This window comes from Pan troglodytes, chromosome 23 (assembly GCF_028858775.2).
Source record: "Pan troglodytes isolate AG18354 chromosome 23, NHGRI_mPanTro3-v2.0_pri, whole genome shotgun sequence".
In the NCBI taxonomy this organism is placed as follows: Eukaryota; Metazoa; Chordata; class Mammalia; order Primates; family Hominidae; genus Pan; species Pan troglodytes.
In genome coordinates, this window is record NC_086016.1 from 23,588,693 (window position 1) to 23,866,779 (window position 278,087).

The 278,087-nt window shown below is 47.8% G+C and overlaps 4 protein-coding genes, 1 long non-coding RNA gene and 2 other non-coding genes across 12 annotated transcripts; 5 read left to right on the forward strand and 2 right to left on the reverse strand.

Annotated features, from left to right (window-relative positions):
- Positions 1-4,715: 4,715 nt before the first annotated feature.
- On the forward strand, positions 4,716-6,742 carry SDF2L1 (stromal cell derived factor 2 like 1). The gene is made up of 3 exons (XM_009437880.3): positions 4,716-4,966; positions 5,305-5,501; positions 6,337-6,742. Exons 1-3 carry the CDS (start codon positions 4,780-4,782, stop codon positions 6,616-6,618), a joined length of 666 nt encoding a protein of 221 aa, XP_009436155.1. The 5' UTR covers positions 4,716-4,779; the 3' UTR covers positions 6,619-6,742.
- Positions 6,743-14,651: 7,909 nt separating this feature from the next.
- On the forward strand, positions 14,652-24,822 carry LOC134809685 (uncharacterized). Its single transcript, XR_010156013.1, has 4 exons — positions 14,652-14,799; positions 16,478-16,632; positions 23,296-23,480; positions 24,297-24,822. It is a non-coding gene; the product is annotated as an uncharacterized LOC134809685 (long non-coding RNA).
- On the forward strand, positions 15,449-15,525 carry MIR301B (microRNA mir-301b). The gene has a single exon (NR_035730.1). It is a non-coding gene; the product is annotated as a microRNA mir-301b (primary transcript).
- MIR130B (microRNA mir-130b) lies at positions 15,770-15,850 on the forward strand. Its single transcript, NR_035661.1, has one exon. It is a non-coding gene; the product is annotated as a microRNA mir-130b (primary transcript).
- A 3,632-nt stretch (positions 24,823-28,454) lies between the features above and the next one.
- On the forward strand, positions 28,455-60,571 carry PPIL2 (peptidylprolyl isomerase like 2). 6 transcript variants are annotated; one of them, XM_003317120.6, is made up of 21 exons: positions 28,455-28,606; positions 32,364-32,413; positions 33,018-33,063; positions 33,451-33,513; positions 34,785-34,836; positions 37,518-37,569; positions 43,883-43,974; positions 45,021-45,110; positions 45,806-45,881; positions 47,418-47,578; positions 49,138-49,213; positions 49,547-49,653; positions 50,298-50,387; positions 50,728-50,761; positions 51,387-51,504; positions 56,477-56,533; positions 57,248-57,320; positions 57,410-57,472; positions 57,592-57,725; positions 58,049-58,151; positions 58,686-60,571. In XM_003317120.6, exons 1-20 carry the CDS (start codon positions 28,575-28,577, stop codon positions 58,143-58,145), a joined length of 1,563 nt encoding a protein of 520 aa, XP_003317168.1. In that variant the 5' UTR covers positions 28,455-28,574; the 3' UTR covers positions 58,146-58,151; positions 58,686-60,571. The 6 variants fall into 6 exon arrangements, with proteins under 6 accessions (XP_003317168.1, XP_003317169.1, XP_009436159.1 ...); XM_003317121.5 differs by having other exon boundaries at positions 59,403-60,571; XM_009437884.4 differs by having other exon boundaries at positions 59,503-60,571.
- A 2,967-nt stretch (positions 60,572-63,538) lies between these two features.
- YPEL1 (yippee like 1) lies at positions 63,539-98,438 on the reverse strand. The gene is made up of 5 exons (XM_016939784.4): positions 98,259-98,438; positions 73,296-73,576; positions 66,515-66,558; positions 66,047-66,155; positions 63,539-63,896 (listed from the first exon to the last, which is right to left on the reverse strand). The coding sequence occupies exons 2-5, from the start codon at positions 73,410-73,412 to the stop codon at positions 63,807-63,809; spliced, it is 360 nt and encodes a 119-aa protein (XP_016795273.1). The 5' UTR covers positions 73,413-73,576; positions 98,259-98,438; the 3' UTR covers positions 63,539-63,806.
- Positions 98,439-123,010: 24,572 nt separating this feature from the next.
- Positions 123,011-230,234, reverse strand: MAPK1 (mitogen-activated protein kinase 1). Its single transcript, XM_003317123.7, has 9 exons — positions 229,839-230,234; positions 170,409-170,591; positions 168,594-168,783; positions 161,708-161,824; positions 151,893-152,007; positions 151,456-151,587; positions 135,570-135,679; positions 131,887-132,012; positions 123,011-126,935 (listed from the first exon to the last, which is right to left on the reverse strand). The coding sequence occupies exons 1-8, from the start codon at positions 229,955-229,957 to the stop codon at positions 131,896-131,898; spliced, it is 1,083 nt and encodes a 360-aa protein (XP_003317171.1). The 5' UTR covers positions 229,958-230,234; the 3' UTR covers positions 123,011-126,935; positions 131,887-131,895.
- Between the last annotated feature and the right edge of the window lie 47,853 nt (positions 230,235-278,087).

Below are 278,087 nucleotides of genomic sequence, written 5' to 3' on the forward strand. Positions count from 1 at the left end.
ATGGCTTTAACCCGGGGAAGCAGAGGTCGCAGTGAGCCAAGATTGCATCACTGCACTCCAGCCTGGGTGACAGAGTGAGACTGTGTCTAAAAAAAAAAGAAAAAAAAAAGTCTTGCTCTATCTCCCAGGCTGAAGTGCAGTGGCATGATCTCAGCTCACTGCAACCTCCACTTCCTGGCTTCAGACAATTCTGCCTCCCCAGCCTCCTGAGTTGCTGGGACTACAGGCACCCACCACCATGCCCAGTTAATTTTTGTATTTTTAGTAGAGACAGGGTTTCACCATGTTGGCCAGGGTGGTCTCGAATTCCTGACCTCAAGTAATCCGCCAACCTCTGCATCCCAAAGTGCAGGGATTACAGGCATGAACCACCACGCCTGGCCACTAATTTTTTTTGTATTTTTAGTAGAGATGGCGTTTCACTATGTTGGACAGACTGGTCTCAAACTCCTGACCTCAGTTGATCTGCCCGCTTCAGCCTCCCAAAGTGCTGGGATTACACGCATGAACTACCACACCTGGCTTTTATTTTTATTTTTTGAGATGGATTCTTGCTCTGTTGCCCAGGCTGGAGTGCCTTGGTGCCATCCCGGCTCACCACAACCTCTACCTCCCGGGTTCAAGGGATTCTCTTGCCTCAGCCTCTTGAGTAGCTGGGACTACAGGCGTGCGCCACCATGTCGGGCTAAATTTTTTTTGTTGTTTTTTTGGAGACGGAGTCTTGCTCTGTCGCCCAGGGTGGAGTGCAGTGGCGTGATCTCTGCTCACTGCAAGCTCCGCCTCCTGGGTTCATGCCATTCTCCTGCCTCAGCCTCCTGAGTAGCTGGGACTACAGGCACCCACCACCATGCCCGGCTAATTTTTTTGTATTTTTAGTAGAGACGGGGTTTCACCGTGTTAGCCAGGGTGGTCTCGATCTCCTGACCTCATGATCCATCTGCCTCGGCCTCCCAAAGTGCTGGGATTACAGGCGTGAGCCACTGCGCCCTGCCAATTTTGTATTTTTGATAGAGACAGGGTTTCACTGTATTGGCCAGGCTGGTCTCGAACTCCTGGGCTCAAGCGATCCGCCCACCTCGGCCTGCCAAAGCACTGGGATTAACGGCATGAGCCACTGTGCCCCGCCCAACACTGGAGTTTGACCGGCTCAGTGGAGTAGTGGTGTACATTGGAGTTGCTCATGTGACTGCTTTCAGCTGCTCATTGAACTGAGGCTGGAGCATTCCAGGGTCCCTCTCTATGTGGCCTCTTACCACGTAGTAATCTGGCACTTCATTACAGTAAGGTGCATTGTCTAGCTTCCTAGAAGGATAAAGCCAGACCTGCCAGCGTTCTTATGGCCGGTGCTCAGAAGTCCCCAAACAGCACTTCTTCGGCATTCGATTGGTCAAAACAAGTTGCGTAGCGGGGCGCGGTGGCTCAAGCCTGTAATCCCAGCACTTTGGGAGGCCGAGGCGGGCGGATCACGAGGTCAGGAGATCGAGACCACGGTGAAACCCCGTCTCTACTAAAAATACAAAAAATTAGCCGGGCTCGGTGGCGGGCGCCTGTAGGCCCAGCTACTCGGGAGGCTGAGGCAGGAGAATGGCGTGAACCCGGGAGGCGGAGCTTGCAGTGCGCCGAAATCGCGCCACTGTACTCCAGCCTGGGCGACAGAGCGAGACTCCGTCTCAAAAAAACAAAACAAAACAAAAAAACCAAGTTGCACTACCTACTCAGATTCAAGGAAAGGCGAAATGGACTCCATGTCTTTTCTTTGGCTTATGGGGATGGGAGGAATTGTTAGTGGTCATATTTGGAGACTAGCTACCACCCTTCCTCCTCTCCACAGCTGATTGTACCTTGAGCAGCCCTTGTTGAGCCAATCAGATTCTCTCTTGAGAACCTGAACCTTAAGACAAATTATAGTTGGTAGGTGGAGGGCACTGGAGATGCCATAATCAGCCCTGAGGAGCTGCCCATAGGGTGAGCAGGGGAAGGTGGTCTGCAGCAGGAGGCCGGAGAAGGGAACAGCAAAGAGAGGCGACGAGGCTGCCCCTGAGAGTCAAGGGAGTGCTACGTTGGCTTCCCCAACTCTGGGTCTGGTATCTCAGCCTACTTAGAATCCTATCTTGCTTGTCAGGAAGATTGCCTGCTGTGTCCTCAGCCTCCTACGGTCCTAAATGAAACTGGGAAATGGCTGGCAGGTTCTAGCAGGGAACTGGCATGATCTTTTGATCTATGCTTTTACCACTTTTCTTTTGAGACGAAGTCTTACTTTATTGCCCAGGATGGAGGACAGTGGCGCGATCTTGGCTCACTGCAACCTCTGCCTCCTGGGTTCAAGTGATTCTCCCACCTCCGCCCTCCGAGCAGCTGGGATTACAGGCACATGAGACCATGCCTGGCTAATTTTTGCATTTTTAGTAGAGACGGGGTTTCACCATGTCTGGTCTGGAATTCCTGACCTCAGGTGATCCGCCTGCCTTTGCCCCCCAAAGTGCTGGGATTACAGGTGTGGGCCACCGGGCCCGGCCTATACCTGTAATCTTAACACTTTGGAAGGCCAAGGCGGGTGGATCACCTGAGGTCAGGAGTTCAAGACCAGCCAGGCCAACATGGTGAAACCCCGTCTCAACTAAAAGTACACAAATTAGCCAGGCCAACATGGTGAAAACCCGTCTCTACTAAAAATACAAAATTTAGCTGGGTGTGGTGGTACATGCCTGTAATCCCAGCTACTCAGGGGGCTGAGGCAGGAGAATTGCCTAAACCCGGGAGGCAGAGGTTGCAGCAGTGAGCCGAGATCGCGCCACTGCACTCCAGCCTGGGTGACAGAGTAAGACTCCGTCTCAAAAAAAAAAAAAAAAAAAAGACTTCTTGAATGATGCACATGGGAGACTCAAAAGTTTGAAAAAAAAAAAAAAAAAAGGCTGGGTGCAGTGGTGGCTCATGCCTGTAATCCCAGCACTTTGGGAGGCTGAGGCAGGTGGATCACCTGAGGTCAGAAGTTTGAGACCAGCCTGGTCAACATGGTGAAACCCTGTCTCTACTAAATATATATAAAAAAAGTAGCCCGGCGTGATGATGCATGCCTGTAATCCCAGATACTCAGGAGGCTGAGGCAGGAGAATCACTTGAACCCAGGAGGTGGAGGTTGCAGTGAGCCGAGATGGCGCCATTACACTCCAGCCTGGGTAACAAGAGCGAAACTCCGTATTAAAGAAAAAAAAAATTGTTGAATGAGATGTGAGGAGCAAGGTAAAGAGACGAATGAAAGAAGAATCCCAAGTTTTGGGCCTGAGCATCTGCAGAATGGAGGTGCCATTTACTGAGACTCATAATCCTGGGGGAGGGGTAGTTTGAGGGCGGAGACCAGGAATTCTGCTTTGGATGTGCTGATTTTGAGATGATGGCTGACATGTCCAAGAGTATATATCCATCGCCTCTCAGATAGTACTTCAGCTCTTCCACCCTAGAGTGGAGACCCCTCAAGTGCAGGGACTACCAAATCCAGGGCAGACTGACTTTTAACCGTTTGGACACCTAAATGCTGAAAAGATCAAGGTGTCTTATACTACATGTAACTCAAAATCAAAACAGTATTAAACACGAAACCCCCAAAATAACATGTTGCTGTAATGAAAATGGCTTTACTCTGGATTTTCTGAACGCAAAATTCTGGATGATTTAATTAAATATGAACTTTTCTCTCTGCTTTGCCTGTGCTTCAACTACACCCTAGTCAGACTCTTGAGCCCAGAGCTATTTGCTCTGTGACCCCACAGGATCTGGAGTGAAGCTGCTGTAACAATGTCCCATGAATGAATAAATAAACAGAGGTGTAAGTTTTCCTCCCTTGAAGGTTGAGCTGACAACACTCTGAGAAGGCGGCAAGAAGGAGACCTACTCATGGCCAGGAGACCTGGGACACAGTCGCCCAGGCATGGTTCCCACAGCCCCTTGGTCTCCTTTGACTCTGGTTTCCTAAGACAGCTTTGGGACTTTCTGGTGAGAAGCTGCCATTATTCTCAACGCCACAGCTCCCTGCTGCCCTCTCCTGCCCGATGACCCATTGACCACGAGATTTAGCCACGAAAGGAGTCAAATGTATAAGTGGCCAGGGGAATTCAGAAACCCCAGGGTCTAGGGACAGTGGTGACCCAGTATCAGAGAGGGTCTAGGGACAGTGGTGACCCAGTATCAGAGAGGGCCTAGGGCCGAATGACTGGAGGTTTCATTAATCCCGGGGTCTAGGGACTGAAGGATTGATCCCGATTCAGTGACCCCGGGATCTGTCGACTTTGTGACCACAAAATCTAGCGATCCAACAACCTTCAAGACCCTGCAGCTGCGGGCCCAGGTTCTGAGGGGAGAGACTCATTACTGAGTGCCCAGGAGTCCAGGATCAAGGGGCGTCGTGAAAACGTGCCTGCAGGGTCCTAGGATCCTGAGCCTGTGTCCAGGGACTCACCGGCTGCGAGGAGCCGCGTCTTCACCAACTGCTCACGCTCACTCTCCGCGGCTCGGAGACTCAGCCGCCCTTCCCTGGGTACTCATTGGTAAGTCCTCGGAAGCGTGGACCAATCAAAACCCTCCTCGTGTCTCCAGTCCCCGCCCAGCTACAGCTCTCGAGAACCGGGGGCGGGCCCTCCCCGCGCTGACCCAGTGGCAGTGCAAGCGGAGTGCCGCGCGGGCCGACTATTGGCTGCCGCGAGCGGGCGCTGTCAGAACCGGATTGGGCCGCGGCGGGGACGGAAGCGGCCCCAGGGCCCGAGGGGCTGGAGCCGGGCCGGGGCGATGTGGAGCGCGGGCCGCGGCGGGGCTGCCCGGCCGGTGCTGTTGGGGCTGCTGCTGGCGCTGTTAGTGCCGGGCGGTGGTGCCGCCAAGACCGGTGCGGAGCTCGTGACCTGCGGGTCGGTGCTGAAGCTGCTCAATACGCACCACCGCGTGCGGCTGCACTCGCACGACATCAAATACGGATCCGGTGCGTGGGGCCAGCGACTGGGAGAGCGCGGGGAACCGGGGCTCGGGGTTGGGAGTGTGGAGACAGGGTGGTCATGGGGGTCTGTGGGCCGTCTGGAAGCCCGGCGGCGGGGGCTCTAGAGTCGTTGGGGGGTCGAGGGGCCAAGGCTTTGAGGGTGTCGAGGATATTGAGGGTGGGGACGGTCGTCGGGGAACTGCGGGCCCAAAGACTGAGGGGGTGTCAGGCGGGGGCTGGGGGTGAGCCCTTGGGGTCCCCTGGGACATGTTCTGGTCCCAGGGCGAGGGTCCGGGGTTCCGCGATTGACGGAGACCCTGGGTGTGTGGGGTGTCACTCCTCAGGCAGCGGCCAGCAATCGGTGACCGGCGTAGAGGCGTCGGACGACGCCAATAGCTACTGGCGGATCCGCGGCGGCTCGGAGGGCGGGTGCCCGCGCGGGTCCCCGGTGCGCTGCGGGCAGGCGGTGCGGCTCACGCATGTGCTTACGGGCAAGAACCTGCACACGCACCACTTCCCGTCGCCGCTGTCCAACAACCAGGTGAGCCCCTCCCGGAGCCCCCAGAGAGACTCCTGGCCTGTGTGAGGGGCCAGAGACAGAGCCCTGGGTTCCAATCCGAGCCTCAGCTTCTTCGTGAAATGGAAATTTCACTTCAGAGATGGTTACTGAGCGCCCCCTCGGGGGACACAGAGTAACTCCGCCAGGATCCTGCCCCCAGGTGCTCCCGGCCCGGCAGGGAGAAAGACGGGAGAGAGATCCGGAGAGATACGCCTGGATAGCTCTTCCTCTGGTGGCAAGTGGGACCCAGGAGGGGAATCCACACAGCCTTGAGGGTGGGGAATAGGAAACTCCACTGGGGAGGGGGAACTCAGGCTAGATCTGAAAGGATGATTAGGAGTCCTCCAAGCCACAAAGGGGAAAGAGAGACTTCCCAGGCCAGCAGAAGAGATTGTGCCAATGCATGGAGGTCATTGGAATTCAGGGGATTGGAATGGAACAGTGGGTGCCCTTGGGGAGCTGATGGAAGAAAATGTTTGAGATAGATAGACAGCTTGACTGTTAGCCTGAGGGGCTGAATTTTAGGCTGAAGGTAGGTCAGAGGGGTTAGGACTGGGAAAATGTGGAGGAGGAGGCCTTAGCTCCGTGGGGACCAGTGGTCTCTGCACAGACAGATGCAATGGTGTGTGCATGTGTCTGAAGAGCCCATGCTGGGGAGGGAGTGCTAGAGGTTGCGGGGGCGGGTCATGGTGTCACCTTTTGCAGCTGTGGGAGCTGAGGCTCCAGGAAGGGTAGGGAAGAACCCTAGGCTCGGTGTACTAGGTGCGAATGCCGCCTTCTGTGGTGACCACTGTCTTCTCATCCTCTGCACCTATAGGAGGTGAGTGCCTTTGGGGAAGACGGCCAGGGCGACGACCTGGACCTATGGACAGTGCGCTGCTCTGGACAGCACTGGGAGCGTGAGGCTGCTGTGCGCTTCCAGCATGTGGGCACCTCTGTGTTCCTGTCAGTCACGGGTGAGCAGTATGGAAGCCCCATCCGTGGGCAGCATGAGGTCCACGGCATGCCCAGTGCCAACACGCACAATACGTGGAAGGCCATGGAAGGCATCTTCATCAAGCCTAGTGTGGAGCCCTCTGCAGGTCACGACGAACTCTGAGTGTGTGGATGGATGGGTGGATGGAGGGTGGCAGGTGGGGCATCTGCAGGGCCACTCTTGGCAGAGGCTTTGGGTTTGTAGGGGTCCTCAAGTGCCTTTATGATTAAAGAATGTTGGTCTATGATTGCGTTTCACTGTGAGCCTGAGGATGACCAGGAGGTGCCAGCCCAGGCCCAGTTGATCATTTCTTCCTCAGTGCAAAACCTGTCTCCAGCCCAGCCTGACTGCTGAATCTGTCCAAACCCTTTATTATTTTTTTTTCGGGGGGCGGGGGGGAGGTTTGCTTTTTTTTTTTTTTTTTTGAGACGAACTCTCGCTCTTGTCCCCCAGGCTGGAGTGCAATGGCGTAATCTCAGCTCACTGCCACCTCCGTCTCCCGGGTTCAAGTGATTCTCCTGCCTCAGCCTCCCGAGGAGCTGGGATTACAGGCACCTGCTACCACACCCGGTTAATTTTTATATATATTTTTTTAAGTAGAGATGGGGTTTCACCATGTTGGCCAGGCTGGTCTCGAACCCCTGACCTCAGGTGATCTGCCTACCTCAGCCTCCCAAAGTGCTGGGATTAAAGGTGTGAGCCACCATGCCCGGCCTGGGTTTTGCTTTTTTTTTTTTTTTTTTTTTTTTGAGGCGGAGTCTTGCTCTGTCACCCAGGCTGGAGTGCAATGGCACTATCTCGGCTCACTGCAAGCTCCGCCTCCCGGGTTCACGCCATTCTCCTGCCTCAGCCTCCCAAGTAGCTGGGACTACAGGCACCCGCCACTGTGCCCGGCTAATTTGTTTTGTATTTTTAGTAGAGACGGGGTTTCACTGTGTTAGCCAGGATGGTTTCGATCTCCTGACCTCATGATCTGCCCGCCTCGGCCTCCCAAAGTGCTGGGATTACAGGCGTGAGCCACCGCGCCAGGCCGGTTTTGCTTTTTTAGAGATGGTCTCACTCCGTTGCCCAGTCTGGAGTGCAGTGGCATGATCATAGCTCACTGTAAACTTGAACTCCTGGGCTCAAGTGATCTTTCCACTTCAGCCTCCTGAGTAGCTGGGACTACAGGCACACACCACCATGCCCATCTAATTATTATTTCTGATGAGACAGGATCTTGCTCTGTCATCCAGGCTGGTGTACAGTGGCAGTGATCATAGCTCACCGCATCCTGGGCTCAAGTGATTTTCCCACCTCAGCCTCCCAAGTAGCTGGGACTACAGGCATGTACCACCATGCCTGGCTAATTTTTTTTTTTTTTTTGAGATGGCGTCTTGCTCTGTTTCCAGGCTGGAGTGCAGTGACACAATCTCCGCTCACTGCAGATTCCGCCTCCCAGGTTCAAGCCATTCTCCTGCCTCAGCCTCCTGAGTAGCTGGGATTACAGGCACGTGCCACCACGCCCAGCTAATGTTTGCATTTTTAGTAGAGATGGGGTTTCATCATGTTGGCCAGGCTGGTCTCCAACTCTCAGCCTCAGGTGATCTGCCCACCTCGCCCTCCCAAAGTGCTGGGATTATAGGCATGAGCCACTGTGTCTGCCCTCTCTGGGTAATTTTTAAAATTGTTTTAGTAGAGACAAGGTCTCACTGTGCTGCCCTGGTGGGTCTCAAATTCCTGAGCTCAAATGATCCTTCCACCTCTGCCCCCATAAAGTGCTGGGATTACAGTTGTATTACTTTTATTTTGAGACAGGGTCTTACTGTTTTGTCCTGGCTGGACTCGAACTGCATGGCTCAAGCCTCCTCCTGCCTCAGTCTCTCAAGTGGCTGGGATTACAGGTGGGTGCCACTGTGCAATCTTTTTTTTTTTTTTTTTTGAGACGGAGTCTCGCTCTGTCACCCAGGCTGGAGTGCAGTGGCGCGATCTCGGCTCACTGCAAGCTCTGCCTCCCAGGTTCACACCATTCTCCTGCCTCAGCCTCCCAAGTAGCTGGGACTACAAGTACCTGCCACCACGCCTGGCTAATTTTTTTGTATTTTTAGTAGAGACAGGGTTTCACCGTGTTAGCTAGGATGGTCTGGATCTCCTGACCTCGTGATCTGCCGACCTCGTGATCTGCCCGCCTTGGCCTCCCGAAGTGCTAGGATTACAGGCATGAGCCACCGCGCCCAGCCGCCACTGTGCAATCTTAACCTTTTCAGTGGTCTTCCATGTACTCCAGTGCTGCCCTGGGCATCCCCCTGTCCACCCTGAGGCGGTCTGATGGCAAGTGACCCCAGGTCCCCAGCCCCTTAGCTTTATGAACCTTCCTGTTAAGGGCCAAGGCCAGACCTCAGAGCAGGATGGGTGGGAGCCCCACTCCCTGTCAGCTGGGATGGGGCACAAGCTCTCCAGCTCCCTCATCCCTAGATGTGAGGAGCTCACTCTCCTGTCAGTTGTGGCAGTCTTGACACCTGTATATGACCAAGGGACAGGTGAGGATTCTGCCCATCTGCTGGAAAGTAGCATTGCAGTTTCCCTCACTGGGTGCAAATGGCACCCCACCATAGGCACATGGCATCTCAGGCCCCCAACACGACCTTTGAAAGTCTCAATGAAATAACAGAACTACAGAAGATATTGCAAGGGAAGGCAGCCACATAAAACTGCTACCTGCAGAGATCTGAGAAGGCTGCCTGGAAGAGTAGGCACAATTTGGGCAGGCCAGAGTATCGTACCTTTAAGGCAGGAGCAGACGAAATAGGAGAGCCCTAATAAAGGAAGAGAACTGTTAGCTTTGCTGGTGTGTTGGTGGCCTCTAGCGGTTATGGCAGAGATTACAGGCTTCCTGGACTTGATAACTTAGCTGGGCTGCTGTGGGTCGGCCATGGGAGCTACTGAGTATAACGGTTTGCTTCCCTGAAGCAGAACAAAAGAGCCCAAGGAGAGGCTAGGGGTGGCAACTGGCTGGAAGAGGCTCGGAATAGTGTGGACAGAGCACCTTGCACTGGAGAAATCAATTGACCTTTCGTGGTTTTTTGTTGTTGTCAATGCCTCTGTTGCCCAGGCTGGAGTGAAGTGGTGCAATCTCGGTTCACTGCAACCTCCACCTCGCAGGTTTAAATGATCTTCCCACCTCAGCCTCCGGAGTAGCTGGGACTACAGGCATGCACCACCACACCCAGCTAATTGTTGTATTTTTTCTAGAGACAGGGTTTTGCCATGTTGCTCACACTTGTCTCGAACTCCTGGACTCAAGTGATCTGCTCATCTCAGCCTGCCAAAGTGCTGGGATTACAGGCTTGCACCACCACGCCTGGCCTCAGTTGACCTTATTAAAGGATGGAGCAGCTGGACATGGTGGCACACGCCTGGCCTCAGTTGACCTTATTAAAGGATGGAGCAGCTGGACATGGTGGCACACGCCTGTAATCTCAGTGCTTTGGGAAGCTGAAGTGGAAGGATTGCTTGAGCCCAAGAGTTGAAGACTGCAGTGAGCTATGATGGTGCTACTGCATTCCAGCTGGGCAAAAGACTCTGTCTCTTTAAAAAAGAAAAAAAAGAGGGGGGGCCAGGCATGGTGGCTCACGCCTGTAATCCCAGCACTTTGGGAGGCCGAGGCCGGCGGATCACAAGGTCAGGAGATCGAGACCATCCTGGCTAACACAGTGAAACCCCATCTCTACTAAAAATACAAAAATTAGCCAAGTGTGCTGGCGGGCGTCTGTAGTCCCAGCTACTTGGGAGGCTGAGGCAGGAGAATGGCATGAACCCGGGAGGCGGAGGTTGCAGTGAGCCGAGATTGCACCACTGCACTCCAGCCTGGGCGACAGAGTGAGACTCCATCTCAAAAAAAAAAAAAAAAAAGGCCGGGCATGGTGGCTTACACCTCTAATCGCAGCACTTTGGGAGGCTGAGGCAGGTGAATCACGAGGTCAGGAGATTGAGACCATCCTGGCTAACATGGTGAAACCCCGTCTCTGCTAAAAACACAAAAAAATTAGCTGCATGTGGTGGCGGCGCCTGTAGTCCCAGCTACTCGGGAGGCTGAGGCAGGAGAATGGCGTGAACCCGGGAGGTGGAGCTTGCAGTGAGCCAAGATCGTGCCACTGCACTCCAGCCTGGGCAACAGAGCAAGATCCCATCTCAAAAAAAAAAAAAGCCTCGGGGTGGGGTGAGGGGGTGGGAGAAAAGCTCTAGCCAATTGTGAATTTGGACTCCTGGGCTTAAGCAATTCTCCCATCTCAGCCTCCCAAAGTGTTGGGATTGTAGGTGTAAGCCACAGCACCTGGCTTTTTCTTTTTTATTTTTTTGGGGAGATAGGATCTTGGTCTGTCACCCAGGCTGGAGTATAGTGGCTCAATCACAGCTCACTGCAGCCTCTATCTCCTGGGCTTAAGAGGTTGTCCCACCTCAGCCTCCTGAGTAGCTGGGACCACAGGCATGCCATACCACACCTGGCTAATTGTTAAATTTTATGTAGAGATAGGGTTTTGCTATGTTGCCCAGGCTGGTCTCAAACTCCTGGGCTCAAGTGATCCTCCCACTTTGGTTTCCTTTTCTCACTCTGTCACCCAGGCAGTGCCGTGGCTGTATGCAACCTCCGCCTCCCAGGTTCAAGTAATTCTCCTGCCTAGCCTCCCGAATAGCTGGGATTACAGGCAAGTGCCACTACACCTGGCTAATTTTTGTATTGTAGAGACGGGCTTTTGCCATGTTGGCCAGGCTGGTCTCGAACTCCTGACCTCAGGTGATGTGCCTGCCTCGGCCTCCCAAAGTGCTGGGATTGCAGGCGTGAGCCACTGTGCCTGGCCCTCACCTTGGCTTCTGAAAGTGCTGGAATTACAGCCATGAGCCACTGCACCTGGCTTCATCGTTAAACTTCTTGAGGATCATCTACAAGTCTATCCATCTCTCCCATTACTCATCTGACCTGAGAGGATTTGAATGGAAGTATATTTTTGGGAGGTGATTTCAGAAAATGCTGGCACAGAGGAATGGGGCTGTGAGAGGGGAAGGGAAAGAAGCTAGTGAAAGGTGCATTATTGAGCAAGTTACCCCTGTGGGCAACTGGAGCTCAATCCCACTGGGGATCTCTGGGACCCAGTGCAGAACGTGCATCAAAGTTATCCCACCCAGCTGGGTGCAGTGGCTCTCATGTGTAATCCCAGTACATTGGGAGACCAAGGCGGGCGGATCACTTGAAGCTAGGAGTTCAAGACCGGTCTGGCCAAGAAGGCGAAACCCCAGCTCTACTAAAAAAAAATACAAAAATTAACTGGGCATGGTGATGCATGCCCGTAATCCCAGCTACTTAGGTGGCTGAGGCACTCCAGCCTGGGCGACAGAGTGAGAGTGTCTCAATAAATAAATAAATAAATAAATAAATAAATAAATAAATAAATAAATAAAAGCTATTCCACCCAAGGGGCAAGGAAGTGAGGTACTTACCTCCCAAAGTAGTTTCCCTCACAGGCTGGGTCTGCTGAGTGGGTGGGGGGAGCCACTCTGTAGCACTTTGCACTGGCCTTGTACACTGGGTAAGGGACTCCTGAAGCCAGAATAAGGCCCCCAGGCTGAGCCTCAGGTGCTGGCCATGAGCATCCTTTCTGTAGAGGTAAGTGCCGAGGGGATATGGGTGGGGCACCAACAGGGTAGACTACATCCTATGTATTCATCAGTTCTCACACTGCTATAAAGATACTACCTGAGGCTGGGCACGGTGGCTCATGCCTTTGGGAGGCAGAGGCAGGCGGATCACCTGAGGGCAGGAGTTCGAGACCAGCCTGGCCAACGTGGTGAAACCTTGTCTCTACTAAAAATACAAAAATTCGCTGGGAGTGGCCGGGCACGGTGGCTCACGCCTGTAATCCCACCACTTTGGGAGGCCGAGGCGGGTGGATCACCTGAGGTCAGGCATTTGAGACCAGCCTGGCCAACATGGTAAAACCCCGTCTCTACTAAAAACACAAAAAATTAGCTGGGCTTGCTGGCGGGCGCCTGTAATCCCAGCTACTCTGGAGAGTGAGGCAGGAGAATCACTTGAACCTGGGAGGCGGAAGTCACAGTGAGCCGAGATCGCACCATTGCATTCCAGCCTGGGTGACAGGAGAGAAACTCCGTCTCAAAACAAAAACAAAAATTAGCTGGGGGTAGTGGTGGGCACCTGTAATCCCAGCTGCTTAGGAGGCTGAGGCAGGAGAATTGCTTGAAACCTGGGAGGCAGAGGTTGCAGTGAGCCAAGATCGTGCCATTGCACTCCAGCCTAGGTGATGAGAGCGAAACTCTGTCTCAGTTAAAAAAAAAAAATGATACTTCTTGGGACTGGGTAACTTATCAACAAGAGATTTAATTGACTCACAGTTCTGCATGGCTGGAGGCCTCAGGAAACTTATAGTCCTGGTGGAAGGCCAAGGGGAAGCAAGCCATGTCTTACACAGTGACAGGAGAGAGAGAGTGCTCAGGGGAAACTGCCACTTTTATTTATTTTTGAGATGGAGTCCTGCTTTGTCGCTCGGGCTGGAGTGCAGTGGTGTGATGTCGGCTTACTGCAACATCCACCTCCCAGGTTCAAGTGATTCTCCTGCCTCAGTCTCCTGAGTAGCTGGGACTACAGGCGTACACCACCACACCTGGCTAATTTTTGTATTTTTAGTAGAGACAGCGTTTCACCATGTTGGCCAGGCTGGGAAACTGCCACTTTTAAAACCATCAGATCTTGTGAGAACTCCTTCACTATTACCAGAACAGCATGGGGGAAAGTGCCCCCATGATCCAATCACCTCCCACCAGGTCCCTCCCTTGACACTTGGGGATTACAATTCTAGATGAGATTAGGCTGGGGACACAGAGCCAAACCATATCACCCTGCAAATCCAAGGGGGCACTCCTCTGGTCCAGCCCCAGCTCCTATGGGCTGTCAAAGCCCACTCCTGCCTCTCTGTCTATTCCCCCACCTCTGTTACCACACATAGGTAAGCAGTGAGGTGAGGAGTGTTGACCAAGAGGAACCCAACAGTGCACAAGTGGGAATCCCTGGGCAACCAAAGCCCATGCTGTGGGAGCAGGTAAGATTGTTCCAGGCAGAATGCAGGACAAGGCCAAAAATAAAAACTGTAGTGGCAGCAGAACTCACTTTCAGTGAACACTTACTAAATGCCAGGTGCTGGGCCAACAATTTACACAGCATCTCATTTGCTGCTGGCAACAGCCAGCCCTATGGGGCGGGTTTGATTGCCATCTCAATATTGCAAGAAGGCAACAGGGGTTCATAAAGATTCAAAACCACCTCTGCCTGCCTCAAAAACATCTGCTCTCAGCCATTGGACTGATAATAAAGCAGGAGGGGTTGCAGGGGCACAGTTGTCTAAGCACAGCTGCTCCCTTCCCTCTAGGAGCCGTTCAACAGCCCGGTGACCAATATACTTCCTAGTCATCAGCGAAGGGTAGGCGCTTAATGAATGCTTCTCCGCAAAGTGGATCACAATCACGAAGAAACCAAAGCTTACACTTCCGTTCCCCATATCTCCCACAGATCCAAAAGACCACGGGGCCCAGGACCCGGTCTCCATAGCCCAGCCATACCCGGGGGTTTTCAGGAAAGCCTCACTCGCGTCCTGCCGGGCGATCCGGGGTGGTTGAGTTGGAAGGGGGGCTACCCCAGTTTGGAAGCCCACCACGTCCAAATATCTCATCCAGGAGGCGCAGAGAGCAACCTCAGCATGCATAACAAAGCAGCCCGCGGCCGCGTTCACAGCAGGCTTGGCGGGGGTTCGGGAATTTCCACAGGGTCTCGGCCTCCCCCACTGTGGGCTCGCGCCTGGCGCCCCTCACCGGGCTTCCAAGCGCTCTTGTCGGTGTCGCTAGAAAACTCGCAGAGATTGGAGCTGAGAAAAGGCGGGCAAAGTTCCTTTTGATAAGTTATGAATGGGGAAAAAGTGTTTGTAGAACTCATTGTTAAAACCACGGAGCCCGAGACTCGGCCGGCGCCGGGCCAATCGGAACCCGGAGGCTATTTTGAAATCTCTCCCGTCTCAGCCAACAGGCATGCAGGAGGAGAATCCCCGCGCCAGCGCCGGCCAATGAGCGCAGCGCTATGCTAAGGAGTCGGGGGCCCGGCCCCTCCGACTGTCAGCGGGTTAAAGATGGAGCCGGCAGGCGAGGGGCCGCCACGAGGTGCAGGGTCGTCTGGATGGGGACCCGGGGACAGACGATGGCCGGGATCCTCCTCCGTCTAACCCTCCGCGTCCTGACCGGGCCCTGGGCGGAAGGGATGTCTGCGTGAGTAGCTGTGTCTGAGGAGGGGATCCTGGGCTGGGCTGGGCAGCCCTACTCGGCGGGTCAGGCGGAGGGGCGCGGCCGGGATCCCAGGCGCCCTCTTTGGAGCAGGGAACTCTAGAAGGGCGGGGAGCCCCCATCCTCTGCTCCGCTCTGGGCCTCCAGGCAGAAGAATATGTTAGAAAAGAACCCAGAGTGTATCTAGTTCAGGGCAAGGGGCCAGGGATGGGGTCGTCAACTAGAAGGGGCGCGTCGTCCCGGGGTGGGGCCGCCCTTTTTCTCCTGGAGCCGCGGGCCGAGTCAGGGCGCAGGGTCGTCGGGCTGTACCCACCCCGCTCCGGGCGCTAGCCGGCTTTGGACTGCGGCTGAGCGCGGGTTCGTCTTTGTGTGTGCGCCCCCTCCCCTGCGTGGCCCGTCAGCTCCTGCTCCGGGATTGGAACAACCCCCTAGTCTGGGGTTTCTCCTCCACCTCAATCTGGAGCGTTCTGGGAAAGGCCTGGGTGTCCTGGGTTCTGAAGACCCCAAGGACGCACCCCGCTGCGGTCTCCTTCCCTGCCCGGATGGACTGGACGGGGGCTCTGCCCCACCCACCCATCCATGGTTGAGCTTCCCGCCCTGCGTGTATTGGGGGTGGTGGGGTCCCCCCTGCTGGCCGCAGGTGCTCTGACGAGGTTGCACTACTGTGCTCTGAGAAGCAGTGCAATGATATTGTCAAAGCATCTGGGACCAGCCTTGGGGATCTCCCTCCCTACAACCCTCACCTCCCACTCCCCAGGCAGGGCCCCTTGGGCTTGCAGGCCCTCCCCTCCCCCCTACCCAATTCGCTCCCTTCTCCATGGAAACTTGAGATTCTAGACAGGCCTGGGCCTCTGGGGTCAGAGGGCACCCTTCCCCCCGGCAGAGGCCCCGCCCCAGCCAGCCTGCATTCCAGGTCTCAGATCCCTACAGACCACCCTGGGGGAGGCACTGGCAGGCCTGCCCGACACTCTTTCCCTGTTGCACTACTATGGGCCGCTGGGAAGCAGTGCAATGATGAAAGGGCATCGGTCAGGTCCGGCCTGCTACCCTGGGAGGGGGAAAGGGAGCTTGCTGCCTCACTCCACTTTCCAGCTGAGAAGGTTAAGGTGCCCAGAGGGTAAGTGTTTCCACTGATTAGGCACAGATGTGAAGCTGGACTGGACCCTCCATCAGAGGATCAGGTGGGTGCAGAGCTGGAGAATCATCCCTAAACTCTCCATCCTGTCATGGCTGGACAGGTGCAGGAGCAGACCTCCCCAGCTTCTGAAAAGCTCTTGTTTGAAGGTCTTTCCACATTGGGTCCCTGGGGTAAGACTGGAACTCCAGGCCTGGTCAGGGTCTTAGGGGAAATACACGCCCAGTCTTTTGCACGGAAGATCATTCTAGGCCTGGCTTGGGCCCAGTCCTTGCTGGAAGCTTGAACAGGGCCAGGCTCTGGAGAGAATGTTCTTCTGGGTGGCAGTTGGGTAAGGGGGTAAGGCAGGCCTTTCAGGAGGCAGCCTTCACCCCAGGACATCAGCTGGAGTGGTACTATGGACTGACCAGTTGACTGATCAGTTGAGTGGACTCAGCTGGAGTGGTACTATGTGAGATGGAAGGGTGGACTTGGGATACAAAGCCTGCAAATGATGTCTACCAACCATGCCAGTTTGTTCTCTTACAGAGAGGCGTGCCCTGAACCTGCAGGAGGGACTGAGGTGTCTAACATGCCAACCATCCCAGCTGGAATACAGGGTTGGAGCTGAACTTCCAAGGAGCCTGACCCCAGGCATGCTTGGATGACCACCTCTACCATCAAGACCTGACACGGTGCAAAAGGTTTCTATGTGCCCAGTCACAGTCATTCAAATCTTCTTTAGAGGAGGACTAGGTTTCCGGATGGGCTTTTGGGAGTTCCCCTCACCCCTAGCTGGGCGCATTGGGAAACTGCTTTACCCCTACCCTGGGGAGAGAAGCCCTGGCACCCGTGGGAGGAACAGGGGCAATGACACATGCTCCTTGGCTTCCTAGTCCTGATCCCTTGGGGTTCCTTGATCCTAGGGTCATCTGACTTAGATCCATCCTCCCTTCCTCTAGGCACCAGGGGCCATGGCTGGAGGTGGCCACCCCTCAGTCCTGTAGAGATTCTGTACCCACTGGCTGGAGACCCTCATGCAGCTGTCTCCTGCTCTTGCTGCGGGGAGACTGAACTCAGGGCCCTGCTCACTGGCTCCCTCCCAGTGGAAGCCTTCTCTGGGCTTCACAGCATTGAATATTCCTCCAGAACAGCTTGTTAAATCAAATTTTTTTTTTTAGATGGAGTCTTGCTCTGTCGCCCAGGCTGGAGTGCAGTGGCACGATCTCGGCTCACTGCAACCTCCGCCTCCCGGGTTTAAGCGATTCTCCTGCCTCAGCCTCCCGAATAGCTGGGACTACAGGTGCCACCACACCCAGTAATTTTTGTATTTTTAGTAGAAACAGGGTTTCACTATGTTGGCCAGGCTAGTCTCGAACTCCTGACCTCATGATCTGCCCTTCTGGGCCTCCCAAAGTGCTGGGATTACAGGCATGAGCCACCGCATCCGGCCTAAATCAAAATGTTCTCCCTGTGGCAGAAGTGTCCATTAGACTGGGAGCCCCTGAGGCAGAGACAACTGTCATTTAAGAAATCTCTGGCCAGGCGCAGTGGTTCATGCCTGTAATCCCAGCACTTTGGGAGGCGGAGGCAGGTGGATCACCTAAGTTCGGGAGTTTGAGACCAGCCTGACCAACATGGAGAAACCCCATCTCTACTAAATATACAAAATTAGGCTGGGCACAGTGGCTCACGCCTGTAATCCCATCACTTTGGGAGGCTGAGACAGGTGGGTCCAAGGTCAGGAGTTCAAGACCAGCCTGGCCAAGATGGTGAACCCCATCTCTACTAAAAACAAACAAACAAACAAACAAAAAATTAGCCGGGTGTGGTGGTGGGCACCTGTAATCCCAGCTACTAGGGAGGCTGAGGCAGAGAACTGCTTGAACCCTGAAGGCAGAGGTTGCAGTGAGCCAAGATCGCGCCACTGCACTCCAACCTGGACAACAGGGCAAGACTCCCTCTTGAAAATATAAAAAATAAATATACAAAATTAGCCAGGTATGGTGGCGCATGCCTGTAATCCCAGCTACTCAGGAGGCTGAGGCAGGAGAATCACTTGAATCCAGGAGGGAGAGGTTGCGGTGAGCTGAGATTGCGCCATTGCACTCCAGCCTGGGCAACAAGAGGGAAACTCCGTCTCAAAAAAAAAAAAAAAATCTCTTGGCAGTGTCTGACAAAGAGGAGGGGCCCAATAACCCCCCACCCTTTTTTTGAGACGGAGTTTCGCTCTTGTTGCCCAGGCTGGAGTGCAATGGTGCAATCTCGCCTCACCGCAACCTCTGCCTCCTGGGTTCAAGCGATTCTCCTGCCTCAGCCTTCCGGGTGGCTGGGATTACAGGAATGTGCCACTACGCCCGGCTAATTTTTGTATTTTTAGTAGAGACAGGGTTTCGCCATGTTTGCTAGGCTGGTCTCAAATTCCTGACCTCAGGTGATCCACCCGCCTCGGCCTCCCAAAGTGCTGGGAGCTGTAAGCCACTGTGCCCGGCCTACACTTTTTAAAAATACAAATACAGGTATAAAGTGTGAAGCATGGGTTACTAGAATGACATGATGGGAGGGTGATTAGGGATCTGCTCCACCCTCAAGGGGGTGCTTGTCCTGTATGAAAAAAGGCACATCCTGGCCAGGCACGGTGGCTCATGCCTGTAATCCCAGCTCTTTGGGAGGCCGAGGCGGGGGGATCACCTGAGGTCTGGAGTTCAAGACCAGCCTGGCCAATATGGAGAAACCCTGCCTCTACTAAAAATACAAAAATTAGCTGGGTATGATGGTGTATGCCTGTAGTCCCAGCTAGTACGGAGGCTGACGCAGGAGAATCTCTTGAATCTGGGAGGTGGAGGTTGCAGTGAGCTGAGATCGCGCTATTCACTCCAGCCTGGCGACAAAGTGAGACTCCGACAAGAAAGAGAGAGAGAGAGAGGGAGGGAGACAAAGAGAGAGAGAGAGAGAGGGAGAGAGAGAGAGAAAGAGAGAGAGAAAGAAAGAAAAAGAGAAAGAAAGAAAAAAAGGCACATACTATAGATTTTAAAGTTTCATTTTGTAAGTCACACCAGGGCAGGAAGTAGAATAGAGATTTGAGCCCAAGTGTACCTGACAAGTCTCTCTGCCTGCACTCCTAGACAAGATGATCAGGACAGACCTCATTCTTCTTTGGTTGTCCCCAGGCAGGAGGAAATAAATGTCACTTCCTATGTTGGAAGAGCTGAGGGGTGGTGGTTTAGCAGTAAGAGATGAAAAATCTGATTAAACGTCTCAGGCACACTATGGATCTCAGGGCTGATGGAGGACAAGGAGGGGACAAGGGAGGACGCAGTCCAGGGTGCACCCCCTTGTTAGTGGCTGGGGTCAGTGGCTGACCAAGTAGGAGGGGAGAGGGGTAAGAAAAGTAGCTTTCAGGGAGAAGAAGCTGTGCGTGAATGTGGACATGTTCAGCATGAGATGCCCAAGAATCGTCCCCAGTGGTCATTTGGATGTGGGTCTGGAGCTGAAGGGTGAGACACAGTGGGTGTGTTTTTCAGTCAGTTATGGGTTCTAATCAGGAACAAGAAGTGTGTAAGATCGTCCCAGATGAGACGGTGAAGCCAGGACCTTCAGAAACGCATTCGAGGGGCAAGAGGAAAAGGACAGTGAGGTGGAGCAGGAGGAACAGGACACTGAGGAGGGGCCAGAGATGCAGCGAGTACAGAGCAAACAAGTGGCCGTAAAGGGGAGGAGAGCGCAGAATCTGGGGAGGCCGCTGGAGAGTGAAGGAGAGGGAGGAGGGTGAAAAGTCCGAACTAGAGGGGTTAGGGGCAGAGTGAAGTTCTCGGGACGTTGCCTGGATGAGGCCCGGGAGGCTACAGACAGCGAGGAGGGGCGCCCGTCGGAGGGGACTGGGGGCCTGCCGAGAGGTGGGGACCTTAAAGAAGTTGCTGACCAACCACGTCCTCGGCGCAGCCAAGAGCCCGACCCGGGTCAAAGGCCCGATGGCCCCTGCGGAACTGGGCCAGGACCCGCGCAGCCGCGTTCGCCCCCTCGAGGTCGTGAGCGCGCGTGCCCAGAGCAACGGGCATTGTCGCCTGAGGCAGGCGACTGGTGATTGGCCCCGCCCCCGGCTTCCGCGCGGATTGGCTGGGGCAGGGCGGGGCGGCGCGGCTGCAGTAGGCTAGAGAGTCCGCACCTGCGCCGCGGCCGTGGGGAGAGAGGGTGCGTCCCGGCAGTCCCGCACGACGGGCCCCGCCTCCCCTGGTGACCCCACGCTCCGGCCTCGGGGCGAGTGGCGGTCGGCGCGCCGAGACCCTCGGGAGCCCCGCCCAGACGCCTGCTCCGCTTCCAGGCCACCCGGGCTCTCCAGCCGCGCTCGCTCATAGAGATCCTAGACGAGTTCGACAGCGAGGTCCCGCAGAGCAAGGCCTGCCAGCAGATCTCCGAGGAGGACTTGGAGAGGCAGGCGGACACCTACACTGGGCGCGCGCTGCGCCTCCTCTTCCGCAGCCCCGTCCGCAGCCCGTCGCTGGCGGAGAGGGTGGTACAATTGGAACAGCGCGGGCTCTCTTTTCTCCGGATGCGGCCGCGGGGCATGGGACCGGCTGGGCGGGAACTGTCACTACCCGGGTCCGCCGTCCCCTAGGAAAGAGCTCCGACGATTGGAGCTTTGGGGGCCGGGGATGGGGGTGGGGTGGAGAGGTCGCCGTCGGCCTAGCTGGGGCTGCAGGGTAGGATCTATCAGAAAGCCGAGGCTGCACAGCCTGGGGAGTGGAGCGGGCAGGCGACTCACGCCCCGGACCTCCCCCTGCCCTGCCTCTCCTACTCTTGTTGCAAGCGAAGTTCTTCTGTGTTGTGCAGGGGGAGCTGAACCATTGCAACAGCATGGGCGCCCTGGAGATGCACGAGCAGGTGGAGCAGCTGAAGTAGAGCATCCACCGCGTGCACCTCTACTCCTGGGGCGAGGATCAACCTCTCCCCGTGCTGGGCCCTGGGCGGGGGTCTGAGCCCAGTGCAGCCAGGCCGAGGGCTAGGTGACCACCTCCACTCTTCCGGTTGGATTTGCCCTCCTTGGATCAGGTTTTATCCAGAGCAGGAAGGGGCCTGGGCAGTCTGGACCTGGGAGGAGAGGCGCTGCCCCTAGCTAGATTCTTTAGTTAGGAGACTGACTTCAGCTCTGCTACTTCCTTCCTGGCTGTGTGATCCTGAGCAAGGTGGGCCACCTTTCCGAGAGAGAGAGCCCTCACTGCTCACCTTGGTGAGTGTTTTGGAGTGGTGGATGGAAGGCCTGTAGGTAGGGCTGGCTCAAGCAACCAAGCAAACCTGAATCAATTAAAAAAAAAAAAAAGGCCGGGTGCGGTGGCTCACGCCTGTAATCCCAGCACTTTGGGACAAGGCCGAGGCGGAGGGATCACAAGATTAGGAGTTCGAGACCAGCCTGACCAACATGGTGAAACTGCCGTCTCTACTAAAAATACAAAAATTAGCCAGGCGCGGTGGTGCGTGCCTGTAATCCCAGCTACTTAGGAGCCTGAGGCAGGAGAATTGCTTGAACCCAGGAGGCGGAGGTTGCAGTGAGCTGAGACAGCGCCACTGCACTCCAGCCTGGGCAACAGAGTGAGACTCCGTCTCAAAAAGAAAAAAAAAAAAGTTGAGAGAGTCCTGGCACCGACCAACCATGTCCTTGGTGTGGCCCTGTGGCTTGTCTCTGGCCCTGTGTTTGGCACTTAAAAAAAAAGAGGCACTTTTTATTAAAGTAAACATGTACAAAACTGGAGATGACAGTGAACACCCCCAAGAACCTGTCGTCAGCCTCAGCAACTGTCCCCATCTTGCCAAATGTGTTTCACTCTCCATAACCCTAGGCCTTTTTCTGAAGTATTTGAAGGGAAATCTCAGACATCATTGTACCTCTGACTACTTTAGAATGCATCTTAATTAAAAAAAAAAAAATGCCGAGCATGGTGGTTCACACCTGTAATCCTAGCACTTTGGGAGGCCGAGGCAGGTGGATCACCTGAGGTCAGGAGTTCAAGACCAGCCTGGCCAACATGGTGAAACCCCGTCTCAACTAAAAATACAGAAAAATTAGCTGGGCTTGCCTGTAATTCCAGCTACTTCGGGAGGCTGAGGCAGAAGAATCACTTGCACCTGGGAGGTAGAGGTTGCAGTGAGCCAAGATCGCACTACTGCACTCCAGCCTGGGTGACGAGAGAAACTCCATCTCAAAAAAAAAAAAAAAAAGGCATTTGGCTGGGCACAGTAGCTCATGCCTGTAATCCCAGCACTTTGGGAAGCTGAAGTAAAAGAATCTCTTGAGCCTAGGAGTTGGAGACCAGCCTGGGCAACATAGCAAGGCCCCATCTCTACGAAAAAATTTTTAAAATAGCCAGGTGTGGTGGCACATGCCTGTAGTCCTGGCTACTTGGGAGGCTGAGGCAGGAGGATAGCTTGAGCCCAGGAGTTTGAGGTTATGGTGAGCTATGATCACACCAGTGTGCTCCAGCATGGGTGATACAGAGTGAGACCCTGTCTCTATAAAGTGACAACTACAAAAACAAACATTTGCTGACATAATCACAATGTCATTGTTACACTTTACATAATTGACAACAGTTCTCTGACATCAGCTGGTCATAGTCGCCTCTCCTAGATGGGCCACAAAAGTCTTTCTAGACTTGGTTTATCACCTCAGGACCCAGTGAGACTCACACATTCATTATGTTTGGCTGTTAGGCCTCTTAGGTTCCTTTTAACTAGGGTGATTGTATAATTAGTGTCTAAATTGGGAACCTTGTGAGAAGGAAATGAAAGGGGGCCATATATGTGGCCACACAGGGGCAGCAAACGTACACTGGGATGGCCCTGGGTCCTTGGCCACTTCTGTTGAAGTCCCCTTTGAGGAGGGATAGCCTGTCTGGTGTTGTCCTCTGGCAAGTCCCACTTCCCGGGTTTGCATCTGTTACGGTCTGCTGGTGGGTTGCTTCCTCCTCTGCCTGTATTTCTTGGACAGTTGCTCTAAAGCTCGATTGGATTCAGGCTCAGTTCCTTCAGTATATTTGTGTTCGCGGGTGCCTACACTAGTGTGGGGCTACTCACTTCTGTGTCACATGGAGAGGCCCAGCTTGCCTGGGGGTCCCACTTTCTGGAGTGTTGAGAGTGAGCCCTCCACTGATTGTTGGACCAACAGCACCTGTAGCCCCCCAAGGTGAGGTTGGTGAGATGGGGCATGTTGGCCCCTGTCAGCAGTGGCTCTAGGTATTGTTCATGGTGTTCTTTGGGGCCCCCCTCCCTTTCCTTTTGGAGGGACTGCATGAAGACCCCACACCACTGTGTCTGGCTCCCACTCTACCTGCTCCGGCTGCAAGGTAGGCACTCACTGGCACCTTTTGTTGCAGACACCAAGAAGACGAGAAGGAAGCCAAGACAGAAGAAACCAGAACCCAACCTCTTGTGGGACCGGTCGACCTCCCCATGCCTGCCACCAACCCTGCTGCCACCTCTGCCGCTACCACCACCATGGTCTCTGTGGTGACCTCATCACCCCCTGGCACCTGGGGCTGCCTTGCTTGCCTAAAGCCAAGTAGGTGGAGCCCCTTGGTGCCTTCAACCCCCACCCAACGCCTTAACCAGAGCAAACCCCGTTTATCTGCTTTGTCCATCAAGACCCTGTCTGCAAAGAGGGGTCTGCTGCTTAAAAGCAGAGGGCTGAGATCCACGGCTACAGGCCCAGGAGAGCCCCCGGGATTGTTCTGAGCAGGGGGCACCCAGGACTGCCTGGAGTGGGGGAGGCTCCCACTGACCGACTTGCAGGGCAGTGGAGGGAAGGGACCAAAGACCGTAGGCATAGTGTAGACCAGACAGGATCCTGGGGCTCCCAAAGGACAGGTGGAAAACCAGGGGGCCCCTCCCACATCTCCAGCCCCACTCCTGCCTCTCCCTGTGGGCATGGCTCCCCATGCTACCCTCTGCCTGCAGTGCACTGGGTTAGAGCCAGGATGGTGTCTGGCCCCAGGGAGGTGCGGAGGCATGCTTACCAGGGGGAGCCAGGGCAATGGAGCTTGGGCAGGCTGTTTCCAGCCACATATGAGAAATGGAAGCCTCCAGGGTTGAGAACCAAGGGAGTCAGATCAACCAGTCAGATCAACCATGTGGCTGCAAGACAGGGCAGAGAGGGGACGTCAGCCCCAGGCCCCTCCACACCTCATGTGCAGTTCTACAGCACGGGCACAGGCACTGCCTACACAGAGCCAACCTCTGAGCCCAGACCCCTCCACTGTAAAATGAGAATAAGCACTCAGGATGGTTGTGAGGATTCACTAACAGACTGAGAAGAAATGGTGACCTAGCCTGGCACATGGGACACTCCCCAAGATGCTCCTTTTTCATTTCCCTCAAGCCCAGAGTAAACCCCTTCGACCTCCTTGGGTTTCGTGACAGGCCATTCCAGTTTAATTTCACTTCAGATCTTGAAATGTCCAAATTCTTCACCTGGAGGATAGAAAGGAAATCTCAGGACAAGTTTGTTGGCTTCATTTGAAGAAAAGTACCTTATAGAAGAGCCATAAGAATGACGTGGCTTTCATTCACTCAGCAGATACATTGGGACCATCTCTTGTGCCCACCTTGAGCTTGGTTAGGGGTACAGGAGATGGGGTCGGGGGCACTGGGAACTAAGGAGGTCTGAACCCAGCCTGGGGGATGGAGGACTGCCTGGAGGTGGAGGCCAGACCTGAATGAGTCACACAGGCTAAGTGGGGAGTCAAGAGGTGCAGGCAGTTAGGCCACCACACCTGGCCGCTCATCTTTTTTAGCATTGAATAATATTCCATTGCCTGGATATGCCACATTTTATCATTCGCCCAATGAAGGATATCCTGGTTGCTTCCAAGTTTTGCAATTATGAATAAAGCAGTATAAACATCTGTGTGGAGGTTTCAGAGTATACGTAACTTTTCAACTCATTTGGGTAAATACCAAGGAGCATGCTTGCTGAATCATAGGGTACGATAGCCAAACTGTCTTCCAAAAAGACTGTACCATTTTGCATCCAGCAATGAATAAGAATTCAAAGGCCTTGGCCGGGCACAGTGGCTCATACCTATAATCCCAGCACTTTAGGAGGCTGAGGCGGGCGGATCACGAGGTCAAGAGATGGAGACCATCCTGGCCAACATGGTGAAACCCTGTCTTTACTAAAAATACAAAAATTAGGGGGGTGTGGTGGCTCATGCCTGCAGTCCCAGCTACTTGGGAGGCTGAGGTAGAAGAATCGCTTGAACCCAGGAGGCAGAGGTTGCAGTGAGCCAAGATCGTGCCACTGAACTCCAGCCTGGCGACAAAGTGAGAATCTGTCTTTAAAAAAAAAAAAGAATTCAGAGGACTTTTTATGTAAGGAACTCACACTGTTTTATAAAAAGACAATTCAGAATTCTGGCCGGGCGTGGTGGTGCACTACTGTAATCCCAGCAATTTGGGAGGAGTGAGGTGGGGGATCACTTGAGCTCAGGTGTTCAAATTAGCCAGGCATGTTGGTGCGCACCTGTAGTCCCAGCTACTTGGGAGGCGTGAGTGGGAGAATCTCTTGAGCCCAGAGGGTGGAGGCAGGCACCTGTAGTCCCAGCTACTCGGGAGGCTGAGGCAGGAGAATTGCTTGAACCCGGGAGGTGGAGCTTGCAGTGAGCCGAGATCACGCCACTGTACTCCAGCCTGGGCAACAGTACGAGACTCCATCTCAAAAAAAAAAAAAGTAATAATAATAATAATAAATCTTTAAGTTCACCAATAACAATAGATACAAAATATTCCATCAAACGGGTGGAACATCATTTACTCAACTGTTCTTGCTTTTTGAAATATTTCTCCAATGGGATCAATTTTTAGGTTATTGGTGCATTTTGCTTTCTGACTGAGTCATCATGGTGCATCACCACAAATGGGTTATTTTTAATTGGTTTGTATTTATTTGTTTGCTTGCTTATTTAGAGACAGAGTTGTGCTCTGTTGCCCAGGCTGTAGTGCAGTGGCGCGATCTCGGCTTACTGCAACCTCTGCCTCCCAGGTTCAAGCGATCACCATGCCTCAGGCCTCCTGAGGAGCTGGGATCACAGGCACATGCCACCACGCCCAGCTAATTTTTGTATTTTTAGTAGAGACAGGGCTTCACCATGTTAGCCAGGCTGGTCTCGAACTCCTGACCTCAGGTGATCCAACCACCTCAGCCTCCCAAAGTGCTGGAATTACAGGCGTGAGCCACCGCACCGACTGTCCCCTCCCCACACCCCGGCCTTTTTTTAAAGAGACAGGATCTCACTCTGTTGCCCAGGCTAGAGTGCAGTGGATTGATCATAGTTTACTGCAGCCTCAAACTCCTGGGCCTCAAGTGATCCTTCCACTACAGCCTCCCAAGTAGCTGGAATCACAGGTGCTGCCACCATGCTGGGCCTAAGATTCCAGCCCTTAAGGAGCTACATCCCATCCACTGTATGTGTGTCATGGAGGCAGTGGTTGTGTCAGTAAACCGGGGTGTCAGTAAACCTCAGTAAACTGAGGGTGCTCAGTAAACCGGGACACAGACTGAATTACACAGGATTACAAATTGTGAGGAATTGTGACAGACTTTATGGGAGATGCATGGAAGTGGGTGGTTAGGGAAGGTCTCTCTGGGGAGGTGACACTTATGTTAAAACCTAGAGAATAAGAAGCCAGCCATGAAATAAGGCAAAGATAGCTGGCTTTCGGTGACTGGGTGGATGGTGGTACTGCTCAGCAGAGTGGGGACTGGGAGAAGAGAGAGGATTGAAAATTCTGCTTTATGGCCGGGTGCGGTGACCCATGCATGTAATCCCAGGACTTTGGGAGGGCTGAGGCGGGAGGATCACCTGAGGTCGGGAGTTCGAGACCAGCCTGACCAACATGGAGAAACCCCTTCTCTCCTAAAAATACGAAATTAGCCAGGCGTGGTGGCGCATACCTGTAATAATCCCAGCTACTTGGGAGACTGAGGCAGGAGAATCGCTTGAACCTGGGAGGCGGAGGTTGCAGTGAGCCAAGATCACACCATTGCACTCCAACCTGGGCAACAGGAGCAAAATTCCATGTCAAAAAAAAGAAAATTCTACTTTGACCAGACATGTTAATTTAATTTTTTTAGGCAGAGTCACTCTGTCACCCAGGCTGGGATGCAGTGGCCTAATCTTGGCTCACGGCAACCTCTGCCTCCCCAGTTCAAGCTACTGTCTCGGCCTCCCAAGTAGCTGGAATTACAGGTGTGTGCCACCACACCAGGCTAATTTTTTGTATTTTTAGTAGAGATGGGGTTTTGCCATATTGACCAGGTTAGTCTTGAACTCCTGACCTCAAGTGATCCGCCTGCCTCAGCCTCTCAAAGTGCTGGGATTGGCCGGGCGTGGTGGCTCACGTCTGTAATCCCGGAACTTTGGAAGGCCGAGGCAGGCGAATCAGGAGGTCAGGAGATCGAGACCATCCTGGCTAACATGGTGAAACCCCATCTCTACTAAACACACACACACACACACACACACACACACACACACACACACACACACACAAAGTGCTGGGATTACAGGCGTGAGCCACCACGCCCATCCAGACATGTTACATTTCAGATCAGTGGTTACCCAAGTGGAGATCAGGAACCTGGAGTGCTGGTGACTTAGTACTGGGAGTCATGGGATACAAATGGCATTTAAAATTAGGAGCCTAGGCAAGATTACCCTGGGCCTGAGTGTAGCTAGGTGCCCAAGGTACTGATCTGACCCAAGGGAAGGGTCTGGCAGAAGAGACGGAAGGGATCAGGTAGGGCTTTGGACCTCTAGGCTTGATGGCCACCTGCTGCTGGGCCTCCGAGGGGCCTGGAGGCGGTGGGGACCGAATATGTAGAGAGAATGAGAAGTGAGCGAGTAGAACGAGAGTGGTACATGGTTTTGAAGGCATCTGCCACGGAGGCGGGAAGGGATGGGGTGGAGGCTCATGAGACTTGAAGCTCTAGGAGGACGTTGAAAAAGACCTGAGCGCTGGCCGGGCGCGAAGCCTCAGGCCTGTAATCCCAGCACTTTGGGAGGCCAAGGCGGGAGGACCGCTTGAGCTCAAGAGCTCCAGACCAGCCTGGGCAACATTGTAAGAGCCTGTCTCTACAAAAAATTAACAAATTAGCCGGGTGTGGTGGTGCGTGCCCGTAGCTACTCGGGAGGCTGAGGTGGGAGAATCGCTTGAGCCTGGGAGGTCGAGGCAGTAGTGAGCTGTGATTGTGCCACTGCACTCCAACCTGGGCGACAGAGCGAGACCCTGTCTCGAAAATAAATAAATAAGACCTGAGAACCCAGTATGGGAATGGCCCTGAGCCGTGGCTAGGGGGGTAGACGAGGCGGTCCAGACAGACCCCTCGAGAAGATGGGGCTTCGAGGCTGAGGGAGCTCGGCCCCGAAAAGACGCCTGCGGGAGATGGCACACCTAGCTAGGACCCCATACTGGGCAGGCGATCCTTCCGGGCATAAGCACCTGGCGCTAGCGAACCACAATTCCCAGCACGCCAGGCGCCCGTTTCCGGGGCGCGCCGCGGAACCCGGAAGTGGTCACGGAACTCGGCTGCGGCTCCATGGTCTGAGTTGTCAGCCGTTGTTTTTTCGTGCTCGCTAGTCGCCGCCGCCGCGCCGCCATGGGGAAGCGACAGCACCAAAAGGACAAAATGTAAGTTGAGCCGCAGTCGGGAGCGGCGCTCCACTCTGCCTCAGTGAACCGCCTGTCCCGCACTGCGCGCCGCTCGCCTTCCCTCTCAGCTACTCCCTAGAGCACAGCCCAAAGGTCACTTCCTCCCGGAAGCTGCCGCCCTGTCTCCAGTCAGGGTAATGACCCTCGGGCCGCCGCGCTCTCCCGGGGCCGCGGCTCCGATGACGTCAGCTGCGGGCTCGAGCGCAGCCCGGTTTTCCTTTACTCTGGTTCTGCCCGGACCGTCCTCCGTCTGCTCGCGAGTTTCGCCCTTGAATGAGTAGTCTCTACCTCTTCCGTACTTCACGTCTCGCTGTGTTCTGGTTCATGCCTATCAGCCTGCAAACGTGCTGCAGAGCCTTCTAATTTAAAGCAAACCAGGTCGGGCGCAGTGGCTCAACTGTAATCACAGCACTTTGGGAGGCCGAGGCGGGCGGATCTGGCTAATACGGTGAAACCCCGTCTCTACTAAAAATACAAAAATTAGCGGGGCGTGGTGACGGGCGCCTGTAATCCTAGCTATTTGGGAGGCTGAGGCAGGAGAATCGCTTGAACCCGGGAGGCGGAGGTTGCAGTGAGCCGAGATCGTGTCACTGCACTCCAGCCTGGGCGACAGAGCGAGACGCTGTCTCAAAAATAATAAATAAAATTTAAAAATCCACCCGTGCCCCGTGCCCCACGTCCCACGTTCCCCTCCCGCTGCCGCCGTGTTGTTTCTTTCTCTTAAGAACAAGTGAGAGACTAGTGGCTTCATGCTGTTTTCTGAGTCTCTTGAAACCACTCAAGTCAGAATTTCGACCCCAGAACTACCCCAGAACTGTTGGGCTTCTCAACAGTATGTCACACCGTTGACCACTCCCTCTTTCTGAAGCCCTCCTTTGGTATCTGGGATTTCACCTGCTCTTTGTTTTCTCTCGACTTCAGCGGCCTCTCTTTTCAGGTTCCCAGCGACTTCTTGTTGCTAAATCTAGTATTCAATCCTCAGTCCTCATTTTTTTTTTTTTTTTTGAGACGCAGTTTCGCTCTTGTTGCCCAAGCTAGAGTGCAATGGTGAGATCTTGGCTCACCGCAACCTCCGCTTCCCGGCTTCAAGAGATTTTCCTGCCTCAGCCTCCCGAGTAGCTGGGATTACAGGCATACGCCACCATGCCCGGCTAATTTTGTATTTTTAGTATAGAAGGGGTTTCTCCATGTTGGTCAGGCTGGTCTCGAACTCCTGACCTCAGGTGATCCACCCGCCTCGGCCTCCCAAAGTCCTGGGATTACAGGCGTGAGCCACCACGTCCGGGCAGCCTCAGTCCTCATTTTGTTGGGCTTCTCAACAGTATGTCACACTGTTGACCACTCCCTCCTTCTGAAGCCCTTCTTTGGTATCTGGGATTTCACCTGCTCTTTGTTTTCCATCGACTTCAGCGGTCTTTCTTTTCCCAGTCTCCTTTCTGGACCCTCCTCCCTTCTCTCGGATCTCATACGTTTCTTTTCCATAAACATTCTCTGTGGGTGATATAATTTCCCAGTCATCTATAAGCTGCTTTCCCCAGTCTTGTGTAGTTAGTGGCTTACTTAATATCTCCACTGGAGGACTGAAAGACATCTCAAATTTTTTTTTTTTTTTTTTGAGATGGAGTCTTGCTCTGTCGCCCAGGCTGGAGTGCAATGGTGCCGTCTTGGCTCACTGCAACCTCTACTTCCCACATTCAAGCAATTCTCCCACCTCAGCCTCCCCAGTAGCTGGGATTATAGGTGCCTGCCACCATGCCCATGCTAATTTTTGTATTTTTAGTAGAGACAGGTTTTCACTATGTTGGTCAGGCCGGTCTCGAACTCCTGACCTCGAGTGATCGACCTACCTCTGCCTCCCAAAGTGCTGGGATTACAGGCGTGAGCCACCGTGCCGGGCCAGACATCTCGAATTTAATATGCCTTAAACAGAACTCTCGATTTTCAGCTCTTGAGCCTGCTCCTCCCTGTAAACTAAAAATAAAACCCTAAGTCCCCCCACTGGCTAAGCAGACACCCTTGTGGCCAAGAGAACCCCAGGAAAACCTTAAAACTGAGTTCCTGGCCATGATGGGATAGAGATCAGCTGTGCCTTGTTATATCCCCCTCCCTTTTGTGGCTTAGACACAACAACTGACCAGCATTAATGTTGAAATAGAGATCATAAGGGGCCAGGCACGGTGGCTCACACCTGTAATCCCAGCACTTTGGGAGGCTGAGGCGGGTGGATCACGAGGTCAGGAGATCAAGACCATCCTGGCTAACACGGTGAAACCCCATCTCTACTAAAAATACACAAAAAAATCAGCTGGGCGTGGTGGCAGGCGCCTGTAGTCCCAGCTACTCGGGAGGCTGAGACAGGAGAATGGCGTGAACCCACGAGGTGGAGCTTGCAGTGAGCTGACATTGCACAACTGCACTCCAGCCTGGGCAGCAGAGCAAGACTCCGTCTCAAAAAAATAAATAAATAAAATAAATAAAAATAAAGAAATAGAAATCATAAGATTGACAAAACAGACTCTTTGTGGCAATAAGATACCTTTTTTTTTTTTTTTTTGAGACGGAGTCTCACTCTGTCGCCCAGGCTGGAGTGCGGTGGCGTGGTCTCCGCTCACTGCAAGCTCCGCCTCCCGGGTTCACGCCATTCTCCTGCCTCAGCCTCCCGAGTAGCTGGGACTACAGGCGCCTGCCACCACACCCGGCTAATTTTTTGTATTTTCAGTAGAGACGGGGTTTCACTGTGTTAGCCAGGATGGTCTCCATCTCCTGACCTCGTGATCCGCCCGCCTCGGCCTCCCAAAATGCTGGGATTACAGGTGTGAGCCACCGTGACTGGCCCTCTATTTTTTTTTTTTTTTAGTAGAGACGGGTTTCACCATGTTAGCCAGAATGGTCTCCATCTCCTGACCTCGTGATCTGCCCGCCTTGGCCTCCCAAAGTGCTGGGATTATAGGCGTGAGCCACCTTGCCCGGCCGGTTTCTTTTGTTTTTTGTTTTGTTTGTTTTTGAGACAGAGTCTCCCCCGTCTCCCAGGCTGGAGTGTAGTAGTGCTGTCACAGCTCACTGCAGCCTCAACCTGCCTTCCTGCCTTAGTCTTTGGAGTAACTGGGACCACAGGTGTGAGCTGTCACACCTGGCTAAGTTTTAAATTTTCTTGTAGAGACAGATTCTCGCTTTGTTGCCCCAGCTGTTCTCCAACGCCTGGACTCAAGCAATCTTCCTGCCTTGGCCTCCCAAACTGTTGGGATTATAGGTGTGAGCCACTGTGCCTGGTCTCCATGTCTGTTGTGTTTATCACTGTGTGGCTGACATATAGTAGGTGTTTTTTTGTTTGTTTGTTTTTTTGAGACAGAGTCTCACTCTGTCACCCAGGCTGGAGTACAGTGGTGTGATCTTGGCTGACTGCAGCCTCCGCCTCCCGGGATCAAGCAATTCTCTGCTTCAGCCTCCCGAGTAGCTGGGATTACAGGCACCCACCACCATGCCCAGCTAATTTTTGTATTTTTAGTAGAGACGCGGTTTCACCATGTTGGCCAGGCTTGTCTCAAACTTCTGACCTCTAGTGATTCGCCTGCCTCGGGCTCCCAAAGTGTTGGGATTACAGGCGTTAGCCACCGTGCCCGCCCCATAGTAGGTATTTAGTAAGCATTTGCTGAGTAAGCAAAGATTACTCACTTCCAAAGACTTTGTCCTCTTTATAAAGGTGGTGGTGGTAGCATTATCTTCCTCTCTTCTTCAGGTACATTACCTGTGCTGAATACACTCACTTTTATGGTGGCAAGAAGCCAGGTAAGGCATGCAGTCTTTCTGTTCCCCGTTGGGGGAGTGGTATTAAGGAACTGTGTCTTCAGGATACAGTGAGCTGTAAAAATAGACAACAAGAACACGGAAACTATGGTAGACAAATGGGCTGAGGACACAGTTCATGAAAGAGAAATATACTCAAGATAGAAGAACCTGCTTCATCTTAGTGGTGATTTTTGTAAAATGTAATTTAAAATATTCCCCGATGCTGGGAGCTAAGTAAAAAATAAATAAGTAAATAAAATACAAAATTACATGTACATTTAAATGTTTTTTCTCTATCAAGTTTATAAGGAATAAAAAGAATGATAATATTTTCAGCTGTCAAAACTATCAAGACTACAATAACAAGAGCACTGTCATAATTTTAATGGAAGTAAAAAAGTATGCACTTTTCCCAGTAAGTTCTTTTTTGATGTACCCCAAGTGTTTTGGTTTATCTGTTAAAAGGTTTTTAATCCACAGCAATTGCTGTACTTAAAAATTTGCATGAACTTTTTCATAAGCTGTAACTGAATTGCTAGCAGGTGCACATAGATGAAATACTTTACAGAGTAAGATTTCTGTTTTTTATTTCATTTTTAAACAGATCTCCCACAAACAAATTTTCGTCGTTTACCTTTTGACCACTGCAGGTAAGAGTTTTGCGAGTTTACCTTTCCCTTGTAATTGTTCTCTGATCCTGTCTGATAGTGAATCTGCCCCTTGTGGATGTGGGGTTATGCGTAAAAGTGTGCCTTGAAGATGTGGCCCTTCAGTTCATGTTGGGAGAAGATGCAGAGTCCTCGTCATGATGTTAGGAGCTTGCCTTGGTGTTGGATCCTGCTCTAGTCCTTCACCAGGGGTGGCACAAACACTATTGTAGTTGGAGGAGAAGGTTGGTGAGAGAGGGAGGTGGCCAGGCTGCCCAGAGAGGGCTCCCTGGGACAGCATTTCAGGAGGTCACCATGCCAGGCTCAGCCAGCCCACATCCTGACCAGGGTGCGTGGCAACTCACCAGGAATGACTCTGTCCTTTTTCAGTCTCTCTCTGCAGCCCTTTGTCTACCCAGTCTGCACTCCCGATGGCATCGTCTTTGACTTACTGTGAGTTTTTCCTTGAATTTTGATCTAACAAATGTGAGATTCTCAACACCCATTAAGGAAGGGGACCCTTGGTACCCTTGGGTAGGGCTCTTGGGCACACGGAAGTAACAGCTAGGGCCTTGGGGACATGGCAGCAGTGCTGCTGTGACCCTTAGGCAGGCAGCTCTAGTTGTCAGGTTCTGCTGTCACTGCCTGGAATGGGGTAGACCACCCCCCACCCCTCCAAGTGCAGGCATGAACCACTGCACCTGGCCTGAAAATGAATTTTTAGGAAATTTCAGCCTTATTTTAGAAAAAGAAAATTTTACCACAGTCCCACTATCCAAGATAACCACTGTAAATATGCTAATTTTTTGTGAACTTACTTGTAGTAACATGATTGAGATAACACTGTGAACACTGTGAAGTGTTGACAGGTAACACTCTGTGGATCTATTTATTCACTTGGTTGTGATGAGAGCTTTTTTCCCCGTGTGATTCAGAATTCTCTGAAAGTATAGTTTTTCTTTGTTCTTTTCTTTTTTTTTAATTTGAGACAGGGTCTCACTGTGTTGCCCAGGCTGGTCTTGAACTCCTGCGCTGAAGCAGTCCTTCCACCTCAGCCCCCTGAGTAGCTGAGATTTCAGGCACACACCATCACCATGCCTGGCTTGAAAGTATAGTTTTTGATGCTAGCTTAGTATTTAATTATACAGATGTATCAACATTTATGACGGAGTGGTGGCTTATGTCTGTAGTCCCAGCACTTTGGGAGACTGAGGCAGGAGGATCTCTTGAACCCAGGAGTTTGAGACCAGCCTGGGCAACATGGTGAGAACCTGTGTCTACAAAAAAGTGCAAAAATTAGCCAGCCATGGTGGTGTGCACCTGTAGTCTCAGCTACTTGGAAGGCTGAGGTGGGAGGATTGCTTGAGCCCAGGGGTTGGAGGCTGCAGTGAGCCATGATTGAAACACTGCACTCCAGCCTGAGTGACAAGGCGAAACCTTGTCTCAAAGAAAAAAAACCCAAACCATTTACTTACTCGTTTTCACCTGTAGTTTTTGTTGTTTATACATAACTGCAGTAATAACTCTGAACATATTTTGAAACCTATGTATCCACAAATATCCCCCAACTTCCTGAGACAAGATGAGGAGCTCTTCCTCTCCTAGAGTGAAGCAAGACCCCCTCACAGGCCTCTAACCTGGAAGCAGCCCTGCAAGACCACAGTGTTGTTACCAGGTGGCGCCTAAGCACCCTGGTGATGCTTTCTGTTCTGTCTTCCCGTCAGGAACATTGTTCCATGGCTTAAGAAGTACGGGACCAACCCCAGCAATGGAGAGGTAGGTGGCTGTGCAGGAGTTTCAGTGATGCTAGTGAATGCTATCCTCTCACTTCTCCTTTTGTTCTGGTGGTTTTCATGAACACAGGAACATGGGAGAGAACCGTTCATGGGGCCCAGTGAGGAGGGACAGTCTTCCCCTCCTCTCCCAACACCCATTCTTTTCCAGAAATGCTTCCGGCCTGTGCACGTGTATATATGTGCATGTCTTTTCTCGGGCCATAGCTGTGACCTCATCTTAACTTGATTCTATCTGCAAAGACCCTATATAAACCTTTGATTATATCCAAGTCAGGCCACATTCACAGGTTCCCAGTGAGCATCAGTTTTGTGGGGACATTATGCAGCCTGGTTCCGAGGGAGATCTAGTGTATTTTACCAGTGACCTTGCCCTTCCTGTTGGAATTACTTGCATGTATTCCTCCTCCTCTTTCCTATGGCCTGGGGCAAGAGCTCAAACTGTGCGAGACAGAGGGTCGGGACTCCAGTGGGCTCCCTGTGCTGGAGCCGCTGGGAGGGAGCTCCCTGGACAATATGACCCTCCCTACCGGGCCAGCAGGAGAAGCTGGCAGCCCATCTGTCTCAGCTCTTCTGGCCCTTGTGGCGTTCTGGGGGCTGCAGGGTTCTGGGGACTCTTTGTAGATGGAGTTGGTGCCCCTCCAAGGCTTCCCTGCTCTCCAGTACAAGGGGAACTTGGCCAGGGGGCTGGTTTTTGAGTGTTCTTGGACCAGCGACTAAAGCCCGTGGCTTTTCTCTTTCAGATGCTTGGGTAGGGGGCTTGTGGCCTCACCTCCTTAGGGAGGGCACTCTTCTTCCTTGGTCTTTGTCACTTGAAGACTGTTTCTGTGATGTCTGCTGCTGGGAGCCACATTGGATCCCAGGGGCTTCCCCCAAAGTCTGTGCCCCAGTCTGGGAAGTCATTCTCTGTTGCTCTTCTCAGCAGAGGTCCCTGCTGCCTGCCTGTGCCCTGTGTGGCTGGGTGTCGGCCTCAGGGAGCAGCCTGGTGGCAAGGTGGGGGTAGGTGGGGTTTTCCTGTCCACGGCTGCCCTCATGGCCCCTGCTGTCCCAGTGGATTCTGTCATTTGGTTGCAGCTGGGATGCATTTTGCTACTTTGGGTGTTTTGCTTCACAGGTACTCTTTGGGGTTCCCAAACTTGTCGATTGTGCTGGCCCCCACACCCACAAAGTCTGATCTGGCAGTTAGCCACGCTGTTAGGGCTTATATCAGGGGGGTGTGGCCATTTCTTTGTTCCAGGCATCATGTTGGGGTGAGTCTGCAGGAGCGCCCTACACGTCTTTATCCTGTGCCTGCGCCTCTCCCTTGGCCTGCTCTGGAAGGGGCCTTGCTGTGTGCTTGCTTGGCCAGACCAATGGGTGTCAGCAGAGCCTTGCTAGCCAAACCTCTGAGGAGAGTTCCTGGGCCAAGGGCTGGCTGGCCCATGTGACTTTTGGGGGCTCAGGAGGAGCCTGTTGTGTTGGGGAGTCTCTCTGCTCAGGTCCTGTGTCTGAATAGGGACCCTGCTGGCCCTCTGGTGGTCTCCTCCACACCTGTAGTGATGTAGGGAGGTGGGGGTAGTTGAATGACAAAGGAAGGAACGAAGGTGGTTAGAGGAGCAGATGCGGTCAGTTGGGTTGGCCAGCAGCAGGCAGGGCCCACGGAGGGCGGGGAGGGCAGCTTAAGGACCTGCTGCCAGCTTAGGGCCCAGCCCCAGGAGGCTCCCCCTGTGTCTCCCCTGGGCCTGGGTAGGCATAGCTGGGCCCAGCCCACACCAGGTGGCAGCAGCTGCTGGGTTGTGGCCCTGAGTGAGGTGTTCCCCAGCAGCACATAGCTCTGCCTCCCTTCCAGGGTCTCCCCACAGCCCCACACCCAGCAGTTCCCACCTCCGGTTGTCCAGACTTTGTTTTATGGGAAAGTTTGCTGTGGAAGAGCTGTACTGCAGACACACCACAGAAACTGAAAACATTACCTGCCACCTGGGGTAGGGGAAATAAGAAAAAAGAAAAAACATCCAGAAACAGAAAAATAGAGTCCCATCTTCCCAACACAACCATTCTTAGCATTGGGGTGTATTTCTTACTTTCTCCCCACTTTTAATGTTTTGTTTTTCTTAAATATTCATATGACAGAGCACTTTGGGAGGCTCAGGTGGGCAGATCATGAGGTCAGGAGATTAGCCTGGTGTGGTGGCGTGTGTCTGTAGTCCTAGCTACTCGGGAGGCTGAGGCAGGAGAATCACTTGAACTAGGGAGTGGGAGGTTGCAGTGAGCTGAGATGTTGCCGCTGTACTCCAGCCTGGTGACAGAGAGGGACTCTGTGTGTCCCACCACTCTAGCTGAAGAAATATGTTCACTTTTTAATTTTAGAAGTAATCTGTGCTCACCATAAAGACGTCCAAACCCTGCAGAAGTATAACACACACCACCCTGTGGCCTGGTCCTCCTGCTCGGGGTCACCCGTGACGGCTCTTCTCAGAGCGTGGTGGGGGTGCCACATAAACACAACCGCCCGACGCCATCCTGCAGCCCCCGTGAGGTCCTTGCAGGGTCTTGGGGCCTTCCCTTTTGTCCAGAGCTGCACAGGGTTGGCTAGTCAGAGACTTTTCCTGCCTGTCTCTGACCCCAGCATCTCTGTGCATCAGTTACTTATTCATTATCATTAATTATTAACTGTGCTTCTTCCAGAAGCTGGACGGGAGGTCCCTGATCAAGCTGAACTTTTCCAAGAACAGTGAGGGTGAGTGGAACTATCACAGCCAATTCTGGGCTTGACCTGCAGACCCAAGGGCCCAGCTCTCACCAGTTTTCATACGGAATCAGTCATTGCTTTCTGACCAAGCTAGACACCTGCTGTTAATTACGCAAAAAGTGTCACAGGGCTGGGCGCGGTGGCTCACACCTGTAAACCCAGCAGTTTGGGAGGCCGAGGCAGATGGTTCACGAGGTCAAGAGATCGAGACCATCCTGGCCAACATGGTAAAACCCCATTTCTACTAAAAATACAAAAATTAGCCGGGCATGGTGGCGGGCGCCTGTAGTCCCAGCTACTCGGGAGGCTGAGGCAGGAGAATCACTTGAACCCAGGAGGCAGAGGTTGCAGTGAGCCAAGATGGTGCCACTGCACTCCAGCCTGGCAACAGAGCGAGACTGTGTCTCAAAAAAAAAAGGTGTCACAAGATTTCTTCTCAAAGGTCTGGGTAGTTTTAAGGTGGGGGAGGTTGGGGCCAGAACCTGTGGTGTTGGGAATTTCCCACAAAGGCGATCAGGCCATTGTAAGCTGCTAGTGGCCTTTGTGGGCACAGTTGGATCCGCAGGGCATGGGCCCCCTCTGGCTGAGGCTGTGGTCTGTTTGTTGTTGGAGGCAGAAGTTGCTCATGCTGGGAACCAAGGCGGCAGCTGAGTAGGGGATGTGGGTGGTCTGGAGGGATTTGTCCAGTAGCTCTTGGGCTAGGCTTTTCTTTGCCACAGCCCATAGAGCCCAGCCCAGTGCTGCGGCTCCTGCTTCATGCCCATTACACACCTTCCGCTGTTCTTGTGGCCAGAGGCCCGGATGAGTTGTGCAGCCCACCCCTGCCCAGGTGGTGATCTTGTGCTAGGTTCTAGCCCAGGTCTTTTGCCTGTGGAGATGCCATGGCTTAGGGGTTGTCCTTGCTTACTGGGTGCATGCATTCCAGGGAGATGCTGTAGCACCTGAGGCCAAGGCCCTTTTGCCCCGCTTGTCTGAGCCCAGAGCCCGGTCCCTAGTCGGTGCAGCATTCGCAGGTGAATGAATGGGTGAACCTCAGCACGTCATTGACGTCGGTGGAGGACACGGCGCTCCACCCTGGTGGCCGAGGGTGGGCTGCCTCCCCTCCTGTGATCAGCTGTGTGTGTGTGTGTGTGTGTGTGTGTGTGTGTGTGTGTGTCTCTCATTCAGCAAATATTTATTTATTTTGTGTGTGTGTGTGTGTTATTGTTTATTTTTTATTTCTCCAAACCTCTTTTTTTTTTTTATTGATCATTCTTGGGTGTTTCTCGCAGAGGGGGATTTGGCAGGGTCATAGGACAATACTGGAGGGAAGGTCAGCAGATAAACAAGTGAACAAAGGTCTCTGGTTTTCCTAGGCAGAGGACCCTGCGGCCTTCTGCAGTGTTTGTGTCCCTGGGTACTTGAGATTAGGGAGTGGTGATGACTCTTAACGAGCATGCTGCCTTCAAGCATCTGTTTAACAAAGCACATCTTGCACCGCCCTTAATCCATTTAACCCTGAGTGAACACCGCACATGTTTCAGAGAGCACAGGGTTGGGGGTAAGGTCATAGATCAACAGCATCCCAAGGCAGAAGAATTTTTCTTAGTACAGAACAAAATGGAGTCTCCTATGTCTACTTGTTTCTACACAGACACAGCAACAATCTGATTTCTGTATCTTTTCCCCGCATTTCCCCCTTTTCTATTTGACAAAACCACCATCGTCATCATGGCCCGTTCTCAATGAGCTGTTGGGTACACCTCCCAGATGGGGTGGCAGCCGGGCAGAGGGGCTCCTCACTTCCCAGAAGGGGTGGCCGGGCAGAGGCGCCCCCACCTCCCGGACGGGGCGGCAGCCGGGCGGGGGCTGCCCCCCACCTCCCTCCCAGACGGGGCGGCTGGCCGGGCAGGGGCTGCCCCCCACCTCCCTCCTGGACGGGGCGGCTGGCCGGGCGGGGGCTGCCCCCCACCTCCCTCCCGGACGGGGCAGCTGCCGGGCGGAGACGCTCCTCACTTCCCAGACGGGGCGGCTGCCGGGCAGAGGGGCTCCTCGCTTCTCAGACAGGGCGGCTGCCGGGTGGAGGGGCTCCTCACTTCTCAGACGGGGCGGCCGGGCAGAGACACTCCTCACCTCCCAGATGGGGTTGCAGCCGGGCAGAGGCGCTCCTCACATCCCAGACGGGGCGGCGGGGCAGAGGTGCTCCCCACATCTCAGACGATGGGCAGCTGGGCAGAGACGCTCCTCACATCCCAGACAGGGTGGCGGCCGGGCAGAGGCTGCAATCTCGGCACTTTGGGAGGCCAAGGCAGGCGGCTGGGAGGTGGAGGTTGTAGCTAGCCGAGATCACGCCACTGCACTCCAGCCTGGGCAACATTGAGCACTGAGTGAACGAGACTCCGTCTGCAATCCCGGCACCTCGGGAGGCCGAGGCTGGCAGGTCACTCGCGGTTAGGAGCTGGAGACCAGCCTGGCCAACACAGCGAAACCCCGTCTCCACCAAAAAAATACGAAAACCAGTAAGGCGTGGCGGCGCGCGCCTGCAATCCCAGGCACTCGGCAGGCTGAGGCAGGAGAATCACGCAGGGAGGTTGCAGTGAGCCGAGATGGCAGCAGTACAGTCCAGCTTCGGCTTGGCATCAGAGGGAGACCATGGAAAGAGAGGGAGAGGGAGACCCTGGGGAGCGGGAGCGGGAGAGGGAGAGGGAGAGGGACAGCAAATATTTATTGAGTGCCTGCCATGTGCAGAGAGCACAACAGGCTGCGTCTCTCCTGAATGAGAGGAGCATGCATTCTGGTGGGGGAGAACACCAGAGAGCAGCTCAGCAGGGTGTGCCAGAGGCTGCTTGTGTGTGGAGAGCACAGCAGGGGGAGGGGAGAGGGCCGCCCTGACCCGCTGCAGGGAGGGAGAGCCGTGTGGGCATCGGGGGAGTGCAGGGCCAGGCTGATGGCACAGCCAGTGCAAAGACCCTGAGGTGGGCACACGCTCAAGGGTGTCTGTGCCCAGCTGGGAGTCCAATGTGGCTGGAACAGCGTGTGCTAGCGGTGGAAGCAGGGGATGTGGTGACAGAGGTCAGGGGTGGGGATGGTGTGCAGAGCAGTCCTGTGGGGCCTGGGAGCCACAGGAGGACTTGGGCTTCCGCTCCAAGATGAGAGCCACTGAGGGAGGAATGAGGTCCAGCCTTTTTTTTTTTTTTTTTTTAAACTTTGACCTGGCAGTCAGCTTCTTTTGTTGTGTTTCCTTTTTTCTTTTGAAATGAGGTCTCTGTCACCCAGGCTGGAATGCAGTGGCACAGTCTCAGCTCACTGCAACCTCTGCCTCCTGGGTTCAAGAGATCCTCCCACCTCAGCCTCCCAAGTAGCTGGGACTACAGGCACCACCACTGCACCCAGCTAGTTTTTGTGTTTTTTGTAGAGACAGGGTTTCACCATGTTGGCCAGGCTGGTCTCGAACTCCTGGGCTCAAGTGATCCACCTGCCTCAGCCTCCCAAAGTGCTGGGATTACAGGCGTGAGCCACTGCGCCCCACCTGTTTCTTTGTTAATTGGAATTCCCCGTGCGTGAAAGTGGAGAGAGGAGGTGTGATACGCCTCCCCTGTGCCCATCACCAACTCCAGCCCCTGCTGTCTCCCATCTGTGCAGTTCTGTCTTTGCTCCCACCAGTACCCCCTTGCATGATGCTGAAGCCCCAATTTAAAAAATAGTTTTCACATCAGAAGGATTTTTGTTTGTTTGTTTGTTTGTTTTTGAGACATGGTCTTGCCCTGTTGCCCAGGCTGGAGTGTAGTGGCATGATCAGAGCGCACTGTCGCTTCGACCTTCCAGGACCAAGTGCTCCTTCCACCTCAGTCTCCCAAGTAGATGGGACCACAGGCATGTACTACCATGCCCAGCCAATTTTTTTTTTTTTTTTTTTTGAGATGGAGTTTCGCTCTTGTTGCCCAGGCTGGAGTGCAATGGCGTGATCTCGGCTCACTGCAACCTCCGCCTCTTGGGTTCAAGCGATTCTCCTGGCTCAGCCTCCCGAGTGGCTGGGATTACAGGCATGTGCCACCACACCTGGCTGATTTTGTATTTTTAGTAGAGACGGGGTTTCTCCATGTTGGTCAGGCTGGTCTCAAACTCCCGACCTCAGGTGATCCTCCCGCCTCTGTCTCCGAAAGTGCTGGGATTACAGGTGTGAGCCACCGCGCCCAGCCCCAACTACTTTTTTAATTTTTATTTTTGTAGAGATGAGGTTTCCCTATGTCACCCAGGCTGGTCTTGAAGTCCTGGGCTCAAGTGATCCTCCCGCCTCAGCATCCCCCCACCAAAAAAAAAAAAACAGCTGGGCACCATGGTTTATGCCTGCAATCTCAGCACTTTGGGAGGCCAAGGTGGGAGGATTGCTTGAGCCCAGGAGTTCAAGACCAGCCTGGGCAACATAATGAAACCTTGTCTCTACAAAATGAAACCTAAAAATTAGCCAGTGTGGTTGAGCACACCTGTAGTCCCAGCTACTTGGGAGGCTGAGGTGGGAGGATTATTGGAGCTTGGGAAGTTGAGACTGCAGTGAGCTGTGATTGCGCCGCTGCATTCCAGCCTGGGTGATAGAGCTAGACCCTGTCTCAAAAAACAAAACAAAACAAAAAAACAGAGTTTCAGCCTATCGCCTAGGCTGGTCTCAAACTCCTGACCTCAAGCAATCCTCCCACCTTGGCCTCCCAAAGCACTGGGACTAGAGGTGTGAGCCACCTCTAACTTGAGGCTCTAACTAATTTGAGGCTCTAACTTGGCCTCAAATCAGGATTTTTTTTAAGAAAAAGTCCCCACAAGGCCAGGTGCGGTGGCTCACGCCTGTAATCCCAGCACTTTGGGAGGCCAAGGTGGGCGGATCACGAGATCAGGAGATCGAGACCATCCTGGCTAACACGGTGAAACCCCGTCTCTACTAAAAAAATACAAAAAATTAGCCGGGCATGGTGGCAGGCGCCTGTAGTCCCAGCTACTCAGGAGGCTGAGGCAGGAGAATGGCGTGAACCCGGGAGGCGGAGCTTGCAGTGAGCCGAGGAGATCATGCCACTGCACTGCAGCCTGGGCAACAGGGCAAGACTCTGTCTCAAAAAAAAAAAAAAGAAAAAGTCCCCACAAATACATGTGGTTGATGTTTCTGAGTCCCCCTACTGCACTTACTTTATCCCCAGAAGTGCACTTACTTTATCCCCAGAAGTGGGCACTTTGACAGGGCCCCTGGCCACTGGGTGGGGACTTACAGGCAGAGAGACAGTAACCAAGGCCAGGTGCAGTGGCTCATGCCTGTAATGCCAGCACTTTGAGAGGCTGAGGCAGGCAGATGACTTGAGGTCAGGAGTTCGGGACCAGTCTGGCCAAGGTGGTGAAACACTGTCTCTACTAAAAATACAAAAATTAGTCGTACATGGTGACGCACGCGTGCCTGTAGTCTCAGCTACTCGGGAGGCGGAGGCAGCAGGATCGCTGGAACCCAGGAGATGGAGGTTGCAGTGAGCCGAGATCACGCTACTGAACCTCAGCCTGGGTGACAGAGCAAGACTCCATCTCAAAACAGAGTAAAACAAGGCCGGGTGCAGTGGCTCACACCTGTAATCCCAGCACTTTGGGAGGCCGAGGTGAGCAGATCATTAGGTCAGGAGATCGAGACCATCCTTGCTAACATGGTGAAACCCCATCTCTACTAAAAATACAGAAAAATTAGCCGGGCATGATGGCAGGCACCTGTAGTCCCAGCTACTCAGGAGGCTGAGGCAGGAGAATGGCGTGAACCTGGGAGGCGGAGCTTGCAGTGAGCCGAGATTGTGCCACTGCACTCCAGCCTGGGTGACAGAGCGAGACTCCGTCTCAAAAAAAAAACAAAAACAGAGCAAAACAAAAAAAAGACAGTAGGCAGGGAAGGGGATGGGCGGTTCTGAAGGAAGAGCTGACCAGGGGGCTGGCGGAGGATGTGGGTGAGAGGAGGTAGAGCTGTCAGGGCTGGAACATGGGTTGTTTCCTGCCGGGGGCCAACTTCAGTAGGAGGAGGAGGCTAGTATGGTGATCACCCAGGGGTGGGCTGGAGGATCTGAGGAAGACGATGCCGGGATTGGGTCTTGCAGGATGAATAGGAGTTTCCTAACGGTGTGGAAGGGCTTGAGGGGGTGAGCAGTTGTCCCCATGGTTCCCTGCTCTGGCAGCTGACATGGGGTTCCACCTCCTCCCATCGCTGACTTTGGCCGAGTTCTGTCCTGCCCTGGCCCTCTGCGGTCCTCATTGGGATGTTCACAGCCCGCAGAGGTGACTGGCCTCCCTGTGTGTGCCTTCTCTCTAGGGAAGTACCACTGCCCAGTGCTGTTTACCGTGTTCACCAACAACACCCACATCGTGGCTGTGAGGACGACCGGCAACGTCTACGCCTATGAGGTGTGTCCTCGCTCCGGGGCCTGGAGACAGCGGTGGGGAGATCTCTGCTGTGTGTTCCTAGTATACACTGGCTGGGCTGTGTGCTACGTGTACGGCCTGTCCTCGTGGGGTTTACAGTCACAGCCACAGGCATGGTCATCTAGCAAAGCTCTGGCAGTGCAGCCTCCCCATTTTCAGGCAGGTCAAAAAAAGGGTTGGGGGAGGTGCATCCTTCGGAATCCAGGCAGTCCTGGCTGCCCAGCAGGGACCCTTAAACCCCAAGAGGTCCTTCCGCGTCTTCAGCAAAGCCCAGGTGCTGGGAAGGCACCCATGTTCTGAGGACAGGCCTCTAGGGCTGTGAGGGGAGTGCTCGCCCCGGATCTGGATGGAGTCACTTGCCCCCGGGAGGGAGCTGTCCCCTGGAGGAGTTCTGGCAGGGAGCGGGTATAGGGAGAGAGGAGACAGCCATGTTCACACGTGGGTCCTCCTCTCGGGTGAGGCGGGGCACGCCCCACATGGCGGGAAAGCCGACCTTTGCGCCGTTGTCAATCCTGCACCTGGACGTTTGTGGGGTGTCGGTGGCCAGCGCTGCTCCAGGGGCCTTGGGGGCCACTTCTTGCCAGAAGCCTGCACAAACTGGCATGGTCAGTCCTCGTTAGTGGAGTGAGGGCTCTGCTAGACCGCACCGCAGGAGTGCAGGCATCTTGTGTGCACAGCCCCTGCCCACGGGGGCCTGGCACCATACCTGTGCATGGGAGGAGCTTGGCGAAGCCTGCAGCGAGTGGGTGGGTGACTCGCTGAGTCTTTTTGCTGATCAGTGTGCAGACAAGAGCTTCCTGCAGGAAGGTTGCTGCGAGGGTGAACTGGCTCATCGTCTGAGGCCCAGCCAGCTCTGCCTTTGTGGGAGCCACTGCTTTCAGCCAGTGGGGTGTACACTGCTGTCTCTCTCATTCCTCATGCCTCTCAAATCGTGCCATGGTCGGGGCCAGCTCCAGGCCTCCCTGCTTGCAGTCCCCTGTGCCAAGGCTTGGGGCAGGCATCGTAAAACCACTTCCTCCTGGCTATAGGCAGTGGAACAGCTAAATATCAAGGCCAAGAACTTCCGGGACCTGCTGACCGACGAGCCCTTCTCCCGGCAGGACATCATCACCCTCCAGGTGAGTGTCCCCTGCCCGCCTGCCCCAGCTGCCTTCAGCACCTGCAGCCAGCCCAGGCCTCTACAGGGCTGCCTCCTCAGTCTAGCTCTTACATCTCCTCCCCGATCCCCTACCCCCATGTCAGGGCCCCTCATATCTGTCCTCAAAGCCACCTGAGGCATCTGAATGGCCACTCTGCAGGCCTGGCTCTGCTTCAGCGCCTCGAGGGCAGGAGCTGGCATGAGCTCTGCAAAGACCCTGTATCTGGCACAGGGCTCCCTGCAGGTGTCAGAGAACCCCAAGTGAATTAATGAAAAACACTGACTTAGAAAAGCAGGTGCTGGCTGGAGCGTGGCCTGCTGAGTCAATCACCTCTGTGGCTTGTCCCATTCTAACCAGAGGTCGGCCCACGGCTGCCCACATTCCGGTCCGATAGCTCCGTAACAGCGATGAATGCTCGTTAGCCATGTGCCTGGAGGAAGGTCACAGCTCAGCCAGCAGCTAGCGAGGCTGCGTCCCCGTCCCTGCCCCTGCCCCTGTTTGCTGCCCTGCCTGGGGCAGACCACCTCCTCCCTCATGCCCTGCTTGACTCCCCCAACCTCAGTGTAGCCCTGGCCTCTTCCGCACCTCTGACAGCTGGCCGTCCTTTGCTGCATGTGGCTGCCATTTGGCCGTAGGCTGGGTTCACTCTGCTGGGCATTCTCTTTTTGCCACAGGACCCCACCAATTTGGACAAGTTCAATGTCTCTAACTTCTATCATGTGAAGAATAACATGAAAATAATAGACCCAGGTATGTACACCTAGGGGCTGGGCTAGGCGAGGGGGCTTTTGGGTGAAATTGGGACAGTGCTCCCTGGGTAAAGCCCCCCCTTTCCTGGAGGTCAGGGGGTCCCAGCCCAGACAGGCCCTGCATTTTCTGAATCAGTGTTCAGAGAATCTGAGCCAACTGCAGCCTCAGAAACAATGGGCGGGATAGACTTGCTGCCCTGCCAGCACACCTGCTCAGGTTCCCCTGCTCCCTGCAGACTGGCCGGTGCTGTCAGTGGGCAGGTGGTGGGGTGACGGGGTCCTCCTGTTTCCCTGGCCTCTGGTGGCTGTCCTGCAGCCTTGGAGGAGCCAGCAGGACTCATGTTCAGAGGTCACTTGGCCTTGTGCTGCAGAGCAGTGGCCTGGGCACTTCGTGAGCATTGTTTGAACGGGTTTTAGGTAGGCTGAGCACGTGAACTGGGGGAGATTTGAGTCAGGAGAGCCTGAGGTCAGGGTTGGGGCTGGGCCGTGTCTGTGCTCTCTGCACAGGGATGCCGGCCCCTCTCCACAGGGTGGGCTGCTGTCCAAGGCCCAGTAGGCAGCAGGCACCCTCCTGAGTCGGCAAGAATGGGTGATTTCACATCTGGAAAGACCCCCAAACACTTCTATTATTTTAAATAAAAATAACCTTTAAAATTACAGAAGCAAAGCAACTGGGTGTGGTGGCTTATGCCTGTAATCCCAGCACTTTGGGAGGCCAAGGCAGGCGGATTGCTTGAGCTCAAGAGTTCGAGACTAGCCTGGGCAACATGGGGACACCCTGTCTCTACAAAAAATAGAAAAATTAGCTGGGTGTAGTTGGTGCGCCTGTAGCCCCAGCTACTTGGGGGGCTGAGGCAGGAGAGTCGATTGAGCCCAGGAGGTGGAGGCTACAGTGAGCTGAGATCTTGCAACTGCTTTCTAGCTGGGGCGACAGAGCTAGACCCTGTCTCAAAAGGCTGGGCGCGGTGGGTCACGCCTGTAATCCCAGCACTTTGGGAGGCTGAGGCAGGTGGATCACGAGGTTACAAGATTGAGACCATCCTGGCTAACATGGTGAAACCCCGTCTTTACTAAAAACACAAAAAAATTAGCCGGGCGTGGTGGCGGGCGCCTGTAGTCCCAGCTACTCAGGAGGCTGAGGCAGGAGAATGGCGTGAACCTGGGAGGCAGAACTTGCAGTGAGCCGAGATCGCACCACTGCACTCCAGCCTGGACGATAGAGCGAGACTCCATCTCCACAAAAAAAAAGAAAAAAAAAGAAAAAAAAAGCAAAGCGTATACTCTAAAAAGATTAGAATATACAGATAAATATAAAATATACAAATCAACCTGACGTCCATCCTGAGACCCTTGTGAACTGCCTGGGGAGACCTTCAGGCCTGTAGCGGGGCACTGTGGCATTCTGTGGCTGGCAGTGGCACAGTGCCTGCGCCATGGCTGGACGGCCCTGGGCTATTCTAGATCTGTGTCCCCAGCACATGTGTGTGGGGAGGCTACTGGGGGCTCGGCGGGTCAGGGCCATGCTACTGTTTTGTAGATGAAGAGAAGGCCAAACAGGACCCGTCTTATTATCTGAAAAATACAAATGCCGAGACCCGAGAGACCCTGCAGGAGCTCTACAAGGAGTTCAAAGGGGACGAGATTCTGGCAGCCACCATGAAGGCCCCGGAGAAGAAGAAAGTGGACAAGCTGAACGCTGTGAGTGGCGGAGGGCACTCGGCCAAGCCCAAGCCCCATCTTCCTGCCCATCTCATGGCCTCTTGGAGTGGTCCTGGGAAAGGGGCTCATGGGGGCCTGGGATACACGGCAGGGAGGCAGCCAGGATCCCCCAGAGCTGTGGTGCCCCTGATGGCTCTGAATGCACAGCCCTGGGGCTGCCCTGAGGCAGATAGAATCTGAGAGGGCAGAAGGGGAGGGGCTGATGTCCACACTGGTCGTTGAAGAACCAAGGGGTGTGTGGGGGCATGGAGGGGAGATCCCTGCCACAGAAGGTCTGCCTTGTGCTGTGGTCCCAGCCTGAGCTCAGTAGCCAGGGCAGGCACGTTGAGCGGGCACATGTGGTTCTGTGGTGGCTGGGAGGGCAGGGCCCGATGTGCACTGGGGCCCAAAGCCATGCCAGGGAGAGTTGGGGCGTTTCACGGTCTGCTGCGGTGCTGAGGTGGATGGCATGCCTGGGACTGCACAGTGCCGCCTGTCTGGGGCTGTCGTGTTTGCTTCTTCCTCCTGTCAGGCAGAGCGTGGGGATCTGGAGCTAGGGGGAGTGCAGAGACATGGGCAGGTAGCTCTGAAGTTCTCCTTCTTAAAGAATTATTCAAATTCTGGAAAATTTGAAAAAGAAAGCTTGTTGTCCAGTGTGTCACCCCGTCTAACACACTGCCCTTAGCACTTTGATATATTACTTTTTTTTTTCTTTTGGAAACAGGATCTTGCTATGTTGTCTAAGCTGGTCTTGAATTCCTGGCTTCAAGTGAGAGCCTCCTGCCTTGGCCTCCGAAAGTGCTGGAATTACAGGTGTGAGCCACTGTGCCTGGCTTGTATTTTCTTCTCATGGGAGAAACCCCTTTTTCTTCCTCTATGATAAAAAATAACATTTATTGGGGCTGATTAAATATGTAATGTGTTTAGTGTAGAAAGTTTGAAACTTTTAAAAAGAAATGAGGCCAGGCGTGGTGGCTCACACCTGTAATCCCAGCATTTTGGGAGGCTGAGGCAGGCGGATTGCTTGAGGCCAGGAGATCAAGACTAGGTTAGACAACATAGTGAGACCTTATCTCTACAAAAAATCAGCCAGGCGTGGTGGCATGCGCCTGTCGTCCCAGCTACTCAGGAGGCTGAGGTCGGAGGGTCACTTGAGCCCAGGAGTTGGAGGCTGCAGTGCACCAGGATCACACACCACTGCACTCCAGCCTGGGTACAGAGCAAGACCTTGTCTCATAAAAAAATTAAAATAAAATAAAAATAAATGAGAAGTCAGCCATACACTCCTAACCCTGAGGTGGCCAGTCCTGTGTGGTATTTTATCTCCGGGGTTTCACCTGATATCATAAGAGTCGGGATCCAGTAGAGGCCAGGGGACCCTGGCTTGGCCTAGCCTTGGCTTCTTCCTCCTGCTGGTTGGGGAGGCCCTCCTGGAGGAGAGGCACCAAGCAGGGCCTGGGGGGCAGGGGTGGCGTGTGGTTGGCTTCTAGGCAAGCGACACGTCCCCACCCACCTGCCTCCATGGCACTGCTGAGGTGCCACCCTGGTTTCCTTGGCAGGCCCACTATTCCACAGGGAAGGTCAGCGCTTCCTTCACCTCCACCGCGATGGTCCCGGAGACCACACATGAAGCAGGTAGCCACCTTTGCCTCTGTAGCCACCTGCCATGTGACCCAAAAGTGGCAGGGGGTGGGTGTGCTCCCCGACTCCCACTTTATTGGTCTGTCAGGGGCTCCCACTGTCACCTGAGCCCCTAGTCCTCCCCCTCTTAGCTGCTGAACCCCTGCCAGCCCCATGAGGCTGGGGTGAGCCTGTGCGTGGCCTAAGCAGACCCTCGGCCTCCAGCTCCCCTGCTCTCCCCAGAGCTGGAGCCTAGTCCCCGCCTGTGTGTCTGAGGCCAGTGCTGCCTGGCATGGTGGGGCTGCCCCAGGGTGAGGGCAGGGGCTGAGCTGGGACCTTGGCTTGTAGCTGCCATCGACGAGGATGTGCTGCGCTACCAGTTTGTGAAGAAGAAGGGCTACGTGCGGCTGCACACCAACAAGGGCGACCTCAACCTGGAGCTGCACTGCGACCTGGTGGGTGTGGAGGCCAGCCACTCCCCATGCCCCAAGGTCATCTCTGGGTCATTTGACAGCCATGTCTTAAATATAGGGCTGCCACTGGTATGTGCTTGTTGTAGGAAATTCAGCCTGTCACTAGGCGGGACCCGCAGCAGTGCCCTGTGTCCTTCCTAGGGGGCCGCGTTGGCAGCATGGCCTGCGCACAGGTGCCAGTGTCTCAGAGAAGGGGCCAAGCCGCACCTGCTGCTCTGCCCACACTTCTCCCATGCGCTGTACTCTGGGCCGTGCGGCTGCACGGGTCCTGTTGCTTAGTGTTGTGGGTCCATCCTTGCCCAGTGTGGCCGGGCAGCTGACTCTGCTACATGTTAAAGACCAGCCTGGCCAACATGGGGAAACCCGTCTCTACTAAAACTGCAAAAATTAGCCAGGCATGGTGGTGCATGCCTGTAGTCCTGGCTACTCGGGAGGCTGAGGCAGGAGAATGTCTTGAACCTAGGAGGCGGAGGTTGCAGTGAGCCAAGATCGCGCCACAGCACTCCAGCCTGGGCAACAGCAAGACTCCACCTCAAAAAAAAAAAAAAAAAAAAAGCCTCCCGTGGCTGTGGTGAGCTGCCTTTGGCAGCTCTCTGCTTCATACAAGTATTGGGGCTATGTTGCAGACACCAAAAACCTGCGAAAACTTCATCAGGCTTTGCAAGAAGCATTATTACGATGGCACCATCTTCCACAGATCCATCCGGAACTTTGTGGTGAGTGACGAGAGTCACTGGCTGCACAGATGAGCTTGGTGGGACATCGGGGGCTGGGTGGGCTTGTCCCTGCCCCGTCCCAGGGCCCTGGCCCATCCCACGGTGGCCAGGATGAGTCCAGTCGGTGATCCTCTGTTGGGGAACCCACAGGCTGACCCTTGAGGCCCCAGCCCATCCAGAACTGGGTTCACAAAGGGAGGTGGCTAGGAGGGCCCCTCATTATCACCAAGAGCCCAGCCCCTGTGTGGAGCCATCTGGCAGGAGGGGTGTCCTTCAGTCAGGCAGGCGGTGGGCCTCGGGTCTCAGAGTGTGACTTGCTCACTGGCTTTTGTTTTCACAGATCCAAGGGGGCGACCCCACAGGCACAGGCACGGGTAGGTACTGGTGCTGGGCCCCTCTCTGGGCACTTTGGCTGCTCCGTGGGGCATGAGGGGGTAGCTGGGCAGGGGTTGTGCACAGCTCAGACATGGAATCTGCTAGACCAGGGTGGAACGACTGGCAGCCATCAGTGCTGTGCCCCCTCAGGCCTGGCCCTCAGTTTTCTCATTTCCAGGTGGCTGTGAGGCCTGCATGGTAGAGGAGGCAAGAGTGTGTGATCTCTTCCCTGGGCCCCTGGGGTTTGCCTCAGACTGAGGCCAGCCCTCCCTCCTGCAGCCTCTCCAAGCCCCTCAGCCTGGCAGCTGCTTGGGTCCAGATCCCCCAACCTCCGTATTCCCATAGCTTGAGTGATGATGATGGTGGCCTTGACTCTTTAATCCCTGTCCCGGGGCAGGCCCCAGGCGGGGCTGGGGTGAGTGGGCAGCAGCCTGCCTGTTTGGAGGCGTGGGGGCTCCAAGGGACCCAGGAGTTGGTGACGTGGGGCTGGGTGCCACCCTATCAAGTGCCCCTGCCCCAGGCTGGGCTCAGCAAGGCCCTGATGCCCCTCGGGACTATGAGGTTTCTAGTTCTGCCTCGGCTGGGGCCCAGGCTTTCCTGCTCCCATGGGCCTTTCTCTTCCAGGTGGGGAGTCATACTGGGGGAAGCCCTTCAAAGATGAGTTCCGGCCCAACCTCTCACACACGGGCCGCGGCATCCTCAGCATGGCCAACTCCGGGCCCAACAGCAACAAGTCTCAATTGTGAGTCAGCTGGGCTGGCTGGGGTGGCCTGGGAGGTGAGCCGGCACTCTCTGCGGGTTCTTCCTCTTGGCCCTCTCTGAAGGGTGTGCCGGTTCTGAATCATACCCAGACAGTGTACGGCACACCTAGGCCAAGCATGTGCACCTGCGTTCAAAAGGGGGTCCCCAGAGTGAGTCAGCAGGGAGAGCTGCCCGCACCGGGTGTGTCCTCGAGAGACCAGAAGTCGGGAATTACTGGAGGTCCAGAAGGGCTTCTTGACAGGGACCAGGCATTCGTGTGGGTGCCTGTGGCCAGGCAGTGCTGGGGGAGGTCAGCGTGTGGGAGGGGTTGTGCAGGGCACAGGCTGGACAGGGAGAGGCGCCTGGAGAGACACAGGAGGTCTGGCCCTGGTGCATGTGGGGAGCAGTGTGCAGTCTGGTGGCAGGAGGCAGGGGATGGGGGGCCAGCAGGGCCATGCGCACAGGGGCCGGATGCCTGTATTGTGGAAGAACAGAGGTGCCCTTTCCATCCCCAGACAGTGGCCTGATTTTATGTTTCAGTGTTTCAATCGTTTTCTTCACATGGGTCCTGTGACTTCTGGGATAAAGCAACCTCTTAAGGATTTTTTATAGTTTATGATACTTTTGTAAATGGACTTTTTTTTCCAACTTTTGGGGATCATTGCTCATGTAGAGAAAAACTACCGTTCATTTTATATCTATCCACTTTAACAAATTATCTTATAATTCGGAAGTTTTTAAGATTTTTTTGGGTTTTCTAGATAGTCACGCTTATCACCAAAAGCTGGTCTGCTCTCTGCTTCCCTGGTGTGCACATCAGTCACGTCACTGTCACGTCACCGTGGGCCTGATGGGGGAGGAGGATGTGGGCATCTTGCTGTGCTCCACAGAAATCGCTGTTTTGCCTTTTCAGAACATTTGTTGTTGGGCTGTTTTTAGGAGGGTGGCTGACTTTTTAGAGGTTTCTTTGTTAGCATCTACTATGATGATTCTGTCCTTTTTCTGGTCCTCCTGGGATTTGTGGATGTGGCCACTACAAGGCCAGAGTGGATGGGTGTCTCCGTGGCATTCTGGGGTGAACCCTGGCCTGTCGTGGCTTTGCCGTGGCCTTCCGCCAGCTCACTGTCACACGTGGTCTCGGTTGTGTGGACTGGCTCCAGCAGGTTTTGCTGTGACAGGTGTGGCCCCTGCATGTTATGAGCAGGGCTGGCTGTGGCTTTGTGGCCTGGAATGGTTAAAATCACAGGGATGGCCGGGCGTGGTGGCTCACACCTGTAATCCCAGCACTTTGGGAGGCTGAGGTAGGTGGATTGCCTGAGCCCAGGAATTCGAGAGCAGCCTGGGCAACATGGCAAAACCCGATCTCTACAAAAAATAAAAAAAATTAGCGGGGCATGGTGGCGTGTGCCTGTAGTCCCAGCTGCTTGGGAGGGTGAGGTGGGGGGATCATCTGAGCCTGGGAAGTCAAAGCTGCAGTGAGCTAGGATCGCGCCACTGCACTCTATCCTGGGCAGCAGTGAGACCCTGTCTGGAAAAAAAAAAAAAAAAACTGGAGTCAGCTGTGGTTAACAGCTGGGCAAAGGCAGCTGGCAGCTATTCGTGCCACTTCCTTGGGGCTTTCATTTCAGGGTTAACGGGCACTTGTTTCCATGAAGGCTGGTATTCTCTTGGCCTCGCTGTGCTGACCTTTTTTTTTTCTCATTCCTAATCACACTTTCCATTCCTCAGTCCCTTAGTGGTCTTTGAAGGGTTTGTCTGTTTTCACTTCACTTTGAAGGGTTTGTAATTGTTTTCAGTTTCTGTCTTTGCTTCTTCATGGTGCTTTTCCTCCTTCTTCACTTTAATCCATGTGTGCTTCTGATAGCCACGTCTGTCATTTTGAGGGTGCACGTTCCCTCTTCACTGCTTGCTGGTTGTTGGTAGCTTCCCTTTCAATTTCTTCTCAGCCAAGGATTGCCTAGGACTGTTGGTTATTTTCAAGTAGGTTGGGTGCGTGGTTTGTTTTTGTTGTTTGGCAGGGGCCAGGGCAGGGAATCATTTTATTATTTTTTATTTCTCTTTGGCTTAACCAGCCTGTGAAACTGCTGACAGATCAGTTGCCACCTTCTCTTCTTTTTTTTTTTTTTTTTTTGAGATGGAGTTTCACTCCTGTCACCCAGGCTGGAGTGCAATGGCGGGATCTCGGCTCACTGCAACCTCTGCCTCCTGGGTTCAAGCGGTTCTCCTGGGATTACAGACGCCCACCACCACACCAGGATAATTTTTTGTACTTTTAGTAGAGACAGGGTTTCACCATGTTGGCCAGGCTGGTCTCCAACTCCTGACCTCAGGTGATCCACCCACCTCAGCCTCCCAAAGTGCTGAGATTACAGGCATGAGCCACCACGCTCGGCCTTCTCTTCTTATTTCTAGTAGTATTTTGTGCTTTCTTGGACAACTGTTGCCAAAGGTTTGCCTATTTTACTGTATTCAAAGATCATTAGACTTTAATTTGTTACAGCTTTGTTTTCCCTTTTGTGATTCTTGTAATTAAAGATTTTCCAGGAGGAGGCCAGGCGCGGTGGCTCATGCCTATAATCCCAGCACTTTGGGAGGCCGAGGCAGGCAGATCACGAGGTCAGGAGATCGAGACCATCCTTGCTAACACGGTGAAACCCCATCTCTACTAAAAATACAGAAAATTAGCCGGGCATGGTGGCAGGCGCCTGTAGTCCCAGCTACTCAGGAGGCTGAGGCAGGAGAATGGCGTGAACCCAGGAGGCAGAGCTTGCATTGAGCCGAGATCGCGCCACTGCACTCCAGCCCTCCAGCCTGGGTGACAGAGCGAGACTCCGTCTCCATAAAAAAAAAAAAAGATTTTCTAGGAGGAACTTGCCTCAGGATGGTTCTTTTACTTTCCTCTTATCTGAGTTTAATTCTGCTTCTAGTTTCCTTCACTGTGTTAGAAATCAGCGAAAGAGGGAACTGCTTGCAGGTCAGAGCTCAGGTCTGCACCGTTGCAGATGTCACATCTGCGGACACTTGTCTGGTGGCCTCGGGTGTGGTCAGACTTGGTGGGCTCAGGAGCGTGTCCCTGCATGGCTGGGGGGTGCATGTTTGATGCAGTGGAGGTTAAGTCCTGTGTCTCACCAGCCGGGTTGTGGGCTGTGCCTGCCTGCACCACCCTGGGGAGTGCTCCGTGCCGCCAGCGCCGGGACCCACCCCATGTCTTCCATCGTTTTCTTTTCAGCCTCTCTGGCTCTGCCCTCTGAGGGCTTTTTGAAGGCTCACAGCTGGGGTCTGTCGTGTTCTCCTTCATCCTGACAGTCTTTTTTTTTTTTTTTTTTCTTTGAGACGGAGTCTCGCTCCATCCCCCAGGCTGTAGTGCAGCGGCGTGATCTCGGCTCACTGCAAGCTCCGCCTCCCAGGTTCATGCCATTCTCCTGCCTCAGCCTCCCTAGTAGCTGGGACTACAGGCGCCCGCCACACGCCTGGCTAATTTTTTGTATTTTTAGTAGAGATGGGGTTTCACCGTGTTAGCGAGGATGGTCTCGATCTCCTGACCTTGTGATCTGCCCACCTTGGCCTCCCAAAGTGCTGGGATTACAGGCGTGAGCCACTGTGCCTGGCCAATCCTGACAATCTTAAATGTGGACTTAATTCTTCAGGTGGTCTATTGCGTTCTATGATCTTGTTGCTTTCTAGTTACCATTTTTTATATTTATTTTCATTTGCTTCTCTTCTCTTTCTGCTGGTTTGGAAATTAGATGTTTTACTTCTGGTCTAAGGTTAAGAAGGACATCTATTTAAAGTCCAAAGTTGGCCAGGTGCAGTGGCTCACGCCTGTAATCCCAGCACTTTGGGAGGCCAAGGCAGGTGGATCACAAGGTCAAGAGATTGAGACCATCCTGGCTAACACAGTGAAACCCCGTCTCTACTAAAAATGCAAAAAAATTAGCTGGGCGTGATGGCGGGCGCCTGTAGTCCCAGCTACTCAGAAGGCTGAGGCAGGACTATGACATGAACCTGGGAGGCGGAGCTTGCAGTGAACCGAGATCGCGCCACTGCACTCCAGCCTGGGGGACAGAGCAAGATTCCATCTCAAAAAAAAAAAAAAAAGTCCAAAGTTATGAGGTAGTCTCTGCCTTCCTCCCAGACCAGGCTGGCAGAAACTCTCTCCTCGTCTCATGGCAGTGCTGTTGGCTGTTTTAATTCCACCCCATTTCCTTTTTTCTTTTTCTTTTTTCTTGAGACAGACTCTGTCGCCCAGGCTGGAGTGCAGTGGTGTGATCTCAGCTCACTGCAACCTCTGCCTCCCAGGTTAAAGCGATTCTCCTGCCTTGGCCTCCTAAGTAGTTGGGACTACAGGCACACGCCACCACGCCCAGCTAATTTTTGTATTTTTAATAGGGACAGGGTTTTACCATGTTGGCCAGGCTGGTCTCCAACTCCTGGCCTCAAGTGATCTACCTGCCTTGGCCTCCCAAAGTGCTGGGATTACAGGCGTGAGCCACTGTGCCTGGACGACCTGAGCATTTTCTTGGTCCATGTTTATTTATGTTACCCACGTTTCTTAATCCCTTGATTCCTGTTCTGGCTTTGTTGCCTCCTTTCTCCTCAGTCCTTCGACAGGTCCCTTGATGGCATGGGGCTGGCTCTGGTTTTCCAGGTGTCCCCTCATCCCAGCCACCTCCCACAGAACTGCATGGCCAACCTGGTTCTGGGCACAGGGACCACCTGACAGGCAGTGGGCAGCAGCCGGGGCAGCAGGAAGACCTGGGGACAGCTGGAGTTCTGGGGTCCCCTGGGCAGCCTTGGGGGCTAATGACCTGCCCTGGTGGGCAGCAGCAGGGAACCACGTGCACACATGCGTCCGTGGAAGCTGCAGGTTCCCAGAGCCGGCTGTAGAGGGTGGGCAGCTCCTGGTGTGCTCTTAGGCAGGCCAGGTGCAGAAGGTGCCATGCTCTCCCTAACCATCCAGCCCTCCTCCCCAGCTTCATCACGTTTCGCTCCTGTGCCTACCTGGACAAGAAGCACACCATCTTTGGACGGTAAGGGAAGCGGCTGTGTGAAGCCTGGGGGGTCAGTGGGCCAGGTGGGTTCCTTTCCCACCTGAGGCCTCCTCACTGCCTTTTTCGTGGACCTGAGTCATGTGCCATGCTGGCCGTCACTGCTGGGGGTTGAGGCTATGCAGAGCTGCGATGGAGGGTGCTCCATGTGCCAGGGAAGTCTGGCTCTCTAGACCCACCGGGCTCAGGAGAGGAGGAAACTCGCCCGTGTGGCCTGGACACTGCCCTGTCTCAGACCCAGTGGCGCGCCACTCGCAAGCCTGGCCACACCCAGCTCCCTTCACCCTCTAGTCCAGGGGTCTTTCCAGCGTTGTGGGCCGCGTGGTCTCTGACGCCCACCCAGCTGTGTGGAAGCAGCACGAAACAGGGTGGACGCAGGTGATGTGGTTCTGGCCAAGTGGAACTCTGTTTACCAAACCAGCGGGGAGAGCACAAGCCACGTTTTGTGACTCCTATTTTTCCTGTGGGTGGGGGAAACCAAAAAAAAAACAGAAAAAAACCCAGCTGGATATGCCCAGGGCCATGGTCAGCCGACCCCGCCTTTGCCACTCCCTCTCATCGCCTTCCTGGCTGCTGCCCAAGGACCACCAGGCCAGCCTCGGGGCTCTCAACCCCTCTTCCCACGTGCCTTGGGGCTCAGCCGTGGGGGTGCCCTCCTTGAGCACACGCAGACCCACCTCTGTCTCCCTGCTGCAGGGTTGTTGGGGGCTTTGACGTACTGACAGCCATGGAGAATGTGGAGAGTGACCCCAAAACTGACCGCCCTAAGGTCTGTGCCCAGGGAGGTGGGGCGTGGCGGCTGGGGGCCAGGCAGGCGGGGGGAGGACCTGCCGTGCACTGAGCCCCCTTTGCTGCTAGGAGGAGATCCGCATTGATGCCACTACAGTGTTCGTGGACCCCTATGAGGAGGCCGATGCCCAGGTAAGGGGGCACGATGCCACCACCTAGGAGGGTCTGGGCCAGTGCACTTTTCCACCCCAAGCCTAGCATCTGTCCTGCCCGAGGTGCTGCCGGTTAGCCACCGCCCTGTTGTGCCACAGATCGCGCAGGAGCGGAAGACACAGCTCAAGGTAGCCCCGGAGACCAAAGTGAAGAGCAGCCAGCCCCAGGCAGGGAGCCAGGGCCCCCAGACCTTCCGCCAGGGCGTGGGCAAGTACATCAACCCAGCAGCCACGTGAGTGCCGCGGGGCTGGCCTCCCTGTTTCCCATGGTGTTTCCTAGGGCTGACTGAGGTCTGAGGGTCAGACCCAGAGGGGCAAGCAAGCTATGGGCGCTGGTCCCGGCCGTGGGCTTGTGCTGTGTGGCCTCTGCAGCCGAGGGACTGCCTCTGAAGGCCTGGCCGGGGCCTCTGTGGGTGGAAGAGATCAAATTCAGGGGGATGTGGGAGCAGCAGGTGGGAGGGGTTGGGCCTACACCGGGAGGGCTGTATGGAGACACAGACAAGTCAGGAGGGGCCGAGGGAGGGTGTGGGCTCCCAGCGGCTTCTTCTCTTCCCAGGAAGCGAGCGGCAGAGGAAGAGCCCTCAACCAGTGCCACTGTCCCCATGTCCAAGAAGAAGCCCAGTCGGGGTTTTGGGGACTTCAGCTCCTGGTAGCAGCAGGTTGGCCGCTGTGGACCTTGGTGGGGTTGCAGGGCTGGGGGCCCATGTCCACATCTCCATTTCCAGCCTTTCTAGCCTGCCCTCTGCTGCCAGCCAATAAATTGCTTGCCTGCTGCCTGCATCCCCTTTCCTGGCCCCTGGGAGCCCACAGCCTTCCCATCCCTTAACCTGTTGCCAAGGGCCTTGGCCCTGTTTCCAGGACCTGGCCCAGCCAGAGCCCACTGCTGGGACCTTCAAGCACAAGGCCTGCCCTACACCCAGGCTGGTGCCTCAGGCCTCTCCTCTAGTAGGCAGGCCAGGTTAGTGAGGAAGGACTGTGTCTCCAGATTCTGGTTTCCTCTTTAAGACAGGGTCTTGCTCTGTTGCCCAGGCTCCAGTGCAGTGGTGTGATCGTGGCTCACTGCAGCCTCGACCTCCTGGGCTCAAGCAATCCTCCTGCCTCAGCCTCGCAAGTAGCTGGGACTACAGGCGTGCACCACTACGTCCAGCTGTATATGTCTGGTTTTCTTACCCCTACTTCTGTCATCTTCTCAGGGACAGCCTATTTATACAACCAGTGTGGTCCCCTGACCAACGCCATCACCTGGGACAAGTTTTCAGACCCCAGACTTACTGAGCCTAAGCCTCTGCAGGGTGGGCTTCTCGGTCTGTTTTGACAAAACTTCAGGGGCTTCTGAAGGCTGGTGCTGGACGGCAGCATTGACTTTCCTGCCGTGCCCTGCCTGGGCTCTCAGGGCCCCGCTCACCTGCTCTGGCTGTGAACCACCTGGGCTTCATCTCAAGCGTGCCTGGCGTCTCTGTGCCCCCGTGAGAATCTTGAGGGGACCCACACTGGGTTGAGGCCAGTGTCTCCTGCTGTGAGAACAAGTGGATGTCCCTCTCCCCGCCCTCCTGCTGAAGTGGCCTTGCTGCTCTCAGGCCCGGCCATTGGGCTCCAAGACTCTGCTCCTCCTGTCAGTCACTGACTCTGATGGCCTTGGGCCGGCTGCATCAGCAGCCCTTAAAGAAAGACCCCTCCCTCAACCCCCGTTTTTCTGTTAAATATGCCCCTGGCTGGCTTTTTCTTCCGTCTTCAGCCCGGGCCAGTGGTCAGTGTTCTCATGTCATGGACTCTCCTTGCCTGACACTTGCCTCTTGGGCTCCCTGTTGCCCTCAGGCCACCCCCAACTTCTAGTTCTTCACACTAAGCCCTAACTTAGGCCTTCTTCTTGGTTTTCTCATTTTTGTTGCCCCAAATCTTGAACCTGTCAGCAACTTGCAGGCTGTACCTCTGCCCTTCCTTTTCTCATCAATCAATCAATCACTGATGCTGAAGCTGCAGGCCTGAGCCCTTTGTCTCCCTGGATGCTAGGTGGCGCCTCATCTGCATCTCTGCCTCACCCCGTCCACTGCCACAGGCTGCCTGATGACCGCTAGAGGTATGTCTGCCCCTCGTCACCCTGCTGCACACCAATCTGTGGCCCTTCATCATGCTAAGAACAAGAACTGCGCCGTGGCTGGCTCCTTCTCTTCTCCAGCCCATCCCTCTGCAGCCTGTCATCCCTGTCTGTGACCATTGGTCGGGCCCCTGGGCTCTAGGGTGACTTTTGACGCCCTCCATCCCTCCCGCCAGGCACTGTCCTCCGCAAGGCCTGGTGCAGCCCTGGCAGTAACTGGCTTGTAAGAGGCTCAGACACCAAGCTGGGCCTGCAGAGGAGGGGCACAGTAGGACACAGTGACTGCCCAGGTGTCCACACACCTGTAGGCCTCTGAGCCAGCGTCCAGGGTACAGGTGCGGGTGGTGGGGATGAAGGCCTGACCAGGGAGGGAGAAGCAGGTTTGGAGAGGACCCTGTGCCCACCCTGACAGACACCCTGGCTGGCCCTGACTGACTGTATTCTCTGGCCACATTCAAATCCCCCATTGGTGGGGGCAGAGAAGTAGGACCAGGCCGCCCTTGGCTCCAGAGCTCGAAGACCCCAAGACAGCCCTCTGCTCTCAGCGGCGCCACAGAGAGCCTGGGCTCAGCCTTCTGCATCAGGACATGGCCTCGTCCACTAAGGGCACGATTTAAACATTTGACATCAGAAGCTTTATTTGTAAACCTCACACAGATAAGGACCAAGGGCTGGCGGTGTGGCCAGAGGACAGGGGAAGCTGAAGGCCCCGTGCTTGAGCTCGGCAGTCCTGCTCCTTGCAGTGAAGCCACCGTGGGTGACCGTCCAGCCTCACCCGGTGGCCTGCACAGTGAGGGAAGGGCTTCAGGGCCATCTGCTCCCAGGGCAGGGGACAGGCCACCAAGGACCTTTGGCAAATGAAGGTTTACATTTCTGTAGTTTGTTTGTTTTAGAGCTTAATTTGTAGTTTTTTAGCTATTAAAACCATTTGAATTTTTAATGACCTGATGAGGGCATCAGGTAAATTAAAGGATTTTGGGAAGATTCTTATTTCCAATTCTAATATCTGACAGATGCCATCAAGAATAAGCATTAAGGTATAAAAAATACTGTGTGTATAAAACAATGCCAAACCACATTCCTACAGCAAATGCACTGTGCCATTTATAACCCTGACATCACCTCCCAAGGCTCTCAAGGAAGATTTATTTTAAATAACTTAAATAGAAGTCCTAGATGATATTGTTTAGGAATTTAAGAGGGTGGTGGATATGGTCCTGTGAATAGCACTTCCCCTGAAGCCAGCTCATGGTCTGTTCATTTGGTTTAAAAATGAGCTTGTATTTTGCAGAAGCCCAACAAAAAAAAAAAGTGATAAAAGTGTTGTTGGTATAAATTACAAAAAAAAAAAAAATACAGAAGTCATAAGACTACTAGTAAAAAATGTTCAATCAATGCCGTCACAAAAGACAGTACAAAAACCAAAGTGCCCAAATAGAAGGAGCAGCGAACTTGCCCAAAACAGAAAAGCTCTAAATAGAACTTTAGTATATACAAAAACCACTCGGTAGAGTTTTAGAAGTTTCTTCCATGTAAGTGAAGCATCTTGAGTCACTCAGGACTTGGCTGTCCTCGCACCCATGGCAGGCTGGGGACGGCACGAACCTCCAACTGTTTCCCCTAGTCCCTGGGGCATGGGAGGCTGGGTTCCCACATGGGAGAGGAATGAAGACTCGAAGGGAAGGGTCAGTTTAAGATAAGTTTTCAGTGAACTCCTTCTTCCACCCGGGAAGGTGTCTTTCAGCCTCTTCACAGTCTCAAGACAATTGACTGAAGCCACAGGCGTTGCCAACTTCATGGGCCAGCTTGTGGGCGGAGCCTCTTCAGGCTTGAGACCATGGCAGCAAGAGCCCTGCAGCGTGCAGTGACCCCTGCGCTCTGGGTGGCTGCACGCGAGCTCAGGAGGACAGGATGTGCTGGGCCAGCCTAAACCCTCGGGGGAGACTAGCGCAGGGATAAAGCAGCTTGCAGGGCCATAGCCGGATGTGGAGGCTTCCAAGACAGTACAAAGATTTCCTTCCTTTCCTAAGTGGAAGATGTGCTTTAAAGGAACTTCTGCCTCTGTCACTCCTGCTGAGTGGATGCATCTCAGTGCCATGCCCACCAGGGCAGCGGCATTTCCCACCTGCCAAGGCTTCCAGGCTTGGGCAAAGAGATGGCACCCAAAGGCATGCTGTGTGTGGGCAGTGAGCTCGAGTGGGCACAGCCCAGTGCCTGCCTGGACCGCAGGTCTGGGTTTAGGAAGGGCTGAAGTCGGGGGAGGTGTGAAGCTGGGCAGGTGGCCACGTTCTTATTGTCAGCCAGCTCGCACTCTTGCCCCTAGACTAGCCTTGTCTGAAGGCAGCTTCAGAGCCACTTGCCAGGCTGAGAACTATCCGGGCTCAGTGCTCTCCTATCTGCTGCCCCTCGGTCCCCCTGCCTGCCCTCTGCCCTGAGACAAGTTACTAAATGTTGAAAACCAAACTTATCTGGGAGTGGTTTTTGACCTCCATCCTCTGCAAAGTGGCCTAAACCCTTATGGGGTGCCCACTGCTGGTGGAGGGCAGGTGGATGAGTGGATTGTAATTTATAATAAAATATATGGCAGAAACAGAGGCCTTAGGAGATTGCACAGGCCCCTCTATCAGTTCAAGTGACATGGGACAGCACCACGCAGGGACGGGCAACGCGTCTAGCACGCCAGGCGTCTTCATGCACAAAGGCTAAACTTGTTGCTTTAACCTTTTCTGAACAAATTTTAAACATTCTGGCAAATGTCAAGTTTTGAAGTTTTTCCTGTGGGTTCTGGCCTCTTTCATATGCAAAAATAATTCTTTTTCTTCAAGTACATCCAGGGTAGAAAATGAAATCCGACTTTTACTCGGTCCAGTGTGTTACTCTATAGACATGGACCAGCCACTCAGCAACTGCCTGACACCTAAGCTGCTGTCACTGCTGAGGGCACAACCCCTGGCACCAGACCCTGTGAGGCTGTCACCGCAGTAAGGGCACCTCTGCGGGCCCCGGGACAGCCTTCTCTAAGGGCTAGCTCACCTGCTTTCTAGATAAGGAATCTACTGGCTTAAATAAACAACATGTTCCACTAGACACCATTCTCAATTTAGAGTGTATCTAAAATGTCATCTGTGCTGGCCTCTGTTTTTGAACAAGCTAAAAACCAAAAATGCCCTTAGTGTATAAGTCTGTTGACTGCCTCTGGAAGATTCTTAAATGAACACTGTACTTTAACGGTTCATTTGCAAGAGGAATAGCCAATTTGAAGTTCTGCAAATTTAAGAAAAACAGCGGGGTGGAGGGTGGGCTACAATACCTTTTCTCTAAAAAAGGGAATGGTGAGACTTGCTATCTAAAGAGACCCTGTCCCTATGGTCTTCAGAGACTCAGTCTGGTTCTCTTTTTTTTTTTTTTTTTTTTTTAATTGAGACGGAGTCTCGCCCTATCGCCAGGCTGGAGTGCAGTGGCGCGATCTTGGCTCACTGCAACCTCCGCCTCCTGGGTTCAAGTGATTCTCGTGCCTCAGCCTCCCGAGTAGCTGGGATTAAAGGCATGCGCCACCATACCCAGCCTTTTTTTTTTTTTTTTGAGACGATGTCTCACTTTTGTCCCCCAGGCTGGAGTGCGATGGCATGATCTTAGCCCACTGCAACCTCCGTCTCCCAGGTTCAAGTGATTCTCCTGCCTTAGCCTCCTGAGTAGCTAAGATTACAGGCACTCGCCACCATGCCCGGCTAATTTTTGTATTTTTAGTAGAGATGGGGTTTCACCATGTTGGCCAGGCTGATCTAGAACTCCTGACCTCAGGTGATCCACCCATCTTGGCCTCCCAAAGTGCTGGGATTACAGGCGTGAGCCACCGCGCCCGGCCCCAGTTTGGTTTTCAACTGAACCTTAAAAAAGCAGAGCCCAACTATATTGAAGACAAAGGTGAAAGGAAGATATTAACTAGGCAGGTAAGTCATCAGTTGGTTAATTCTTTCTCTAGAACTTGAGAAGTTAGAAAAAGTTCATTGAAAATTTTCAGAAACAACTGTGTACACGAAGAGGACAGATCCGAGGGACACCTTACCCACAGAGATGGCCGAGAGTGTCAAGAACTATGCGCAGCTAGCCTTTGAGGTCAGAGGGCAAGAAAGGCTGTCACCAGATGCTCCTACGTTTCCATTACATTCACAGTTTCTTTCACAAAACAGCATTCGAAGGAGAAGGGAAAGTTCGCACATTACTCCCAGCCATTGTCTTTGATCATGTGAGCAAGCTCAATGATGAATTTTCCTTCCTTATATTTCTGACTGCTCTCAAAGGCATGCTCCTTGAAAAAGAAGAGACAAAGGTTTCAGGACAGAAGGTTTCACTTTTCAATTTCATCACTCTTTTGGCAAAACCCCCCCCCAAGTCTATACTATGAACTATACCCAGATGTTCCCTGAGCGGTGCACTCATCTGGCGCTGGGAGGGTCTGTTCCAGGTGAGTCCATTGAGGCAGTGTAGGTTTACTTTGCATTTGTTGTTAAAGGTTTTTCATGCGCTCGCTTCGGCAGCGCATATACTAAAAGGTTTTTCATTTGTTTGTTTGTTTTGAGATAAGGTCTCACTCTGTCACTCAGGCTGGAATGCAATGGTCTGGTCATAGCTCACTGCAGCCTTGACCTCCAGGACTCAAGTGATCCTTCCACCTCAGGCTCCCAAAGTGCTGGGATTACTTGTAGGACAGTGTGAATGCAGATCTGTTTACTGAACATTTACTACATGTGGGACAATTTAAGAGGCTTGAAGAGATGCAAAAGACTACACTCCAGGAATTCCGTGCATAACTAGCGTGAAGGCAAATACAGGGAGAGTGACATAAACAGGTCAAAGACATCTGGAGGCTGGGCGCAGTGGTGCACACCTGTCATCCCAGCACTTTGGGAGGCCAAGGAAGGAGGATGACTTGAGTCCAGGAGTTTGAGACAAGCCTACGCAACACAGTGATTTTCTTCTACAAAAATCAAAAACTTAGCTGGGTGTGGTGTGCCTGTAGTCCCAGGTACTTGGGAGGTTGAGGTGGGAGGACTGCTTCAGCCCAGAAGGTCAAAGCTGCAATGAGCTGAGATCGACCAAGACCCTGTCTCAAAAAACAACAACAAAAAACAGGATATCTGGAGAAGGTCCTTCATGGGGAGGAGTTAACATCTCTCCCACAGACACATCCTCATCATTTTGTTTTGCTGAGTGTGTGGCCTGGTGCTAGGGACACAGATGACCAAGATGGATCCTGCCTACCCAAGCGGCAGCCCCAGGTGTGGCAGACACAGGAAGGACTGTGCCAGCAGGAAGCAGCGGGTGCAGCCATAGAGGGGAATGCAGTGTGGTGGCCATGCAGGGAAGGCACGGGTTTCTGGAAGTGGGGCCCACAGATGGGTATGGGGCTGACTGACCAGGGGAAGGGCTAGGGATGCGTGCTAGTCTTGTGGAGCCCGTTTCCATGGTGTGAACTGTGGCCTTCCAAAACTCACGAGGAATCTGGGAGACCAGAGATGATCAGGAATTCAGGAAAGAGGCAGAGCAGGTGGCCTGGACCCGAAGAACACCAGAGCCAGAATGGGAAAGCCTCCTTCAACAAAGGCAGGCAGGCCGGGCGCGGTGGCTCACGCCTGTAATCCCCGCACTTTGGGAGGCTGAGGTGGGTGGATCACTTGAGGTCAGGAGTTTGAGACCATCTCAAAAAACAAACAAACAAAAAACAACAACAACCGGGGAAGGCATGGGAGCATCCAACAGAAGGCAGATGGCCAGGGGGTCAAAACCATGGAATCTCTGGTGGCCTGGGGGAGGGGAGGACTCGGCCACGAAGGTCAGAGAGAGTGGAGCCTGGAAGAGAGACTTCAGGGCAGCGTAGAGGAGGGAAGCGGGGCAGGAAGGTGCAGGGCCTGAGGAGGCCAGATCAGCCATGTGGTGGAGAGAGAAGGGAGCTAGAGGTGAAGGCTGGAGAGGAGGTGGCGATTGCAACCTTCAATTCAAGGTCCCTGAGAAAGGGATTTGGGGTAAAGAGCTCATGGGGCAGCTCTCTGTCTCTGACTCCAGCAGGTCTGGTGCTGAGGTCTTCTAGACTTGTCCCTGACAGTGGGCACAGCCTCCCGCAGCCCCCTGCAGCCTCCTCGGCCTCCTCCCACACCAGGCTCTGCTCAGCGGGCTGAGGGCGGGCTGGGTGCAGAGAGCCTGGCTTAGGAAGAAACAGGGCTTGAAAACATGGTGTTTTCGGTTTTTGTTTTGGGTTGGGGTATCACTGTCACCCAGGCTGGAGGGCAATGGTGAGACCATGCCTCACTGGAGTCTGGACTTCCCACCTCGGCTGAGGAACTGGGGTTTCTGAAAGTGCTGTGACTGGTACCATGGGCCACACTGCACGGGGAGGTGTGGCTCAGTGGCAACTTAGTGCCACGTCCCCTTGTGGCACGAGCATCCCCTTGTGGCACTCACGTATTTCCACCCGAGCGTGGTCTTGCAGTTCTCGCAGTAGATGTCGGCAACCGCATGCAGCCCGGTGAGAAGGACCCTCTCCTCTGCAGGGCCGCAGCCCACGTTCACCCTGCGGGGACAGAGGGGCCACTGCGCTGCAGGCCCGGCCCGCCCCTGACCAGGCCCTGCCCCCTCAGCGGGCCCCACCCCATCCTCCTAAGAGTTCCCCCAAAACAGGGAACCTCCCAGAGAGCAGTGCCGTGCCTCTCCCCCAGCCCTGCCCGCCCCCACCATCAATGGGAAAGATCAGTGATGGGACAGGCTAGGGGGCAAGATCCTTAGCGCGTTTCAGAAACTCCCGGGGGGGGATGGTGGGTTCTTTCAGGACCCCTAAAGACCCAGGTGATTCTACACAGGGCACTGTGTAGGTGCCATCCAGGCCGTCCCGGGGCCCGCACCGCTCCCCCCGCGCTGAACCAGGGTACTCACACGGAATTGAAGAGGTAGGCACGTCCCTGGCTCCCCTGAAAGGACTGAAAGAAGAAGGTCCCGTGAGATTGGCTGCGAGTGCTTTCTGGAACGAAGCGGTGCTGCCCAGAGCCAGGGGAGTCCAGCCCCGCGGCTGTTAGCTGCGCCGGGATGCGTCACCGGGAGCAGACACCGGCGTCCCCCCTCCAGAACTCCACTTCTAATAACAGCCACTTAACGGAGCTGCAAGCTGTTTTTCATTGTAGACAGGAGTGGCTGATTCTGCTGCGTCAACATTCTGCAAGTGACTATTATTGGGAATCATGGCAAGATCAGTTTTTAAATGGTGAGCTTCATATGTCTGGACAACTTTACCTTAGAAGAGTTCTGAGAGGGGATCACGAATGATTTTCTCTACCCAAAAACCCACAGATCCTCAAAATGCTCTCCTCGCCGCCTCTTCTGCAGCAGTTCAGATGCGCTCACACTGCCAGATATTAGGGGGTAGGGGGAGGTGTCCATATTTTCCCACTGAAATGTTTTAAAAGTCACAGCATGGCTGAGTATGGCGGCTCACGCCTGTAATCCCAGCGCTTTGGAAGGCTGAGGTGGGCAGATCACCTGAGGTCAGGAGTTTGAGACCAGCCTGGCCAACATGGTGAAACCCTGTCTCTACTAAAAATACAAAAGTTAGCTGGGCGTGGTGGCGGGCACCAGTAACCCCAGCTACTTGGGCGGCTAAGATAGGAGAATCACTTAAACCCGGGAGGTGGAGGCTACAGTGAGCCAAGATTGCGCCACTGCACTCCAGCCTGGGCAACAAGAGTGAAACCCCGTCTCCAAAAAAAAAAAAAAAAAAGTCATAGCACAAGATGGCCTTTCACTTGGAGAAAGGCCATTCCAGTGACATCTATCTCACCAGGAAAATAAAACAAGCTGAGAAACAGCTCATGGTATATTCACGTATGCTAAGATGGCTGAGCGTGAAAGAGCCAGAATAGGGCATCTGCACTCCCTGATGCACTTGGTCACTCCCCACGACCTTTGCCCTCACAGGACAGGTGGGAACGCCTGCTCCAGTGCCAGCCTCAAGTCTCAATCGACCTCAAACATAATCAAAGAAATGCAAACCAAATCAAAAATTTTGGGGGGAGTTGGGGTTTTGAGATGGAGTGTCACTTTGTCACTCAGGCTGGAGTGCAGTGGCACCATCTGGACTCACTGCAGCCTCTGCCTCCAGGGTTCAAGCAATTCTCCTGCCTCAGCCTCTCCAGTAGCTAGGACTACAGGCACATGCCACTAGGCCCAGCTAATTTTTGTATCTTTAGAGATAGGATATTTTAGAGATGGGGTTTCGCCATGTTGGCCAGGCTGGTTTCGAACTCCTGGACTGAAGTAATCTGCCTGCTTCGGCCTCCCCAAGTGACGGGATTGCAGGCGTGAGCCACTGCGCCTGGCTTACATTACAGTTTATAATGGAGGCTGTCATTTAAAAATGTCTTAGGTGAGCTGGTAAGAGATGCTCGCTCAATACCACTCCCACAAAGGAAACCGCATATGTCATACATGATGTACACTGTCAGATTTTCATATCTAAATTTCATTGGAAAGAAAACAGGAAAGCAACATTTCTGTATAAAACAAAGATGGTTTTATATTGGCAGGCATGAACCACCATGCCCAGCCCTTTTTTGGGGTTTTTGACCTAACAAAGGCAAAAGGCTATGAGGAGTGTGACTGAAACACGATTTGACAATATCGAAGTGGAAAAGGCACACACTATAGGACCCAGCAGTCCCACTTCTAAGAATTTACTGTAAACAACAAACCAGCTTGAGTATATAAGGAAATGTGACAGGAATGGTCACAGGTTACAGTGTTCATAATTAGGAAAACAAACAACAACAACAACAACAACAAAAACGGGCTGAGGCAGGAGGATTGCTTGAGCTCAGGAGTTCGAGAGCCATGATTACACCACTGCACTCCAGCCTGGGGGACAGAGCAAGAACCTGCCTCTAAAAAACATAAATAGGCCAGGCGCGGTGGCTCACGCATGTAATCCCAGCACTTTGGGGGGCCGAGGTGGGTGGATCACCTGAGGTCAGGATTTTAAGACAAGCCTGGCCAACATGGAGAAATCCCGTCTCTAATAAAAATATAAAAATTAGCTGGGCATGGTGGAGGGTGCCTGTATTCCCAGCTACTCAGGAAGCTGAGGCAGGAGAATTGCTTGAACCTGGGAGGGGGAGGTTGCAGTGAGCCAAGATCGCGCCATTGCACTCCAGCTTGGGCGACTAGAGTGAAACTCTGCCTCAAAAAAAATTTTAAGAAAGGCTGGGCGCGGTGGTTCATGCCTGTAATCCCAGTACTTTGCAAGGCTGAGGCAGGCAGATCACAAGTTCAGGAGTTCAAGACCAGCCTGGCCAACATGGTGAAACCCCGTCCCTACTAAAAATACAAAAATTAGCTGGGCATGGTGGTGCGTGCCTATAATCCCAGCTACTCAGGAGGCTGAGGCAGGAGAATTGCTTGAACCGGGACCCGGGAGGCAGAGGTTGCAGTGAGCCGAGATCGCGCCACTGCACTCCAGACTGGGCTACTGAGTCAGGCTCCGTCTCACAAAAAAAAAAAAAAAAAAAAAATTTAACCTGGAAGTCAGGTACTCATCCATAAGTGAGTAAGCAACTGCATCCGCATATGGGCCTCATGCAGGGGATGGGAAGGTAGGAGCAGATATGGAAAAACAGTCATAGGCTAGGCACCATGGCTGTAATCCCAGCACTTTGAGAGGCCAGGGTGGGTGGATCACCTGAGGTCAGGAGTTCAAGACCAGGCTAGGCAACATGGCAAAACCCTGTCCCTACAAAAAATACAAAAATTAGCAGGGCATGGTGGCTGTGAGCCTGTACTCCCAGCTACTTGGGAGGCTGAGGCAGGAGAATCGCTTGAGCATGAGAGGTGGAGGTTGCAGTGAGCTGAGATTATGCCATTGCACTCCAGCCTGGGTGACAGGAGAAGCCCTGTCTAAAAATAAATAAATAAATATATAAAAATAAAAATAGTCATAAAAGTCATAAAATACTAAGTGAGGAAAAGTTAGCTGTAAAGTGAGTGTCATTTGAGCCCTTTATTTAAAGTGAAAAATGTGTTTCTATTAAAACAAAATAAAGACAACAGATGTCAAACTATTAACAGTGACATCTCCAAGGAATGGAGCCGGACAAGGCAGGAGGAAGAAGCAAGTCTCCTCGTTTATACATACACATTATTTTAATGTGATTATGAGCAATATATAATTAAAAAAAAATTAAAAGGACCTGGCACAGTGCCTCATGCCTATAATCCCAGCACTTTCGGAGGCCAAAGTGGGAGGATCACTTGAGGCCAGGAGTTCGAGACCAGCCTGGACAACATGGTGAAACCCCCTCTACTAAAAATACAAAAAATTAGCCTGGTGTGGTGGCGCACACCTGTAGTCCCAGCTACTCAGAAGGCTGAGGCAGAAGACTTGCTTGAACCCGGGAGACAGAGGTTGCAGTGAGTGGAGATGGCACCACTGCACTCCAGCCTGGGCGACAAAGCAAGGCTCCATCTCAAACAACAACAACAGCAACAACAAAAAACCAGAGCCCCCAGTTGTCCCTGGTAGACTTCTCACCTGAGCATGAACTAAACCTGTGTTTTAAGCTGTTGAGATCTGGGGAGGCTCTTTTTCCTCAGCATTCAGGCTTAAAAATGAGTATTCCCTTAAGTGGCATTCTGGGATTAGGAATATTATTCTATGTTCAGTTTAACTAATAATCATCTTATAGACTTTTCCCACATCCTCATCAGTCTTCAATTTTCTGGACTGAATTTCCTAATTCTCACCTACTCTGAAACTCCTTATTTTTAAATAGGGTTTGGCTCAGAGACAAGAGCAGCTCTGTGATTCAGATTCAGAGCTGTCTTATCAGAGTTGGAGCCAGCAAACTCCTCCTGTAAATTAGGGCCAGGAGATAAGTAGTTTAGGCTTTGGAGGACATATGGTCCCTGTTCTAATTACTCTGTAAACAGATGAGCACAGCTGTGATCTATTAAAACTTTGCATAAACAGGTGGTGTGGCAGATTTGGACCACAGATCAGAGTTTGCTAAGTAGATGGAGCCTTCTAGTAACCAGAGCTGCCTACAACAGCAACAGGCTCCCTCGAGCCAGGGGATCCCTTGTTAGTGACAAATACAAACTTAGAGGCTGTGAAGACAGTGCCTCTCGCCTCGCAGGTACTGGATTCTGTTCTGCGTGGCAGGTGTTCTCGATGGTCTCAATGAATCCTCATCAGAATCACCACGGAAGGGAGAAAAGCTCACTCTAGTCGTCATCTTGCCACCTCGCCCGGCCCATCATCCATGGAGGCACGAGGTCTGATCCTTCCTGGTGGCCTGTGTGCTCAGAGAGCTTAGTTCTCGGCACTTTTTTTCATCCTGAAATGCTCATTTGGCACCAAATGACTTCTGAGCAGGCTTCTGCCTTTTTTTTTTTTTTTTTGAGACAGAGTCTTACTCTGTCACCCAGGCTGGAGTGCAGTGGTGTGATCTCAGCTCACTGCAACCTCTGCCTCCCAGGTTGAAGCAATTCTCATGTCTCAGTCTCCCAAATAGCTGGGATTACAGGTGTGTGCCACCATGCCCAGCTAATTTTTTTGTACTTTATTAATAGAGACAGTGTTTTACCATGTTGGCCATGCTGGTCTTGAACTCCTGACCTCAAGTGATCCACCCATCTCGGCCTTCCAAAGTTCTGGGATTACAAGTATAAGCCACCATGCCCAGCCAGGCTTCTATTCTTGATACAATTTTTTTTTTTTTTTTTTTTTTTTTAGACAGAGTTTCGCTCTTGTTGCCCAGGCTGGAGTGCAATGGCGCGATCTTGGCTCACTGCAACCTCTGCCTCCCAGGTTCAAACGATTCTCCTGCCTCAGCCTCCCAAGTAGCTGGGATTACAGGCATGTGCCACCACACCCGGCTAATTTTGTATTTTTTTAAGTAGAGACGGGGTTTCTCCATGTTGGTCAGGCTGGTCTGGTCTCAAACTCCTGACCTCAAGTGATCCGCCCACCTCGGTCTCCCAAAGTGCTGGGATTACAGGGGTGAGCCACCACGCCCAGCTGATACAATTTTTAAAACAGCTCATTGATGACCTCCAGGCTGTTCAACAGAAGCATCTCAAATTCCTTTTGACCATGTAGCAAGGAACACACCTGGCATGCTTCCGAAACAAAACCATGCATGGGGCCGGACACTGACCACCTGTCAGTGCTCAGGTCACCTGCTTAGGTCATGGCCAACACACAGGTGTCACGGGGCTCCACAAGGCCACAAGCTTCACTGCCCCTACCCGGGGGCCCAGAGCAGCTCCGCCTCTCATTACCTCATGTCATTTTACACACTAAGCCTACCTCAGAAAACACCGAGGAAATGGGGTGCCTGGCTCCTTCCACTTCTCACCTCACACTTCCCAGTGCACACAGGAGCCCCAGAGGCAATGAGAGAGCAGAGAAACTCTGCCTCGTTCAACAGTTTCTATCTCAGATGATGAACAGAAATGAGGAGCCTCTCACTATTACCTAGTGAAAATACAAGCAGGTAAATGTTCTTGAGTTAAACAGGAAACCTAAGAGATTCCTGGCTGGGCGTGGTGACTCACACCTATAATCACAGCACTTTGGGAGGCCAAGGCAGGAGGATCGCTTGAGGCCAGGAGTACAAGACCAGCCTTGGCAACATGGTAAAACCCTGTCTCTACAAGAAAAAATAAAAGTAAATAAAATACCTATTTAAAAAAAGAAGAAAAGATTCCTGAAAGGCACAACTTCCTGATAAACTTTGTTCCCAAAGTGGTCGTGACCTGTGAAGATGGGGAGACGTCATGACCTGAGGATGGGGGGAGGTCACGGCCTGTGAGGATGGGGGGAGGTCATGACCTATAAGGATGAGTGGAGGTAATGATCCGTGAGGATGGGTGCAAGTCATGAATTGAACATGGGGGAGGTCATGACCTGTGAGGATGTGGGAGGTCGTGACCTGAGGATCAGTGGTCATGACGTGTGAGGATGCGGGGAGGTCATGACCTGAGGCTGGGGGGAGGTCATGACCTGAGGATGGGTGGAGAACACTGTCATTCCGAGTGAGCATCAGCTCCTCCATGATGTTTGGCCTGTTTAAATGTTCACAACTGGTTGATGATCAACGCCACACACTGCTAATGAGGAGCTCAGCACAGTAAGGAGGGGCCAGGGGATCTTGTTTACATCTTCAAGGCTGCTCATGGGTTCTGTGCACAGAGACCAGCCAGAGCTTCACCCAGGGCTCCTACACACCCTACAAACGCAGCCACACCCTCTGGGGCATTTTTCTGAGCAACCCCTTTCCTTCTTAACCATGCTGAGTTTTTAAAATTTCTTAATACTCTTATTATTAAACTATTTCCACAGATTTTTCTAGACTTCTTTTGCTCATTCAGTCCTCTCTGGCTTTCTGCTGTGAGTAACAAGTGATTCACCTTGCCCCTCGTAATCCCTGGGAGTGCCAGCTGCCTGGCCCTGGAAAACCGCCCAGCATGCCAGGATCGCATCTGAGATCGTGGCACAGCCACACTTAACCATGCACAAAACGCTCACCAATGCTGCCTAGAAGGCTCTACACGTTCAGGACACAGCAGACTCAGGAAGTCATGTGATGCTTAAATATTCTTCCACTATGTAGGTACCACAATGACAGATAATCATTGTGCCATCAATTTTTTGGCATAAGCCACTTGCCTTGGAGATGAGCTCGTCATGATTGGCCAGGTGTGCTCTGCAGTGGATACAGCTGTACGTTCGGTGACAGTTCGGCAGATACGCTTGGAAAGTTTTGGACTTTGTCATTTTCACCATCTCTCCTGGGCACTCCTCACTCAGCTCAGGGCTGGTTCTGGAAGAACCGTGGCTCTGCTGGCCTCTCTGACAAAAGCAACACTGGAAAATGCACGCAAGAGCCGTCGTTGTCCAGGAGGGCGTGTGGCACTGTCCACACAGCTGGGACGAGAGAAAAACGTAACCTGCCAACCAATCAGACAAAGTGGTGGGTTACAGAGAGAACATGCGTGTGAAGCAGGTACATATGGGATTCATGTGTTGTGAAGCAACACGCAGGGTGGGGGGGGTGGCAGGACTAGAATTTTTTTTTTTTTTTGAGATGGAGTCTCGCTCTGTTGCCCAGGCTGGAGTGCAGTGGCGCAATCTCAGCTCGCTGCAACCTCCTCCTCCTGGGTTCAAGCGATTCTCCTACCTCAGCCTCTGAGTAGCTGGGATTACAGGCACACGCCACCAAGCCTGGCCTCCCAAAGTGCTGGGATTACAAGCACCACTGCGCCTGACCAAGATCCAACTCTTTAGTATCAATTGTAGACAAAATGAACACTGACACCATGCCACTGCTTAACCACTTTACATTTAGTTGGAAGTGAAAAAATGAACTCCTTTTACATGCAAATAATTTGAGAAAAACATTGATTCAAATTCTTCTTATACCAGGTTTGGCTTTGGGAAACATGAAAGGAGAGGCGGAACCAAGACTCCCGGTGAGTGGGCCCGGTGGCAGGGCTGGATGCACCCCACCCCGAATCCGGGAATTCACCACGCAGAGCACCAGGACATTGAGGAATGTGAGTGATGGATCCAGTATTATTTAATCTTTAAGAAATTCCAGTCCTGAAATAAACCCTTATGTATGGTCACATGATCTTCAACAGGGTGTCAAGACCATTCAATGGGGAAAGGACAGTCTTTCAACAAATGGTGTCACAACAACTGGATATGCACCTGCAAAAATATAAAGTTGGACTCTTACCTAACACCGTATACAAATTAACTCAAAATAAAAGACCTAAATGTGAGAGCTAAGACTATAAAACTCTTAGAAGGAAACACAGGGGAAAAGCTTCATGACATTGGATGTGGCAATTATCTCTTGGATACGATACCAAAAGCATGGGCAGCAAAAGAAAAATAGACACATTAGACTTCGTAAAAATTCAAAACTTCTGGCTCGGTGCAGTGCTCACGCCTGTGGTCCCAGCACTTTGGGAGGCTGAGGTGGGTGGACCACTTGAGCCCAGGAACTCAAAACCAGCCTGGGCAACAAAGCAATACCTCATCTCAACTAAAAATACACAAAATTAGCTGGGTGTGGTCCCTGTGCCTGTGGTCCCAGCTACTTGGGATAGCTGAGGTGGGAGGATGGCTTGAGCCTGGGAAGTTGAGGCTCAAGTGAGCTGAGATCGTCCAACTGCACTCCAGCCTGAGCAACAGAGTGAAACCCTGTCTCTAAATAAATAAATAAAAACTTTTGTGCTTCAAAGGATACTATCAACAGAGGCAACCCAGAGAATGAGGGAAAATGTTTTTAAATCATATACCTGATAAGGTGTTAATATCTAGAATACATATATTCTATATTCTCTCTATACATATTCTCTATATATCCATATTCTCTATATATCCTAGTTATTGGAATATGTCAAAAAAAAAAAAAAAACAACTACAACTCAGCAAAACAAACAAACAGGTTAAAAAATGGATAAAGGGCCGGGCGTGGGCCCGGCATGGTGGCTCACGCCTGTAATCCCAGCATTATGGGAGGCCGAGGAAGGTGGATCACTAGGTCAGGAGATCGAGACCACCCTAGTCAACATGGTGAAACCCCGTCTCTACTAAAAATACAAAAAATTAGCTGGGCGTGGTGGCGGGTGCCTGTAGTCCCAACTACTTGGGAGGCTGAGGCAGCAGAATTGCTTGAACCCAGGAGGCAGCGGTTGCAGTGAGCCGAGACCATATCACTGCACTCCAGCCTGGGCGACAGAGTGAGACTACATCTCAAAAAAAAAAAAAAAAAAAAAAAAAAGAAAGAAAATGGATAAAGGACCTATGTATCTATATTCTCTATATATTCTAGTTGTTAGAATATGTTAAAAAAAACTCAGCAAAAAGAAACACAATCTGATTAAAAAATGGACAAAGGACCTATATATCTATATTCTATATAGTTATTAGAATATGTTTAAGAAACTCCTACAACTCAACAAAACAACCCCAATCTGATTAAAAATGGACAAAGGACTTATATAAACATTTCTCCGAAGAAGATATACAGATGGCCCACAAGCACGTGAAAAGGTGCTCCATGTCACTGATCCTGAGGGAGGCAGACAAGGACCACGTTGAGACACCACCACACACCCTCTAGGACGGCTACTATCAACGCGCACACACGGAAAATAAGCGTTGGTGAGGATGTGGAGGAATTGGAGCCTTGTGCATTGAGGGTAAAAATGTAAAATGCTGGAGGCACTATGGGAAACAGTATGGTAATTCCTCAAAAAATGAAATATAGAATTACCATGGGCTCCAGCAATTCCACTGCTCGTATAAATCCACGAGAACTGAAAACAGGGTCTCAAAGCCATGTCTGCACACCCATGCTCACAGCGACATTATCCACAACAGCCACGAGGGGGAAGCCACAGTGTGTCCCTCCACAAACGGGCATTCTCATGATCAAAATATGGCATCTGCATACAGTGGAATGTTATCCAGCCTTTAACAGGAGGGGACTCCTTTCACAGCTACAGCATGGAGGAACCCTGAGGACACTATGCTCAGTGAAGTAAGCCAGTCACAAAGGACAAATATTGTATGAGGTACTTATAGTAGTGGGACTCAGAGACAGAAAGAGCTGCCAGGGGCAGGGGAGTCCCCGCTTCATGGGTGCGGTGTTTCAGTTTTGCAACATGAAGAATTCTGGAGGTTGGAGGGTGGCGATGGCTGTACAAAAATGTGAATATATTTAATGTCACTGAACTGTACACTTAGAAATGGTTAAGATGGTAAGAGTTATGTGTACTGACTACAATTATTTTAAAGAAGAGTGTATCATTTTTACATTTCTAAGGTCTCATTAACAAAAGAAGGTTAAGTCCATGACTGATGCTGCCATCATCGGCAACAGGACGTGCGCCAAGTTTTCCTGGTGGCACCACCCCAGCCTGGCCTGTGACAAGGGGCCTGCAGAGAGTCAGGCACACCGGATTTTCTTTCAGGCCAAACAGAAGAGCAAGGGTTTCCCCAAATTCGAGAGCACGGGGCTGGGAAGAAGAGCCAAGCGCCAGCAGTGTCCTCACACCTGCTCCTCCTGAGATGCACCCCCCCACCGCCCCCCACCCCATGTGACCTCTGCTCCGGCAGCAGCCTGTCCTGTGCCCTTCCGTGGGATGACACCCAGGACGGCGTCTGCCCCCCACCTGCGCAGGCACGCCTGCATTAGAGGGTCACCTTCTCACATCTGGGACTGAAGATGTGCGTGGGCAGAACGCAGCGTTTGTAATCGTGTGAAGACACAAACGGCCGGTGGCCGCCACCCAGGATGGAACTGGGACCCGGTCACCACGGCGCTGCTGTGCCCTTCCTTGGGGCCCCGGCCTGAGATGCTGCCTAACTTGGACTTGGTGCTTCTTGGTCTTTGCTTGTCCTGATGGCTGTGCCCCGTGTGTGGCCCTGAGCCACACTGCTGCGTGTTCCGTGTTTTGAACTTGACACCGACGATGCTGTGAGACTTCTCTGCTGACGTGCAGCCAAGTCTGCCTCTGTCCCCATGTGCAGCTGGGCCCCCTTCACCTGGTGTCCTGTCAGATACACTGCATGCAGCCACTGATTGGGTGTGGATGTGTATCGGCTCCCAGGCTGGCTACTAAATGGTGCTGCTGTCGCCGTCACCTCTCCTGAGCCGCACAGGCAGGTGTTTCGTTGGAACAATCCCAGGAGCAGATGCCCGTGCACACAGCAGCACCTCCCAAGTGCTGGTGACAAGGTCATCCTGCCAGCAGCGAACATGAGTCCCTGCTGATCTTTATCCCGCCAACTTGATATGGTCAAATTTTAACACTTCTGCTGCCTGGCAGGTATAAGGCAGCAGCATCTCATTGTGGCTTTAGTTTGCTTCAACCTGACCATACAGGTGGGCACCTTTTATGGTTCCTCCTTTTCAAATCTTTGTCACCTTTTCTATTAGCTGCTGGTCCTTTCCTTACTGATTCATAGGAGTAAGTGATATATTCTGAAAACTAAAGCATACATTAAGCCATATGGGTCGTGGAATGATAAGCATTACTGGAATGTGGACATGACTGTGCCTGTGATGTAAGCTTCAGGAAACTATAGTGTAAGGCATGTATGTATAGTATGTGGATAAATGGATAAAATGGATATGCCATATACACACACACACATACATATACATATATGTGTGGATTATGTATGTACATGTGCATTAATGGGTTTCAAGTTCTCTAAAAGTATAACTAGACAAAAAAACTATTAAGGCTGGGTGTGGTGGCTCACATCTGTAATCCCAGCACTTTGGGAGGCTGAGGCGGGCAGATCGCCAGGTCAGGAGTTCGAGACCATCCTGGCCAACATGGTGAAAACCCCGTCTCTATTAAAAATACAAATATTAGCTGGGCGTGGTGGCGTGCGCCTGTAGTACCAGCTACTCGGGAGGCTGAAGCAGGAGAATCACTTGAACCCGGGAGGTGGAGGCTGCAGTGAGCCGAGATTGCACCACTGCACTCCAGCCTGGAGACAGAGTGAGACTCCATCTCAAGAAAAAACAACAACAACAACAACAACAAACAAAAAAAACCCACGCTGCTTACTATGTATAGTTCAAATAAAAAACATAAAAGGTAGATTTTTAGTTTTTTTTAATTTATTTTTTTGAGATGGAATCTCTGTCGCCCAGGCTGGAGTGCAATGGCACCATCTGCGCTCACTGCAACCTCCGCCTCCCAGGTTCAAGTGATTCTCCTGCCTCAGCCTCCTGAGTAGCTGGGACTACTGGCACGTGCCACCACACCTAATTTTTCTTTTTCTTTTCTTTTTTTTTTTTTTTTTGAGACAGAGTTTCGCTCTTATTGCCCAGGCTGGAGTGCAATGGCACGATCTTGGCTCACCGCAACCTCCACCGCCCGGGTTCAAGTGATTCTCCTGTCTCAGCCTCACGAGCACTGGGATTACAGGCATGCGCCACCACACCCAGCTAATTTTGTATTTTTAGTAGAGACGAGGTTTCTCCATGTTGGTCAGGCTGGTCTCGAACTCCCAACCTGAGTTGATCCACCTGCCTTGGCCTCCCAAAGTGCTGGGATTACAGGCGTGAGCCACTGCGCCTGGCCCTACACCTGACTAATTTTTGTATTTTTAGTAGAGACGGGGTTTCACCATGTTGTCCAGGCTGGTCTCAAATTCCTGGCCTCAAGTGATCTGCCTGCCCCGGCTTCCCAGAGTGCTGGGATTACAGGAGTGAGCCACTGCGCCCAGACTAAAAGGTACATTTTTAAAAAAGAGGTGACTTAAGATTTCATAGAAACCAACTTTTTGTAAAACTATGATAAGCCAAATACTTGGACCAGCCCTCCCACTGAGAAGTACCAAAAATGCTGACAAAATAAAAGGATGTTTTCTTAAAGGCATCCAGGGGCTGACAAGACAGTGAGGAGCTGCCAGACACCATCTGGGGAGGCAGAAACCAGAGAGGCGAGCCAAGCCGCTCTTGCCCTGAAAACATCTGCCCCCATCCAGCCACCCCGGGCTTCCGATGAGAACTCTAAGGCTGGTCCCCACCCCACAGAGCAGTGATCATAGGACAGCCCTCACAGGACTTATGGCCCAAATTCACACCAGTGAGAAGATTCCAAAACCTCACAGTTGATGGATTTAGTTTAAAATGGCTTTAGGCTGACAGCGCCCTGAGGTACCTGGCAGAAGGAAGCATAAACCTAGTTTGGAGGAAGCATCTTTATCCTAGGTCTGAAAAATTCCCACAAAGTCATTTTTCCAGGACAATGAGTAATGCAGTCAAAAGTAACCACACATTCACAGAAACAATGCCCCATGAGCAAGGACAGAAAAGGCCCGCAGCAGGACCAGATCCAGAGACTCAACATCTCAAAGACCTGAGGCAGACCATGAGGCTCCTCCACTTAACTGTACTCCCGGAGGGAACTGATGAGCTTGAGAGTATATGTAACGAACAGCAAACGAGAAAAAAAATGACCTTGCAGAAAAACAGGTGTAGACATTCTAGAAATAAACAGCATTCAGCCCAATGGGTTTAACAGGAATAGGAGAATAAAAAGAGAATACCTACACTGAAGATACGTCAGAATAAATTATGCTGAATAAAGAAGAGTGAGAGGCCGGGCACGCTGGCTCACGCCTGTAATCCCAGCACTTTGGGAGGCCGGGGCTGGGGGGGCGGGGCGGATCACAAGGTCAGGAGTTCGAGACCAGCCTGGCCAACACGGTGAAACCCCGTCTCTACTAAAAATACAAAAATTAGCCGGGCGTGGTGGTGTCTGTCTGTAGTCTCAGCTACTCAGGAGGCTGAGGCAGGAGAGTTGCTTGAACCCGGGAGGCGGAGGTTGCAGTGAGCTGAGATTGCGCCACTGCACTCCAGCCTTGGGTAACAGAGCAATACTCCGTCTCAAAAAAAAAAAAAAAAAAAAAAAAACAGTGAGGAAGGTGGAAATATGAGTCTTAAACTAAGAGATGTGAAGCAGGGAGAGATGACATTTATTTGGATTTCAGAAGGTTGAGGCAAGAAGAAAATGGGGTAGAGGCGCTTTGTGAATAATTGCTGATTGTGGATTCTCCAGAATTAAGGAAAAGCTACTAATCCACAGACTTAAAAAGCCCAACAGTCCTAAAGCAGGATAAATAAAAATAAAGCCACAGCTAGACAAATAATGAAACTGCAGAACACCAAAGATAAAGGGGAAAAAAGTCTTAAAAGTGTCCAGAGGAAGGAAAAATGACCTGTTCAACAGAATAAGCTCCCAGGTAAAACAAGAGCCCAAAAGGCAGCAGAGAAAGGGACAATTATGATTCTGAAAGATAATAACTGATATCTCAGATTTTACATTCAGTGAAAATATCTTTCAAGAAGTGGGGCAAAGGCTGGACATAGTGGCTCACACTTGTCATCCCAGCACTTTGGGAGGCCAAGGCAGGAGGATTGCTTGAGCCCAGGAGTTTGAGACCAGCCTGTGCAACAGTGAGACCCTGTCTCTACGCAAAAAAAAGTGTTTTTCAATTAGCCAAGTGTGGTGTCACGTGTCTGTGGTCCCAGCTACTAGGGAGGCTGAAGTGGGAGGATTGCTTGAGCCCAAGGGGTCGAGGCTGCAATGAGCAGAGATTGTGCCACTGGACTTAGCCTAGGTAATGAGTGAGACTCTGTCTCAAAACAAAACAAAACAAAACAACAACAACAACAACAACAAAGAGTCTGAGTCTGGGTGCAGTGGCTCACGCCTGTAATCCCAGCACTTTGGGAGGCCAAGGCGGGTGGATCATGAGGTCAGGAGATGGAGACCATCCTGGCTAACACAATGAAACCCCATCTCTACTAAAAATACAAAAAAATTTAGCGGGGCGTGGTGGTGGGCGCCTGTAGTCCCAGCTACTTGGGAGGCTGAGGCAGGAGAATGGCGTGAACTCAGGAGGTGGAGCTTGCAGTGAGCTGAGATCGCACCACTGCACTCCAGCCTGGGCGACAGAGCGAGACTCCATCAAAAAAAAATAATAATATAAATAAATAAATAAAAGAAAAAAGACTGGCATAAGATACAAAAACAGGTCAATGTGACATGAAAGAGAGCCCGGAAACAGACCACAGGTGGATACAGACAGCACAGAGGAGCTCTGCAGCGCCTGGAGAACAGTTCCCAGGGGAATACTGCTGGACCAAGCACATCTGCAGGAGAGAAACCAAGCTGGATCCGATTTCATAAACAAAATCCACAGTTCATCACATTTATCAACAGAGATGACCATCTAGCAGGAATTTTGTGGAGGAAATTTCTGTACAAAGGTATACACGTGTAAATACACACACACACCATCTTCTAAATGAAGTCCATTTCTTTCTCCAACATTTTGTTAAAGAATTTCTGAAAAAGTCTGCCTATATTGGATATTCCTGATGGGTGATTTCCCCAAACCTTAAACTCTTTTTCTTACTAGCTGCTATTAAGTCATCTTGTGCCAATCCTGAAATTTTCTCTTGGGTTTCTTAGAATCAAGAAGACCTCACATTTAGCGTTAACACAGTACATTTTATTAGATCTTATCTATTGCCCTGAACTACTGGGCCCTTCATGAATCTGAACCCTGCCATCTCTTCCATCTGGCATCTCTTCCATGAAACTTGCTGACATGCCCTGGGGAGGTCATGGGGACAGGTATCAGCTCGGCCACCACCCTCCAGGAGCCCAGCACCACTTCCACCTCTGCTCTCCTATCCACATGTCCCACACGGTGCACGAGGATGTCATGTGACAACTTGTCAGTAGCTCATTCAAATCCATGCATGTTGCACCAGTTCATGGAAGGAAGCGTCCTGACTTCACTCCTTACTGAACTCATGCTCAATCTCTGTGATATTTTCAACTAAGTTTCTCTCTTTTTACTAAAATGAGACTTAAATTAATAAACTTTCATTTCTCTCTTCTTTCCCTGGACTTCCCTTTAACAAAGATACTAAGAATATGAAGTGAAGCAGCTAAGAGAGAGACAGGAAACTTATTCGCAAACTGGGTATTCAGGTCTCTAGCGTTCAGAATCCCTGCTCCAAGTGACTCGAGTAGAGAGCTACAGAAACTGCCCTTCACTTTGTTCATCATTTTAAAATAAGTAGTATCAGCCAGGGGCGGTGACTTATGCCTGTAATCCCAACACTTTGGGAGGGTGAGGCAGGAGGATCACTTGAGGTCAGGAGCTCGAGACCAGTCTGGACAACATGGCGAAACCCCGTCTCTATTGAAAATACAAAAATTAGCCAGGCGGCCGGACGCGGTGACTCACGCCTGGAATCCCAGCACTTTGGGAGGCCGAGGCGGGTGGATCATGAGGTCAGGAGTTCAAGACCAGCCTGGCCAAGATGGTGAAACCCGTCTCTACTAAAAATACAAAAATTACAGCGCACCTGTAATCCCAGCTACTCAGGAGGCTGAGGTGGGAGAATCGTTTGAACCTGGGGGGCGGAGGTTGCAGGGAGCCGAGATCGCACCACTGCACTCCAGCGTGGGTGACAGAGCGAGACTCCATCTCAAAAAAAAAAAAAAAAAAAAAAAATTAGCCAGGCGTGGTGGTGAGTGCCTGTAATCCCAGCTACTTGGGAGGCTGAGGCAGGAGAATCACTTGAACCTGGGAGGCAGAGGTTGCAGTGAACTGACATAGCACCAATGCACTCTAGCCTGGGTGACAGAGCAAGACTCTGTATCAAAAAAAAAAAAAAGCAGTATCACTTTTGTGTGTGTGAGACAAGGTCTCAGTCTGTTGCCGAGGCCGGAGTGCAGTGGCATGGTCACAGCTCACTGCAGCCTTGACCTCCTGGGCTCAAGCAATCCTCCCAGCTCAGCCTCCCAAGTACCTGACACTACAGGCCCATGCCACCACGCCTGGCTAATTTTTTTGTTGTAGAGATGGGGTCTCACTTTGTTACCCAAGCTGGTCTCAAACGCCTGGGTTGAAGTGATCTAACCGCCCCAGCCTCCCAAAGTGCTGGGATTATAGGCATCAGCCACCACACCTGACTACGATTTTTTGAGACAGTCTCACTCTGTCACCCAGGCTGGAGTGCAATGGCATGATTTCGACTCACAGCAGCCTCCATCTCCTGGGTTCAAGCAATTTTCCTGCCTCAGCCTCCTGAGTAGCTGGGCCTACAGGCATGCACCAGCATGCCCAGCTAATTTTGTATTTTTAGTAGAGATGGGGTTTCACCATGTTGGCCAGGCTGGTCTCAAACTCCTGACCTCACATGATCCACCCGCCTTGGCCTCCCACCCACCACGGCTTCCCAAAGTGCTGGGATTATAGGCATGAGCCACCACGCCTGGCCGATTTTTTTTTTTTTTTTTTGAGAGTCTTGCTCTGTCACCCAGACTGGAGTGCAGTGGTGTGATCTCAGCTTACTGCAAACCCTGCCTTCTGGGTTCAAGCAATTCTCCTGCCTCAGCCACCAGAGTAGCTGGGACTACAGGTGCACACCACCACACCCAGCTAATTTTTTTGTATTTTTAGTAGAGATGGTGTTTCACCATGTTGGCCAGGCTGGTCTCAAACTCCTGGCCTCAAGTGATCTGTCTGCCTCAGCCTCCCAAAGTGCTGGGATTACAGGTGTGAGCCACTGTACCTGGCCAACATTTTGGGTTTTTTTGGGGGGGAGGGGAGGACAGAGTCTCACACTGTTGCCCAGGCTGGAGTGCAGTGGCGCAATCTCAGCTCACTGCAACCTCCGCCTCCTGGGTTCAAGCCTCAGCCTCCTGAGTAGCTGGGATTACAGGCGTGTGCCACCACGCCCGGCTAATTTTTTTTGTGTGTATTTTTAGTAGAGATGAGGTTTCACCATGTTAGCCAGGATGGTCTCGATCTCCTGACCTCGTGATCTGCCCGCTGCAGCCTCCCAAAGTGCTGAGATTACAGGCGTGAGCCACCATGCCCAGCCTTTTTTTTTTTTTTTTGAGACAGAGTCTCGTTCTGTCACTCAGGCTGGAGTACAGTGGCGTGATCTTGGCTCACTGCAACCTCCACCTCCTGGGTTCAAGCGATTCTCCTGCCTCAGCCTCCTGAGTAGTTTGGATTACAGGTGCACATCACCATGACTGGCTAATTTTTATATTTTTAGTAGAGAAGAGGTTTCGCCATGTTGGCTAGGCCGGTCTCCAACTCCTGACCTCAAGTGATCCACCTGCTTTGGCCTTCCAAAGGGCTGGGATTACAGGCCTGAGCCACTGTGCCCAGCCCAACATTTTTTTTTTTAATTGCTGTTTGTCCTGAACACATTTTAAGTGGACAGAACACTGTAGACTCTCGGTACAATGGACAGCAGATCTCTAGGGCTCGTTCATCTTCCTTACCTGAAACTTTATGCCTGTGGATTAATAAATTCCCATTTCCTCCTCCGCCAAGCCCCTGGCAGCTACCATCCTGATGTTTGATTCCATGAATTTGACTTCTCTAGATACCTCATGTAAGCAGAATCATGCAGTGTTTGTCCATACCTGGCTTATTTCACTGAGCACATAACGTCTTCAAGGTACATCCATGTTGTTGCCTACTACAGAATTCCCTTGTCTTTTTTTAAGGCTAAATAGTAGTCCATAAAGAGAACGTGGTATACACATACAGGGAAAGCACTTCAAAAAGTGGCCATTTGGCCAGCGCGGTGGCTCATGCTTGTAATCCCAGCACTTTCGGAGGCCAAGGCAGGCAGATCACAAGGTCAGGAGTTCAAGACCAGCCTGGCCAATATGGTGAAACCCCATCTCTACTCAAAATACAAAATTAGCCAGATGTGGTGGCACGTGCCTGTAGTCCCAGCTACTTGGGAGGCTGAGGCAGAAGAAATGCTTGAACCCTGGAGATGGAGGTTGCAGTAAGCCGAGATCACGCCACTGCACTCCAGCCTGGGCAACAGAGTGAGACTCGTTCTCAAAAAAACCCCAAAACCAAAAAACACCTGTCTCTACTAAAAATACAAAAAAATAGCCAGGCATGGTGGCGCATGCCTGTAATCCCAGCTACTTCAGGGGGCTGAGCCAGGAGAATCACTCGAACCTGGGAGACGGAGATTGCAGTGAGCCGACATCGTGCCCACTGCATTCCAGCCTAGGCAACACAGTGAGACTCTGTCTCAGGGGCAAAAAAAAAAAAAAAAAAAAAACAAGTGGCCATTTGCCAAGGGTTTTGTTTATTTTGAATTTCTAAATGCCATGAATGCCTAACTGCAGATCATCTTTTGGGAGAAAACGCACAGCCCCCACCCCACAGTCCGTAACCTCTGGGGCCAACACTGGTGCACATCGCTTGTCCTTCCACAAAGGACACCTGTGTTAGGAGTAAGAGCACAGGAAGTGAGGACCCTGGGCAGGAAGGGGTGGCAACGACTTTTGGGGGATTTTTTTTTTAATTAATTTTTTTTTAAATATGCTGCCCAGGCTGGAGTGCAGTGGCTATTTACAGACACGATGCCACTACTGATCAGCATGGGAGTTTTGACCTGCTTTGTTTTCAACTTAGGCCTGTTCACCCCTCTTTAGGCAACCTGGTGGTCCCCTGCTCCTGGGAGGTCACCATATTGATGCCTAACTTAGTGTGGACAACTGAACCGCATAGCACATTACAGCCCAGAACTCCTGGGTTCAAGCGATCTCCCCACCTCAGCCTCCCGAGTTGCTGGGACTACAGCAGTGAGTGCTGCGCCTGGCAGGGGATTTTATTTAATTAATTGTTTTTTTGAGACAGAGTCTCACTCTGTCATCCAGGCTGGAGTGCAGTGGCGTGATCTCAGCTCACTGCAGCCTCTGCCTCCTGTGTTCAAGCGATTCTCCTGCCTCAACCTCCCAAGTAGCTGGGACTACAGAAGTGCACACTGCACCTGGTGGGGGATTTTAGTTAATATTTTTTGAAACAGAGTCTCACTCTGTCATCCAGGCTGGAGTGCAGTGGCGCGATCTCGGTTCACTGCAGTCTCTGCCTCCTGGGTTCAAGCCATTCTCCTGCCTCAGCCTCCCGAGTAGCTGGGATTACAGGTGCAGGCCATTACATTCAGCTAATTTTTGCATTTTTAGGAGAGACAGGGTTTTGCCGTGTTAGCCAGGTTGGTCTCAAACTCCTGACCTCAGGTGATCCACCACCTCAGCCTCCCAAAGTGCTAGGATTACAGGTGTGAGCCACTGTGCCTAGCTGGAATTTTATTTTATTTTAATTTTTTTTTTTTTTTTTTGAGACGGAGTCTCATTCTGTTCCCCAGGCTGGACTCACTGCAACCTCTGCCTCCCAGGTTCAAACGATTCTCCTGCCTAAGCCTCCTGAGTAGCTGGGTCTACAGGTGCACGTCATCACACCCAGCTGATTTTTTGTATTTTTAGTAGAGACAGGGTTTCACCATGTTGGCCAGGCTGGTCTCCAACTCCTGACCTCAGGTGATCCACCCGCCTTGGCCTCCCAAAGTGCTGGGATTACAGGTGTGAGCCACCACGCCTGGCCTGGGATTTTATTTTTTAAGCTGCTGTTGGGTATACACATGTCCATTTTATTAATCTTCATTTCTCATCTGTAAGTACCATGTATGTCCTGAGATGGCAAAAGGATCTTCCATTGAGTGAAAAGTGAGTCTCCCATCCCAGAGCCCCAGTCCCACTCCAGGGACAGCACAGCGGCAGTTCCTCTTGACCTCAGGAACATTCCACAGGCACAGGCTCCGTGTACCTCCTTCAAACCTCATCACACTCTGCTTAAATAATTTAGTATTTTGTAATTATGAAATAGTTCATTAAGGCTGGGCATGGTGGCTCACACCTATAATCCCAGCACTTTGGGAGGCCAAGGCAGGCAAATCATGAGGTCAGGAGTTTGAGACCGGCCTGGCCAACGTGGTGAAACCCCATCTCTACTAAAAATACTAAAATTAGCCATGCGTGGTGGCGGGCACCTGCAATCCCAGCTACTCAGGAGGCTGAGGCAGGAGAATAGCTTGAACTCGGGAGATGGAGGTTGCTGTGAGCCACGATCGCACCACTGCACTCCAGCGTGGGTAACAAAGCAAGACCTCATCCTGGGGGAAAAAAAAAAACAGTTCATTAAAAAAATTTTTTTTTTTTTTTTTGTTTTTGTTTTGAGACAGGGTCTCACTCTGTTGCCCAGGCTGGAGTGCAGTGGCATGATCTCAGCTCACTGCAACCTCTGCCTTCCGGGTTCAAGTGATTCTTGTACCTCAGCCTCCCAAGTAGCTGGGATGACAGGTGTGCGCCACCACACTTGGTTCATTTCTGTATTTTTTGTAGAGACAAGGTTTCACTATGTTGCCCAGACTGGTCTCAAACTCCTGGCTCGGGCCATCCACCCACCTTGGCCTCCCAAAGTGCTGGGATTAGAGGCATGAACCATTGCACCAGCCTAAGAAAATAAAATTTTATTTTACTTTTTCTTTTTTTTTTGAAATGGACTTTCGCTCTTTCCGCCCAGGCTCGAGTGCAATGGTGCAATCTTGGCTCACTGCAACCTCTGCCTCCCGGGTTCAAGTGATTCTCCTGCCTCAGCCTCCCAAGTAGCTGGGATTACAGGCATGTGCCATCATGCCTGGCTAATTTTATATTTTTTTAGTAAAGATGGGCTTTCACCATGTTGTCCAGGCTGGTCTTGACCTCCTGACCTCAAGTGACCCACCTGCCTCAGCCTCACAAAGTGTTGGGATTACAGGCATGTGCCACCATACCTGGCCCTAAAATGGTCTTTTTTTTTTTTTTTTTTGAGACGGAGTCTCACTCTGTCGCCCAGGCTGGAGTGCAGTGGCGCAATCTCGGCTCAATGCAAGCTCCATCTCCCGGGTTCATGCCATTCTCCTGCCTCAGCCTCCCAAGTAGCTGGGACTACGGGCACCCGCCACCACACCCGGCTAATTTTTTGTATTTTTTGTATTCTTTGGTAGAGACAGGGTCTCACTATCTTGCCTGGGCTGGTCTCGATCTCCTGACCTCATTATCCACCCGCCTCGGCCTCCCAAAGTGCTGGGATTACAGGTGTGAGCCACTGTGCCCAGCCTAAAATGATAAAATTTTAAAGTCACTTGGGTGGTTTTATTAAACCTAGATGGTAGAAAAAAAATCACTGACTAGTGTCCTGGCCCCTGAAAGGCACTTAAATATCTGGGGAATGAATATGTATCAGGGGAATCCTCACACGGAGACAGCAAAAGTAAATGCGGGTTGAAACATCACTACTGCGGCCGGGTGCAGCAGCTCACGCCTGTCATCCCAGCACTTTTGGAAGCCAGGGCAGGAGGATCACTTGAGCCCAGGAGTTCAAGACCAGCCCAGGCAAGATAGTGAGACCCTGTCTCTACCAAAGAAAAAAAAAAAATAGCCGGGCACGGTGGCACATGCCTGTGGTCCCAGCTACTCCAGAGGCTGAAACTGGAGGATTGCTTAAGCCGGGGAGGTCGAGGCTACGGTGAGCTGTGATGGTGCCCCTGCACTCCAGCCTGGGCAACAGACCCAGACCGTGTCCAAAAAAAGAAACATCAGTACTTGATATGAGAAATGGCCACTAAACATTGGTAAGCTTGCTAAAAACATGGACCCGTGGGCACCAAGGAGCCTCTGCGGGCAGGGGCCGTGGGGTGGGGGCAGCTGCAGATTCACCTCACCCAGACCCACATGTCCCCAGGGTCTAGGACCATGGTCCCCAAAGAGCAGTGCACAAGCCAGGGCCCTGCCAGCGCTGTCCAGGAAGGACCAGCCGCAGCCTGCTGTGGCCCCAAGCTGGTCCCAGAAGGTTCCAGGAAGGAATCTCATCTATTCAGGCGCAAGGTCCTCGGGTCTGAGGCCCCCAGAATGACAAGAATGTTGCCAAAGACAGGCGTTTGCCCTTTACATCATGCATCTGCACCTTAGGGTCTGCAAATTCTCAGGCCGTTGAATTCTCACAACATCCTGAGAAATAGGCATCCCTGCCCGCTAGTGGCCACCACGGTCCCACAGGCGGGTACTCAATCCAGAGCACAGGTGCTCTCCGCTACTCGGTCCCACCTGGCCTGAGAGGGAGGAGCATCAGCGGAGGACAGTCCAGTCCCCAGGAGGGAGGGGACCCTCTGACCACCAGTGTTCCAGGCAGGAGGAAGCGGTGCATCCCCATCAGGGTCCTGTGTTACCCCAGGGTCCTCCATGCTGTAACTGTTCTCTATTTGCTCAAAGCCTGTAACTCTCAGTGGAGATACCACCCCTGGTGGCTGTAGCCCAGCCTGCTGCCCTCCCTTGCTGGCCTCTTCCTGCACCTGAGCTGTCCCCACAGCAAGTGCCACTGGCTGAGCCTCCCAGCTGTGAGGCAGACAGATGCAGCGACAAGCTCAGATCTCAGCTCTCGCCTCCACCTGGTGGTTTCTCTGAGTGTCACACATCCCCAGTGGGATGCAGAGGACACTACTAACTCTTCCTGGACCAGAGTGCCTAGGGCTCTGCAGAGTAAACACTGAGGGCACCGCTAATTACAAAAAGCCTTGTTTCCAACCAAAACAGGCTTGCTGTTTCCCAAGCACACTTCGCATGGGCTTTATTTGGAGACCTTCATTATACAGCCCCGCCCCCAAGGCAACCTTACCTGAAGAGCCTGCTGCCCTGGGCCCCAAATGTCCCCCAAGTCCCTGTCCCTGTCTCCTGCCTTGAGTCTGGTCACTGCACAGATGCCTCCCGTGCGCTTCATGTGGTCTCAGTCCTGATGGCAACCCTTGTCACTAGCCCTCAAAGGGGTCCTGGCAGTAGTGGCCAGGGCTGTATTTGTGGTCACTGAGAGGCATGTCATGTTAAGTTTTAACTTGGCTTTAAATGACAGATCCACTGTTGCACTGGGGAACCCATGGCCAAGTTTGGAAACAACCAATGTAAATGGGCTTTTACAAGATCTATTGGCAAATAAGGAACCACCCTGAAGTAAGTAACTGAAAGGAAAATGCTGGGCAATTCACCAGGAAAACCATCTCCACTCTCGGACACTGTGTGTCCCCACGTTTGGAGGGCAGCTGCCATCCATCCCCCCAAATAGACATTAATGTGGGGTATGTTTTTAGAGCAAAAACAATTTTCTGGAATCCAGAAATTTCTCTCCTAAAATAAGCCTGTAAAATTATTTTAAGAGAATGTGAATCAGGCCCATGTCCATATGGTGCCGGTAGCACACTTCTAAAGACAAACACGCTGAGGAAGCAAACACAACCAAGCAGCTTCTGACACTTCACGGGATGGAGTGCAGACTGGGGTGCCCCCTTCACTTTTTCAACCACCCCACTGGGTCGTCGCCCCATCCCTGGGGCACCTGTGTAGAGGACAGCCTGTTCCCCTCAATCCCCAGGCTGCTCCACCTACCCCCTGGCACTGCCACCACCTGGCAGGTGAGTGTGGGTCCCATCCCCATTACTTCCCTGGGGAGCCCTCCAGGGTGTCCTGAGATGGAAAGGAGGCCTCAGGCAGATACGGAAGCCAGTGCGTCAGGGTCAGAGGCTGCAAAGCTGGAGAAGAACTGGGGCGTCTGCTGGGCGTGGCGATGAAGGGGCTGGTGTGCCAGGTGGACAGAGTGCCAGGGAGAGCGGGGAAGGAACAGTGCTCATGTGGCCCCGCCATGTTCAGCCAGGATTCATAAAGAAAGTGGAACCAGGATATCATGGCCCACGTCTTTAGGGAGGAGAGGGATGAGCGGTGAGAGGTGGTGGTGTCACCTGCCCGGCCAGCCGTCCCCACAGCTTCTCCACCTCCGCTCCCACTCGGCCACCCCTTCCTTCCCCTCCTCTCCATGGAGGAGGCCTCCCTGCTTTTGACTTTGCCTCTCCCACCCCTCACTGGCAAGGCACTGTCCTTGGGATTAGAAAGATGAAAAGGCCACCGCCATCACGGAGGGAATGGACAACGGATAAAACCACCAGCTCCTGGAAAAGGACGCGCAGCGGCTCCCAGAGCCTTGGCAAGCCAACACCAGCCCTGTCCTACACTGCTCACCATACAAGAATCGCACGATTAACAGCAGTTCTAAGAGATGCGTGTCCTTATTAGCCCCACGATGCACATGGGGAAACCGAAGTCCAAAAAGGTTACCTGAGCACCCAAGGTTGCACAGCCAGTGACCTGTGAAGCTGGATTCAAAGCCAGAGTCTCCCCACCTTGGACCACGGTGTCCAAGGTGGAACATGCAAGTAGATGTTCAACTCTGAAGGCACACTCATACTGTCTAACACTTAGCAGGTTGGCAATGATTTTTTTAAAAGTTAGGCCAGGCGTGGTGGCTCACACCTGTAATCCCAGCACTTTGGGAACCCAAGGTGGTTGCATCGCTTGAGTCCAGGAGTTTGAGACCAGCTTGGGCAACATGGTGAAACCCCGTCTCTACAAAAAAATACAAAAGCCCAGGCACACTGGCTCACGCCTGTAATCCCAGCACTTTGGGAGGCCGAGGCGGGTGGATCACCTGAAGTCAGGAGTTCTAGACCAGCCTGGCCAACATGGTGAAACCCCATCTCTACTAAAAATACAAAAATTAGCCAGGCATGGTGGTATGTGCCTGTAATGCCAGCTACTTGGGAGGCTGAGGCAGGAGAATTGCTTGAACCCAGGAGGCAGAGATTGCAGTTAGCTGAGATTGTGCCATTGTACTCCAGCCTGGGCAACAAGAGCAAAACTCCATCCTGAAGAAAAAAAAAAAATTAGCCAGGCATGGTGGTGCATGACTGTGGTGCCAGCTACTTGGAAGGCTAAGGCAGGAGAATCACTTAGGCCCAGGAGGGAGAGGTTGCAGTGAGCCGAGATCACACCACTGCACTCCAGCATTGGTGACAGAGTACGATCTTATCTCCAAAAAAAGTTGATAAGGTCAGGGGTGGCCCATGCCTGTAATCCCAGTGTTTTGGGAGGCCAAGGTGGGAAGATTACTTGAGGCCAGGAGTTCAAGATCAGCCTGGCCAACACAGCAAGATCCCCATCTCTAAAAAAAAAAAAAATGAGCTGGGTGTGACCTGTAGTCCCAGCTTGGACTTGGGAGGCTGAGATGGGAGGATCACTTGAGGCCAGGAGGTCAATGTTGCTGTGAGCCATGATCACACCACTGCACTCCAGGCTGGGCGACACAGCGAGACAGTCTCTACAAATAATAAATTAAATTTAAAAATTTAAAAAGTTGACAACACCACTGGTGAAGGTGCTCTGTGATCCAGCCATTTGGCAACACCCACAACATTCCTAGGAGCACAGCCCTGGATGGGGGTTCATCTGGGGAGTTCACCTTTGGCTGATGCACATGTGCAAAATAACTGGATAAAAGCAGTTATTACCTGAAATAACAAAATATCATCCTATAATAATACTGCCTGTAATAAAAGATTAGAAACCACCTCAAGTTTAACCAATAGAGGCTAGCACGGTGGCTCACACGTGTAATCCCAGCACTTTAGGAGGCCGAGATGGGCAGATCACCTGAGGTCTGGAGATCGAGACCAGCCTGGCCAACCAACATGGTGAAACCTCGTCTCTACTAAAAATACAAAAATTAGCTGGGTGTGGTGGTGGGCACCTTTAGTCTCAGCTACTAGGGAGGCTGAGGCGGGAGAACTGCTTGAACCCGGGAGGCAGAGGTTGTGGTGAGCCAAGATTGTGCCACTGTACTCCAGCCTGGGCAATAGAGCGAGACTCCTTCTCAACAAAAGCAACAACAATAACAAAGTTTAACCAAAAAAGACTGGCCAAATGCACTGATAAACACACATCAGGGACATTTCCATCATGGGGCTTCCAGAGTCTTGCTCTGTCTCCCAGGCTGGAGTGCAGTGTCACGATCTTGGCTCACTGCAGCCTCCGCCTCCCGGATTCAAGCAATTCTTGTGCCTCAGTCTCCCAAATAGCTGGGACTACAGGCACCTCCCACCATGCCTGGCTAAGTTTGTATTTTTAGTAGAGATGGGGTTTCACCATGTTGGCCAGGCTTGCCTTGAACTCCTGACCTCAAGTGATCCACCCGCCTTGGCCTCCCAAAGTGTTGGGATTACAGGTGTGAGCTACAGCATCTGGCCCACACTGACTATTCAAACTCACACATAGTACATGAAGTCACAGGTGTGGAAAGGTCTGGAAAAATTTACAACAAAGGGCAACAGCATGGGTACAATTTGCCTTTGGCAATTCCAGCTTCCATCCACACACATCCACTTCCTCCCTACTTGAATTACAGGAGGAAAAGCTCCCCTCCACATTTCAGGAACTGCAGCCTACGTGCACAATGGGACTCACTGACAGCATCAAACCATCTATATGGCTGCCCTGAGACAAAGCTCCATGGCCCTCTGTAGACTCCCCACCAGCCCCTGCTCTCTGGGGAACCCAAGGGGCCTGGCTCCTCCATTGCCCAGTGGCCCAAGGTGCCTCGGCCCTCCAGGCTCTCTCCTCCATCTCTCCTCCCACCTGTGCTCAAGTACTACCTCTACCACCTCTCCTGAGACTACTGATAATGTGTTTGTACTGAGCGCTTCTTTTCAAAGAACCTGTACTACATTTTTTTTTTCTACCATTAGTAACAAAGTTTCCCACAACCAAGGCCCTGGGACACATCCTAGTAGAGGTGCTTTCTTGCTAACAACAAGAAGAGGGGGCTGTGCATGGTGACTCATGCCTGTAATCCCAGCACTTTAAGAGGCCAAGGTGGGAGGATCATCTGAGGTCAGGAGTTCGAGACCAGCCTGGGCAACATGGCGAAAACACGTCTCTAAAAAAAAATTTAAAAATTAACCAGGTGTGGTGGCACGTGCCTGTCGTCCCAGCTACTCAGGAGGCTGAGATGATCGCCACTGCACTCCAGCCTGGATGACAGAGTGAGACCCTGTGTCAAAAAAAAAAAAGAAAGAAAAGGGGAGGTGTAGGAACTATGTGCAACACTAGCCTTGTTAGGTTGAAAGAGTGGGTACCACACCCAGAAGACTGGATTGAGATAGAAGAAAAGAGGTTGAGAATCTTAAAAACTACTTTATTTACCCTCATGCTAAATAAAGTCTCATCAGACATTAAAGGCCCTGTCTTGGGGCAAGAGAAGGGGAAAAAACAAACAAACAAACAAACAAAAAAACAGATACACAAAGAGGAACCAGAAAAGGTGAGGGGGAACCGTTTGGGTGGCAGGGGTATATGCCAATGCTGCTGAGAAGGCAGGTGGCACCACGAGGGAGGGAGTAGGTGAGGTTTGGCAACAGGGATGTCATCACCCCCAAGACAAAGGTGAAAGAGGGTCTGACTTGCTTTGAGAGGCTTCCCAGGGTTTGATGCAAAATGTGCCACGTGTTTGTTGGCTCTGGGACCTGAAGCCAAGTTCTGCTACCTTCTTTGTAAAGTGGGGTAACATACAATTTACAGGGCAGTCAGAGTCACATGAGATGTTAAGGGGGATGATCCTTGGGCACAGTTTAGGTGTCTGACCAGGGCCTTACGGCAGGAGCATGTGTCACTGTTACAGGACGGCAGGGGCTCAGCAAGCACCTCACAAGCCCCACCAGGAATCCCGGCCCAAGGCCCTGCAGGTGCCAGAGGGCCTACTGAGCAATGGGGTGAATAATGGCTCCTAACCCCTTTCTGGGGTGTGGGCAACAGTGGCTGGCTCCAGGATTTCCATTTTACTCTCACCTGCCAACAGGTTTTTAGTACTCAGCATCTGTATAGCAGGTGTAACGTCCTGGCATTTGCTGGCGGAATCGATTTCACCCTCTTGACTTCTTTCCTGAATCTATCTCGCACTGCTTGCTCCAAAAACCCTTAGCCCTCTATGTCTTGGCTATTGAGAACTTTCTTCAACCTCCGCTCAAATCTCTTGTCAAAATTCCCACTCCCTAGAGCTTTCACTGATTATTAGATCTAACTACTTAAAAACATTTACGTCAATTTCATTTAACTCTAATGAAAAGCATCACAGAACAGTTTGAAAGCAGGGGGGCTTCTATTGCTTCTTCATATTCAAAACAATTTTATTAGTCTTCCATGGAGACAAATATGTTAAAACTACAGGGTTGGCCAGGCGTGGTGGCTCACGCCTATAATCCCAGCACTTTGGGAGGCCGAGACAGGCGGATCACTTGAGGTCAGGAGATTGAGGCCATCCTGGCCAACCTGGTGAAACCCCGTCTCTATTAAAAATACAAAAATTAGCTGGGTGTTGTGGCGGGTGCCTGTAGTCCCAGCTACTCAGGAGGCTGAGACAGGAGAATCGCTTGAACCCGGGAGGCGGAGGCCGCACTGAGCCGAGATCACGCCACTGCACTCCAGCCTGGCGACAGAGTGGGACTCTGTCTCAAAAATAACAACAACAACAACAAAAACAAACAAACTGCAAGGTAGGCTGGGCTCACACCTGTAAATCCCAACACATCGGGAGGCTGAGACTGGAGGATCACTTGAGGCCAGGAGTTTGAGATCAACCTGGGCAACACAGTGAGAACCCCAAACCTCATTATCTACCAAAAAAAAATTTTTTTTATATAGCTGGGCATGGTGGTGCACACCCACAGTCCCAGCTACTCAGAAGGCTGAGGCTGTAGGATTGCTTGAGCCCAAGAGATTGAGGCTGCAGTGAGCTATGATTGTGCCACTGTACCCCAGGCTTGAGTGACAAAGCAAGACTCTGTCTCTCTAATATAACAAAACAAGGCTGGGCACTGTGGCTTACACCTGTAATCCCACCACTTTGGGAGGCTGAGGGGTGGCAGATCATCTGAGGTCAGGAGTTTGAGACCAGCCTTGGCAACATGGTGAAACCCTGTCTCTACTAAAAATACAAAATTAGCTGGGTGTGGAGGCACATGCCTGTAATCCCAGCTACTCGGGAGGCTGAGACAGGAGAATCGCTTAACCCTGGAGGTGGTGGCTGCAGTGAGCCGAGATCATGCCACTGCACTCCAGCCTGGGTGAGACAGAGCGAGACTCTGTCTCAAAAAATACATAAATAAAGTAACAAAACAAAAATAACTGGGGGTGGTGGCTCACACCTGTAATCTCAGCACTTTGGGAGGCAAGGGGGGAGGATCGCTTCAGCTCAGGAGTTTGAGACCAGCAACAGAGTGAGATCCTGTCTCTACAGAAAAATCAAAAAATTAGCTGGGTATGGTGGTGTGTGGTTGTGGTTCCAGCTACTCAGAAGGCGGGTGGATGGCTTGAACCTAGGAGGTTGAGGCTGCAGTGAGTGGAGACAGTGCCATTATACTCCAGCCTGGGTGACAGAATGAGACCTTGTCTCAAAAAACCAATTTGTTTGTTGAAATAAACAAACCAATAAAAAAGAAAGAAAAAAGAAAAAACCTATAGGGTAGCCTCTTTCCCTTTTCCTGCATCCCTGCCCCTTGACACAGGTGCTGGTGGAACTTAGTGAAGACAGGCAAGAATCAAGAACAGATGTTAGAGGAACACTGCTCTCAACCTAAAGAAAATAGCTTTATGGTGAGGTATAGCAGCTCAAGCCTGTAATCCCAACACTTCAGGAGGCTGAGGCAGGTGGATCACTTGAGCCTAGGAGTTCAAGACCAGCCTGGGAAACATTAAGTGAGACCCCAGTCTCTACAAAAAAAAATGTAAAGTTAACCAGTCATGGTGGTGTGCACCTGTAGTCCTAGCTACATGGGAGGCTGAGGCAAGAGGATCACTTGGGCTCAGGATGTGGAGGTTGCAGTGAGTCGTGTTTGTGCCACTGCACTCCATCCTGAGCAAGAGTGAGACCCTGTCTCAAACAAAGAAACAAACAGAGAAATGGCTTTATAAATTACAGTGATTCAAAGGTGAAAAGGCTTAATACCCACAGTTTAGTGACAAGAATGCACCCAGGTGTTTTTCATATTGGCAAGTGTACCACAGCAGTGTAGGATGGGGTAAGGATAGGGAGCACTGGGTGTAGGATATATTGGGATTGTCTGTACTATCTTTGCAACCTTTATGTAAATTTAAAGTTTTTCCAAAATAAGAAGTTATTTTAAAAGAAGACTATTGCTCAGATTGGTAATTAAGAGCGCTCAGTTATTATATAAATGCTCAATATGGGCCCAACCCGTAGGGGTTCCCACAAGTAGATGACACTCTAGCCTGTACGGCCCAAGAGGAAACACCATGAAGGTCCTAGAGATCCTCTTATTCCTCGAACATGCCACTACCATTGCCTCGCAAGAGCCCTGAGGGGGACCAGTGCATGATTATAAGACAAAATGACATCAGGATTAAGCACAGCTCCTGGCACCTGGCAGGGGCTCAGCAAACATTTGTCACATCTATAGCTTGCTCAGGTGAGGTGCCTGGAAAGTCTCCCCAGTGGTGGTAAACCTAGTCTTGGGACCTGAGTAGGGAATTAGGAGTGTCAGGGGCTGGTGGGTGGGAAGAATAACATTCTTAGCAAAGGAAACATCAGGTTAAGGTGGGTATGTTTTAGATAGAGGAAGAAGAAATGCAACGGAACAGAAAAAGCGTGGGGCGGGGAAATTGATGTCTTCCATGTTCATTATCTGCCTAAAATAGAATCTCAGCCTTTTTTCCATCCTTAGAATTCAGCACATAATTTGGACATCAAAGATGTCAATCAGAGCCAAGCATGGGGGAGGCGGACCCTGTTTAGATCTCTGAAGCTCAGGCTTTTGCAATCTCTGTTAATGAAACCTATGCCACAAGTGGTAAATACCGAGGACGCTCCATTTTAGTCAAGATCTTTATTTGGCTACTTGAAAACCTTTTCCGCCTTTCTGATAAACATTCCTAGGAGACCTCTTTTGCCCTCATTTCCTTGCCCAGTTGAGGCTGTATTTTTTAAGGAAGGAAAAACCAAAAATCAGGGATCTTGTCCATTTTCCCTATCTTTTCACGGCGGGGCGGGAGAAGAGGGGCAGCGGGGGAGGTGGAGAGAAGAAACGGCGGGGGAATCAAAGATTAGGCGTTGTTGTCTGTGCCAAAACGGAGTGAGCCCAATATCAACAAATCAAAATCCAAAACGGAACAAAAAAGTCACAGGCCCGCCCTGCTCGCGCCCCCGCCCGCCCGGACGCCCAACAGGTGCTTCCCGGGCCCGCCCGCAGCCACAGTATCCTTGGGTGGCCACAAAGTAACCGCCCGCGCAGCTGCAGCCAGGCCCGCCCGTACTCACGGCCGCTCCGCGGTCCGCGCCCCGGCCCGCAGCGCCCATCCGGCCCGGGCCCCGGTCAGCGCGGGCTCGGCTCTCAGGCGTTCCCGGCGCGGCCCGGGACGCGCTGAGGCCGTTAACGCCTAGGCAGGGCGCGAGGCATCCTCCCGCCGCCGCCCCGCGGGCCGCCTGCCCTTTGTTTTGGAGCCGTGGCCCGGCCCAGACGCCGTTAACAGCCTTGGAGCGCGGCGCCGGCCAATCAGCGCGCCATGTCGCCAGCGCCCCGCCCCCATCCTGCCTCCGTTCCGCCCCGCGTCCCGCCTGCCCCGCGCGCCCCCGCCCCGCGCGCTCCGGGCCGAGGAGCTCCGCCAGCTCGCACCCGGCCGGGACGGGCAGGAGTCCACGTGCCGCGGGGCGCGCCGCACTCCCATTGGCTGACCCGCCGGGCGCGGCCTCGGAGCCAGCCTGTAAGGGCCGAGGGACACGGGGGCGGGGCCGCGCGGGGCGGGGCGAGAGCAGGGGCGGGTTCCGCGAGGAGCGCCGCGCTCGGACGCAGGCTGGCTGGGCAGGGACACTCGGCCGGCGGGGCCGGCGGTGGTGGTCACTCGTTCCTCCGGCTCGCGGGGATGGGCCGAGGGCGTGCAGGGCCCGCAGCTCCAGAGGCTGAGGCGAGCTTGCGCGCAGCCTCCTCGTCCAGCGCCGTGCACGTACCGCCCGTCCGCGCGGTCGGCCGCGTTGTGGGGGACGGACGTGGAGGCCGAGGCGAGCTCGTGTGCGCCTGACCAGGGCCCGCCTTGGCCGGACCCCTCCGCGGCCGGGTCCCCAGGATGCGGTCGTCCGTGCTGTCCCGTCCCCACCACCCTCTCTGAACCCAAGGACCTAACCCCCTAGGACCCCCTCGCCACGGAGGACCCCCCGGGTCTGCGTCTGGCCGCTCGCTCTGCTCCAGGACTGCCGCGTCAGACCCTACAGAAAGCCCCTTCCTCTGGGTAGTGCTCCCGACGCCCCGGCAGCCTGCGCCACCCCCACGCCTCTAATCTCACTGTTTTCTTGGTTCCGTATCCCTTCTTTAAAAATATATATATTATTTGAAAATAGATATGTATTATTTGAATATATATATTTGAAGGCTGGGTGTGGTGGCTCACGCCTGTAATTCCAGTACTTTGGGAGGCCGAGGCAGGAGGATCATTTGAGCCCAGGAGTTCAAGACCAGCCTGGGCAACATAGTGAGACACTGTACCAAAAAAAAAAAAAAAGAAAGAAAGAAATTAGGCATGGTGGTGCACGCCTGTAGTCCCAGCTACCTGTGAGGCTGAGGCGGGAGGATCACTTGAGCCCAGGAGGTCGAGGCCTCAGTGAGCCATGATCGCGCTACTGCACTCCAGACTGGGTGACAGAGCGAGACCCTTCCTCTTGAACAAAAAAAAAAAAAAAAAAAAAGAGAAAAAAACAAGAAAACAACAAAACCTCTATTGAGGTCACAATGTATATAACATTGTTATCAGCGTCCTCTGGACGTGTTCTCTTGTTTTCTGCAACCCACTGTGTATGTAAAGATCTCTTCAAGTCGCTAAATGTACACCTGACTCATAACTTAGATTGTGGCTGGATGTTGCCTTTTTTTTTTTTTTTTCCTTGAGACAGGAGTCTCGCTGTGTCGCCTAGGCTGGAGTGCAGTGGTGTGAGCTTGCCTCACTGCAACCTCCTCCTCCTGGGCTCAAGCGATTCTCCTGCCTCAGCCTCCCCAGTAGCTGAGACTACAGTTGCCCGCCACTAGGCCCGGCTAATTTTTGTATTTTTAGTAGAGACGGGGTTTCACCATATTGGCCAGGCTGGTCTCGAATTCCTGACCTCAAGTGATCCGCCTGCCTCGGCCTCCCAAAGTGCTGGGATTACAGGCGTAAGCCCACGCTCCCGGCCCCATTTAACTATTTTAAAGTGTACAGTTCACTGGTATTAAATACATTCATAATGTTGTGCAACCATCATCATCATCCCTCTCCAGAACTCATCTTGCCTAAGTAAAGCTCTGGACTCAAGAAACAATGACTCCCGTTTCCTTCTACCCCATGCCCCACACCACCCCATTCTACTTTCTGTCCCTATGAGCTTGACTGCTCTAGGTACCTCACATAAGTGAAATCATCTAGTATTTGTCTTTTTGTGTCTTACTGTGACTTTTGTGGCTCATTTCACTTAGCATAATGTCTGCAAGGTTCACCGATGGTGTAGCACTGTCACAGTTTCCTTCCTTTTTTTAGGCTGAATAATATTCCATTGTATGTAGATACCACATTTTGTTTCTCCACACATCTGTCAGTGGACACCTGGCTTGCTGCTTCCATACTTTAGCTATTGTAAATAATGCCACTATGAACTTGATGGTACAAACATCCCTTGGCACCCCTGGTTCCAATTATTTTGGGTATATACCCAGAAGTGAAGTTGCTGGATCATATGGTAGTTCTATGTTGAATTTTTTAAGGCGATTACATACTGTTTCCCAACGTGGCTGCACCATTTCACATTCTCTCCAACAGTGTACAAGGCTTCCAGTTTCTGCACATCTTCACCAACTGTTATTTTCTGTTTTTTGACAGTGGCCAGCCTGGTGCATGATGGGTTTGGTTTGCACTTGCCTCGTGATTAGTGGTGTTGAGCATCTTTCCGCACATGGTGGCGTCAAGTGTTGTTAACTATGACCACGTGACCACATGACCTATTTCATTTTATCTGTACAACGTTTCTGTTTGGGGTGATAAAAAAATTTGGAATTGGTAGTGGGAATGGCTGTACAACAATGTGAATGCCACTGAATTGCACCCTTAAAATTGTTAAAATGGGCCGGGTGTGGTGGTTATGCCTATAATCCCAGCACTTTGAGAGGCCGAAGTGGGCAGATCACCTGAGGTCAGGAGTTCAGGACAAGTCTGGCCAACATGGTGAAACCCCCGTCTCTACTAAAAAAAAAAATGCAAAAAAAATTAGCTGGGCGTTGTGGTGTGTGCCTGTAGTCCCAGCTACTCAGGAGGCTGAGGCAAGAGAATCGCTTGAACCCAAGAGGTGGAGGTTGCAGTGAGCTGAGATGGAGCCACTGCACTCCAGCCTGGGCAACACAGTGAGACTCCGTCTCAAAAAAAAAAAAAAAAATGTTAAAATGGTGAATTTTGTTATGTATATTTTACCACAATAAAAGTAGTAAAAGAAAGCCTACATTGTGATCTAGTACACATTTGTATGAACAAAAAGTTTCATGATTTAATACATACTCTTATTTATTTTGGGCAATTTTCTAACATTTCTATCCTCCTCTGTTTTTATTAACAAAATCCCAGGCACGACCTTCTGGGTGGCCTTGGGCAGCACCATCAGCCAGGCCTGCAGCCTGCCACCCCCGCCTGCCTCGTGGTCGCACCATTTATAATCCACTTTCCCACAGCCCACTCAGGAACACCACCTTCAAGCTCCAGGGCTCCCTCCCTTTAGCGTCCCAGCTCCACGCCTCAGCATGCCCTCCCACTGGGGGCTGCCCTCCCCCATGCCCACTTCCTCCCTAACCCCTTTCCCACACCCCACCCTCGCCTGTCCTGGAGAAATTCAGCCCCCTCCCCCAACTGGGAAACGCACCACTGCAGCTGGCTGCTTACTCTGGGGACACCAGTTTCTAGGGAAGCCTAGTCCTCCTGAAAACCCTCCGCCTGCTGCACCTCCGGGTCTGTGCAGGTTCCACCATCCTGGAAGATGATATCATGCCTCCTCCCCTCTGCTAACTCTGTGTCCAACTTTACAGAGAACATAGAGATGGGAGAGGACTCCTCCCTGCCCCCACTGCTAAACATCCCATCCTAAACATCTGCCCTGCCTGCTGCCATGAACACGTGGCTTGCCCTTAGTCCTGCCCCCCATGGCTTACTGGGCTGCCCCATCAGGGTAGGAGCCGTGCTCTCGGCTCCACGTACCCTCTTTGGCTATGCCCACCTGCTCTGCAACTCTTCAGGGCAAGATGATGCAGAAGGGCCTGGCCTGGGCGCCTCCCATGCCCACCTCCCATTCTCAGGGTTCCATCCCAACCGCTCCAACATCATGTCGCGAAACATCACGTCGTCACATCTGGGCTCAGCCTATACCTTACTGGATGGTCCTACTAGCATTTCCTACAGTGGGGCGCTTTTTAAAAACACTTTCTTCACTTAGATTCTGGGGCTCCAGTCTCTTCCTCACCAGCCTCCATTTCCCCACCTGTCCTCACCCTCCTGATGTTGGAGGCCCCAAAAGTTCAGCCCTTAGGTCTCCTCCCTTCCCTCCACTGGCCTGACAGGTGATCTCCACCAAGCTCATTGGCAGTGGAAGACCACATGGAGCCTGCTACTGATCAAGTGTGTTCCTCACCAACCACAGTGGCTCATGCCTATAATGGCAGTACTTTCGGAGGCCGAGGCAGGTGGATCCCTTGAGCCCAGGAGCCCAAGACCAGACTGGGCAACATGGCAAAACCTCCTCTCTCTGTGTGTGTGTGTGTGTGTTTAGCCAAGTGTGGTGGCCACACGCCTGTAGTCCCAGGTACTTGGGGGGCTCAGGAGGGAGGATCGCTTAAACCTGGGAAGTTGAGGCTGCAGTGAGCACTCCAGCCTGGGCAACAGAACAAGGCTCTGTCTCAAAAAAAAAAAAGTGTGTTCCTCAGCACAAACCCTCCCCTGACCCCCGAGCTCTCACCTACAGCTGCCCACTCGCAGTCTCACTTGGAGGTCTACACTTTAAACTCAACACAAACCAAACCAAGCCTCTGTCTCCACCAGCTCAATTAAGGGCATGGCCATTTTTCAGGCACAGGCCAAATCCTCAGAGTCCTCCTTGACCCCTCTCTTTCCCTCACATCCCAGGTCCAACCCCTCAGCAAGTCCCCAGGCTCCCACTGCTGTCACCAGCACCCAGGGCCTGAGCCACTCTCATCTCTTGTCTAGATTATTGTTATTGCTCAAGTCGCCTCCAAATTACAAACTTTGCCTCCTTAACTCTATTCTTCACTGACTGATTCTTTGAGAACAAAAGCCAGATGTATACCTCCTTGAAAGCCCCAGGTAAAAGCTAGAGTTCATTAATGGGCTGAAGCGATTTGGCTCCTTCCTCCCTCTCCTCCTCCATTTCCTATTACTGCCCCTGCAAGAGTTTAGCCAACTACAAAGCACAAAGTTTTTGTTTGTTTGTTTGTTTGTTTTTTGAGACGGAGTTGCTCTGTTGCCTAGGCTAGAATGCAATGGTGTGCTCTCGGCTTACTGCAACCTCCACCTCCTGGGTTCAAACAATTCTCCTGCCTTGGCCTCCCAAGTAGCTGGGGTTACAGGCGCCCACCACCACGCCCCCTTAATTTTTTTTATATTTATTTATTTTTAGTAGAAACGGGGGTTTCACCATGTCGCCGAGGCTGGTCTCAAACTCCTGACCTCAAGTGATCCTCCCACCTCGACCTCCCAAAGTGCTGGGATTACAGGTGTGAGCCACTGCGCTGGGCCCAGAGTTTGTACTGGGTCTCCACATAGGCGTGGGTGATGGCCCAGGAGGAGGAGCTCAGACTCCAGTCTCTCGGTGTGACCCGGAGCGCCACTTCCCTCTGGCAAGACACCTCCAAGGACTTCGTGATCAGCTCCCAGAAGCAGGTGCGCAGGCCAGCCCTCTCCCTGGGCAAGGAGAAACCCTTTGCTCTGTCGTCCCCCCATGGACTGCTCTCAGGACGCTCCCACGCCCTTGCTGTTCCTTCCCTGCAAGGCTCCTCTTCTGTCAGCATCCTGGTCCCAGGGCCCCTCTCTCTGCACACTCAGGACCGCACCCTCCATGCTCTCTTCTCCTTGCATTGGTCTGTATATTTCCCCTTCGCTTGGTTATTGTTGTCTCTCCTCCCCTCCCCAGGATGCGAGCAGGGGTTGGGGAGAGGCCTTGGTGTGTTCTCGGCCGATCGCTGGTGCTGAGAGCGTCACTGACAGCCACTGGGCAGGATGGCTGAGGATTAACTAAGACCCAAGACGCCAGGCACGGTCCATGCTTAGGAAATGCCAGCCTTCCTCCAGGTGCCCAGCTCCTTCCAGGGCAGCATTTCTTGGGAAGACGCAGGACTGAGGGATAGCAGCAGTGGCTCAGTGAGAGTCCAGAGCTGAGAAAATAGATTTGTACCAGGGAGTTGCCCCACAGTGTTCCCCGGTATCGAAAAACAGCCGCCAGCCAGCAGGCTGTGTGGTTATCCACTCGAAGCCCAACATGGGTGAACAGACCAGGCTACCTATTCCAGGCATGGATAGGAATATGGAGCCTATGAAATTGCTGCAGGGTCGGTGCCCATCACAGGCTCTGCAGCCCTGCACAGAATGACAGCATGTGTTGACTGATGAGGTGGAACCAGACCCGCCTGAGGGCTGAGACACAGTGGAGGCTGAAGACTCCTTAGGGGATCCCGTCTGACTGGGTGTTACAGGCTGACTGTGTCCCTCACATGTGACTGCATTTGGAGAGAAAGTATTTAAAGAAAACATTAAGGTCATGAGGGTGGACCTTAACCAATATGACTAGTGTCCTTATAAAAAGAGATTAGGTGGCTGGGCATGGTGGCTCACGCCTGTAATCCCAGCACTTTGAGAGGCCGAGGCCGGCAGATCACCTGAGGTCAGGAGTTCGAGACCAGCCTGACTAACATGGTGAAACCCTGTCTCTACTAAAAAATACAAAAATTAGCCAGGTGTAGTGGTGGGCGCCTATAATCACAGCTACTTGGGAGGCTGAGGCAGGAGAATCGCTTGAACCTGGGAGGCGGAGGTTGCAGTGAGCCGAGATTGTGCCATTGCACTCCAGCCTGGGCAACAGAGCGAGACTCCAGATAAAAAAAAAAAAAAAGAGAGAGAGAGATTAGGCAAGACATGGTGGTTTATACCTCTAATTCCAGCTCTTTGAGAGGGCCAGTCGGGAGACCCCCATCTCTAAAACAAATTATTTTTTTTGGACACAGGGTCTTGCTCTGTTGCTCAGGCTGGTGTGCAGTGGCACGATCATGGCTCACTGCAGCTTCAGCCTCCTGGGCTCAAGCGATCCTCCCACCTCACCCTACCAAGTAGCTGGGACTATAGGCAGGCACCACCATGCTCCACACCTGTAATCCCAGCACTTTGGGAGGCCAAGGTGGGCGGATCACCTGAGGTAGAGAGTTTGAGACCAACCTGGCCAACGTGGTGAAACCCTCTCTCTATTTAAAATACAAAAATTAGCCGGGCGTGGTGGTGCACATCTGTAATCCCAGCTACCTAGGAGGCTGAGGCACGAGAATTGCTTGAACCTGGGAGGCAGAGGTTGCAATGAGCCCAGATAGTGCCATTGCACTCCAGCCTGGGCGACAGAGGGAGGCTCTGTCTCAAAAAAAAAAAAAAAAAAAAAAAAAAAAAAAAAGTTTCTATGTTGCCCAAGCTGGTCTTGAACTCCTGGGCTCAAGTGATCCTCCCACCTCAGCCTCCCAAAGCACTAGGATTACAGGTGTGAGCCACTATACCTGGCTTTTTTTTTTTTTTAATTAGCTGGGTGTGGTAGCACACGCCTGTAATCCCAGCTACTTGGAAGGCTAAGTTGGAAAGATGGCTTCAGCCCAGCAGTTCGAGGCTGTAGTGAGCTATGATTGTGCCACTGCATTCCAGCCTGGGCAACAGAGCAAGACCTGTCTCTTAAAAAGAAAAAGAGAGATTGGCCGGATGCGGTGGCTCACGCCTGTAATCCCAGCACTTTGGGAGGCCAAGGCGGGTGGATCACAAGGTCAGGAGATTGAGACCATTCTGGCCAACATGGTGAAACCCTGTCTCTACTAAAAATACAAAAATTAGCTGGGCGTGGTGGCTCGCATCTGTAGTTTCAGCTACTCAGGAGGCTGAGGCAGGAGAATTGCTTGAACCCAGGAGGCAGAGGCTGCAGTGAGCCGAGAGTGCACCACTGCACTCCAGCCTGAATGACAGAGTGAGACTCCATCTTAAAAAAAAAAAAAAAAAGAGAGAGAGAGAGAGACAGATTAGGATACAGACACGCACAGAGGTATGACCATGTGAGCACACAGGGAGAAGACGCCATCAACAAGCCAGGGAGAGAGGCTGCAGAAGAAACAAACCCTTCTGATGCCTTGACCTTGGACTTCCAGCCTCCAGGACTATGACAAAATAAATTCCTCCTGTTCAAGCCACCCAGTCTGTGGTACTTTGTTACAGCAGCCCAAGCTGACTAATATACTGGATTTTGGGGGTAGAAAGATACTTACAGCAACTCTCCTCAAGGGTCGCCCAGCCTGCCTTCCACCCAAATCCTGCCTAAATCCTTCGGGTTGGCCAAAATTAAGCTGCTTGCCTTGGTGTAACTTCAGCGCGGGCTAGTAGAATTGCTGTGGACAGACAGGGAACTTAACCTCCTGGGTGCCAGTGGTCTCCTCGGCCAAGTGAGAGGCCGTGCTGTGCGGAGTGCCCTCCAGAGCCCCTGGAGTCTAAAGTTCTGTGACTTGCTAAGACTTTCCTTTATGATTGGAAAGCCCATTAGGAAGCAGGCAGGTGCTGTTGGCATAGCAACCACAAGCCGTCTTATGTTCTTTCCAAATTAAAAATTTTCCAGCTTTAGAACTGAGGAGAGAAAGATGTAAGAGCAGAGATGAAATTAAGTTATTGATGGAAGCGGTTGCCATGGCATTGTGCTGTCCTTGGAGTCTGCCAGCTGCCACTTGATTTCTCCATTTTTCGTGCAAACGAAGGAGTCCAAGAGAAGATAAGGACCAGCCTCCCACAGTGAGGGAGAAAAACAAAACATATGTGTTCATTAGAAAGAGTTGACTCATGATGGGAACCTAAACAATATTTTAAGAGTAGTGGCTGGGCGCAGTGGCTCACACTTGTAATCCCAGCACTTTGGGAGGCTGAGGTGAGCAGATCACGAGGTCAGGAGTTCAAGACCAGCCTGGCCAACATGGTGAAACCCCATCTCTACTAAAAATACAAAAATTAGCCGGGCTTGGTGGTGCATGCCTGTAATCCCAGCTACTCAGGAGGCTGAGGCAGATGAGTCCCTTGAACCCAGGAGGCAGAGGTTGCAGTTAGCTGAGATTGTGCCATTGCACTCCAGCCTGGGCAACAAAGCCAGACTCCATCTCAAAAAGCAAGCAAACAAACAAACAAAAACAGAGTGGCTATACACCCAATGTGCAGGCCTTCTCAAAACTTACGTGAATCACCTGGGGATTTTGTTAAAATGTGGTTGCTAAAATGGTAAGTCTGGGGTGTGGCCTGAGATTCTGCATTTTAGGCCGGGCACGGTAATCCCGCCTGTAATCCCAGCACTTTGGGAGGCCAAGGTGGGCAGATCACTTGAGGTCAGGAGTTCGAGACCAGCCTGGCCAATATGACAAAGCCCCGCCTGTACTAAAGTACAAAAAAATTAGCCAGGCATGGTGCCACATACCTGTGGTCTCAGCTACTCGGGAGGCTGAGACATGAGGATTGCTTGAACCTGGGAGGCAAAGGTTGCAGTGAGTGGAGATTGCGCCACTGCATGCCAGCCTGGGTGGTGCAATCTTGGCTCTGTCTTAAAAAAAAAAAAAAAGATTCTGCATTGTATTGTATTGTATTATTTATTTATTTTTGAGACAGGGTTTCACTCTGTTGCCCAGGCTGGAGTGCAGTGGCACAATCACCGCTCGCTGCAACCTTCGCCTCCCAGGCTCAAGTGATCCTCCTGCCTCAGCCTCCTGAGTAGCTGGGACCACAGGTGTGCACCACCACACCTGGCTATTTTTTTTTTGCATTTTTTGTAGAGATGGGGTTTTGCCATGTTGGCCAGGCTTTTCTCAAATTCCTGGACTCAAGTGATCCACCCGCCCAAAGTGCTGGGACTACAGATGTGAGCCACTGTATCCAGCCCATTATTTTAAATTGTGGTAAAATACACATAGCATAAAATTTACCATCTTAGACTTTTTTTTTTTTTTTTTAAGGGATGAAGTTTCATTCTGTGGCCAGAGTGCAGAGGTGCAATCACTGCTCACTGCAGCCTTGACCTCCCGGGCTCAAGCAATCCTCCCATCTCAGCCACCCGGGTAGCTGGGACTACAGGTCCGTGCCACTATGCCCAGCTAATTTTTTATTTTTATTTTTGTAGAGATGGGGTCTCCCTATGTTGCCCAGGCTGGTCTCAAACTCCTGGGCTCAAGCAATCGTCCTGCCTTGGCCTCCCAAAATGCTGGGATTATAGGCATGAGCCACTGCACCTGGCCCACGTTAAGCCTTTTTTAAGTGTACAGTTCAGCAGCGTTAAATGTGTTCACACTGTGCACATCCAATCTCCAAAACACTTTCCATATGGCAAAATGGAAACTGTAACTATTAAATAACAACTCCTCATGTCCCCCTCCCCACAGAGAGTCTGCATTTATGACCACGTGATGACAATGGTGCTGGTCTGTGGCTCACATTTTAAGTGTCAGCTGTCCTTCGGAGCCTTTCTTGGTACCAGGGGCTGAGGTAGGTGCCAGGCAGGCCAGAGTGAACAGGCCATACACTATGCTTCCCAGGAACTTCCTGGCAAGTGGGGCATGACACGGGGTGACGAAACTTCAGAGGAGTGGACAGGCTACCTCATTCACACGTGTGACTAGCGTTTGCATGGCGCAGGGAGGATGGAAGCATGGATGGTAATGTGGAGACACTCAGTGACTGCCGCATTTACTTGCTAAGTTTGCTGGACCATTCCCTCATGCTGGCATGTTGGGCATTGAAGGCTACTCACCTTATTTTTGCTATTATAAATAATGCTGGTATAAACATCTTTGTATATGTGGCTGTTTTCTCTTGAATTTTTGTCAAGAGAAAAAAAATCTCAGGAATGGAATGACGGAGCCAAACTCATCTTCTTGTTAGCTCCGGTTCCATCTTCCAGATCCCACTGTATTCCTCTACGGTGCTGTTAACAATGCTAAAGGGGATGGATTTCTTTATACCTTTATGGCATTTGGCAGTTATTTTTATTTTATTATTATTTTTTATTTTTAGAGATGGGGTGTCACTCTGTCACCCAGTCTGAAATGCAGTGGCTCGATCATGGCTCACTGCAGCATTGACATCCTGGGTCAAGTGATCCTCCTGCCTCAGCTTCCCAAGTAGCTAGGACTATAGGTGTGTGCCACCATGCCTGGCTAATTTAAAACAATTTTTTTTTTTTTTTTTTTTTTTTTGTAGAACGGGGCTTGCCATGTTGCCCAGGCTGGTTTTGAACTCCTGGTCTCAAGTGATCCTCCTGCCTTGGCCTCCCAAAGTGCTGGACATTTGGCTTTTATAAGTTCTCTTTTGCTGAAAACCAAAGTAAGGTATACACAAAATGGCACTTCATCTTTAATTTGCGTTTCCCTGTTTACCAACAGTGGATGCTTTCCTCATGTAAGCAGACAGTTTTCTTTCACTGACCATCAGTTGGGGAGGAGGCAAGGTGTCTGTAGTTTCATGATTCTTTACATGTTTTGGAATGGACTTTTCTTATTGGCCACTCACAACAGATATGTCCCCAGCCCCCCGGCCCTCTATACTGTGGTCATTGTTGGCATATGTGAAATCAGATACAAGATATTCCTCTAGTCCTCTGGTTTGTCCAAGACACTGGATTAATGGTTTCTCCAAGCACACCTAGTGAGTGAATACCCTGACCTTCTGGATTCATCTGTTAGGAAACGCATTGGGTAACAGATATGGGAATGGGGGTGACTTCCAGTTTCAGTTCCAACATGTGAAGTCATCGCTCCTGCCCTTACATCAAGAACATAACTGAATAAAGTGAAAAGTCAATGGTTTTCTTAGATCCATCAGAGAACTGAGGCCATAGGACAAGCCACCACCCCAAAAGCCAGAGAGACAGGCAAAGGCCAGAAATCACAGTTTGCTGGAAGCAGACACCACCAGGGCCAGGAGCTGGGGGGAACACTTAAAGGACCCCTTAAATGGCAACTTAGATGAATGGCCGGATTTTGTATGAGTTTGAGAGTTAAAAACTCATTGGGGCTGGGCGCGGTGGCTCACGCCTGTAATCCCAGCACTTTGGGAGGCCAAGGCAGGTGGATCACGAGGTCAGGAGATCGAGACCATCCTGGTTAACATGGTGAAACCCCGTCTCTACTAAAAATACAAAAAAATTCGTTGGGCATGGTGGCGGGAGCCTGTAGTCCCAGCCACTCCGGAGGCTGAGAGAGGAGAATGGCGTGAACCCGGGAGGTGCAGCTTGCAGTGAGCCGAGATAGCACCACTGCACTCCAGCCTGAGCGACAGAGCAAGATTCTGTCCCAAAACAAAAACAAAAACAAAACTCATTGCGGGGGCCAGGCGCCATGGCTCACGCCAGTAATCCCAGCATTTTGGGAAGCTGAGGTGGGTGGATCACTTGAGGTCAGGAGTTCGAGACCAGCCAGGCCAACATGGTGAAACCCCGTTTCTACTGAAAATACAAAAATTAGCCGGGTGTGGTGGCAGGTGCCTGTAATCCTAGTTACTTGGGAGGCTGAGGCAGGAGAATTGCTTGAACCCGGGAGGCGGAGGTTGCAGTGAGCCGAGATTGTGCCACTGCACTGTGATGGAGAGAGACTCCGTCTCAAAACAAAAACAAAAACACCCAACAACCTCATGGGGATCCAGTCTAAGGGGGACTCTCACACTTTTGTTGGTTTTACCTCCAAGGGGCCCCACCAGGTTCTCATAGTGAAGAATGGAGGAAAATCCCTGGTGTTTGACCAGGGAGAAGGGAAAAGCAACCATTTTGAATTGTTCCTAGAGTGTTCTCAACAACAAAGACCAGCCAGCAGGAGAGAAGACCTCCCAGAGCCTTACCCAACACGGGGGAAGGGATACACCCTCTGGTTCTTGCTGGCCCTTGTGACTTACCCAAGAGGGCAAAAAAAGCTGAGATGCACCTGTGAAGGTCACAGCCCAGGGACACAGGCTTACTAAAAGACTGACAGCTAATCATGGGATTCCAGAGCGCTTCCCCTCCGTCCACACCTTGGCACCCCAACTGCAAGGCTCCCGCAAAATACAGAGGGTCACTGCTGAAAGAACCCAAGGCTCAGGCTCCACTTAAGAAAAAGTCTCCAGGGAAAAAACAAAGACAACAGGGGAAATAGAAACAAAGACACTGAAGAACATTTTAGTCTCTGACATCTACAGCAAAACACAGCCTGTTAGCCAGAAAAACAGAAAAACTTCACACTGAAGGCCTATCCACCTCAGTGTTATTACCCAAAAGATCATATCTTTCAACAAAAAATTGTAAGGCATGCTAAAAGATAAGAAAAAAACACAGTTTGAAGAGACAAAGCAACTGACAGAGCCAGACTCAGATGTCAGAGACTTTGGAATGATCAGACTGAGAATTTAAAATACCTAGGATTAGTATGCTAAGGGCTCTAATGGAAAAAGTGGGACAGGCAAGAACAGATGGGTGATGTAAGCAGAGAAATGGAAGCCTTAAGAGAGGAGCAGGGATTTAAAATGTTTATGTAGATCTGAGCTTCTAACTTATACCATTCTCCTTCCCTCTCAAGAATTTTTTTTTTTTTTTTTTTGAAACAGGGCCTCACTCTATTACCCAGGCTGGAGTGCAGTGGTGCAATCACGGCTCACTACAACCTCTGCCTCCAGGGCTCAAGTGATCCTCCTGCCTCAGCCCCCAAAGTAGCTAGGACTACAGGCGTGAGTCACCATGCCCAATTTTTGTATTTTTTGTAGAGATGGGGTTTCACAATGTTGCCCAGGCTGGTGAAGATCTTATTTTAACATTTCTTATAAAGCAGTGCTACTGGCAACAAATTCCCTCTGTTTTTGCTTGTCTAATAAAGTATTTATATTTTAGAGGCAGGGGCTTGCTTTGTGGCTTAGGGTGGAGTGCAGTGGTACGATCCTAGCTCACTGCAACTTTGAACTCCTAGACTCAAGCAATCCTCCCACCTTGGCCTCCCAAAGTGCTGGGATTATAGGAGTGAGCCACTGTGCCTGGCATTTTGTTTTGTTTTGTTTCTGAGACAGAATCTCGCTTTGTCTCCCAGGCTAGAGTGCAATGGCATGATCTTGGCTGACAGCAACCTCCGCCTCTGGGTTCTAGCGATTCTCCTGCCTCAGCCTCTCAAGAAGCTGGGATTACAGGTGTCCACCACCACACCTAGCTAATTTTTGTATTTTTAGTAGAGACGGGGTCTCACCATGTTGGCCAGGATGGTCTTGAACTCCTGACCTCAGGTGATCCATCCGCCTCGGCCTCCCAAAGTGCTGGGATTACAAGTGTGAGGCACCGCACCTGGCCTTGTTTTGTTTTTGAGACAGGCTCTTCCTCTGTCACTCAAATTGGAGTACAGTGGTGCCATCATAGCTCACTGCAATCTTGAACTTCTAGACTCAAGTGATCCTCCTGCCTCAGCCTCCTAAGTAGATGGGACTACAGGCTTGTGGAACCAAGCTGAGATTTTTTTTTCCTTTTTTTTTTTTTTTTTGGTAGAGGCAGGTCTCACTTTGTTGCCCAGGCTGGTCTCAAACTGCTGGCCTCAAGAAATCCTCCTGCCTTGGCCTCCCAAAGTGCTGGGATTACAGGCGTGAACCACTATGCCCAGCTATTTTATCTCCATTATGAAAAACAGTTTCATTGGACACAATATACTAGGATGGTGGTTTTTCTCTTTCAATACTATGTATAATCAGAGTGGTGGGAGGGGACACCCAATTGTAGAGGGTGAACTTCTTGTTTTTCACCATTAAGTATGTTAGCTGTGGGTGTTTTGTAGATGTTCTTTATCAAGCTAAGAAAGTTCCTCTCTATTCTAATTTGCTGGGAGTTTTTACCATGAATGGATGTCGGATTTTGTTGCTGAGTCTGGTCTGAAGTTCCTGGGCTTAGGTGATCCTCCTGTCTCAGCCTTCTGAGTAGCAGGGAGTACAGTTGCAAGCCACCATGCCTGGCTTCTTTCTGAATCTATCTGATCATATATGATTTTTCTTTTTTAGCCTGTTGATGTGATGATCACAGTTTATTTATTTATTTATTTATTTATTTATTTATTTTTTGAGGCAGAGTCTCGCTTTGTCGCCTAGACTGGAGTGCAATGGTGCCATCTCAGCTCACTGCAACCTCCACCTCCTGGGTTCAAGTGATTCTCTTGCCTCAGCCTCCCGAGTAGCTGGGATTACAGGCGCGTGCCACCACGCCCAGCTAATTTTTGTATTTTTAGTAGAGACGAGGTTTTGCCATGTTGGCCAGGCTGGTCTCGAACTCCTGACCTCAGGTGATCCACCTGCCTTGGCTTCCCAAAGTGCTGGGATTACAGGCATAAGCCACTGTGCCCGGCCCTGATTTTTTTTTTTAGGCAGGATTTCACTCTGTCTCCCAGGCAGAAGTGGAGTTTTGCCGTCACCGCTCACTGCAGCTTTGACTTCCTGGGCCTAGGTGTTGCTCCCACCTCAGCCTCCCGAGGAGCTGGGACCACAGGCACTGGCCACCATGCCCGGCTGTTTGTATATTTTTTGTAGAGATGGGGTTTTGCCACATTGACCAGACTGGTCTTAAACTCCTGGGCTCAAGTGATCTGACTGCCTCAGCCCTAACATGCTGGGATTACAGGTGTGAGCCTGTAAAACTGGCCTGATTTTTGAATGTTGAGCCAGATTTGCATACCAGGAATCAATCCCACCTGATCAAGACGTATACTTCTTTTTATACATTGTTGGGTTCTATTTGCTCGTATTTTACTGAGCATTTTTGCATCTATGATCATGAAAAGATATTGCTCCATAGTTTTCCTATTTATTTTTTGAGACAGAGTCTCGCTCTGTCACCCAGGCTGGAGTGCAATGGCGTGATCTTGGCTCACTGCAACCTCCACCTCCCGGGTGCAATAGATTGTCCTGCCTCAGCCTCCCAAGTAGCTGGGATTACAGGCATGTGCCACCATGCACAGCTGATTTTTTGGTACTTTTTAGTAGAAACGGGGTTTCACCATGTTGGCCAGGCTGGTCTTGAACTCCTGACCTCAAGTGATCCACCTGCCCCGGCCTCCCAAAGTGCTGGGATTACAGGCGTGGTCACTGCGCCCAGCCTATATAACATCTTTATCTGGTTTTGGGATTAAGGTAATGCTGGCAATCATAGAATGAGTTATGAGTGATTCCTCTGTTTCTATTTTCTGGAAGAGATTGTAGAGAACTGATTTTTTTTTTTTTTGAGACAGAGTCTCACTCTGTCACCCAGGCTGGAGTGCAGTGGTGCCATCTCAGTTCACTTCAACCTCTGCCTCCTGGGTTCAAGTGATTCTACTGCCTCAGCCTCCTGAGTAGCTGGGATGACAGGCACCCGCCACCACGCCCGGCTCATTTTTGTATTTTTAGTAGAGATGGGCTTTCACCATCTTGGCCAGGCTGGTCTCGAACTCCTGACCTTGTGATCCGCCCCCCCCCCCCCCCCGGGCCTCCCAAAGTGCTGGGATTACAGGCGTGAGCCCCGGCACCCAGCTGATATTTCCTCTTTAAAACATCTGGGCCTGGTAGAGTCATGTCAAATGAGTTGAAAACTTAAGTCCACACAAAAACCTGCACATGGATGTTTACAGCAGCTTTATCTATAATTGCCAAAACTTGGAAGCAAGTGAGACGTTGATAGCTGAATGGAGACACAATCAGTGGTATATCCATAAAATGGAATATTATTCAGTGATAAGAAGAAATGAGCTATGTAGCCACAGACAGACATGGTGGAATATTGACTGCATATGGCTGAAAGATGTCTGAAAATGACACATTCTGTTCTAACTACATGACATTTTAGAAAGGCAAAACCACAGCAACAGTAAAAAGCCGCATGGTTGTCAAGGGTTGGCGGGGGATAGGTGTGCTGATGGTGCAGGGGTGGGTGTGTGGGACTCCATGTACTATCTGCTTAATTACCCTGTAAAAAGCGGTACTAAAAGAGTAAAACCTACTTTAAAAATAGAGAGATGAGCAAGAGGGGAGGAATGACCAGGTTTGCTGAAGAGAGAGGCTTCGGGGGCCTCACAGGGGTCAGGACTTGTCTAAGAGGAGTTTGATAACCATGGCCAAGGAGAGACATGGGCTTCCAGTGATCTGAGACGATCCTGACAATGGAATGTTAATTACAACCTTCAAGATTTAACATTACAGCCCTGGAGAGCCAAACATTCGTAAATACAGTGCAAGGTCTACTTGTGCAGAGTGAACAGATGAAAGCATCAATGGCAGGAGGTAAAATGAAAGATTTCTGTGGACAGAAACGTCCTGCAGTTCTTGGCACCTGCATGTAGCCTCCCCACTCTGGCTGACATGGCATTTTTTCTTTTAAAGAGAGTGGGTCTTGCTCTGTTGCCCAGGAGGAGTGCAGTGGTGCGATCATAGCTCACTGCAGCCTTGAACCACTGGGTTCAAGTGATCCTCCTGCCTCAGCCTCTCCAGTAGCTGGGACCACAGGCATGCGCCACTATGCCTGGCTAATTTTTTTTTTAAATTATTTTTTGTAGAGGTAAATACAACCTGTGTTGTCCAGGCTGGCTTTGAACACCTAGTTTCAAGAGATCCTCTTACCTTGGCCTGTCAAAGCACAGGGATTACAGGTGTGAGCCACTGCACAGCACACAGCACTATTTTCGAGTTTTAATGATTCCTCTTCTCTGGTTGCCAAGGTAATACAAAGTATTAAACCTCCTGGTGTACCTGTCAAGAGGTGCTGCACCTTGGAAATTCTCCTGCACACCAGGAGTGTCCTGCTCTCTGCTGTGGCCCAGGGCTGTGTGGTCTTGGGCCTTTCCTCCATCCTCTGGAGTCAGATCTGGCAGGCACATGCTGTGCATTAAGCCTTGGGGCTGGCAGTGGAGGCCTGGCCAGGGCCCTTGGCTGGGGTCGAAGGGCTGATCCTGAAAGGGCACAGGACCAGCAGGCTGCAGCAGCAGCAGAGTGGTCTTCCATGGAAGGGGCTTCCCGGGGGAACTGTGTTACCTGATTCCCACCACGTGTGCCTGCTGCTTGTGGTGGGGTGCCGTGCAGGGGATCAGGACAGTGGGGGCTCCTTCGGGGGTCTGACACGGGCTCAGAGCCAGAAATGTACACCTGCCACCTCCTAGGAAAAGAAAGCACAAAGCAAAGACAAAGAGGGGAGGGGCGTGGCATGCAGCAGACCATGCTGTCACCCAGGTGGCCTTGCTATCTCTGACCTCAACCTTGGGCTGCACAGCTCATGGGAGCATCTAGTGGATGCTCCAACTAGATTGTGCCAAGGTGGGGCCGGGCCAACGTCTCAGCCACGAGGAATCCTCACAGAGCAGTCACCAGAGCCCTTGCTGCCGGGACACCTCCTCCAGTGCCCAGATGTGGCCAGCCTGGGTGGCTGGGTGTGTCTGTCTTCCCTTTGGAGCTCCTTTTGCCAGGGGAAACTCTGTGTTCTCTGATCTCAGGTGGTGCCTATTTTGATGACAGCACTTTTTTTTTTTTTTTTTTTTTGAGACAGAGTCTCGCTCTGTCACCCAGGCTGGAGTGCAGTGGCGCAAGCTCGGCTCACGCAACCTCCACCTCCTGGGTTCAAGCAATTCTCCTGCCTCAGCCTCCCGAGCAGCTGGGACCACAGGCACAAGCCACCATGCCTGGCTAATTTTTGTATTTTTAGTAGAAGTGGGGTTTCACCATATTGGCCAAGCTGGTCTCAAACTCCTGACCTTGTGATCCACCTGCCTCGGCCTCCCAAAGTGATGGGATTACAGGTGTGAGCCACCCCGCCCTGCCAATGATAGCACCTTCTTAAAACAGGGGAGCTTGTGTATACACTTAACCCTGAGTCGGTTTCGTGTCAATGTCGGATATGTCAGTGTTAGGCTGTTCTTGTGTTGGTATAAAAGAATACCTGAGACTGCATAATTTATAGAGAAAAGAGGTTTAATTGGCTCACGGTTCTGCAGGCTGCAGAGGAAGCATGGCACTAGCATCTGCTTGGCTTCTGGGAGGCCTCGGGGGCTTTTACTCCTGGCAGAGGGGGAAGTGGGAGCAGGCGCGGCACATGGCCAGAGCAGGGGTGAGAGCGTCAGTGTGGGGAGGTGCCACAGGCTTTTACACAACCTTATCTCACAAGGGTAGCACCTCCCATCAGGCCCCACCTCCAACACTGGGGACTACATCTTAGCAAGCTTTTTGGCGGGATCATCCAAACTTGTCATCAGCGAGCAACAAAGGGCTGCCAGAGGGGTGTGCATGCTGCCCCACCCAGGTTAGCACAGTCACGCTCACCCTGGGGGAGCACAGGCAGCCACTGTGACCCCACTATCACCCACCAACCAAACAGTGACTCTGGTGTCTACTTGGGAGTCTAATTCTCCTTATCTGAAAAAAAACCAATGCCTTCGGTCTGCCTTGTCCTTGCAGAACCGTCTTCGCTTCAGTCTATCCAAGGCTCTCTTCCCTTCAGAGAAGAGCCGGACACACTGTGGCTGGCTCCCTCCCCGGGGCCTGGCTGATGGTCCCTGGAGGGGCCGCAGCACTGGAGGCACATGTGCGGGCCACCTGCTCACCCTCTTTTCCACTTTCATCGTTTGTGAGAAAACAGAAATAAGAAACGGGCTGCGTCGTTAGCTGCCTCTCCTGCCTGCTGATTCCACTTGTGTTCTGTGCAGCCTGCATATCGTAGGCAGCAATAGCTCTCTCCTCAGAATTCACTTTGGCAGCCAAGCCCCCCTGCAGCTCCTCCTTGCCCTGTGCTCCCTTCTTTGGTAGATGCCCTTTAAACACTGTGCTCCCAGCCTTGGGGCCCTGTTTCCCAGCAACACTGAGTCCAGGGTGCTAATCCCCTGGCGCCTTCCGGCCACAGGCGGCCTTCACTGACAGTATGACTTTCTCCCGTTTGAAATCTGCATTGGCCCAGTCTTTCTCTCTTAACTGAGACATTGCAGACTTATGGAATTTTTTTTATTTTTATTTTTTGATACAGAGTTCTCACTCTGACGCCCAGGCTGGAGTGCAGTGGCGCCATCTCGGCTCACTGCAACCTCCGCCTCCCGGGTTCAAGCGATTCTCACGCCTCAGCCTCCAAGTAGCTGGGACTACAGGAGTCCGCCACCACACCGGGCCAAATTTATGGATTTTTGTTTCCAATCTAGCAGTGACAGTGCTTATTCTAAAACTGTGGCAGTCCATGCTGCTCTCATTCCTGCACTTATTCTTCATTAGGCACTTAGTGCATTTGTAATTTTAACTTCTTTATATTAAATGGTTAAACTAATGCCTGGCCTCCCTGCTGAGTTATGTGTTGGGAGAGCAGTCTCGTTTGTTTTGCTGACTGCAATACTCATCGCCTTACAAATTCATGTCTTATCAGCCATTGCCTGCCCCTCCCCTATTTGTATGACCTCTCCAATAGCCTTAATCATCCTTCCTGTACTTTTAAACTAGTCAGATGACTGTACTCAATTCCCTAGCGAGGCCTTCCTGCTGCCGACCAGACAGTGATGCCCATGCTGCTAGCTCTGTCCTTTCTTGGTCCACTGTGGAGGCGTTAACAGTCATCTGTGGTCTTGTTTTCTCAATTGCTCGGTCTTTTGTGACATTTGCTCTCCTCTCAGTTCCCATCACCATTTTTTGGCTCCTCTATGGCAGGTACATTATGCTATCTGTGGGAGGTAGACAGGTTCCCACCCTTGCTTATTCAGAGCAGAGAAAGTTCTACTGATTTCATTTCATAAAAGGATACCGGTGATAAAAGTATTTGAAAACCACTGCTTTTTGGAATGTGTAATGCAGTAGACTTTCAAAAGCAATTTAGAAAACAAATTGTCACCCAGGCTGCAGTGCAGTGGCACAATCATGGTTCACTGGAGCCTTGACCTCCCAGGTTCAAGCGATCCTCCAGCCTCAGCCTCCTGAGTAGTTGAGACCACAGGCTCATGACACCACGCCTGGCTAATTTTTAATTTTTTTGCAGAGCCGGGGGTGGGGGGGTGGGGTGGGGTGTCCCATATGTTGCCCAGGCTGGTCTCGAACTCCTGGGTTCAAGCAATCCACCTGCCTCAGCCTCCCAAAGTGCTGCAATTACAGGTGTGAACCACTGCACCCAGCCACAAAGCAATTCTTGAAAAGCAACCAGGGTTGGCTTCCAAATGCTCAGCCCTGTCATGGGTCTCATCTGTAGTCTTAGTGCCTTCCTCCTCCTTGTGTAGATGGTTCCATCTCAGAAAACCTACATTTCCTAGCCTGTAAAGCCTAGCCAGCTCCCCATGGAATGGGAACAATTTAGTATTTTAAAGGAAGTATGAAGAAAGAGCACTCTCTGGGATTAAAGAGGAGGCAGGCTGAAGGAATTATGACATGGCCAATGGGTCACTGCCTGACTCTCCAAACTGGTCTCAGAACTGGCCCCTCTGTGCACGGACTGCTAACTCGAGGGCCCGCACTGCTGACTGGCAGCAGATCTTCCTCCAGTGCCTTGTTCCAGGTTTGAAACCTTTGCCCTAGTGTCCTAGGGCACCGCACACCCCCGCACCCCTTCTTCACACATTTGGCTTCCCTTGTCCAGGGTCCCACCATAGAGGAGCCTCCCCTGCTTCACCCACCACTTTCATAGCTGACAACTGGCTTCTGTTACTGTCTAGTCTTACTAAACAAAAGGGGCAGTGGCTCCTTCTGGCCACAAAATTCAAGGATTCCTCTCCAACTTCTACCCAATCAGGTGCTTCTCTTACCTAGTATTTTAATTTTGACGTGTCTTTCCCAAGCCTGTGTCTGGAGCATGGTGGTTCTGCATCGAGCTGAAACTGCTGGGATTCCTGTGCTTGGGACACAGCCCAGCACATCACAGGTGACAGTTCCAGAGCATGGAACCGGTGTCATGTTTCCAGTCGATTCAAGGGAGAGCATCTGTAGGCCCAATGTGTGGATGTGGGACATTATTATACGAAAAATTCAGACTCTAAACTTTGGTAAGAAGAAGTTAGGAAACAAGATGGAAGGAAGAGGGAAACAAAATAATTTTTCCAGGCATTGGTGATTAAAGATGCCTTTCCTTTGAAAGTAGGCAGGCTGCTGTTTTCTGTGTGTGCCCGTAGTACTAGGGTGGCTCTGAGCACAGGAAGCGAGAATGGCCCAGAGGGTCCTTCTGATACCCAGATAAAGACAAAACTTGCCTTCAAATGGAAAACTGCTACTGTTCACATTCTTGCTGTAATCATCAGCTTTTACACACACACATTTGTGGAACCCCACAGAAACATCACAGGCCGGGTACAGTGGCTCACACCTGTAATCCCAGCACTTTGGGAGGCTGAATCATCTGAGGTCAGGAGTTTGAGACCAGCCTGGCCGACATGGTGAAACCGTCTCTACTAAAAACACAAAAATTAGCTGGGTGTGGTGGCGTGTGCCTGTAATCCCAGCTACTCGGGAGGCTGAGGCAGAAGTGCTTGACCCCAGGAGGCGGAGGTTGCAGTGAGTGGAGATCACGCCACTGCACTCCAGCCTGAGCGACAGAGCAAGACTTTATCTCAAAAATAAATAAATAAAAATATATTAAAAAAATCACAAAGCTACTGGACATTGGCCTTCTTGGCCTGCGTACGGCTGAAAGATGTTTTCCTTTCTCTCAGGGACCAGCAGCTCCAGGCATTTCCTGAAAATGGGGACTGTCCTGCTGCAGACCCTGCTCCTGGCTTCTGGCGCTACAAAGTATTTGGCAGGAACTCAGTGACTACTGAATGGATCTGGAGCAGATAAGAAAGCCAGTGTGAAGTCCCAAGGAAACTCACAGGATTGGCACTGGCATCTTCCATTGGGTATTTTGTGACTAAAGCTGGACGGGGTCCTTCTTCCCTCTCTCCTTGCTCCTGCCACCACCGTAATGTCACCATCAGCGAGGGTGATATAGCTGGCCTCAGAGGGTGATATAGCTGGCCTCACTGTTCCCCAGGCAGCCCTAGACAACTTTCTGCTCTCCATAGACAGTCTAGACTGGCGATGCTGAGACGCTCTATATCATTGTCCGGACATGGCGGGGTCTAGGACCACTGCCCACACCACATGCTCAGCCACAACACATGCCCAGCCACTCAGTCTCCGCCCGCGTGCCACAGCCCCTCCACTGGTCCTGTGGTTGCATCCCACATGGTCTCCCCACTGCACCTCTTCCCCTTGGTCTTCTACTTCGCCCAGCCCAGCTAACGTGACATGCAGGCAGAGGGTGTCCTAGCGTCACTGCAGGCCCTTCCAGCGGCGGGCAGTTCTCCTATTACAACTTTCACGGTGGCTCTGCCTCATCGTCAGCAGAGACCTTGTCTCCCACCTTCACCTGCAAAAGACACATCACAGGGCATGATCTCCCTCCACTCTCTCCTCTCCACCTGAAAATGATGTCGTCTTCAGCTGTCCTTGGCACCAGACTCAAGAGAACGAGCCCTGTGTCCATCTCGGCCCCATGGGGCCCAATGCCACCATCCCCTCCACTGTTTCTCCGCCTCACTGCTCCTTCTTCCTAGAGTCAGGAATGCTAAGCCTGTCCCTAGGAAAACCCATCCCTGCACTGCTTCTCTTTGGCCACTCCCAAACCCTGCCCCCTTGGCTTCAGGGCCGGGGGTGGGGGTCTGCACTTGCTTCCACAGCCTAGGGGTGTTTCCTGTTCCCCTCAGATGGTCCAGGCCAGCTCTGAACGTGTTGGTTCTAAGTACATACAGCGAACTGGCCAGCCTAGATGCTGGTCCAAACTGCCATCTGGAACTGCTGAGCTACCGCTGAGAGAAGCCCATCACAAAGTGGGGAAAATGGGACCAGGCTCCTCTGCTGAACAAGGAAGATGATTATTCTGATTGCCTTATACAGAATCTGGACAACAGGGAAGACTGTTAAGTCTCTCAGGGAGAGGGCCAGTGGAATACTCCCACGGTGCTTCAAATACCCCATTGCAAACTCCCAGTTTAGGTGTGATCAGCTCACTTCCCTGAAGGTTTCTGACAGGAGGGTTTCTTCTCTGATTAGTAAGAGGGTTTCCTCTCAGATTAGCAGTTACGTCTGTTTGCAGGCATTTTAGTGACACCTCACAACAAAATTTAGTGAAATAAAGCAGCATTTAAAAAGACTTGCTATTTACTGAGTACTTGCTTTGAAGTACTATGCTAAACAGCTGAAATGTATTTTTATAATCTTTACCATATACAAGGCAAGTAATATTGCTTCCACTTTACAGCTGACAGTCTGAAGCAGAGGAAGAAAGCAGAGACGCAGAATGACTGGCCCACAGCCAGCCGCAGTTATAAGCAGGGGGTAGTTCTGAACCCAGCTGGATGGGTCCAAGGCCTGTGCTCTTTCCATAACACCACATCCAAAACACTTTCCAGTATCTTTGTTTTGTAAATAAGTCATTACATAATGCCCAATATTGATAAGAACCAAATGTCCAAGAAATCCTATCTTTATGACTTCTTGCTCTGAAAAAAGGGGTTGCCCAGGATGTCTGCCCAGCAGTGGGGTTGCAGAAGTTCAGGAGGATGAGGAGATGGGCGTGGGCACCGCCTACCTCCCCCCACAGGTGAAGGTCTGAAGAACCACCTGTAGAACCCTAGGAGCACTGACATCCCCATTCAACTCGAGGAACAGCTCACAGCCCTAACACAAGTTACCACATGCAGAGCAAATCTGGAAGACATCTGGGGAACATAACAAAGGACTAGACAATTTCACGTTTTCACAGATGAAACTGCAATTAAACTATACATGCACGGTGCTGTGTTATTTTGGTAATACAGGGACACAATTTAATGATTCTAAGGATTTTTTTGAAGTTTTTTTTTTTTTACAAGTCAGGTGCCATAAACATTCAAATAATCCATCTTTTAAAAAGTACGTTTACAACATCAAAAGAATTAAGATGAAATATAAACCTTTCTACTTACAATTTTTATACAGATTAACCAAATCACAAATACCACAAATAAATGTTAATGTTAAATTGTAACAATATAATGAATAAACATTCAGATTCTTAATAAAATCTTCCTTTAACATTTTTTAACTTACCATTATACTAAATAATCTATGCAGAATTTTGGGGTACAATACCAAGAAGGCACCAACAGTACAAAGCAGATACAAAGCAGTTTCAGAACTTTCTTGAGTGCTCTACACGGATAAACAGCACAAGAAAAGGCAACAAGCTTTAGGTAAACCTGGTGCAACCCTGGAGGACTTGCTCTGGATTTCCATTTGTTTCTGACCCATCATGTCAAGGTGGATGACGTAAGAGAAACCACATATTCACTGTTATAGCTTCTCATCTGCACTACAGGAGTATCATGTTTCAAACAACCAGCATAACAATTTTAAAGCACAAATGCTTTAAAAATGTATAAGCAAAAGGATTGCTCAGATTTTCAAAACCATTACATTTACAAAAATATTTCCCTTAAACTTGGGATTGCTCCAAAACATTGATTTACAAATATAAAAGTATTATGGAAGGACCCAAAGCATGTGTGCATATGTATGTGTGTATTAACATACTGTTACCATACTATATAAAAGTTACCAATTTAAAAACCATATTAACATATAAGCAAATAAAGAGAAAACAGTTTCCTCTGAATGGCTGAAATATTACGTGGCATGCGGTGTGGGTAGTTTACCTTTGTGATTCCTTAGAGAAAACCACTGGTGAGCCACATGTAGCTTCTCAAAGCTACTGGTTACCTCTACACCCACTGCCTGTGCCCAAGAGCAGAAGGAATGAGTGTGCACACACCACACACTGTGCACTGCACACAGAATACAGTATTCTTCTACCCAGATGCCACAATGTCTGCGTATCTCTGCTAGCTTTGAGGACCTGTGTCAGGACAGAGTCCTCATGATTAGTTCTTTCAATTCCATCCCACTGGCTTGTTCAGTATTTCTTTTATACTAAATGAAAGGACTGGAATGTTTCAACAGGAATTTTTTGCTTACATTTTAGACACCAAAAAAGCTATTAGTCTGAAAGCTTATTTGAACATACAAATAGTGGAGGTGCTGTTCCGTGTCACTAATATGAATTAAGATGACCTAATCTGTACATTTTTACAAATGTAAGAAGAGCCAAAATGATGCATCTACTACACATGATAGCTAGCGCTTTTCACAGGTACCTTGGTTAGGACCATTCTCTGCCCAGTTACATTATGTTTGGCATGATTAATAAAAAGTACACAACTTATGGCTACAATGATTCTAGAATGAAGTTAGTGGTTTCATGCCAATCTGACTCCACAGTACCAGGAAGGGGAATGGGAAGGAGCTCACAGTCTCCAGATGTTAGTAGCCAAGGCTATGGTTTTCTATTTAGAAGAGGACTGCAAATTAACCTTATAATAGTAACTTTCCATTTAAAAAGAAACAAGAGTAATAAAACTGTCAATGCTTTTTTATAAATGAAAACTGACTTATCAGTGTTATCCGGTAACAGTCACATTTCTGTGTCCCGTCAATGCTGTGTGGACCTTCAGACGGCAGCTCTGAGCACGCAAGTGAAAAGCGCGTATTTCAGGGCAAGAATAGAGATGTGGGTCTGTTTTCCGAGGATGAGCCAGCTATCCTTCTTCAGCCACAGGAGTGGTGAGCGTGAGCACCCTGGGCTGGGTGGTGAGGACTGCGTACTGTGGGGCAGCCCTTCCCAACTCTTGGCTGTGCCCAGCAGCACCTCTGGGGCACAAGGGCAGGCCCTCTTTAAAGAGAACCAGGGAATCCAACCTGAGATGTCGGGGCTTCTTTGTTAGGGTTTGACAGATTATTTGAGACCTAAGATTGTGAATAAAGGAACATGACAGCATCGATTCTCTGCCGAGCAGAGGTAAAAAGGACCCTACAGAAGTACCTTTCTAACTCATCTTATGTAAATCCAAGTGCTGGGCCAGTGCCTGGGTGGCAAAGTGAGGCCTGTGAGCATTTCTGTGTTCAGCACAACCTGAACCTGACTGTCCATTCAGACACGCTGATCCAGAGGAAAGCAACACTGAATCTTAACATGAATGTGAAGATAGAAGATGTACATTTATTTTCATGAATTACAAATGCATTTCTGTTCATATTAGCAGGCAGTCTTTATATAACCCATTCTCCATTGCTGTCAAAAATCAAACAAGAAAAAAGGACAGCTGAGAAATGAAAAGCTAAAAATAGAATTATTTTTCCTAAATGATCTGCTGGATAGCATTTTCCGTGGAACACAACTCAGAGGTAACAATAGAGTTTTCATTTCAATCGTAGGCATGTGGCACTTGGACAGTCATCTCTGCACAGAAAGCTGTAACAGTCATGCGAGGGTACAGTAATTATTGAACAAGGCAAATTTCTCACCACAGAGAGCAGTGGGGAAGTCAAGAGGAGGCACCGCACTGGGACAGAACACCGAGTCAACTCCACAGTACACAGTGGCAGGAACAAATACTTAAAGAGATCAGTAAAATATGGATAGAGCTCCAAACACGAGTTAGTGCTAGCTTTTTCTGACAGTCTGACTCAGCAGTATCAGAAATATTTGAGTACTTGAGGACAGAACAGTGCTTCATGTCATGAGCTCCTGGAGGCTTTATTACAAATTGTTATACTGTAGGTTGAAAAATGAACTTGAGATGCTGACATGCTGTAGAAGGAAAAAGAATTGTATACTTTCTCATTTAAAGACGCAGTGTTCCTCTCTGCTAAATCCTCAGGCATGGAACGTGGTTACTGAAACACGCACATTTGAAGTAGCTCAAGGGCGTATATGCACCAGCATGTGGAGTTCCACCCTGGGACATCCCCAGAAACCGCCCACAGCTCAGCACTGCAACCTTTGTACTTCTCTCACCAAATGTCGAGTGAAGCTGCCACTTTAAATCTTTTTTTCTAAGTCTTACAAACATTAAGTACTGCACATAACGCTTCTTGACAAGTGTTACAACTCTATATGGTACAAGTGACCACAGTAACTACAGAGTGACACTGCTGGATGCAGTACTTCCTTTTTATTTAGAAAAATGACTGCATTTTCTAAAAGCTGGGCCAATAGCACATACCTTATATATGTTAGTGACTACCATGATATGAGAAAAGACGTGGACAAGTGCTCCCCAAGGATTCCGGAGACGGAAGCACTTGCTGCAGGCTGCAACATCAGCCAAGGTATTTCCACAAGCTCCTGCTCTGGGGAAACAGTTATGGTCAAAAGGTGAAGTGCAAATAAGGGGCTGTCACTGACTTAAAGTGCCCTAGGTAGTAGCCTTCCCTATCATAAAGTGAGATGCCAGTGACTAGAGCCAATTGGGGAAGAATCTCTCTCTGGTGCGGCTGCATGGTCAGCAGGGCATCATGTAGAAAAGGATTCAGGAGAGGGAGGAACCACTGCATCTTTCAAACCAGAAAGCAATTAGTGACTAAAGCAACAGTAAGCAGTAGGTGCACTGAAGTACATACTGCCGCAGGTCACCAATGGGTGACACACACAGGGCTGCCAGGAGGAATTCTCTGGACTGAAGAAATTCTTTGAAAGCATAAAAGCCACAACTACCAGAAACCGCCCCTCCAAACGGCTCAAAGGAGTCAAAGTGGATAAGCCAAGACGGGCTGGAGACAGGACCAGGGGTCAAGAACTGGGAAGAAGAACACCGATGTCTGAGCACGTCCAGTCCTCTGAGCCCTTGTCCTATAGAAACACAAACAGACCACTGAGTTAAGAGTGAGCCATGTGAAAACAGCATCATCATCAGCATCACAAAACACAGAAGTGACAACAGTGAACCACATTAAAACAGCAGCAGCAGCAATAGCATTATGAAAATAGAAAAGGGAAAAAAGACTCCTGCAAAATGGCCATTTCTTTGGACACACTTGGGCAAGGATAACACATGGCAGTTCTGAAGGGGCCAGGGTCAGCCCTCACTCCACAGGCACCTCCTCTCAGACAGTTCTGAGGTGGTTTCCACAACACTCATAGGAAAGACGCCACTCCCCCAGCCTACGCTGACAGCAGTGTTCCTAAGATGTCCTTTATTTACCGTAAGATATCCAACACTAGTGCATGAAAATCTAGCAGAGTATCACTTACTATTTCACAGAGCACTTTCAGAGCTGTGGTTTCCATCTGCCACTCAGGAGTTGGGGCAAGAAGAATGGGCTAACTATAGCCAAACTGTGGACTTGGAGATGGGCTAAGAGGGAGAAGTGGTCTCTTTTATGTAGAGGTGAACTGCAGCCAAACCTATGGGTTGGCAGGAAGTTAAAGCTGCCCTAAAATGCTTTCATCTTCAATAAACCAAAGGGAAATGCAGTTCATGCCCCTAGTGATCAATCCACCTGAGAAAATTCACAATCAGGCAGATGAAGAAGGAAGTTGAGCACTGACCTCTACCTTCACCCGCCTCACAGGGTAGGAGACTGAGGACATGGGCTGGGTAGGAATGAGGCTTGTCACAGGTAGTAGGTATGATCAGCTTTTAAACTTGCCCATGGAAACATTTCTAAAACTGACCCCCTTAAGCAAAATACAATGAATATAATTTGACCCTTTTTTAAGACCTTTCGGCCACCACTACAAATATCACTTCATTGCTTCCTCTACCAAAGGGGCCCCACAGCTGTGCTCTGTGGTCCTGGGGTGTATGTTTCTAAGCCTTTCCTGCTGTAGCCAAACGGTCAACCGTGCCCTCCCAGTGTTCCCATGTTTTATTACACCTTTACCTCCTGAGCTCTCCAATTCAGAGCTCCTGATCTCCAGTGTGTGGGCTGGGAACTCAGAGACAATGCTCCTTAGTACTGTGAATGAGTCCTGAGAACTTTCCCAGGGAGCAAGGCTAATCACAGGCAGTGTGCAGCCTGCCACTGTTTCATGCTGGCAAACATTTCAAGAAAATGACATTCTGGGTCCAAAATACCTGGATTCTCTGCCTAGTTTTGCCACTTGATGTACAATTTTGAGCAAAGTGCTCAAAGGCTCCTGTCTTCAGTTTCCTCAATTATAAACATGGATGCATGCTGACTTCCCAAAATTCTGTTGTGATCACCAAAATGAAATGTTTATGAAAGAACCTATCCCATAGTTTAATCAGCCAACCCAGCCCCAGCTTCCCCTGGATTCATGTGATATTCTAGATGATTAAATTGTAAGTCAGTCTAGACGTTGGCAACGTCCTTTGCAATGAATGGATAAAATGCGATGGGTTGATGGGTGGATAGAGGAACAGATGGACAGATCTATGAGAAAACAAGTAAGATGTTAATGTTAACTGTATAATCTAGGTGGTGGGAATATGGGTGTCTACTTTAAATTCCTTCAACTTTTCAGAATAGTTGAAAACTGTCACTAAAAGAATGTTGGGAAAAAAAATCATGCTATAAGCACATATGGAGCATCTGTGTGTCTTCTGTGTCTGGAGCAAATGAACAACACACAGAGGTGACTGTCCTTGCCACGCCGGGACTCTCAGAGTGGTGGTGGACCTGACAGGGATACTGGTCCCCCGCCTTGCAAAGCTGGCTTCAGGAGGCGTTCTGCCAGCAACTGCGCCCTGTGGCCTCAGGAGCAACCCTGCCTCTGTCTTGCCATCCTTGTGCCTGCGGTGCTGCCTGTCTCTTCAGTGGCCTGGCCAGTTTTCCCCCAAGTCCCTGCTCTCAGAGGTCCTCCTGCATCCTTACTGCCACCAGAGTCACCTGAGCCACTGCTTCAGGTCAGGCAGCTACCTGTGAGGGAGAGCTGGCCTCCTGGGAAGCAAGGGCCACAGCCTGGGCTGGCCTCTTTCTCTGCAGCCCCCCTCTTGCCCAGCTGTCTGGCATGCCCACCTTCCAGGTTCCACACAGCTGTGCCCCTCCCCAACCAGCAAAGAACCCAACTGTCAGGTTTCAGCTGCAGCACAACTGCCGCGAGTCGGCCACACTCTGTGAGGCTTTAATGTCTGCCTTACTCTCTGGGACCCACCATGCCTGTGTCCATCTCTGGGACTCTGTATACTCCTTGTTGTTTACATTTCCTGCTATGAGGCTGCTGGAAAGCAAAACCTGGGTTTTATTCATCTTTGTTCCTTTCCTAACTGGCGAAAGGAAGTGCTCAATGCTGATTAAATGATGAAAAACGAGTTATCACGTCAACCCCAGAAGCTCTTTTATACTAAAAATGTGCACAGTTGTGTGTGTGTGTGTGTCTTTCTCCCCTACTACATGGGCCCCTCTGAGGCTGTGTTTAGGTCCTGCTTGCTGCGTTTGCTCTTAGTGTCTAATGCAGACTAAGCAGGCAGCACTGCCGCCTGACCTGAAGCGACAGAGATGAGATGCTCACAGGCCACCACCTGGCTGAGGGAAAATGACTGTGAAAGGAACTGTGAAGGAAGAAAAGCAACAGAAGTTGCTCAGCTCAATATTCTAGGTTCTGTAAAGGGCAAGAGAGTGCTCTTCACAGAAGGGCAGGCCTCACAGGCCATCCAGGTCTGTTATGACTACCCCACGCCGCTGCTGTAGAGGAAAGGCAGCGGGCTGACCAAGGTCTAGTTAACCTGACCTTGTACAGACACTGGGAGTGTGTCCTGGAGCCTCACGGAGGGAGAGGGACGGACTCTTGAGAAACAGAGACAATTGCTCCACTGTGAGCACCTCACAGAGGAGCCAGGAAGGAAGTTCTGTGGGGACTGCAGGTGTGAAAATGGTTGGATCCTGGGGCCCAGCTTTCTGTCAGTGAGTGATTGTGCAAATCACTGTGGCTAACACCTCCTCCACTAGAGAGCCACATGTGTATGGGGCAACAGAAGACATGAACCAGCTCAGCCCCTGCTGATAACAGGCTTCTTTCTCAGTCACTCCGCAAGGCTTATGGCTAGCAGTCCACTGCACGTCCTGTTCGCGTGACTCCACAACACTTCCCTTGGGTTTGAGAGATTGTCTTTTGGTGTGCGTCTGGTGTTAACAGCAGGCTAAGTGAGGGCTTAACAGTGCCAGCAGCCCTGCCTCCCCCAAGTTGGTAGGTTTAGAAAACTTGGAGTCTTTCAGACTTTGCCTTTCCTCCTCCTCTTGAATTTGCCGCTTCTCACCACTTCATTTCTAGTCCAAGGCTACGGCCCCTTTGGTATGGAAGACCAGGCATTTGTTCTTAGCTGATCTCCTACCCAGTATTCCCTCATTTCAACCCCTCCTGCTTTGATGTCAGACTTTTGAAAACACCATTTTCCGGCCCCCAAACTACTAGTGTCTATTCCCTACCAATTCCTCGTTCTGTTGCCCTGCCTGGCTTTCAGGGCTATCTGCTTGGAGGCTGAGTTGGTCATGTCAGTCCTCAGCTCATGTCTACTTGGTTCTTTGTTCTTACTGACGGGGAATGGACGCCTCTAACTGCAACACGGTTCTGTCCAAAGCATCTCCCCAGCAACTGCTTCTACCTTGGCTCACAATTCTTTTTTTTTTTTTTTTTGAGACGGAGTCTTGCTCTGTCGCCCAGGCTGGAGTGCAGTGGCGCAATCTCGGCTTGCTGCAAGCTCCGCCTCCCGGGTTCACGCCATTCTCCTGCCTCAGCCTCCTGAGTAGCTGGGACTACAGGCGCCTGCCACTGTGCCCAGCTAATTTTTTGTATTTTTAGTAGAGACGGGGTTTCACCGTGGTCTCGATCTCCTGACCTCGTGATCCACCCGCCTCGGCCTCCCAAAGTGCTGGGATTACAGGTGTGAGCCACCGCACCTGGCCCACAATTCTTTATTCACTGCTTCTTTCTATAGAGTTCTAAACACAAGTCCAGTTCTCTCTCCTCTTGTCACATACTCTCTAAAATCAAGATTTGCATTCTTTTCCTGTATACTTTTCTTTTTTGACATAGAGTTCACCCAGGATGGAGTGCAGTGATACAATCATAGCTCATTGCAGCCTTGGACTCTGAGATTCAAGCGATCCTCTCCCCTCAGCCTCTCAAAGTGCTGGGATTATAGGCATGAGCCATTGTGTTGGGCCTGCTCAATTTTTAAAATCTACCAATATTGTCACATTGTTCACCTTCCCTTATGATCTAAGCACATGTAGCTTCTGTGCAGGCCCATGTAAATCCCCCTGACTGGCCAGCCCAGCCTCCATCTCCTGGATGAAGTTTCTCCAGCTCTCCAGCCTACACTGCTAGTCTGAACTGGTAACAGGGTCTGGGCCCCTTGCATGTGACATCAACTGTAGAACCAGGTCCCAGCTAGGAGTTTCTGAAGGGGCAGGCACAGAGGACTCTAATACTAAATTTATTTAACTGGTGGCTCTGCTTTCCATGGGAGGGAGTCCTGAGGCGAACCCTTTCCAGAGAGATGCTCATGTAACTGTGAAACTGCTCTGGACAGGCAGCAAGGAACGGATGAGAACCCAAAGATGAACAATCTAGAATATGAAAAAGTTGTTTCCAAATAATCACATTCACTACCCTTGAGAGTAAAGGAGGTACTTGGAGTTTCTAATAAACGAGAGAGAGATTCCTAAGAGAATATATGTAACTTTCTAAATAATTTTTAATTCTAAATTAAAAAAAATACCTTTCAATAAGGAGCTTGGAAAAGAATACAAAATAATGGACCTTGAGGAACATAATATTCTAGAAACAAAAGGCAGCGCCTCCCTTGCTAGAGCTCACTGTATTAAACTCCAGGTACCTGACAAATTTAAGATCTGTATCCTGGCTGGAATCTAGCAGTCTCTTCAAAAATTAGTTCTTTGAGCTTTTCCTTAGGCAAGTCATCCAATTCCATGTCGAACTTGAATGGTGCTTCGGCGATGGGCTTTAAAAGAAAACAAAACATTTATCAGTCAAAGTTGTTATGGGTAAGGCAGTAATTTACTGATTCATAAAATGACCACTGCTCAGATTCTGAATTTACAACAGGACTGATGTCTCATAAAAACTTAAGAGTTGATGGCCGGGCGCGGTGGCTCACACCTGTAATCCCAGCATTTTGGGAGGCTGAGGCAGGCAGATCACTTGAGGTCAGGAGTTCGAGACCAGCCTGGCCCAACATGGTGAAACCCCGTCTCTACCAAAAATACAAAAAATTAGCCGAGTGTGGTGGTGCACGCCTATAATCTCAGCTACTCAGGAGGCTGAGGCAGGAGAATCGCTTGAACCCACGAGGCAGAGGTTGCAGTGAGCTGAGATCGTGCCACTGCACTCCAGTCTGGGTGACAGAGAGAGACTGAGAGTTGTGCCCACACTCCTCAAGTTCTCATAAACACTTAGACTGGGAGCAACTGAATCTGTTTCAAGTGTTTTTCTGAACTTACCACAAATCCCAGAATAATTTTTAAATGTTTTAAGGCAGTGAATGTCGAAATAAGAGAAATGTGCTGCTGTGGGGGTGGTGGTACGTTTATCCAATCAACACCCATAATACTAAAATACATGCATTTCATTAAATAAATCATGGTATCTTTGTATGAAAAAACATCTTAGAGCTGTTAAAAATTAAGCTGCAAGGCCAGGCGCAGTGGCTCACATCTGTAATCCCAGCACGTTGGGAGGCCAAGGTGGCAGGATCATGAGACCAGCCTGACCAACATAGTGGAACTCCATCTCTACTAAAAATACACAAAAATTAGCTAGGCATGGTGGCAGGCCCCCGTCATCCCAGCTACTCGGGAGGCTGAGGAAGAAGAATTGCTTGAATCCAGGAGGCGGAGGTTGCAGTGAGCCAAGATTGCGCCACTGCACTCTGGCCGAGGCAACAGAGCAAGATTCCATCTCAAAGAAAAATAAAAAAAACTGGCCAGGCACGGTGGCTCACACCTGTAATCCCAGCACTTTGGGAGACCGAGGCAGGTGGATCATGAGGTCAAGAGATCGAGACCATCCTGGCCAACATAGTGAAACTCCGTCTCTACTAAAAATACAAAAATTAGCTGGGTGTGGTGGTGCGTGCCTGTAGTCCCAGCTACTTGAGAGGCTGAGGCAGGAGAATTGCTTGAACCTGGGAGGTGCACGTTGAAGTGAGCTGAGATCACACCACGGTACTCCAGCCTGGCCTGGTGACAGAGCAAGACTCCATCTCAAAAAAGAAAACAAAATTAAGCTGCAAGGAAGATTAATAGGAAAATGCCTATGTTGTGTCAAGAGAATGAAAACTATTTTATTTTTAAAATTTAGATACAGAAATATAAGACTGAGAAGGAAATACTCCAAAATGTTAGTAACTGTAACAAGATTATAAAGCTACATCTTTGTAGTATGAAAAAAATCTCTCCTGTATTTTCTTACAAGTTTGCTTTTCTCTTTTTTTTTTGATACAAAACCTCGCTTTGTTGCCCAGGCTGGAGTGCAGTGGTACAATCCCGGCTCACTGCAACCTCTGCCTCCTGGATTCAAGCGATTCTCCTGCCTCAGCCTCCGGAGTAGCTGGGATTATAGGCGCCTGGCACCACACTTGGCTAATTTTTGTATTTTTAGTAGAGACAGGGTTTCACCATGTTGGCCAGGCTGGTCTCGAACTCCTAACCTCAGGTGATCCACCAACCTTGGCCTCCCAAAGTGCTGTGATTACAAGTGTGAGCCACCATACCTGGCCCCAGTTTTTTTTTTGAGACTGAGTCTCATTCTATTGCCTAGGCTGGTGTGCACTGGCATGATCTTGGCTCGCTGCAACCTCCGCCTCCCGGGGTCAAGCAATTCTTATGCCTCAGCCTCCAGAGTAGCTGGGATTACAAACATGCACTACCACGCCCAGCTATTTTTGTATTTTTAGTAGAGACGGGGTTTCCCCATGTTGGCCAGGCTGGGCTCGAACTCCTGACCTCAAGTGATCCTCCTGCCTCGGCCTCCCAAAGTGCTGGGATTACAGGCGTGAGCCACTGCGCCCAGCCCCCATTTTAATTTTTAACCATACTCCAGAAAGCTATTTAAGTAAAATATAAACTGTCTATTTAGATCAAAGAACCCCATACACACTCAGTGACAAACAATGATTATTATTTTTTAGAGAAAGAGTTTTGCTCTGTCACCGAAGCTGGAGTGCAGTGGTGTGATCACAGCTCACTGAAACCTTGATCTCCTGGGCTCAAGAGATCTTTCCACCTCAGCCTTCTGAATAGCTGGGACTACAGGTGTGAGCCACCATGCCTGGCCACATTTTGATTTTTAAATGCCCGTGAACTAATGCAATGTTACAGAACTAAGCTGATGATAATACCAGCTGTCAATCAGTGAATACCTAGAATCTCACCTCTCACCCATGTAATCCTCACATGGGGCCTTTAGGGGGAGGAAGCACAGACCCCAAACTCTGCACTAAGCTTTGGCCATCTGAAAGGGGAGAAGGACTCATGTCCAGAAGAATAAATAGCTCAGCCCAAAGGAGGGGCTATGCATCTGGGATCACAGGAGGTGTCCTACACGCATCACCCACCACCCCAGCCAGCTGATTTGGACTCGGAAGCTTGGGAAATCTCCAGCCCACTAAGCTTGAAAGAGCCCCAAACCTGTATTCTCTCCTATTCTGTGTTACTGGCTACGTTGTAGGTATTTCACAAACTGCCTCACTTGTTGTTGGAGGTAGAGAGATGGATGTGGAAGGGAAAGCTGATTCTTTCAAAAATAGGAGGGTAAAGACTATTCTCTGTGCATATGAGCCTCAACTACAACAATCCAAACTTTTGGTTCATATTTCATTTTTCTTTGTTATCCTCCAGAGAATAAAGTTAAAATTGAACCCCAGAGAAACCAGAGAGCCAAGGCACTAGGACTGTCTTGGGGAGAACATGACATGCAGCATCTTCTACCTGAATGCCCTGCCTGCTCTGAAGAGCTGCCATATCCACTCTGGCCTCATCACTTCTTACAACAGGCTCTCGTGACCTTGTCTCTAGGGAATAGCACACCCGACATGGAGTCGCCAAGCCACAGTGGAAACTGTCCAAGTTGACTTCCCTCCCCACTCTGTGTGCTGTCCCTGTCAGCAGGCTGCCCACCTCCTCTCCACCCTGGCCATCCTCAGGGCCAGCACTTCACTTCAGGTGTCTCTTCCTGTCACACCATGACAATGGCCTCCAGTCTCAGACCCATGCCCTCTGTGCTCCATACTGGTGCAGCTGTCCCCTTTATACATGCGTTTACCCCGCCCCTACCTGTTGCAGGTGGCCTGGAGGAAGTCTTCTGAGATAGACAGAGAGTTACGGGGGGAGGGATTTCAAGCTGTGCCCCACAGCACTCGTCCTCAAGGCAAAGGTGGGCTTGTTGGAAGAACCGGGTATGGCAGCAGGTATATCTCAGGAAAATCTAAGCAAGATATGGTTGGTCCACTGCTGGCTGATCTATGTCCCTGAAGCAGCAGCCAGGAACATGAGCTCTTACCTCGTCACTCGGGTCGTAATACTGCTCCAGATATGGGTGGGCCAGAGCCTGTTCTACTTCAATCCTCTTGTGTGGGTTGAATGTCAACATTTTGTCCAATAAGTCCAGAGCTATAAAGAGAAAGGTTTTGCAGTAGTGAGAGCAGAAGTAGTCACAGAAATACTTCAATTTCCTGTTTAAGTAACTTACCCACAAAATAACTGAGCTAAGCATGACTACGGAGAGAGCAGCCAGCACAAAGGGTGCTGACTATATCTCCAAGCCTCCTGAGACTGTGAACATAGGGACCGACCATCTGACAATTGCAGACCGCAAACAAAAACAAAAACAAAACAAAAACACTGGCGCTACTTAATGAAGCGTCTTTTCTGACAATGATCATTTCTTTTTTTTTTTTTTTTTTTTTTTGAGACGGAGTCTTGCTCTGTCACCCAGGCTGGAGTGCAGTGGTGCAATCTCGGCTCACTGCAAGCTCCGCCTCCTGGGTTCATGCCATTCTCCTGCCTCAGCCTCCTGAGTAGCTGGGACTACAGGCGCCCGCCACCACACCCGGCTAATTTTTTGTATTTTTAGTAGAGATGGGGTTTCACCGTGTTAGCCAGGATGGTCTCGATCTCCTGACCTCGTGATCCGCCCACCTCAGCCTCCCAAAGTGCTGGGATTACAGGTGTGAGCCATCGCGCCCGGCCAGCAATGATCATTTCTTATTAGGTTATTTGTAGGTAAAGGTCAACTTCATCCATCTGCAAATTAGCACATACTATTCAGCCCTCAAAGTAGAATGATAAAATATCATTATTTCTTCTTAAAACATTTTAAAATTTAATTGTATGTCCCTTCTCACCATTCCTAGAATGATAAACAATCACGTAAAATTTGGTACAATTTAATACTCATGATCAGTTTAAGGAATCACTTCTAGCCACTACTTTCAAAAAGTAAGTTTTCACTATTTACTAAGAAAATGTTTCCTAACCCTTAAGAACAATCAGTAGACCTTCCGAAGGGATTGCTTGGGTGTTGGGGGGAGGTGGGAGGCATCTTGCTGCCTGAGGTCACTGAAGGGCTGTGGGTGTGTATTTGTGCTCAGCCCCGGCCCCCAATTTTGACCTCCCTTGTTGCAACCCCTGACCTTAAGACAACAGGAGATGATAAACATGGTAAACCACATGCTGGACATAATGAGAAATTCCGCATAGAAAACATTTAAAAGTTATGTATGTTTCTATCTATAATCTTTTCAATACATACAAGTGCACTTTAGGAAATTATGGAATAATGATATTTTGTTTTATAGCCTAGATAACTTTTCAGAGTAGAGAATCCAGACAGGTTTTGCTGTGACTGAAGGAGTGTCTGCGCAGTAGAAGAGGTGGTCATGCCTGCAGCTGTGACCCTGGGTCTGTGGGCACACAAACTGGCTAGGTTTAGGAAGTGGCCCTCTCAAGGGTCAGGACAAAGACGCATGATGGTCAAGAACCCAGGAATCTCTGGTTCAAATCCTACTTCCAAGGAACACTTGTAGATATGTGTACAAGACACACAACCCTTGCCAAATCTTAAGATTCCTGTGGTTGGCTGGGCGCGGGGGCTCACGCCTGTAATGCCAGCACTTTGGGAGGCCAAGGCCGGCGGATCGCAAGGTCAGGAGATCGAGACCATCCTGGCTAACACGGTGAAACCCCGTCTTTACCAAAAATGCAAAAAAAATTAGCCGGGCATGGTGGCGGGCGCCTGTAGTCCCAGCTACTTGGGAGGCTGAGGCAGGAGAATGGCGTGAACCCGAGAGGCGGAGCTTGCAGTGAGCCAAGATTGCACCACTGCACTCCAGCCTGGGCGACAGAGCGAGACTCCGTCTCAAAAAAAAAAAAGATTCCTGTGGTCTATAATATAGGTAATAAATCCCACTTTGCTTCCTGCTCCCAACCAGCCCTCCCCACATAGAACTCACAGACATTTTCTCAAGGACTTTCTTGAAACTAGATTAAGTCATTTGGCTTTTCACCCAATTAGATACTGTCTGTGCTAAGAAAAGTCCAGAAGGCCTGGACCACAATGAGATTCTAACAGTATTACTTCTAAACCATTGGGGGCAGAAGGGTCCTACTCAAACTTGTTAGTATTAAGTAGACAGGCACTCCAAGCCAACTGGATGTTTTGCAGCTTAAGCATTTCTAAAATAGATCCATTAGTTCCTTAAAGTTAAATAAATTCTAGGCCCTTAAACCTCCAGGCATAAATTTCAAAGAAGACAGCTTTTTAAAAAAAGATTTGCTACTTGAAAAGTAGCTAGATCTTCAGCCTTCTGTTACTGCAAGTGCTATTTCTACATTATTCATAGCTACAGAAGGAGAAAAGGAGAGAACTGGGAAGCAGCTGGCAGGTGCGGATCCCACAGTCAAGAATGTCCAGACTCCCTCCTCCCACGCCACATGGGCATTCATTGGTAACACTCAGATGGTGTGAATCATGGCTGCCTGTGTGGATGCTTACTTGGATACAGGTTTTATTTCCCCTAAAAGACTGGAAGTCCCTTTGAGGCTAGTATTACACCTGACCACAAATCCTGGCTTTCCCTAGTGCCTTCCAGAATGCTACATTTTCTCTTTCTGTGTTTTTTAAAACAGAGTTTGGATTTTGTTCTATGGCCCAGGCTGGAGTGCAGTGGCATGATCATAGCTTACTGCAGCCTTGAACTCCTGGGCTCAAGCAATCCTCCTGCCTCAGCCTCTCGAGTAGCTGGTACTACAGGCACATGTTACCACACCCAGCTAATTTTTTTAAATTAATTTTTCTGTAGAGATGGGGAGTCACTATGTTGCCCAGGCTGGTCTTGAACTCCTGGGCTCAAGTGATCCTCCTGCCTAAGCCTCCCAAAGTGCTGAGATTACAGGTGTGAGCCACTGTGCCTGGCCCTTGTCTTTTTTTTTTTTTTGAAACGGGAGTCTCGCTCTGTTGCCCAGGCTGGAGTGCAGTGGCGCTGTCTCGGCTCACTGCAACCTCCACCTCCTGGGTTCAAGCGATTCTCCTGCCTCAGCCTCCCGAGTAGCTGGGATTACAGGTGCCTGCCACCACGCCAGGCTAATTTTTTGTATTTTTAGTAGAGACGGGGGTTTCACCATGTTGGCCAGCGTGTTCTCAAACTCCTGGCCTCGTGATCCACCCGCCTTGGCCTCCCAAAGTGCTGGGATTACAGGTGTGAGCCACCGCGCCTGGCCAGCCTGGCCCTTCTCTTTAACTTCAAATAGTATGTAACAACCTGATTCCAACCCTTTCTTCTAATCCATCATCCTTTTTTCCTTCTTGCCCTGTCCTGGACCTGGGGAAAGCCTTGACTGGCTCTCCACAGTGCCTCTTCATGTCTCTCTTGCCTGCCTCGTGAAACTCTGACCCTGAATCAATGCTGCAACCTGTCACTTCCATCCTCAACTCATGTTTCTGTGCGGGGCCAGAGAAAAGACTGAACTGTGCAAAGTGTGCCAGTGCAACAGTGCTTCTCAAACTTTCTGATCTCAGAACTCTTTATACTCATCAAAACTGAGGGACGATTTAAAAACCAGTTAATTCTGCTCATAGCTCAAATAGTTACGTAAGTGCTTTTCCCTGAGAAAATCACTGCATTCAGTATGCAGCAGAAATGCTATATGTGTTTGTCACACAGACATCGTGAAGACATGTATTAAGGATGGATTTAATATGGTGAGTACTTTTTACTGGCACTGGTTTTGAGCAGTGGGGGTGTGGCAGTGCAGAGCTCAGTAACCTCTCTAGTTCCACCGCCTTGACCTGGCTGTGGTGCTGGGGACTCTGCTCACCATTGCTCCTGTGCCACAAGTGCTGATGGCAACATAGAGAGCAGTGTGAGTAACTCTTTAAGAAGATTATTAAAACAGCTTTAACCTTGTGGGCACCCTGAAAGGATCCTGGGGATCTCAGGTGTTTAAGGCGCACACTATCAGTAACTACCCTGCTACAAAAACTCAAGATTTTCAGCCTCATCAAGGCCCTCAACAGCTTCTGGAAAGCCTTGGTCAGTCCCCTCCTCTACTCTCAGATTTCACCCAACTTGCACGGCTTGAATCATGACCTTCTTGCTAACTGACCCTCATTACTCTCAGCATATCTTCTTGAGGGTGCTACAGAGAAAACTGAGGCACCCAAGAGTGATCTTCGCGGAATTCCCTCCTAGCCAGATTCACACACATCCTTACTGACACTGCCAAGAAAGATATCCTCTCTCTACTCAAAGTCAATTCTCCCCAACTTGTGGCCTGGTCCACAACCCCTTCCCCTCATGTGGACCAGTCGTTTCTGTCTCCACTTTCCATTTCAAATTTCTCACTTCCATTCACTGTTTCAACTCCTCTTGCATGGTCACCAACAAGCCCCTCATTGGAAAATCAACCCACATTTTCCAATCTATATCTTGCTAGACCTCTCTGCTGCATGGACACTGTTGTGCATGCCTACTTTCTCAAAATGCCATCTTCTGCTTCTGTGATATCACATGGCACTAGTTTCTTTTCTTTGTCCCTATTCCATCACTGGCTGAAGGTTTGTGTTCTCCAACTTCTCACAATCTCACTCTTCTTCTTCTTCTTCTTCTTCTATTTTTTTTTTTTTGAGACAGGGTCTCACTTTGTTGCCCAGGATGGAATCCAGTGGCCTGATCTCGGATCACTGCAATCTCTACCTCCTGGGTTTCAAGCGATCCTCCTACTTCAGCCTCCCGAGTAGCTGGGATTACAGGTGTGTGTCACCACATCAGGTTTATTTTTGTATTTTTGGCAGAGACGGGGTTTTGCCATGTTGCTCAGGCTGGTGTCGAACTCCTGGGCTCAAGTGATCCACCTGCCTCGGCCTCCCAAAGTGCTGGGATTACAGGCATGAGTGACCGCACCCGGCCACAATCTCATTCTTCTATCTTTTCAATCTCTTGCAAGATTTAAAAGACCACAGGTTAAATACCTCCTAAAGCTATCTTGAGCTGAGGGTGACCAAGCTGTAGATCAATAAATCCAAGTCTGTGTAGGTAATAAAATATATAGCCTATGATTCCATTTACAATCAATGTATGTATCTATATGTGTAATAAAGTCGGCAAGGTTTTCAAACATTAGGTTATCTGAGAAATGGAGACAGACTTCTTATAGAAATTGCGTTTTTTAATTAAAAAAAAAAAGTGGGGGCCAGGAGTGGTGGCTCACGCCTGTAATCCCAGCACTTTGGGAGGCTGAGGCAGGCAGATCACGAGGTCAGGAGATCAAGACCATCCTGGCTAACACGGTGAAACCCCGTCTCTACTAAAAAATACAAAAAATTAGCTGGGCATAGTGGTGGGTGCCTGTAGTCCCAGCTACTCCAGAAGCTGAGGCAGGAGAATGGCGTGAACCTGGGAGGTAGAGCTTGCAGTGAGCCGAGATCTCGCCACTGCACTCCAGCCTGGGCGACAGAGTGAGATTCCATCTCAAAAAAAAAAAAAAAAAAAAAAAAAGGGGGGGGGCGGGGGGGGGGGTCCGGGTGTGGTAGTGGCAGGAGGATCCCTTGAGTCCAGGAGTTCAAGACAGGACTGGGAAACATAGTGAGACCCCATCTCTACAAAATTTATTTATTTAAATTAGCCAGGCATGGTGCTTGCCTGAGCCCAGGAGTTCGAGGCTGCAGTGAGCTGTGATTGTGCCACTGCACTCCAGCCTTCCAGCCTGGGCAACAGAGGGAGAACCCTGTCTCTTCAGGAAAAAAAAAAAGGCGGGGGGGGGGGGGTGGGGGGGGGGAGAAAATAGAATTCCTTATCTTCCTTCACTCTCGGGATCACCTGCTGGTTGTGCCCACCAGCATCCACTGCCCCTCTAATCCATCCAACCGTGTTTGCTATAGGGGAGCGCTCAGGCTTGCCCACGCTCCTGGGCTGTGCTGTCGGAATGGTGACACTCACTGGGCCATATTCACCTGAGTCCCCTTGGCCACAGTGACTGCTCAGGGATAGGCATGGCATCCAAGCTGAGCACAAAGAGGTGATGAGAGTCAGCCTAAGTCCTGGCTGCAGTGATCAGGTCAAGTGTCTTACTCTCATCATGAAAAGAGAGGCTGACTGACAGACAGCCCTGAGCAAGGCAAAACTGGATGATAAAGAAGTCCAGATTCTAGACACAGTGTCTGTGCCCATCAATCCACATGTGACTGAACTTTTCAGTTATCAGAGCCAATAAAGCTCTTTCTTGGGCCAGTAAGTTCTTGTTATGTGGAACTGTGGAACTGAAAAGACCTCAGACGGCTGACCCACCAAACCCGGCCTTCTGGTCTGTGTGAATGACTCACCCACATTCCCTTGCTCCCCAAGCACCATCATTCAATGGTAACCACTGCTTATCTTTTCACATATGTTGTTGAATTCTTTTCTATGCATTTTCTTGTAGAAGGCTGAAATCATATTACGTATGACAAATGCTGTTTTATTTTCCCTTAGTAAATACTGTTCATTAGCATTTTCCCCCACTATCAAAACTTTGTAAAAAAATCACTTTTAGCGGCCTTAAAATATTCCTTTAAGTAGATGTCTCATAATTTACTCAGCCATTTGATTAACATTTGGCACTTAGGTTGTTTCTAATGCCTAACAGGTGCCTTAAATTAAACACAGACTAAACCAAATTCTCAACTGCTGTCACCCAAACTGCTCCTCCTATAGTTTTCCTCATCTCAGTATTTCCTGTAGACTGTGTGTTCTTGTCCTTTGCTCATTTATTTATACACTGTGGTCTTAGATTTGTCTCTGCTCTTTAGATACTAATAATATTAATAATGAATCTAAAGTTAACAATAATTCCTTAACTCTTTTAATTATCCTATGAGGTGGGAACTACAAATTGTCTCAATTTAGGGTTGAGGAAATCATGAAACAGCTTAAATAACTTGTCCAAAGTCAAAAATCCAAGTAGCAGAACCCTAGTTTGAACTCAGGAGGCGGACTCCAGAGCACCGGGTATAACCACTGTACTTTGCTGCCTTCTACAGAACAGTTAGGAGAAGGTCCAGTGTTACTCAATTTAGAACATTTTAGACCTATTGTCCACACCTAATCTAATTTTATTTAGCTTTTAAACTTTTATATGTCTCTCTTTCCTTGATGTTTGTTTTAAAACATAGGAAGTCTTTCTCCATGCAGAGATCAGAAAAATACTGAATACTCTACTGTTAGTTTCTCATGATATAAATTTTAAATAAGTATCAATTCTTTTAGAATTCATTTTGATGTGTAATGATTTAAATTGATTTTCCTCCAAATAGCTATTCAACTAGCCCAGTACCATCTGCTGAATAATAATTTCTTCTCCCTCACTGAAGTCATTTGAGAGAATCGTAAGCTAAGACTCCTTTAAAGAAAAATCTACAATACTGCCGGTTTAAGGGATACAGCAATCAAAAATTTCCAACAAACATGAAAAAATTTCAATCTCACTCTTAATTACAGAAAAACAAATTAAATGCCACTCCCCCATTTGGTTGGCAGACCTAAAAGTTCAATACCCAGAATTGCTGGAACAAAAGACATGTGACAGAATTGCCAGACTGTCCTCTACAGAGACTCAACCAGTTTACACTCCACCAGCTCTCTCTGAAAACACCCTTTTCCCCACAGCCTTGACCACACAGTAGGGTGTCAAACTTTGATGTCTGCTACTCTGTTGAGGAAGGCGTTAAAAAAAAAAAAGAATTACTGACTTTTCAATGTTTGTATCTTGTATAATGAGTAAACATGAGTACCTTTTATATATTTAAGAGCTGTTTCAACTTCCTTTTCTGTGAACTCTCATTAAAAATTCTAGCTTGTAAGTTTTTTAATCTCTTGAGTTCCCTGAGGTCTTCCATTCATTCCCTGACAAATCTAGACTATCAGTTCTGTAAGAAAGCTCTCTCTCTCTTTTTTTTTAATGAGTCCTCAGACTTCCCATCTCCAAACAGGTTCTTAATCCCTCTTATTGCTGGTACTATGTATGTCCAGGGCCTTAGAAGCCTTGATGGCACCAAACAGATACTCAAATCTATCCACTGAAAGAATGAATTTATGTATGTTTTCTTAAAAATATAAAAACAACTGGCTAGGCCGGGCGCGGTGGCTCACGCCTGTAATCCCAGCACTTTGGGAGGCCGAGGCGGGCGGATCACGAGGTCAGGAGATCGAGACCATCCTGGCTAACACGGTGAAACCCCGTCTCTACTAAAAATACAAAAAATTAGCCGGGCGTGGTAGCAGGCGCCTATAGTCCCAGCTACTCGGGAGGCTGAGGCAGGAGAAAGGCGTGAACCCGGGAGGCGGAGCTTGCAGTGAGCCGAGATCGCGCCACTGCACTCCAGCCTGGGCGACAGAGCGAGACTCCGTCTCAAAAAAAAAAAAAAAAAAAAAAAAACAACTGGCTAGATGTGGTGGCTCATGCCTGTAATCCCAGCACTTTTGGAGGCCAAGGCGGGTGGATCCCGAGGTCATGGGATCAAGACCATCCTGGCCAACATGGCCAATATCTTGGCTAAAAATACAAAAAATTAGCCAAGTGTGGCGGTGCGCGCCTGTAGCCCCAGCTACTAGGGAGGCTGAGGCAGGAGAATTGCTTGAACCTGGGGGGCAGAGGCTGCAGTGAGCCGAGATTGCACCACTGCATTCCAGCCTGGGCGACAGAGTGAGACTCCCTCTCAAAAAAAAAAAAAAGAAAAAAAAGAAAAGAAAAATAACAGTGCTGGGTGCGGTGCTCACGCCTGTAATCCCAGCACCTTGGGAGGCCAAGGTGGGCAGATCACGAGGTCAAGAGTTCGAGACCAGCCTGGCCAACATGGTGAAACCCCGTCTCTATTAAGAATACAAAAATTAGCTGGGCATGGTGACGTGTGCCTATAATCCCAGCTACTCGGGAGGCTGAAGCAGGAGAGTTGCTTGAACCTGGGAAGCAGAGGTTGCAGTGAGCCGAGATCGCGCCACTGCACTCCAGCGTGTGTGACAGAGTAAGACTCTGTCTCGAAAATAAATAATAAATAAATGAATACATACATACATAAAAAGCAAAAATTAGCCAGGTGTGGTGGCACGCACCTGTAATCCCAGCTATTCAGGAGGCTGAGGTGGGAGAATCGCTTGAACCTGGGAGGCAGAGGTTGCAGTGAGCCAACATCGTGCCACTGCACTCCAGCCTGGGAGACAGAGCAAGACGCTGTCTCAAAAAAAAAAAAAAAAATTAGCCACGCATGGCGGCACGTACTTGTGGTCTCAGCTATTCAAGAGACTGAGGCAGAGGATTGCTTGAGCCCAGGCGGCGGAGGTTGCAGTGAGCCGAGACTGTGCCACCACACTCCAGCCTGAGTGGCAGAGTAAGACCTTGTCTCAAAACAACAACAAAAAAACATGGTACAACTGTTGAAGTGACGTTCTGAGATTTGGTTCCAAGAGACCTTGCAGCATAGGCTCTTGCTCTTTTGGAATATTTCTGCCATCATGAGAAGCCACCGAGTCTAGTCTACTTTAGGATAAAGAGGCAACTGTAGGAAGGACCAACTGTTAAGACGTTAAACCACCACAATTGAGGGATGGTGAAGGGAGCCAGCAGATGACTGCAGTGCATGGCTGAACCCAGGCGGGCTCAGCAGAACTACCCAGCTGTGCCAGCCCAATGGACTCATGAACAAATGCATGGCTGTTATTTCAAGCCTGAGTTTTGGAGTGTTTTTTTAATGCAGCAATAGGTAACTGATGTAAACTTTAATGTCCAATGTGAGTCTGGCTGAAGGACACTTATGGGTCATCCCTACAAGGGAACACTATGTAGTTACTCTTTAACAACTAGAGGCCGGGTGCAGTGGCTCACACCTGTAATCCCAGCACTTTGGGAGGCCAAGGCAGGTGGATCAACTGAGGTCAGGAGTTCGTGACCAGCTTGACCAACATGATGAAACCCCGTCTCTACTAAAAATAAAAAAAAATTAGGCCGGGCTCAGTGGCTTATGCCTGTAATCCTAGCACTTTGGGAGGCCGAGGCAGGCAGATCAGGAGGTCAGGAGATCAAGACCATCCTGGCTAACATGGTGAAACCCCGTCTCTACTTTTAGATTGTGTTTTTGTTTGGTTTTCTTTTGAGATGGAGTCTTGCTCTGTCACCCAGCCTGGAGTGCAGTGGCATGATCATAGCTCACTGCAACCTCAAACTCCCAGGCTCAAGCAGTCCTCCTACTTCAGCCTCCTAAGTAGCTGGGACTATAGGCATGCACCACCACATCTGGCTAATTTTTGTATTTTTTGTAGAGATGGGTTCTCACTATGGTGCCTAGGCTGGTCTTGAACTCCTAGGCTCAAGCAGTCCTCCTGCCTCAGCCTCCCAAAGTGCTCGGATTATAGGCATGAGCCACTGCACCCAGTCAGTTTTCTTTTATAGACGATTGTTGATAGTACCTGCGTCACAGGATTGTGTGAATGTTCATACCACTGGCATTTGTAGGTCTAACATCTTTCCATATCTTGCTCTGTTGCCCAGGCTGGAGTGCAATGGTGCAATCTCGCCTCACTGCAACCTCCACCTCCCGGGTTCAAGCGATTCTCCCACTTCAGCCTCCTGCGTAGCTGGGATTACAGGCACCTGCCACCACACCCAGCTAATTTTTTAAAATTTTTATTTATTTATTTATTTATTTAATTTATTTATTTAGAGACAGAGTCTCGCTCTGTCGGCCAGGCTGGAGTGCAGTGACACCATCTCGGCTCACTGCAAGCTCTCCCTCCTGGGTTCATGCCATTCTCCTGCCTCAGCCTCCTGAGTAGCTGGGACTACAGGCTCCCACCACCACGCCCGTCTAATTATTTTGTATTTTTAGTAGAGACGGGGTTTCACCATGGTCTCGATCTCCTGACCTCATGATCCGCCCGCCTCGGCCTCTGAAAGTGCTGGGATTATAGGCGTGAGCCACCATGCCCAGCCTGTAATCCCAACATTTTGGGAGGCCAAGGAGGGTAGATTGCTTGAGCCCAGGAATTCAAGACCAGTCTGGCAATGTGACGCAATACTGTCTCTATGAAAAATACAAAAAATTAGCTGGGCGTGGTGACATGCGCCTGTGGTCCCAGATACTCAGGAGGCTGAGGTGGGCAGATCGCTTGAGCCCAGGGAGGTCGAGGCTGAAGTGAGCCGTGATCACGCCATTGTACTCCAGCCTGGGCAACAGAGTAAGACCCCATCTCAAAAGAAACAAAGTAAGGCCAGGTGCGGTGGCTCATGCCTGTTAATCCCAGCACTTTGGGAGGCCGAGGAAGCAGATCACCTGAGGTCAGGAGATTGAGAACGGCCTGGCCACTGTGACGAAACCCCATCCCTACTAAAAATACAAAAAATTAGCCAGGCATGGTGGCATATGCCTATAATCCCAGCTACTTGGGAGGTTGAGGCAGGAGAATCGCTTGAACCTGGGAGGTGGAGGTTGCAGTGAGACAAGATCGCACCACTGCACTCCAGCCTGGGCAACAAGAGTGAAATTCTGTCTCAAAAAAAAGTAAAATAAAAACAAAAAAACAAAATGAAGGCCGGGCACTGTGGCTCACGCCTGTAATCCCAGCACTTTGAGAGGCTGAGGCAGGTGGATCACCTGAGATCAGGAGTTTGAGACCAGCCTGACCAACATGGTAAAACCCCATCTCTATTAAAAATACAAAATTAGCTGGGCGTGGTGGCGCATGCCTGTAATCCCAGCTACTTGGGAGGCTGAGGCAGGTGGATCACCTGAGATCAGGAGTTTGAGACCAGCCTGACCAACATGGTAAAACCCCATCTCTATTAAAAATACAAAATTAGCTGGGCGTGGTGGCGCATGCCTGTAATCCCAGCTACTTGGGAGGCTGAGGCAGGAGAATCACTTGAACTCGGGAGGCAGAGGTTGCAGTGAGCCAAGATCACGCCATTGCACTCCAGCCTGCTGGGCGATAGAAGTGAAACTTGAAAGAAAGAAAGGAAGAAAGAAAGGAGGAGAAGGGAGGGGAGAAAAAAGAAAATGAAAATAAGCAGCCAGGCACAGTGGCTCAGGCTGAGACGGGTGGATCATGAGGTCAGGAGTTCAAGACCAGCCTGGCCAAGATGGTGAAACGCTGCCTCTACTAAAAATACAAAAATTAGCCAGGCGTGGTGGCGGGCGCCTGTAATCCCAGCTACTCGGGAGGCTGAGGCAGAAAATTGCTTGAACCTGGGAGGCAGAGGTTGCAGTGAGCCAAGTTCACACCACTGCACTCTAGCCTGGGCGCCAGAGTGAGACGCCATCTCAGAAAAAAAAGAAAGAAAAAAAAATGAAAATGAAAATAAGCATAAAAAAAGAATCAGAAATAGTTTCATGCAAATCATGATTAACTACAGACAAGAGTAAGGAAACAAACAGGAGAGGAACGTCTGGGAGTAGGCCTATTTATTACAGTTTTGTTTTTGTTTTTGTTTTTAAGAGATAAGAGTGTCACCATCAGCGTGGAGTGCAATGATGCAATCACGGCTAACAGCAGCTTTGACCTCCTTGGGCTCATGCAATCCTCCCTCCTCAGTTCCTCAGGTAGTTCAGACTACAGGCAGGTACTACTACACTCGGCTGAATTTTAAGTTTTTAATCTTGTAGAGATGGGGTCTTACTATGTTGTCCAGGCAGGTCTCAAATTCCTGGCCTCAAGCGATCCTCCTGCGTTGACCTCCCAATGGGCTAGGATCACAGGCATGAGCCACATTACCAGGCCTAATGATGCAGCTTTGTTGCTTATGCAGCTCTTTAAAAAAGTGACTCAGGAAATAACATTTAGTAACATTTAGGTAACATGCTTAGGTGGTATAATATACAAGCAAATCTAATCAGTAACATGTATTATGCATGTGACATTCTAGCTAAAAATATCCTACCATCAAAATACATTACAGGCCGGGTGTGGTTGCTCACACCTGTAATCCTAACTCTTCAGAAGCCCAGGGTGAGCAGATAGCTTGAGCTCAAGACTTTGGGATCATCCTGGGCAACACGGCGAAACCCTGTCTCTACAAAGAATACAAAAATTAGCTGGGCATGGTGGCACAGGTAGTCCCAGCTACTCAGATGGCTGAGGTGGGACTACCTACCTGTAGTCCCAGCTACTCAGGTGGCTGAGGTGGGAGGATGGCTTGAGCCTGGGAGGTGGAGGCCACAGTGAGCCCAGATTGTGCCACTGTGCTCCAGCCTGGGTGATAGAGCCAAACCCGTCTCCAAAAAAAAAAAAAAAACCCAACCCCCAAAAACCGGTCAGGCACGGTGGCTCATGCCTGTAATCCCAACACTTTGGGAGGCCAAGGTGGGCAGATCACAAGGTCAGGAGATCGAGACCATCCTGGCTATCATGGTGAAACCCCGTCTCTACTAAAAATACAAAAAATTAGCCAGGGGTGGTGGCGAGCGCCTGTAGTCCCAGCTACTTGGGAGGCTGAGGCAGGAGAATAGTGTGAACCCGGGAGGCGGAGCTTGCAGTGAGCTGAGATCACGCCACTGTATTCCAGCCTGGGCGACAGAGCGAGACTCTGTCTCAAAAAAAAAAAAACACAAAAAACAAAAAAACAAACAAACAAAAAAACCCCACAAAACACCCCAAAACCAAAATACATTATATAATTACAACCACACAGAAGCTTGCACACATTAGTGCAAAAAAAGTGAAAGGTTACTGTGGGATCCTGGTGATCAGTATCTTACTCCCTTACCATTCCTCCCATACTTCTTAACTGTTTACAATGATGAAATTCTTCTACCTTTATATGAAAGATTAAAAGAAAATTTCTCCCATTTTCAAAAGAAATTCATTTCTAAACAACCAAGTATTTCTCAACCTTCACTCAGGTCAATACATAAAACCAATTCAACATTTAAGTAGACAGTTGTTAAATATACATATACACATATATTCATATGCACGTATAGATAAACACATACAGATAAAATAGGAAGTTAGAAATAGCTAAATTTCTAACAGAACACTGGATAAAAATGCTATAAAATCATTAACTATAACCTAGATCTATGCACTGACGTGGAAAAGATATTCAAGACACAATTCTATTAACCATGACATTTAGGGAATAATTATAAAAGAATTTTACCTTCTTAAATATTTCTATAATTTCTGAATTTTTTAAAAAGTTAACCTTTATAATAATTATTTTTAAAAAATAAATTATAGAGAAAATATGCACATGTATGTAGATAAAGATATGGAAGGACAAGCACCCTATTCAGATTCCCTCCTCAACTTTTAAGGAACCCTGTTTTTATAAATGGGCCCACCTAGATAATCCACCTACCTAGATAGACAATCCAGGATAACCTTCCTATCTTTAAAGTCAGCTGATGGGCCTATTCGGGGCATACCACACTGCCCGTGGATTAGCCCTGCTCTGTAAGGAGCAGTTTAAAAAAAAAAATAAGGTCAGCTGATAAACAATCTTGATTGTATCTGCAACCATAATTCCTGTTTGCCAGGTAACCTAACACAGTTATAGGCTCTAGAAATTAGAATACAGCCATGGGGGTGGGTGGGGGGTCATTATTCGGCCTATCATGGTTTTATAACAGCATGAAGTTTTAAAAACTAGCTGCCTAATATATTTAACAGGTACACGTTAAATGGGAATAAAGAATAATACAATTATTAAACGAAGCTAACCTAAAAAAAAAAAAAGGATAAAAAAATCAAATGTATCACTTTTTTTTTTCATGGGTACTCTAAAAAATCTTTGCCTAACATAAGGTCATGAAGATTCTCTCCTGTTTTCTTCTTGAAGGTTAATAACTTTAGGCCTTATATTTAGGTTTATGCTCCATTTTGAGTTTTGTAAATTTTGCATATGGGTGTCTAATTGTTCCAGCACCATTTGCTGAAGAGACTGACACAAACAATGACATGGATTTTTATAAATCTCAAATGCATTATGCTGAATGGGAGAATCTAGACATAAAAAGGCTACATACTACATGATTCCATTAACATGACATGCCGGAAAAGGCAAAACTATAGGGATATAAATCAGATCAGTGATTGCCAGAGCTTGGGGTTGCAGAGGGATGACCGACTACAAACGGCACAAGGCAACTTTTGGGGATGATGGGAATATTCCACATCTCAATTGCGGTGGTTGTTACATGACAGTTTATGTTTGTTAAAACTCAGAGGCCCACACAACTAAAAAGTGTGAATTTTATTCTGTGTAAATTATTCTTCAATAAACCTGATTTTAAAAATTATCAAGTGACAAGATGAAAAGGTGTAATTTGTTTTGCAGGGTCCTAGACTTCCTGAGACCTAAAAATGTGACCTTAAGCTGAACGCTGTGGCTCACGCCTGTAATCCCAGTTTTGGGAGGCCAAGGTGGGCAGATCAAAAGGTCAGGAGTTCGAGACCAGCCTGGCCAGCATGGTGAAACCCTGTCTCTACTAAAAATACAAAAATGAGCCAGGCGTGGTGGTACGCGTCTGTAGTCCCAGTTACTTGGGAGGCTGAGGCAGAAGAATCGCTTGAACCCGGGAGGAGGAGGTTGCAGTGAGCCGAGATCGGGCCACTACACTCCAGCCTGGGCGACAGAGTGAGACACTGTCTCAAACAAAAACAAAAAAAAAGTGACCTTAATGCAAATTAAAATTAGCAAAGAAACCAAAAGGTGGAGAACTAGACCGTCATTACCAGGTTCCCTTACTGCACTGCCACTGTTTCCAAAAAAAAAAAAAGGGGAAGACAACAATTCAGAGTGAGCACTAAAGAAAGCATTATCCAATAGCCATAGGCTCATTTTTCAGGCTAGTGACCTAACAATTTAACAAATAAACGCGAAGCTAAGCCTAAGAAAAAACTAATCAACGAAATAACATTTACCTTTGGAGTCAGCATTTGGGAACAGCCTGTTCCATGGCACCTTATTTTTGTGTGGAAGAGAAAGCAAATAGTTCCTAGCTTTTAAATTTATTATACAATTCAGGTCTTCTTGTGATGGGGATCCAAGAATACCTATCAGATAAAAAAATTAGCTATTAGTTATCAAGAGCAAGGTAAATGACTACACACCATCAACTCTGAGTCGGAATGAACCCTGATAATTGATATGAGCCGTTGCTTATCACCACTCCTGATGTTTACCTTTCTTATGTTTTTACACAAAAGTCCTTAACATTTTAAATCAGAGAAGGTTAAAAATTCACACCTACCACAGGTCAAAGAGTATATTAGAACTCTTCTTAATTTAATGAAGTGACTTTGATGTAAGCTGTACAAACTTGAGTAAATCTAGCTCCTGAAGGGCTCGGGAACCTTACCCAAAATGTGGTTCAGCTGGTCAAGATAATGCTTCCCTGGAAAGATGGGCCTGTTAGAAAGCATTTCTGCCAGAATGCAGCCTACAGACCAAATATCAATGGACTTGGTGTAGCCCTGCAGGAGAAAGAGAGAAAAGACTGAAAATGGTATCTGGTGTTACAGGACATGATGAGATCTTCCTGTATGACAGGTGCATTGCTGATGGGACTATGAACTTCTCCTTTGACTCTACAATTCAGAAATACAAGTAAACAACATGGAAAAGCAAAAAACAATTTGGCTTTCTTATGAGAGGCTGAACAACCAAGATTATGTGATTTTATTTTTCTCTTCATAGTTGATTAACTTGGGCTGGGCACAGTGGCTAATGCCTGTAATCCCAGCACTTTGGGAGGCCGAGGCGGGCGGATCACTTGAGGCCAGGAGTTTGAGACTAGCCTGGCCAACATGGTAAAACCCCATCTCTACTAAAAATACAAAAAAATTAGCCAGGCATGGTAGTGGGTGCCCGTAATCCCAGCTACGTGGGAGGCTGAGGCAGGAGAATTGCTTGAACCCAGGAGGCAGAGGTTGCAGTGAGCCAAGATCGTGCCACTGCACTCCAGCCTGGGTGACAGAGCGAGACTCTGTCTCAAAACAACAACAAACCCACAAAGTTGATTAACTTATTAAATTAGAATTTCCAAAGTATACATCCGTCCTTTTTTGAAACAATGTGAGAGACAGATTTAGAATTGTCATAAATTGGAGCTGGAAAAAGAAAAAAGGTCTAAAAACCTTTTCTGGGTTTGGGGGAGTGTGTGCTAGCTCCATCATATTTTACCAATCTCTTCTAAAATATTCTCAGCTGGGCATGGTGGCTCACGTCTGTAATCCCAGCACTTTGGGATGCCGAGACGGGCGAATCACCTGATGTCAGGAGTTCAAGACCAGCCTGGCCAACATAGTGAAACCCTGTCTCTACTAAAACTACAAAAATTAGCCGGGCGTGGTGGTGGGCACCCATAGTTCCAGCTACTTGGGAGGCAGAGGCAGGAGAATTGCTTGAACCTAGGAGGCAGAGGTTGCAGTGAGCCGAGATTGCACCACTGCACTCCAGCCTGGGCAACACAGGGAGACTCCATCTCCAAAAATAACGTAACATAATGTAACGTAACGTAACGTAACGTAACGTAACATAACACAAACATAACATATAACATAACATAACAAAAATAAAATAAAATAAAAGAATTCTCATCTTCTTTTCCTATTCATTTTTCAGGAATATGTTTTCTTTTAAAGGAATCCTGTTAGAAGTCATGGGAGGATACTTTGGGAGGCTGAGGTGGGAGCACTGCTTGAGGCCAGGAGTTTGAGGCTGCAGTGAACTATGACTGCAGTTGCACTGTTACACTCCTAATAGCAGCATGTGAAAGAAAATGCATTTCCTCATGTCCTCAACAACACTGGGTATTAACTAATTATTATTATTATTATCATTATTATTATTATTTTGCCACACATGGTGGCTCACACCTGCAGTCCCAGCTACTCGGGAGGCTGAGGTGGGAGGATCACTTAAGCCCAGGGATTGGAGGCTGCAGTGAGCTGTGACTGAGCCAATGCATTCCAGCCTGGGTGACAGAGTGAGACCCTGTCTCTAAAAATTTAAAAAAAAAAAAAATCATGGAAGGATTCTGTCTGAATCATAACAATGGTGCAAAAAAGATGTTTCTCCAAGGAATATAAGCTGACTCTTTTAAAATTAAGAGATGGTGTCATCACTCTGTCACTCAGGCTGAAGGGCAATGGTGTAATCATGCCTCACTGCAAATTCAACTTCCTTGTCTCAGGTGATCCTCTCACCTCAGCCTCCTGAGTAGCTGGCACTACTGAGTAGCTGGCACTACTGAGTAGCTGGCACACAGTAGGTGGGCCACAGGCATACACCACGACACCTGGTTGATTTTTAAATTTTTTGTAGAGAAGGGGTCCCACTATTTGCCCAGGCTGGTTTCAAACTCCTGGGCTCAAATGATCCTCCTGCCTCAGCCTCCCAAAGAGCTGGGATTACGGCATGAGGCACCATACCTGGCTCCAGAAGTGCCTTCTAATACAACGAAGTGCTTTTCTGGTATTCATGTTAAAAATGCATGACCCAAAACTGAGGGGCATTCTACAAAATAGCTCATCTGCACTCTTAAAGGAGACTAAAGAAACACAACAACCTGTCTCTATGAAAAGCACAAAAATAAATAAGTAAATCAGCCACGAGCAGTAGCACGTGCCTGTAGTCTCAGATACTTGGGAGGCTAAGGTGGGAGGATGGCCTTGAGCCCAGGAGGCGGAGGTTGCAGTGAGCCGAGATGGTGCCACGGTACCCCAGCCTGGGTGACAGAATGAGAACCCGTCCTTTTTTTTTTGAGACGGAGTCTTGCTTTGTCACCCAGGCTGGAGTGCAATGGCACGATCTCAGCTCATGCAACCTCCGCCTCCTGGATTCAAGCGATTCTCCTGCCTCAGCCTCCTGAGTAGCTGGGATCACAGGTGCCTGCCACTATGTCCAGCTAAATTTTTTGTATTTTTAGCAAAGACAGGGTTTCGCCATGTTGGCCAGGCTGATCTCGAACTCCTGACCCCATGTGATTCACCCGCCTTGGCCTCCCAAAGTGCTGGGATTACAGGTGTGAGCCACTGTGCCTGGCCTGCGAAACTGGTCTTAAAACAAGCAAGCAAGCAAGCAAACAAACAAAACCCATGACAGTACAACATGTGAACCTGTGCCCAGGTCGGGGGGTGGTTTGGGTGGGGTATAGTTCAAAGGTTATTGGGATAATATCTAAAATGTGAATATAAACTGTGCATTAGATACTGAATCAGTATTAAGTTTCCTGATTTTGAAAACTGTACTGTGGTCATGTTAGAGAATACTCTTAAGGCAGGGTTTTTCAACCTCGGTATGACTAACATTTTGGGCTGAGAAAGTTTCTGTTGGGAGGGCTGTTCTGTATATCGTAGGATTTTTAGCAGCATCTCTGGCCTCTTGATGCAGGGAGCACCCCTACCCCTCACTGTGACAACCTTGCCACATGTCCCCAGGGAACAACAGGACCATGGTTTGAAGTAAAGACATACTGAAACAAGGTAAAGGGGCGTATCTACAATTTACTCTCAAATGACTCAGAGTGCGTGGGAGTGCCCACACACATGCACACAAAGAATGATAAAGCAAATGGGGCAAAAGATAAAAAATCGGTGAGCCTGAATCTGGGGTAAAGGGTATTTAGGAGTTCTATTTGGCGGTTCTACAAGAGTGTTCCAGAGACTCCTATGGGTTCCCTCTAGAGGATCTGAGAGGTCACAGTACATTTATTATACTACTATGACATTTTCATCCTTTTCAGTCACGAGTGAAAAGGAGATTTTTCCAGATGCAATATGATGAGTGATGATGTGTACATGAAAATGTGACACTTGGAATATCTGTGTAACTCAGTGAACCAGTATTTTCCAAATACGTTAAAAAATCATGCATGAGTATGAGTGCAAGGTAGACTAATGGATTTTAACGAAATAGTATCAAGAGTTCACTGATATGATTTCAGATTCCACACTGCAATTAACCTTTAAGAAACCACCACTTGTTTAAACTGGGGGTAGGATCAAAGAATAGCCACAAGTGGCTGAAAAGACTACTAAAATTTCCCTCCTTTTTCCAGCTACATACCTGTGTGAAGAGTTTTCCTCATGAACTTAAACCAAAACAACATATTTGACAGACTGAATGCAGAACCAGATGAGAATCCAACTGTCTTCTATTAAGCCAGACATTAAAGAGACTTGCAAAAATGAAAACAATGCCACTCTTCTCACTAAAAGGTTGTTTTTCGTTTTGCTTTTTTTAAAGACAGGGTCTCACCCTGTTGCCCAGGCTGGAGTGCAGTGGCGTGATCACGGTACACTGCAGCCTCAATTTCCTGGGCTCAAGAAAATCTCCCATCTCAGCCTCTTGAGTGGCTGGAACTATAGGTGCACACCACCATGCCCAGCTGATTTTAAAATTTTTTGTACAGATGGCAGGGCACAGCAGCTCACACCTGTAATCCCAGCACTTTGGAAGGCTGAGGCAGGTGGACCACAAGGTCAGGAGATCGAGCCCATCCTGGCTAACATGGTTAAAACCCTGTCTCTACTAAAAATACAAAAAAATTAGCCAGGCGTGGTGTCGGGCGCCTGTAGTCCCAGCTACTCGGGAGGCTGAGGCAGAAGAATGGCGTGAACCTGGGAGGCGGACCTTGCAGTGAGCTGAGATCACACCACTGCACTCCAGCCTGGGTGACAGAGCACGACTCCGTCTCAAAAAAAAATAAAAAATAAAAAAATTTCTTTTTTGTACAGAGTCTCACTATGTCACCAGGGCTGGTTCCAAACTCCTGGTGATCCTCCTGCATTGGCCTCCCAAAGTGTTGGGATTATAGGTAAGAGCCATCATGCCTGGCCTCACTAAAACGTTTTTATTGTAGAAAATAAACTTATTCTTAAGAAAAACATGTAATTTATCTTAACATGTAGTGGGTTTACTATTTAAAAATTAATTAATACATTTTAAAGTTTCATATTGTAGGCCGGGTGTGGTGGCTCATGCCTATAATCCCAGCACTTTGGGAAGCCGAGGCGGGTGGATCACCTGAAGTCAGAAGTTCAAGAGCAGCCTGGCCAACATGGTGAAACCCCATCTGTACTAAAAAATACAAAAATTAGCCGGGCATGGTGGTACACGCTTGTAGTCTCAGCTACACGGGAGGCGAGGCCGGAGAATCATTTGAACCCGGGAGGCAGAGGTCGCAGTGAGCCAAGACTGAGCCACTGCACTCAAGCCTGGGGGACAAGCGCCAGACTTCTCTCCAAAAATAAAAAAAAAAAGTTTCATATTGTAAATAACATAGATATAACCTACATAACTAAAAAAATGTGTGTGGGTCCTTGACTTTTTTTTTTTTGAGACAGAGTCTCACTCTGTCACCCAGGCTGGAGTACTGTGGCACGATCTCGGCTCACTGCAACCTCCACCTCCCAGGTTCAAGCGATTCTCCTGCCTCAGCCTCCAAGTAGCTGGGATTACAGGTGTGTGCCACCATGCCCAGTGCATTTTTTGTATTTTTAGTAGAGACAGGGTTTCTCCATGTTGGCCAGGCTGGTCTCGAACTCCTGGGCTCAACTGATCCACCCGCCTCGGCCTCCCAAAGTGCTAGGATTACAAGTGTGAGCCACCATGCCCAGCTGGTCCTTGATAATTTTTAACAAATGTAAAGGGATCTTGGCTGGGCGCAGTGGGTCATGCCTGCAATCCCAGCAATTTGGGAGGCTGAGGTGGGTGGATCAGTTGAGCCCAGGAGTTTGAGACCAGACTGGCCAACATGGCAAAACCCTGTCCCTACAAAAACATACAAAAATTAGCCAGGCATGGTGGTACACGCTTGTAGTCCCAGCTACACAGGAGGCAAGGCTGGAGGATCGCTTGAGGAGGGGGTGGCTACCAGCCTGGGTGACAGAGAGAAACCCCGTCTCAAAAAAAAAAAAAAAAAAAGCCAGGCACGGTGGCTCATGCCTGTAATCCCAGCACTTTGGGAGGCTGAGGTGGGTGGATCATCTGAGGTCAGGAGTTCGAGACCAGCCAATGTGGTGAAACCCCATCTCTATTAAAAATACAAAAATTAGGCAGGCGTGGTGGCGGGTGCCTGTAATCCCAGCTACTTGGGAGGCTAAGGCAGGGAGAACTGCTTGAACCTAGGAGGCCGAGGTTGCAGTGAGCCGAGATGGTGCCGTTGCACTCCATCTGGGCGACAGAGCAAGACTGTCTCAAAAAAAAAGAGGCTGGGCGCAGTGGCTCACACCTGTAATCCCAGCACTTTGGGAGGCTGAGGGGGGTGGATCACTTGAGGTCAGGAGTTTGAGACCAGCCTGACCAACATGGTGAAACCCCGTCTCTACTAAAAATACAAAAATTAGCTGGGCTTGGTGGCATGCATCTGTAATCCCAGCTACTTGGGAGACTGAGGCATGAGAATCGCTTGAACCTGGGAAGCAGAGGTTGCAGTGAGCCGAGATCATACCACTGCACTCCAGCCTGGGTGACAGAGTGAGACTCGGTCTCAAAAAAAAAAAAAAAAACAAAGAACAAAAGAAAGAATGAACCAATGAAAGAAAGAAATGTAAAGGTATCCTGAGACAAGAAGGTTTGAGAATGGCTACCTTATACTTTTCTTGCAACTTTTATGTTTTTAGACAGAGTCTCACTCTGCCGCCCAGGCTGGAGTATAGTGGCGTGACCTTGCCTCACTGCAACCTCTGCCTCCCGGGTTCAAACGATTCTCATGCCTCAGCCTCCTGAGTAGCTGAGATTACAGGTGTCCACCATCATGCCTGGCTAATTTTTTGTATTTTTAGTAGAGATGGGGTTTCACCAAGTTGGCTAGGCTGGTATCGAACTCCTGGCGAGTAATCCACCCACCGCGGCCTCCCAAAGTGCTGGGATTACAAGTGTGAGCCACCGCACCCAGCAACTTTTCTTTAAAATTTTTTTTTTCTTTCCTAAACAAGCTAAAACAGCGCAAGTTTTCTGAAAGCTGAAATTCTATAAAATGTTACAAATATGTACACAGAGTGCTCTAGCTTCTCAAAACTGGGACAATATGAGTTAAAAAAAAAAAAAGAAAGAAAGAAAATTAAAATGGAGAACACATAAAAAAAAATCCTGGGTCTGTAATAGTGTTTTAAAAACAAAGGTAGGATACAGAGGAAGAGAAAGGGTAAATGGGAAAAATCTTCATAGGAGAATTCTAGCTAATACAAGTAAAAGGAAGAACAAATTTAGAAAATTACCATTTTATAACCTCCAGTATGATAACTGACAGAAGTAAGTGCTGAACCACTGGGGGAAGGCTGCTGGGAAACAAGGATGGCCATCCTGGCTAACATGGTAAAACCCTGTCTCTACTAAAAATACAAAAAAATTAGCCGGGCGTGGTGGCGGGCGCCTGTAGTCCCAGCTACTTCTGCACCGTCTTCAGGAATCTGTAGTGGTCGTGTCAGAAACGTGGAAGCTACATCTCATCAGGAAGAACTCACTGGAAGAATCCACAATGTGAACCACTCTGTGAAACAACTGATCTGTACATTGCAAAGTACTGAATGTCTTAAAGAAGAGAGGAAGGGCAAGACTGTTCTAGACTAAGAATAATGCATGAAACAATTAAATCATGTGTTGAAAACAGAGTTACCTAGACTTTTTTGGGAGGATGGGATGTCATGGAATTAATGCTGATCATTTTATGAAAGGGTAAGGGTACTCTAGCTGTGGGAAGAACACCTTCCTTGTAAGGAGCATTAGTATGCCCCAAAGGGTCTAGGAGTGAAGTGTTATATGTTGGTGAAGTGTCACATGGTCTGACAAAAGAGAAGAGACAGAAGAAGAAAGAGAGAGAGAAAGGAAAGAGTAAGAGAGGGAAGGAGGGATAAGAAATATGACAAGATGTTAATAGCTGGAGAACCAAGGACAGGGGCATATGGGTATTCACTCTACTCTCAATTTTTCTATGGGTTTGATAATTTTCTACATTAATAAAAATAAACAAAATGAAGACAACTGCTAGAAGTAACATTCTCAGGCTACAGGTATTGCAAATAAGAAAAAAATGAACACTCAATTTTCACTTTGGTGACCCTGCAAGTAGAAGGAAAAGCTGGTCATCTTGAAGAACACCCTCTCTGGCTACTTCTCCCTGTAGGGTAATAGAGAAGTGGAGACAGTGGGGGCGTCTAAGTCAGAACGGAGACTGCAAGACCAAGAAGCCACACCAGGACAAAGGCACACCAACAGCTCCCTTTACAACTGGCACTGAACACTGGCATGCCAATGCTCCTTGTTTAGAATGGCTGTCACGTGGCCAGTCAGAGAAAGAACCTGTTGTGTGGGATTATTTGTGATATAGAATTACAGAGAATCAACATGGCATTTTCTTCTCTGAAACATCTGTTACACCAAATCCTTCTTTATAATGGAATTTATGTTAATGAGATTTTACTTTCATAACTAAACTGAACAAATGTAGGATATCAAGAAAAACTAAATGCTTTAAACAAATTCCATTTCCTTATGAAAAAATCTAATAGCTTATCTGTACTAGTAATAAAGGATGGAGGAAGAAAAAGAAGCCTATAAGCTAATTAGACCTGTTCTTTCATTTCCACTAAGCCTCTCAGGACTATTTCTGGTTCCTGGGCCCTAGATACAAGATCCAATGTCTATTTTTATTGCTTTTCTTCAAGTATCTTTACATGACAGCAGAGGGAACTGTGTTTAAGAATCTTATAATCCTGAGATACTAGATACAGGTAGTATGTCAGGCCTACTTAACTACTCAATTTTCACACCTTATTCATATATTATTTGCAAATAACAGAAAAATACTGAATCTCAATCTCCATAGCAGCCCTCAATTTTTGCCTCCTGGCTCATAAACCCAACAAAAAATGTCAGACTTCACTTTTCTGGGCTTTTGTAAACTTATTCAACCATTTCTTATGACCAAGACACAGACCTTGCTAGTAGAGTGTGGATGAGACCTGGATGCACTCTCTATAGCCACTCACAGATGCAGAGGACAGCACTTCATTTGGAAGCAGGAAATCATGTAATTTCAAAAGAATCCACGGCAGTTCCTACTCTGTCCACATTTATGTTTTCTTCAAGTACAACAAATTACAATATAATTCTGCCGAAGAGAAATTCTTCATTATCAGATAAATTTGACCTTTATAGAATAGCCCTGGCCCATGTTCACAGAAATACACATTACTGAATAACCTCTACAACAAACCCAGCCTGCACCTAACAGTGACAGCGATAGGCAGGACTTCAGGACAGCTGTCCAAGGAGTGAAACACAGACCACTTATGGTAACAGTGACTGGAGAGGCACACCCCCTCCTACTCTACAACCGTCAGCACTATACCAGCTGAGGTAGACAGGCTGAGCCCTAGGGCCCAGAAGTTCAATGCCGAACAAAATTTAGACAGCACCTTGGGGCCAGGTGTGGTGGCTCATCCCTGTAATCCCAGCACTTTGCGGGGGGCGGGGGGGGGTGCCGAGGTGGGTGGATCCCTTAAGCTCAGGAGTTCAAGACCAGCCTGGGCAACATGCGACATAGGAAGACGCCCTACTTTTACAAAAAAAATTTAAAAATTAGCCAGATGTGGCCAGGCACAGTGGCTCACGCCTGTAATCCCAGCACTTTGGGAGGCTGAGGTGGGCGGATCATGAGGTCAGGAGATAGAGACCATCCTGGCTAACACGGTGAAACCCCGTCTCTACTAAAAAATACAAAAAATTAGCTGGGCATGGTGGCGGGAGCCTGTAGTCCCATCTACTTGGGAGGCCGAGGCAGGAGAATGGTGTGAACCCAGGAGGCGGAGCTTGCAGTGAGCTGAGATTGTGCTACTGCACTCTGCCTGGGCAACAGAGTGAGACTCCATCTCAAAAAAAAAAAAAAAATTAGCCAGGTGTAGCAGTGCACTCTGTAGTCCCAGCAACTCTGGAGACTGAGGTGAGGAGGGTCACTTGAGCCCAGGAGGTTGAGACTGGTAAGCCGTGATGGTGCCACTGCACTCCAGCCTGGGTGACAGAGTAACACCCTGTCTCAAAAAAGACAGCACCTTGTCTCTGGCCAGATAGGCCAACTCTCAACGCAGAGGGAGACTTATGGCTTACTGCAATGCATTCAGAAAGTTCTCTTACTTACTGGATTTCTTTTTATGCAAACTTCATCCTTACCTTGGAATTCAACATAATTTCTGGAGCCCTGTACCAACGTGTGGCCACATATTCTGTCAGGAACCCTGTGTGATCATGGTCTGGATCTGCAACACGGGCCAGGCCAAAGTCACAGATCTAAGAGAGAAAAAAAACAGGATAACTTCTTAGAAATTCGAACCTTTCATATCAAAACATCACAAAAGTAAAAAAGGCAATAGCAATAATAATGCTACTAAGTGGCAGATACTTTCTGGGCATTCTAGAAAATCATTATTTAATTTTCCCAACAACCTGAAAAGCAATCAACATGTTAGAGACCAGGACGCAGGCTGAAGAAGTCTTTACAGAGCACACTTTAAGAAGCATCCCTACCTTTCATTATCTGCTTAGCACAAAGCAATCTCATAGGTGAATTGACAAAAACTGTTCTGGGTAGTCACCAAAACCAACCAGCAAACTTTTCTCAGCCTGTCCTGCTGGAGCTCTCAGGACTGCTGTGAAGATCTGCACTGGCCTTCTATTTCTCAGACTCTACTTTCTGCTAGTCTTCTACTTAGTCTATAAATATAAGTATTTCCAAAGATTCTTCCCACTTCCTTCTTCTAGGTAGTCAAACCTACTCCCAAAGCTTTTTTTTTTAAAGTTTCATATACTTAAGAATATTTTATTTTTAAAAAATACATAGTTTCTCATTTTCTCCGGTCTCAAGCATCTACTGGCCTTTCATCATCTGGCCCTCCAATATCATGGTGTGGCTTATTTTCTATTTTTAGTAGAGATGGGGTTTCACCACGTTGGCCAGGCTGGTCTCGAACTCCTCACCTCAGGTGATTCAACCACCTCAGCCTCCCAAAGTGTTGGGATTACAGGTGTGAGCCACCATGCCCGGCCATGATTTTTTTTTAAGGTCTGTCAACACTATAAAATCAAAGACTAACTAAATTTACATGACACTAATCAATACAATGCCAAGGCTACAAAATAAAAAAGCAGTAGTACTCAGTATAATTCCATACAAAGGAAAATAAATAAGGATATGGTACAAGAAAATATACCTTTTGGGCTGTGTAAATTCAGATTTTCAAAAACAAAGGACACCCCAAAGACATGTTTCATTTGTATCTATCAGAGTCTTTCTTTCATAGGCATAGCCAGAATTTTCACATGTTGTGATCCCAGCATCTTGTGACTCCTACTGGGATTTCTGTGGGATCAGTCTAGTAAACAAGGGCACAGACTAGTATAGCTCACGTTCCCTGGTAGTTACACTAGAAATGTGCTAGCAGAGCCTCCAAATAGGGTCTGTAACCCTGGTGAGTTCCTGTGGTCCTGAAGAATAAAGTCTACAAGAGAGGATCCCGGAAGGGTCCTAAGATGTCAATGTCTGCTGGGTCTTAAGCTTCATAAAATAAGTGCAAAGCATGTTTATGGAAACCAAAAAGCAAGCTTATTTCTGTCGGCCTTGACTGATAACACAGCCAAAAGTTAAAGGTCTAAGACACTGATAATAGCTGATATCGATAAGGGTTCAAGATATTTTGGTAAGGGTTCAAGAGTAAAAAACACTGTAACATAGAAGTCATTGGATAAAGGTTGAAGAAATCTTCTTGAAAATCTGAAAGGACCTAAATAACAGGAGGTCAGTGACGCTGCAAGTTACAAACTTCCTAGGCCAAGGGGCCTGTGGGAATAGGCATCATGGTCACATGGCACTGAGGATGTGATAAATGTGCAGTGATCCCAGAGCTCCAGCAAACACAAGTCCTCTCCTCATGTGGTGTTCTCAACTGTCATGTGCACACTGAACTGCCACTGCCTCTTGCCCTGCTTTGACACGCTCACTGTAACAAAACAGTGACATACCATACTCATCTTTGAACGAGATTCTTCTCGCATTTATACTCATGAGAATGATGCACACACATTGCTGTATACTTTTTTTTTTCTGAGATGGAGTCTCACCCTGTTGCCCAGGCTGGAGTGCAGTGGTGCCATCTCAGCTCACTGCAACCTCTGCCTCCCACTGATTCTCGTGCCTCAGCCTCCCAAGTAGCTGGGATTACAGGTGTGTGCCACCACACCCAGCTAATTTGTTTGTATTTTCAGTAGAGACAGGGTTTCACCAAGTTGGTCAGACTGGACTTGAACTCCTGACCTCAGGCGATCCGCCTGCCTCAGCCACTCAATGTGTTGGGATTACAGGCGTGAGCCATGGCACCTGACTGCTGTATACTTTTAAAATATTAGTAAAGGCCGGGTGCGGTGGCAAACGCCTGTAGAATCCCAGCACTTTGGGAGGTCAAGGCGGGCGGATCACGAGATCAGAAGTTCGAGACCAGCCTGGCCAATATGGTGAAACCCCGTATCTACTGAAAATACAAAAATTAGCCAGGCATGGTGGTGGGCACCTGTAATCTCAGCTACTCAGGAAGCTTCAGCAGGAGAATTGCTTGAACCCAGGAGGTGAAGGTTGCAGTGAGCTGAGATCATGCCACTGTACTCCTGGGCAACAGAGCAAGACTCTATCTCGAAAAAGTATAAAATAAAAATAAAAATAAAAATAAAAATAAAAATAAAAAATAAAAATAAATAAAATTAAAATAAAATAAAATAAAATAAAATGTTAGTCAATTGTACCACTTTAAATATCCAAAAAATACTGTTATGCTTCTGATTCTTTGTGTTAACTTGGGTTTTCAAGACGATGCCTAAATTATGCCACGGCCAACAACTCGTGTGTGTGAGTGTGAGTAGGTGAACAGAATGGCCTTAAAGACAAGTCCATAAACTGGGAAGAGACAACAGAGAAAGTAGTCTGGTTCTATTTGTTTTATTCTTAAAGATGAACACTTTCAAGCAAAAATAAGAGCCAATTCTTCCCAGAAATGTTATATGCTTAAAATATTGATTGAGAATGTCTCTCCAAAAACAAAAGCAATCTGCCATAACAGGGCTATGATGATAACCAAAAGAAAAAAAAAAACACGAGGAGACATAAAAATATTCACTGCAAATTTTCAAGACAATCATTAAGTGCCAAAGAAGTAGTACAGCCATCCTAAACATAGCTTTATTCGTTTTGTGCCCACCTGACTCTTGGTTGCACTGATCCAGGTAAAGAAGCTGGTTCCATCCCATGTGGAAAAGACATAAAACCTGTATCAGAAGGATCCTAAGAGGGGACAGAGTCCAATCCACACAATATCTGATGAAGGAAGCTGTCCTTTACAACATCTCACTGGACATTGGCCACCGTGTTCACCCACCGTGACAAAACCCACCGCTTTTTACACACAGTTCTAGAAGGTTCCCCATGATCTACTTGCAACCAACCTTTTTAGCTTAGTGTCGATGACTCCCTATTACTCATCCAATGCTGCAGCCACAGGGAGGAAGACTCAGTGCTTTCGGTAGTAGTCCCTTCCTTCTTATTTTATTTCTGTACTCTCTGCCTACGATACCCTATGTCCAATAGAGCCACTGGCCTCCCGCAAGAAAAGCTACCCATCCTCGAGGGCCGGCACAGATACCACCTTCTTCCTGCTGCCTCCCAGTCCCAGCCAGAGCTAGCCCACCTCTCTCCTTTGCATTTGTACACCATCTTTTTCTCCATCTCAGTTACAGAACATCTCATTATAATCACCTACTGTCTACCAGATTTCTGATCTATCAGTTTTCAGATTGCAAGGGCAGACCCTCATCTCTCTTGTCTGGCGTATCTCAAAGGGCTTCTCATAGGAGTGTCTGTTGAACTGAAATCCAATAAATGATTATTGCTATACATATATATGTACTTAAGCAGCTTTATTAACCTATAATTCACACACCATACAATTTGCTCATTTAAAGTGTATAACTCAATGGTTTTAGTATTATAATGGTGGAATTAACCATTACCACCATCCAATTTGAAAATATTTTTATAACCTCAAAAAGAAATTCCAGTGAGTTAGTATTCCTTCCTTCTTTATTCTCCCAACTCCTCTAGCCCTAGGCAATCAGTAATCCACTAATTCTAATTTTTGTCTCTATGGATTTGCCTATTCTAGACATTTCACGTAAACAGAATCATACAATATGTGTCTTCTGTGGCTGCCTTCCTTCACAGACATGTTTCCAAGATTCATCCATGTTGTAGCATTATCAGTACTTCACTCCTTTCTCTTCTACTGTGTGGATCCACCACACTGTATTTATTCATCATCAGCTGGACATTTGGATTGTTTCTACTTACTGGCTATAGTGAACAATACCACTATGAAGATTTGTGTTCAAGTTTTTGTATAGATGCATGTTTTCATTTTCACTAAGGAGTGGAATCCTCACCAACACTTATTATATGACTTTTTAACTACAGCCATCCTAGTTAGCATGAAGTTGTTTCAATGTAATTTTGATTTGCATTTTTCTACTGACTAATGATGTCAAGCATCTACCATTCCATGTGCTTATTGCCATCTGTATATCTTCTTTAGAGAAATGTCTATTCAGATCCTTTGTCCATTTTTTAAACTAGGCTATTTATCTTTTCATTATTGAGTTATAAGAGTTCTTCATATATTCTAGTTTTAAGTCCCTTATCAGATGTATGATTTGCAAATACCTTCTCTCATTCTGTGGCTTGCCTTTTCACTTTTTTGATGGTTTGCTTTGTAGCACAAGTTTCTAATCTTGATGGAATCCACTTACTTTTTTTCTTTTGTTGCTTGTGCTTTTGGTGTCATGTCTAAGAAGCTTTGCCTAACATAAGATTGCAAAGATTTACTTCTATGTTTTCTAAGAGTATTAAAGTTTTAGCTTTTAATTGAGTTCTTCAATCCATTTTGAATTTTTTTTTCCTTTTGAGACAAGGTCTCACTCTGTCATCCCAGATGGAGTGCAGTGGCGCAATCTCTGCTCACTGCAATTTCCACCTCCCAGGCTCAAGCAGTCCTCCCACTCAGCCTACTGAGTAGCTGGGACCACAGGCACATGCCACCACGCCCAGATTAATTTTTTTGTATTTTCGGTAGAGATGAGGTTTTGCCATGTTGCCCAGGCTGGTCTTGCTCCGGAGCTCAGGCAATCCACAGGCCTTGGCCTCCCAAAGTGCTGGGATTACAGGCGCGAACCACTGCACCCAGCCATTTTGAGTTAATTTTTTCATCTTTTTGTATGTGGCTATTCAGTTGTCCCAGATTCATTTGCTGAAAAGACTATTCTTTCCCCAGTGAATGGTCCTGGCATCCTTGCCAAAAATCAGTTGACCATAGATACACGGGTTTATTTACTGACTCTCACTTCTATTCCACTGACCTATATGTCTATTCTTATGCCAGTAGCACACTGTCTTGATTACTGTGTTTTGCAGTAAGTTTTGAAATCAGGAAGCGTATCAGTTCTCCATATGAATTTTGGGATCAGCCTGTCAATTTCTACAGAAAAAAACAACTGGGGGCTTTGATAGGGATTGCACTAAATCTGCGAATCAATTTGGAGAATACTGCCATCTTAACAGTATTAAGTCTTATGATCCACAGACATGGGATGCCTTCCCATTTATTTAGGTCTTCTTGAATTCCTGTGCATTTTTTTAGACTGAATCGACATCGCTCCGTCACATCTAAGATATCCATAAATTTCCCTCGTTTACCTGTAACACCCATTAAAACAGAAATATGTAAATGCTGCATATTTTCAGAACTCTGAAGACTGTAAAGAATTTGGGGTTTTCTTATTTAGTTGGAATGCCTTATTAGGTATTAAAGTCAGTGACGTTAAGTTTTCTGCTGCTATCTTTTGAATAAAATTTATTGAAGAAAAATGTCACCAACAAAACAGATGATTTTAAAACTAACACATAAGGCCAGGCGCGGTGGCTCACGCCTGTAATACCAGCACTTTGGGAGGCCAAGGTGGGCGGATCACAAGGTCAGGAGATTGAGACCATCCTGGCTAACACGGTGAAACCCCATCTCTACAAAAATACAAAAACAAAGAAAAATTAGCCAGGCGTGGTGGCAGGTGCCTGTAGTCCCAGCTACTCGGGAGGCTGAGGCAGGAGAATGGCGGGAACCTGGGAAGCAGAGCTTGCAGTGAGCTGAGATCGCGCCACTGCACTCCAGCCTGGGTGACAGAGCGAGACTCCATCTCGAAAAACAAACAAACGAACAAAAAAACTAACACATAATGTACGTGGTCCTGTTTATCTATATAAAGTATAAAAATACACATGTATGCAAGAGCATAGAAAATACTTTGGGAGAAAATACACTTTGTTTTTTGGGGACAGAGTTTTGCTTTGTCACCCAGGCTGGCATGCAGTGGTGTGATCTCAGCTCACTGCAACCTCCGCCTCCCAGGTTCAAGCGGTTCTCCTACCTCAGCTCCCATGTAGCTGGGATTACAGGCGCATGCCACCACGCCCGGCTGATTTTTGTATTTTTAGTAGAGATGGGGTTTCGCCATGTTGGCCAGGCTGGTCTTGAACTCCTGACCTCAGGTGATACGCCCACCTTGGCCTCCCAAGGTGCTAGGATTATAGGCGTGAGCCACCGCAACTGGCCACCAATTTGTTATAGTAGTTAGTTATCACGGCCTGGTGCTGTGGCCCACATACATAATCCCAGCACTTTGGGAGGCCAAGAAAGGAGGACTGCTTGAGCCCAGGAGTTCCAGACCGGCCTGGGCAACATACTAAGACTCTGTCTTTAAGAAAAAAAAAAAAAAGGTATCTCTGGGGAGAAAGGAGCAATGGGATAAGGAAGAAGAAGAGGACTACCACACTTTATTAGCATTTTTGCCATAAACATGTTTTTGGGTATTTCTGGTGTAATTTAAAATATGAATAATGACAAATATAACTATGCTTCAGTGAAAGGGTTTTTCAATATATATCACCTTAATAGTAAATAACCTGGCTGACCTTGAGATCACAGGTGGTGTTGAGCAGCAGGTTGGAAGGCTTGAGGTCACGGTGCAGAACGTTAGCTGAATGGATATATTTTAACCCTCTGAGGATCTGGTAGAGAAAATAGCAGATATGGTCATTGCTGAGGTGTTGTGTCTTCAAGAGCTTGTAAAGATCTGTTTCCATGAGGTCCTGTACTATATATCTGTTTGCACAGGTTAAGGTAAAACACCAATTAGCTGGTCACATTTAGCAAAGCATTGAAAACAAAAATGCATCCTCTCTTGACTCTCTTCCCAAACAGTCCATCATTACACCATGAAGCCCTTAAAGGAAAGAAGAAACTGAGGAAAACTTGGTTTCCTTCATGGAAGGAATCTGAAGTCGTTAACTCCTTTTAGGTCCTGTGAGATGGCAGGCATTACAGCATTACATCTGACTGATGCGGCTATGGGCCTAGACTGAGATCTGAAACAGGCTGTTAGGGAAATTCTGGTCAATCTTGAAGTCTCAACCTCTTTGCTCTCTAAATTGTCCACCATCAACGAACCCCCTCCAAGGTTTGCTGGAAACACTGGTAGCCTGTAAGTAGCAGATACTCCCTCCTCTGTTTGGTCCAGTAACCTGTAATGTCACTATTCTTTTTACTTCTTGTTGCCGCTCCCCTCCTCTCCCAAGCTCCTCAAAAGCCAAACATAAAACTTCCAGAAATACAGGTCTAGAAACATACTCTTACTAGTAAATCCAACCCTAAGTCTATTTTCTTGACTCTTCCATTACTGTTAAGATCTTAAATAAGTAAGACTATGGGCAAGTCGTTCTAAGAAGGGGTTTGTGCTAGTTTTCCTCCTCATGCTTTCTTGCCTGGTCATGTACTTAACTACCTAAAAGTTTAGCTATGGCTACTTTCTTTCTTACAGAAATTAAATTATTAAAGCATTTAGCCTTTAACTTCATCATAGTATTATTTCATTAGCAGTATTTCTACATTTCTTTTACTCACTTCTGTGTAAACACTAGTCTCTGTTTCTTACAGATTTATGCTATAGGAGGCGCAGCATGGGATTCAAAGGAAACATGATTTAAAAATCTGTCATCTGAGAGAGGCTTATTTTCATGGCAAAAAGTAAAGCAGGACCAACAGGTGGTAGTGGCAGGAGGCATTTCACTTCAAATATCACTACAACTTATTAACAGAGCTGTTTAAAAATGGAAAGGGCTGCCTAGAAACAGCGAGCTCCCGCACCCTGGAGGGGCAGAATACAAATTGGGTAAACTGGTAGGAGTGCTGTATAACCCTCTCCCTTCTGGCAGATCCTCTTCAGTATACTTAACCTCTCTATCTTTCAAATGGAGCCTTTACCCAGGCAGCATCCTCTAGATCTGTTCAGTCCAGATTTCTAAATGTTGGTCAGAGTTAAATCACATAATTTCAGACCTCAGTTGACCTTAAAGATCATGACGACCAGTTCCTTCATTTTAAAGGTGGGGAAACTGAGACCTAAAGTGGTAACCTGATTCTTAAGATCAGGACAGTCCTGATTTCACCAGGTAGATAGCCAGGGCACCCTCTTTCTTAGTCTACTACTGATCTTCCCTTTACCTTTTCATCATCACAACAAACCATCCCTTGGACAGAAAAAACAGGACTGCAAACGGAGTTAACCAAGATTTTCCATGACCAGACTTAGGGAGTAAATGGCAAACAGATTACGATTTTCCCTTTAGCATGTTTAATGCACTTTTCCTTTAAGTTCAGGAAATTTCAAGTTCTATTTACTCAACAAGGTTACCAAGCAGTGGAATTGGCCAATTGCCAAAAAAGGATACACATCTTTCATTTGCTCGATGGTTGGTGCTCGAATAATGTCATTGATTCCAATGATGTTCTCATGTCTGAAGCGCAGTAAGATTTTTATCTCCCTCAGGGTTCTCTGGCAGTAGGTCTGGTGCTCAAAGGGGCTGATTTTCTTGATAGCTACTCGAACTTTGTTGACATTATCATAAGCAGAGCTTAAAAAAGAGAGAGAGAGATGGCATTAAAAACAGCCCTCAGAATATTTGAAGAAGGCAAGTTGGTAAAGTATTATATTTTTAACACTGTGTAAACACCTGTTTCATACCCGTGAAGGCAGCATGTATATTATCCACAAAAAGGCCTCAAGCTAGGGAGGATGGATGCAACTGACATGAGAGAGCACACAGTGACTCTCAAAACTAACAGAGAACCTAGCCCTGTTAACTGGATGAATGTCTTGCCTTTATAAACCCAGAAATACAAAAACAAGCATTCTCCCATTGTCTTAAACAGCAACTGCATTCTGGTGAGAGTAATCACTTCTGTCTCTGAAACACCTTCTTACTGTTGTATCAAATTCCTCTGACACAGAAGAAACATTCAAATAACCTACAACTGTACATCTTTATCCCTAACAAAAATGGACCCAAGAGAACACCCTTGATTACTTCTATTAACTTTGTTTCTCTCACTTGCAAAACAACATGACCATTTCTTCCCCCAAGAAACTGAATCAAGATGTTTGGGTAGTTTTATAACAAAACCTAGAAAAGTATTCTTCAAAAAACACATTTGTGGCAATAACATGGGGCCCAGTTCTTTCCTAGTTGTCCTTAATGTCTGATAAACCAGAATTATAAGCAAAAGCAATAATAAAAATTATACCTTCAATTTTATGAATTTGAATCTTGAGTATTACTACTATCTTTATGATAAACATTCTATTACAATCTTGTGTATAAGAAATTTTCATATTAATAAATGTCAACATCTGGCCCACTGACCAAAGCAATCAAATAACATTGACAGGCAGTAAGACAACATTTCTTGTTTCCTTGGGGTAAGTGCTAGAATAGAAAGCAGTAAAATAACTTTATTCTAAAGTTTATGCTTCTAGGGCTGGGTGCAGTGGCTCACACCTGCAACCCCAGCACTTTGGGAAGCTGGGGCGGCTGGATCACTTGAGGACAGGAGTTTTGAGACCAGCCTGGACAACATGGTGAAACCCCGCCTCTACTAAAAATACAAAAAAATTAGCCAGGCATGGTGGCAAGTGCCTACAATCCCAGCTACTTGGGAGGCTGAGGCACAAGAATCACTTGAACCTGGGAGATGCAGGTGGCAGTGAGCCAAGATTGTACCACTGCACTCCAGCCTGGGCGACAGAGTGAGACTCCGTCTCTAAATTAAATAAAGTTTATGCTTCTATAATATTTATCAGTCTACTAATCCTAAGAATTATTGATACATTTGTCTGATTCTATGACAAGAGAATGCTCTGGAGGGGAACTTTGTCTTACTAGGATCCAATTATCCTACAACACCATTAACATATAGTACACAGGTGGCCCCAAATGCTTTGAAATGAAGTATATTTTCTTAAGTAAAATAACCACTACTCAAATCTTATTTTGCTTTGGTTTGGTACATGAGGCCCTAAGCCAGTGATTTTCAGTTAGGCAACAGCATATATAATAGTAATAATTTAACATAGTATTAAAAAGCATATATAATAAGCAAGCTTATTCAATATTGGGAATATTTTTAGAAAAAAATTCTATTTTGGTAATTCAAATCATAGAACAAGAGTTCAACAACAGCACGGATTAGTTATAAAATACTGGTTTAAACTCAACATTACAATTTTCTAGTGTTAATATTATAAATTTCTAGTGTTAACAGTCAAAAGTGGTCATAATTTGTTCTGCAAAATTATAATCCAACAAAATTTTTGGAGAGAGGAGTTTATGGTCAGTGTGCCCCTCTACTGTATCAACACTCAGTGACGAAATAACTGCCCTCCCCCCCGGCCTCTTTAAAATTTTTTTGTGGAAGCAGTCTCGCTCTGTCGCCCAGGCTGGAATGCAGTGGTGCGATCTTGGCTCACTGCAAGCTCCCTCTCCTGGGTTCAGGCCATTCTCCTGCCTCAGCCTCCCGAGTAGCTGGGACTACAGGCCCCGCCACCACGCCTGGCTAATTTTTTGTATCTTTAGTAGAGACGGTGTTTCACCGTGTTAGCCAGGATGGTCTCAATCTCCTGACCTCATGATAGGCCCCGCCTCAGCCTTGCAAAGGGCTGGGATTACAGGGTGAGCCACCATGCCCGGCCAACTGCCTCCTTTTAAGTAAGAAAACATGAGATCATCCTCATCTGGTCCCACTTGAAAAAAAGGAGTTTTGTCTGTTCTTGTCTGCTCCGCTTAACCATTCTGCTGCCTTTTTGGTTTATGCAATCTATCTTTCATAGAACTGATGACAAAGAGGGTTACACTCTTCCATAATGATTCCATACTTGCTAGTTTCTCCTCGGATTTCTCGGTTTTGTTTTACATATTTTATTGTTGATACTTGGTAAATAAGGCATACCATGAACTTTCAGGTGTCTATAAACATTTATGCTTTAAAATCACTTTGACATTACCAACTGTATCTTGTTTTGCTCAACCCCTTTTGTCCCTAACTACCACCACACTACAGGTTTTTGCTATAAGTGTGTCTCTTATCACAGGAATCCAAAGATGGTTCATTAAAAAGAAACATTAAAAAAGAAGGCCGGGTGCGGTGGCTCATGTCTGTAATCCCAGCACTTTGGGAGGCCAAGGCAGGCGGATCATGAGGTCAGGAGATTGAGACCATCCTGTCCAAAATGGTGAAACCCCATCTCTACTAAAAATACAAAAATTAGCTGGGTGGGGTGGTGCGCGCCCATAGTCCCAGCTACTTGGGAGGCTGATGCAGAAGAATGGCTTGAACCCAGGCGATGGAGGCTGCAGTGAGCCAAGATCGTGCCACTGCACTCCAGCCTGGTGACAGAGTGAGACTCAGTCTCAAAAAAAAAAAAAAAAAAAAAAAAAAAAAAGTGGGGGTCAGTCCTAATGGGTGTGTGGTGATAGCTCATTGTGGTTTTGATTTGCATTTCTCTGATTCATGATGATGACCATTTTTTCTTATGTCTTCTTTTGAAACGTGTATTCAACGTTATGCCTTTTTTTTTTTTTTTTTTGAGACGGAGTCTCGCTATGTCGCCAGGCTGGGGTGCAGTGGCTCAGTCTCGGCTTACTGCAACATCTGCCTCCTGGGTTTATGCAATTCTCCTGCCTCAGCCTCCTGAGTAGCTGGAATTACGGGATCTCCTGACCTGGTGACCCGCCTGCCTTGGCCTCCCAAAGTGCTGGAATTACAGGCGTGAGCCACCCACCACGACCAGCCAGGACTGCCTCTATTTAAAAACAAACAAACAAACAAACAGAAAACCGTAAGTGTGATGTGGATAAATTCGAACCTTCATACTCTATTGTTGAGTGTGCAAAATGGTGTAACCACTTGGAAATTCCTCAAAAAATTAAAAATAGAATTCCCATATGGTCCAGCAATCCCACTTCTGAGCATATATCCAAAACAATTCAAAGTAGAATCTCTAAGAGCTACTGGCAGGTTCATTGTGCAGCATTATGCACAATACCCAAGATGTGGAAGCAACCGAAATGTCCACTATGGATAAAGAAAATGTAGCATATACATAGAGTGGAATATTATTCAGTCTTTAAAAAAAAAAAAACACCACACACACACACACAAAGAAATTCAATTCAGCATCCAAAAACCATGCCTAATTGTTTTTATTATTTATTTATTTATTTATTTGAGACAGAGTCTCGCTCTGTCGCCCAGGCTGGAGTGCAGTATCGCATCTTGGCTCACTGCAAGCTCCGCCTTCTGGGTTCTCGCCATTCTCCCGCCTCAGCCTCCCAAGTAGCTGGGACTACAGGGGCCCACCACCACGCCCGGCTAATTTCCTTTTTTTTTGTATTTTTGGTAGAGATGGGGTTTCACCATGTTAGCCAGGATGGTCTCGATCTCCTGACCTCGTGATCTGCCCACCTTGGCCTCTCAAAGTGCTGGGATTACAGGTGTGAGCCACCGCACCCGGCCAATTGTTTTTAATTTAAAAACTTTTTGGTAGATATGGGGTCTCACTATGTTATCCAGGCTGGTCTTGAACTCCTGGTCATAAGTGATCCTCCCACCTCAGCCTCCCAAAGTGCTGGGACTACAGGCATGAGCCATTGTGCCTGGTCTGACTTAATATTCTTAAAGTGTCTACACTACTCAGTGTGGTCTGCAGAGTCAATGTAATCCCTATCAAAGTTCCAATGGCATTTTTCACAGAAACAGAAAATGTAACCTTTAAATTCATATATGGAACCACAAAAGATCCCATATAGCCAAAGCAATCCTGAGCAAGAACAAAGTGGTGGCTTCACATCACTTGATTTCAAAATACACTACAAAGCTATAGTAACCAAAACAGCACGACACTGCGGGGATAGGGTGAAATGTGCAGATAATTTGTTAGAGTATAAAGTTTCAGTTAACCAGGATGAATAAGTTCTAGAGCTCTATCCTACAGCATGGTGACTACAGTTAATAATAATGTATTATATACTTGCAAATTACTAAAAGATTAGATCTTAAACATTCTCACCACAAAAAGTATGTGAGATGACAGATATGTTAATTACCTTGCTTTAATCATTTCACAATATACACATATATCAAAACATCATGTTGTATATCATGAATATATACTAATTATTTTTCCAGCACTTCCACCTCAGTTTCATATACTAATTTGTATTTGTCAATTATACCTTAATAAAGCTGGGTGGGAGGCAGGGAATCAGCATGGTACTGGCATAAAAACAGACAAATAGACAAATGGAACAGAATAAAGAGTCCAAACATAAAGGATAGTCTCTTCAATAAATGGTGCTGGGAAAATTGGATATCTACTTGCTAAAGAATAAAATGGATACTTATTTCACACCCTATACAAAAATCAAATCAAGACAGATTAAAGACAAAAATTGTAAAACCTGAAATTATAAAAACTAGAAAAGGCTGGGCGCAATGGCTCACCCTGTAATCCCAGCACTTTGGGAGGCCAAGGCAGGTGGATCACGAGGTCAGGAGATCGAGACCATCCTGGCTAATACGGTGAAACCCTGTCTCTACTAAAAATACCAAAAAAAAAAAAAAAAAAAAAAAAAATTAGCCGGGTGTGGTGGTAGGTGCCTGTAGTCCTAGCTACTCAGGAGGCTGAGGCAGGAGAATGGCGTGAACCTGGGAGGCAGAGCTTGCAGTGAGCTGAGATCGTGCCACTGCACTCCAGCCTGGATGACAGAGAGAGATTCCGTCTCAAAAAAAAAAAAAAAAAAGCAAAAGCAAACAAATAAACAACAGACAAACAAACAAAAACTACTAGAAGAAAATACAGGGGGAAAGCTTCTTGACATTGGTCTGGGCAATTATTTTTTGGTTGTGACTCCCAAAGCACAGGCAACAAAAGCAAAAACAGACAAATGGAATTGAATCAAACTAAAAAGCTTCTGCACAGCACAAGCAACAAGCAACTATCAACAGAGTGAAGAGACAACCCAATGAATGGGAGAAAATATTTACAAACCACATATCTGATAAGGGGCTAATATTTAAATATATAAGAAATTCACACAATTCAACAGCAGGAAACAAACAAAATATTTAAAAATGGGCAAAGGCCAGGTGCAGTGGCACCTGCTTGTAGTCCTAGCTATTCAGGGGGCTGAGGTAGGAAGACTGCTTGAGACCAAGAGTTCAAGACCAGCCTAGGCAACATAGAGAGACCCTGTCTCAAAAATGGAAAAAAAGCAGGTGCGGGCGGTAGGGAGTGGGGGCAAAGAACCCGAATAGACATTACTCAAAATAAGACATACAAATGGCCAACAGGTATATGAAAAAAGGCTCAACATCACTAATCAGAAAAATGCCAATCAAAACCACAATGAGATATCACCTCACAGTTATTAGAATGGCTATTATCAGCCACCTACGGTGGCTCACGTCTGTAATCCCAGCACTTTGGGAGGCCAAGGCAGGCGGATCACCTGAGGTCAGGAGTTTGACACCAGCCTGGCCAACATGGTGAAACCCTGTCTCTACTAAAAATACCAAAGTTAGCCAGGCGTGGTGGTGCACGTCTGTAGTCCCAGTTTCTTGGGAGGCTGAGTCAGGAGAATCACTTGAACCCAAGAGGCGGAGGTTGCAGTGAGCCAAGATGGCACCACTGCACTCCAGCCTGGGCAACAAGAGTGAAACTGTCTCCAAAGAAGAAAAAAAAAAAATGTTCTTGCCCCCACCACACACAAACGTTAACTATGTGAGTTGATGGGTATCTTAATTAGCTTTACTGTGGGGATCATTTCGCAAGGTATACACATATCAAAACATCACATTTAACACAGTAAATATATACAACTTTTATTTGTCAATTATGCCCCAATAAAGGTGGGGGAAAAACCAAAAAGGTCATTCTATCACATGCTATAACATGGATGAAGCTTGAGGACATTATATCAACAGAAATAAGTCACAAAAGACAAATACTGCATAATTTCACTTATATGAGGTATCCAAAATTAACAAACTCATAGAATCAGAAAGGAGAATGGTGGTTACAAATGGCTGAGGAGAGGGAGAAATGGGGAGATGTGTTCAAGAGTACAGGTTTTCAATTTTCCAAGATGAAAAAGTTCTAGATCTATTGTGCAACAATGTGAATATACTTAACTCTACTGAACTGTGTACTTAAAAATGATTAAGATGGCAAATTGTATGCTTTTTACCAAAACATATAATTAACCAAAACAATTTTACTTCGTAAAGAGATGAAGTCTCGGCTGGGCACGGTGGCTCACGCCTGTAATCCCAGCACTTTGGGAAGCTGAGGTGGGTGGATCACGAGGTCAGGAGATCGAGACCAGCCTGGCTAACATGGTGAAACACTGTCTCTACTAAAAATACAAAAATTAGCAGGGCGTGGTGGCACACGCCTGTAATCCCAGCTACTCAGGAGGCTGAGGCAGGAGAATTGCTTGAATCCAGGAAGCAAAGGTTGAGTGAGCTGAGATCGCGCCACTGTACTCCAGCTCTGGGCGACACTGCAAGACTCCATCTCAGGGGGAAAAAAAGCGAGAGAGACAGAGAGAGACAGAGAGAGACAGACAGAGAGAGAGAGAGAGAGAGAGAGAGAGAGAGAGAGAGAGAGAGAGAGAGAGAGAGAGATGAAGTCTCACTATGCTGCCCAGGCCGGTCCTGAACTCCTGAGATCACTTCCTCAGGCTTCAGAGTAGTTGGGACTATACACACATGCCATGGCACCTAGCTTAAAAAAAATTTTTTTAAGGGGGAAAGAAACATGTTAAAGAGGGAAAAAAATTAAGTATTAATTTTTTTTTTTTGATGGAGTCTCGCTCTGTTGCCCAGGTTGGAGTGCAGTGGTGCCATCTGGGCTCACTGCAACCTCCGCCTCCTGGGTTCAAGCGATTCTCCTGCCTCAGCCTCCTGAGTAGCTGGGACTACTGGTGCCCGTCACCACGCACAGCTAATTTTTTGTATTTTAGTAGAGATAGGGTTTCACCATGTTGGCCAGGATGGTCTCGATCTCCTGACCTCATGATCCTCGGCCTCGGCCTCCCAAAGTGCTGGGATTACAGGCGTGAGCCACTGCACCTGGCCCTTTTATTTCTTTTGAGATGGGCTACTCTGTCACCCATGCTAGAGTGTACTGGCACAATTATGGCTGACTGCAGCCCCAACCTCCCAAGTAGCATAGTGGGGACCACAGGTGAGCACCACCACACCTGGCTAATTAAAAAAAGTTTTTTTGTAGAGACAGGGTTCTACAATGTTGCCCAGGCTGATCTCGAACTCCTGAACTCAAGTGATCCTCTTGCCTTAGCCTCCCAAAGTGCTAGGATTATAGGCGTGAACCACCACACCTGGCCAATAAAGGGGGAAACTTTTATCCAGCTTTGGGTTAGTACCTTCTATATATCAAGAACTATTCTAACATTAGGACGCAAAAATTATAAATAATACTCTGGGCTGGGGGTGGTTTTCACATCTGTACTCCCAGCATTTTGGGAGGCCAAGGCAGGCGGATCATGAGGTCAGGAGTTTGAGACCAGCCTGGCCAACATGGCGAAACCCCATCTCTACTAAAGATTAAAAAAAATTAGCTGGGCATGGTGGCATGCGCCTGTAGTCCCAGCTACTTGGGAGGCTGAGGCAGGAAAATCAGTTGAACCCGGGAGGCGGAGGCTGCAGTGAGCCGAGACTGCACCACTGTTCTCCAGCCTGGGCGACAGAGCTAGACTCCAACTCAAAAAAAAAAAAAATAAAAAATAATAATAATAATAATACTCTTCCCTTGAGGAACCCAAGATATTGAGAGTGTCTAGTCATCTTAAATGAACACAACCTCAAGTCCCAGATGAATTCTATCCTAAGACCCATAAATTATGGAGAATGGGAGGACATTAAGGTCTGAAGTGAGCACACCCATCTCAAGTCTCAAAACAGATAGATTCCTGCTATTTGATAATAAAAGGAAATGAGATTCCTGCTATTTGATAATAACAGGAAATGAACTATTGATATATGCAGCACAGATGAATCTCAAGTAATTATGGTGAGTGAAGCCAGACCAAAAGAAATGTATTTCCATCTATAGAAAATACAAAGTAATCCTGGGTTTACTTTGGATTTACCCCCAGGATTGCCTGGGAATGGGAGGAAGAAGATTGCAAATGGAAATGAGGTAACTTTTGGAGGCAATGAGTATGTTCCTTATCCTAATTGTGTTGATGGTTTCACAGGTGTATAATGTATTAAAACTTATCCAACTTTATACTTTAAATGTGTGCAATATTTTGTATATCAATTACTTCTTAGTAAAGCAGTTAAAAAAAAAAAAAAAGAAAAAGAACCAGGGTTCTTTGGCCACATGATCCATTCCAGTGCTGGGGCAATTGGGATACAGATTCTAGAAGTGTACTGATCAATAAACGTAGAAGTCCATGAAATTCTGAAGTAGATTATTTAACAGATGTTTTGTGATTGCTTAGGGAAGGAAAGGGAACCAGCATGAGTCAATTATGAACAAGTCATGCTAAACTAGCTTTATTTCCTGTTTTGATAGGGTTACCACAACAACACGAAATGAAGACAGAGTTCTGGTGAATTCAAGCCACGCTTGTCAAGAACTTCCCATTTGTGAGGCTTCATGTTAGGACTGGTGGCAAAAACAAATAATGATCCTGCTCTTAAGAAACTTGCGAGACAGGAACAGAGAACATACTTTGCCTTTTATCACATTAAAGCACTTCTGAAACGCAAGGAGGAGCTGGGTTAACTTCAAATACTAAGGGAAGGATTAAAAGAAGATGAGGCCCGCAAAAGCCTTATCCTGAAGGATGAGTAGGCTTCTGACAGAAAAGCAAGACCGCAAAGAAAAGAAAGAGGAAACAGGAGGCGAGGTAAGAGACTGAGACATCTGTGGTCACTAGCCACTAACCCTCACCCAGACATGCCCATGCCCATGAGAGAAGGTTATTGGGGTCGGGGAAAATGCTCCTCAGGTGCCCGAGAATTCCCTGCATCTGGAAAAGTGTAGGTCTGTACCCAGCAGGTGCACTTGAGGTGGTGGTCAAAGGGGCAGCTGCTTGCTGGCGTGTATTGCGCCTACATTGTGCAGGCAGGAGGCCACACACGTGCTCAAGCTCACAAAACATGGACAGTGCTGTGGCTGGGAAGGGAAGAGGACTATGCTGAAGGTCTGCTCTGCCAGAACTACTGACATAGAACTCTAAGGAGCCTGAGTATTTTCTATTTGAACCCAACCTTCCAGGTCATTAAGAAGGTATATTAGGCCTGGTGTGGGCATGGTGATGCACACTTGTAATCCCAGCACTTTGGGAGGGTGAGGAGGGCAGATCACTTGAATCCAGGTGTTTGAGATCAGTGTGGACAACATGATGAAACCCTGTCTCTACAAAAAATACAAAAATTAGCTGGGCATGGTGGCACTCGCCTGTAGTCCCAGCTATTTGGGGGACTAGGCAAGAGGATCACTTGAGCCAGGGAGGTTGAGGCTGCAGTGAGCCATGATTGTGCCACTGCACTCCAGCCTGGGTGACAAAGTGAGACTCTATCTCAAAAAAAAAAAAAAAAAAAAAGGAAAAGAAGGCATATCTGTCATGGCAGGAGGAGAGAGCAAAGTCTGCTTAATGTTTCTTAGGTTGATTTTTTTTTTTTTTAATGGTATGTAGGGCTCCATTTGTATTCTTGACCTAGGCCTTATAAACGTGAGAGGTGGGCCTGGGTCTGGGAGGTACAAAAAGAAGGTGGAGGTAAGGGACAAAGATAGTTTTCAGCATCCTGATTTAAAAATCTAAGAATGCCTGTCAGTGATTCAGATGGAGGAGATGACGGTTCCATCCTTCCAGCAGCATCAGGAGAGAGATCAAGTTGGGAATTCTTAACAGAAGCCACAGTGATTAGCACTCCTGCAGAGAGAGAATTTCAAGAAAAGAAGTCGGAGGACAGAACTCAGGAGTAGCATGAGGATGAGGAATCAGTTAAAGAAAGTGGAAAGAAATGATAATGGAGTAAGAACCTTTAGGCCAGGCGCCGTGGCTCATGCCTGTAATCCCAGCACTCTGGGAGGCCGAGGCGGGTGGATCATGAGGTCAGGAGATCGAGACCATCCTGGCTAACACGGTGAAACTCTGTCTCTACTAAAAATACAAAAAAAATTAGCCGGGCATGGTGGCTGGCGCCTGTAGTCCCCGCTACTTGGGAGGCTGAGGCAGGAGAATGGGGTGAACCCAGGAGGCGGAGCTTGCAGTGAGCCAAAATTGTGCCACTGCACTCCAGCCTGGGTGAAAGAGTGAGACTCGTCTCAAAAAAAAAGAACTTTTGTTGTCCAACTCCAGAGGCCATGTAGTTCTGCTTAACCATGTAGCAGAACCAGAAAAGGGTGGTGTTTCCCAAGACAAAGAAGGAAGGCATTTCAAACAGGAGAGATTGAGAAAGGTAAGAACTGGAAAGCATTCACTGAATCTGCATGCAACCAGACGATGTGTGGTAACTTTGGTTCAAGTAAGGAAATGGAGAGGATGGGGAGAGGAGCAGAAAGAGTACAGCCGACTACTTTTTAAAGAGTGATCATAAGGCAAGGATAAGGAAAAAAACTTAAATCCAGGTGAAAAACTGAGAGGCACAGGATGTTATGAAAGCCATGGTCGGGGGCTGGGGGAGGGGAGGCTGAAGGCTGCAGGACCGGGTAGGGTGAAAGAGAAGGCTCCAATGGCTAACCAGGGGGAAGAGAAGGGAGAGTAAATTCCAGGCAGAGGAGATGTGGGGCAGTGGTGCAGAGGCCTGTGGGAACCTGGGGCGACAGAGTGCCTACAGAGAGGCGGACACACAGGGACATGACAGGGGAAGCTGGAGGGTGAGCAAGAGCCAGGCCATATTTATATTTTCGTAATTTTATCCTGGGAAGCCACCAAAGGATGCTAAGCACAGACTTTAAGCATGGCAACATTTATATTTTTATAACTTTTCCTCAGGTAGCAGTTTGTTGAAAGAATGGAACGGGGAGGATGGTGCACTGGGTCACCCGGAGGCAAGGAGCCCTTTCAGCCAACTCAGAATGAAGGGGAGCCACAGCTCTGGATAAATGGGCAAAGAGCAGGCTCACAAGAAATGGGTGCTTATTTCACAAATCTCACATGTCCCAGCAGGGTCCTGTTCAAGCAGTCTCCATCCAATTAGATGAAATTCCTCAAGGACACAACTGCATGTTCTAAATAGCTCATGTCTTCTTTACTGCAGTTGTAACCAAATTTGCAGGGCAGGAAAAAAACAGTATCCTTATCTGATGCCTCTCAATGAAGATATGACAACAAAAATCCTACAGGTGGCCACAAATGCCATAAGGAACAAGCTGTTAGCCAGAAGTACTTTGGTCTTGACAACTCAGCTTCCACCTGTCCTAGCCCCAAGATACATGAAATACCAGTGGGCCCCAGGCTCAAGTGACCCAAGGATATTTCAAATGTCTTTTTCTTTTCTTTTTTTTTTAAAGACAGAATCTTGCTCTGTCATCCAGGTTGGAGTGCACTGGCGCGATCTCGGCTCACTGCAATCTCCCCATCCCGGGTTCAAGTGATTCTCCTGCCTCAGCCTCCCAAGTAGCTGGGACAACCTACAGGCACAAGCCACCAAGCCCAGCTAATTTTTTTTTTTTTTTTTAAGTAGAGACAGAGTTTCACCATGTTGGCCAGGCTGGTCTCAAACTCCAGACCTCATGTGATCCACCCACCTCGGCCTCCCAAAGTGCTGGGATTACAGGCATGAGCCACTGTGCCCAGCCTATTCTTTATTCTTAATACTTTATTCATGTGAAAGCTTTCCTTTTGTGGTAAGGTACAGTTCCTTTCACTGATGTTTATTTGTTCTATCATTTCTCATAACCCCCCCACCCCACATCCTGAAGGTACTTGCTTTCTTGTAGAAATACTTAGGTCTGTCCATGGCCCTGACCCTGTAAATAGGGCACTTGGCATTACTATTGTTCTCCAATGCCCACAGAAGGTCAGAAAGCAATGAACCAATCTGATCCTCACAGCTATACCACTTCCAATACGGCTACCACTTTTTTTTTTTTGGAGACAGAGTCTCGCTTTCTTGCCCAGGCTGGAGTACAGTGGCGCCATCTTGGCTCACTGCGACCTCCGCCTCCCAGGTTCAAGCGACCCTCCTGCCTCAGCCTCCTGAGTAGCAGGCGTGTGCCACCATGCCCGGCTAATTTTTGTATTTTTAGTAGAGACGGGGTTTCACCATGTTCGTCAGGCTGGTCTTGAACTCCTGACCTTGTGATTCGCCCGCCTCAGCCTCCCAAAGTGCTGGGATTACAGGCATGAGCCACTGCGCCCGCCCGTCTCCTCCTTTCAACACCATATTTACTACTGTGTGAAAAGCAACAAATGTTAATATGGTTAATACAATACACAGTACTTTAAAGTCTTGTTTCTTCCTATGTGAAGACTTCTGTTTTTGGTGTATTTTATATGAGGCAGACATATACACTCATTAGCAATTTAAGTACATTAAAGGTATTAAAAAACAGAATTCTTAGGAGCTTCAGGATTCTGTTTCACAAAAAAAGACTGACAGTACTCGAAATCAATCTTATTATAGATTGGTGGGGTTTGTGATTAAGTATGAAGAATAAGAAATGTCCATGTCTGCCCATGAAATCATTTTCTCACTATGCTCTGATTAAAACTGACAAACATTCAAACTGAGATTAAAACTAAATTCTACACATTAATCATTTACGTATTCACTTTAAACTTGCTTACACTTACTGATAATACTGCTTTGTCTTAGTTTATAGATGTATATTACTCAAAATATTTACAGTTCATTTATTGGGAACCAGGTAATGATGGTATTGAAAAGAAGTTATGAACAATTCTCACTTAATAATACCTACAATTTATTGAGTGTTTATTATCTGTCAGGCTCTGCTCTATGTTAGTATCTGTGGACCTCTCTCTAAGAAGGTGGTATTTAATGGTGCCTTGAAAAGCAGGTAGGATTTTAATAGGCAGCACACGAAAAAGCACTTAAGGAAGAAGGAGCTACAGAAGCTGAAGCACGGAAGGCTGGGTACCAGGTGCTGGATAGTTCAATATGGCTGGAGTTTACACCTGTCCAGGGGAAGAACAAAAGGTGATGTTACTAAAAAAGCTGAGAAATCTGTACTTTACTTCGATCATAGAAGATGAAGAGTCTGGATGTGGTGGCTCATGCCTGTAATCCCAGCACTTTGGGAGGCTGAGGCAGGTGGACCACCTGAGGTCAGGAGTTCAAGACCAGCCTGGCCAACATGGTGAAACCCTGTATCTACTAAAAACACAAAAATTAGGCATGGTTGTGCGTGCCTGTAATCCCAGCTACTTGGGAGGCTGAGGCAGGAGCATCACTTGAACCCAGGAGGCGGTGGCTGCAGTGAGCCAAGATCATGCCATTGCACTCCAGCCTGGGTGACAGAGTGAGACTCTGTCTCAGGGAAGGCAGGGGAGGGGAGGGGAGGGGAAGGGAATCAGAAACCCAGGTATAGAACTGACTGAAGTCCAGGCGTGGTGGCTCACGCCTGTAATCCCAGCACTCTGGGAGGCTGAGGCAGGTGGATCACCTGGAGTCAGGAGTTTAAGACCAGCATGACCAACATGGTGAAACCCTGTCTCTACCAAAAATACAAAAATTAGCCAGGCACGTAGTGGCAGGCTCCTGTAATTCTGGCTACCTGGGAGGCTGAGGCAGAAGAACTGCTTGAACCCAGGAGGTGGAGGGTGCAGTGAACCGAGATCGTGCCACTGCACTCCAGCCTGGGCGACAGAGCAAAATTTCATTTCAAAAAGAAAAAAAAAGAAAAAAAAAAACTGACTAAAGAGGCTAAAACTAGACATAGGGAGACCAGTTATAATTCTTGAAATATCTATACCCATCAACACTTTGAAATTACAGTGCTTGTTAGACCTGCTGCCTGATCTTGCTATTTACGGCATTAGTAAAGAAGCACATATAAAGACTTCTTAAGTTTTCAAAAGTGGTATTTCAGCATAACTGATTCCCTTTGTAATCTCACATTTTATTTTATTCATTTAAAATATTAATCTGAAAAGGAGCCACAAGTTTCACCAACTGCCTAAAGGATTCACGTCATTAAAAAAAAAAAAAAAAGATGAGAACTCTTGTTATAAGGGCAATTTATAGATTCAGTGGAAATGGCAGAGACAGGAAACTAGTACAGAAGTTTGTATTCAAGAGAAAAAAAACGTCAGTTTGGGATCGTAAAGGATGTGCATCAAATAACTTTAAAAACATTTGAATGTTAAAGTTAATTTTATTTATCAAATAATCACCTACTTTATGTTAAGCACTGTGGATAAAGCAGTAAAAATATAAAGCTCTCTGCCCTCATAAACTATATGAGAGGAGATAGACATAGAGGCTGGGCGCAGTGGCTCATGCCTGTAATCCCAGCACTTTGGGAGGCTGCGGCGGGTGGATCACCTGAGGTCAGGAGTTTGAGACCTGCCTGATCAGTATGGTGAAACTCCATCTCTACTGAAAATACAAAAATTAGTTGGGCGTGGTGCCGTGCCATCTGTAGTCCCAGCTACTCGGGAGGCTGAGACAGGAGAATCGCTTGAACCCGGGAGGCAGAGGTTGCAGTGAGCTGAGATCGCACCACTGCACTCCAGCCTGGGTGACAGAGGGAGACTCCATCACAAAAAAAAAATAAGAGAGAGAGACATAGGTATTAATAAACATATTTGTCATAAACATGACTATATTATAAATTATGATAATTGCGAAGGAAAATGCAAGTTATATAATTAATGTTATTAAGGATAACTAGAAAACTTAGTTTAAATTAGAAGCTTACGGAAGACTCTTCTTCTCTAAAGAAATTAGGGAAGGCATTTAAACAGAGAACTGAAGGATAAGCCGGAATTAGCCAGGTTGCTGGGTGGCAAAGGCAGCAAGTATTCTACAAGCAGGGAGAGGGTAGACCAGAAGAAGTAGACCAGAAGTAGACCAGAAGCCCTAAGAAGGCCACTGTGGCTACAGTGTACCAGAGAGAGCGTGGCTCACGATGAGGCAGAAGAAATGCGCAGTGACCCAGCAGTTATGCTAAGGATTTATCTTTTAAGTGTCCTTTCACTTTAAACTGGGGAATAAAAGTATCCAACTTATATTTTGTAAATGATCTTACCAAATAAGAGAAAAACTGAACTGTAAAAAGGAAAAAGTGGCTGGGGGCAGTGGCTCATGCCTGTAATCCCAGTGCTTTAGGAGGCCAAGGCAGGTGGACTGCTTGAACCCAGAAGTTCGAGATCAGGTTGGGTAACATAGTGAGATCCTGTCTCTATTTTAAAAAAAGAAAATAAAAATAAAAAAAGGAAAAAGTTAAAAAAAAAAAAAAAAAGAAAGAAACCGTTCCAAGCACTGCCATAATACCAGCAAGAGGTGACTGACAGTGGCGTGGACTAAGCAACAAGGATGTAATTGGCATGTTAAGCAGGTAAGTTCAGTGTTCAGTGTGAAACCATACCACCCACTGCAGGACATCTAGCAACCCAGACCCAAGGTCACTATCAATCCAGCAGCACTCTCAAGTCAGTAAAATAATAATTAAAAAAAAAAAACAACAAAAAACACCCACCACATCTCTGAAGGGAGTAGTAAAGTCCTTGGAATGCGTAAGAGCAGTGACAGTGGAAATGGAAAGAGACAGCCAAGACTGAAAGGGAAAGGCTGCTGAGTGGGATCCACGAATGAGATGGTGAGCAGAGCAGGCCAGATAAGATCATCAGGGTCAAAAATGAATTGTGCAGAGAGGAGAAAAAATTTGCAATATGTAGGACTTGTATTTAGCATACATAAAGAACTCTTAAAACTTCAAAACAAGACTACAAACAACCCAATATTACAAACAGGCAAAAGAATAAACACTTCCTTTGTGACAACAAATATGAAAATATGACTGACGAGTCATAAAGGAAATGTAAATTAAAACCAAATACCCATTAGAATAGCTAAAATAACTGACCAATACCAAGTGTTGGTGAGGATGCAGCAAAGTTGAAACTCTCATATACAGATGTCTGTAGGAGCTTTATTCCTAACAGCCCTAAACTGTGTATGACCCAAATGTTAATTAACAAGCAAAGGGTAAACAAACTGTGGTACATCCATACAACAGGACAGTACTCAGCAATAAAAGGAATTACTACTAATCCATGCAACAAGGACAAATCTGAAAAACACTATGCTAAATGAAAGAAGCCAAACACAAAGAGAACAAACTTTTAAATCTCATTTATATGAGATTCTAGAAAAGCTGAAGCTAATCTATAGTGATAGGAAGCCGTGGCTGGGTGCAGTGGCTCACACCTGTAATCCTATGACTTTGGGAGGCTGAGGTGGGTGGATGACGAGGTCAGGAGTTTGAGACCAGCTTGGCCAACAAGGTGAAACCCCATCTCTAGTAAAAATACAAAAATTAGCTGGGCGTGGTGGTGTGCACCTGTAATCCCAGCTAGTCAGGAGGCTGAGGCAGGAGAATCGGTTGAACCTGAGAGACAGGAGGTTGCAATGAGCCGAGATCGCGCCATTGCACTCCAGCCTGGGTGACAGAGCTGGCCTCTGTCTCAAAAACAAAAGGAAAGAAAGCCGTGCTTGCCTGAGGCACAAACTGACTGCAAAGGTACCCAAGAAAGCTTTCTGAAGTGATGTAAATATTCTGTATCTTTATTGTGGTGGCAGTTACACAACTACATACATTTGTCAAGATTTCACTGAACAGTACACATAAAAAGATACATTTTATTGCATATAAATTATATCTCAAAAGGTGATTTTTTAAAAATTTAGCTGTGCTACAAAATTAAGGGGTTGATTCTCTTTCATGGTTCATAAGCTCATATTCAAGGAAATTCCAAGGGAAATGCTCCAAACAGGTTTTGAGTAATGACAGTATCATTAGAATAAATGCCCAGCCTTCCACAATCATTTCAAAGGCTTTGACATAAAATTTCTAATATTTTTAGGTTTTCTTCCCATCCTCTCCATCCCCTGTCATTATAGTCATGTCTCATAGCAGAGGCTCAATATTTGTGGATAATATATCCACCTTATTTAGACAAATGTTATCATCATGCACAAGCACCATATACTGTAGCAACTAAAATGCTACCTAACAACTGTGAATGGGTTATTTTTAGGGAAAGCTATTAAGCTGTTCTCTAAGCCACCCATTTTGGTGAACTTTAATTATCTGAACACGAAACTACAGCACTTTGTTTCACAGATAAAAATTATCTTGTCTTCAGATGCTAAGTAAGTTAGACTGAGCCAAACTAATGTTCCAAAAATAAATAGGTAGATAATACTAATGATTGCTTTAAAAGAAAATGTATTCCTTACTTTAGCTTGGTTCTCTGACAATTCACTAACCAAGAAAAACAGTGCAAAGGTTTTTTTTTTTTTTTCAGATGCTGCAAACCATTAAGTGAACAATTAAAAGCTAGCCTAAGGTTATTTAAGCAATAAAACCAGTAATAGCAAATGCTTAGCATTTATTCATAATTTTTTATTATTTTAAGAGCCAATGTTCCAATGTACTATAGGTACCATGGCTTAAAATCTAGTCATTAACAAGTATGCAACTTCTCTAGAAAAGGTGCTCTGGAGAGCCCAGAGCTTGAACAAGTTTTGTTCGTTACATATGCATTTGTCAATTTCTTCAGTAATAAAACAGGCTAAAAGACCCAGAAAAGGTTTCAATTCTGGTCCTATCCCTCACTAGCTGAGAGACACTAGCTGAATTACTTAGTATCTCTGAGTAATCACTTGCTTGGCTAGAAAATGAGGAAAGCCCGGGGATTGTGAAGATTAGAAAAAGCAGATGCAGCCTAAAAGATAGTAGGCCTTCAAAAAAAAGTTGTATGGTCTTTTAAAAATTATTTTACTTGGCCGGGCGCGGTGGCTCACGCCTGTAATACCAGCACTTTAGGAGGCCGAGGCAGGCGGATCACGAGGTCAGGAGATCGAGACCATCCTGGCTGACACGGTGAAGCCCCGTCTCTACTAAAAATACAAAAAATTAGCTGGGCATGGTGGCAGGCGCCTGTGGTCCCAGCTATTTGGGAGGCTGAGGCAGGAGAATGGCATGAACCCGGGAGGTGGAGGTTGCAGTGAGCTGAGATCACGCTACTGAACTCCAGCCTGGGCGACAGAGCGAGACTCCGTCTCAAAAAAAAAAAAATTATTTTACTTATTATTATTCATTACATTTATCATGTGATACCCTAAAAAGGAAGTAACATCAGAAAAGAACACTGGGCTTCAAATCAGGAGGTCTGAGTTTTAGTCCTAACTCAGCTATGCCCTACATATATGCTTTGATAATGCTGGCCAAGTTACAAAAAGAAGATTCCATTATTTCATGTTCAGGCTACATCCAAACATAAGCAGCACAAAATAAAAAATATGGATAAAGAGACACACTCAGTTATACAGGTGTATGCGCAGACACTGACATAGATGAAGACTTGTAGTGACTTATATTCAGAAAAGTTTCCACAAATTTTTGGTGAACTGTGGTACCCAAATTATTAAAGTATGAAAAACATTTCTCTCTTCATGAATAGGAAAAATGTCTATTTTACTTGATCTAAGATATACTACCAGGATTTAGTACTGCGACTATCCATCATCTTAAAAATCCATAACCAAGCAGCTCTGTTTTACTTAAAGCATGCTAGGGTAGCCCAAAGTGAGACTTGGTAACAGATACTATCTAATGCAAAGCAGTTACTGCTTAGAAGTGTTCTGAACTTGCCATGAGAAAGAAAGGGAGACCCTGATGAAACAGATGGAGTACCCACTTCTTGATCATTTCTCTACATTTCCTTTCTCCTCAATTATTTCCTCCCACTTTCACTGGAAAAGAACTTTACAATGGTCTGGGTGAGGCTGGCTGGCAGTGAGTTATGACAACAGCTAGAAGTAGTATCAACACAAACCAAGAGCATTAAGTGACCCCTGAGGTAGAGTGAGAAAATAAGGAAGGACTACATTTAATCATAATGATCATAGTCACTAGCACAGTGCTAAGAACTTAAGAAAAATCCTTATATATTATCTTCACCACAACCCTATGAAACATAACCCCTACTTTATAGATGAAGAAACTGAGGCAGAGTGGAGGGTCAACTAACGTGTCTATGATTACATACCTAGTAGTTAACAGAACTGAGATTCAAATCCAGGTGTGCTGACCCCCAAAACCCATGTTCTGAACCATGACACTTTATATAGGCCAATAGTCCTTGGCCACAGCCTCTTGTGGTGATCAACCAAGTTCAGGTTCATCATTGAGCCAGATTCAGACAGGTCAACTGAAAAGAAGCTGAAGAAGGCGGGCAGTAAGGACAAGAAAAATAATCATAATGATCATGATATAGAAAATGTACTGCTTCCCAAAGTAGCCTATCCATTTGGAAGGTTCGGGCTATTTAGATCTATTTCCTCAGGATAAGTCAAAACCTGTCTCTCCTGAAATAAGGTGAGTATGTGCTGTAAATGAGGTGTGGGAGTATGGGAGAGCAGGCTGGAAGGCAGAAGATGTGAAAGCAAACCAGGCACAGGGAAGGTGAGAAAGGGACCCGAACGGGGACAAGTTAAAAGAAGACATTGAAGACTCAGCAGAAAGAATCCAGAGATGTTTAGTGCTGCCAATCATGACAATTAAGTGATTTTCACCAGTATGTATCAGCAGTCGGAGCAAGATCAGACAAAATAAACAGTAGGGTTCCTATAGAGTGGGAGTGGAGAGATCAGGAGAACTGAGAATCTGGTCAGAGTGGGGAGGTCAGCAGACAGAATCCAGAGCGAGGCCAGAGAGGACCAGCACACCGGGAAAACACAAAGGTGAGGGTCTCAAGCCAGGGGTCGTCAGGGAGAGAGGGCAGGATAGGGAGCCATGGTCTAGAAAAGAGGATGATCTACTTTGTCATGGTGACCCTGGCATGCTTTTGTAAGCTGTACCCCAACGAGTCAAGTCAAAGGAAGAGAGGCTCAGATGACCACCTCCGTCACTGAAATGTAAGAGTGAAGAAATGCAAATATTTTCTGAACTGCCTCACTTTTGGAAATATTAAACACCTGTCTCAGAAATGTGGAAAATGACTAAGATGGGGAAAATGTTTAAACTTGCAGTATCCAGTATTATTATCTAAACTGAAAAGAACTGCCTGCACAACTAAGCAGGTGGTGAGATGTTACATAACAGATGCTAAACTAGGTAAAGTGGAAAAATGTAATACATAATTATAACTTTAAAATGCCAGTAAGAAAATCTTCAGTCAGCTCTGGAAAACTAATTTTACTTCTTTTCATGAAAAAGTTGCAGTTAGTTTCTTTTGCAACCTGTCATGATAGAAGAGGAATTGCAGAAGGAAAGGAAGACCCTAAACAAAACTGATAATCATTCATCTGTATGTGTTTTAAAACATATGCAGGTAGTTTTCATATATGGCTGGTGGGAATGCAAACTGTACAACTCTTCTGGAGGGGAACTGGGCAATACCTAACAAAATTATATATGTGTACATCTTTTAACCCAGCAATCCTACTTCTAAGAATCTACTCTGAAGGTACACCTCCAATGATATGAAAAAAACATATGTACAAGATTATCCACAGTAGCACTATTTGTAATTGCAAAATACTGGAAACAATCTAAATGCCCACACATTGGAGGAGACTGAAGACACTATGTTATATCCACATGGAGTACTATGCAGCAGTAAAAATGAATGAAAATCATTCTAAGATGTCTAAGAACAGACACAGAATGAATTCCAAGATATATTGTTAAGTGAAAAAACCAAAGTACAAGATTTAGACTATGCTATCCTTCATATAAGAAATGGGCAATAAGAACATATACATATATCTGCTTATTTGTACAAAAGAAATACAGGAAGGATAAACCAGAAACTAAAGAGATCAGCTACCTACAGGGGATAGGTGGGAAAGGGATAAAACGAAATGGGAATGGATGGTAGGGATAAGGAAGGAGTGATATTTCTCTGAGTATATTTTTGTGTATAGATGACTCAAAACCAGAGTAATGTAGCGCATACCAAAAAAATTAAAGAACCCAGAATACAAACAGTAACAAGTGAATCTAACTGCATTACAAAGGAATAACATAACCACACTGAAGGGCATGAGGAAGAAACTTTGAAAACCTATTTTGACTGGATATTGTAAAGCTAAAGCCATAAAGAACTATAACACAAACCCTGCTACCTAGTAAGTAAATTTGTTTCTCACAAAGATGTGAGTTAGCAATTCTGACACTAATTCATGTAGACAGTGGTACTGACTGAAAAAGTAAGTTTAAAAAAATGAAGGATAATGACAGCCAGGTTGGCAAAATAATTACAAATAAGAGGGAAGGCTAAAATAAACCACACAGTGTTGGATTAGAATGAGATACCAGTATGAACTCATAATTTCTAACATATACACAGACATACACAGAAATAAACATAGATACATGTGTAATATGTAGCTGAGTATACATAAGCCTATTTTCCTAGTTCTGTCTGCTGAGAAGACTTAGAAGCAGTGACACCCAGTAGCAATGAGCACACTTAAAAGCATATTGACAGCCAGGCTGTAATCCCACTTTGGGAGGCCGAGGTGGGTGGATCATTTGAGGTCAGGAGTTTGAGAACAGCCTGGCCAACATGGTGAAACTCCTCTTTTACTAAATAAATTCCTTTACTAAATTAGCCAGGCGTGGTGGCGGGCATCTGTAATCCTAGCTACTCAGGAGGCTGAGGGTCAAGAATCACTTGAACCCGGGAGGTGGAGGTTCCAGTGAGCCAAGATTGCACCATTGCACTCCAGCCTGGGCAACAAGAGCGAAACTCCATTTCAAAAAAAAAAAAAAAAAAATACAAAAGCATATTGAAAGGGCCTAGAGGCCAACCTGAAAGAGCAAACTAAAGTTGAAATTGTAACAATCTGAGCAACAAAAAAAATCACAGTATTAGACTAAATCCATAGAATAAAACATATATCCATGCATCCACACCTATATAAATAAGTGAATAAATGAGAGGGAGGATAGTTCTTCCTTACAGATGCACTCCAATTAATACAGAAGGAATGAAGGAAATTGGGGAAAAAAAATCAGAATTAGGCAAAAACCACAATAATAAGTTTCAGACAAGACCCATGGATGGATGCTAAAATCAGTGAGTAAAATTGATCACAGTCTCAGAGTACATCCCCTAAGATGTCTACGATAATAGTCGTAAAAGGATAAACAGGCAGATACCACCTTAACCAAATGATTAACATCTAAGACACAGCAACATCATGAATTCTCAGATATGATGTGCTGAGAAGAGCACAACACACTTAAAAATGCATAATCTCATTCTAATCATGAAAAAACTCAGACAAGTCCAGGCGCAGTGGCTCACGCCTGTAATCCCAGTGCTTTGGGAGGCTGAGGCGGATGGATCACCTGAGGTCAGGAGACCAGCCTGGCCAACATGATGAAACCCCATCTCTGTTAAAAATACAAAAAACTAGCCGGGCACGATGGCGAGCGCCTGTAATCCCAGTTATTTGGGAGGCTGAGGCAGGAGAATCGCTTGAACCTGGGAGACAGAGGTTGCAGTGAGCCAAGATCGCGCCACTGCACTCCAGCATGGGCAACGGGCAAAACTCCATCTCAAGCAAACAAACAAACAAACAAAAACAAAAAAATCAGACGAGCCAAATGCAGTGGCTCACACCTGTAATCCCAGCTATTTGGGAGGCTAAGGCAGGAGGACTGCTTTAGCCCAGGAGTTTGAGGAAGACCCTGTCTCAAAACAACAACAAAAAACCCTAAGAATAACTGTCCTAGACTGTGTGTATATGTGTGTATGAATTGGGATTTTATTTTGTAAAGGACCCCAGGTGATTCTAAAGTTCAACTAAGATGGAGAGTCACTGCACCAACCCTTTTCTTCTCAGCTCACTTTGTCCTGGGCCCATATCTCATGGTTTTGGGTCTACTGTGGAAGTACCTTCTCTACAGAACAAAGACAAAGCAATAGAACCCAAATTCTTCCAATTCCCTTTGGGATCTATTCCCTTCTTCTCCTGCCTACCAGTATGAACTTCTATGGGATTATGCTGATGAGAAAAAATAAATTACATTTAAGTGACTGATACCAAAAACTGGAATTACTTCACAGATGAGAAACCTGGTCCCAGATACAGTGCACCTTCTGGACCTCAGTATCTTCAATTTTAAAATCATTGTTTTGAATCTGATTTCTAATTGTTAAGCTGAAGTGTTTCTTTAAATTTTTAAGTTGGTTAAAATGTGTGTGTGTGTGTGTGTGTGTGTGTATGTGTGAAAGATCCTGCTCCCTCATCCTCACCAGCCTCATCAATCTCCACCTATTACCCATTTTTATTAGTTGCTTATCTTTCCATTATTTCCTCATGCAAACACAAATACATATTAATTTATTTACACGTATTAGAGTAAAGTGATTTCTAAATCTGAGGAGGCATCAGACTCATCCAGGGAGCTTTTTAAACACGTGGACACTTAGTTTCTATTTTATACCTATTGACGGAACAAAACCCCTGGAGAGTGGAGCCCAGAACTTTGACAAAGTTCTCCCAGGCAGTTTTCCATGACAGACACCTCTCAGGGTACTTACCCCAGCCCACATCACCTTTACCCAATAGGGATCTGTCCCCTTTTGTCTGTGCTGTTGAGAGTATTGCTCCTGGCCACAGCTGATGACGTACTACCCAGCCCAGCCAAGAATCCATTCTAAGGTAGAGCTGGGCCAACTAGCTCCTCTTCTCAGACAGCCTGGAGCTGGAGCACAGAGACTCCAAGGGGCCGGGCTGGCTGGCAGAAGAGTATCTGGTTGCATAACTGGGAATGCTGGGATGGGCCACATGCACCCAGACTTCATTCTGCAGAGAGAGAGGAGCCAAGTAGTAGACAGATATGGACTGCAGAAACAAGGCCTGCTGCTCCACAGAGAATGACAGAGGCACTGCCTTGGTTCTCAGTGACTTCCCAATTCTTCAATCTAGTCCTCCATTCCTCAGGTCTTCAGTAGGTTTTCTGGAGTGAGTGAAGGCAGCAGGAGTTTCAGCAGTCGTCCTGCAGATCATCTGTTACTCTGAATATGCAGTGGGTTAGTGTTGTGGGCGTGGCTGTTATCTGGGGGCAGGTTGAAAAGCTGCAACACTGCCACTGACTCTGGCAGTTATTTCTCTGTCTAGGTCTTTGCTTGTGTTTGGAACAGATGTATTTACTGCTCAAGAGTGCAAATCAGGAGACAATATGGGAAGAAAAGAAAAGAAATTTCAGAAATAAGATTTCCACTGTAACTTGAGAAATAAAAAATTTGAGTAATTTCACAAGAACTCATAATTCTGCTTAACTAGTATTCCGTAGGATGACAGTGGCAATGTGGCAGCTTTTCAACCTGCCCCCAGATAGCAGCCATGCCCACAACACTAACCCACGATACATTCAGAGTAACAGATGATCTCCAGGACGAATGTTCAAACTTGTGCCGTCTTCGCTCACTCCCGAAAACCTACTTAAGTGATAGAGTATATTTGAAGAAATAACCTTCAAACTATTCAACTTTTATTTTGGGTCAAGATACAAAGCCTTGGTCTTGGAAGTCCTGAAACCCGAATTCAAGTTCTTGTATTGTATCACAGCTCTGTGCTTGTAACCTCGGGCAATTATCTTAACCTCACTGAACCTCAGTATCTTCCTCTGTAAAATGTAAAAAATACTTATCTCACATATAAGGTTACTTGGATGAATAGGTACGTGAACTTGTTTCATAAATTCAATACAAACAGTGTCACTGCCATCTAGATTTTTATCACTTTCATCTCCAATCTCACTTTTTTCATTATTTTAATATAATTTTAAATAATTACCTTTTTTTGTTGAGATGGAGTCCCGCTCTGTCACCCAGGCTGGAGTGCAGTGGCGCAACCTCGGGTCACTGCAACCTCCGCCTCCCAGGTTCAAGCAATTCTCCTGTCTCAGCCACCCAAGTAGCTGGGATTACAGGCACCCCGCAATTTTTTCGTATTTTTAGTAGAGACAGGGTTTCACCATGTTGGGCAGGCTGGTCTGGAACTCCTCGCCTCAAGTGATCTGCCTGCCTTGGCCACCCAAAGTGCTGGGATTACAGGTGTGAGCCACCGCACCTGGCCCTTAAATAATTAAATTTAATAATCATTATCATTCTTATTCTTTTTGTTGATAACTGTAAACTCTGCATTAGTTTTCCTTATATTTCTTTTCCCTTTTTTTTTGGAGACAGAATCTCACCTTGGCTAGAGTGCAGTGGTGCAATCTTGGCTAACTGCAACCTCTGCCTCCCGGGTTCAAGTGATTTTCCCCCCTCAGCCTCCTGAGTAGCTGGGATTACAGGTGCCCGCCACCACACTCAGCTCATTTTTATATTTTTCAGTAGAGACAGAGTTTCACCACGTTGGTCAGGCTGGTCTCGAACCCCTGTCCTCAGGTGATCCACCTGCTTTGGCCTCCCAAAATGCTGGGATTACAGGCGTGAGCCACCAGCCCTGCCCAGTTTTCCTTATATTTCATTAGGCATAAAAATTATGAAGCTGGGTGCAGTGGCTCACACCTGTAATCCCAGCACTTTGGGAGGCCGAGGCGGGTGGATCACCTGAGGTCAGGAGTTCGAGACCCGCCTGACCAACATGGCGAAACCCCACCTCTACTAAAAATACAAAATTAGCCAGGCATGGTGCCGCATGCCTTTAATCCCAGTTACTTGGGAGGCTGAGGCAGGAGAATCACTTGAACCAGGGAGGCAGAGGCTGCAGTGAGCCAAGATCGCGCTACTGCACTCCAGCCTGGGCGACAGAGTGAGACTCTGTCTCAAAACAAAACAACAACAAAAACAAAAAACAGAAAAAAACTCTATCTATCTATCTATCTATCTGCGTGCTAATTTTTAGAACATAATAACTACATAGGACTTTAAAATAGTTAAAAGTCCTACCATAGAGTCGAGGTGACTTAGCCAGTCACCCAAAAACAGAGCTAGGATTAACCCTTATTCATTCTTCTGAATTCTATGTTCTTTCCATTATACAAGAATGTGCCCAGAAAATCCTACACAACAGAACTCTGGGAAGAGCTAAGCTGAGAAATGGTACAGAATGCTGCCTTCAAAACCCAAGAAAATAAACACATTATAAACAAAGAACAAAGATAAGACTCAACTGCAAGGAACACAGCAAGCAAATTTTAAAGGGCAGCCCAGGAAGGAGCTGAGAGTGTTAAGTACAAACCATTAAGGCTCAAGAGAAAAGGAGATGGCTTCACAGAATCAAAAATCCACAAGAAGTCAGGCATGATGGCTCGCACCTGTAATCCCAGCATTTGGGGAAGCTGAGGCAGGTGGATGGCTTGCCCCTACCAGTTTCAGACCAGCCTGGGCAACACAGAAAGCAGTCTCCATCAACACGAAACATTTTAAAAATTAGCTGGGTGTGATGGCTCCTGCCTGTAGTCCCAGCTACTCGGGAGGCTGAACTGAGGGAGGAAGGGACCCAGAATCACCCAGCTATGATCACTGCAGTCTAGCCTGTGCAACAGAGACCCTGTCTCTAAAACTAACTAAAGAAATAAATAGCAGGAAGAAGTAAAAAGAAAGATCTAGAATGCAGGAAGAGAAGGAGAAGACACATACCCGGACCCAGCCAAAAAAATAAAAATCAACAATGATTACTCTCGAAATTGATGTTATGAAATCAATGCCAAACAGTAATACATAAATAAATAAATCCTGATACAAAATAGTAAAATGCATGCAGAAATGTAAGCAAACAAGAGTGCAAAAGAATACCTGCACACTCAGAGTCAAGTAGGGCTGGTTCTACATTGTTAAAGGACACAGAGGCTGGCTGCTACACGCTGGGGGAGGGAAGAAATGGAGAGTGACTGCTAATGGGAATGGGGTTGCTTTTTGAGGTAATAAAATGTTCTGGGATTAGACAGTGGTGGTGGTTCCAAAACTTTGTGAATATATACTGAAAACAACTAAATTATATTCTTTTTAAAGGTGAAGTTTTTCTTTTCTCTGGTAGGTAAATTATGTCAAAAAAAAAAAAAAAAAAAGGCATGGTCCCTTCAAACAAAAATCCCTTTTCTCAGATCATTATTTCAGGAGCTAACACTTAAAAGAGAGATCCCTTCACTCTGGAAAGCTGACAGTAATCAAAACAGGGCATGAAAGCCTGGAGCTGGGAGACAGATCAGCTCTGGGAGTTGGGATGGGGAAGAAGAGAGAAATGGCATCTTGATGATACTTTTTATCCTGGCCAACCCACTTCACCAGCGAAAAGCTGATAAGCACTCAAGACAGAGGCCTTACACTAAAGAATTTAAAAGTATACAGGCCGGGTGTAGCAATTTGTACCTGTAATCCCAGCACTTTGGGAGGCTGAGGCAGGCAGATCACTTGAGGTCAGGAGTTCGAGACCAGCCTGGCCAACACAGAAAAACCCAGTCTCTACTAAAAATACAAAAATTAGCCAGGTGTGGTGGTACATGCCTGTAGTCCCAGCTACCTGGGAGGCTGAGGCAGGATAATCACTTGAACCCAGGAGGCGGAGGTTGCAGTGAGCCAAGATTGTGCCACCGCACTCCAGCCTGGGCGACAGAGTGAGACTCAAACAAACAAACAAACAAAAACAAAAACAGAACTTAAAAGTATACATCTGGGGGGAGAAAAAAAATGTAGGGGTGGACGTGGTGGCTCATGCCTGTAATCCCAGCACTTTGGGAAGCTGACGCTGTGGATCCCTTGAGCCCAGAAGTTCGAGATCAGCCCTGGGCAATATGAAGAAACCCAGTGTCTACAAAAAATACAAAAAAATTATCTGTAGCCGGGTGTGGTGGCACACGTCTGTAATCCCAGCTACTCAGGAGGCTAAGGCAGGAGAATCGCTTGAATCCAGGAGGCAGAGGTTGCAGTGCGCCGAGATCGTGCCACTGCACTCCTGCCTGGACGACAGAGCGAGACTCCGTCTCAAAAAAAAAAAATTATCTGGGGTGATGGTGTGCGCCTGTGGTCCCAGCCACTTGGGAGGCTGAGGTGGTAGAATCACCTGAGCCCAGGAGATCGAGGCTGCAGTGAGCCATGATCATGCCATTGCACTCTAGCCTGGGCAACAAAGTGAGGCTGTCTCTAAAAAGTTAAAAATAAATTAAAACTAAAATGAGGGCCAGGTGTGGTAGCTCACGCCTGCAATCCCAGCACTCTGGGAGGCCAAGGTGGGAGGATCGCTTGAGTCCAGGAGTTCGAGACCAGCCTTGGCAACATAGTGAGACCCTGTCTCTTGAAAATAAAATAATTTAAAAATTTTTAAAAACTGAAAAAATGAAGCAATATAAATGCCCAACAAATGGGGGCAATAGTTATATAAATAACCTGTTTTTAATAAAATTTAACGTTATGTTGATGTTACATGTTGGAGTCAGATACGTAGAAAAAGGAAAAAATAGGACACAATAGTATGGGATAATCATTACGTAGGTTTAAAAAAACAAAAGAATCCTTGCTGAGAACAGGTCTGGCAGAGCAAAGTGAGCTTTAGCCTGAAGTGGGAGGGAGAAAGTAAAACAGTGGGCAGGGCTCTGGAGGAAAGAAGGACGGTAGTGCTTCAAAGGGAAGCAGAAGTTTTGGCTTTGTTTTATTTTTAGGACAGAAGAGTGATCAGCCCCTAGGAATTTGGATGAGATCATCCAGAGAGAGTGTATGGAACACAGAGGGCCCAAGAACTAAGAACAAAGAGTCAAAGACTTGGGAAAACCAGAGGTGTCTCAGCAAAGTAGTAGATGTAACTTTTTAAAAAGAAAATGGCTTATAACATCAAGTGCTCCAGAAAAAATCAAAATCTTTTGATTTTCCAGGGAGAATGGCAAAAAAAAGGGGAAAAAGAATCTTTGGTGAGAAAGGCCTTCAGGAAAAAGCAACCAGTCCAGAAAGATCAAAATCAAGAAAGACTGTACATAGAGTGTGCACACCATCAGTTCAGAGTGCAAGAGTGGGGGTAGGGGGCTAAAGTCTGGCTCTCGTGGGCAGAAGAGGTGGGCACAGAAAGCAGAGCAAGCAGCACGAACCATTCCCGAGAGAGCCTGACTATGAAGGGGAGAGAACAAATGGCACTTGTCTCACAGACTCTGGGGCGGTGCCCAGGAAATTAAATTTAGGACTATATATCAATTTAAAAGTACTGGATAGAGTAACGAAAGTGATGTTTTCAGTAAGTGTTGTACAGCAGAAGGCTTGTTTTTGTTGATTTTAAAAATCTTTCATGGGAGATTGGAGAGATGCTGGTAAAAAAAATACAGCATTAAAATAAAATCTTTCACTATAAAACTAGCTAGTACGGCCGGGAGTGGTGGCTCACACCTGTAATCCCAGCACTTTGGGAGGCTGAGGCGGGTGGATCACCTGAGGTGAGGAGTTCGAGACCGGCTGGCCAACATCGTGAAACCCTGTCTCTACTAAAAATACAAAAATTAGCCAGGCCGTGGTGGTTCATGCCTGTAATTCCAGCTACTTGGGAGGCGGAGACAGAATTGCTTGAACCCGGGAGGCGGAGGTTGCAGTGAGCTGAGATCGCACCACTGCACTCCAGCCCGGGCGACAGAGCAAGACTCGGTCTCAAAAAAATAAAATAATTAATTTTTTAAAATGCTAGTGTAACTTCAGAAAACTTAGAATATGATTTTAAATAAAAATAATAACTAAACTAAAAAAGCAAATCCTGTATAAGCCCTTAGTTACTTGGGAAGTCATTTAAAAGTTAAGCCCATATCATCTCAAATTCCAAAACTTATTGCAAGGTAAATAATCAAAAGGGTGGTGCTGGCACAAAGAAAAAAGATATAGATTGATGGGACAGAAATGAAAATCTAGAAATAAACCCATCTATGGTCAACTGATTTTTGACAAGGGTGCCAACACCACTAAGTGGGGAAAGGAAAAGACTATCCTTTCCCTTCAACAAATGATGCTGTTACAACTAGACAGCCATGTGCAAATGAATAAAGCTGGATCCTTACACTTCACAATATACAATGGCTCAAACACTTAAATGTAAGAGCTAGAACAATAAAACTCTACAAAGAAACATAGGGATAAATCTTCAGGGTAAACCCTGAAAATCTGGCAATGGATTCTTACATATATGACATGACAGGCATAAACAACAAAAGAAAAAAATAGATAAATTGGACTTGACCAAAATTTAACAACTTTGTGCTTCAAAGGACACTAGAAAGAAAATGAAAAGACAACTCACAGAATGAGAGAAAAATATTTGCATATCATGTATTTGATAAGGAATCTGTATCTAGAATGTATAAAGAACTTTTAAAACTCAATCATAGGAGCTGGGTGTGGTGGCTCACGCCTGTAATCTCAGCACTTTGTGAGGCTGAAGTGGGAGGATCACCTGAAGTCAGGAGTTTGAGACCAGCCTGGCCAACGTGGTGAAACCTCATCTCTACTAAAAATACAAAAATTAGCTGGGCGTGGTGGTGGGTGCCTGTAATCACTGCTACTCGCGAGGCTGAGGCAGGATAATCGCCTGAACCTGGGAAGCAGAGGTTGCGGTGAGCTGAGATCGCACCACTGCACTCCATCCTGGGCAACAGAGTGAGTGTGTCTCAAAAACAAAAACAAAACAAACAAACAAAAAAACTCAATAATAGGCCAGGCATGGTGGCTCATGCCTGTAATCCTAGCACTTTGAGAGACTGAGATGGGAGGACTGCTTGAGCCCAGGAATTTGAGACCAGTGTGGGCAACATGGCAAGTCCCTGTCGCTACAAAAAATTAAAAATTAGCCAGATATGGTGGTGCATGCCTGTGATCCCAGCTACTTGGGAGGCTAATGCAGGAGGACTGCTTGAGCCCAGGAGTTCAAGGCTGCAACAAGTCGTGATCACACCACTGCACTGCAGCCTGGATGACAGAGTGAGACCCTGTCTCTAACAAAACATAATTAAAAGATCAATACTTCAATTTATGTTCAAGTGGTTAAACACAGAATTACCATATGACCTGGCAAATGAAAACCATGACCACATAGAAACTTGTACACAAATGTTCGTAGCAGCATTATTCATAATAATCAAAAGGTGGAAACAAATCAAAGCTCCATCAACTGATAGACAAGCAAAAGGTGGTGTATCCACACAATGGAATATTATTCAGCCATAAAAATGGAATGAAGTACTGATAAATGCTACAACATGGATGAACCTTGAAACATTATGCTAAGTGAAAGAAGCCACACATGTGATGCCATTTATACAAAATGTCCAGATAGGCAAATCTATACAGATAGAAATTAGATTGGTAGTTACTTTACACTGAAAAAGAAGGGGAGAGAGAGAGAGAGAGTAAATAGCTAAAGGATACAGGATTGGTTTCTTTCTTTCTTTTTTGACACAGGGTCTCGCTTTGTTGCCCAGGATAGAGTGCAGTCGCGTGGTCACAGGTTACTATAGCCTTGACCTAGGCTCAAGCAATTCTCCTGCCTCAGCCTCCCAAGTAGCTGGAACCTCAGGGCCATGCCACAATTCCTGGCTAACTTTTAAATTTTTTGTAGAAACAGGGTTTCACTATTTTACCCAGGCTGGTCTCAAACTCCTAGGCTCAAGTGATACTCCTGCCTATACCTACCAAAGTGCTGAAATTACAGGTGTGAGCCACTGTATCCAGTCAAGGGTTTCTTGTTGAGGTGATTATTCTAAAAATTGACTTTGATGGTTATTAAACATATCTGTGTATATATTTTAAAAAGCTATCTTGGGAGGCCGAGGTGGGCAGATCACGAGGTCGAGATCGAGACCATCCTGGCCAACATGGTGAGACCCTGTCTCTACTAAAAACACAAGAATTAGCTGGGTGTGGTGGCGGGAGTCTGTAATCCCAGCTACTCAGGAGGCTGAGGCAGGAGAATTGCTTGAACCCGGGAGGCTGAGGCTGCGGTGAGCCGAGATCACGCCACTGCACTCCAGCCTGGCGAAAAAGTGAGACTCCATCTCAAGAAAAAACAAAACAAAACAAAAAAACACGCTGAATTGTACACTTTAAACGGGTGAAATGTTTGTAAATTATCTCTCTCTCTCTTTTTTTTTTTTTTTGAGACAGAGTCTCATTCTGTCACCCAGACTGGAGTGCAGTGGCACGATCTTGGCTCACTGCAGCCTCTGCCTCCTGGGTTCACGCAATTCTCCTGCCTCAGCCTCCTGAGTAGCTGGGATTACAGGCACACACCACCATGCCCGGCTAATTTTTTTTTTTTGTATTTTTAGTAGAGACGGGGTTTCACTATGTTGGCCAGACTGGTCTTGAACTCCTGACCTCGTGATCCGCCTGCCTCAGCCTCCCAAAGTGCTGGGATTACAGGCGTGAGCCACCGCGCCCAGCCATAAATTATATCTCAATAAAGCCTTGGTTCTTTTGAAGTTAAGTCCCTGGGGCAAGAAATATACTAGATGAACTTAGAACATATTGTAGTGCCAGGAAGTATGGAGCTAAACATTTTTTTACATGTAAATAATTAAGGTATGTCAAAGGGACACAGAAGCCAACCGAAAGAGCTCCCAATGCCCAAAGCTGGAAAAACATAAGCACCAAAATCGAAGTGCCATTGGGATTGTAACCCAAAATGTAAAATTAATATTCACAAGTCCATAGTGATATATACAAATGGGGAGAAGAGACAATCTCCCAAATAGAAGAATACCAAATAATTTATGTTGATACTACACCATCAAGGAGGTGGAAGATAACTCCCTACTCCTTCAGTGTGGGGTACACTTAATGACTTGCTTCCATTGAGTATATTATGCAAAAAGGAGAAAACAGTGAGACACCTGGCAAACACTTTAGCCAGGTGATCAAGGTCAACAACAAGAGTGTTCTGTTGACAGTATATGCCCTTGATGTGATGTGATGAGAATGGCACTATCTTTGTGGTCTTCCTCCCCTCCAAACCCACAACCCCACTTTAATCATGCGAAGAACATTAAGCAAAGCTGGGCATGGTGGATTGTGCCTGTAATCCCTGCTACTTGGGAGACTGAGGCAAGAAGATCACTTGAACATAGGAGCTTGAGGCTGCAGTGAGCTATGATTATGCCACTATACTCCGGCCTGGGCGACAGAGTAAGACCCTGTCTCTAAAATAAAATTTTTAAATAAAATAAAAAATTTATTTTAAAAAAGTTAAGCCCTTTTTAGTATTTAAATATATTGCTAACAAGTAAAAAAAAAATGCATGAATAATGATATGGCTTTAAATTTTTTTTTTTTGAGATGGAGTCTTGCTCTGTTGCCCAGGCTGGCGTGCAATGGTGCGATCTCAGCTCACTGCAACCTCCGCCTCCAGGGTTCAAGCAATTCTCCTCCCTCAGCCTCCTGAGTAGCTGGGACTACAGGCATGTGCTGCCACGCCCAGCTAATTTTTGTATTTTTAGTAGAGATGGGGTTTCACCATGTTGGCCAGGATGGTCTCAATCTCTTGACCTCGTGATCCACCTGCCTCGGCCTCCCAAAGTGCTAGAATGACAGGCGTGAGCCACTGCGCCCAGCCGGTTTTAAAATTTTGACTGTTGGCCAGGTGTGGTGGCTCATGCCTATAATCCCAGCACTTTGGGAGACCGAGGTGGGTGGATCGCTTGAGTCCAGGAGTATCAGAGCAGCCTGGGCAACATGGTGAAACCTCGTCTCTACAAAAATTACAAAAATTAGCTGGCTGTGGCACACGTCTGTAGTCCCAGCTACTAAGGAGGCTGAGGTGGGAGAATCACTTGAACCTGTGAAGCAGAGGTTGCAGTGAGCCAAGATCGCGCCACTGTACTCCAGCCTGGGTGACAGAGTAAGACCCTGTCTCAAAAAAATAAAATAAAATTTTTACTGTTTTCAAAGACTGATTAGTGGTCTGGAAAATGATTATACTACTGTGTTGGATCAAAGATTCAGAATACCAAATGATATGATGTATATAAAATGTAATCCCAATTTTACTAGGAAAAAAATGTGCCAGGATGTTGACAGCAGATATCCCTGGATAGCAGCATTACAGGTGAATGCTTTTTGCATAAATGTGCCTTTCTGTGTTTTCCAAATTTTCTCTAAAGAAAAAAAACTGAGATGATTATCAAACTATATTATTTGGGGATTACAAATTGTAGCAAGTTCAGGAGAAGCACAGATTCATTAGCCCTTGGAACAAAGCTGTTTCAGAATTCAGTATTTTTCAGATTTTGGAAAGGTAATACAGTGCATACATATGTGCATACATCCCTGGCGAGGTCTGGTGTGTACCAAGGAATCCAGCACTGATATTTCTGCAGCAAACATACAAATAATCACACTAGATGGGAAAAATACAGACTATGAATAGTCTCGTGGCAGTCCAGGTCAGGTTTTGCCCCAAATGAGCTTACAAAAGATACCCAGAAAGGTCTGAAACCCTGAGCTGCAAATAAAGCACTGTGGACCTGTGGAAGGATCCTGAATGAGGAATGAGTTTCAACCGTTAGAACCAATTCCAGTGGCGACGAGCCCCTCCCTATAGTTTTGCTGAAGTAAGAACACTTTTATTTGTGGTGTGAGGGGTACAGACCATATTTAGAGATGAGAAGACATCAGAGGCAGAAGAAGGGGTAAAGAGAACTCACTTCTTCAGCAAAGGGTAAGGCTGAGCTCTCCTGTCAGAGAGGAGAGTGCAGGGGTCACCAGACAGCACTCTGAGGATCACTATATCTCAACCAAGCCCATCAAGTTTGTACTTCTGATATGTCTGATAATTTACTTGAGTTATGTCATTTAACAGGTCGGCCAAGCCTTGGAGATCTAGTCAGAATGCCTGCATGCATATTTTTAAAATTTAGATGTATACATACTTATAATGGAGAGTAAAGATTCAAAACCCAAAGAATTACTAGAATATTTTTAAAGAACAGGTGAGATTTATTAGGAATAGACATAGTGATCAAATGGTTATAGAAGACAGGAACACAACATTAAGCTCCAGTGTACTTATCCCCTTTATAATGTTGATACTTATGATACAGTATGTAAATAAAATATTACCTACCCTTACATTGTAGCAATAGGCTTACCTTTTAACATGGCTTTGCTACAACCAACAAGGTGGTATCCACTCTAGGTAGTCCACATTCAGTTTCCAACCATCCCATTAAAATCCCTTCGTCTGTTTTGTGTTGCCATAACAGAATACCACAGACTGGGTAATTTATAGGAAAAGAAATGTATTTCTTATAGTTCCGTAAGCTGGGAAGTCCAAGGTCAAGAGGCCTGCATCTGGCAGAGGCCTTCTTGCTGTATCACCCCATGGCAGAAGGGCAAGCAAAGGCAGGAGCATAAGAGAGAGGGCCCAACTCACTTTTATACCAACCCACTCTGTGATAATGACCTAAATCCATTCATGAGGGCAGAACCCCCATAGCCAAATCAGGTCTTTTCTTTTTTTTTTCTTTTTTTCTGAGATGGAGTCTCACTCTGTCACCCAGGCTGGAATGCAGTGGCGCGATCTCGGCTCACTGCAATCTCTGCCTCCTGGGCAGTGTGTTGGCAAGGTTGTGGAGAAACTGGAATCCTTTTGCCCTGTTGGTGGGAATGTGAAACGGTGCAGCCACTTTGGAAACAGTATGGGAGGCTGAGTTGTGAGGATCACTTGAACTCAGGAGTTTGTGGTTCCTCAAAATTAAACACAGAATTACCATATGATCCAGTAGTGCCCTTCTGGGTTCCTACCCAAAAGAATCGAAAGCAGGGTCCCAAAGAGATAGTTGTACACTTATATTCATAGCAGCCTTATTCATAAGAGGCAAAAGCAACCCAAGTGTTCATCAACAGATGAGTGGTGTGTGTATTTACAATGGAGTATTGTTCCACCTTAAAAAGGAAATTGTGACACATGCTACAACATAGATGAGCCTTAAGGCCATTATAGTAAGTAAAATAAGCCAATCATAAAAAGACAAACACTGTATGATTCCACTTACATGAGGTACCTAGAGCAGTCAGATTTCATAGAGACAGAAAGTAGAATGGTGGCTGCTAGGGGCTTGGAAGAAGGGAAAATGGAGAGTTATTTAATTGCTATAGAGTTTCAGCATTGCATGATGTAAACAGCCCTGGAGGCCAGGTGTGGTGGCTCACGCCTGTAATCCCAGCACTTTGGGAGGCCAAGGCGGGTGGATCACGAGGCCAGCAGATGGAGACCATCCTAGCTAACAGGGTGAAATCCCGTCTCTACTAAAAACACAAAAAATTAGCCAGGCGTGGTGGCGGGTGCCTGTAGTCCCTGCTACTCAGGAGGCTGAGGCAGGAGAACGGCGTGCACCTGGGAGGCTGAGATTGCACCACGGCACTCCAGCCTGGGCGACAGAGCAAGACTCCGTCTCAAAAAAAAAAAAAAAAAAAAAAAAAAAAGAGCTCTGGAAATTGGTTGCACAATGTGAATCTACTTAATGCTACAGAACAGTACACCTAAAAATAGTTAAGATGGTAATTTTTTTTTTTTTTTTGAGATGGAGTTTTGCTCTTGTTGCCCAGGCTGGAGTGCAATGGTGCAATCTTGGCTCACCGCAACCTCTGCCAGCCAGCTTCAAGTGATTCTCCTGGCTCAGCCTCCTGAGTAGCTGGGATTACAGGCATGCACCACCACACCCGGCTAATTTTGTATTTTCAGTAGGGACAGGGTTTCTCCATGTTGGTCAGGCTGGTCTCGAACTCCCGACCTCAGGTGATCCACCCGCCTCGGCCTCCCAAAGTGCTGGGATTACAGGCGTGAGCACCCGGCCAAGATGATAAATTTTGTTATGTGTATATTACCATAATTTTTAAAAAAGGCTCCATGAAATTATCTATGTACATAGGTATCTAGCCTATATCCCACAGTCATTCACTCCAATACTTTATTCTCTACCCCATTCTGGGATGCATAAAGATTGCTCTTAGGATTACATAGTGATTTAGTTAATACAGTCATTTCAACACTCAAAAGACATGATCCTTGTTTCACCAGAGTAAAATGAGACTCTGAGAAGTTACAGGACATGCTCTAAGTCACCCAGCCATAAGTGTCAGAGCTGAATTTTCAAATGCAGTTACTAATTTGATAAATGAGATATGTTACCTTGCTGTTCTTAAAAAGGCTTGTAACTTCAGTGAGGAACTTATTCCTGTCTTCATTCATGTATTCAACTAATATAGAGAAATGAATGGGAAAGTGAAGAGAAGATGAAGACTATTACGGAGATGGCACAGGGTTAGCCAGCCTTATTTATGTTATGCAGATGGGGAAACAGACCTAGGCAGGAATCTGCCTGATTCAACAAATATTTACTGAGTGCCTACTACGTGCAATGTGTATACTAGGTGCTGGGGATACAGCAGAGAACAAAGTCCCCACTTTCAATGAAAGGGGCCAGTCTTTTTATTCATCTTTAGTTAATTTTAAGCACACAACAGCTATCTCAAACTTTCTTCACACTTTCCAAGCCCCTGATCCCTCATGCACTCTTGGCAGATGCCCCATCTTATCTCTTACCAGAACCTAAGGCCACCTAGCATAAAATCCCTTGAGCACACTTAGATTGGCATGCTTTTACTGTGACATCTGTTCCTACAGCACCCTTACTTTCTTCTCTTGAGCTGAGGGTGAAGATCTCTTTCTTTCCCATCTGTAATCTCACAATATGCACAACTACACCAGAGACAATGGAGGCACAATACAGGCCAGAGGTCTGTTCCTCATTCCTTCTGCGGGGCCTTCCTCCAGTGAATATCTCTTCTAACATTGTCAATCATATCCAACAGAAAAAGAGATCTCTCCATTGGTACAAAAACCTACAGCTCCTAAGAAGATTTTGACTCTCACTGCTCAACTTCTCAAATAAAAATTCCTCCACTTTAGTTCTAATTATCACTCAAATGCTGTTAGACCTGTGGGCAGGTCACTATATCCCTGCCTAGGTCTGTTTCCCCATCTGCGTAACAGAGAAATAATTGTGCTTTATCTGTCCTACAGAAGTGTGAAGAGGTTTGATGTGACAGCAGTGAAAGCAATTTAAAAAGTACAAAGTGCTGTATAAAAGAAGACGTTTTCATAATTATTCTGTTTTCACATGCTATCTTTATTCCAATGATCTCAAAGTACCTACCCAAGCACAGTTCTAACTCTAGTATATGTAAGCAAACGTGCAAGTCTGTCACCTTCCACACAAAGAGTCCCCCCACCCCCGCCAAACACACCACACCCTCTCCCTCTCCTTCTCCCTCTCCCTCTCTCCTTCTCCCGCTTTCCACGGTCTCCCTCTGTTGCCGAAGCTGGACTGTACCGCCATGATCTCCGCTAGCTGCAACCTCCCTGCCTGTTTCTCCTGCCTCAGCCTGCCGAGTGCCTGGGATTGCAGGCGCGCGCCGCCACGCCTGACTGGTTTTTGTATTTTTTGGTGGAGACGGGGTTTCGCCATGTTGGATCGGCTGGTCTCCAGCTCCTAACCGCGAGTGATCTGCCCGCCTCAGCCCCCCGAGGTGCCGGGATTGCAGACGGAGTCTCGCTCACTCAGTGCTCAATGTTGCTCAGGCTGGAGTGCAGTGGCGTGATCTCGGCTCGCTACAACCTCCACCTCCCAGCCACCTGCCTTGGCCTCCTAAAGTGCCGAGATTGCAGCCTCTGCCCGGCTGCCACCCCGTCTGGGAAGTGAGGAGCGTCTCTGCCTGGCCGCCCATTGTCTGGGATGTGAAGAGCCCCTCTGCCTGGCCGCCCAGTCTGGGAAGTGAGGAGCGTCTCTGCCCAGCCGCCCATCGTCTGGGATGTGGGGAGCGCCTCTGCCCCGCCGCCCAGTCTGGGATGTGAGGAGCGCCTCTACCCGGCCGCGACCCCGTCTGGGAACTGAGGAGTGTCTCTGCCCGGCCGCCACCCCATCTGGGAGGTGAGGAGCGTCTCTGCCCGGCCGCCCCATCTGAGAAGTAAGGAGCCCCTCCGCCCGCCGGCAGCCGCCCCGTCTGGGAAGTGAGGAGCGTCTCCGCCCGGCAGCCAGCCCGTCTGGGAGGTGGGAGGCAGCCCCCGCCCGGCCAGCCGCCCCGTCCAGGAGGTGGGGGGCAGCCCCCGCCCGGCCAGCCGCCCCATCCAGGAGGTGGGGGGCACCCCCCGCCCGGCAGCTGCCCCGTCGGTGGGGGGGTGGGGGGCGCCTCTGCCCGGCCGCCGCCCCCACTGGGAGGTGGGGGGCGCCTCTGCCCGGCCGCCCCGTCTGGGAAGTGAGGAGCCCCTCTGCCGGGCCGCCACCCCGTCTGGGAGGTGTGCCCGGCGGCTCATTGAGAGCCGGCCATGATGACAATGGCGGTTTTGTCGAATAGAGGGGGGAAATGTGGGGAGAGGAGAGAGAGATCAGATTGTTACTGTGTCTGTGTGGAGGGAGGTGGACATGGGAGACTCCATTTTGTTCTGTACTGGGAAAAATTCTTCTGCCTTGGGATGCTGTTGATCTATGACCTTACCCCCAACCCCGTGCTCTCTGAAACATGTGCTGTGTCCACTCAGGGTTAAATGGATTAAGGGTGGTGCAAGATGTGCTTTGTTAAACAGATGCTTGAAGGCAGCATGCTAGTTAAGAGTCATCACCACTCCCTAATCTCAAGTACCCAGGGACACAAACACTGAGGAAGGCCGCAGGGTCCTCCTCTGCCTAGGAAAACCAGAAACCTTTGTTCACATGTTTATCTGCTGACCTTCCCTCCCCTATTGTCCTATGACCCTGCCAAATCCCCCTCTCCGAGAAACACCCAAGAATGATCAATAAATACTAAAAAAAAAAAAAAAAGGAATATTTTCACATGCAAATGAAAAAGCCCTAAACAAATCTTAAAATATATAAAGTGGTTCAAAAAATGTTTATTGTTATTATTTTAATAGAGGCCTATACATGGGGCATTTATTTGGGAAAGTTTTAAATGAATGTTTTCCCCTGTTTTGGTTGTTATCAATCTACACTTTACCAATTTTCAATAATGATCATGCCTAATTAATTCAAATTAAAAGGTGTGTAATACAAAAAAAAAAAAAAAAACTGCAACCAACCCTCGAATCAGCTCAATCTCTCACTGAATTATGGTTATCTGTCACCACTGTATCTGCCTATCAGTGAGTAGGGAGAGCTCTCTCTGGAGAAAAATGTCATCAACAATTTTCATACACAGTATCCAGCATTCACTTGAACGTTACCAAGCATACAAGGAAACAGAAACGAGAAAAAAGAGACAACATATCCACATATCCACAGTGACCCAGTTACTAGTTACTGAAGATGATCTTTAAAATAGCTGTAATTCGGCTGGGCGCAGTGGCTCACGCCTGTAATCCCAGCACTCTGGGAGGCCGAGGCTGAGGTCAGGAGTTCGAGACCAGCCTAGCCAACATGGTGAAATCCCGTCTCTAAAAATACAAAAATTAGCTGGGCATGGTGGGGCGTGCCTGTAATCCCAGCTACTTGGGAGGCTGAGGCAGGAGAATCACTTGAACCTAGGAAGCAGAGGTTGCAGTGAGCCGAGATCGCACCATTGCACTCCAGCCTGGGCGACAAATTGCGACGGTCTCAAAAAAAAAAAAAAAAAAAAGAGGTAACTCTCGGAAAGGAGAAAATATTTGCAGCACATGAATCTAAAAAAAGACTCATCAAAATCTACAAAGAACTCCTATAATTTAATGAAACAAAAATCTCCACAGAAAAATTTGCAAAATAACCCTTAAATACTTCACGAGATAGCCGAATGTCATAAACATAGAAAAAAGAGTTAACCACCAAGAAAGAGCTAAAATATCAGAGAAATGCAAACAAAACCCACAATGCATACCACTTCATACCCACTAGAGAGGCTAAAAATGATACCAAGTGTTGTTGAGAATATGCACTGGTCTGAACTCTAATACACTGCTAATGGAAATATTTTACCACTTTGGAAAACAGTTTGGCACATCTACTAAAATGGAATCTATGCACAGACTGACACAGTCATTCTGCTACTAAATATATACCCAGCAGGACAATGTGGCTCACGTCTATAATCAGCCCAGGCTGGTCTTGAACTCCTGAGCTCAAGTGATCCTCTCACCTTGGCCTCCTAAAGTGTTGGGATTACAGGCATGAGCCACCACATCTGGCCACTTTTCTTTATGTATATTATACATCAGTAAAAGTAAAGAATAAAAAGGGAGAAGAGTCTGAAAAGAACAATTATCACAAAATTAAGGAACGTACTCAACTCTTAAAGATTTGAGAAGGCGTTTCTAAGGTACTAGCAATGTTCCATTTTGCAATCTGCACAGTGATGACAAGTATTTAACTTATTCTGTAAACAGTACCTTTTTTTTTTTTTTTTTTTTGAGACAGAGTCTTGCTCTGTCGCCCAGGATAGAGCACAGTGGCGCGATCTCAGCTCACTGCGGCCTCTGCCTCCTGGGGTGACGTGATTCTCATGCCTCAGCCTCTGGAGTAGCTAGGATTACAGGCAGGCGCCACCACGCCCAGCTAATTTTTGTATTTTTAGTAGAGACAAGATTTTGCCATGTTGGCCAGGCTGGTCTTGAACTCCTGACCTCAAGTGATCTGCCCGCCTTGGCCTTCCAAAGTGCTAGGATTACAGGCATGAGCCACTGTGCCCAGCCACAAACAGTACTTATATCTTACGTATGTTTAAATGGATATTCAAAATAAGATTAAAAGAGGTAAGAAAATACAATACTCTAGTAAATGTAAAAATAAGTGAGAAGAATAAATGCCAAGAAAAATATAATTACCAAGAAGAAATTCAAAGTAGGAACAGTCGTATAACCATTTTTAAAATAATTTTCAATCAGCTTAACATGTTTTCAACAAAAAACCAAACACATACCAAAACCAAAAAACCACCCAGGTCCAGACTTGTACAGGCAATTTCTACCAAACTTTGAAGGAATCATTCTAATTTTACAGAAACAAAAACAGAAGAATAGGAAAAGAAACACTTCCCAATTCATTTTGTAAGGGTAGTCTAATTTTCATACCAAACCACATGAGAAAAACCCTATTATTTATTAACAAGCCAAATCCAGCAATATATAATAATAATACATCATGACCAAGTTGGGTTTAATCCCAGGAATGCAAAATTGATTCAATATTAGAAAATCTATTAGGGTAACATGAAACTTAAAGAAAAAAAAAACAAGAAAATTTCTATACATGCAATTAAAAAGCATCTGTAGAAATTCAATCATTCAGGATTCTTTTTTTCTTTAAGTTTAAAAAAACTTGACAAAGAAAGCTTTATGAAGCCAGGTGCTGTGGCATGTGCCTGTAATCCCAGCTATTCAGGAGGGTAAAGTGGGATGATCACTTGAGCCCAGGAGTTTGAGACCAGTCTGAGCAACATAGCAAGACCCTGTTTCCGGGGAGGGGGTGGGTGGGAAGTAAGCCTTATGAAAAACCAGTAGCCCCTATCACTCAATAAAAGCTTTCCTTTTAACATCAGAACAAGTCAGGGATGCCCCCTGTATCACCACTGCTCTTCAACTTTGTAATGGAGAGTCCGGCCAGCACAGTTAAGACAAGATAAAATATATCTAAGTCATGAAAAGAAACAAAATATCATGATTTTCAGATGATATGTTTGTCCTTAAAAAATTTAAAGAGGGATTACTGGAATAAGAGTTTGTTGGACAATCTTTTTATTCCAGTAATTCATCAGTTTACAAAAGTCAAATGCATTTCTATAAACCATCTACAGATATCTCTTAGAATATAGCCGGGCATGGTGGTGGGCGCCTGTAATCCCAGCTACTAGGGAGGCTGAGGCAGGAGAATGGCGTGAACCCAGGAGGCAGAGCTTGCAATGAGCTGAGATCGCCACTGCACTCCAGCCTGGGCCACAGAGGGAGACTCCGTCTCAAAAAAAAAAAAAAAAGATATCACTTAGAATAGCAACAACAAACATAAAGTATCAAGGAATCAATTAAACACATGATGTGCAAGAATAATAACACAAAACTTTACTGGGAAAACAACTTAGGAAAACAATGTGGAATACCCAGTGAATGTACATATGCCCTACCATCCAGCAATTCCACTACTGGGGAATCTGTCTAAAGATCTGTGAAACTCTTGTGTATCAGGAGAAATGTGCCAGGTTACTTGCAGGAACACTGTAATAACAACAAACCTAATGTCCATTAATACTAGAATGGATAAATTGTGGTATATTTATACAATGGTATATAAAGCAGTGAAAACAAGTAACTATACTATACTCAAAAACATAATGATGAATGAAAAAAGCTAGTTGAAGAATACACACAGTATGATTTCACTTATATGAAATTCAAAACCAGGAAATACTAAGTACTGTATTGTTTAATAGAAAGATAATAGTCCAGCCCGGGTGTGGCGGTTCAAGCCTGTAATCCCAGCACTTTGGGAGGCTGAGGCGGGCGGATCGCCTGAGGTCAGGAGTTCGAGACCAGCCTGACCAACATGGAGAAACCCCATCTCTACTAAAAATACAAAACTACCTGGGCGTAGTGGCACATGCCTGTAATTCCAGCTACTTGGGAGGCTGAGGCAGGAGAATCGCTTGAATCTGGGAGGTGGAGGTTGCAGTGAGTCAAGATTGCACCATTGCACTCCAGCCTGGGCAACAAGAGCGAAACTTCATCTCAAAAAAACAAAAAAAAAACAACAGAAAAACAAGAAAAAAACAAGAATAAACACATCGAGCCGTGATCATGCCACTGCACTCAAGCCTGAGTGAGAGAGTGACACCCTGTCTCAAGGAAAACAAAAGACAAAAATACATAACAGGCTGGGCTCAGTGGCTCACACCTATAATCCCAGGACTTTGGGAGGTAGAGGTGGGTGGATCACTTGAGGTCAGGAGTTAGAGACCACCCTGGCCAAGGTGATGAAACCCTGTCTCTACTAAAAATACAAAAATTAGCCAGGTGTGGTAGTGCACACCTGTAATCCCAGCTACTTGGGAGGCTGAGGCTGGAGAACTGCTTGAACCCGGGAGGTGGAGGTTGGATTCAAGTGACAGCTGACAGCGCCACTGCAGTCCAGCCTGGGCGACAGTGAGACTTTGTATCAAAACAACAAAACACATAACAGTCATTAATTACCACACATAAAGGTGCTTAATGGATAGTAAGTGCTCAAGGAAATGGCAGTCATGGTGGTGGCTGCAGAGAACAACTGGAGGGGATTAAGAGTGGTGGTAGAAACCAAGCAGAAACCAGTCTAAGAAAACCAAAAAAATACCAGGCAAATAGTTTCAAAGGAAAATTCTACCATTTTAAGATAAGGTAGACTGGTGGCTGGCGCCTGTAATCCCAGCACTTTGGGAGGCCGAGGTGGGTAGATCACCTGAGGTCAGGAGTTTGAGACCAGTCTGGCCAACATAGTGAAACCCCATCTCTACTAAAAATATAAAAATTAGTTACACGTGGTGGTGTGCACCTGTAGTCCCAACTTCTTGGGAGGCTGAGGCAGGAGAATCACTTGAACCTGGGAGGAAGAGGTTGCAGTCAGCCGAGATCATGCCACTGCATTCCAGCCTGGGTGACAGAGCAAGACTCTGTGTCAAAAAAAAAAAAAAAAAAAGACAAAGTAGTCCTAATGCTATTTCAGAACACAGAAAAGGAAAGAAAACTTCCACACTCATTTTATGAAGCAAGTGTAATGGTAACCCCAACCTGACAAAGACTGCACAAAAGATACTACAGTTGAATACTACTTACGAATATCAACACAAAATCTCTGAATATTAGCAAACAGAATCCAATGGCACATTATAAAAAGGAATACAAATAAACAAGCACAGTTTATTCCAGGTATGAGAGAGATTCCATATAAGGAAATCTATTGACATGATCTTCACATTAACAATGTTAAATGTGATGAAATCATATCATCTTCACGGAGGCAGTAAAGACATCTGACAGCTGGGTGCGGTGGCTCATGCCTGTAATCCCAGCACTTTGGGAGGCCAAGGCTGGTGGATTGCCTGAGCTCAGGAGTTCACGACCAGCATGGGCAACAGGGTGAAACCCTGTCTCTACTAAAATACAAAAAATTACCTGGGGGTGGCAATACGCGCTTGTAGTCCCAGCTACTTGGGAGGCTGAGGCAGGAGAATTGCTTGAAACCAGGAGGTGGAGGTTGCAGTGAGCTGAGATGGCACCACTGCACTCCAGCCTGAGAGACAGAGCAAGACTCCATCTCAAAAAACAAACAAACAAAAAGAAACAAAAAACTAAAATAGGAAGTGATGGATACTGCCTTAAGTAAACAAAATACACCTCAGTCCAAAGCCAGCATCTGACTTCATGTGAAAACATTAGAGACTTCCCTGCTAACATCACACACCACATAAGGCTAAAATATTTTCCAATTTACATTTTTAGAGGTAAGCATTAAGTTCTATGATGCCAGACAAACATTTACCAGATTTTTTTTTTTGAGATAGAGTTTCACTCTTGTTGCTCAGGCTGGAGTGTAATGGCGCACAATCTCGGCTCGCCACAAGCTCCGCCTCCCGGGTTCAAGCGACTCTCCTGCCTCGGCCTCCCGAGTAGCTGGGATTACAGGCATGTGCCACCACACCCAGCTAATTTTGTATTTTTTGTAGAGACGGGGTTTCTCCATGTTGGTCAGGCTGGTCTCGAACTCCTGACCTCAGGTGATCCGCCTGCCTCGGCCTCCCAAAGTGCTGGGATTACAGGTGTGAGCCACCGCGTCTGGCCAAAATTTACCAGTTCTTGAATGCTGAATCCTGCTGGGATAACTGGAAACACTCCTAATGTTACTATAAACTCTCATACTGCCTTGTTGGCAATAATTAAATAGCTCTTTCTAGCAGTTGTGTTCAAGTGGACAGATAATCACAAATGTCTTTTCTTTCTAGCTCCCTTTGGACGAAAGAAAGAAAGAATTTACAACACGTCTAAAGATTGTCACTTTTATCATCCCTTTGAATGATAAGTGATCAGGGCTGTCCCAAAAGAATGCCTGAAAATATTACAAAATGTTATCATAAGCAGAATGGCTCACTAAGGGGATGAACATTCTGGCAAGTCTTAATCTAGCATCACTACCAACTGTTTTTTCACTGGTCTAAAACATAACATCTAATATTTTTATTTGCCTATATAGCCCTGCAGTAACAATTAACTTGTGAAAGGTCTACACTGATTTTTTTCTTTATAAAGTATTTGCTTCAACCATGGAACAGAAACAAAGTTGATTTAATGGGAAAAAATGTAAATTTATTTGAGGATAGGTTCAGCACTGCTAAATTGAAAAGGGAAAGAAAATTTCAAACAAACCCCAAAAAGAAACATTTTCACATCTGTAGTGAAAAAGCTAAATAGCAGTACACTAAACTTGGTTACTGACAAAATAAATCCTTGTGGCCAAGGTGAGGCAAAGATATTACTCTCTACTTTGCTAGCCTACCTTGTGTTCAGTGAATTCAAACATTAACTGGGGCAATGTATTGTTTTTGCTTCATTTTCTTTAGCTGTGCAGTAAAGTCTTTGCTTTCATAGAAAGATTGTACCAAGCTCTTTCTTTTTCAGAATTGCTTTTAAATCAGTTCTATTTAAGTATTTCTCTATCTCTCAAACTTGACATTTTTCATTACACCTTTTTTTTCCAATGCCAAAATAGCAGCATTAACATTCATTCCAGTCACTAGGTAAAAACTCTCTTCAGTCACACACACATGAATAATCTAATTCGTGAGGTAAACGACTACTGTCATACAGTATTACGAAGTTCCAACCTTACTTGCAGAGCAAAAAATAAAAAATAAAAATAGTCATTTTCCTCAAGGGTTTAATTGTGGGCTTTTAATGTTGAAGTAAATCAATTTACTAGTTTTTAACCTCAAGTTTTTTCCTATTTCATTATATCTCAATAATGATTATCCAGAGATTTCTGAGGTAAATTAAAGACAGCGCTAGTAACTGGGAAACAATCCACACATGAATCTTAATATATTGCATATATGCTAATTTCATGTAATGTTCCTGAGGGCGGTGACAATATTAGAGCTGTACGAGACCCTAGAGACCATCCCAATCCCTTAACTCCACAGATGAGAAACACAAAAACTTGCAGAAGCAGAGTGACGAGCACATGCCCATGTGACATGTCATCAGAAGCAGGGACCAAGACTCAGGTCTCTTGCCTTCCAGGCCAGTCCTCTTTTGGTAGGTTAAAAGCTGCCTTTCACAGCTTCCCACAAATTTCAACACATCCTCACTCAAGTACGTTTCTGAAAGGGACTCACCGACAACTCTTTTAGAGAAAAGGAACTATATCTCAAACCATAGAAAAAGTTCTATATCTAGCTTATCAAACTTTTAGTCTCTGAAGCATGTGAGAGTAAGTTTGCCAGTATTTCTTTCTCATTATCCAATACTTTAGTGACTATTTCCGACAAACAAAACTAGACTATTCTCCCATACAAACAAAATGCTACCATCAAAATCGTCAACGCTCATCTGTCAGATTATGACCAAAGGCCTCTAAGTCAGAATCCCGCCCAGGCAAAATGACATGGCAGCCAACTGTGGAGCCTCGGTTGGCCTCGGATAGCTGGTCCCCCCTTCATTCACACCACATATCTGAGGACCAGATATGGAAAGCCTCTCATGCTGGAAAACTTGGCACAGTAGAAAGGCGGCCACACTTTCGCCCGTCACACAATGCACATTCACGGGGGACCTGTGCTAAACCATTCACAGACAACCTGTTTCTGGGTCAGTGTTTCGTATACAGCAGAGCAGTCAGCTATCGACACAAGGGTTTGTAACAAAAAACAAAAAAACAAAAAAAAAGGAAGGACAAACCAAAACAAAAAAGAAAATACCAAAAAAAAGAAGAGTTAAAAAAAAAAGAAGATAAAAATAAAATCATTAACACAGATACACGACTACAATCTAATCTTCAGACATTCTAGTTTTGCCAATCATGCCGATTCAGAATCATGAACCACATGGAGTTGCCATGTTTCTGCACACTTCTTTAGTGTGGAACAATTCCTCAGTGTTTTCTTGGTTCCATGATCTTGACTTAATTTTGAGGTTTACAGGCCAGTTATTTTGCAGAATATCCCTAAACTCGGGTTACCTTGATGTTGCCTCCTGAAGATTTGGATTATGCATGAAACACTTGACTGTCCCTATTCTAACTATATAAAGATGTTCCTTGACTTACTATGGACTTACATCCCAATAAACCCATCATAAATGGAAAACCTCATAAGGTGAAATGCTTGTTTTTTTTGGGAAAGTTTCTTGCTCTGTTGCCAGGTGGGAATGCGGTGACACGACGACGGCTCACTGTAGCCTTGACCACTCAGGTTCAAGCGATCCTCAGCCCCAGGCTCCCAAGTAGCTGGGACTATAGGCACGTACCACCACACCTGGCTAATTTTTTTTTTTTTTTTTAATTTTTAGTACCTTTAGTACAGAAAAGGCCTCACTATGTTGCCTAGATTGGTCTCAAACTCCTAAGCTCAAGGAATCCTCATGCCTCGGTCTCCCAAAGTCCTGGGATTATAGGCATGAGTCCTGCACCCAGCCTAGCTGAAAATACATTTAATACACCTAACTTACCAAACATCACAGCTTAGCTTAGCCTACCTTAAACATGTTCAGAACACTTACATTAGCCTACAGTTGGGCAAAATCATCTAACGCAAAGCCCATTTTATAATAAAAGTGTTGAGTAACTCATATGATGTATGAAATACTATACTGAAAATGAAAAACAGAACAGTTGCGTGGGTACTCGGAAGTAAGGTTTCTACTGCATGTGTATCACTTCCATACCATTGTAAAGTCATCTGACCACCAAGCCAAATATTTGTACTTCTGCACATGCTGCTTTACATAGAGACTGAGACAAAGGGGGATTCACATCTTGTCAACCCTGTTTACTTCAAAGGAATAACAGAGCATTAACTAGGTACCAAGTGCTCAGGACTTCAACTATACTGTTTTATTTAATACTCATGACAATCCTTTGACCCCTTACTTGTGACTGGCAAGTTACCCAACTTTTGTTTCATTTTCCTCATCTGTAAAAACCGGAGAGTGATACACACTCCCTGGAGAATGACAGGGAAAAGAGTACCAAGAACTTTAACCTAACAAGTCAGAAATCAATGAGAGACCCCTTTTGACAATTCCCACCTTGCCCTTCAGACATTCCAAGATATGCAGCTTTATTTAATAAATGACCCCACCTTGGGCCTCAGCTGACTAGACCAGAGGCAGACACTCTCCCAGGCTGGAAAGGCCAGGTGGAGTGAGCTGTTCTGTGCAGAATGATCTCCCTAACAGGGTTTTTACACATTCTGTTCCACTTGGAATTGGATTCAGAGTGTTCTCAGCCTCTGGTCATCAAAAAACCTGAAGACACACACCTTCAGGGAGCTAGGGTCAGCTCTCCTCTGCTGAGTGCATGGGGAAGTGACAAAAGAGAAAAGAGGGGAAAAAAATCCAGCTGCTGAGAGATGTAAGGTACAAGAAGCTTTTGTAACTGTAAAGAGGGAGGGAGGTAGCTACGTTGGTCTATTTTCCAGTTCCTGGTTCCAACTATACCTAAAGCTTTAACTGCACTTTCTATCCTTGCAGTAATATGACAAAGGCCCCCAGATCTTAATCATAAACTTTTCATTTTCTATAATGCAGTCTCTACAAAGTAGTGCCTAAAACATTCCAGCACTCTACCCTACCTTTTACCCAGCTAGCTCTAAGTCTTCCTTCAGGTCCCAGCTTAAACACCACTTCCTCCCGGAAACCCTTCATGACTACTCAGAATATCTTATATCATCCAGTGGCACTCCACACCTCACCATACTCAGTAAATGTTATTACTGCCCTGTTGGACTGTAAACACCAAAGAGTAAGAACAACTTTTGTTCACTACTTTGTTCCTACTGCCTAGCACATAATCCGGTACGTGTTTAATAATATTAAATGAATGAAAATCAAGAAACTGGTAGAGGTAACTAGAAGGAATGGGAAGAAATCAATACTGCTTCCTGATAAAAATTAAGTTGCTAGATGACAGATCCTTTGGAGATAAAGAAAAAACAAAAACAAAAAACAAAGTTACTTTAACTCTAATCCTTTCTAGCCTCTTCTTCAGGTCTGTCTGCAATGGCATAATCATTTTATACTTTAGGGCTAATCCATTCAGGAACCCAGGCTGTAGGAAGTACGTTTCTAGGTAACTCGGTATAACAGAGAAAAGCCTATAGTAGTTAAAAGAAAAAAGGTCACAGGATTTGGGGTCTGCATAAATCTCAATTTACATCTCAGTTTTGCAATATACTTACTGGCTGTGAACCCTGAACGAGTTACCTGACACCCAGTTCCCTTATGTGTAAAGTGCAAAATATAATACCTCAAAGACAAGGATGACGGTCAGGCGCGGTGGCTCACACCTGTAATCCCAGCACTTTGGGAGGCCGAGGCGATTGGATCACGAGGTCAGGAGTTCAAGACCAGCCTGGGCAACAGGGTGAAAGCCCATCTCTACTAAAAACTACAAAAAAAAAAAAAAAAACTTAGCCAGGCACAGTGGCAGGCACCTGTAATCCTAGCTACTCAGGAGGCCGAGACAGGAGAACTGCTTGAACCTGGGGACAGAGGTTGCAGTGAGCCAAGATTGCGCCACTGCACTCCAGCCTGGGCGACAGAGTGAGACTCTGTCTCAAAAAAAAAAAAAAAAAAAAAAAAAAAGACAAGAATGAGAATGAAGCTTAAACCAGCAAGGCAGGCTTGCAACTAACATTAGTCAGTTGATCATGGCATATTATCCATGCAGACACCTGCTATCCAGCTCCTACTGGCCATAGGTTCAAACCCCAGGGCCTGCCTTGAGTCTGAGAATCTGGGAGGGACCTTGGAGACCATCTATCCTGTGGGTTGCCCAACATCATTTTCAAAGCAATCAAATCCTTTTTCCAAATGGAATCTTACCCTGCTAACCCTAATAGTTACTACCTATGTGAACTGAAGATGATAATGACTAAAAGGAAATTAAGAAAAAGAAAAAAGACTAAGGGTAGAGGAAGAAGGGAAACGGGAGGGGAAGGAGGTAGATAAGAGAAGAGCAAAGAATAGAAAAAACAGGGATTAGGGGAGAGAATGCTGTATGTGAAGTTTCCCTATTTGGGGTGAGGCCTGAAGCCCCTAAGAGAGGAGGAGATTTGAAAGCCACAGACAGAGCCCAATCCTTTCATTTTATAGCAGGGGAAATAGAAACACATAAATTTTGTTCAGCTGCCTATAGCTTTCTCCTCCTGTGGTTCTGCTCAGTTTCCAGAAAGCCTGGGTAACGTCTGAATCCTCCTGGAATCTCTCTTCTTCCTTCTGGTACGGTGTGGGCCATTTCAAAGCTCAGGCAGGTGGCCTTTCCTAGAGGTAGCAGAGATAGCGCAGCTACTGGATGAGCTCCTAGGCACCTTTCAGTGTGGGAGCCTCAAGAAGTGAAAGAAAAAAAGCAAATCTAAAGGGGAGCAAAATAGCATCTCAGGATTAGGCAAGAGGGTGGGTGGAGTAGGCCGGAGGCAAGGAGCTCTAGATGTTTGTTGGGGAATGAGGTGTTTTTCAATTAATAGGTATATAAATTGTGAGCAAGGTGAGGAATAAATTACATACAGTTTTGGGGAAAAGTCAACTTGAATTTACACAAATCAAATTATGGGAATGGTGTAATGGTTATAGCTAACTACCAGGAATACATCATTAGGGATGCTATTAATATAAAAATTAATTTTGTTTTGACTTATCCTTTTACTCTAAACTCTGCTCAGAAACACTAGATTCTTCTGTTACTCATGTAAGCTGCTGTCCTTGCATCTTTGAGCTCCAAAAGTGTAGAGGAGACTTCTTGATTAAAAAAGTTAAGTAAACAATGAGCAAGCAAAATTAAGAATCTCAATATCTCTGTCTCCAGGTCTAGAGTTTTTATACATGATATATGTTATTGCTGTTCCTGCCTTTCAAACAGGTAGTACAAACACCCAGCAGAGATCCATGAAGAGAGCGCATTAACAGGAAGCAATAGGGCAAAGTTCATAGAGATGAGCTTTAGAGAAAAGCGGGACTTAAATAGAGCCTGATGTTTCTTGGGGGAGGCTGGGGTGCTGTACTATGGGCATCTTGGCAGGATGATTCTCCAGTGGAGGGAGTGTACCGTGCAATTCAGACCATTTAGCTTGTCTGCCCTTGACATGCCTACTGACGGCCAATAACACCCCCTAATCAACGTGACAACACAACAAAAAGCCGCCCCCCTATACATTTCCAAATGCCTCTGTAGCAGGGAGGTAAAATCACCCCCACTGAGTACCACGAGATAAAGTAGGCACAATGCGGCCAGGTGCAATGGCTCACGCCTGTAATCCCAGCACTTTGGGAGGCCGAGGCGGGTGGATCACCTGAGGTCAGGAGTTTGAGACCAGCCTGGACGACATGGCGAAATCCTGTCTCTACTAAAAATACAAAAATTAGCCAGGCATGGTAGCACACACCTGTAATCCCAGCCACTCAGGAGGCTGAGGCAGAACTGCTTGAACCCAGGAGGCGAGGTTGCAGTGAGCCTCCAAGCAAAACTCCGTCTCAAAAAAAAACTAAGTAAGTAGGCAAAATGGGCAGAAAGCATAAGAGACAAAGTGGGAGCGGAACTGGCAGACAGAAACAGGGCCATCCTTTAATGACTCCGTCACCCACAAGATCAAGTCCAAAGTCCTTACCAAATAATGCCCTTCAAGATTTGGCCCTGCCTACCCCCAGCTGTCTCAACTCCCACCTTCTTACTAAGGCACCCTACACTCCAGCCTTCCCAAGTAATTTATGGTTTTCCTGACCTGATGCACTGTGTTCATGGTCTGTGCCTTTACATGCACACTTCGCTTTGCCTAGAAGGCATTTCTCAAGGCAAACTCCTACTCACACATCAACACCTAGCTCAGAAGTCTGGGAAGCCAAAGAAAGACAGCCCCAAGTCACTCAGCTCTTCTCTTCCTCTCAGCACTTCACAAACTCCTGGGTAACACTGGTATCTTCTCTGTACTATTCCCCAATTCCATCCCATTATTTGGATGAAGAGTTCAATAAACATTTTCTGAGTAAATAACTCTACATGAAAGGTTTTAAAGGCTAAAAAGTGATACAAGCAAAAGCAGACAACAGATATTTCTTGTTACTGAAATAATCTATTTTCTCAACTCTGATCTTTGGTGGAGCACTACTTAGGAACCAGAAAAACTGGGGTTGCTTCATCACTTCCTAGCTGTGTGTCATTGGGCAAGTTAACTAACCTCTGTGTGCCTCAAGTTTCTTCACTTGTGGGGTAAAAAACAAACAGAAGTTACCACTTTTGCTGTACAGTTATATGGCTTAGCATTAATGTATATAAAATACAAAACAAGAGTGCTGAAAAAATGGTAGTTCTACTAGTCTGCTATAATCACAATAACCTTAACAAGACAGGGCATTGTACCATCAGGAATGTGATCACAATGAAATTTTAGTTGAAACCATCCCCCTCTTTTTTCTTTTATTCATTCAGCTTTCCCAAGTTGAACATCCCCGCTTTAAAAAAAAAAAAAAAAAAGAGGCCAGGCACAGTGGTTCACACTGTAATCCTAGCACTTTGGGAGGCTGAAGCAGGGGGATCACCTGAGGTCAGGAGTTTGAGACCAGCCTGGCCAACACGGCAATACCCCGCCTCTACTAAAAATAAAAAAATTAGCCGGGTGTGGTGGCACACACCTGTAATCCTAGCTACTCGGGAGGCTGAGGCAAGAGAATCACTTGAACCCAGGAGGCGGAGGTTGCAGTGAGCCGAGATTGTGCAATTGCACTCCAGCCTGGGCGACAGAACAAGACTCTGTCTCAAAAAAAAAAAAGAGCTGAAAGTCAACAAATATAATGGCTTGTCAGCTGCATTCTGTTTCCCTTCTATAGTACTCAATACCAATCCCTCAATGAGTACCATCTCCCTTGGCTCCTTTGATAACGTGCACTCCCAGTTCTTTGGTGTCTCTGGCCACATTTCCTCTGTCCTCTTCCATAACTTGACCTTTATTGACACAGTAAAGGCAGGCACTCCTTTGGCTTAGTTCTCAGAGGTCTTATCCACTCTTAAGGCTTCAATTAATATCTCTATGAAGATGACCCCATGAGCTCTCTTGTCGCATTCAGAAACAGCATTTCAAACTCAATTTAACCAAAATAGACACTTGCTATCTTAGTCTAAGATGACCAAGCATACTAAGAGTGTTTCAATCTCTCCTCCTCTCCCTCCTCCCCGTCTACACTGTTCCCTTATACATCTGACCAGTCATCAGTTTCCTCTTCTTTGCCAGAGTTACCTGGTTGGTCCTCTGTTCTACTTCAGTGGTTCTTAATGTTTCCGGGATAATGGACTCATTTGAAAATCTATCAAATGCCATGTATTTTTTAACCAAAAAGATAAATATAGAAAACATATGATTGCAATTTCTTTCTTTTTTTTTTTTTTTTTTTGAGACCCAGTCTTGCTCTGTCACCCAGGCTGGAGTACAGTGGCGCGATCTTGGCTCACTGCAAGCTCTGCCTCCCGGGTTCACGCCATTCTCCTGCCTCAGCCTCCCCAGCAGCTGAGACTACAGGCGCACACCGCCACGGCCGGCTACTTTTTTTTTTTTGTATTTTTAGTAGAGATAGGGTTTCACCATGTTAGCCAGGATGGTCTCGATCTCCTAACCTCGTGATCCGCCCACCTGGGCCTCCCAAAGTGCTGGGATTATAGGCGTGAGCCACCGCGCCTGGCCATGATTGCAATTTCACCTAACCAATGACCCAGATAAGAATCTGTGCTCATCCACTCAAGATTTTAACTACCATTTACACAAATTTTCATCTCCAGCTCCTGCTCCCCTCTTACAAATTTTAAGATGGTTTCTGGATATAGCCTGAATGGCCTACAGGCATTACAAACTTAAGTTCAAACCAGAACTATTTCCCCTGACAAATCTGCTCTAACAGTATTCCTTTACTTGGATAATGGCACCACCATCTCCCAGGCTCCCAACCTAGAAGCCTCAGAATGAACAACCGCCCATAGCCAATCAACCAGCAAGCCTTGTTCTATCTCAGAAATCCCTCCAAATCCAAATCCCACCTCTCTTGGTCTCTTACCCTTTAAGGTCTCATAATCCTTTGATTCCACTCAGACTTGCCATGATTAAAAGTCTTTTTACCACTCTTCCCACAAGGGTCCCTGTTACTATTTCTGTCAATACAAAACTCCTCACCTCCACCTGCTACCTTCCGCTGCCACTTTATTACTGCACCTCTAGGTGGTTAGGCTTTCCTAATTTTTCCTCCACTCCAGTTCTTCTTCCTTCATTCCCACTAGTGTTGATTTGTCTTCCCAAAAAATTTCAAAATTGACCATGTATGACTGCCTCTTTCAAAAAAAGGCTGGGCACGGTGACTAAAGCCTGTAATCACAGCACTTTGGGAGGCTGAAGTCAGGGGGACCACCTGAGGTCAGGAGTTTGAGACCATCTTGGCCAACATGGCAAAACCCCGTCTCTACAAAAATACAAAAAAAAATTAGCTGAGCATGGTGGCACGCGCCTGTAGTCCCAGCTACTCAGGAGGCTGAGGCAGGAGAATCGCTTGAACCTAGGAGGCAGAGGTTGCAGTGAGCCGAGGTCATGCCACTGCACTACAGCCTAGGCAACAAGAGTGAGACTCCACCTCAAAAAAATAAATAAATAAATAAATAAATAAATAAAAAGATGCTTCCTCCACTGAACAAATATACAGTCAAACTTAGTTTTGCCTTTGGAGTCCTCTACAGTTTGCCACCTAAGTACATTTCCAAGATTAGATTCCACAGCTCAAGCTGTCACTTGTTCCTATTATCTGCATATCAAAATCACACCCACTCTTAAAGGCCCAACTCAAATCCCACTCTTCATCTTTACATCCTCTACATAATCATTAGGAAAGGACTCTAAACAAAATAGTCACAATTCCTAACGAACTGATAAGGAAACAGAAGGGGGTAAATCTAAAAAATGGCTAGAAATCCATAAATCCTTTTGGAAGCATTTTTTAAAAGATCACCATTCAAATATTAGTGAATATTTCAACGAGCCCTCCATAAATCCAGCACTGTTAGCCAATATTTATTAAATGCTAATAATGTGCAATGGAGAAGATTAACAGCAGGGTATTTCATCAACCTGATAAAAGGCTATAATCTGGATCTTGGATTCAAATTCCAATTACATTTGTATTTCACTTAGGAAACGACAATCACAAAAAGAGGACTTAGCATTTCAAATGGAGAGTCAGAAGGTCAAACAAGCCTAGAGCAGTGACAGAAGTAGTTCCCACATCTAAACAACTTCAGACTAGTAAAAACCTTATCAGACAGGAGAAATCTTATCAGATGGGGGTACCTTTTCAATTGACATGTCCTAAACGTAAAACACTTTTTTCAGTCCACATTTTAGATAAGCTAATCTTGTTAAAAGGGCCAAAGGATGTGATGGGAAATTCTGAGCCTCTCATAATGAGACATGTTCACTGGCACACTTCCCAGTGAGTGCAACAGCAATGCGATGTGTGGTGGAGAAATGATGCTACTGGCAATACTTTCTCTCCATTACTTTTTAGGGCCTTATTTCTTTCAGGCTCGACCTAATTTAAATTCTGTCTTGGCTCCTAAGCCTGTGAGTTCATATTAATTTTCACAGTTGTATTCAGCATTTTGCTCCTAAACAAAGTGAAAACATTAAAGATTCAATTAAAATCTCTTTAAAAAGAATTTTAACTAATCTTTCTATCTAGCTACAATACTTGGTAAAACATGCCTTCTATGGCATTTCTAAAATTATGATTGAAATTTGAATACATTTCCGAAACAGACTTATATTTACTTTATAACAGTAAGATACAGAAAATTCTGCAAGTATTAATTACACTAAGGAACGCAGTGTTTTCCTAAAAACAGCTGAAAAGAGCTATAGTGTGTCTAGTAGAATCTCAGTCTACAACCTTAATAACTCTAGTTCTATGACCTCAAGAATTGGCTTCACCTCGAAATACTTTCTCACCTGAAAAAAGGAATAACACCATCTTTTCCTCCCTCAATGTGGCTGCTCAAATAAAATGAAATAATATATGTAGCACAGTACCTGCCACGAAGGGTTCAATAAATTATTAGTTTACTTTCTTCAGTCAACACAAAAGACACATTCACAAGATTCAGATTTAAGGAAATCTATTTCCACAAGTCCTCACCAGCACAAAATGCTATCACTAGTTTGCTCTAATAAAAACTACCATCAGCCGGGCGCGGTGGCTCACGCCTGTAATCCCAGCACTTTGGGAGGCCGAAGCGGGCGGATCACGAGATCAATACATCGATACCATCCTGGCCAACATGGTGAAACCCTGTCTCTACTAAAAAATACAAAAATGGGCCGGGCGTGGTGTCGCGCGCCTGTAGTCCCAGCTACTCGGGAAGCTGAGGAAGAAGAATCGCTTGAACCCAGGAGGCGGAGGTTGAAGTGAACCGAGGTCACGCCACTGCACTTCAGCCTGGAGACAGAGCGAGACCCCGTCTCGGGGGGGAAAAAAAAACCGTCACTATCATTTCACTTTTCTAAGGGACCTGAATCAAGATGAGGGAGTCTACGTGTGATTCTGCAAGAACTCCATTAAGGCTGCATACATAATGAGCACTAAATCATTAACAGGAGTCCATAGCAATTGGGCTAAAACATCTGGGAGCATTTATGCTGGTAAAAGAGCTCACTTGGGGGCTAAAAAAAAAAGTCAAATTAGGCCCAACTCTAAACGGATCTTTAATAAATCAAGAGAGTAATGTTAGTTTATCCTTCCTGAAACGCCAGCAGTACGATATTAAAATCCACTTAAAAGTAAAAACTTCAAGACGGAAATATTCCACCAACACTGGCGTCAGTAATCCATTTTAGAAAGCCTGCGCGGAGACCACCATTAGCACCGCTGAGGATATTTAATGAAAGCCGTTGGCTGCAAACAGAGGCGAAGAGAGAAAAACGATTATTTCGGTGTTCTGCACACACGCGGAGGCGAAACGCTTTCAGGACCTCAGCAGCCACCGCCGCCAACACCGACAAGCATCTGATGGAATTCACAGTTTTACAATCGAAAGTCCAAAAGAAGGCCATGATACTAGCAAATTGAGGAGTGGGGACCCTTCCGTTGCCTTCCCGAGGGTCCAGACTTTAAAGGCCGCGCTGCGCCCGGGGCCAAGGGTCCACTAGTCCCGGCCTACGCCCCCCGCGCCCCTTCCCGAGCGACCGAAGGCCCGGGAACCGCGAGCAACAACACCTAAACCTCAACCGGCCCGGGGCCGCGCCCGAGCCCTGGCGCGCGGACCGCGGTGAAGTCCGGGTTCGAGGTCGCCGCGGCGCCTGAGGCCGAGGCGCGGGCGAGGCCGAGGCTGCGTCCGCTGCGGCCCCGGGCGGTGGGGGGGCCGGGCGTGGCCGGTCGCGGACACTCACCACACCATGCCGTAGGCGCCCTCGCCGATGTACGAGAGGTTGGTGTAGCGCGGCCCCACGTCGAACACCTGCCCGCGGACCATCTCCGGGCCCGCGCCCGCCGCCGCCGCCGCCGCCATGTTGGATGCCGGGCCGCCGCCGCCTCCGCCGCGCTGAGCTCGACGCTCGGCGGCCGCCGCTCAGCTCTTGTCGCCCCTCCCGCAGGGACTGCGCCGCCGCCGGTGCAGCCGCCGACGCTGACCGGGAGGAGGAAGGAAGACGCCGAGCGGGAGAGCTGAAGAGCGGACAGCCACTCGGACCGATTGCCTGCCTGCCTGCCAGACTGACGGGCGGGCCGGCGGGCGGGCGGAGGGAGGGGCGCGCGCCGAGGAGGGTGCCGGGGCGGGGACAAGCAGTGTGCATGCGGATTGGTTCCTCGTGGCTGGGGGCGGGGCCGCGCGGGCCGGCGGAAGCGGCGGGCTTCGGGAGGGGCACTGCGGCGGCGTTGACTGAGGGGGCGCCACCAGGCGCCGTCACGTGCATTCGCGGGGGCGTCGGCGCGGGTCGCGTCTCTTAAGACACCCAGGGAGACAGACGTGGGGCAGAACTCATGGGCTGAAGTGAGAGATGGCTGGGGCCCAGGCGAGCGACCGAGCAGGGTCCGAACAGAGCCAGCGAGGGACCCCGGGCTGTGCTTGAGGCCCGACGACGCGCCATAGCCCGGCAGCGCCGCAGCTCAGGCCTCTGCGAATCTGTGGTCCACACGCTGATAAACTTAGAGGCCTCTGCACTGGGGCAGAAACCGAAAGGCATGACCCAGACCGAGAAAGATATTTGCATACTGAGAAAGTGTGAAACACAATTGTCGAGACTAAAAGGAGACACTGAGAGGATACGCCAATCAGGTTAGTTCAGATGTTTGTTGAGCACACTCCATGTTCCTGGGGATCCACCCTTATAGAAGTTACCTTTTAGAGAGAGGAGACAGACAAATACGTGTAATGCTCAAGTTGTGATAAGTACGATGAAGAAGTACAAAGCAGAAGGGAGGGCGCGGTGTCTCACGCCTATCATCCCAGCACTTTGGGAGGCCGAGGCGGGCGGATCACTTGAGGTCAGGAGTTTGAGACCAGGTCTCTACTAAAAATACAAAAATTAAGTCCGGGCGAGGTGGCTCACGCCTGTAATCCCAGCACTTTGGGAGGCCGAGGCGGGCGGATCACGAGGTCAGGAGTTCAAGACCAGCCTGGCCAACATGGCGAAACCCTGTCTCTACTAAAAATACAAAGATTAGCCGGGCGCGGTGGTGGGCGCCTGTCATCCCAGCTACTTGGGAGGCTGAGGCAGGAGGATTGCTTGAACCCGGTAGGCGGAGGTTGCAGTGAGCCGAGATCGCCCCACTGCACTCCAGCCTGGGCGACAGAGCAAGACTCCGTCTCGAAAAATAATAATAATACAAAAATTAGCTAGGCGTGGTGGCGGGCACCTGTAATCCCAGCTACACGGGAGGCTGAGGCAGGAGAATCGCTTGAACCGGGGAGGAGGAGGTTGCAGTGAGCCGCGCCACTGCACTCCAGCCTGGGCAACAGAGCAAGACTCCGTTTCCAAAAAAAAAAGAAAAAGAAAAAGAAAACAAGAAATACAAAGCAGAGAGTAAGGGATTAGGGGGTGGTGGGTCGAAACACATGAGAGATACATTTGCGTTCAGAGACAGACCGAGATTGGTACAGATAGGCAGAAATGCTGACAGAGCAGGTAATGAAATAGAAATGCAAAGATAGAGTCACTAAAACCAAAACATCGAGGTTTAGAGAAAAAGAGACACACCAGGTTAAGAAACAGTCACAAACAACAGAGGTTGAAAAAATAAAAATTAGAGTCCTGAAGCAGGTGGATACCAAGGAAAGCTAAGACAACGAGACGGACAATGACCCAGGCACTGCTTCTGAACCTTTTCCCCTGCCATGTTTGGAGGGAGAAGGAAGAGCGGCAGACCCTATATCCTCTTTGTTCAACTCTTCCAAGTTTAAAACCATCAACTCTTGACTTCTAGACATCAACAAAGATTAATTAGTCAATCTCAAAGGAGAATAAACAAAGTTTTTTGTTTGTTTGTTTGTTTGTTTAACTCTCTGGTGGAAGCTGGTGTGGTGGCTCACGCCTGTAATCCCAACTTGGGCCCGAGAATTCAAGACTAGCCTGGGCAACACAGCAATACCCTGTCTCTAAAACAGAGAAACAAACAAACAAAAAATCCTGTGGGGGAAAAAGGATGTGACACATGAGAAAAGGAATAAACTGCTCCAGCCAAAATTTACTCCTTCAAAATATATTTAGCCCATGAAGCAGGACCCAATTTTAGAAAATACCTAATTCTTGAGTTAATGGGTGCAGCACACCAGCATGGCACATGTATACATATGTAACTAACCAGCACATTGTGCACATGTACCCTAAAACTTAAAGTATAATAATAATAATAAAAAGAAAATACCTAATTCTTATTCTCAAAAGAGGACATTGCATATTTTTTTAAAAAACAGGCCAAGATAAATGGAGAACCATGAAATTAAAACCACAATAACCGGCCGGGCGCGGTGGCTCACGCCTGTAATCCCAGCACTTTGGGAGGCGGAGGAGGGCAGATTGCCCAAGCTCAGAAACTGGGGACCAGCCTGGGCAACATGGTGAAACCCTGTCTCTACTAAGACACAAAAAATTAGCTGAGCCTGCCGGTGTGCCTGTAGTCCCAGCTACTCGGGAGGCTGAGGCAGGAGAATTGCTTGAACTCGGGAGGCAGAGGTTACAGTGAGCTGAGATGGCGCCACTGCACTCCAGCCTGGGCCACAGAGTGAGACTCCGTCTCAAAAAAAAAAAAAAAAAAAAAAAAGGCCGGGTGCGGTGGCTCACGCCTGTAATCCCAGCACTTTGGGAGGCCGAGATGGGCGGATCACAAGGTCAGGAGATCGAGACCATCCTGGCTAACATGGTGAAACCTCGTCTCTACTAAAAATACAAAAAAAAAAAAAAAATTAGCCGGGCGTGGTGGCGAGTGCCTGTAGTCCCACCTACTCCGGAGGCTGAGACAGGAGAATGGCGTCAACCCGGGAGGCGGAGCTTGCAGTGAGCCGAGGTCACGCCACTGCACTCCAACCTGGGTGACAGAGCAAGACTCCGTCTCAAAAAAAAAAAAAAAGTAGACTTGATGCAGAAGAGTACATCAGCAATATAGAAGATAAACATGAGAAAATTTTCAAGAATATAGAACAAAGTGATGGAATCCTGTAAAAGAAGATAATGGGGATGGACAGCATCTAGGGATTCTAACTCTAGGCATCCCCACAGGAAGACAGAGCAAATCGGTTAGAGCGAATAATCAAAATTACAATTGGAGAAAAGTTTCCTTAGGTTGCAAAAAGGTCTGAGGTGGAGGTGGGAAATAGAGTGGGTTCACTGAGATTGAGAAAAATTAAGAAGAAACCAACAACAACACATAATCTGGGAAAATCATTAAGTTTCAGGGATAAAGAACAGACACTAATAGACCCAATTAGGGAAAAAATGTTATTTATTAAAAAGCTGGCCAGCAGGCACGGTGGCTCGTGCCTGTAATCCCAGCACTTTGGGAGGCCGAGGCGGGCGGATCATGAGGTCAGGAGTTCTAGACCAGCCTGGCCAACATGGCGAAACCCCGTCTCTTCTAAAAATACAAAAATTAGCTGGGTGTGGTGGTGTGTGCCTATAATTCCAGCTTCTTGGGAGGCTGAGGCAGGAGAATTGCTTGAATCCAGGAGGTGGAGGTTGCAGTGAGCCGAGATCGTGCCACTGCACTCCAGTCTGGGCAATAGAGTGAGACTCCGTCTCCGGGGGAAAAAAAAGATGGCTGGGCGAGGTGGCTCACACCTGTAATCCCAGCACTTTGGGAGGCTGAGGCGGGTGGATCACCTGAGGTCAGGAGTTCGAGACCAGCCTGGCCAACGTGGTAAAACCTTGTCTCTACTGAAAATACAAAAATTAGCCGAGCATGATGGCTGGCACCTGTAATCCTAGCTACTTGGGAGGCTAAGGCAGGAGAATCGCTTGAACCCGGAAGGCATAGGTTGCAGTGAGCCGAGATTGCACCATTGCACTCCAGTCTGGGTGATAAGAACGAGACTCCATTTAAAAAAAAAAAAAGCTAAAAACTGGCTTTATTCAGATTTTTCCTCTGCAACACTTAAAAGCCAAAGGAAAATAGAACAAGATTGACAACACTTTGAAGGGGTAGGTTTCGACCCTTCATAGATTCATAGATGGTGGCAAGAACGAGACTCCATCTCAAAAAAAAAGCTAAAAACTGGCTTTCTTCAGATTTCTCCTCTGCAACACTTAAAAGACAAAGGAAAATAGAACAAGACTGACAACACTTTGAAGGGGTAGATTTTGACCCTTCATAGATGATTTCATTCACTCCAGTGCCTTAATTCCTCCTAGATCTTTTTTTTTTTTTTTTTTTGGAAAATTATATATAAAAGGAGACGGGGGCCAGGCGCGGTGGCCCACGCACTTTGGGAGGCCGAGGTGGGCGGATCACCTGAGGTCAGGAGTTTGAGATAAGCCTGGCCAACATGACGAAACCCTGTCTCTACTAAAAATACAGAAAAATTAGTTAGGCATGGTGGCTCATACCTGTAATCCCAGCTACTTGGGAGGCTGAGGCGGGAAGGTCTCTTGAACTCAGGAGGTGGAGGTTGCAGTGAGCAGAGATCACACCACTGCACTCTAGCCTGAGTAACAGAGTGAGACTCCATCTCAAAAAAAAAAAAATAGAGAGAGACGGGGTCTCACTTGTTGCCCAGGCTGGTTTTGAACTCCTGGCCTCAAACCATTCTCCTACTTCAGCCTCCCAAGTAACTGGGACTATTGGTATGCACCTCCTTCCTCCCAGATCTTTTTTTTTTTTTTGAGACAGAGTCTCACTCTGTTGCCCAGGCTGGAGTGTGGTAGGGCGATCTCGGCTCACTGCAACCTCCACCTCCCAGGTTCAAGCAATTTTTCTGCCTCAGCCTCCCGAGTAGCTGGGATTACAGGCATGCAGCACCACGCCCAGCTAATTTATTTTTTGTACTTTTAGTAGAGGCGGGGTTTCACCATATTGGCCAGGCTGGTCTCAAACTCCTGACCTCGTGATCTGCCCACCTCGGCCTCCCAAAGTGCTAAGAATACAGGTGTGAGCCACCGTGCCCCTCATTTCCCAGATCTTTATTGCTCAGAAGATCTCTCCTGAATTCCAGGTCAGCATGTCCACCTGCACACAGGACAGCTCCATGTGACATCCCACAGGTGTTTCAGTGCCACAAATTTAAACCACCATTGGTTAACTGCATGAGTTCTGTGCTGAGACTGTTTGAATCTTGGCTGCTCTGCTTACCAGCTGTGTGACCTTGTCCACATTTTCCTCAGACTTAAAATGGGATCACAACAATGCCTACCTCACATAAGTCTGTTGGACAGAGTACATAAGACAACATATGTGAAGAGCCTGACACATATTATGTTATGTACCCACTAAATGTTATCTGTTACCTACCTCACCTAAACCTGTTGTTTATCTTGTATCTGTGGATAGCATCACCTTCACCCAGACACTTAAGTTGGAGAGTTCACTATAATCTTTAACAACACATTTTACCTCAAGCCTCACCCTGTACCCCATCCAATCAATTATGAACTATAAATTCTGTTTCTTTAATAGTTCAGAAATCTTTACTACCTAAAGTGTGATCTCCAGGCCAGGTGTGGTAGCTCATGTGTGTAATCCCAGCACTTTGGGAGGCTGAGGCAGGAGGATTGTTTGAGCTCAGGAGTTTGAGACTGGGCAACATAGGGAGACCCCATCTCTACATAAAATTTTACAACTAGCCAGGTGTGGCCAGGTGTGGTGGCTCACATCTATAATCCCAGCACTTTGGGAGGCCGAGGTGGGGTGGATCGCTTGAGGTCAGGAGTTCAAGACCAGCCTGGCCAACATGTTGAAACCCTGCCTGTACTAAAAATACAAAAATTAGCTGGGTATGCGCCTGTAATTCCAGCTACTCAGGAGGCTGAGGCAGGAGAATCACTTGAACCCGAGAGGCGGAGGTTGCGGTGAGCCAAGATCACGCCATTGCACCCCAGCCTGGGTGACAAGAGCAAAACTCCATCTCAAAAAAAAAAAAAATACAAATACACCTGTAATCCCAGCACTTTGGGAGACCGAGACAGGCGGATCACGAGGTCAGGCGATCAAGACCATCCTGGCTAACACGGTGAAACCCCGTCTCTGCTAAAAATACAAAAAATTAGCTGGGTGTGGTGGCGGGCACCTGTAGTCCCAGCTACTAGGGAGGCTGAGGCAGGAGAATGGCGTGAACCTGGGAGGTGGAGCTTGCAGTGAGCCGAGATAGTGCCACTGCAGTCCAGCCTGGGTGACAGAGCGAGACTCCTCAAAAAAAAAAAAAAAAAAAAAATACAAAAATTAGTCAGGCATGGTGGCAGACCCCTGTAATCCCAGCTGCTTAGGAGGCTGAGGCACAAGAATTGATTGAACCCAGGAGGGGCGGAGGTTGCAATGAGCCAAGATCGTGCCACTGCACTCCAGCCTAGGCAACAGAGCAAAACTCCATCTCAAAAAAACAAACAAACAAAAAACTAGCCAGTGTAGTGGCACCCATGGCCCCAGCTACTCAGGAGGCTGAGATGGGAGGATCAGCTTAGCTGGGAGGTCGAGGTTGCAATGAACCGTGATTGCACCACTGCATTCCAGCCTTGGAGACAGAGCAAGACATCGACAAACATAAAAAAAAAGTATGTCTCGAAAAACAATAAAAGTGGTATCCAGACCAGCAGCATCAGCATTATTCACAAGTTTGTTAGAAATGCAGCATCTCAGACCCAACCTGAATAAAATCAGGAGTTTAATAAGATACCCAGGTGATTGATATGCATGTTAAACTTTGAGAAGCACTGTTTTTATTTATTTTACTTTTTTTTTGAGATGAAGTTCTGCTCTGTCACCCAAGCTGGAGTGCAGTGGCACAATCTCAACTCACTACAACCTTTGCTTCCCTGGTTCAAGCAATTCTCCTGCCTCAGCCTCCTGAGTAGCTAGGATTACAGGTGCCCACCACCACACCCAGCTAATTTTTGTATTTTTGGTAGAGACAGGGTTTTGCCATGTTGGCCAGGCTGATCTTGCACTCCTGACCTGAGGTGATCCGCCCACCTCGGCCTCCCAAAGTGCTGGGATTACAGGCATGAGCCACCGTGCCTGGCTGAGAAGCACTGTTTTAAATGTCACCACTTCATCCCCGGTGCCACTCTGCTGCTTCATGTGTTGTGTCAACTCTCTAACCAAGGCTACCACAATATCCTTAATTAAGTTTTCTGCTTTCAGTGTGCCCTGGTCCAATTGTTTCTTTCTCTTTTTTTTTTTTTTTTTTTTTTTTTGAGATGGAGTCTCGCTCTGTCGCCCAGGCTAGAGTGCAGTGGCGCGATCTCGGCTCACTGCAAGCTCTGCCTCCCGGGTTCATGCCATTCTCCTGCCTCAGCCTCCCAAGTAGCTGGGACTACAGGCACCTGCCACCACGTCCGGCTAATTTTTGGTATTTTTAGTAGAGACAGGGTTTCACCGTGTTAGCCAGGATGGTCTTGATCTCCTGACCTCATGAGCCGCCCGCCTCGGCCTCCCAAAGTGCTGGGATTACAGGCATGAGCCACCGCGCCCGGCCATTTCTTTCTCCTAAACCCAGATCAATCTTTCCACAACAAATCTGACTGTCCCTCCTCCTCTTCTTCTTCTTCTTCTTTTTTTTTTTTTTAATTTTTTAGGAGACAGGGTGTTGCTCTGTTGTCCAGGCTGGAGTGCAGTGGTATAATCATAGCTCACTGCAGCCTTGAACTCCTGGGCTGAAGCCATCCTGCTGCCATAGCCTCCCAAGTAGCCAGGACTACAGGCACGTACCACCATGCCTGGCTAATTTTTGAAAGTTTTTGTAGAGACAAGATCTCACCGTGTTACCCAGGCTGGTTTCAAACTCCTAGCCTCAAATGATCCTCCCATTTTGGCCTCCCAAAGTTCTAGGCTTACAGGCATAAGCCACCACGCCTGGCTGTCCCTCCCCTTCTTTTTTTTTTTTTTTTTTTTTTTTTGAGGTGGAGTCTTGTTCTGTTGCCCAAGCTAGAGTGCAGGGGCACAATCTTGGCTCACTGTAACCTCTGCCTCCCAGGTTCAAGCAATTCTCCTGCCTCAACCTCCCAAGTAGTTGGGACTTCAGGTGCATGCCGCCACGCTCAGCTAATTTTTTGTATTTTAGTAGAGACAGGTGTTGCCCAGGCTGGTCTTGCACTCCTGAGCTCAGGCAATCCACCGCCTCGGCCTCCCAAAGTACTAGGATTACAGGCGTGAGCCACTGCACCCAGCCTGTCCCTCCCCTTCTTAAGTGGCTCCCCATCACACTCAGAGTGAGAGCTTTGCTGGCTACCTCTCCACCCTAATCTCCTCTTCTCTCCCTGACCCTTGCTTTCCATGCACCAGCCATGCTAATCTACCCTCAGTACTCTCGTGTCTTTTGGTTTTAGCATGTATCAGTCTCCCTCCCTGTAACATGTTGTCTCTGCACTATTCCAGCATTGGTGGACATTTAAAACTACCACACTGTTATGGGATGATGCGTCTGACTGTTAATTTTCTCCAGAGAGCGCCTCTTGCCTAGTTCCATGGGCACTAAGCAACCTTATGATTAGAGTTTGGGTTCACTTGTGGTTTTCTGATGGGGAAAGTTCCCTGACCAGAGGACAACCCCATTTGGGTCCTATGGCAATGACTGTTCATTCTAAGATGGGGTTTAGTCTCATCGGTCTCTACTGAGTCAGGTTAGCATGAGCCAGGCCCAGAGGGAACAATCATCTAGCTCCGACAACAACAAGTTTCTGGAAACACAGTGGAGAACTAGCCTCTGGAACATGGTAAGACAATAACTAAGCTACCATCTAAGCATAAGGCCGACTACCTGAATGTCTTTCTTACTGACTCAATACGGTGGCAATAATTCACAGATCTGCAGAATCTTAGAAAACAATGGACATCTACCCAGCATTGACTCCTCCTTCTGGTAGCAGCAACCTAGATTTTTTTTTTTTGAGATGGAGTCTTGCTCTTGTCATCCACGCTGGAGTGCAATGGCACAATCTTGGCTCACTGCAACCTCCGCCTCTGGGGTTCAAGTGATTCTCCAGCCTCAGCCTCCAAAGTAGGTGGGATTACAGGCACTCACCACCGTGCCCAGCTAATTTTTGTATTTTTAGTAGAGATGGGGTTTCACCACGTTGGCCAGGCTGGTCTCGAACTTCTGACCTCAGTTGAGCTGCCCACCTCGGCCTCCCAAAGTGCTGGGATTACAGGCATGAGCCACCATGCCTGGCCAACCCAGTTTTTATTTGGTGACCTGTCCCTTCTGCACTCATGTAGTTTGAAGGGCTGGCCTCATCCCCAAGTTCAAGAGAACCATGTGACCCAGGGCTCCCTAATCAGAATCACAGACATTGGTTCAAAGGATGGGCATGTGACCTGATTCAAGCCAATGATATTCAGCTCAGACTTTTGCAGAAACTATTAGGAAAAAGGTGTTCCCTTTTTGCTGGGGTGGTGGGAAGTGAATGTGAGTCTGTGGCCAGACATGCCACGATGCAAGAAACACCCTCCGAGAGGAAGACAGAGATGAAGACAATTCCTTCGTGCTGCAGTTTGAGGCTGTATATAGCTAAGCCTGAACTTTAGGTTTCTGTCACTTAAAGCCATAAGAGTTCTGACTAATGCACTACCCAATTAACTCATTTTTCTGCAGAAATTTCTCAGAACTGTGCAATAAATTGTGAGACATGAATCAGAAACTCATGAATGATGAAATGAGAGAAAAGAACTGGCAATGAGCCTTGAAACTAGCTAAAGATAGAGAGATAACGGAATAAAAACACCACTCAGTAGAGACTGATACTGATAAGTTGAAATAATTGTTGCTATGGTAACAAACAAAATGCAAAATAAAAAGTTGAGAACGAAGATCTTTAAAAATAGGGTTTTAAACCTGAGATTATGCAGTGGAAACCAGGGGAGAAGAAAGAGGATAGAAAAGCCAGAGACTATGTCTTTGTTTTATGTAACATGAGGATAAAAGTTATTTAAAAAAATATAAGTTCATATAATTTTTCAGTGTAAAAAGCCTTATGTATACCTTATAATTCATTACATGAGACAAAAGGAACAACGTAATTCATACAGCAAAAATCAAGAGTCTTAGGAAGTATACTAGATACTTTCCTCACATTTGTAAATTAAAAAAAGAAATGGCAATTATAAACAAGAATATCAAAACACCAGAAAATTAGAAAATTAGATGAGCAAAGGTTAGATTACGTATAACAAGCCAAATGTAAACAAGTAAAAATGTAAACTTCTAAAATTACTATTTAAAATATTAAAACTTCAGATCACATCAAAAAGCAAACTGAATATATACTGTTGTTTAAAAAGATATGCCTATTTATGTGTGTGTATATATATAGTATGTATATGCATATATATACACATTAGTAGTATGTATACTAATAATATATATAATATAAAAAGGCTTTGTTACTGGACATGGTGGCTCACACCTGTAATCCCACTGCTTTGAGAGGCTGAGGTGGGAGGATTACTTGAGGCCAGGAGTTCAAGACCAGCCAGGTCAACATAGCAAGACTCTGTCTCTACAAAAATAAAAATTAAAAAATTAACTGAGCGTGGTGGTACACACTTGTAGTTCCAGCTATCCAGGAGGCTGAGGCAGGAGAATCCCTTAAGCTCAGGAGTTAGAGGCTGCGGTAAGCTATGATCACATCACTGCACTCCAGCCTGGCCAACAGAGCAAAATCCTGTCTCAAAAAAAAAAAAAAGGCATTGTGAAACTAAAGGCACCAAATAACATAACAACACAAAACAAGAAGCAGAGCCGGGTGTGGTGGCACATACCTATCGTCCCAGCTACTCAGGAGACAGAGGCTGGAGGATCACTTAAGACTATTAAGACTGGAAGTTTGAAGCTATAGTGCCATATGATCATGCTTGTGAATACGCACTGCATTCCAGCCTGGGCAACTTAACAAGATCTTGTCTCTTTAAAAAAAAAAAAAAGTCTATAGGAACACAGCTAATAGAAACACAGTTATAGGCTGGGCTCAGAGGCTCACACCTGTAATCCCAGTGCTTTGGGAGGCCAAAGCAGGAGGATTTCTTGAGGCCAGGAGTTACAGATCATCCTGGGCAATGTAGCAAAGCCCTTCTCTAAAAAAAAAAAAGTTTTAAAAATCAGTCACGTGTGGTGGCATGCATCTGCAGTCCTATCTACTTGGGAGACTGACATGGAAGGATGGCTTGAGCTCAGGAGTTTGAGGCTGCAGTGAACTATAATTATAGTAAAATATGATATACCATTATCAGACTGTGACATATAAACAAAAATAAAGATGAGCTAAACAGCAGAATTAGTAAGGTATAAAAACTTATGCTGTGTCCTCCACCTACATAAAATACATCACCACCACTCCCAGTATCTCTGGAACATTGACAACAACTTATCCTTTACTGGACCACAAAATTTGTTTTTTGTTTTTTGTTTTTTTGAGATGTAGTTTCGCTCTGTCACCCAGGCTGGAGTGCAGTGGCACGGTCTCAGCTCACTGCAACCTCCATCTCCCTGGTTCAAGCAATTCTCCTGCCTCAGCTTCCCAAGTAGCTGTGATCACAGGCACCCAGTGCCACGCCCTAAGTTTTGTATTTTTAGTAGAGACTGGGTTTCACCATGTTTGCCAGGCTGGTCTCCAACTCCAGCCCTCAGGTGATCTGCCCACCTCGGCCTCCCAAAGTGCTGGGATTACAGGCATGAGCTACCACACCTGGCCCACAAAATTTTTTAATAAATCCAAATAAGCAAAAATTGTTGAGGTCAAATCCTCTGATCACAGCACAGTTTAACAAATGAACAATCATACGAAGTTTAAAATTAACAAACATCCTACTAAGTGCTTTATTAGAACATTAGCAGACATTCTACTGACTAAGATTTCAGTCAGATGGCCGGACGCGGTGGCTTACACCTGTAATCCCAGCACTTTGGGAGGCCGAGGAGGGCGGATCAACTGAAGTCAGGAGTTGGAGACCAGCCTGGCCAACATGGTGAAACCCTGTCTCTACTAAAAATACAAAAATTAGCTGGGCGTGGTGGTGCATGCCTGTAATCCCAGCTACTTGGAGGAGGCTGAGCGAGGAGAATCACTGAACCTGGGAGGCAGAGGTTGCAGTGAGCCGAAATCGCGTCATTGCTCTCCAGCCTGGGCGACGAGTGAGACTCCATTTAAAAAAAAAAAAAGGTTTCAGTCGGGAAGCCAGGTGCAGTGGCTAACACCTATAATCCCAGCACTTTGGGAGGCTGAGGCAGGTGGATCACTTGAGGTCAGCAGTTCAAGACCAGCCTGGCCAACATGGTGAAACCCAAATTAGCCAGGCGTGGTGGCAGGTGCCTGTAATCCCGGCTACTTGGAAGGCTGAGGCAGGAGAATCACTTGAGCCCAGGAGGCAAAGGTTGCAGTGAGCCGAAATTGGGCCGTTGCACTCCATCTTGGGCGAGTGAGACTCTGTCTCTCAAAAAAAAAAAAAAGGTTTCAACCAGAAAGGAAATAACACAGTAACAGGCCAGGAGCATGATGGCTAACACCTGCAATCTCAGCCCTTTAGGAAGCAGAGGTGGGAAGATTGCCTGAGGCCAGGAGTTTGAGACCAGCCTGGGCAACATAGTGAGACCCTGTCTCTAAAAAAATTCAAAAAATAGGCCGGGCACGGTGACTCATGCCTGTAATCCCAGCACTTTGGGAGGCTGTGGTGGGCGGATCACGAGGTCAAGAGATCGAGACCATCCTGGCCAACATGGCGAAACCCCATCTCTACTCTAAATACAAAAATTAGCTGGGCATAGTGGCGTGCGCCTGTAGTCCCAGCTATTCGGGAGGCTGAGGCAGAAGAATTGCTTGAAACCAGGAGGCGGAGGTTGCAGTGAGCCGAGATCATGCCACTGCACTCCAGCCTGGCAACAGAGAGAGACACCATCTCAAAAAGAAAAAAAACAGAAAAAATTAAAAAAAAAAATTAACTGAGTGTGGTGGTGCATGCCTATAGTCCCAGCTGCTCGGGAGGCTGAGGGTGGAGGATCCCTGGAGCCTGGGAGTTCCAAGTTACAGTGAGCTATGATTGAGGCTCACTGCAGCCTCAACCTCCTGGGCTCAAGCCATCCTCCTACCTCAGTCTCCCAAGTAGCTGGGACTACAGGTGTGTGCCACCATGCCCAGCTCATTTTTTTATTGTTTGTAGAGACAAGATCTTGGTATGTTGCCCAGGCTGGTCTCAAACTCCTAGGCTCAAGCAATCCTGCCTTGGTCTCCCAAAGTGCTGGGATTATAGGTGTGAGTCACTGTTCCCAGCCGAGACCCTGTCTCATAAAAAGAAAAGAAAAGAAAAAAAAAAAAGGCTGGGTGCAGTGGTTCACACCTGTAATCCCAGCACTTTGGGAGGCAGAGGCAGGCGGATCACCTGAGGTCAGGAGTTCGCGACCAGCCTGACCAACATGGCAAAACGCTGTCCCTACTAAAAACACTAAAAATTAGCTGGGCGTGGCGGCAGGCACCTGTAATCCCAGCTACTTGGGAGGCTGAGGCAGGGAGAATTGCCTGCACCTGGGAGGCAGAGGTTGCAGTGAGCTGAGATCATGCCACTGCACTCCAGCCTGGGCAACAGAGCAAGACTTTAAAAAAAAAAAAAAAAGAAGAAGAAGAAAGAAGGAGAGATAGAGAAAAGCAAAGAGGAGAAGAGAAAAGAAAAGAAAAGAGAGAGGCTGGGCATGGTGGCTCATGCCAGTAACCACAGCACTTTGGGAGGCCAAGGTGGGCGGATCACGAGGTCAGGAGATCAAGACCATCCTGGCTAACAGGGTGAAACCTTGTCTCTACTTAAAATACAAAAACATTAGCCGGGCGTGGTGGCGGGCGCCTGTAGTCCCAGCTACTTAGGAGGCTGAGGCAGGAGAATGGCATGAACCCAGGAGGAGGAGCATGCAGTGAGCCGAGATCGTGCCACTGTACTCCAGCCTGGGTGACAGAGCGAGACTCCGTCTCAAAAGAGAGAGAGAGAGAGGGAGGGAGGGAGAGAGAGAGAAAGAAAAAAAAAGAGAGATGCAGTAACGCTCTTTGGAAAATCATGAAAATAATACAACTACTACTACAAACTTGGAAGACAATTCCTTTAATATTAGGCTGGGGTGGCCCCTGGCATTGATATTATATAACATTGCTTTGGCCCAAATAAGAGCAGCTGCCTTTTATCTCCTTTTCGGGGTTCCTCTTATCTGCCCATTCCTTAAATTCTAGTGTGTCCTCCCCTTACCAGTTAGAATCTTTCAGCTGTAAGCCCAAAAAGCCCTAAGTCAAACACAAACAGGACCAGGGTGAGCTGAGTGAGGCACCTGGGGTGTACATTTAAGGAGATGCTCACTCTCAGGGTTGGCAAGTGTAGCATCAGCATCCGAGAGTGAGCACCTCCTTCAATATTCTGTCCTAGGTGCTCAACTAGGACACAACTTTGGTTCTGGCCAAACTCAGTTGGTACAAACAGTAAAGGCACATGCTTTCTCATCTAACACAGGTAGGGCTCTGACTCCTCTTCTCTGCTCTTTTTGAGGCACTGCCCTCCTCTCTGTGTTGGCATTATCCTCAAGCAAGTCGGGAGGTGGCTGTAGTGGATCCAGACAGCACGTGGTACCACACTATTCAAAGGCAGAAAGGGACTGTCCCTCTGGGAGCCTCCTCAGGAGTAAGAAGCCCCCCAGCAGCAGCAGTCTTCCCCTCATGCTTCACTGGCATGCTAGGTTGCATGCCCACCCTATCTAATCACCATTTCTACTTATAGTATTTTCTAGTTTTTTTTGTTTTTTGTTTTTTTTGAGACGGAGTCTTGCACTGTCACCCAGGCTGGAGTGCAATGGCGTGATCTCAGCTCACTGCAACCTCTGCCTCCCAGGTTCAAGCAATTATCCTGCCTCAGCCTCCTGAGTAGCTGGGATTACAGGTGCCTGTCACCATGTCTGGCTAATTTTTGTACTTTTAGTAGAGTCAAGGTTTCGCCATGTTGGCCACGCTGTTCTTGAACTCCTGACCTCAGGTGATCCACCTGCCTCAGCCTCCCAAGTATTGGGATTACAGGCATGAGCCACCGTGCCCGGTCGAGAACTGTTCTTAATTTAAAAAAATGAATTAACTTACAGTAAAACTGACTTTTAAAATGTACACAGTAGTAGTTCTATTAGTCTTTTGGTTTTTGGTTTGTGTTTTTTTTGAGGCAGAGTCTCACTCTGTTGCCCAAGCTGGAGTGCAGTGGCATGATCATGGCTCACTTCAGCCTTGACCTCCTAGGCTCAAGGGATTCTCTCACCTCAGCCTCCCTAGTAGCTAGGACTACAGGCATGTAACACCACGTCCAGCTAATTTTTGTATTTTTTTGCAGAGACCGGATTCCACCATGTTGCCCAGGCTGACCTCAAACTCCTGGTCTCAAGTGATCCACCTGCCTTGCCTTGGCCTCCCAAAGTGCTAGGATTAAGTTCTGAGTCTTAACACATGTATAGAGTTAGTAACTATCCCTACAATAAAGCTATACAAGACTTCATCACCATCCTCCACCCAAAAAACTCCCTTGTGTTGTCCCTTTATAGTCATATTCTCCCCTACCCTGAAACCCTAGCAACCAACCCATTGGTCTGTTTGCTATCACTATAGTTTTGTATTTTCAAGAATGTAATATATATATATGGAATTATAAAGTGTCTTAGTTTGGGCTGCTGTCACAAAATACTATACGCTGGTGGCTGAGACAGCAAGCATTGATTTCTCATGGTTCTGGAGGCTGGGAAGTACAAGCTCAAGGCACTGGATGACCTGGTATCTCTTAAGAGCCCACTTCCTGGCTTGCAGACAGCTGCCCTTTCACATATACTCACATGGTCAAGAGACAGCTGATCTCTCTTGTATCTCCTCTTTAAGAGCACTACTCCTTTTCTTTTTTTCTTTCTTTTTTCTCTTTCTTTTTTTCTTTTTTTTCTTTCTTTTTTCTTTTTTTGAGACAGAGTCTCACTCTGTCACCCAGGCTGGAGTGCAGTGGCATGATCTCGGCTCTGCAACCTCCACCTCCCAGGTTCAAGCAGTTCCCTTGCCTCAGCCTCCCGAGTAGCTGGGACTACAGGTGTGTGCCACCACATCCAGCTAATTTTTGTATTTTTTAGTAGAGACGGGGTTTCACCATGTTGGCCAGGATGGTCTTGATCTCCTGACCTCGTGATCTGCCCACCTTGGACTCCTAAAGTGCTGGGATTACAGGCATGGACCACCGCGCCCAGCCACACAATTTGTGTATCCTTTCAGCAATGGAAAGACATTGGTTGTTTTCCAGTTTGGGGCGGTTATGAATACAGCTGCTCTAAACATTTATGTATAGGTTTTTATATGATCATAAGTTTCATTTCTCTAGAGTAAACACTCAGGAGTGGGATTGCTGGATGATATGGTAACTTTATTGAAAAAAAAAAAAAAGGCCCAGCGCGGTGGCTCACGCCTGTAATCCCAGCACTTTGCGAGGCTGAGGCGGGCGGATCACGAGGTCAGGAGATCGAGACCATCCTGGCTAACACAGTGAAACCCCATCTCTACTAAAAATACAAAAAAATTAGCCGGGCGTGATGGCAGGCGCCTGTAGTCCCAGCTACTTGGGAGGCTGAGGCAGAAGAATGGCGTGAACCTGGGAGGCGGAGCTTGCAGTGAGCCAAAATCACGCCACTGCACTCTAGCCTCGGCGACAAAGTGAGACTCCGTCTCAAAACAAAACAAAACAAAACAAAAACTTGGTCGGGCACGGTGACTCAGGCCTGTAATCCCAGTACTTTGGGAGGCTGAGGTGGGTGGATCATGAGGTCAGAAGCTGGAGACCAGCCTGGCCAATGTGGTGAAGTCCCATCTCTACTAAAAATACAAAAATTAACTGGGCATGGTGGCAGTTGCTTGTAATCCCAGGAGGCTCTGGCAGGAGAATCACTTGAACCTGGGAGGTGGAGGTTGCAGTGAGCCGAGATCGTGCGATTGCACTGCAGCTTGGATGACAAGAGTGAAACTCCGTCTCAAAACAACAAAACAAACAAAAAAAACTTGCCAAACTTTTTCAGAGTGATGGTGTATTTTATATTCCCCACTTATGGCATTGTCAATATTTTTTATTTTAGCTATTCTAGTAGATGTGTGTAGTGGTATCTCCTATGTTTTCTTTCTTTCTTTTCCTTTTTTTTTTTTTTTTGAGACAAGGTCTCACTCCATCACCCAGGCTGGAGTGCAGTGGCACAATCATGGCTCACTGTAGCTTTGACCTCCTGGGTTCAAGGGAATCCTCCCCTCTCAGTCTGTTGAATAGCTGGGACTACAGGTGTACACCACCATGCCTGGCTAATTTTTGTATATTTTGTAGAAATGAGGTCTCACTGTGTTCCCCAGGCTGGTCTTAAACTCCTGGACTCAAGCAATCCTCCAATCTTGGCCTCCCAGAGTTCTAGGATTACAGGCATGTGCCACCATGCCCGGTCTATGTCTTATTATGAAGGTTTTACAGTTTTACATTTTACATATAGGTCTCTGATCCATTTTGAGTTAATTTTTGCATAAGATGTGAGGCTTTGGATTGAGGATCATTTCTCTGCCTGTGGAGGTCCAATTGTTCCAATACCATATGTTGAAAAGACTAGTCCATCGAATTGCCTTTGCAGCTTTGTAAAATAAATCAATGGACAGAAGATGACATCAGGGAACATGGTAGAGTAGGGATCTATGGGAATCTTTCTGCCCATGGAAACAATAATTGGAGGAGCAGAAACTGCCTGAAGTAACTATTAGGTTGGTGCAAAAGTAATTGCGGTTTTTGCTATTACCGCAATTACTTTTCCACCTACCTATATTTTGGAATTCTGTGATGTAGTAGAATACTTGCATCGACCAGGAGAAAGTTTGATGAACAGGCGGGTAATTTTTTTTTTTTTTTTTTGAGACAGAGTCTCACTCTGTGACCCAGGCTGGAGTGCAATGGCACGATCTCTGCTCACTGCAACCTCTGCCTCTGGGGTTCAAGTAATTATCCTGCCTCAGCAATCCCAAGTAGCTGGGATTACAGGCACCCGCCACTATGCCTGGCTAATTTTTTGTATTTTTAGCAGAGACAGGTTTCACCATGTTGGTCAGGCTGGTCTCGAACTCCTGACCTCATGTGATCCGCCCGCCTCAGCCTCCCAAAGTGCTGGGATTACAGGCGTGAGCCACCGTGCCTGGCCTGTCTTAGTCACCATACCAGGCTAATTTTTGTAGTTTTAGTAGAGACTGGGTTTTTCGCCACGTTGGCCAGGTTGGTCTTGAACTCTTGGCTTCAAGTGATCTGCCTGCCTGAGCCTCCAAAGTGGTGGGATTACAGGGGTTAGCCACTGCGTCGGCGAGGCGGGTAAATTTTTTTTTTTTTTTGAGACAGAGTTTCACTCTGTTGCCGGGCTGGAGTGCAGTGGAGCAATCTTGGCTCCCTGCAACCTCTGCCTCCTGGGTTCAAGCAATTCTTCTGCCTCAGCCTCCCAAGTAGCTGAGACTACAGGCACGCACCACTACGCCCGGCTAATTTTTACATTTTTAATAGAGACGGGTTTCACCATGTTGGCCAGGATGGTCTTGATCTCTTGACCTCGTGATCCACCTGCCTTGGCCTCCCAAAGTGCTGGGATTATAGGCCTGAGCCACCGCACCTGGCAGAGGCGGGTAAATTTTGATTTTACTTTTTCACATAGCAGGGGCTGCCATCTCTTATCCCCCAACCCCATGACAGGCAGCTGTGGGGACTGCAGTTCCCCATTCCTGGTGCAGCTTGCTGGACCTGGGGTGAGCAATAAGGACCTTGTCTTCCAAAAGTCAGAGTTGTGGGTTCTGATTATTGATTGTTGTTTTTGATTGCTGAGAGGCCAGCACAGAAGTTGGCCGTTGTTTATATATCCACAGGCTGAAGCAACTTACCAAACATGAGGGGATTTAAAGAAACAGGACCTAGGTACTTTTTCCCTCTTGAGAGCCAGACATTTAAAGAAATCTCTCATCAGGTCACTGGCTGACCCCAGAGACAATGGAAGAAAAATTTCAGTGAAAACACACAAGGAATACTTGCTTTACAAAAATAGCTTAGAAAAGTCACAAAAGGATGGTTCCAGCCATCAACAAGCAAAACCCAGCAATTCCTGAGGAGTGAGAGAATTAAGACTGCAGAACTACCACAACATAAGGCTCAGAATGTCCAGTTCACAGTAAAAAAAAACTACAGAATAGGCCAGGCGCGGTGGTCATGCCTGTAATCCAGCACTTTGGGAGGCCGAGACGGGTGGATCACGAGGTCAGGAGATCGAGACCATTCTGGCTAACGCTGTGAAACCCTATCTCTACTAAAAATACAAAAAAATTAGCCAGGCGTGGTGGCGGGCGCCCAGCTACTCAGGAGGCTGAGGCAGGAGAATGGCATGAACCCGGGGGGCGGAGCTCGCAGTGAACGGAGATCGCGCCACTGCACTCCAGCCTGGGCAACAGAGTGAGACTCCTTCTCAAAAAAAAAGAAAAAAACCAAGAACTACAGAATATACAAAGAAACATGAAAGTATGGCCCATTGAAAGGAAAAAAAATTTGATGGAAACCATCCCTGAGAAAGCCTAGACATCAAAATTATTAGTGAAATACATTAAACCAACTGTCTTTAGTATGTTCAGTGAGCTAAAGGAAGACATGGAAAAGAACCAAAGTAAAAAAAACTGTTGTCTGAACAAAATGAGAATATCAATAAAGAGATAGAAATTAGCAAAAGTAACCAAAAAGATATTGTGAAATGAAAAGTGTGAAAACTGAAGTGAAAAACTCACTGGAGAGATATAACAGCAGATTTGAGCAGGCAGAAGAAAGAAACGGTGAATGTGAAGACATTTGAAATTATCTAATCAGAGGAACAGAAAGAAGAAAAAAGAATTAAAAAGACTAAATAGGCCTAGGGAACTGTGGGACATCATTAAGTGGGTAAACATATGCTTTATAAGCATCCCAGGAGGAGAAGAGAAAGAGAAAAAGGGGCAGAAAAAATATTTTGGGGAAATAATGGCTAAAAACTTCCATAATCTGATGACAGACATGAAGATACACACCCAAGAAGCACAAAGATTTTCAAGCAGGCTATCTCAAGAGAAATCCACACTGAAACATTATGTTCAAATTGTGGAAACTGAAGGCCAAAGAGAATTTTGAAAGCAAGAGAGAAGCAACTCATCATGTACAAGTGATCCTCAATAAAATAAACAGCTGATTTCTTGTTAAAGGCATGGAGGCCAGAAGGCAGGGAATGGCATAAAGTCCTGAAAAAAAAATGTCAACCAAGAATTCGATTTCCAGTAGAATTATTATTATTATTATTTTTGAGATGGAGTCTCGCTCTGTCGCCCAGGGTGGAGTGCAGTGGCACAATCGGCTCACTGCAAGCTCCACCTCCTGGGTTTCCTCCATTCTCCTGCCTCAGCCTCCCAAGAATTCGATTTCCAGCAGAATTATTATTATTATTATTATTATTATTTTTTTTTTTTTGAGATGGAGTCTCGCTCTGTCGCCCAGGGTGGAGTGCAGTGGCACAATCGGCTCACTGCAAGATCCACCTCCTGGGTTTCCTCCATTCTCCTGCCTCAGCCTCCCAAGTAGCTGGGACTATAGGCGCCCGCCACCAGGCCCGGCTAATTTTTTGTATTTTTGGTAGAGATGGGGTTTCACCGTGTTAGCCAGGATGGTCTTGATCTCCTGACCTCACGATCTGCCCACCTCAGCCTCCCAAAGTGCTGGGATTATAGGAGTGAGCCACCGCGCCCGGCCCCAGCACAATTATTTTTAAGGAATGAGGGAGAAATTAAGATGTTTCAAGATAAACAGAAGTTGAGAGAATTTATTACCGGTAGACCTGCCCTACAAGAAATGCTAATGGTAGTTCTTCGTGCTAAAATAAAAAGATTCTAGGCCTGGCGCGGTGGCTCACACCTGTAATCTCAGCACTTTGGGAGGCTGAGGCAGGTGGATCACTTGAGGTTAGAAGTTCAAGACCAGCCTGGCCAACATGGCAAAACCCTGCCTCTACTAAAACAACTACAAAAATTAGCCAGGTTTGTTAGCATGTGCCTGTAATAATCCCAGCTACTCAGGAGGCTGAGGCAAGAGAATCGCTTGAACCCCGGAGGTGGAGGTTGCAGTGAGCCAAGATTGTGCCACTGCACTACAACCTGGGAAACAGAGCTAGACTCTGTCTCAAAAAATAATAATAATAAAATAATAGATAAAAAATAACTGCTGGGCACAGTGGCTCACGCCTGTAATCCCAGCACTTTGGGAGGCCGAGGCAGGCAGATCACAAGGTCAAGAGATCGAGACCATCCTGGCCAACACGGTGAAACCCCATCTCTACTAAAAAAAATACAAAAAATTAGCCGGGCATGGTGGTGGGCGCCTGTAGTCCCAGCTACTTGGGAGGCTGAAGCAGGAGAATGGCGTGAACCTGTGAGGTGGAGCTTGTAGTGAGCCAAGATCGTGCCACTGCACTCCAGCCTGGGTGACAGTGAGACTCTGTCTCAAAAAAAAAGAAAAAAGAAAAAAAGAAAGAAAAGAAATAAAAATAAATAAAAAGATGGCCGGGCGCAGTGGCTCACACCTTTAATCCCAGCACTTTGGGAGGCCGAGGTGGGTGGATGATCTGAGGTCACGAGTTCGAGACCAGCCTGGCCAACATGGTGAAACCACATCTCTACTAAAAATACGAAAAGTAGCCAGGCGTGGTGGTGCATGCCTGTAGTCCCAGCTACTTGGGAGGCTGAGGCAGGAGAATCACTTGAACCTGGGGGCTGGAGGTTGCAGTGAGCTGAGATCACACCACTGCACTCCAACCTGGGGGACAGAGTGAGACTCTGTCTCCAAATAAATAAATACATAAATATAAATAAAAAGATGTTAAATAGTTACTTGAAGACATAAGAAAAAAAGGACACTAGTAAAGTTAATTTCCTATGCAAATACAAATGCCAATATTGGCCAGGCATGGTGACTCATGCCTGTAACCCCAGCACTTTGGGAGGCTGAGGCGGATCACGAGGTCAGGAGATCGAGACCATCCTGGCTAACGTGGTGAAACCCCGTCTCTACTAAAAATACAAAAAAAGTAGCCAGGCGTGGTGGCGGGCACTTGTAGTCCCAGCTACTCGGGAGGCTGAGGCAGGAGAATGGCGTGAACCCGGGAGGCAGCGCTTGTAGTGAGCCGAGATCGCACCACTGCACTCGAGGCTGGGCGACAGAGTGAGACTCCATCTCTAAATAAATAAATGCCAATATTACTGTACTTTTGGTTTGGTTTTTAACCTCTCTCTTTTTCTCATATGATTTAAAAGGTAAATGCAGGCCAGGCATGGTGTAATGCCAGCACTTTGGGAGGCCAAGGTGGGCAGACCGCTTGAGCCCAGGAGTTTGAGACTAGTCTGCGCAACATGGTGAAACCTCGTCTCCAAAAAAAAAAAAAAAAAATTAGCCAGGTGTGGTGGCCCATGCCTATAATCCCGGCTACACTGGGGGCTGAGGTGGGAGAATTGCTTGACCCTGGGAGGCAGAGGTTGCAGGGAGCTGTGATCCCACCACTGCACACCAGCCTGGGTGACAGAACAAGACTTTGAGATGGAGTTTCACTCTTGTTGCCCAGGCTGGAGTGCAATGGTGCAATCTCAGCCCACTGCAACCTCTGCCTCCCGGGTTCAAGTGATTCTCCTGCCTCAGCCTCCTGAGTAGCTGGGATTACAGGCATGTGCCACCACGCCCGACTAATTTTGTATTTTTAGTAGAGATGAGGTTTCTCCATGTTGGTCAGCCTAGTCTCGAACTCCTGACCTCAGGTAATCCACCCGCTCGGCCTCCCAAAGTTTTGGGATTACAGGCATGAGCCACCGTGCCTGGCCTAAAAAACTTTTTCTATATGGGGTTTTGCTGTTTCCCAGGCTAGTCTTGAACTCCTGGCCTCAAGTGAGCCTCCCACCTCGGCTTCCCAAAGTACTGAGCCTGTAATCAGGCTTGAGCCACTGCACTGGCCCTGATTTTAAAACTTACTGTAAGGCCGGGCACGGTGGCTCACACCTGTAATCCCAGCCCTGACTAACATGGAGACTCATGTCTACTAAAAATACAAAAAAATTAGCCGGGCGTGGTGGCGCATGCCTGTAATCCCAGCTACTTGGGATCCTGAAGCAGGCGAATCACTCGAACCCGGGAGGCGGAGGTTGCAGTGTGCTGAGATTGCGCCATTGCACTCCAGCCTGGGCAACAAGAGCGAAACTCCATCTCAAAGAAGAAAAAAAAAGACCAGGCGTGGGGGCCCACGCCTGTAATCCCTACACTTTGGGAGACCAAGGCGGGTGGATCGCAAAGTCAGGAGATGGAGACCATCTCTACTAAAAATACAAAAATTAGCTCGCTGTGGTGGCCTGCACCTGTAATCCCAGCTACTCAGGAGGCTGAGGCAGGAGAATTGCTTCAACCTGGGAGGCGGAGATTGCAGTGAGCCGAGATCACACCACTGCACTCCAGCCTGGCAACAGAGTGAAACTCCGTCTCAGAAAACAAACAAACAAACAAAAACTTACTGCAAAACAACAGTAATCAAAACCGTGGGTACTGGCATGAAGGCAGACATAGACAAATGGAATTGAATAGAGAGCCTAGAAATAAACTCTGTCATATATGATCAAATGATTTTTGACAAAGATGACAAGACCATTCAGTGGAAAGGACAGTCTCTATAACAAATGTCACTGGGAAAACTGGATAGCCATAATCAAAAGAATGAGATTGGACCCCTACCTCACAGCGTGTACAAATATTAGCTCAAAATGAATTAAAAACCTGAATATAAGAGTTAGAACTATAAAACTTTTAGGAGAAAGCATAGAAGAGAGGCTTCGTGACACACCAAAAGCATAAGCAACAAAATAAATAAATAAATAGATCAGACTTGAGCAAAATTAGAATCCTTTGTGTATCAAAGGATACTATTAAGATAGTAAAAAAGGCAACCCACAGAATGGGAGAAAATGTTTGCAAATCATATATCTGAAAAGGGGTTAATGTCCAGAATATATAGAGAGAATTCCTACAACTGAACGACAACAAAACAAACAACCCAATTTAAAAATGGACAAAAAATTTTCCCAGCGTGGTGGCGCGCACCTGTAGTCCCAGCTACTCAGGAGGCTGAGGCACGAGAATCGCTTGAACTGGGTAGGCAGAGATTGCAGTAAGCCGAGATCATGCTACTGCACTCCAGCCTGGGCAGCAGAGCGAGATTCTGTATCAAAATAAAAAAACAAGCAAAAAAATGGACAAAAGACTTGAGTAGGTATTTCTCCAAAGAAGACATATGAATGGCAAATAAACACATAAAATTATGTGGAGATATATTGGAACCCTGATACATTGCTGGTGGGAATACAAAATTATTCAGCCACTGTGGAAAACAGTTTAATGGTTCCTTAAAAAGTTAAACGTAGAATTACCATATGGCTCAGCAATTTCACTCCTATTTGTATACCCCAAATATTTGATAAAAGGGACTCAATGTTCATAGCATACTATTCATAATAGCCAAAAGATGCAAACAACCCAAATGCTGATCAACAGATGAATGGATAAACAAAATGTGCATACAGATACAGTGGAATATTATTCATCTAGAAAAGGAATGAATTGTCATAATTTTTTTTTTTTTTGAGACAGAGTCTTGCACTGTCCCCCAGGCTGAAGTGCAGTGGCTTGATCTCGGCTCACTGCAAGCTCCGCCTCCTGGGTTCATGCCATTCTCCTGCCTCAGCCTCCGAGTAGCTGGGACAACAGGCGCCCACCACCACGTCCAGCTAATTTTTCGTATTTTTAGTAGAAATGGGGTTTCACCGTGTTAGCCAGGATGGTCTCGATCTCCTGACTTCGTGATCCGCCCACCTCGGCCTCCCAAAGTGCTGGGATTACAGGCGTGAGCCACCGCGCCCGGCCAAATTGTTATAATATTATGGTAAGTGAAATAAGCCAGTCACAGGCCAGGCACGGTGGCTCACGCCTGTAATCCCAGCACTTTGGGAGGCCGAGGTGGGCCAATTGCTTGAGCTCAGGAGTTGGAGACCAGCATGGGCAACGAAATACAAAATACAAAAAAATTAGCCAGGCGTGGTGGTGCATGCCTGTAGTCCCAGCTCCTCAGGAGGCTGAGATGGGAGAATTGCAGCGAGCCATGATCATACCACTGCACTCCAGCCTGGGCGACAGAGCGATACTCTGTCTCAAAATAAGTAAATTAATTAATTAATTACAAAAATTGACAACCAGTTGGTCTCTATCTTCAAAAAATTCTGCTGGGATTCTAATTGGAATTGTGTTACAGTTGTAGGTTAATCTGGGGATAATTGACATATTTGAGTATTCCAATCCATGAAAACAATATGTCTATCCATCTATTTAAGTCTTCTTTAATTTATTAATTTATTTCACCAAGATTTTATAGGTTTTTTTTTTTTTTTTGAGACAGCATCTAACTGTACAGCCCAGGCTGGGGTGCAGTGGTGCGATCTCGGCTCACTGCAGCTTTGACCTCCCAGGCTCAAGTGATCCTCCCACCTCAGCCCTTTAAGTGGCTGGGACTACAGGCACGAACCACCATCCAGGGCTAATTTTTGTAATTTTCGTAGAGACAGGGTTTCTTTCTTTCTTTCTTTCTTTTTTTTTTTTGAGACGGAGTCTTGCTCTGTTGCCCAGGCTGGAGTGCAGTGGCGCAATCTCAGCTGACTGCAACCTCTGCCTCCCAGGTTCAAGGGATTCTCCTGACTCAGCCTCCCAAGTACCTGTGACTACAGGCATGACTACAGGCATGCCTGGCTATTTTTTGTATTTTTTGTAGACATGGGGTTTCACCATGTTGGCCAGGCCTGTTCATATTTTGTTAGATTTATATGTTTCATGTGTTTTAGAGTTATTGTAAATGGTATTTAAAACATCTTTTGTTTCCAATTTTCAGTATATAGAAACACTGTGAATTTTCCTATATCAGTCCTGTATTCTGCAACCTTGGTAAACTCATTGGTTAGTTTTTTTGTTTGTTTTTTAGAGATGGGGTCTCTCTATGTTACTCTAGCCTGTGCAACAGGGAAATCTCAGCTCTAAAATTCACAGGCACAATCATAGTGCACTGCAGTGTTGATCTCCTGGGCTCAAGTGATCCTCCTGGCTCCACCTCACATGCCATGGCACCTGGCTAGCTCACAGAGTTTTGGAGTTTTTAGCAATCATGTCATCTGCAAATAGAGAGAAATTTATTTCTTCCTGTCCAATCTGTATTTCTTTATTTCTTTTTCTTGCCTTATTGCACTAACTAGGACTTCCATTACAATGTTTGTTTGTTTGTTTTTAGAGACAGGGTCTCGCTCTGTTGTCCAGGCTGAAGTGCAGTGGCCTGATTATAGCTCACTGCAGCCTCAAACTCCTGGGCTCAAGCAATCCTCAACCTCAGCCTCTCAGAGTAGCTGGGACTATAGGAGTGCACCACCACGTCCAGCTAATATTTTTAAATTTTTTGTAGAGACAGGGTCTTGCTATGTTGCCCAGGCTGGTTTCAAACTCCTGGGCTCAAGCAGTCCTCCTGCCTCAGTCTCTCAAAGCACCTGAATATAGGTGTGAGCCACCGCACACTGCCTTACAATGTTGAATAGGACCCCTAAGAGTGTATATCCCTTGCTTGTTCTCAAACTTAGGGGGAAAGTATTTCGTCTTTCACTATTAATTTTAATGTTGAGAAAGTTCCCTTCTGTCCATAGCTTGTGGAGAGGTTTTTCTCATGAATGGATGTTGAATTTTGTCAAAATTTTTTTCTGTATCAATGGATATGATCATGTGTATTTTTTCTTTAGGCTTTTAATATGGTAAATTACATTAATTTTTGAATAATAAACAAACCTTGCATTCCTAGGATAAACTCCACTTAGTAGCAGTAGTATATTATTCTTTTTACATATTGCTGGATTTGATTTTCTAATATTTTGCTGGGGGGTTTTGTATCTATCTTCATGACGGATATAGTTTTGTAGTTTTCTTGTACTGTTTTTGACTGGATTTGGCATTAGAGTAATGCTGGTCTCATTTAATGAGTTGTGGAGTGTTCCTGCCTATTTGTTTTCTGAAAGTGATTGTGTAGAATTGGAGCTATTTTTTACTTTTTTTTTCGAGACTGAGTCTCACTCTGTCACCCAGGCTGGAGTGCAGTGGCACGATCTTGGCTCACTGCAACCTCCATCTCCTAGATTCAAGCGATTCTCCTGCCTCAGCCTCCTGAATAGCTGGGATTACAGGCATGCGCCACCACGCCTGGCTAATTTTTGTATTTTAGTAGAGATGGGGTTTCACCATGTTGGCCAGGCTGGTCTTGAACTCCTGACCTCAGGTGATCGGTCCACCTTGGCCTCCCAAAGTGCTGGGATTACAGACGTGAGCCACTGCACCCGGCCTCTATCAAACATTTAAAGAAAAAATAGTACCTAGTTTGATAGAATTCTCCAGTGAAACCACTGGGGCCTGGAGATTTCTTTTTCAGGAAGGTTTAAACTGTTAATTTCTTTAATAGCTCTAGAACTACTCAGATTATCTATTTCATCTTGGGTGAGTTTGGTACTTTGTGGGCCTTGGGGAATTGAACCATTTAATTTAACTTGTTGAATTATTTGTGTGTGTGGAGTTGTTTGTGGTATTCCTTTATTATCCTTTTAATATCTTTAAGGTTTGTGATTATATCTTCTCTTTCATTCCTCATATTGGAAATTGGTAATTTTGTGTCTTTTTTTTTTTTTTTTTTTTTTTGGTTCGTCTCATTGGAGGTACCATTCATTGATTTCCTCAAAGAAACAGTTTCTGCTTTCATTGATTTTTCTCTATTGTTTTTCTGTTTTCAGTTTCATTGATTTTTGGATTTATTTTTATTTCATACATCTTGCTTGCTTTCAGCTTATTTTGCTCTTCTTTTGTCATTTCTTGAAGTAGGAACTTAGATTATTGATTTGAGACTTTTCCTTTTTTCTAATGTAAGATTTAGTGCTATAATTTTTTTAGCACTCTTTAGCTCCCATACATTTTGATATGCTATACTTTTTTATTGTTTGATATATTTATTTCGTTTGAGACTCCCTCTTTGACTACTCATGGATTATTTAATAATAAGTATAAGCTGGGCATGGTGGTGCACACCTGTAGTACCAGCTACCTGGGAGGCTGAAGTGAGAGGATCACTTGAGCCTGGGAAGTTGAGGCTGCAGTGAGCTGGGATCACACCACTGCACTCCAGTCTAGGCGATATATTGTTTAATTTCTAATAGTCTGGAAGGTTTTTTGTTCTATTTCTCTTGTTGATATCAAGACTAATTTTATCATGATCAGGAAACATACTTTGTATAATTTCTATTCATATTTATTAAGGCTTTTTTTTTTTTTTTTTTTTTTTTTACAAAGTCTCGTTCTGGAGACTCCAGCCCAGGCTGGAGTGGAGTGGCACAGTCTCAGCTCACTGCTACCTCCGCCTCCTGGGTTTTAAGCGATTCTCCTGCCTCAGCCTCCCGAGTAGCTGGGATTACAGGCACCTGCCACCATGCCTGGCTAATATTTGTATTTTTAGTAGAGACAGGGTTTTAACATGTTGGCCAAGCTGGTCTTGAACTCCTGTTCTCAGGTGATCCACCCGCCTCAGCCTCCCAAAGTGCTGGGATTACAGGTGTGAGTCACCACGCTCAGCCGCAAACATTCCCTTTTTTTTATTTTTATTTTTGAGATGAAGTTTCACTCTTGTTGCCCAGGCTGAAGTGCAATGGCACGATCTCGGCTCACTGCAACCTCCGCCTCCAGGGTTCAATTGATTCTTCTGCGTCAGCCTCCCAGGTAGCTGGGATTATAGGCATGTGCCACCACAGCCAGCTAATTTTATATTTTTAGTAGAGATGGGGTTTCTCCATGTTGGTCAGGCTGGTCTTGAACTCCCAACCTCAGGTGATCCGCAACCCCCTTGGCCTCCCAAAGTGCTGGGATTACAGGAGTGAGCCACCGTGCCTGGCCGCAAAAATTCTTAATTTCACTTTCATTCCTTAAGGGTATTTTCACTGCATATAGAATTCTGGGTTAATAATTTTTTCTTTCTTTCAGCATTTAGTAACTATTGTTGCACTTCTGATAAGAAATCTGCTGTCTCTTGAATTGCTCTCATTTAAGTAATTCTTTTTTTTTTATTGCTGTTTTCAAGATTTCTTTGTCTTTAGTTTTCAAGTTTGATTATTATGTGTCTGGTCATAAGTTTATTTGAAATTATTCTATTTTTGGTTCACTGAGCTTTTTTAATTTCTAGGCTTATATCTTTTACCAAATTCAGGAAGTTTTTTTTTTTTTTTTTTGAGATGGAGTCTTGCTGTCTGGAGTACAGTGGTGCAACTTCGGCTCACTGCAACCTCTGCCTCCCGGATTCAAGTGATTCTCCTGCCTCAGCCTTCTGAGTAGCTGGGATTACAGGTGCGTGCCACCCTGCCTGGCTAATTTTTGTATTGTTAGCAGAGACTGGGTTTCACTTTGTTGGCCAGGCTCGTCGCAAACTCCCGACCTCAGGTGATCTGTTGGCCTTGGCCTCCCAAAGTCCTGGAATTACAGGTGTGAGCCACCGTGCCTGGCAAAATTCAGGAAGTTTTCAACTGGTATTTTTTAAATTCTTTTTTCTGCACTACATGCTTTCTCTTCTCGTTCTGTAATTTAGGTAACACAAATACTAGACTTTTCAGCTTTGAACATATCCCTGACACTGGTTTTTTTTCAGTTTATTTTTCTCTCTGTTTTTCTGATTGTATAATTTCTTTTTGTCTATCCTGAAGTTCACTGGCTGTTTCCCTGTCATCTCCATTCTATTACTGAGATCATTCAGTGAGGTTCTTTTTTTCAGTTATTGTATTTTTTCAGTTCTAGTTTTCACTTGCTTCTTCATTATATCTTCTATTTCTTTGCTGAAACATCTTTCCAGTTGTTTCAGTAATGTTTGCCCTTACTTACTGGAGCATTTTAAAAAATAGCAGCCGCTTTAAAGCCTTTGTCAGATAATTCCATTGTCTGTGTCATGTCAGCACTGACATCTGTTGATTTTCTTTTCCCAGGCAAGTTGAGATTTTCCTGGCCTTTTGTAAACTAAAGAATATGTTCTCGGCCGGGCACGGTGGCTCACGCCTGTAATCCCAGCACTTTGGGAGGCCGAGGCGGGTGGATCACCTGAGGTCAGGAGTTTGAGACCAGCCTGGACAACATGGTGAAACCCCGTCTCTACTAAAAAATACAAAATTAGCCAGTCTTGGTGGCGCATGCCTGTAATCCCAGCTACTTGGGAGGCTGAGGCAGGAGAATCGCTTGAACCCAGGAGGCAGAGGTTGCGGTGAGCCGATCTTGCACCACTGCACTCCAGCCTGTACAACAAGAGCGAAACTCCATCTCCAAAAAAAAAAAAAGAATACGTTCTCATTGTTACACATGTATTGGATTATGTCTTGTTCTGTTTGGGCTGTTGTAACAAAAATATCATAGGCTGGGTGGCTTATAAACAACAGAAAGTTATTTCTCACAGTTTGGAGGTTGTAAGTCCAAGATCAAGGTGCTGGAAGCTTTAGTGTCTGATGCATGCCTGTTTCCTGGTTTGTAGACGGCTGTCTTCTTGCTGTGTCCTCACATAGTAGGAATTGTGAGGTAGTTCTCTGGGGTGTCTTTTTTATATTTATTTATTTATTTATTTATTTATTTATTTATTTATTTATTTATTTATTGAGACAGAGTCTTGCTCTGTCGCCCAGGCTGGAGAGCAGTGGTACAATCTCAGCTCACTGCAACCTCCGCCGCCCGGGTTCAAGCAATTCTGCCTCAGCCTCCCGAGTAGCTGGGACTATAGGTGCATGCCACCATGCCCAGCTAATTTTTTGTATTTTTAGTAGATTCAGGGTTACACTATGTTGGCTAGGCTGGTCTCAAACTCCTGACCTCCGGTGATCCACCCACCTCAGCCTCCCAAAGTGCAAGGATTACAGGCATGAACCACTGTGCCCGGCTGGGGTGTCTTTTATAAGAGCACTGATCCCATTCATGAGGGATCTATCTTCATGATCTAATCACTTCCCAAAGGCTCCACCTCCATGCCCTCACACTGTAGATTAGGTTTCAGCATATAAATTTTTTTTTTTTTTTTTTGAGACAGAGTCTTGCTGTGTCACCCAGGCTGGGGTGCAGTGGTGCAATCTCAGCTCACTGCAAGTTCCGCCTCCTGGGTTCACACCATTCTCCTGCCTCAGCCTCCCAAGTAGCTGGGACTACAGGTGCCTGCCACCACACCCGGCTAATTTTTTGTATTTTAATAGAGACGAGGTTTCACCGTGTTAGCCAGGATGGTCTCAATCTCCTGACTTTGTGATCCGCCCGCCTCGGCCTCCCAAAGTGCTGGGATTACAGGCGTGAGCCACCGCGCCCGGCCTAACATATGAATTTTGAGGGGACACAAACAGTCTATAGCAGATTTCATCCTGGACACTTAAAATATTATATCATGGGATTCTGGGTTCTGTTTAAATCCTATGAGAATGTGGAAATTTTTGTTTAAGCAGGCAATTGACTGGGTTGGTTTCACGCTGCAAGATTTGACCACTCCTCTGTGGGTTATGGTTTCAATATCAGTTGTGTTTTCAAAGCCTTTGTTGTGCTATTCAGCTCTATCCCCTGGGGCACCACCCAGGGGTCAGTCCCATACTTCAGTTCTCAAAGCCTATGGTATACTGTTTATTTGAGACGGTGTCTCACTCTGTCACCCGGGCTGGAGTGCAGTGGCGCAATCTCAGATCACTGCAACCTCTGCCTCCCGGGCTCAAGCGATCCTCCCACCTTCACCTCCCGAGTAGCTGGAACTACAGGCACGTGCATCATGCTCAGCTAAGTTTTTTGTTTTTTGTAGAGACGGGGTTTCACCATGTTGCCCAGGCTGGTCTGGAACTCCTGACCTCAAGCAATCTGCTCATCTCGGCCTCCCAAAGTGCTGCGATTACAGGAGTGAGCCTCTGTGCCCAGCCTGGTTTAGAGTCAGCTCCATACATACACATCTTTGGGGTGAGTCTAGGAATTCATAAACAACTTTCAATCCTCCTAGTCCTTTCCAGTTTGTTGGGGTTCCCTCTTCCAGTCCTCTGTCCAGAAAGGTGTGGCTTTATTTCCTCAATTTCGCCACATACTTCCCATGGCTAGATCCATACTGGGAGCCAAGCAGTGGAGGGCAGAGAAAAAAGCCCTGTCCTATTGGGAATCACATCTCTTCTGATCAAAGATGAGGTTTCCTTCTTTCAGAAGTTTAGGCTCCCGAACTCCCCCAGTGCCACTGCTATCACTGTGGCTGCCACCAACACAAAGTTGCCTACAGGATGGTACAAGAAATACTGGGGGGGAAAAGGAAAAAAGACAAATGGGCTATTTCCCTATTTGCTCTGCATGTTAGGAGGCTCCTTCCTCACCCCTCTAGCCAGAGCTAGTGGGTTTCTCCTGAAGCTCTCTTGGTCCACAGCGATACATACTTCGGGTTCCAGGCTGCATTAAGTCTGGACTGAAGGAAAAAAGTTGGGGGGAACTCACTACCAGGTCAGTAGCACTTGGAATTCAGTATTCTTCCTCACTGTGCCCATATCATTTGCCGTTTCAAGTTCTTAGCGGGATGCCCTTGCAGCTGTCCAGGTTTTCTAGCTGCATTCAAAGGGAGAGACACAGAGAAGTGTGCTGACTCCACCTTCCCTAGCATATTTTATTCTGCAGGATGTCCCCAACCCAGGGATGCATTATGGCTGTAGGCTGTATGCATTTTTGCACTTTTCAGTCCCTTCTTTCACACATACATACACACACGAAAAAAAGAAAAAATTTCAATACGTTTCATATTGCATTGGTATGAAGATAAATATAATCAAGGTTGGATTCATTATTGTTATGCTTTTTTTTTCTGATTTCAAAATAAATTAAAACCAAAGCAGCCGGGCGCAGTGGCTTATGCCTGTAATCCCAGCCCTTTGGGAGGCCGAGGTGGGTGGATCACTTGAGGTTAGGAGTTTGAAACCAGCCTGGCCAATATGGTGAAACCCCATCTCTACTAAAAATACAAAAATTAGCTGGGCATGGTGGCACATGCCTGTAATCCCAGCTACTTGGGAGGCTGAGGCAGGAGAATTACTTGAACCCCAGAGGCGGAGATTGCAGTGAGCTGAGATCGCGCCACTGCACTCCAGCCTGGGTGACACAATGAGACTCCATCTCAAAAAAAAAAAAAAAAAAAAATCCCAAACCAAAAACAAAACAACTAAAGCATTTTTTGTGTGCCTGTAAAAATCTCCTGGATGAGTCGGCCCTGTCTCAGTCTGGGTCTGTTCAGTGTATCCTCATGACTCGCCCCGGCCCCGCGTTGTTGGTTGTAATCCTGCAGAAACAATGCCATGTTTCCCCATTGATTCGTGTCAGGAGGCACACGACGATGACTTGGGCATCATGGTGACTTTGGTTACACAGCGAAGTCGGTGTCCACCAGGTCTCTCCACCATGCACCTCTCCTTGTCTCCTTTGCATTGGATAAGTATTTTGTGGAGAGATATTGGAGACTATACCAATACTCCAGTTGCCTATTTTTGCCTAATTAACTACTCCCAAATTTAGCAACATTACCAAAACCATTTTATTGTGCCTGTGAGCTCTGTGGGCTAGGACTTCAGGCAGGACACAGCAGGTCCAGCTTCTCTCTGCTCCATGATGCCTGGCCCTCCACTGAAGTGACTTCAACTGCCAGAAGCGGCTCCCATGGCTGGTGGATGGGGCATCCATTTCCCTGATGGCTCCTGGGTGGGGTGGCGGAAGGAAAGGCTCAGCAGGGATTATTTGCTGGAGCCACCATCATGTGGCCTCTCCTTGTGGCTTGGGATTTGCACAGCATGGTGGCAGGGCTCTGAGAGGGAACCTGTCAAGAGAGAAGAGCTCCAAGAGACAAAGGCCAAAGCTGCAGGGTCTGCTGACCTGGCCTTGAAGTCACACAGTGTCACTCCTGCCATGCTGTATTGGTTATGGCCAAGTCCTTGCTGTCTGCTCAGATTCAAGGTGAGGGAAACTAGACTGTCCTGATGGGGGTGTGGCAGGAGACCTGTGTGTGGTGGGAGATTTTTTTTTTTTTTTGAGACAGAGTCTCACTCTGTTGCCAGGCTGGAGTGCAGTGGCGCGATCTCGGCTCACCGCAACCTCTGACTCCCTGGTTCAAGCGATTCTCCTGCCTCAGCCTCCCGAGTAGCTGGGATTACAGGCACGCGCCACCATGCCCAGCTAATTTTTGTATTTTTAGTAGAGATGGGGTTTCACCATGTTGGCCAGGATGGTCTCCATCTCCTGCCCTCGCGATCAACCCATCTCAGCCTCCCAAAGTGCTGGGATTTACAGGAGTGAGCCACTGCGCCCGGCTGGGAGATTTTTTTTTTTTTCCTTTTTTTTTTGAGACGGAGTCTCGCTCTTGTCACCCAGGCTGGAGTGCGGTGGCACGATCTCGGCTCACTGCAACCTCTGCCTTCCGGGTTCAAGCGATTCTCCTAACTCAGCCTACCAAGTAGCTGGGATTACAGGCAACTATCACCACACCTGGCTAATTTTTGTGTTTTTAGTAGAGACGGGGTTTTACCATGTTGGCCAGACTGATCTCGAACTCCTAACCTCAAGTGATTCGCCCACCTCGGCCTCCCAAAGTGCTGAGATTACAGGCCTGAGCCACACTGTGCCCAGCCATATTTTGCAATATTCTGTACCTCATCCACTCTCCACCCACCAGCCTTAGCCTCCCTAGGTCTGTAACCCTCCTGCTTGAATCAGCCTATCAGAATGATACTTACCAAGTGGTGCTTTCTCTATTTTCATCACCCCTCTCCATTCATGGGTTGGCACTGTCCTGTAAGGAAGAGCCTTCCCTTCTCTTCAGTCAGCACAGACTCATGGACGCCTATATTATGCAGTAGTTTGTAGTCTCTCTCTCTTTTTTTTTTTGTTTTTTGAGACAGAGTCTTGCTCTATTGCAACCTCTATCTCCTGGGGTCTGGTGATTTTCGTGCCTCAGCCTCCTGAGTAACTGGGACTACAAGCACATGCCACCAAACCCCGTCTAATTTTTTAAAAAGTATTTCTTGTAGAGACAGGATATCCCTATGTTGCCCAGGCTGGTCTTGAACTCCTGGCTCAAGCGATCCTCCTGTCTTGGCCTCCCAAAGTACTGGGAGCACAGGTGTGGGCCACTGCACCTGGCCATCTGGTCATTTTTATTTGGATGCTCCGATTGTCCCAGACTTGGCCAATGGGAGCCCCTTCAGGCTGGCTCCCACATCTTTATATACACACGTATGAAGAGCCCACACTGACATCTCCAATGCCTCGGGGCTCTTTTCAGCCTTTCCTCTTTCCATATTTGTAATTCTCATCTCCAGCAGTGAGAAACCTGGCTCCCATTATCCTCAATATATTTGCTTGATTTTTTATCCACACCAGCTGCCTCCTCGGCTTCCAGCCACGTTGCCATCTCCAAGGAAAGGGAAGAGGGAGGAAGAGAGGAGAGAAATGTGGAGGAAGAGAGGAGAGAAATGTGGAGGAAGAGGGTCTTTTTTTTTTTTTTGAGACAGTGTCTTGCTCTCTCACCCAGGCTGAAGTGCAGTGGCACAATCTTGGCTCACTGCAACCTCCACCTCCTGGGTTCAAGCAATCTCCCTGCCTCAGCCTCCGTAGTAGCTGGGATTACAGGTGGCTGCCACCATGCCAGTTAATTTTTTTGAGACGGAGTCTCACTCTGTTCCCCAGGCTGGAGTGCAGTGGTGCGATCTCGGCTCACTGCAAGCTCCACCTCCCAGGTTCACGCCATTCTCCTGCCTCAGCCTCCCAAGTAGCTGGGACTACAGGCGCCCGCCACCATGCCCGGCTAATTTTTTGTATTTTGGGTAGAGACAGGTTTCATCATGTTAGCCAGGATGGTCTCGATCTCCTGACCTCGTGATCTGCCTGCCTCGGCCTCCCAAAGTGCTAGGATTACAGGCGTGAGCCACCGCGCCTGGCCACTAATTTTTGTATTTTTTAGTAGAGACAGGGTTTTACCATGTTGGCCAGGCTGGTCTTGAACTCCTGATCTCAGGTGATCCGCCCACCTCGGCCTTCCAAAGTGCTGGGATTACAGGTTTGAGCCACGGTGCTGGGCAAGGAGGGTCTTAAACACTTAGCAACCCAGCCCTCCACTCTGTCCCCACTTATTCTGCCCTGACTGCTGCTCGTCTGGCCTCTCTGTGGCAAGTAGCCTTCAGCCTCTTCCTCAGCTCATTGTCTCCATCTGGTTTCCAAGAAGGTTTCTTTTCTTTCTACTTTACAATTTTTTTTAACTACAAAAACATTTCATGCTCATTTTTACAAATTCAGTAATGCACATAAAGCACATAAAGTAAGGCACACAAAGCACAGCATGAACGTCCTCAGCCACCCTCTCCATGCCACCTCCAAGAGCCAACCAGACTTCTTCCCTGTGTGCCCAAGAATGCCCCTATTGCTTGTACCTAGGATTTGGAGGCTGCACTGAGCTGAGTGGGTCACTGCACTCCAGCCTGGGAAACAGAGAGAGAGCCTGTCTCAAAAAAAAAAAAAAAAAAAAAAAAAAAAAAGAATATGCATAAATGCTTACTTTATTTATTTATTTATTTATTGAGACAGGGCCTCGCTCTGTCGCCCAGGCTGAAATGCAATGGTGCGATTTTGGCTCACTTCAACCTCCGCCTCCCAGGTTCAAGTATTTCTCCCACCTCAGCTTCCCCAGTGGACTACGGGTGTTCGCCACCATGTCCAGCTAATTTTTCTATTTTTTGGTAGAGACGGGGTTTCACCATGTTGGCCAGGCTGGTCTCAAACTCCTGACCTCAGATGATCCACCTGCTATTATATAATCACCACCTGGGATTATAGGCATGAGCTTCCACAACCGGCCCTGAAATACTTATATAATGCTTTTTGTTTTGTTTTGAGTCACGGTCTTGTAAACATAGTTTACTGCAGCCTCAGCCTCCTGGGCTCACATGATCCTCCTGCCTTGGCCTCCCAAAGTGCTGAGATTATGGGTGGTGAGCCACCACACCCGGCCTTATCCATGTGATTTTCAAGGGACATTGTCCAGGAGGCAGCTGGAGACGTGGTCCTCGCCCACCGAACATCACTGGGGCTGGCAAGCCCTGGCTCTTGCTTTATGAGGGTCGCTCAGCAGCACAGTTGAAGTATCAAGTATCTCAGCAATGCCTGTGTTAGGGCATTGGTGAGTTAGGGAAAAGGGGAAGGAACATTGCAATTTCTCATCATTTGTCATGTTCGTGTCCCTGAGCTTATCACACACAGGTCTCAGATACTCAACCTTGAAATACAATGTGTCGTGCAAATTGTATCTTAGTTAAAAAAAAAAAAAAAAAAAGAAAAAAAGTGGGGAAGAATATGTGGACCATCTCAGCCAGAGCTCTAGCATGGTGGGATTTACCTTTTCTTCCTGTGACCCCTCCCACCAGGCAGCTCTGTGGTCCATTGGTGGGGATTTGTTGGGGGTCACCCTGTCTTGTTGAGAAAGACAAGACCTGGGGCTCAGAGAGAGGTGTGGCCCCCCAAGGTTGGGCCTGTGCAATGCACCTGAGAACTTCAGAGGTTAAGTGTGAGGACTAAACTCTGATTTTTTATCTTGCCCAAATTCCTATCTAAGGGGTCTGGGGAGCCAAGCCCTACAAACCATAAATTCTCTTCAGAGGGGTTTTATTTAACCCTATTGTATCATGACTTATTTCCAGCCTGACTCTGGCATAGGATTATGAGACAAGGAAGAAAATAAAAATATTTTACCCCAAAACATGTTTCTTTGCCATATTTTGAAATGGCCCTGCAAAGCTGTTCTTTGTGGTAGAAAATTTGTCTCTGTAAAGAATCTCTGTCCGGCGTGGTGGCTCACACCTGTAATCCCAGCACTTTGGGAGGCCGAGGCGAGTGGATCACCTGAGGTCAGGAGTTCCAGACCTGCCTGACCAACATGGTGAAACCCCATCTCTACTAAAAATACAAAAATTAGACAGGCATGGTGCTGCATGCCTCTAATCCCAGCTACTCGGGAGGCTGAGGCAGGAGAATTGCTTGAACCCAGGAGGCAGAGGTTGCAGTGAGCCGAGATCACGCCACTGCACTCCAACCTGGGGAACAAGAGCGAAATTCTGTCTCAAAAACAAACAAACAAGCAACAACAAAAAACTCTATTAATATAGCTAGATCTTTTTCTTCTAGACCCTCACAATCCTAAAGAGATTAACTAAGAACTAAGATCTGAAGCTGGGCGTGGTGGCTCACGCCTGTAATCTCAGCACTTTGGGAGGCTGAGGCGGGTGGATCACCTGAGGTCAGGAGTTTCAGACCAGCCTGGCCAACATGGTGAAACCCCGTCTTTACTTAAAATACAAAAAAATTAGCCGGGTGTGGTGGTACACACCTGTAATCCCAGCTACTCGGGAGGCTGAGGCAGGAGAATCGCTTGAACAGGGGAGGCAGAGGTTGCAGTGAGCCGAGATCGTGCCACTGCACTCCAGCCTGGGGGACAACAGTGAGACTTCGTCTCGAAAAATAAATAAATAAATAAATAAATAAAGAGATTAACTAAGATCTGAATAGGAAATATTTGTCATTTATTGTCTCTAAGGGCAGCCACTATAAGTCTTCAAAAGAACTTTGGTCTCCACAATCTTTATCTTAACCAGAACCTTCCCTTTCTATGAATCCCAGGTTTTTAGACAAACTCAACCAATTGTCAACCAGAAATTTTTTTAATTCACCTATTGCCTGGAAGTGCCCCCCCACCTTTGAGTTGTCCCACCTTTCTGGACCAAACCAATGTATTTCTTAAATGTATTTGATTGATGTCTCATGCCTCTCTAAAATAGATAAAACCAAGCTGCGCCCCGACACCTTGGGCGCATGTTCTCAGAACCTCCTGAGGGCTGTGTCACGGGCCAAGGTCACTCATATTTGGCTCACAATAAATCTCTTCAAATATTTTGCAGAGTTCAACTCTTTTCATCGACAAGTCGAAAGAACAGCCACCACGTCTGCATCTATTCGATGTCAGCATCCCCACCTGCAGATGAGGGGAAGGTCCCTTGCCCAAGGTTGCCAAAGTTGGCAGTGCTGAGCTTTGAGCCAGGTCTTTCCTTTCTACCCCTCTGCCTGCCCTGCCTTCCACATGGGAGCTTCCTCCCCATCCTGCCTTTGTTGATGCTGACAGATCAACTTGGTGAATTACATCCTTCATTCAATAGACACAACAGAGTCATGTAGACATCATCTCTGGGACCCAGCCCTGTGCTAAAGATACCAAAGATGATGAGAACATGGCCCCTGACCTGAAGAGGTTATAATCCAATGGTAAACAGGTACATAAAGGAATAAAAAAAACAAGGCCAAGGCAGGAGGATCGCCTTGGGTAACTGTCCAAGGGGTTCACCTTGCCCACTGCCTAGACAGAGCCGATTCATCAAGACAGGGGAATTGCAATAGAGAAAGGGTAATTCATGCAGGGCTGGCTGTGCAGGAGACTGGAGTTTTATTATAACTCAAATCAGCCTCCCTGAGCATTCGGGGAGCAGAGTTTTTAAGGATAACTTGGTGGGTGGGTGGAAGCCAGTGAGCCCGGAGCGCTGATTGGTCAGAGATGAAATCATAGGGAGTTGAAGCTGTCTTGCACTGAGTCAGTTCCTGGGTGGGGGCCCCAAGATCAGATGAGCCAGTTTATTGATCTGGGTGGTACTAGCTAATTCATCAAATGCACGGTCTGCAAAATATCTCAAGCACTGATTTTGGGAGCAGTTTAGGGAGAGTCAGAATCTTGCAACCTCAGCTGCATGACTCCTAAACCATAATTTCTAATCTGTGGCTAATGTGAGTCCTACAAAGGCAATCTAGTCCCCAGGCAAGAAGGAGGTCTGCTTTGGGAAAGGGCTGTTACTGTCTTTACCATCTTTTTTTAAATTATAAACCATAAACTAAGTTTCTCCCAAAGTTAGTTCAGCCTACACCCAGGAATGATCAAGGACAGCTTGGAGGTTAGAAGCAAGGTGGAGTCGATTAAGTTAGATCTATCTCACTGTCTCAGTCATAATTTTGTAAAGGCGATTTCATCAGGAATTCGAGACCAGCCTGGGCAACATGGCAAAAAATATTTATTTAAAAAAAAGTATTTTTTAAATAGATCTATTTTTTTTTAAAAAAGATCTATTTTTAAAAAGTATCTATTAAAAAAATACAAAAAATTAGCTGGGTGTGGTGATGTGTGCCTGTACTCTCAGCTACCTGGGAGGTTGAGGTGGGAGGATCACCTAAGCCCAGAAGGTCGAGGCTGCAGTGAACCATGATCGAACCACTGCACTCCAGCCTGGGTGACAGATAATTTAAGATTAAGTTTGAGACTCTGTCTCAAAAAAAGACGAAGAAGGAAAGAGAGAGAGAAAGAGACAGAGAAAGAAAGAAAACGGCATATCTCTATTGTTCAGATGAGAAAAATGAGGCCCCAGGAGGAAGGTGACCCACCCATACCCATGTGGTTTTTTAGGGGCAAGAACAGACCTAGAGACAACTCTGTCCTCTGGTCTTAAAAAATAAGTCAGGGCCAGGCATGATGGCTCACACCTGTAATCCCAGCACTTCGGGAGGCTGAGGCGAGCGGATCACCAGGTCAGGAGATCAAGACCACCCTGGCTAACACGGTGAAACCCTGTCTCTACTAAAAATACAAAAAATTAGCCGGGCGTGGTGGCATGTGCCTATAATCCTAGCTACTTGGGAGGCTGAGGCAGGAGAATGGCGTGAACCCGGGAGGCAGGGGTTGCAGTGAGCCAAGACGGCGCCACCGCACTCCAGCCTGGGTGACAGAGTGAGACTCTGTCTCAAAAAAAGAAAAAAAAGTCAGGCTGAGGCAGGTGGTTTGCTTGAGTCCGGGGATTTAAGACCAGTCTAGACAACAGTGTGAAAACCCATCTCTATTTAAAAATAATAAAAATATAAAAATTTTTAAAAAGGCCAGGTGTGGCGGCTCACGCCTGTAATCCCAGCACTTTGGGAGGCCAATACAGGAAGATCACTTGAGTTCAGGAGTTTAAGACCAGCCTGGCCAACATGGTGAAACCCCGTCTCTATTAAAAATACAAAAACTAGCCAGGCGAGGTGGTAGGCACCTGCAATCCCAGCTACTTGGGAGGCCAAGGCAGGAGAATCACTTCATCTCGGGAGGCAGAGGTTGCAGTGAGCCAAGATCTCACCACTGCACTCCACCCTGGGCAACAGAGCAAGACTCCGTCTCAAGGAAGAAAAAAAAAAAAAGTCAGCTGGATGTGGTGGCTCACGCCTGTAATCCCAGCACTTTGGAGTCTAAGGTGAGAGGACTGCTTGAGCTCAGGAGTTTGAGGCCAGCCTGAGTAACAAATAAGACCTCATCATTACTTAAAAAGAAAAAGAAGAAGCCACCACAGTCAACACACTCACCAACTGCTCACCCTCTTGGGTAACCAAGGAAGTGCAAATTGAAATCACAACACGATGCTATTTTACATTCATTACATTGACAAAAATTTTACAAGTAGGATGGTCCCAAGTGGTGGTGAGGATGAGAAATGAGGTGGTGAGGACAAGAAACAACAGAAATGCTGTGAGCACTGACATTGGGTACAAGCTGATGCATGACCTAGACAGGTGGGCATGAAGACTCAGTGCAGACTGGCCTTGTGGCTGCACACCTGTGTGGTCCCATGGGGCCTGCACCTGGTTTAATGTGATGCTGCTGCTGTACAGAAATCCCTGATATTTTATCAAGGAACTCTTTTTTTTTTTTTTTTTTTTTTTGGAGACGGAGTCTTGCTCTGTCGCCCAGGCTGGAGTGCAGTGGCGTGATCTCGGCTCACTGCAACCTCTGCCTCCTGGGTTCAAGCAACTCTCCTGCCTCAGCCTCCTGTGTAGCTGGGACTACAGGCGCACGCTGCCACGCCCGGCTAATTTTTTGTATTTTAGAAGAGATGGGGTTTCACCGTGTTGCCCAGGCTGGTTTTGAACTCCTCAGCTCAGGCAATCCGCCTTCCTCGGCCTCCCAAAGTGCTAGGATTATAGATGTGAGCCATCATGCCCAGTGAGCTCATATATATATATATATATAGCTCATATATATATAGCTCATATATATATATAGCTCATATATATATATATACAGCTCATATATATATATATACAGCTCATATATATATATATATATATATAATATATATATATATATAGTGTGTGTGTGTGTGTGTGTTTTGAGATGGAGTCTTGCTCTGTTGCCCAGGATGGAGTGCAATGGCACGATCTTGGCTCCCTGCAATCTCCGCCTCCTGGGTTCAAGCAATTCTCTGCCTCAGCCTCCGGAGTAGCTGGAATTACAGGTGCTCGCCACCACGCCCAGCTATTTTTTTTTGTATTTTTAGTAGAGATGGGTTCATCATCTTGGCCAGGCTGGTCTTGAACTCCTGACCTGGTGATCTACCCGCCTTGGCCTCCCAAAGTGCTTGGATTACAGGCATGAGCCATTGTGCCCAGACGAGCTCATATTTTAATTTGTACATTAATTTTAACTATTTTGTTTTATTTTATTTGAGACAGAGTCTCATTCTGTCACCCAGGCTGGAGTGCAGTGGTGTGATCTTGGCTCACTGCAGCCTCCATCTCCTGGGTTCAAGCAATTCTCCTGCCTCAGCCTCCTGAGTAGCTGGGATTACAGGCACGTGCCCACTACCTCGCCTGGCTAGTTTTTGTATTTTTAGTAGAGACGGGGTCTTGCCATGTTGGCCAGGCTAGTCTCAAACTCCTGACCTCGTGATCTGCCCACCTCAGCCTCCCAAAGTGCTGGGATTATAGGCGTGAGCCACTGCACCCAGCCCTAAACATTTAAATTTAAAATTGTTAAAATTGGCCTGGGTGGGCCAGTTGTGGTGGCTCATGCCTGTAATCCCAGCATTTTGGGAGGCCTGGGCAGGCAGATCATGAGGTCAGGAGTTCAAGACCAGCCTGGCCAACATAGTGAAACCCCGTCTCTACTAAAAATACAAAAAATTATCAGGGTGTGGTGGCGGGCGCCTGTAATCCCAGCTACTCGGGAGGCTGAGGCAGGAGAATCGCTTGAACCTGGGAGACGTAGCTGAGATGGCACCATTGCACTCTAGCCTGGGAGACAGCGAGACTATGTCTCAAAATAAATAAATAAATAAATTTAAAAAATGTTTAGGTCAGATGCAGTGGCTCTCATGCCTGTAATCCCAACACTTTGGGAGGCTGAGGCAGGCGGATCACTTGAGGCCAGGAGTTCAAGACTACCTTGGGCAACATGGTGAAACCTCATCTCTACAAAAAAGTAAAAAAATTAGCCATGCATAGTGGTGTGCACCTGTAGTCCCAGTTACTTGGGTGGCTTAGGTGGGAGGCCAGATTGAACCCGGGAGGTCGAGGCTCCAGCGAGCCAACTGGACTCCAACCTGGGCAAGAGAGTGAGATCCCACTTGTAAAACAAAAAACAAACAAAAGACCAGGTGCAGTGGCTCATGCCTATAATCCCAGCACTTTGGGAGGCTGAGGCAGATGGATCACTTGAGGTCAGGAGTTTGAGACCAGCCTGGCCAACGTGGTAAAATGCCATCTCTACTAAAAACACAAAAATTAGTGGGGCATGGTGGCAGGCGCCTGTAATCCCAGCTACTTGGGAGGCTGAGGCAAGAGGATCTCTTGAATCCAGGAGGCAGAGGTTGCAGTAAACTGAGAACGTGCCATTGCACTCCAGCCTGGGAGACAGAGTGAGACACCATCTCGAAAAAACAAACAAACAAAAAAACGAACAACAAAAAAAAAGGAAAAATTAGAATAAAAATGTAAAATTTAATTAATTTAATTTTAATGCAATTAATTTAATTGTAATTTACAAATTGCATAGCCTGCTCTGCCCAGCATTTTCACTTCTTGGTGTATACCCTAGAGAAACTCCTGTGCATGGAAACCAGGAGACCCGACAAGAATGTTTATGGCAGCTCTGTTTCTGCAAAGATCCAGAAACCCACACAGCATGGATGAATTCAAGAAACATATGCTAAGTGACACAAACATGAAGTATAAGAAAGCAGACAGTAAAATGTCATTTTCAGAAAGTTAAAAGATAAGCAAAACTATACAGCAGTGTGTAGGGATATAGACATAGTGGTAAATCTATGAGGATGATTCTAACATTTAGGATACTGGTTAGAGGGTGAGTGGTGGGGGCGGCCGAGGGCGAAGTCTAGAAGGATCTTCTTATTATGGGCAAAGTTGTTTTGATGTTGGCTGGTGGGTCTGTTTCACTGTTAGGCTTTGGAGCTGATCTGTGACATCAATTCTCAAGGTGTTGATGTCAAAGGCTTTGTGTTTTAAAAATGGAAGAAAGCCAGGCGTGGTGGCTCACGCCTGTAATCCCAGCACGTTGGGAGGCCGAGGTGGGCGGACTGCCTGAGCTCAGGAGTGAGTTTGAGACCAGCTTAAGCAACATGGTGAAACCCCATCTCTACTAAAGTACAAAAAATTAGCCAGGCATGGTGGTCCACGCCTGTAGTCCCAGCTACTTGGGAGGCTGAGGCGAGAGAATCGCTTGAACCTCGGAGGCAGAGGTTGCAGTGAGCTGAGACCGCGCCACTGCACTCCAGCCTGGGTGACAGAGCGAGACTCTCTCTCTCAAAAAAAAAAAAAAAAAAAAAAAGGAAGATTTTTGTCTTCCATTTACTGAAATAAAACAGCACCTGATGAACTGTTCATATAGGATTGTCAGGGCTTGATATCTGTGTCCTTATAGACACATATGGTGTAAGAAACTTCCACTATTTTTTTCTAAATGTCTGCCTACAAACTTTTCTTGGTGCAAAAATCTTTCACTTACTGAAAGAAAACAGACCATGATAAGCTGTTCAGAAAAGTCTGCTACATTGTTGGGATCAGGCATTGAGATGGCAGGGAGGGAGTGGGCCCCAGAGGCAGGCCTTTGAGCCTCCTGGGGCTGGGCAGTGAGTGAGGAAGAGGTCCCCTGACTATGGCCACAGTGACTGCCTAGGACAGTGGTCCAAGGAGAGGCCTGCCTGTGATGGGGCTTTGGTGCCACCATGGCTCCCTGTGCTGCTCCTGGAGCTAACACATCTGGCCAGGACCCTCTATGGGGGTAGGACAAATCCTCAGGGCTGGCTCTCGAGGGCTTGTGCCCACTTCTTGGCTGTGGGAGGCCCAGATGTCCAGAACGCTGATGTCCAAGTCCCAGGAAGCAGATCCAAGACAGCTTTGTGTATGGAGCCCCCGAGCTGAGGTCCCGTCGTCAACTGGTTCAGAGCCTGGCTCCACCCAAGACCAGCCACCTGTTCTCAAGACCAGGTGAGAACAGGAGGGATCTGCAGGACCACAAGGCAGCTGGGATCCAGGGACCTTCTGAGGGAAATCTGGGGCAGGCCAGTCATCAGCCCTCCCAGCCAGGATTCTTGCCTCTGTTTCCCTGGCTCTGCCTCACGTCACCTCTTGCCTGGGGGACCTTGGTTTTGGGCTCCCTTCCACCAGCTGAAGCCTCCATTTGGTGGGTGTGAGGCCCAGTCCTAACCCCCCAGCTCCCCACCCCTTCCCCAGGCAGACTCTGGCCTCAGCTGTCTGTGCTGGACTTAGCTCCAGGTTTGGCCCCCTCCTGACTGAGGGGTTGGCTCACACCCCTTTCACCTCCACCCCCACCCCCACTTGCCACACTGTGGCCTGCTCCCACGGGTGAACCCCCTGTAGGTGCCAGGCAGCTCCAGCCCGTCTGCCTGCCTGTGCACCCTCAGTCCCTTGGGCCTCCCCTCCCCGACCCAGAGGTCCTGAGAGAGGGTGCTCTCCGGGATCAGCTCTGTGAAAGTGAGGGGCAGACAGAGAGCACTGAGCCACTATCTGGCTGTGAAGATGAGTTTCAGACACATAAGCCAGTTCACCAGAGAACAGTCAAGACAGCAGATACTTAGGAAGGAAATCCTGCTGGGAGCTTCAGAGGAGCAGGGGTGTGGGGAGGAGGACATGGATGCTTGAGTAGGTGTGGTGGGCGGCCCAGGGCCTGGTCCCAGCTCTTGCATCCGGGGCTAGTTCCCCTGCTTCCCTAAGGATGCCCCCTCTGTGACACAGTGGACACAGATAAAGCTGTCTTTTGGCTGGGCGCGGTTGCTCACGCCTGTAATCCCAGTACTTTGGGAGGCTGAGGCGGGTGGATCACAAGGTCAAGAAATCAAGACCATCCTGGCCAACACGGTGAAACCCTATCTCTACACAAAAATTAGCTGGGCGTGGTGGTGTGCACCCGTAGTCCCAGCTACTCAGAAGGCTAAGGCAGGGGAATCGCTTGAACCCGGGAGGTGGACGTTGTAGTGAGCCAAGATCGCACCACTGCACTCCAGCCTGGAGACAGAACAAGACTTCTCTCAAGAAAAAAAAAAAAAAAAAAAAAGCTGCCTTTCTGGCGCTGGTCCTGGAGAGTTGGAGGCTGCAGCCCTGGGCAGCAGGCACTGCCGGGAGCCGGGGGAGGGGACTGAGAGCTCTCTCAGGTGGCTTGGGAAGGACCAGGAGAAAATGCACAGACAAGGCTACAGACAGGAGAGAGGAGGCCTGCAGGCAAAGTGGGAGTGGGGAAGGCACCGGGTTCAGGCAGCCCTAGGACAGCTGCTCCCATGCGCCCACAAGCATGAGGGCCTCCCTGACATTCTACGGAGAAGTTCAGGGCAGCACTTTTGGCCGTGGCTGGGCAGTGTCTGTGGGGAGGCATTTCTGATGTTTGTGTGCCCTTGAAGCCTGAGCTCAGCCAGGAGCACAAGGGCGAGTTTCCCGGCCCCTGCTGCCTTGCTTTCTCTTGATTGAGAAAGGAACCAAAGATCAAAAGGCAGTGAAGAATTGGGGACTCTGAGAAGGGTGACTTTCCAAGGCTTGGACCCCTTAGCAGCTTTGCGGCCTAGGGGCACTTGACCCCTGTGTGATAAGCCGAATCCTCTTTGTCTTAGGTGGGGAATTGGTAGCTGGCTCATCCCTTGCCCCAGCACCTGCAGCAGCGTGGCAAACACTTGGCCAACATGCGCTGAAGGACTGGTCGACAGAGTCCCACGACTGGCTGCTTCAATACTGACCCCCTGAGGGCACTGAGAAGGCTCTGAAGCCGTCTCCAAGAGCAGTTTCATGTGTGCTAGGAGCTGCAGCCACATGGGACTGGGCCCGTGTGTGCTATCCTGGGGCTTCAGGGGGAACCAGCCCTCCAGCCTGCTAAGCGACCAGCAGCAATGCTCGGGCCAAGGCCCTGCATTTTGCTGCTGGCCGTCCTTGGGTGGGTGAGGCTACAGAGGTCTGGACTGGAGGTTGTGGTTGGGGGCCACGGGTCTAGAGCAAAGGGAGGCAGGTGGGCGGGCCTTGTGGGGGGTTCCCTAAAATCCATCAGGTGTGGTGGTCCTGAGGTGAGTTTCTGGTATCTGTCCAAGCAGCCATCAGGGGCCAGTCCCTTCCACCAGGAACAGTGAGGCTTGCCCACCACCGAAGCGCTGCTCCCCACCCCCTCAGCCTCGCTCCCCCACCTAGTGCAGCCACCACCGCCATTCCTAGTTCTCTACCAGGACCCCAGGGCTTAGCACTGCCCACCCCTGCTGCTGGTGGATCTCTCCAGGTCTTCTGTTAAGGCATTTTTATCTTTTTTTTTTCCTTAAAATTCCCATGACAGATTACATAAAAGCATTTTTAAAGCATGTTCACCGTACTAAAAAAAATTAGGATTTAGAAGAAAACCTAAAGGGGGGACGAAAAAACCCCCTGTAACCCTGCCCCTCAGGGAGCACCAGCAGTGAACCTGCAGTGGATTC

What these genes read in the sequence shown, in the direction of transcription:
- SDF2L1 (XM_009437880.3), top strand. Translation starts at nt 4,780, where the DNA reads ATGTGGAGCGCGGGCCGCGGCGGGGCTGCCCGGCCGGTGCTGTTGGGG. An exon ending in CGACATCAAATACGGATCCG is followed by an intron (nt 4,967 to 5,304) that starts GTGCGTGGGGCC and finishes GTCACTCCTCAG; the next exon opens with GCAGCGGCCAGCAATCGGTG. An exon ending in CGCCGCTGTCCAACAACCAG is followed by an intron (nt 5,502 to 6,336) that starts GTGAGCCCCTCC and finishes CTGCACCTATAG; the next exon opens with GAGGTGAGTGCCTTTGGGGA.
- PPIL2 (XM_009437881.5), top strand. Translation starts at nt 28,575, where the DNA reads ATGGGGAAGCGACAGCACCAAAAGGACAAAAT. An exon ending in AGGACATCATCACCCTCCAG is followed by an intron (nt 45,111 to 45,805) that starts GTGAGTGTCCCC and finishes TTTTTGCCACAG; the next exon opens with GACCCCACCAATTTGGACAA. An exon ending in CCCCACAGGCACAGGCACGG is followed by an intron (nt 50,762 to 51,386) that starts GTAGGTACTGGT and finishes TTTCTCTTCCAG; the next exon opens with GTGGGGAGTCATACTGGGGG.
- YPEL1 (XM_016939784.4), bottom strand. Translation starts at nt 73,412, where the DNA reads ATGGTGAAAATGACAAAGTCCAAAACTTTCCAAGCGTATCTGCCGAAC. An exon ending in GCCTACCTCTTCAATTCCGT is followed by an intron (nt 66,156 to 66,514) that starts GTGAGTACCCTG and finishes CTGTCCCCGCAG; the next exon opens with GGTGAACGTGGGCTGCGGCC. An exon ending in CCACGCTCGGGTGGAAATAC is followed by an intron (nt 63,897 to 66,046) that starts GTGAGTGCCACA and finishes TTCTTTTTCAAG; the next exon opens with GAGCATGCCTTTGAGAGCAG.
- MAPK1 (XM_003317123.7), bottom strand. Translation starts at nt 229,957, where the DNA reads ATGGCGGCGGCGGCGGCGGCGGGCGCGGGCCCGGAGATGGTCCGCGGG. An exon ending in CCCAAATGCTGACTCCAAAG is followed by an intron (nt 135,680 to 151,455) that starts GTAAATGTTATT and finishes TTCTCTTTATAG; the next exon opens with CTCTGGACTTATTGGACAAA. An exon ending in ATTACGACCCGAGTGACGAG is followed by an intron (nt 132,013 to 135,569) that starts GTAAGAGCTCAT and finishes TTTCTTTTAAAG; the next exon opens with CCCATCGCCGAAGCACCATT.